This window comes from Moschus berezovskii, chromosome 7 (genome assembly GCF_049115385.1).
Source record: "Moschus berezovskii isolate FMDL1 chromosome 7, NW_MosBer_1.0, whole genome shotgun sequence".
Taxonomy (NCBI): domain Eukaryota; kingdom Metazoa; phylum Chordata; class Mammalia; order Artiodactyla; family Moschidae; genus Moschus; species Moschus berezovskii.
Window position 1 is genome coordinate 6894174 of NC_142466.1, and position 288358 is coordinate 7182531.

At 44.1% G+C, this 288358-nt stretch overlaps 4 protein-coding genes and 2 long non-coding RNA genes across 9 annotated transcripts; 3 read left to right on the plus strand and 3 right to left on the minus strand.

The window, feature by feature from the left end:
* Nucleotides 1-11914: 11914 nt before the first annotated feature.
* MFAP3L (microfibril associated protein 3 like) lies at nt 11915-59752 on the minus strand. Of its 3 annotated transcripts, XR_016037786.1 has the most exons (4): nt 59038-59249; nt 32816-33238; nt 16978-18001; nt 11962-13948 (listed from the first exon to the last, which is right to left on the minus strand). XR_016037786.1 is itself a non-coding variant. In XM_055428013.2 (3 exons), the coding sequence occupies exons 2-3, from the start codon at nt 33105-33107 to the stop codon at nt 17088-17090; spliced, it is 1206 nt and encodes a 401-aa protein (XP_055283988.1). In that variant the 5' UTR covers nt 33108-33238; nt 59507-59752; the 3' UTR covers nt 11915-17087. The 3 variants fall into 3 exon arrangements, 2 of the variants coding, with proteins under 2 accessions (XP_055283988.1, XP_055283987.1); XM_055428013.2 differs by lacking the exon at nt 59038-59249 and adding an exon at nt 59507-59752 and having other exon boundaries at nt 11915-18001; XM_055428012.2 differs by having other exon boundaries at nt 11916-18001.
* Nucleotides 59753-59889: 137 nt separating this feature from the next.
* LOC148777246 (uncharacterized) lies at nt 59890-121117 on the plus strand. 2 transcript variants are annotated; one of them, XR_016037788.1, is made up of 5 exons: nt 59890-60612; nt 63138-63259; nt 76907-76997; nt 95980-96108; nt 120782-121117. It is a non-coding gene; the product is annotated as an uncharacterized LOC148777246 (long non-coding RNA). The 2 variants fall into 2 exon arrangements; XR_016037787.1 differs by lacking the exon at nt 63138-63259.
* Nucleotides 121118-123614: 2497 nt separating this feature from the next.
* On the plus strand, nt 123615-124878 carry LOC148777247 (uncharacterized). Its single transcript, XR_016037789.1, has 3 exons — nt 123615-123796; nt 124357-124417; nt 124688-124878. It is a non-coding gene; the product is annotated as an uncharacterized LOC148777247 (long non-coding RNA).
* A 235-nt stretch (nt 124879-125113) lies between these two features.
* On the plus strand, nt 125114-129929 carry LOC129557433 (spermatogenesis-associated protein 31E1-like; the record flags this gene model as incomplete). Its single annotated transcript, XM_088838344.1, is given in 5 exon segments — nt 125114-125231; nt 125234-127912; nt 127915-128499; nt 128502-129202; nt 129204-129929. Coding segments are annotated over 5 exon segments (4371 nt in total), but the record flags the coding sequence as incomplete, so codon positions are not given.
* A 10761-nt stretch (nt 129930-140690) lies between these two features.
* On the minus strand, nt 140691-166358 carry LOC129557470 (kynurenine/alpha-aminoadipate aminotransferase, mitochondrial). The gene is made up of 13 exons (XM_055428015.2): nt 165923-166358; nt 165195-165363; nt 163747-163879; nt 160610-160684; nt 158613-158822; nt 157478-157543; nt 156371-156453; nt 155852-155948; nt 154573-154634; nt 154241-154305; nt 148921-149027; nt 143619-143720; nt 140691-142687 (listed from the first exon to the last, which is right to left on the minus strand). Exons 1-13 carry the CDS (start codon nt 165987-165989, stop codon nt 142646-142648), a joined length of 1278 nt encoding a protein of 425 aa, XP_055283990.1. The 5' UTR covers nt 165990-166358; the 3' UTR covers nt 140691-142645.
* A 7263-nt stretch (nt 166359-173621) lies between these two features.
* On the minus strand, nt 173622-207492 carry LOC129557471 (kynurenine/alpha-aminoadipate aminotransferase, mitochondrial-like). Its single transcript, XM_055428016.2, has 14 exons — nt 207383-207492; nt 207038-207146; nt 206335-206503; nt 205197-205329; nt 201778-201852; nt 196192-196401; nt 195102-195167; nt 193995-194077; nt 193452-193548; nt 192643-192704; nt 192312-192376; nt 187852-187958; nt 176849-176950; nt 173622-175741 (listed from the first exon to the last, which is right to left on the minus strand). Exons 2-14 carry the CDS (start codon nt 207102-207104, stop codon nt 175700-175702), a joined length of 1278 nt encoding a protein of 425 aa, XP_055283991.1. The 5' UTR covers nt 207105-207146; nt 207383-207492; the 3' UTR covers nt 173622-175699.
* Between the last annotated feature and the right edge of the window lie 80866 nt (nt 207493-288358).

Here is a 288358-nt window from a genome sequence, read left to right on the forward strand (position 1 = left end):
TGATGCTGGGAAAGATTGAGGGCAGGAGAAGGGGACAACAGAGGATGAGATGGTTGGATGGCATCACTGACTCAATGCACATGAGTTTGAGCAAGCTCCAGGAGATGGTGAAGGGCAGGGAAGTCCGGTGTGCTAGAGTCCATGGGGTCGCAAAGTGTTGGATATGACTTAGTGACTGTACGACGACTGTCACCACAGAGGATTTTATAGTAATTAATGTCAATATATGAAATAGATGAGCCTCTCTTTTAAACTGAAAATAAATTTTTGATTCTATTTTTCAGTGTTGTTTGTGTTCTATTTTCAGCTCATGAGGCTCCATTATACTCTCAAGTCCTGCCCTGTGAGCAAGCCTCCCTAACTCAGAGGTACTGAGAGGATGCAGCTCTGACTCCATGTTTACAGACACATCTGTCAGTCTCACGTTGCTAAAAACAACTTGTAGAAATGGCAGCAGTCATGCAGCTAATTGCTGCCCGTGCTCTATATCTCTCTCTTTCTGCTCCGCATTTCTCTAAGGCCAGTGTGATTCTTTTAGGCATCAGGTTTAAGTTTTAAAACCCCCCTCCCATCCTCTTACTCCAGAAACAACTGTGCCCAAGCCCCTGATGGCACCTTCAGAAACACCTCATGTCCCTTCCGATCGCCCTGCAATTCCTGCCGCTCCCCGGGCTCAGACCCTCACCTACAGCCTTCTGAAGTCCCCACGGGGAGCTTCTCTCCCTCCCAAGCATCTTTCCAAAATAGGAGTCCGTCCTGCGCATCCTGCTCACTGGCCTCCAGGAGACCCCAGCCCACCTCTCCCCCATGCCTCCCCTTCTCTTCTCCAGTCAACAGGAGGCCCCAGGACCCCTTTATGGCTTCCACCCCTCACCTCATATCGAGTCCATCTCCATCTGCTCAGATCCCAACTACTCTTCACAGAGTACCCGAAACCGTATTTTTCTTCATAAAGTCCTCCCGATTTCTCCCAGTCAAAAGTATGACACTCCTCCCCTGAATTTTACTAGGATTTCATTCTCTACCAATGAAGGCATTTATGACTTTTTGAAACACCGTCTATTGTAGATATTTACTCTGTATTTTATTCACTTTCTAAAAAGGTGAAGTGTTGAGGACAGAAACCAGGTCTTGTTCATTTTCATGTTCTTGGAGGCTACTATTTCTTTGACTGTTACTAATACCCGATAAAGAAAGCTAAATTAATAAGGATGGGTTGGCTTTCTGTTGAATTCTGTTTCGTGGGTCCAAAAGTTTATCTGATTAAAATGAAATAAAATTTTGAAAAAAAAGGAACATTATTAGGTTCAGCTGGTCACTAATCACCTAAATGAGGGAGAATTATTTTTTAATATTTATTTATTCATTTATTTATTTGCCTGTACCAGATGTCAGTTGCAGCAAGTGAGATCTAGTTCCTTGACCAGGGGTCAAATCCAGGCCCCCTGCATTAGGAGTGCAGAGTCTTAGCCACTGGGCCACCAGGGAAGTCCCAGGAAGAATTCTTTAAGGGGAGATGAATTCAGAATCATGTTAACTGCAAACGAGGAGAGATACCTTTGTTTTCTATTTCAGAGACATTCTTAATCTGAAAGAGAGCTTGAATAACATCCCTACTTCAGGATGATTCTCAAATTTATAAGTACTTTTGGCCTTTCCTTTGAAGATTATCACTGGAACTTTACCAAAAAATGACTGTTTTGCTTTAGTTAAAAATACAACTTTTCAGTGAGTCAAGAGGTTGTATATACCCATATCAAAATGAAGGACCCTTTTAAACAAATGCCTATTTCTTTGCTGGATGGACTTCTCTACTGATGAAGGTGATACTTTGCTATTCACCTGCAGGCACCATGAGAGGAGGAGATGCATGTTATCTAGTTACCAGTTAACACCAGGAGGTCTGATTGGACCATAGGAACCTCTACTCAGCTGATCTGCAGAAAAAATGCACCCCAGACTCATGCTGGGGAGACTCTGAGACACATCTAGGATTACCCTCCACATCTTCTTACCCTTAATTTTTTTTCCTGCTATTTAGCTTCAATCTGGGGCCTCTCTGGTGGCTCAGCAGTAAAAGAATCCACCTGCAATGCAGGAGATGTGGGATTGATCCCTGGGTCAGGAAGATCCCCTGGAGGAGGGCCTGGCAACTCACTCCAGAATTCTTGTCTGGAGAATCCCCATGGACAGAGGAGTCTGGTGGGCTACATTCCATAGGGTCACAACAGTCAGACAGCTTAAATATATACACAGTATAAAATAGAAGTAGATCCAGAGGTTATCCAATCAGGAAAACTGTAGAGTAAGTAAAGACCTCTTCATTTCCATGAACTTACTGCTTATTGGGTAAGCAGATAATGTAACCAGATAACAGAGTAGGATTTGTTTTGACTCAGTTTAAGGACCATTTACGAAGTAAGCACTTGGTAATTGGCAAAACAGAATTCCTGAGTATTCAGTAAGAGCAATTAAGATTTTATTTGCACATCATTTGCATAAAAGTAAAAACCAGCTTGGGCCTACCTTGGATTCACATCAGGATGGAACAGGACCTTCATCCGGTGGGGGTAAAGGCAGCTCAGAGACACACAGTCAAGAAGCAGAGGAAAGTGAGTTCCAAAGGATCAAAAGGATTTCTACCCCGTAATTAAGTAACACCTAGGGGTTAGCCTCCATGACTGTAAATGTCAGGAAAGGGGATTCACCAAGGGGTCAGGCAGGGCTGAGGTTAGCAGGGCTGAGGTCAGCCAAATGCCGCGCGGACAGAACTCGGAATCCGCGCCTGTCTTGGATCCGGGCGGCAGCGATTACAGAACCAGGCATCACCAGGGAGTGTGGCCAAGTGGCTGCCCTGGAGCCCGGCAGAAACGTGCGGAATCTGGCCAGGAATTCCCCGTTCACCACTGCCTCTGGATTGTTACTCAACCTTCAGATGGAAAGCTGGCGTTCGGACCAAGACCGAGATCTGGCCGATCCAGTCGAGGGTGCGTCTCTGCCCAGGTGGTGACGTGGGGTGAGGGTATTGACAGGGATTCTCACAATTCGGAAGTCCGCCTGCCCGCAGCAAGTGCGCGCATGCGCCCTGTGGTGACGCGGGTCTGCAGCTACAGGACCATCCTCTTGATTTTCCACAGTTGCTTCTTTTTAAAAAAGATAATTGTATTTATTTATTTTAGGCTGTGCTGGGTCCCCGTTGTTCGCGGGGCTCTTCTCTAGTTGTGGCTAGTGGGGGCTGCTCTTCATTGCGTTGCTCTGGCTTCTCGATGTAGTGGCTTCCCTTGTTGCGGAGCATGGGCTCCAAGGCCGGCGGGCTCAGTAACTGTGACTCTGCTCCCGGACTCCAGAGCACAGGCTCGGTACTTGCAGTGCATGTGGGGTCTTCCCGGACCAGGGATCGAACCCGCGTCTCCTGCAAAGGCAGGCGTATTCTCAACCACTGAGCCCCCAGGGAAGCCCCATAGCTGCTATATCTGAAAGAGGATTATAGCCCTGGGATGATGTGCCTGCTGTGCCCTGTCCAGGGCCTCCTCAACTCTGAAATAATTTCCTCGCATAGTAAGGCCTGTCGTCCTGCTCCTCCAACGAGGCCAGCGGGCGGTGCTGCCCTGTTTGTGCCCTGAAAGCAGGTCAGGGAGGGGGACACACCCCTGGTTGTTTAGGAGCATTTAAAGCCCTCAGTTGTGTGTGGTTCCTTTTCCTCCGGGGCGGGTCTGTCCTGGCAAAGGCTGAAGGAGAGTGCAGGATGGGCTTCTGGAATGGGATCCTCCAAGAGAATTTTGTTCGAGATTAAAAGAAACCCAGGAGGCAGTCAGGGCAGCCTTGGGGGTTAAGCTCTAACCTCTCCCCAGGGCGAGGGGGCTGTCCCTGCCAATCCCTGAGCTGCAGAAAGGCTACACTTTTATTTTACTTGACCCTCCAGGATCTGAAAAGTGCCCGCAGAGAACACGGCATGAAAACACAGAGGTGATTCCAGTGTCACTGTTCCTTTTTCTTGAATTCACCACAGGTTTCTAATTGTGGAAAGCAGTCTCACCAAGACAGCCCCAGAATGGACAAAAGACCTTTTAACGTCCCTTTAAAAAATATATATATATCATGTTAAAGTTGACAGAAAGAGAAGAGTTATATTCTATTACTTGAAAAAGAAATCTACCCCATCCTGAGAATGGGGGAAGACTCTACAAGCATGGTTTTAGCTTCAAAGAGATTCTTCAAAATGTACATTTTACCCTTCACTGGGCCCTGTGAATAAAGACATTCAATCCAATACCAATAGATCCTAATTAGCTGCAAGACGTATTTGTTTTCATTTAATTAACGTTGACTAGAGGCTTGGCATCTTTCTGCTTCTGCTGGGAGCAATGTGGGGGTTCAGACGCGGTTGTTATCTGCACAGAGCTCTGTCTGGTAGCTGGAGAATTGCTTACGGTCTCAGGGAAAATGACTCAACTATTTTGTTCTTCAGAACATGGGACCATCTTTTGGGCTACACTGCCTGTAGGACAGGGAGGAAGTGTGTGTCCTGTTATAAAGGGGAAACCAAAGAAAAGACTTGAGGGTTTACCCAGGTTTATCTGGTGGCTCAGATGGTTAAGAATCTGCCTGCACGCAACACAGGAGACTCAGGTTTGATCCCTGGGTGGGAAAGATACCCTGGAGAAGGGACTGGTAACCCACTCCAGTATTCCTGCCTGGGAAATCCCGAGACAGAGACGACTGGAGGGCTACAGCCTATGGGGTTGCCAAGGGTCGGACAGGACTCAGCGACTAACACTTTCACTTTCTCTCCAGCTTTATCTAAATAGTCTGACATGAAAATTGACAGGAAATGTTCCATCTCACTGTTAATGAATGACCATAAATACTTTCATAAGACTGTGACGTAACAGCCTGTGCACAGGAAACACAGCTAAACAAGTAGTCCTGAACACATCTGAACATCATGGTTAGACTGAGGTGGGCAAACTTGGTGTTTTGCCCAGAGTTTGGAGTGGAAAACGCAACAGCAAGATTACTGCAGCGGCAGTTATGAAAAAGACACTTTCGATCTTGATGGAGGCAAAGTATTCCAATTAATGCATCACAATCAAAATAAACAAATATTTGAAAGAGGCTTCAGTGTTGCTGCTTAAAGGGAAGTCTGCCCCCCCCAGTACCACAGGGCATCATTTCTTAGTAATGGTTTAATAACCTGAGTTCTGTAACAGGAGCCCACTGATTAGCTTAGCACAAAACGCTTTGGGCACTGAGGTTCCTGTCACTGAGGAGATGAGCAGGGCCTAAACTGGAGGGAAAATTTCTTGGCTAGAAATTAGGTGGGTAGCCCTTCCCTTCTTCAGGGGATCTCCCCAACCCAGGGCTCGAACATGGGCCTCCTGCATTGCAGGCAGTTTCTTTACCATCTGAGCCAACAGGGAAGCCCAAGGAGTGTAATTTTAATAATGGATTCACACAAACTAATGCATTTACCAGCTGGCGTATTTTAAAAATTCACTTTTATCCAGGCTGGCACAGCAGCCCCTGGCTAACAGTACAGAGAGTGGTTTCTCAGTTTCCCTCTGCTTCCCTCAGGCAGCTCCTTTGATGCTTCCAAGAGGTCGGCGTCCAGATCAGGCTGCTCAGGGCCTCCGGCCGTGGCTGGCCTCCCAGAAGTCCCCTTGGGACCTTCATCCCTCTGCACACTCTCCTCCATGCTCCTGAGTCCTGGGCACCCAGATTTCACCTGCTTGGTAGGTAGAACCACTGGAGTAAACCAATCCAGATCACCTATCCATAATGCCTGATGGAGGCCAAGTGTGACTACAAGTCCGGGTATTTGCACGGTAGAACAGCGTCTTTCCTGGTGTCATTCCAGTGGCTTTGAAAGAGGCTCATCAGATGGCCCTGTTCTGGAAGTGTCTCCTATACTTTTCTGGGTTGGGCAGAGGACCTTTAACTGTGGCCAGCTGTGTTAGTCTCCACACCTGAGACGGTGATCGGCATTCCTGCTTTCCTAAGGCGTTATCAGAAGTGACAGGCTCGGGACTGGCACTGCTCTCCGGCTCCCGTCTTACTCCGGGGAGGCTAACGAGATCAGCAGTGTCGGAGGGCATCCGAGCCTTTCCCACTGACCCTTGCCACTCTGTGCCTGAGCTGCGGAACTTCCGGAGTGTATGTCGCCCTTGTGGAGGGAGGACATTGTCTCTGAGACTCTCCACGGCACGGGGGCCCCAGGCCTCTGTTCGCTGCTCTGCATCTGCTGGCTGCACTCGGGTGCAGGCTGTGATCTGGGAGTCTGAGGACCCCACCAACAAGACACCTGCCTCGAGCCCCTCCTTCTCAAGGGCTTTCTAGGGACTCAAGTGTCTGGTGGTCTTTCCTTGGTTTAAGAAACCACACCTGTCCGCCTGCATTGTACCAGAACTTCTAAAGCAACAGGAACTCAGACACCAAGAACAGAATTCTGCACACTTCTTTCTATTGGAAAATATGATGATAAAGCTGAAGCTTCAATATCCTGGCCCCCTTATGGGAAGAGTCGACTCATTGGAAAAGACCCGGATGCTGGGAACAGATTGAGGGCAGGAGGTGACAGAGGATGAGATGGTTGGATGGCATCACTGACTCAATAGATGTGAGTTTGAGCAAACTCAGGGAGACAGTGAAAGACAGCGAAGCTTGGTGTGCTGTAGCCCATGGGGTCGCAGAGAGTCGGACATGACTGAGAGACTGAATGACTATCGGAAGAAACACTGATTACAGCTGGTTCCAGAGAAACTTCAGTTATGTGATTAAGTTTACTGCATATTAAAAAAAATGTGTTCTGGGGTGGGAAGGAGGAAGGTGTGGTTAGAAAAGGTAACTGAGGGACCCTTGACCTCCTGGAATGTTCTGTGTCTTGGAGGTGGTGGTGGTGGATGTGTAGACGTACACACGTGGTAAAACATCACAGAACTACATGCACACACACAGTGTGTAAAACCCGAGCCACCTGGCTGACCCTGGAGACACTGATCCAGAGTTGGTGCCCGGCTGTGATGGTGTACGATGCTTCTGTTAAGAGGTGGCCCCTGGGAGAACCGGTCAAGTGGACACGACATCTCTCTGTGCTGTTTCTTACAACTCGGCGGGCACCCAGAATTCTCAGCATAGAAAGTCTGATTATCACACACTGGCATCTTAAACAAAAAACATTCATTGTTTACGGTTCTGGAGGCTGCAAAGTTTGTAACGAAGGCTCTGAAGATGCACTGTTTCCTGAGGCCAGCTTCCTGGTTCAGAGAAGGTTGTCTTCTCGCTGTGTCCTTGGAGCCTGCTGGGCCTCTTTTCTAAGGACACAAACCCCATTCCTGAGGGCTCCACCCTCACCACCTCACTACCCTCCAGAGGCCTCATCGCCAAATACATCACGCTGAGGTTTGGGATTTCCGCGGTTTCTGAAGAGATCCAAACGTCCAGTCTGTGAGCACGGCATCACATCTTCTGCTCATGTTGCAGCACAAAACCTTCCATTTTCAGCCACAGACAAAAGCATTTCTACATCATAAGATGATTATGCCAGCTGTCCTGCTTCTAGCATCTTTCTTAAAGTCTCTTATGGATTCAAAATGATTGGGAGTAAAATCTTTGATTAATATAGTAGTCTGGTTATTGAGTTAGTGAGTCTGTGTCAGACACAGCAGTTCCAAACTTCAAAGGATGCACAGAAAATAAAATCTATTTAACTCAATCACCTCTAATCCATTATGGGATGGGAGAAGGTAACATAATAAAGCATGATGTAAGAATTATCCATCTATAAGTATTTTTTTAAAGACATATTAAATTTGTTTTTTTTCCTAGGACCCGCCCAACAGAGTTTCATAAATATCACTAATGTATCTTCAATAATTACTGTAATGACAAAAAGCTAGGATAGTCATATTTTGCACTTAAAAAAAATGTAATGATCCCAGATTCCTCACATCAGCTGTCATCTTTCTTTTCTCCTACAAATTTAATTTCTGAGGTCGTAACACTTTCAAAATTACTTCTAGTAATAGAAGTAATCTTATCTACAAATATGGTTGTTGTTATTGTTTAGTTGCTGAGTGTTGTCTGACTGTTTTGTGACCCCATGGACTGTAGCCCGCCAGGCTCCTCTGTCTATGGGATTCTCCAGGCAAGGATACTGGAGTGGGTTGCCATTCCCTTCTCCAGGGGATCTTCCCAACCCAGGGATTGAACGTGAGTCTGTTGCATTGGCAGGCACATTCTTTACCACTGAGCCACCAGGAAAGTCCACAGATGTGGTTCAGTTCAGTTCAATTGTGTCCAACTCTTTGCGACCCCATGGACTGAACACGCCAGGCTTCCCTGTCCATCACCAACTCCCGGAGCCTATTCAAACTCATGTCTATTGAGTCGGTGATGCCATCCAGACATCTCATCCTCTGTTGTCCCCTTCTCCTCCTGCCCTCCATCTTTCCCAGCATCAGGGTCTTTTCCATTGAGTCAGTGCTTTGCATCAGGTAGCCAAAGTATTGGAGTTTCAGCTTCAGCATCAGTCCTTCCAATGAATATTCTGGACTGATTTCCTTTAGTATTGACTGGTTGGATCTCCTTGCAGCCCAAGGGACTCTCAAGAGTCTTCTCCAACACCACAGTTCAAAAGCATCATTCTTCTGTGCTCAACTTTCTTTATAGCTCAACTCTCACATCCATTCATGACTACTGGAAAAACCATAGCTTTAAACCATATTTTGTTGGTAAAGTAATGTCTCTGATTTTTAATAAGCTGTGTAGGTTGGTCACAACTTTTTTTTAAAGGAGCAAGCATCTTTTAATTTCATAGCTGCAGTCACTATCTGTAGTGATTTGGGAGCCCCCCCAAATAAAGTCTATCACTGTTTCCATTGTTTCCCCATCTATTTGCCATGAAGTGATGGGACTGGATGCCATGATCTTAGTTTTCTGAATGTTGAGCTTTAAGCCAACTTTTTCACTCTCCTCTTTCACTTTCATCAAGAGGCTCTTTAGTTCTTCTTCGTTTTCTGCCATAAGGGTTGTGTCATCTGGTGCCAGGTTCTAATTTTTGTAAAGCTTCAGGTTTAAAATAATTTCAAATAGAGCCAACATTAAAATGTGCCTCTTTTATGTTCAAGGGTCTAATACATGGAGGATGAATTTTCTCACAGTCTCTATCCGTAATCAAGCCTTTTACTTCATGCATAATAGCCTTGTCCTCTGGCCCAGAGGGTAAGGAATGCTAGCAGAAAGACAGAAAACATCATCCAACAGTGAGGGCCACGTGTCCAGCTGGAACTGAAGACTTCTACCTCTTTGTTCAAACGAACTTGTCATTTTTTCCCCACTTCATGTGAAAACCTTATTGTTTAGAATTAAGAGTACTTTTAAAGCTTTGGGACAGCTTTATTCACCTCATCAAATGGCTGGGAGGAATAAGTGTGACACAGCAGGTGTAATGATCTATCAGACTTAACAGTCAGAAACACGGATCCCCTCGGGGTCTCCAATGCACCTGAGCTTCATAGGAGTCATGAGAACTTTCAAGAAATAGATGCTGTACAGCATGTAAATTGAACAACAACAAAAATCCCTTAATCTAGCTAGAGGTCAATGTACAGGTGATTTTTTTGCATGATTCATGGGGATCTCTATTCCATAATGAGCTTTAAAATTAAGTTCATGGTAAGAAAACCCTATAAGAAAAACGTCGCGAGAAATTTGCTTGTTGAAAAATTCATATGCTATCAACCTTTGTGCTTATATTTTAGCTTATTTAATGAGTTAATATCTTAGGAAAATTCTTACTCTTGGCATGTTCATGTTACCTAATAGTTAAATGCAGTTGGTACAGGCTTTACTTTACTTGTTATTTAAAAATTCCTCAATAAACCACAAACACATACATATACTTCATTCAATTTTTGTTGTTTAGTTGCGAAGTCACGTCCAACTCTTTTGTGACCGCATGGACTGTAGTCCACCAGCTCCTCTGTCCGTGGGATTTCCCAGGCGAGAACACTGGAGTGGGTTTCAATTTCCTCCTCCAGGGGATCTTCCCCACCCAGGGATTGAACCTGCATCTCCTGCCTTGCAGGCAGATTCTTTACCACTGAGCCACCTGGGAAGCCCACATTTCTTTCAGTACATCAGTTCTAATGGTCTTTCCAAAATATACTCATCTACTGAGCCACTTAATCTGCTGATTCTTTCATTTTTCTAGCCATTGAACTGTCTTTTTATTTAATGAACTGCAGCCTCAGGGTATCTCAGGGGCCGAGGGAGCACCAGAATTGCCTGACTTCTGCCTCCAACACCCCACTGGCAGAAACCATCTAAACTCAAAAGAGTGTGAGCCACGTGATCTGTAATGAACGGAGTGGTGCCAGTGAAGTGAAAGCGCTAGTGGCACAGTTGTGTCTGACTCCTTGCAACCCCATGGACTGTAGCCCACCAGGCTCTTCTGTCCATGGGATTTCCCAGGCAAGAACACTGGAGTGGGTAGCCATTCTCTTCTCCAGGGGATCTTTCAGACCCAGGGATCAAACCCGCGTCTCCTGCATTGCCAGCAGATTCTTTACTGTCTGAGTCAGCTGGGAAGCCTTAGTGTTATCAGGAGTACCCACCTTTTTTGGTAATTCTCTCTTCGACACAAATACATTTATAACTGTCTTTCTAGGTTGATGGTAAAAGGATGATTTTATTGTGGCATGACAAACTCATGCTTTCTGCTCTAAATGGCTGGACAAGCACCAGTGTAGCGCCACTTTTAAGACTTTTGACTTGGTGCTTAAAACCTGCCAACACTGGGATATGTCCTCCATGCGGCCATGGGCTCTGCTTCACCAGAAACATTCAAGCAGAGCGGAGCCATGTGTGTTAATGACTCTGCCAAAAAGATAGGGAAATCAGAAAACCTGACACTTAATTTCCAACTCTGTGACTACACACTTGAAAATCCCTCAGATGAAGCCTTACCTAGGCTCTTTTGATTAAGGCCCATGAAAGAATGGACTATTCCAAAATCTGTTAAAAATAAAAGCACAAAAATTAGCAGCTGTTTGTCCTGAGTCTGAAAATATCTACCAGTCAACATTACAGAGTTAGGACAAAACTTTCCTATTTTCTCTTCCCTGATGGCACATTTGTTAAAGTTTCCATTAATGCCACTGCAGTTCTCTTAAAGCCTTTTTTGTTTGAAGAACTTACAGATCTTAGTTATGTGCATAGTTTATTGGGTAACCCACTCAATAATTTTGTTTGCCTCTTCAGACTGCAGCAAAATTTAGTTTCTTTCCCATCTGGTGTTGTCCAGTCTTGTCTCATATACACAGCCTTATCTCAACCCTGAATATTCACTAGAAGGACTGATGCTGAAGCTTGAATACTTTGGCCACCTGATGCACAGAACTGACTCATTAGAAAAGACCCTGATGCTGGGAAAGACTGAGGGCAAGAAAAGAAGCAGGTGACAGCGGATGAGATGGTTGGATGGCCTCACCAAGCCAATGGACATCAATTTGAGCAAAATCCGGGACATAGTGAAGCACAGGGAAGCCTGGTGTGCTGCAGTCCATGGGGTCACAGAGTTGGACACCACTTAGTGGCTGAACAATCATCTTATCTGAGAGGAACCCAGCTTTGCGAACTCTCAGTGGGCACGTTCAGAGCAATCTGGCCTGAACTGGTTGCTGCCTCAGGTTTCTGCGTGAGGTCTGCAACTAACACCTTCTCTTGGGTGAGTTTCCTGGTCGTTGTGGATCTTCTGCAATAAGCTTGATGCTACATGTTAAAATTCCTTCTTGATATAAATAAATGGCCATCAAGTTCGTTACGACAGAGTTAAGATTTTTGACTTTGGATAAAGTTTGTAGATTCACATAAAAATTACTTCCTTTCCCCCGTCTCCCCTAAGATATGGCACAGATGCAAAAGGTGGGGACGCGCACTGCCCACAGACTTCTTACAGGTAGAGAGTAAATCAGGCCACACGCACACAGCCTTGACCAGGAACATGGCACGCTCAGCACACCTGTGCAAATCCTTTATTAAAGCAACAACCAAAGTACAGGATGGCTCACATTTTTTTTTGCTGCTATATCAACTTAAATATTAATCATTTGTTTATACATTTAAATTATTTTTAAAAGGTGAACATTTATAGCTCACAAATCAACAGAGTGACATTTCCACCCAGATAAATTTTCCCATCTTATTTCCCAGTTTTAACAACGGACATTCAGAACCAGAGGGACAGCACATCAAACATAAGTGGCAGCACCTTCTGTGAGCAGCGCAAGGGTGTCTGAGAGAAACACTGAAGGTTTACATTCTTCATTAAATAAAAATAATTTATGCAGGAATATTCTTAGACCTATTCGCTTTGTTTTTACATTCTCTATGAGCTTTAAGTTCGGTGGTGGCATTTGAGCATTAGACCCCTTACAAATGACATCTCTAAAAAAGTCTTAATTAATGGTCATTATCACTGTCATATGATATTTTCTCGCATAACAGACAGTCTTTCAGAAAGCAAAGTAAGCAATTCTGTTTTATTTTTCACCCCACCACTGATTTGTTTAATCCAAATCTTGTTAATCACTGTAGAAACCCTATAAGTCATTAGGAAGATGAACTTTGTTATCTATCTACTAGAGGATTTTACAATGAATAGGTGAGTGTAAAAATGACTAATACCTTGAAGATGGTGGTGGTTTAGTTGCTAAGTTGTATCCAAGTCTTTGCCACTGCAGCCCGCCAGGATCCTCTGTCCATGGGATTCTCCAGGCAAGAATACTGGAGTGGGTTGCCATTCCCTTCTCCAGGGGATCTTCCCTACCCAGGGATCAAATTTGCATTTCCTGCATTGCAGGTGGATTCTTTACTGTTGAGCCACCAGACACCCAACCTTGGAAGCAACAGAGATCAAAATATGCGGGTGACTACCAATGAATTAGTATAAAAAGCAAGAACAGAAACAGGGATTATGATGTAAAGGGAATGCAAAAAGTGTGTGTGCAGATGGATACTGGGTACTCACTGAACTGTGCTGAGTATAAAACAGAGTAACTGAGAGACAAGCTAAATGCTCTGTTTTCTCACCCAGTGACACACTGAGAGGAAAGCCCTGTTCACAGAACCACTGGGGCAGTGAGGAGTTTTAGCACTGGTAAAAAAGGAAAGTGGCAGTCACACAGTCATGTCCGACTCTTTGTGACCCCATAGACTGAAGCCTGCCAGGCTCCTTTGTCCATGGGATTCTCCAGGCAAGAATACTGGAGTAGGTTGCCATTCCCTTCTCCAGGGGATCTTCCCCACCCAGGGATTGAACCCAGGTCTCCCTTGTTGCAGGCAGATTCTTTATTGTCGGAGCCAACAGGGAAGCCCTGGTATAAGACTGAAATTCAACCTGCACACACAGGTGGGCTGGTTTGCCTTTCTGAAACAGCTCCTCAGCCAGCAGGGATTGGGGTCTCTAGGGTTGAGCTGGTTTGTGTTGGTGGCACTACATTTAGAGGCTATCTGTTCAAAACATGTAAACATTCTTTTTTCCTTATGTTTTCTTCATGGGCTAAAGAGCTGGACAGATCCGAGGTTACCAATAAGTAACAATCCATGTATTATATTTGAAATGTTATCAGTCCAGTGAATAAGCTACACAGCCATCGTTCAAGCCCAGTCTCCACCAAATTGCTTTCTTATCACATGTGCCCTTCAAAGGATGTCTGAACAACACAGATGTCTACAGTTAAAACTGAAACACACAATAAAGAAGCGAAGGATTCCAGACTCCACTGTGTGGGAGGTCAGGACTTTTGGCCTTGGCTTTGGGGAGAAAAACACAAACGCCCATCAGCAGTCATTCTGGGTGTGATGACAGTACAGTAATACTCAGGACGAGCGAGGACATTCAGGTGTTTCTGGAGCGATTTCTACACGTTACAGATGTCACATTTGGTTCCTAGAGATTTAGTCAAGTATTAGTATCTCTTTTTGTCAAGTATGATATACAAAAAGATGAGAATAGTAGATGTACCCTAAAGATATGAAAATATATATAAAACAAAACCATTATAAATTACATAGATTTGCAATATAAAATTGTTTTTCCCCCATTTAGAATAAATACCATCCAAGTTTACAGGTCATTGCAGTGAATTAAATATGCACACACATCTGAATCATTTTCAGAACTTCAAGAAAAAAAACTGTTATAGATATGACCAGATGACTTGGAAACCAGAAACTGCTTGCTTATGAGAAGAATGACCTAAGACCCAAAGGGCATGGCTTGGGATTCAGTGTTAAGCTGTAAAACTGCCCCAAAGAGCCATACTTCTATAAATTTCTATGAAGCTGAACAATTTATCTTTGAAAAACGAGGCAAAAGTCATAAGACTGTCTCTGTCCCCTATTCTAGTGGGAAAGCATTTCTATTTTGTAAAGAAGCTATAGCATAAACAGGAAGAGACAGAGACATCCTGGTAGTAAGCCAGCCTCATCCCTGGGTGGCTATAAATATTCTATCAAGAGCTTTCTGATGCCTTAAAGGGGAACATTTAAAAAATCGACATAATTTCCCAAGTCTAAAGAAGCTAAAACCAACCTGAAAACATTCTTTGGTCACTCAGTTCTGCTCCTGCTTTCAAAAAAGTCTGTCTGTGTTTAACTATCTGTATCCAACATCCAGGTGGGAGATGCCTTCTCCTGTCATTTCCCCATGGAAACCTGTATGTGGGTTTCAGTGGAGGGAGAAGGGGACGGAGTGGGAAAAAGTTCATTTGGGGACGCCAAAATGAGCTAGGGTCCCTATTGTGACTTTGGGTGCACAGAACCATGGTAAGGATCCGCTGATCTCCACAACAAGTGGAAAAATGTTTACACTCTAAGACGTGGTGATGAAACTTCTCCGCAGGCCAAATACAGAAAACCTTTGTCAAGGGAGCCCATGCGGGGGTCAAGGTTTCTTTGGACTGTTCACTTCTCATGTTTTATGTGACCACCCAAGACACTCCAAACTGATGGCAATGGGTCATCTGAGGCCAAGAGGAATCTGACCCAACTGTGTATCCTGTCAGACCACATTTCACATCAGTTATCTCTACACAGAGAAACCACTGAAGCCAAGCCCTCTGTTCTCAGCTCCAGACCCAGATGAGTTTTCTGAAAAAGTTGGCAGCAAAAGCATCTAATAACATCACAGGCCCATTTCTGCTCCCAAGACTCCTTGTCTCGTGTAAGGGGGGCCATCATGGGAGATGACAAACTTTCCACAAAACTCTAAATGTCAGAACCAGGTGGGATCTGGGGACCTAAGTACCACCTCCGTGTTTGGCAGACGAGAAGGATTCAACCCAGGGACGCGGTGAAGTCTCACTCACCCAGACAGTGAAGACGTGAGGACTGTCTTGGGTCGTTCACCAAACATGTGACTAGGGGACCTTCATGGACTCATGACGTGGCCGTGACACTCATGACTACCTCAAGGTTACGGCACTCCTGCTCGTAAATGGCAAGGAAATTATACCTCTCCTTTTCATGGTTACATCTAAACTGCAGACGTTGCTCTAATGCTTTTGGGGGCAGAAGATCCACAAGTGTCTTAAAAATCTTTGAGTTTTGTAAGCTGGTTCCTTGAATTTGCAACAGTACTGATTTTCAGCATAAAAAATGTTAGAGGAACCAGAGAGGACAGTGAAAACCTGAAAGCGATTGTGGAGAAGGCAGGGTGATGATGCTGGTTTGGTTCTGTGGGCAAGCGAAGCACCTAGATGGAGCCAGGGAGTGCGCGGGGTGCCCCCACTTGCCCAAAGCCCACGGTGGTTAGCACAGGCCAACGAGGTGCGGGCCTGAGGCGACTAGCTCAGGCTTCTTTCTAGAACATCACTCTGGCCTCGCATACAGCCGCCTTCTTGTGGGGGCTAAAAATGAATTCAAGAATGCTGGCATGATGATGTCATTATCCTAACCTGTCTCTGCCTCCTGCAAGGATGGCCAAGTCAGCCATGCAGTTTACACGAGTGGGCCTGGTGGGGCAACCCCCAGGACCCTCATGCTTGCTGCCCTAACCCAAGCATTGAGGTCCCCTGACGTCCATGGTCCATGGCAGCCGTGGTGGGAGCCCCACGGTCCCCACCTAAACAGATTCCTCAGGCGCCTCTGTCTCTGGAGGCGACATGCCTTCCAGATGCAGCAGTAGCCGACTTGGAGGCGGACACTGCTTAGACAGAAGAACAGGGCTTTCCACGGGCAGTCTGGACAGATTCAAGTTCATAGTCTCCCTCCAACCTCAGCTGAGCTCACCCAAAGGCTCTCAGAATGGGAAGGGTGAACCTATTTTTGTTTGGCTATTAAAGTGCTATTACTGGGCAAGGTTTTTTTTTTTTTTTCTTTTTTCTTCTCTCAGTTTCACAACAGCAGCTTCATTGGAAACCAACGAACAAAAAAAGCAACCGATGGAGACAGGCCTGGGAAACAACAAACACCAGGAGGCTGGTAGCTAGCTGCTTTGGAATGTTAAGATGACTAGTGGGAATCGGCCCTGACACCAAAGCCTGCGAGGTAAAAGGCTGGGGTTGGGGGGAGGAAATAAGGACAGGGTGGCCAAGGGAACGGACCAGCTGGAATGGTCAGCATTCAGGTCACAACGCCTGGGTTATAAAGCGACAGTGATGGGGCGAAACTGAGAAGAAAGTGCAACAGAGCCGCGGAGGGATGGGCTGCAGCTGCTCCCTTAGCAGACCCATTTTTCAAAGGAAGGGCGGCGCCCTGGGCCCCGGACCGGGCTGTGAACTCAGAGTCTCTGACAGTCAGTGTTCTTTGCCAAAAGGGCAGCAGCGGTTAAGGTTATCTGGCGGAGAAGAGCCTCTGAGGTTCGCGACACGTGGACAGACACTTGCCCAAGGCCACCACCCCCGCTCCCCGACGGTGCTCGCATCCCCCTTGGCTGGGGGTCGACGGGGGGCGTGCATGCGGGGGCCGGACTCCTACCTAGGACGCGCGTCTCTGGTAAGGCTTAGCGGCGAGGGCGGCCTGCATCTGTCCCGAGGGGTGGCCCTGAATCTCGGGGTGTGCATAGCTTCGGGGTGGGGGGTACACTGTTAGACATGGCTTTCGTAGATGACGTGGGTGCTCCCGTCCTGTGGCCTGGCTGGCTCCGTGGCCTCCAGCAGACCAGGCGGCAGGACGTGGTCCGGCACCTCGATGGGCGTTGGTTCCTCGGAGGTCAGCGCTGCCGATGTGACCTCGGTGGAGGGCGCTGCCGACTCCGGGGAGTGCTCGGCCGATGGTTCGGTGTCCTCCTCCTCCTCTCCGGCCTCCAGGGGCCCGGCGGCCCGGTCGTCCGAGGGCTCCCGGCGGGCTGGGGGGTGCACAGACACTTCGATGGCGATCTGCTGGGGCTGCTCGTGCAGCGACGAGGCATCAGAGTCAGCGTCGGGGATGGTGTAGACCTCGTCCCCGTCGGCAGCTGCGGCCTCCTGGCCCTCGGGCGTGTGGCGCACGAAGTTCTGGTGGCCATGCTCATCCAGGCCCACCACCTCCATGAGCTCCTCCACGATGGTCCTGCAGTTCATGATGAGTGGGGGCAGCGGCACACTGCGTGCCAGCTCCTCGATGTAGCGGGCGAACTCCATGGTCTTGAACTGCGTGACCTTGGCCAGCTCCAGCGTCTTGGCTGACGTGATGATCGGGATGCGCTTAGCGATCTCGAAGGCCTTCTGCAGCTTCTCAGCACCCTCTGTGCGGAAGAACTCGTTGATGGCCTTCTCGGTCTTCTTTAGGTGGCTGCTCATCATGCAGAGGCGGGTGACGTTGAGCACCAGCACGACTGCGAAGGCCACCAGGCACACCACCATGTAGTACACGCCCATGTCGCCCGACGTGAAGACTACCCGCAGCGTCACCGTGTTGTTCACGGTCCCGTGCACATTGGAGGCCACGCACGTGTATCTCCCTCGGTCCGAGAAGGACACCTTGGTGATGTTCAGGAGGCCGTCATGCATCTGCCACTTTCCTGCAGGAGAAAGAGGACAGGGTCAGCTGGGCCCTCTGCTCCCCATAGTGACCGCTCCACGCGGCACTGTGTGTACCTCACACCACTACCGAGGCAGGCGGTGAACAGAGAACACCTCCCACCACTCCTGACGGTGTGCACGGTGAGCTCTGAGCACCTCCCACCACCAGATCTGCTGCTGCTGACGATGGGGACAGCGAATGGTGACCTTGACAGACGGGGAGAGGAATAGCCCACTTAATCCACAGAACTCAGGGAAGAGTCACGAGCACCAGCCCATTTTACAGGACGGAGAAACTGAGGGAGGGGCCCTCTAAGCCCCCTCTCAAGGGCACCAGTTAGGAATCAGTTGAGTCAGATGCCAGTTCAAGCCCAACAAATTGGACTCTGGATACCAAATCATACTGTGCAATTCCACACTCTAGAGAAAAATTAGAAACACAGTCAGTCTGGAGAAGCACTGTGCTATTACTAGGGAATTCCTTAATGTGGCATCTGATTTTCTCACCTGCCTGTGAGCATGGCATTGCAGAATATATGTTCCCTGGAAAGTTTCTGTTTATAAAGTATAAAGAATATAAAGTACTTTGGGATCAACCTAAGAACTGGAGTCAAAGAGAAAGTGTTAGTCACTTAGTCCTGTCCGACTCTTTGTGACCCCATGGACTGTAGCCTCCCAGGCTCCTGTGTCTGTGAAATTCTCCAGGCAAGAATACTGCTTGCCATGCCTTCCTTCAGGGGATCTTCCCAATCCAGGGATTGAACCCAGGTCTCCCGCACTGCAGGGAGACTCTTTACCATCTGAGCCACCAGGGAAGTAAATCATTTAAATTATAATTGTTTACCTGGGTTTCTCATATTGGAGATTGAAGTTATCCTCAGTTGATGGAAACATGACTTAAATCATTCATTCAGAGACTCTACAATGAATTACATGACTTACATTGTGGAGATTCAGAGGCTAGTTGTGAATAAATATCAATTTGGTTTTGCTTTGCAAATAAACAATAGACCCATCAGGTTGAATGGAGAAGGAAATGCAACCCACTCCAGTATTCCTGCCTGGAGCATCCCATGGACCAAAGAGCCCGGTGGGTTACAGTCCATGGGGTCGCAGAGTCAGGCATGACTGAGCAACTGAACAACAAATCAGGTTGAAAGCAGGCCTCACACCACGGAGAACACATGACGAAAAGTATTGAAATAGAGACGAACTCTTCCCTGTTGGCCTGAAAAGGATCCCGCACTGCCCTGGGAATCAGGTTTTTAATCTGAATTAATCTTTGCTAGGGGTTCATCCTTAATCTGCCTGTGTACCCGCCAGTCAAAAGACCCGATCCCAGAGCCCTGGGAAATATGACCCTAGGTCTGCCTTTCTGGTTTCTGGTCTGAGCCTTCTGCAGCCCCTCCATCTCTGCAGATGGGCCCTCAGAGACGGAAGGCCAGGCCTGGCCCTGGGGGAGTTCTGAGAGCGGGTGGATATTTCCGTAAAAGTACTCATGTCCCCAAGCGAGCCAGAGAGGCTCTCCTGAGAGATGGGGCAACTTAACTATACTTGCCTTCCAAGTGTCTGTTATCACATTGCATTCTTGTTTGTTTCATCCCCCTCTGGCATAAACTTAAGCCTAGTGAGAAGTCTGATATTTCCCCAAAGCAAGTAGCAACTGTTTTAAAAAAAACAAAACACGATTTGTAAGCATTATAGTGACGAGGGTCCCCAGGGAGTGTGAGACAGGAGACAGCCTGTATCACTCCAGGTCCTCTGCCTCAGGGACCGTCCTCAGGGAAGCTGGCTGGAGTCATGGAGGCCTGCAGCCCCTGCCTTGCTGGCCTGGGGAACCTGGCGGGGAGCCTTCCATAGAAGGCGCTGTCACATTTTCTGGAGGAACATCTGTGGAGAGACTCCTGGAGTCCCTGAGCACCCGGCTTTTAACAACTTAGCCAGTGTCCTCTCTCTGAGTAGAAGACACGGGAACTCTAGTGAATTTCAGTCTCCTCTGAGCGCACGTGGACAGACCAACCTGTACCCACTCTGGGAAACCTCCCCTTGTCCCCATGGGCAGGGGCCATACTGCTACCTGTAAGGTCACGGAAACGGGCATCTCAAGCTGTAAGGAAATAACCCAGACACCAAGGGAAAGTAACAGGCTTTATTGGCAGTGCGCTCCCGGACAGAACCCACTGACCACAAGAACGGCCACGAGGAGTTTTGCCCCGAACAAAGGCAGGGTGCGATTTTTATGCCTTCGGGACAGGAAGTGGCATCATAACCTGGACAGGCTTAAAATAAGGTAAAGCTCGGGAATGCGAGATTGTGAGTGGTCAGCTAGACCAGGTTGGTCACTCTGGAGGTCAGGAAGGGGGGGGATAGATCTCGGCAGAGGGTTATTACGTCAGAAATTCCTCAGCGGTTTGGCGGGACTTTTTCCCTCCGGCGGGGGATGGAGAGGGGAAGAAGGAGCCAAGATAGCCACCGGGAAGGGGAAGCCAAGAAGGCCACCAGGGTCCGACCTTACACTACCCTGTCTATTCACTCCTGGAATATCAGGCTTCAGATGTGATACAGCAGATTTATCCAAATATAAAGTCATCTGAGCAAGGGAAATGATCAATTTGGTCTTCCTGACCCAGGGATCAAACCCACATCTCCTGTGTCCCCCTGCATTGGCCAGTGGATTCTTCACCAACTGCACCACCTGGGATCAAACCAGACTACAGCAGGCACAGAAGAAAAGAACATGTCTGGCTGACTGAAAGTTTATGACAGACAGGGAAGGCGCTGAGTTCAAGAGAACTACAGAATCTATCTGTGGGAACTTCTCACACTGGCCTTCCTCACTTTGGCGGGAAATACAGCGGCAATAGGGCAGGAAAAGGTGAGGTTATTTGCATGGGGAACACGTGGGATCAATCTGTCCACCTCCTATGCTTTCATCCCCACTCCCTCTGTGGAGGCATTATCTTCGAGTTCAAGGTCAGGGAAGGAGGATCCTGGGTGTAGAAGAGGAGGAGCAGCAAAGAGTGCTGACGGCAGGAGGCAGGCACCTGACGGGAACGTAAACGGCTTTCTCCAAATATCTCAGCCATGCCTTTAGTGATGGCTGTACTCTAACTATCATAGAAAAGTGAGACGCAGAAATGCATACTAGTTACAAGACATCAGCGCTTTATTGACTATTCAAAGGGTTTCTGCACTTGGATTTTATAGTTATCTTCAGGAATGTGTTAAACTGTCTCAGTTCAGTTCAGTTCAGCTCAGTCGCTCAGTCCTGTCCGACTCTTTGCAACCCCATGGACAGCAACACACCAGGCCTCCCGGTCCACTGCCAACTCCCGGAGCCTACCCAAACTCATGTCCATTGAGTCAGTGATGCCATCCAACCATCTCCTCCTCTGTCGTCCCCTTCTCCTCCTGCCCTCAATCTTTCTCAGCATCAGGATCTTTTCAAATGAGTCAGCTCTTCGCATCAGGTGGCCAAATTATTGGCGCTTCAGTTTCAGCATCAGTCCTTCCAATGACTATTCCAGATTAAATTCCTTTAGGATGGACTGGTTGGATCTCCTTGCTGTCCAAGGGACTCTCAAGAGTCTTCTCCAACACCACAGTTCAAAAGCACCAGTTCTTCAGTGCTCAGCTTTCTTTATGGTCCAGCTCTCACATCCACACATGACAACTGGGAAAACTGCAGCCTGGACTGGACACTGCCCACAGATGTGTATTTATCTGGCCTGGGCCCAAGTGACTCAATGCAGATACAGACTCAAATGCGTCTGAAGTTCCTCGTCACAGGTCAAAGCAGGCCCCGTCTGCAGTAAACACATTTAAGTGACACTTGTGGTTCGTTTGGGGGAAACCAGTGAGATAGTCAGTGTATAAATTGTTAGCTTTGTGCATATTCTGCTTCTTAGCCCAGAACAATGGGTCCTTAGACTAACCTATTGTAGACTTTATCCAATAATGAACCTTGTTTATTCTTGAAGGCTGAAGCCTCGCTGTGTGATAAAGTCGATGTTTTTAGAAGGACAGCTGTCTTTTTTATCTTGTTCATGCATTCTGTCAACAAGCCTTAGTTTACAAATTGTCTGTCACCAGGCTCCCTGACAGACAATGCAGATGCAAAGATGAGTCAGACATGACCCCTGGCTGCAGAGACCAGTCATGTGGAGAGGGACGCAGACTCCCTGCCAAACTGGGGTGCATGGCACAGGCCCTGAGTGCGCAGGGCACCAAGGGTGCTGTTGGACGAGAGGGTGTGGTCCGAGTGGGGCTGGGGCTGTGGGAAAGGACAGGAGGAAGAGGAAGCACTCCAAGGCCAGAGAGGGTGATGGGCCATGTGAGAAAAGAAGGGAGCCCATGTGCTGCAGGGGCAGAGAACCGCAGGCAGAGGCCTGGCCACCCCACCTCTTCCCCTGCCTGAGCCTTGGTTCAATCAGCGGAGAAAACCTCAAGGCCAGACGTAGATGCCGGCGAGCGGGGGATTTTAATTTAAGGAAGGTGTCATTTCAAATCAGGGGGCAAAGAACAGTGGGACAACTGGTGGCTTGTTTGAAAGAAAATAAATTCCTAGTTTCAGTTCAGTTCAGTTCAGTTCAGTCGCTCAGTCGTGTCCGACTCTCCGCGACCCCATGAATCACAGAACGCCAGGCCTCCCTGTCCATCACCAACTCCAGGAGTACACTCAAACTCATGTCCACAGAGTCGGTGATGCCATCCAGCCATCTCATTCTCTGTCGTCCCCTTCTCCTCCCGCCCCCAACCTTTCCCAGCATCAGAGTCTTTTCCAGTGAGTCAACTCGTCGCATGAGGTGGCCAAAGTATTGCAGTTTCAGCTTTAGCATCAGTCCCTCCAATGAACATCCAGGATTGATCTCCTTTAGGATGGACTGGTTGGATCTCCTTGCAGTATAAGGGACTCTCAAGAGTCTTCTCCAACACCACAGTTCAAAAGCATCGATTCTTCGGCGATCAGCCTTCTTCACAGTCCAACTCTCACATTCCTAGTTTAGTGACAGATAAAAATAAATCCCAAGTACTCTGAAGATCCAAATGTAAAACTAAAAGCATAATGTTAATAGAAGACACAAAAACATTTCTACGGCCTTGGGACAGGTAAGCCTTTTTCAGCATTTCAAGAACCCCAGAAGCTGCCAACAGAGAACCCTGATGGATCAGACTTCTCCCCAGTTATAAGTTCTACACTATGATATATGTTACACTAAAGTTACGAGCAATGATAGAGTAGGAGAAAATTCTAGAATATCTGAATTGCTTAGTAACTAGAAACCATGAAGAACTCCTACGTGTGTGTGTGTTCAGTTGCTTCAGTTGTGTCTGACTCTGTGACCCCCTGGATTGCACCACCAGGCTCCTCTGTCCATGGGATGATCCAGGCAAGAACACTGGAGTGGGTAGCCAGTCCCTCCTCCAGGGCATCTTCCCAACCCAGGGATCCAACATGTCTCCTGTGCCTCCTGCACTGCAGGTGAGTTCGTTACCACTGAACCACCTGGGAAACCCAAAGAATGCCTAAAAATCAAGACAAATAACCCAAAAGGAAAAAAAAAAAAGGTGGCGGGGGGGAGAAGGATTTGGACGAATAAGTCACAGAAAAATGGAACGCAGGTAGTGCCTAAGTACACAAAATCACTTGTGGTTAAATCACAGCAAAATTTAAAGAAATTCAAGTAACTTTTAAAACAGGTAACTTTTCCAACTTGCAGAGTGCCAGAAGAGGGTTGCGGGGAGGGGGTGCGTTCTATGGGAGGATGAGAAAGACACACTGCCCATGGATGGGGCTGCTGTGGGGATGCTGCTGCAAGGCTGGTTTCTGGAATCTACCAAAGTGCAAGATGAGTGTATCTGTTACCAACACTTCTAGGATTCTTGAAGTGCTTCAAATCAGGCAGGCCTAGATCTGATCAGGAAAATATTACTGAATGTAAGAAAATCAAGGGCGTGGAAACATCTTTTCAGCATCTGTCTCCTTGGGGACACAGTTCTGGAACCTTCCTCCAGCTAACTCCCTCTGGGCGAAGCCGACATCTGGGTCCCAGGCCGGGAAAGTGGTTGACCTTCTATTGCTTGTCACCTCGGGGCCTGGGCACACGGAAGGTGAGTCACTCAGGATGGCACAAGCTCACGTCCACAGAACTGGGTCAGGGGACCAGTCCAGCAACTAGAGAAGCAGGTCAACAGCATCGTGCGGTGACAGCTAAACCTATGACCCCAAGAAATGCCACGGTATGCGGGATACTGTTATTTGACAGGACAGGTCAGGAGTAACACCCATGCCAACACCTTCCAGTCAAACCAGAGCACCAACCTCTCCCGGAAGTGACGCAGCTTGAAAAAGGTGACAGTACAGCCATGGAGATGCTGTAAGCACAGTTCTCCTCCAAACCCATGTCTGCCAAAACCCCCATCTGTCCAGCTATCCTGAGGACCACATAAAAAATTAACATCATGCCCATGAAAGCATTCAGTTCAGTTGCTCAGTCGTGTCCGACTCTTTGTGACCCCATAAATGGCAGCACGCCAGGCTTCCCTGTCCATCACCAGCTCCTGGAGCCTACTCAAACTCATGTCCATTGAGTCGGTGATGCCATCCAACCGTCTCATCCTCTGTCATCCCCTTCTCCTCCTGCCTTCCATCTTTCCCAGCATCAGGGTCTTTTCTAATGAGTTAGTTCTTCGCATCAGGTGGCCAAAGTATTGGAGTTTCAGCCTCAGCATCAGTCCTTCCAATGAACACCCAGGATTGATCTCCTTTAGGATGGACTGGTTGGATCTCCTTGCAGTCCAAGAGACTCTCAAGAGTCTTCTCCAACACCACAGTTCAAAAGCATCAATTCTTCAATGCTCAACTTTCTTTACAGTACAAATTTCACATCCATAAGTGACTACTGGAAAAACCATAGCCTTGACTAGACGGACCTTTGTTAGCAAAGTAATGTCTCTGCTTTTTAATATGCTGTCTAGGTTGGTCATAACTTTTCTTCCAAGGAGCAAGCGTCTTTTAATTTCATGGCTGCAGTCACCATCTGCAGTGATTCTGGAGCCCCCCCCCCCAAAATAAAGTCTGCCACTGTTTCCCCATCTATTTGCCATGAAGTAATGGGACTGGATGCCATGATCTTAGTTTTCTGAATGTTGAGCTTTAAGCCAACTTTTTCACTCTCCTCTTTCACTTTCATCAAGAGGCTTTTTTAGTTCCTCTTCGTTTTCTGCCATAATGGTGGTGTCATCTGCATAGCTGAGGTTATTGATATTTCTCCCGGCAATCTTGATTCCAGCTTGTGCTTCCTCCAGCCCAGCGTTCCTCATGATGTCCTCTGCACATAAGTTAAATAAGCAGGGTGAAAATATACAGCCTTGATGTATACTGACATGAAAAGCATGCACACTAGCATATGTAAAATAGACAGCCAACGGAAATTTGCCGATTTGACTCTGGGCACTCAAAGCAGGGCTCTGTAACAACCTACAGGAGTGGGAAAGAGGAGGAGGGTGGAGGGAGGTTCAGGATGGAGGGGACAGATGTACTGCTGCTGCTGCTGCTGCTAAGTCACTTCAGTCGTGTCCGACTCTGTGTGACCCCATAGACGGAAGCCCACCAGGCTCCCCCGTCCCTGGGATTCTCCAGGCAAGAACACTGGAGTGGGTTGCCATTTCCTTCTCCAATGTGTGAAAGGGAAAAGTGAAAGTAAAGTCGCTCAGTCGTGTCCGACCCCTAGCGACCCCACGGACTGCAGCCTACCAGGCTCCTCCATCCATGGGATTTTCTAGGCAAGAGTACTGGAGTGGCTTGCCATTGCCTTCTCTGGGACAGATGTACACCTGTGGTTAATTCATGCTGATGCATGGCAGAAATCAAAGCAATATTGTAAAGCAATTATCTTTCAATTAAAAATAAACTTAACAAATTAACATCATGACCAAATACAAAGCTCTTAGAATTTCCCTTAAATTATTTCTTAGAAGGAAAGGATTTCTCTTTTTCCTTAGAGAGGTCTTCCTGTGAAAGGGTAAACCACTAATGTATGGTTCACCTACTCATGGATAGGAGCAGATGTTGTTTAGTCCTTAAGTCATGTCCAACTCTTTAGTGACCCCATGGACTGTAGCCCTCCAGGCTCCTCTGTCCATGGGATTCTCCAGGCAAGAATACTGGAGTGGGTTGCCATTTCCTGCTCCAGGGGATCTTCCTGACGTGGGGACTGAATCTGCATCACCTGTGTCTCCTGCATTGCAGGTAGATTCTTTACCACTGAACCACCTGGGAAACCCTAATAGGTGGTACGAGAAGATTAAGTTTCTGCTCACAACCTCATTTAGACATGGAGGCTCTTCAGCTTCTCAAGCAGGATCCGTTCAAACAAGGAGGTTATTTTCATGAAACCAACTGAAGACTTTCCAGGAGGTGAGGGTCCTGATAACTTTTACACAGACAGAAAGGAAGTGCAAACACTCAGTTGAATGACGCTGCGCTGAGTCCACACTTTTCTGTCTTTAAGTGTGGGGCCTGTTCTCCAGTATGTGAAATAGAGGAGACTCAGCGAAGGCAGCCAGCCTTTCTACAAAACAGAACTGAACACAAATGGAGCCCCACATGGCTGTCATGGGGCTTCTGTAAGAGGTGCGAGCCACCCTTCCTGCCTCCCCAGAACCCAGCCACCGCAGAGACCCAGGCCACAGACACCACAGCAGCCAGGCCCCCGCACCCCAGGGTCCCATCCTCCTGGGCAGCCTCTTCAGCCAGTCCTGGGACTGCTAACAAGCTGCTTCCTCCATCACGTGGGGCTGAGCAGCCTGGGATCATCCCAGCTTAGTTCAGCTCTCTGCTCAGGAAGGGGCGGAACAGGGAAAGGCTCAGGGTGTACACAGCCTGCTGTTGTGCTCTGCTTTAAAGAATCAAGAATACCTGAAAAGAAACCATCTTTTCATTTCCTGGCAAGGGAAACATCTGACTCGCCAGCTAATTCAACCTGATAATCTTCATTTTTAAAAAAGTGCCAAACACACCACTCCATGCAGGCTCTCTTCTGAGAGCGCCTAGCACTGGGTGGAGAGAAACAACTTTCCATTTTGGAATCTCGGCTCTCCTCATCTGACAGTGATAGGGAAGGGTCTTCCCACTGCTCAGACTAAAAGCTGTCTGGGCTTGCATCCCAAAGGGAGCGCCACTCATTGAAGAAACACTACAAACAGTGGCCTGTTAGCAGGCTGGCCTCTGACATGATTCCTTCTGGAAAGTGAACCAAAGTACCACTTATATGGGAGACTACATTACCGGTTCTCACAGGTGACTTAACTGACCGTGGAATGATTCTTTAGCTGGCTAAGATGCTTCTTTAGGTGGGACCAGGGTTTCTCCCAGTTGATGATGGACAGAGAAGCCTGGTATACATGGGGTTGCAAAGAGTTGGACGTGACTGAGGAACTGAAGTGAACTGAGCTGAACTAAGGGTTTTCCACGTGGACTGGCATTTTGCATCAGATAATTCTTTGGAGGGCTTCGCTGGTGACTCAGGGGTAAAGAACCCGCCTGCCAATGCAGGAGACACGGCTTCAATCCATGGGTGGGTAAGATCCCCTGGAGAAGTAAATTGCAACCCACTCCAGTATGCTTGCCTGGGAGATCCCATGGACAGAGGAGCCTAGCTGGCTACAGTTCCTGGGGTCTCAAAGAGTCAGACAGGACTGAGTGACTGAGCAATAACACTAATTCCTGTAGGCGGCTGTCCTGTGCGTTGTGGGATGTTGAGAATATTCCCGGTTTCCACCCACTGGATACCAGCAGCAGCATCTCCCCTCCTTCCTCTCCTGCCCCGACCTTGACTACCAAGAACGCCTCCAGACTTGGTTGGTGTCCTCTGGGTGAGAGAACCGCTGGCTCTGGCAAAAGGAAAGTACACCGTGTGCCTAACACCCCATCCACACGCACTGCTTTCTACATGGCGGAGCATGTGGGGGTCAGCAGGTCTCTGCACACGGAGGGAACGTGCCAGGAATGGGGAGGTGGCTGATGGAAGAGAAGGTGCCTCCCCTGCCATCCCAGTGTCATCTCAAGATTTTAAATAACGCTTCAGGGACAGACATGCTTTTTATTTATTTATTTATTTTTAAGGTTGAGAACTTGAGAGAGTGAATAAGAAACTGCTCAGAAAATTATTTCCTTTCTTTACAAAACACACCGTCCTATGAAGCAGAGATAGAAGCACTTGGGATCCTGACTGTGCCAACACAGAACAAGGGTGAAGGGACCGACAACAGCGGCGCAGCTGCCGTTTACCCGCGTCGTGGTGTGTTCTAGTGCCGTTGCTGTTGTTCAGTCGTTACGTCATGTCTGACTCTTGCGACACCATGGACTGTAGCCCACCAGGCTCCCCGGTCGATGGAATTTTCCAGGCAAGAATCCTGGTGGGTTGCCATTTCCTCCTCCAGGAGATCTTCCCGACCCAGGGACCTAATCTGTATCTCCAGCATTGCAGGCTTATTCTTTACCACTGAGCCACCTGGGAAGCTTCTCGAGGTACCATGCTGAGCATCTAATACATCATGGAAGGCTCCCAACCCTGCCTGGAGGTAAAAGAGGATAGTCTCTGCTTTACATATGGGAAAACTGGCTCTGAAAAGTGGAGAAACTTGCTCAAAGAGCCATCACTGTTCTGTTCTGCTGAATTTCCAGTGGTATATATACAATTACACAAATTTTGTCTAATTTTGAGGAATCAACTTTTAAAATCTCCAATATTTAACTTACTAAAAAAAGAATTTAGTGTGGCACTTTCATGGGTTCACACACTATTCCAGGCTTCATCAGAGAGGCGAACAATGACGTGCACTTAATGCTGTGGGCACTGACTCCCTCCTGGGTATGTTGGGTTGGGGGAGATTCACTCAGGTCTGAAGGCGTGACCAACACAGTTTTCTGTGGTCCCTTGGATGCTGCTGCTACTGCTGCTAAGTTGCTTCAGTTGTGTCCGACTCTGTGCGACCCCATAGACGGCAGCCCACCAGGCTCCCCCGTCCCTGGGATTCTGCAGGCAAGAACACTGGAGTGGGTTGCCATTGCTATCTCCAAAAAGCATCTCACAGGCTACTAAAAACATCTGCAGGAGCAGAGGATAAAAACACCACAGAAATGTAAACTAAAGCAAAATTCACAACAATGAATTCTACAAAGGTGGAGCAGCCATGAAAGAACTGCGAACTTCATATAACTCAGCTCAGCTAACGCTGGGTGTGTTTATTTTCAGAGATAATTCTTTATTATTTTTGGTGACAGAAGGCTACAAGAGAATGGAGAACAAATCCATGGGGAAACCTAAAACCTCACTTGGAGTAAGAATTTCCAACATAATCGAGCCAGGCATGATTGCCAGGCCTATACCTTTTCTGGAGCAGACTTTCTTGAAATGCTTGTTATTTATCATCTGATAAAGGTGCCAATGTGTATTTTCTTTTCTTTTTTTTAATTTTCATGGTTTAAAGTCAGAGTAAGAAACTACAGCAAAAATACACTGGATAATTCATATCTGAGATAACAGGGGCGTTTTTATAACACTTTCTGGCACTTACAGATGGCTACTCACCTGTAGCAAAGAAAAACTGAAAAAAGGACATTCTGTGGCCATTTGTGGTCACTCACATTATTGAAGTTGTGGGTTATTTTTGTAAAATGATGGACCACCTCAAACATGTCCTTTCCATGCGTGCTAAGTCACTTCAGTCGTGTCTGATTCTTTGTGACCCCATGGACTGTAGCCACCAGGCTCCTCTGTCCATGGGATTCTCCAGGCAAGAATACTGGAGTGGGTTGCCATTTCCTCCTTCAGGGAATCCTGATTGAACCCGGGTCTTTTGCATCTCCTGTGTTGGCAGGTGGGTTCTTTACTACTAGCTCCACTTGGGAAGCCCCAGTGTGTCTTTCAGTGAACTCCAAAAAGAAACAGTCCTGCAGAAACAGATCATACAGTGGCCTCTCCTGATCTGTGGGATTGAAGTGACAACACGAGGGACACAAAGCAAGTCAGCTGCTGCTCCCACCAGCGACAGGCAACAACCCATTCTTTATAGGACCCGCAGGGCTGGCGCCACGAACAGTTGTGTCACTTTCTCAGCACCAGCAAGAAATGGAACTATTAAATACTCCCGGAATCGCACAGCACACAGGGTGGGCAACTCACCAAATGGTCCTGAACACACCTGGGTGTGTGCATGCTTCGTATGTGCATCATGGTGGGGTCCTGGCACTGCCTCTTGGTGACAGTGATGGGGCTGGTGCACCGACCATCCAGCCTCTCATCCATTCTGTCTGGTCAGGGGCTTTCACCACCCCTTGCCTGCCGAGTCCTGGAGGAGGAGCAGGTGCTGGTAGGCACAGAGGGAGAATGAAGCCCAACCCGGCCACGCCCTGCTGAGTACTGTCTTCTCCATCCCCCTGCTTCTCAATCTGGACCTGTGAGGATCAAGGCCATGAAACCCTCATGTCCACTGTAAGGACCAGAAACAAACTGGGCAACATGGTACAGGGCCTGAGTCAAAAGGGGTGGTTGTTAATGGGAGTTACGCTCATCTTGTTTGATTTCAGCAGTGGTCTGTGGCTCAGTGGTAAAAAACCTGCCTTCAGGAGAAGCAAGAGATGAGGGTTCAATCTCTGGGTTGGGAAGATCCCCTGGAGAAGGGAATGGCAACCTACTCCAGTAATCTTGCCTGGAGAATCCCATGGAGAGAGGAGCCTGGTGGGCTACAGGGTCCTTGGGGTCACAAAGAGTCGGACACGGCTGAAGCAACTGAGCACAGCACCAGGCAGCACTGCAGTGTTCACATGTAACTAACGCTCTAGGATGTTAGCGCTGTTTCCATGCTGTAGCAACCACTTCTTTGTTATTAATGAAACACCACTCCATTTAAACTCCTAGTTGATCAGCCCAGAAACTGAGATCTACATCCTGGTTAGAAGGTGGACATCTTCCTGTCATAAATGAACACGTCAAAACCCTGGCTCCTCGAATGGCACACTGATGCTCATATTTTATGCTGAGGATAAACGTTCCATTCCCTCTGTCTTGCTCAGCGATTCTGAATATTACCCTGTGTTACTTGTGTCCTGAAATGACTGTTATTATGTGCGGCAATCACTAGAGCTGAGCTGCAACATTAAGTACCAATATCACAAGTTCTTCTAAAAAATCTAGTGTGTCTTCCCTCATGAGGCTTTAGAATAGCCAAAGGATTTGTCAGCACGAATGCAGCTACAAACAGGACTGGAGGGTTCTGGCAGACGAGCCCTGAACCTAGCCTCCGTCTCCAGGCCACCGGTGTCTGCTCCTTCCACCCTCAGTGCCCACGGATGGAAGAGAAGTGACCCCAGGTGACTCCAGGGCATCCAACCACCCAAAGCACAGAGGCAGACACGAAGCACAGGTCCGCTTGCCGAGACCGACTGGACACCATCGAGATCTCCTTGGAGTGGTCAGTACGACTCCGAGACAGACCTCGAGACATCGCTGCTGAAGTCCAGGCCCACACTGTGCCCGTACTCTCCTCTCGCCAGGACACAGGCCCAGAGTCCCCGCCATGGCCCTCTATACCCGGGACCGCCTCTGCTCCAGGCCCAAGGGGGCAGCAGACTCAGTCTGGAGTCCCCGGTCACTTCAGTGTCCTTCGAATCCCTAGCCCTGCAGAAAAACCCTTGGGGTTCAGGGACCTGAATATGTGCACATTGCCGCGGTTACCGTCCCCTCACAGGTGTGGCGTCACTTCCTCCTGACGTGCAGTGAGAGGAAGGGGCTGGGCTGTTCCGTCTGCCCACTGTCAGCATAGATCAGTTCTGTGACCAGAGTACTATCAGCATGGAAGGTTCTGGTCACAGCTAATGACCATAGGACCAGGGAAAAGTCACATAAGAGAGGGGCTTCAACTGTGTGGTCTCCATGGTTCCTTCTAGTGGGCAAGTTCTGTGGTCCGATCACTGCTTCTCCCTCTTGCAGCCTCCCCCTGCCTCCTTGTCAACAGTCTAGAAACTTCAGCCAGGTCTCCAGGAAACACAGGTGATCTCTGGCTGCTGGCGTGAAGCTGCACAGAGCCTGCTTCTAAAAAGCGTGACCTCGAGGGACTTCCCTGTTGGTCTGGTGGTTAAGAATCTACCTGCTGATGCAGAGGGTATGGGTTCGATTGCCCGTCCAGGAAAATCCACATGCATCGGAGCAACCAAGCCAGTGCACCTCCACCACCGAGCCTGACTTTAGAGTCCACATGCCTCAACTACAGAAGCCCGTGGGCCTGAGAGCCCGCGCTCCAGAGCAAGAGAGGCCCCCACAGTGAGGAGCCTGTGCACTGCAACTAGAGAAGCCCCTGCTTGTGCAACCAGAGCAAGGCTGCACAGCAACGAAGACCCAGCATAACCCAAATAAACAAATAAAACTCTAAAAAAGCATGGCCTTTAAACCCATTTAATGACAGACAACCACTATATTCCATGAAACAAAGGAAAACTCCCTTATGAAGGAGACACGTAAGGAAAACCCACTTTACATCCACCCCTACAGCAATTAGTATGCAGTATACTGTAAAATTTTAAGAGGCTTTTTAAAAGACACTAATGCTTGCCTTTTGTTTTCTGAGTCAAGAGTGAAAAAAGTGAATTCATTACTGCTGTGAATCCTTAACGATATCTATTTCTCTCTCTTGCCGGAGAAAAACAAGACTCAAGAAGATCCTGAAACGATGTGAGTAAGAAGCAGAGATGTCTGGGGCACCCGCCCAACCCCTCCTTGTCTTTCTGACCCTGGAGTAGCGGGATGGCCTACCTCCCCCTCGATCCTCTTCATTCTCGCTCAGCAGCTTGCCCGCCGAATTGTACCACTTGAACTGGGGTTCAGGAAGGCCACAGACACTGCAGTTGATCAAGGCACTGTTCCCTTCCTTGACGATGATATGGTCGGTTCTGGCAACGACCACGGGCGCCGAGCCCACCGCCACGTCGGTGCCGTTTAAAGTGCTGCTGGTCACACTGCTGGCGGTCGCCAGAGTGGCCACTAGGATTAACAAGGGCACAGGAGGCAGGAAGCACACGGGCAGACGGCTCTGCATTCCGTCCATCTTCTTCGCTTGTTCTGTAAGGCGGCAGAGCCAGCAGGCTGGGGGGTCCTCTAGTGGGTGACACTCTGTTCACAGCAGGTCAGCAGCCAAACCTGGCCTGGGCTCCATGGAGTTGGCTCCTGATTAAAAACCTGTTTAGAAAAAAAAAAAGAAATGCATAAATACTAGCATTCATACTTTAAAATGATTATGTATAATATGTTAGAAACCCAGCTAAAATACATATCTGGCTAATTTTTAAATACCACACCAATTATGAAGTTGTTCCAAACCTTCATGGAAATCATGAGAGTTTGTTACTTCTGCTACTGAAACAAAAGACTCCTAGCAGGAACAGCGTAACTTTATATCACACGACCGACCCTGCAGGGCTCAAAGGCTCACCCGGCTTCCCTCAGTCAGCACCACAGGGCCTCCTCTCAACCCTCACCTGTCCCCTTGGGGACCCCGGGGGCGCCCTGGGTGCTCGGAATTTCTCTGCCGCCAGACAGGCCCTCTGCCTCCTTCAGCGCACCCCGGGCTCTGCCACAGTGGAAGGGCGCCCCCAGCATCGGCTGGCGTGCCCCTTCCCTACAGGGGACGCCCTTCCCCTCTCTGGCAGCCCTGCCCGCCCGCCCGCCCGCCCGCAGCACTCACTGAACTCCGCGCTCTGCATCTTCACCTGGCTTCTGGGATGGAGGGTGTGACGTGGTGGGTGGCTGCACTTGCTCACCCAAGATCTACCCCCCGCCTGCTGCCCTCCCCTCCATCTCACCCACTAAGCACATGGCCACACCCCGGGGCCTTTCTTCTCTCCGCATTCTAAGTTCTGAAGTTCCAGGTCATTCTGAGGATGCAACCCGCCCGGGGCCGTCCTGGCTCCCCGCGCGGAGGCCGGCGCAGACCTGGACACGCACTGCACCCACGGTGTGTGCGCAGAAACCGCGGCGCGTCGCCGGCTGGCCCCGGGAGCATCCCAGCCTGCGGGTCCACTGTCCTCTTCCCTCCGTGGTCCCTCCAGCTGCAGCACCAACACTGTGGCCCAGCGGTGGTACGGCCTGCCCCCCACAGGCTGCGGGGCTGAGTTCCCTGTCTGCCTCCCGCCCCCTGGGGAGGCCTCCTGCCTCTCAGCCGCCAGCCGTTGGGTCGGCTGCCATCAGCTCCTCTAATGGGGACACTCGGTGTCCACCTGCTCTTTATTGCAGCGGATCCTGCTCACGTCGCAGTCTCTTCCTTACCAGACCCATGGCAACTGTCACCGCGATGGCTGCTCTCCCCATCCTCTCCTCCTGCGGGGTCTCTCTGCTCCCCCCACCACCCCGGACGGTGCTCCCTGCTCTTCCCCAGCCTCTCTCCATCCCCTGCAGCCTGGCTGGTCCTGACGCCTCCCACCCGAGCACCCTCTGGACCAGATTCCTGGCCCTGACCCCCTCCCTGCGGATGGTACCACCCACAGCCCACATACTTACTCACCAGGATGCCCTGCAGGGACTCGTGTCAGTGCCCTCAGACCAACAGGTCAATCTGCCAACCAGGCTGTGGCACCGTCTATGTGGGAAGGCGCGGGGACAGTCCTCAACTCCACCATCTGAATGTCCCTAACACCACACTGTGAACTCCACCTGCTGAATACTGCTTGGGTGGGTCCCCCGTTTCTGTGTCCTCTGAGGGCCCTCCCTGGGGGCCTCCGTGTCCCCCTCCTAGGAGCGGGGAGGGAGCCTTCTGGGCTGACCGCCGGCCTTCAGTCTTGGCCCAGGTTCCAGGCCGACCCCTCTGGCCACTCTAAAACGAGCCACATGGCGCCCCTTCTTTCTGTAGCAAGAATCTGCGTCTTTGCAGTGCTGTGCTACACAATCTGGATTCCTTATTGCTTTATTCAAAAAGAATTACTGAACATCTACTATGAAAGTGAAAGTGCTGGTTGCTCAGTTGTCTCCGACTCTTTGCGACTCTTATGGACTGCAGGCCCCCAGGCTCCTCTGTCCATGGGATTTCCCAGGCAACAATACTGGAGTGGGTTGCCATTTCCTTCTTCATGGGGTTGAACTCATGTCTCCTGCACTGCAGGCAGATTCTTTACCTTCTGAGCCACCAGGAAACATCTACTATGGGCAGACATTATTCTAGGTTGCAGAGACAGACGAACAGATAATATAGATCTTTCCTGTGGAGATTACATCCTCATGGAGAAAAAGCAGAGTAAATACCATGTGTATAAGAACTTCGGATAACCACATATGCTTCGAAAAACACACCATGATGCACATGATGCCAAATGAGGCAATCCTGGAGAACTTCCCTGAGGGGGTGGCCTCGGAGCTCTCTGGGCATCACCCAGGCCCCAGAAAAGGGCATTCCAGGAAAAGCCAACAACTAAAGGAAACAGGGCACTGCCAGATGTGTCAAAGACATGGACGGGTCCAGATCTCCTAGGGCTCTAGAGGACAGAGTAAGGAACCTGGATTTTATTAGACATTCATCGAAAAATGTTAAGCAGGGGAGAAAGAGGATAAGGTTTTTCTTTTAAAATCAACTTTGCTCGTCCTCAGTCACGTCTGACTCTTTGCGACCCCTGGACCATAGCCTGCCAGGCTCCTCTGTCCATGGGATTCTCTAGGCAAGGATACTGGAGAGGGTTGCTATTTTCTCCTCCAGGGGTCTTTCCAACTCAGGGATCAAACTCATCTCTTGCGTATACTGCACTGGCAGGCAGATTCTTTACTGCTGAGCCACTGGGGAAGCCAAAAATCAACTTTACTGTGCTGTAATTTACAAATTAAAAAAAGTACCCGTTTTGGGTATGTATTTCAATAGGTTTGGGCAGATTTACACACCCATGTAACCACCACAATCACAAGATGTGGAATGCTTCCATCATGACCAGAGGCACTCTAGCGCCCTTTCCAGTTTTAGCTTCTCCGTGGACCCACTCTGGTTACTTTGTATACGGTGTGAGGAAGGACCAAGGTTCATTTCCTCCCCACGGGGGCATCCAGCTGTGCTTGCACCATCTATAGAAAATACCCTCCTTTTTCAGTGGCTGGCCTTGCTCCCTTGTCAAACACAATGAGCGTGTCTCCAAACTCTTCCTGTTCTACTAGTGCTGATGTCTTTCCCGAGGCCAATACCATCTGGACCATACTGTCAACCTCATCTTTGTCTCTGCGGAGTCTGACATGTTCCCTGACACTTTAGATGCCCAATGAATCACTGAATGAATGAATCTGTCTTCAAAAGCAGAAATTATCATTCCAACTGTGTGGATAAAAACACTAAAGAGGTACCGGGGATGATAAGGCAGCTTCAGGTCACAGATTTCTTCAGCAGAAAAGACACACACACTCCCCTGTGGGAGTGCAATTCCGGTCCTGGACAGCCCACACGTGACTCGCCAGCAGCAACTAGGGGGCCCAGGATCACGACACATTACCCCCTGGGACTCTGGTTTTCTCTGCATGGCTCATCTTGTGGTTTTCTTTCAGCAGGAAGTTATCAAGCTGACCTGCTCCTTACACAACAGTTAAGACATGGGCTCAGGTTTGAGAGCAACTAGGTAAGGATCCCGGATCTAACCCCCCTGACAGCCAGGTTGTCTGTTACTGCTGGTAACAGACTTACCAGTAAAGACTGTTCCAAGGATCAAATGTATATCAAACATGCACTGCTTGGCTTGGTAAATAAAAATTACTAATACAATGTATGCAGAGTACATCATGAGGAACGCTGGGCTGGAAGAAGCACAAGCTGGAATCAAGATTGCTGGGAGAAATATCAATAACCTCAGATATGCAGATGACACTACCCTTATGGCAGAAAGTGAAGAGGAACTCAAAAGCCTCTTGATGAAAGTGAAAGAGGAGAGTGAAAAGGTTGGCTTGAAGCTCAACATTCAGAAAACAAAGATCATGGCATCTGGTCCCATCACTTCATGGGAAATAGATGGAAAAACAGTGGAAACAGTGTCAGACTTTGTTTTTTTGGGCTCCAAAATCACTGCAGATGCTGATTGCAGCCATGAAATTAAAAGACGCTTGCTCCTTGGAAGGAAAGTTATGACCAACTTTGATAGTATATTAAAAAGCAGAGACATTACTTTGCCGACCAAGGTCCGTCTAGTCAAGGCAATGGTTTTTCCCGTGGTCATGTATGGATGTGAGAGTTGGACTGTGAAGAAAGCTGATCGCCGAAGAATCGATGCTTTTGAACTGTGGTGTTGGAGAAGACTCTTGAGAGTCCCTTATACTGCAAGGAGATCCAACCAGTCCATTTTAAAGGAGATCAATCCTGGATGTTCATTGGAGGGACTGATGCTAAAGCTGAAACTGCAATACTTTGGCCACCTCATGAGACGAGTTGACTCACTGGAAAAGACTCTGATGCTGGGAAAGGTTGGGGGCGGGAGGAGAAGGGGACGACGGAGAATGAGATGGCTGGATGGCATCACCGACTCTGTGGACATGAGTTTGAGTGTACTCCGGGAGTTGGTGATGGACAGGGAGGCCTGGCGTGCTGTGATTCATGGGGTCTCGGAGAGTCCGACACGACTGAGCGACTGAACTGAACTGAACTGAATACAATGTACAAAGAATCCTTCACTGAAATTAATGCTTCTTGAGTTTACTCTGAGTCATATCACACCTTGTTTTCAGTTCCGTTGAATACATTGTGACTGCCATCCCACCACTGGAAATCATTTGTCATGACAAATGATTTCCAGCCATGGTTCCTTTGAAGGGGCTCAGATCTGAGAAGCACGAGCACTGTGGACAACAGCTGGGGTCACTGCGACTCCCTAGAGGGAGGCGAGGGCAGATGCCGACCAGGGACCTCAGGGAGAACGAGAAGTCATCGTAGGAGACAGGTTCTCACGAATACGTACTGTAAATACACTGTGACTTTTTTTTTTTTTTTTGCAATTAGGGAGAATGCAGTAAATGCAGACTTTCAGTTCAGTTCAGTCACTCAGTCGTGTCCGACTCTCCGCGACCCCATGAATCACAGCATGCCAGGCCTCCCTGTCCATCACCAACTCCCGGAGTTCACTCAAACTCTTAAACGTAGTCAAAGCTATGGGTTTTTCAATAGTCGTGTACAGGTGTGAGAGCTGGGCCATAAAGAAGGCTGAGCACTGAAGAATCGATGCTTTCAAATTGCAGTGCAGGGGAAGACCCTTCGGAGTCCCTTGAACTGCAAGAAAATTAAACCAGCCAATCCTAAAAGAAATTAACCCTGAATATTTATTGGAAGGACTGATGCTGAAGCTGAAGCTCCAATACTTTGGTCACTTGATGTGAAGAGCTGACTCACTGGAAAAGACCCTGATGCTGGGAAAGACTGAGGACAAAGGAGAAGGGGACGGCAGAGGATGAGATGGCTGGATGGCATCACCGACTCAATGGACATCAACTTAAGCAAGCTCTGGCAGACAGTGAAGGACTGGAGCCTGGCATGCTGTAGTGCATGGGGTCACAAAGAGCTGGACACGACTTAGCAAATGATCAACCATGGGTCTGAGAAGCATGAGCACCATGGACAGAGCTTGGGGTCACTCTGACTCCCTGGAATGGGGGGAGGCCTGTGCAGACGCTGAGCAAGGATTTCAGAGAGAAACAGAAAGAAGACATCGTAGGAGAGAGGCTCTCATGCATATGTGCAGTAAACACACTATGACATTTTTTTCTCCCCCACAATTAGGGAGAATACGGTAAATGGGAGATCGCACTAGGCTTTAAGATGCATAAATCAGAGGTACTTTCAAACAAAGGCTGGCCACGTGGTTCCTACTTTCCAACACACTGTGCCAGCCAGGACAAAGAGAAGAGGAGACTACTGTCCAATCATCTTCCGATCATGTCCGTCAGTGTTCTGGGCTAGAGACACAGTAACTGTTCTGGACTGGCATCTGGTTCCCTCAGAGACCTTACCAGGTAAGGGGCCGAGGCATACCCCCCTGGCCACCATGCAGGCCAAGTAGGGAGCTGACTCATCCCTCCCTTCCTTCCCCATCTGAAAAGTCACTGAGGCACTTAGAGAACGAAATGTGTCATTTATGGGCTGTTTGTAATCCAAACGTTTCTGTGAACGTTTATTTTTGAAAAGAAAGCATTTAACGCACATGAATGAATTAACAGTTTTTAATTAAGAGCTCACCCTATTTCATGCCATGCCCTTTCAAGTTCAGATTTTTACAAAAGTATCTATTATGTGCCAGGCACACTGCCAGGGACTTGCGGGGTCAGCACGCCATGGAATGCAGAGTTATAGGCCGTGTCTACTTACAGTGGCCTGCGGTGAGAGCCAGCAGTTAGTTCAGTGGCTCTGCCGGTGCCGGGAGCATGGGGGTGGGCTGGCGACACTGTGAGTGGGTGTTTGCTGTTGGCCTCCCAGTACGCAGCCCCACTCCAGCTCTGCCTGCAACCCAGGAGTCCCATGGTGCAGACCCGAGTCCTAATTGTCCCAGGGCAGGTACAGCTTGTTCCAGACTCCCTGATACCCCTCCCACACAAGACCTTGGCCTTCTCAGGGACGTGGGGCAGCTCAGCAGACTCTCCTCCCTCCCCAGCACCCAAGGTCCTGCCTTCTTCCTTCCACACCTGCCCTGCAGGCACACTGGGGTGGAAGTCCCAGGCAGCTGCTCAAGAGGCAGGAGTCCCCAAAAGAACAGAAAGATATCACGTCCCTTTGCATGCTGGGAAAATGTTCCACAAATGGACTTTGCTCAGCTTGTCAGACTTTGCACATGGCATCGCGAGGAGTTCAGTTAATATCACCGTCACACTCGGAAAGACATTTCAGCCTCTGAAGAATAAACCACGAGGGCTGAAACCCACCAGCTTAAAACACAGTCCTTCAGAATACAACAAGGAAGGCCACAGATCCCCAAACCAGGCTTACCCACGGCCACAATGGGCGAATTGTTGAGGTTCATGGGTGTGCTCAGAAAACTTTCACAGAATACTTGACTTGAAAAATAAATGAAACAAAAGAGAAAACAGTTAGCAAGCATCAAAGGTCCTTTCTTCAGCTTGGCCCTTCCCCTACTTCCAAACGACTGCATTTTATCTAAAAACATTTTAATAAAATGCTTTGTGGAGTCTTATTTGCTCTCTTCACCTATAATAAAACATGACTATTGACCACGAAGCGCTGGAGTTGGAAGGGAAAGGGCTCTTGTGTCAGGGTGTTCTAAACTGCGTGACTGTGCATGATTGTTCTTTTCTTGGCAGGGTCCATGCTGGCATCTCCCCATCAACTGTGATGGATAATTTTATACTTCACACAACGGCGTTCTGTCACAACATCCACAAAGAGTTATCACTGGCTTCCACTTGTGCCCAAGTGATGTAAGCAGCACAGAGGCCACCCTTTAGGTAAGACGCATTCTTGATCAGTCCCTACTCCTCAGGTGCGCTGGGAAGTCTCAACTTCCTGTGGAATGGAGAGGGCCTGACACACTCAGTACGTCGTAGGTGTTAACGTTGAAAACTGACAGCCTTGGGACCTCCCTGGCAGTCCAGTGGTGAAGACTCTGCCTTCCAGGGCAGGCGGGGCAGGTTCAGTCCCTGGCTGGGGAGCTAAGAATCCCACATGCCTTACAGCCACCCCCCACCCCCCCAAAAAAACCCCGTAAGACAGAAGCAGTACTGTAACAAATAAAATAAAGACTTTTAAAAAAAGAGTAGTCCGAATTTAAAAAACCCCACAAAATAAAAAAACACAAAACAACTGATAGCCAGCTGCCACCACCCTAGTTTGGCTATCTTCCTGTGTCTTATAATCAGTGAAAAACACCCACACTAACCTTTTCAACCTGGGCTTCCCTGGTGGCTCAGCAGTAAAGAACCCACCTGCCAATGCAGGAGACTCAGGTTCAATCCCTGGATTGGGAAGATCCCCTGGAGAGGGAAATGGCAACCCGTTTCCGGTATCCTTGCCTGGGAAGTCCCATGGACAGAGGAGCTTGGCGGGCCATGGGGTCACAACAGTAGGACACAACTGAGCGACTAAACAAGAACAAACCTTCTTTTACAAACACAGTTTAAAAATGATTTTCTTCTGCAATTTTAAAGAAAAACGACAAAGTTCTACCAGCCCATTCTTTCTCCGACCACTTGAGTTTTTGGGTGGTGAAGCTGACGTCCGAACGTGGGCTGTGGTCTGTGCTGTGCTTAGTCGCTCGGTCATGTCTGACTCTTTGTGACCCCATGGGCTGTAGCCGGGCAGGCTCCTCTGTCCATGTGATTTCCCAGGCAAGAATACTGGAGTGCGTTGTCATTTCCTTCTCCAGGGGATCTTCCCCACCCAGGAATCGAACCTGGGTCTTCTGCACTGCAGGCAGATCAGGCAGATTCTTGACCACCTGAGCTACGAGGGAGATGCCTGAACACAAGCTCAAGGTGTCTAAAGCCACAAGAAAAGTTTTGTGGAGCAAGCACGTTCCCGCATGGGTGACTGCAGCCCAGCCATGGCATTTAAGTCCTCAGTCAGCTGAGTTCTGTCTCGAAGTCCAAAGTCATGTTAGAGAAGGAGGGTCACGCGGTCCTTCTTTCTTGCTGACATGTGCTCTGGAATCTGCCTGTGCAGGGATCCTGATGCCTCTCATCACAAAAAGCTAACTCCCAACCCAGACAGAGATGCGAAGGTTACAGGAAAGGAGGAAGAGCATCTTTGGAAGCAGCCAGCATCCGTCCACACCACTGCGTAGTAACTGAGGAGATTCCCTGTGCCAGGAACACTGCTGGGGTGTGGAGCACACGGGGAGGACAGGTCCTTACCCCGGTCCTCCAGAGTCGAGAAGGAGGACACGGAGAGTAAACCGACAGTTACAGGACAGTGGGACAACCGCCCCATCAGACAGGGGTCAAAGAGCCACGCGGTACCGGACAGGAGACTGCAGTGGTGCAGGGTCCAGGAAGAACCTTCTACAGGAAGTGACCCTGGGATCTAATGACAAAGGAATTCGCCAAGGGGGCCAGGGGCCAAGAGACAACAGTGATTGGAGAGGACCTGGCACACGTGGGCAAATGTATGTGACGGTGGTGGCTGGCTGAGTCACTAAGTCATGTCCGACTCTTGCGACCCCGTGCACTGTAGCCTGTCAGGCTCCTCTGTCCAATGGATGCTCCAGGCAAGAGTACCGGAGTGCGTTGTCATTTCCTCCACCAGGGGATCTTCCACACCCAGGGACTGAACCTGTGTCTCTTGCATTGACAGGCGAGATTGTTTTTTACCTCTGAGCCACCAGGGAAGCCCCAACATTATACAAATTTGTACATCAAGGATGAGCTGTACAGGTAACGGGGGAGTGACCCCCAGATGAGGTTGGCAAGGTCACTGAACAATTCAGAAGGAGCTAGAACAAAAGGTCTCATTTTACTCTATGAACTATACCGATGTTCAGGCCTCTAGAGCATTGGACACTTGGACATTTTTCTGATACACAAAAGGCACCTAACTTTTCAAAAATGGATGTTTTAAATCATTGTTTTTCAAACCTAACAACGAATGACAGGCCCCAAGATGTCATCTCAGTAATACTCAATTTTTTAATGGATCCAGCATAAAAAGAAACCCTTCTTGGATCATTTTTTTCCACATGCTGTGCCTTTTCTGATTAAAAGTAAGAATCATCTTACTTCTCTGCCATCTTCTTCCCCTTTTCCATGGAGAGTGGCATGGAAGCACATGCACTACCATATGTAAACAGAGTCAGTGGAAATTTGCTGCATGACTCAGGGAACTCAAACTGGACCTACAGGGGTAGGAAAGGGTGGGAGGTGGGAGGGAGGCACCAGAGGGAGGGGACACATGTATACCTATGGCTGATTCATGTTGATGTTTGACAGACAACAACAAAATTCTGTAAAACAATTTATCCTTCAATTAAGAAACAAAAAAATTTAAAATAAATATTTTAAAAAGATGAAAAAAGTAGGAATCATACAAAATAAAACTCATAAATATAATGTTTAGAAAAGGAACAGTATTAAAGATTTTCTGCTAGTGTTAGTCGCTCAGTCGTGTCCGACTCTTTGTGACCCCATGGACTGTTGCCCACCAGGCTCCTCTGACCATCGGATTCTCCAGGCAAGAATACTGGAGTGGGTTGCCATTCCCTTCTTCACAGGATCTTCACCTAATGACTATTTTCAGGCAAGATAAAAACAGGTCTATTTCATGTATCTGTTCATAGAACAAGAATATTAGATCTGGAAAACCCTGGGTGTCTCTTCTCAAAGGTTTTTTTTTTGGTGGGGTTTTCTGTTTGTTTTGGTTTTTTAACACAAGTTAATCACCACGGTGTGATCACTCACCTAGAGCCCAGACATCCTGGAATGTGAAGTCAAGTGGGCCTTAGAAAGCATCACTACGAACAAAGCTAGTGGAGGTGATGGAATTCCAGTTGAGCTTTTTCAAATCCTGAAAGACGATGTTGTGAAAGTGCTGCACTCAGTATGCCAGCAAATTTGGAAAACTCAGCAGTGGCCACAGGACTGGAAAAGGTCAGTTTTCATTCCAATCCCAAAGAAAGGCAATGCCAAAGAATGCTCAAACTACCGCACAACTGCACTCATCTCACACGCTAGTACAGTAATGCTCAAAATTCTCCAAGCCAGGCTTCAGCAATACGTGAACTGTGAACTTCCAAATGTTCAAGTTGGTTTTAGAAAAGGCAGAGAAACCAAAGATCAAATTGCCAACATCCGCTGGATCATAGAAAAAGCAAGAGAGTTCCAGAAAAACATCTACTTCTGCTTTATTGACTATGTCAAAGCCTTTGACTGTGTGGATCACAAGAAACTGTGGAAAATTCTGAAACAGATGGGAATACCAGACCACCTGACCTGCCTCTTGAGAAACCTGTATGCAGGTCAGGAAGCAACAGTTAGAACTGGACATGGAACAACAGACGGGTTCCAAATAGGAAAAGGAGTACGTCAAGGTTGTATACTATCACCCTGCTTATTTAACTTATACACAGAGTACATCATGAGGAACGCTGGGCTGGAAGAAGCACAAGCTGGAATCAAGATTGCCGGGAGAAATATCAATAACCTCAGATATGCAGATGACACCACCCTTAGGGCAGAAAGTGAAGAGGAACTCAAAATCCTCTTGATGAAAGTGAAAGGGGAGAGTGAAAAAGTTGGCTTAAAGCTCAACATTCAAAAAACTGAGATCATGGCATCTGGTCCCATCACTTCATGGCAAATAGATGGGGAAACAGTGGAAACAGTGTCAGACACTTTTGGGCTCCAAAATCACTGCAGATGGTGACTGCAGCCATGAAATTAAATGACGCTTACTCCTTGAAAGGAAAGTTATGACCAACCTAGATAGTATATTAAAAAGCAGAGATATTACTTTGCCAACAAAGGTCCAACTAGTCAAGGCTATGGTTTTTCCAGTGGTCATGTATGGATGTGAGAGTTGGACTGCGAAGAAAGCTGAATGCCGAAGAATTGATGCTTTTGAACTGTGGTGTTGGAGAAAATTGTTGAGAGTCCCTCGGATTGCAAGGAGATCCAATCAGTCCATTCTAAAGGAGATCAGTCCTGGGTGTTCACTGGAAGGACTGATGCTGAAGTTGAAACTCCCATACTTTGGCCACCTCATGCGAAGAGTTGACTCACTGGAAAAGACCCTGCTAGGAAAGATTGAGGGCAGGAGGAGAAGGGGATGACAGAGGATGAGATGGCTGGATGGCATCACTGACTCGATGGACATGAGTTTGGGTATACTCCGGGAGTTGGTGATGGACAGGGAGGCCTGGCGTGCTGCGATTCATGGGGTCGCGGAGAGTCAGACACGACTGAGTGACTGAACTGAACTGAAGACAGAGAGACCACAGAAGGTAAGAGACTGCCTGGGACACACAGTTTAGTGGCTTCAAACCAGGAAAAAAGTCACGCCCATATCAGATCTGATATCATATTAAAATCTCTTGGCTCCATAAAGGCAGTTTTTCATTGTTCTGGCAGCTGAGACAGAGACTGAGGGCTGTTCTAATCACAAGAGTATCTTTCAGAAGAGTTTATTGATGTTTTGGCTTGTATTTTACATCTTTGAATTCTCATTTCAAATGAACGGGCTAAAACAGTTTGGGGCCCAATTAATGAAAATCCTTACTTGATCCGAGAGATACTTCCTCAGAAATCTGACAGTCCTGGGAATAACCCAAACCTGGGGACTGAATATAAATGGGATGCAACCACTGGTGAGGGGGTACCTTTGTGCTGCCAAACCCGTTCCCGAGGCACGGCAGGAGGCAGGCAGAAGGTGAGGATGCTGCATTGGCGTTCTTCTCTCACCTCTGGCCCCGCGACGATCAGGTCACGCATCAGACTCAAAGCTGCTACAGCAGCACCTTGAGCTGTTTCTCACTTTCTCTTCCGGTCTCTATCACTTGGTGTTTTTCCAGATTCTCCTTCCACTTATAAAAAAAAAAACACCTGAAACTAAATTATGTCCTTTCAAAATGCTCCCTATTCTTTGGAGAGTGTACATAGGGAGATTCGATCAAACGTTAGTTTGATCCCTGGGTGGGAAGATCTCCTGGAGAAGGGATAGGCTACCCACTCCAGTCTTCTTGCCTGGAGAATCCCATGGACAGAGGAGCCTGGCGGGCTATAGTCCACGGGGTCACAGAGTCAGACACGACTGAGCACGCACACATGCTGCTACAGGGAGATTCAAATTTTTATTCTAGAGCAATCAATTTTCTCTTACTGGCCAATCTACAGCATAGCTTCAGCTGGCCTTCCATCCTTCGTTGTTTAATTTCACCATGAGTCCATTTCCAAGACACTCATGATATATTTGGTAAATAAGCTCCTCCGTGCAAAGTGAGACCCGGAAGGAGCTGGGGCACATCTGGGAGCCTAGACGTCTCCACAGGCCAGAACTGCCTTCCCGCCTGGAACAGCAGGCAGAGGCGCACACGTTCTGGAGTGATGCGTGATGGATGTGCTGATCGAGCCCTGCCCACGAGGTCGTTGCTCTGCCTCGATAGAAGGGTAGCCTCCTCCCCCCACAGGCTGCATAAACCAGAGACCAATATTCTTAACCTGCTTCCAAAATATGATGTTCAGGCCTGAAGCGATTGCGCATTTAGATTTTCTCAGATTCTGGCACCCAGGGTAAACACTTAAGGCCGTGGCAGAGAAAGCCCCTTTCTCAACCCAATCTGCCTGTACATGGACGACCTCCCACTGGCCAAGGGTGACGCCCCCTGTGGACTGGGTGGGGGAGTGGGGGTTTCTCCACTGACTGGGGTGCATGGCTGGTTATTTCTCCTCCAAATCCACCATCCTGCGACCACAACAAGCAGCGGTGTGGCTGTGCTGTGCAGGGAGGGAGCTGGGAGGTGTCAGTCTGCAGACAGAGGTCCTCCTGCAGGAAATTAAGCGGGACAGAACACCAGATTGCCAGCTGCTTTTGAGCTCTTCCTTTAGATAGACTACCTTACTGGTTTCCCAAATGGCTCGGTGGTAAAGAATCTGCCTGCAATGCAGGAGATTCAATGCGGGTTCAATCCCTGGGTCGGGAAGATCCCTGGAATAGAAAATGGCAACCAGTATTCTTGCCTGGGAAATCCCACGGACAGAGGAACCTGGTGGGTTTCAAAGGGTCATACACAAGTACACACACACACACACACACACACACACCCCTCTTACCAGGCTTCCACGCAGACCCTGCTTTCCTCCAAATTCCACCCATTTCTTAGGAATTCTAGGTAACTGTGTCCATTCTTTACCACAAATCTAAGTTTAAAACATAAACCATGGTTTCCCTAGAGCTCAGCCTTCGACATATCCTTGGGGGAGAGGCAGGGCACTGCCCACGAGCCCCCGGGCAAAGAGGCCAGGCCAGGGCAGGGCCAAGGACGCAGGTCTGCGAGGTGAGTGAGTTTATGGGACTCTGGGACGTACCTATGATTGCGGAAATGGCACTTGTATTTCACAGAGTCGAAACCACCCCTCACTCCTGGTCTCCCTGGTGTCTGATTAGTGCCATTGAAAGTCACCGCAGAGGCACTGGATCACCTGGGGAGTCTTCCTTCATCAGAATAAAATCTCATCTATTTGAGAAAATATGCTCATAACTGCAGGGAGCAGTTGGAAAGCTTTTGTTCTCCTTACCAGCCCCAACTTCACAAAGTGGAGTCACATGAGTGTCCTTAACAGGCTCTCTCTAAGAACCAGATCTTAACAAAGACAGAAGGGATCCTGTAATTCCAACTCCATCAGATTCAATTCTTGTTAACAGCATGAAAACAACATCCCTTATACTCATCCGGCATTTATGATTTACAAGACACACCCTCGGATATTACCTCTCGGAGCCTTGCCACAACCCTATGACACGGGGAAGGACCGTGTAGACCTGTCTACACTGACAGCGAAAGAGGCCAAGGCCAAGCTGCCCGCCCGTACAGGAGAGGCCCCGTAGAACCCTGTAACCCTGGCTGGGGCTCCTGTCACCTGGCCACAGTGACTGGGGGTCGGATGTCATGGCCAGGGCAAACTGGCTAAATGCCACTAATGACCAAACTGCCGTAACTGCCATTTTCAAGTGGTGATTTTTAAATATTTTCATATTATTTTTTAAGTTATTGTTTTAAAATTTTGGATATAGAGCAATAATTTCCAAAATGTGTTTGAACCAGAATAACCTTCTAGCTGAGTCCAATGCATATATCTTAAGGTCAATCTTCCCTAAAGTTTAAGTGTGTTTCAATGTGACTCTGTGGACAATTATCTTCACAAAAACACCAGAAGAAAGTTGAAAACGTGGATTTAGTATTTTCCATCACAACAAACTGGAAAATTCTTACAGAGATGCGAATACTAGATCACCTTACCAGTCTCCTGAGAAACCTGTATGCAGGTCAAGAAGCCACAGTTGGAATCAGACATGGAACAACAGACTGGTTTCAGATTGGGAAAGGAGTACGTCAAGGCTGTATATTGTCACCCTGCTTATTTAACTTAAATGCAGAGTACATCATGTGAAATGCCGGGCTATATGAAGCACAAGCTGGAATAAAGATTGCCCAGAGAAATATCAATAGCCTCAGATATGCAGATGACACCACCCTTATGGCAGAAACTGAAGAACTACAGAGCCTCTTGAAGGTGAAAGAGGCGAGTGAAAAAGTTGGCTTAAAGCTCAACACTCAGAAAACTAAGATCATGGCATCCAGTCCCATCACTTCATGGCAAATAGGGAAAAAAATGGAAGCAGTGACAGATTTTATTTTCTTGGGCTCCAAAATCACTGCAGATGGTGACTGCACCCATGAAATTAAAATATGCTTCTTCCTTGGAAGAAAAGCTATGACCAATCTATCCAGCATATTAAAAAGCAGAAACATTACTTTGCCAACAAAGGTTTTTCCAGTAGTCATGTATGGATGTGAGAATTGGACCATAAAGAAGGCTGAGCTCCGAGAAGCTGAGGCTTTCGAACCCTGGTGTTGGAGAAGACTCTTGAGAGTCCCTTGGACAGTAAGGCGATCCAACCAGTCCATCCTAAAAGAAATCAGTCCTGGGTGTTCACTGGATGGACTGATGTTGAAGCTGAAACTCCAATATTCTGGCCACCTGATGTGAAGAGCTGACTCACTGGAAAAAGACCCTGATGCTGGGAAAGATTGAAGGCGGGAGGAGAAGGGGACGACAGAGGATGAGATGGTTGGACAGCAGCAACAACTCAATGGACATGAGTGTGAGCAAGCTCTGGGAGTTGGTGATGGACAGGGAGGCCTGGTGTTGCAGAGTCAGACACGACTGAGCAACTGAACAGCAACAATGCACTCCTCGAAGGAAGCTTTGCTTCTCTCCAGGCTCTAACGGGAGAAGGCCCTGCTAGGCTGAGCACAGGTGTTCTCGATGATTTCTCAGCTGGGCAGTTAGATTCCTCTCAGTGATAAAAACAATTAAGACTCAGTCATCTCAATTAATTGGACCTCAAAGTATTTAAGAGGCCCACTATTATCTCATATTGCTCGGGGCTTAAGAAATTTCTTAAGACCAGATCTTTACACTCTAGGCGCTTATATTCCTGGTGATACCTGTATACAGAGCAATACATAATTAAGCACTAAACTGAGTAAATACTGCAGAAATTCAGAGAAGGCCAGCTGGAAAGGTCCCAGAATGTTCACTGGGGTTGGCCGAGACTTGAAGGGCAAGAAAAGGAGATGGGAGAGTTTTCCAGCAGGAGGGCATGGCCCACCCATCAAAAACAAAAATCTTCCTCACAGGACATTTTAGCAGGACTCATGCAGCAAGAGCCAAGTCATTGGAAAAGACTCTGATACTGGGAAAGATTGAGGGTAGGAGGAGAAGCAGACACAGGATGAGATGGTTGGATGGCATCACCAACTCAACTGACGTGAGTTTGAGCAAATTCCCCGAGAAAGTGAAGGACAGGGATCCTGGCAAGCTGCAGTCCATGGGGTCACGAGAGTTGGACACCACTTAGCCACTGAACAGCACCAACAACATGCAATGCATTTGCTGTGCATGCTCATCTTGAGAACGCCAGCATATGAGGGCACTCCTTCAGTCCAGGGCTTCTTAGGAGCAATGATAAAGAGGATTTCAGGACAGAGATCCATTACTCCAGTAGAGGAAGAGGAGTCAGTAGAACCCAGAGAAATGAAGAGATGGAGCCCCTACAAAGGCAGAAGGGTCAGGCCTACCAGAAGTCCTGGGGTCAGATGCATAGCGGGAAAAGCCCAGTCCCCAGTAAAGCAAAGGATTAGTAATATTCAAGCATTTTCTGAAAATTAATTTCAAGTTCCTCAAAAGCATTTTAAAATGGATTTCAAAAACCAGGTTACCTTTGGGATGTCTAATGAGAGCTAGACTCACTCAGAGACCAATACCTAGGGCTGTCCAAACCCTGAAGGACAAAAACCTTCCTTCCACCCAGTCCAGGAACAAAAATCTATAGGATGAAACTAACAACAGCATCTGAGAAGTGAGCAAGCTCCGCAGCTGCTGGAAGTTTAAGCCATTCCACGGCCATGCTGGGGTGTGCAGACCCAGAGTGAAGACCTGGGTGAAGCTTGGAGCCAAACCAAGTTTCACTCCAATGCCTTCTTCACTCCAATGCCTTCTCCTGCTGAGGGCCAGAGAAAGTGGGCTCTTTACCTTTAAAAAAGCACAGGGGTTATACACCTAACTACCCCTTTAGAGTGGACAAAGGAGTCAGTGGGCCAACGTGGGATGGTCCCCACTGCCAAAAACGTCAAAGAGCTCTCGTCACATTCGAGAAAGTAGGGGGAAAGTGCTCATCAGAGGGGAGAAGCACTTAAATCAGGCACAGCCCTGGACACAGCAGCCATGTGGGCAGAAGGGAGAAGAGGCATCACAACTCCGGCGCGGCTGGAGCATCTGTCAGCTGTGTGACGACCCCTTCCACAGGGACTGAGGGCAGAGAGACTGCCCACCACACACGTTCAACCAGGGAGATGGAAGCGGCGGGCGGGAGGGGGAGGTTGGGGCAGGAAAGCCCAGGGTAGTGTTTGCTGCTCAGTCATGTCTCTTTGTGACCCCCTGGACTGTAGCCCACCAGGCTCCTCTGTAAAGAGACAGACATGGAAATAATCATGTCCCGTCTTGTACAGGAGACTTACTGCTTTAAGGAACCCCAATCTGCCACCTCCAGTTCTGTCAATGGGTACCGACTCCAATTCTTCGATTTTTTTTTTTTTTTTTTAAGAAGCAGATGATTCCCTTCCACTCCTCCTCAAACCATCAACCACCTCAAATCCTCAATGGAAGGAAAGGGTTAGGACACTATTTAAATATCTGCCCAGCAAGCTTCCTCTTTCCCACTGATGACAAAGAAGCAACTCCAGCCCACTGTCTAACAGAGTGCAGTGCTCAGTCGTTTCAGTTGTGTCCAATTCTCTGCGACCCAATGGACTGCAGCCTGCCAGGCTCTGTCCATGGGATTCTCCAGGCAAGAATACTGGGGTGGGTTGGCATTTCCTTTTCCCAGTTTCTAAAAGAGTCACCTTCTAAATCCAGAATTAGGAATTCTACCCACACCGATTTCCTTTCAGTCTCCTTGGCAAGCCCCAGACTTCTGACCAGAAGCTGGATAATTGGTTCAGTTCAGTACAGTTGCTCAGTCGTGTCCGAATCTGTGACCCCCATGGACCACAGCACGTCATGCCTCCCTGTCCCACCAACTCCCAGAGTTTACTCAAACTCATGTCTATTGAGTCCAGCCATCCAACCATCTCATCCTCTGTTGTCCCCTTCTCCTCCCGCCTTCACTCTTTCCCAGCATCAGGTTCTTTTCCAATGAGTCAGTTCTTCACATCAGATAGCTGAAGTATTGGATGTTTCAGCTTCAGCATCAGTCCTTCCAATGAATATTCAGGACTGATTTCCTTTAGGATGGACTGGTTGGATCTCCTTGCTGTCCACGGGACTCTCAAGAGTCTTCTCCAACACTACAGTTCAAAAGCATCAATTTTTCAGCACTCAGCTTTCTTTATAGTCCAACTCTCACATCCGTACATGACTACTGGAAAAACCATAACTTTGACTAGATAGACCTTTGTTGGCAAATAATGTCTCTGCTTTTTAATATGCTGTCTAGGTTGGTCATAACTTTTTTCCAAGGAGCAAGCATCTTTTAATTTCATGGCTGTAGTCACCATCTGTGGTGATTTTGGAGCCCCACAAAATAAAGTCTGTCACTGTTTCCGTTGTTTCCCTATCTATTTGCCATGAAGTGATGGGACTGGATGCCATGATCTAAGTTTTCTGAATGTTGAGCTTCAAGCCAACCTTTTCACTCTCCTCTTTCACTTTCCATCAAGAGGCTCTTTAGTTCTTCTTCGTTTTCTGCCATAAGGGTGGTGTCATCTGCATATCTGAGGTTATTGATATTTCTCCCGGCAATCTTGATTCCAGATTATGCTTCATCCAGTTCAGCATTTCTCATGATGTACTCTGCATATAAGTTAAATAAGCACGGTGAAAATATATAGCCTTGATGTATATTCCTTTCCCAATTTGGAACCAGTCTGTTGTTCCCTGTCCAGTTCTAATTGTTGTTTCTTGACCTGCATACAGATTTCTCAGGAGGCAGGTTAGGTGGTCTGGTATTCCCATCTCTTTCAGAATTTTCCATAGTTTGTAGTGATCCACACAGTCAAAGGCTTTGGTGTAGTCAATAAAGCAGAAGTAGATGTTTTTCTGGAACTCTCTTGCTTTTTTGATGATCCAACGGATGTTGGCAATTTAATCTCTGGTTCCTCTGCCTTTTCTAAATCTAGCTTGAACATCTGGAAGTTCACTGTTCACAAACTGTTGGAGCCTGGCTTGGAGAATTTTGAGAAATACTTTGCTAGCGTGTGAGATGAATGTAATTGTGCAGGAGTTTGAGCATTCTTTGGCACTGGAATGAAAACTGACCAACCAAGTTGGATAATCACCAGAGAATTAATCCTTTCTTTCTTTCTCCCTTGCCTGGCTTAGGAAGTCTGTGCCCTGCAGCAATGCAGTTCTGACTACAGCCCTGGGGCTTCCTGGTGGCTCAGATGGTAAAGAATCTGCCTGTACTGCAGGAGACCAGGGTTCCATCACTGGGTGTGAAGATTCCCCCGGAGAAGGGAATGGCAGCCCATTCCAGTATTCTTGCCTGGAGACTCCCAGGGACAGAGGAGCCTGGCGGGTCCAGTCAGTGGGGCTGTGAAGGGTGGGCCATGACTGAGAGACACTAACTAACCTGGGCTTTCCTGCTCCACCCCTGTCAGCATCAGTTCCCTCTGGTTAAACCAGTCTCATGGCCCACAGTCCTCCAGAAGGAGCTGTCACACACCTGACAGGTGGGCCTTCTCTCCCCCGGGGCCCCTGCGGCTGTCGCAGGCAGGGCTGTGCTGGTTTAAGCGCTCACTCCTGACCAGCACTGCCCCGATGGATCCCGTCCTGCTGGCCTGCCTTCAATCCACACACCAAGGGCTGCTGAAGCGGGCTGACTCTGAGAATCTGACTCAGACGTCCTCCAGGTCTCATCCCGCCACTGGTGTAAAGCTGAGGTCCACGGCAGGACACACGGGATCCTCCATTCAGACTCCTGCCCGCCAGCCTCTATAGCCTCGGTCCAGAGCTCTCTCAGCGCTGTGTCCTCCAGATGTGCTGCCTTCCAGGCTCACACACCTGGAAACCCCTACTCAGCCCGCAAGTCTTGGGTCAAAGCCAACCAGGACTCCCCAGATAGCCCCAGAGACTCCTCTGCTTACTGAGCTTCACCCAGAACCTCACACTTTCACTGTGATCATCTTTGTGCACAGCTGTCCTTCCCCTCGATTATGAGCTCTCAGGTCATCAATATTTGCTGAATCAGTGAATGGATGAGACAGGCTTATCTGAAGTCAGAGGTTTGGGGACACCGGTGTGTGAGCGACTGGTACGGTCACGGAGAAAAACAGATCACCCAGAAGGAACACAACGGACCTCATGATGAGAGGAGTAGGAAACCAGGAAAGAAAAGATAAACCCTTAGAGAACACCAAACCTGTATCTCAGAGCCAAAGGGAGAGGAGCTTCAAGACAGAACAGTTTATACTGAGCTTGTCCTGTACAGTGTAAAATAATAGTTATTGTATCTTTATAGTCAATTAAGGAAGTCTAGGTATAAACCTTACAAAGTTATGCAGGTGGAAGCTAAACTGTAGATTCATAGCTGTGTTTTCATTAAGGTAAGTTTTGATCACGTCTCAGTGTTGTTCCTAGGATTGGATTTTGTCATCGCAGAGCTTCCTTTACCATGTTGTTGGAAAAATCTGTTCTCCCTTACTAATTTTTTTACATGTAGTTCCGTTTCAACTTGGAGCTACTCTTGTCACACTAAGGTAGAAGATTGCTTCAGATTTGGCTTTCCAGACACACAGAGATGTCAATTCACCCCAACCACAGGCGTTTACAGGACCGACATGAAGCCCTTGTACGTGAAAGAGACTGTACATAAAAGAGACGGGAAAGAATGATTGGATTCCTTACGTTTAAATCCGTAAGTTAGGGTGCCTGGTCTGATAACTGTCACTTGCTGCCCAGCAAATACGCAGCCTACAGCAAACCCTGCTGACGGGGCTGGCAGTTTCTCAGTTGAGTCCCTACGAGCCCATGGCATGGCAGACAGCTCCCGCCCACTGGTCAGAGTTGGCCCAGGTGACCTGGCATCGCCTCAAGGTAGCAGGTTCAGCCTGACTTGCCCACAGACTCGCCCCGTGCTCATGTCTGCTGCGCTCCGTGTGCATTCAGCAGAGCAGCCGTCTGTTAGGACGGTGACAGGAAGCTCAGTCTGGCGCTCCGTGATGAACTAGAGGGGTGGGATGGGGAGGGGAGGGAGGCTCGGAGGGAGCAGATGTGTTAATATGTATCATTACGGCTGATCTGCATTGTTGTAAGCAGAATCACAACACTGTAAAAATTAAATAACAAAATAAGCTACAAGGATATACTGTAAAATACAGGAACAAAATCAGTATTTTATAAAAACTATAGAAGAAGTACAACCTTTAAAAAAGTGTGAATCACTGTATTATATACCTGTAATTTATATAATAGTGTACAACTATACTTTAATGAAAGGACAACAAACAGAAACAAAATAGTCAAAACGTGACCACTCCATTGCTTTACTGTCTCCATTCTTCCTGTACTAATGAATTGTGAATGCAAGTTTCCTCAAGCTCTTTTTTAAAATTAGTTTTCTGGCTGCACTGGGTCTTAGCTGCAGCCCACGCATCTTCCATCTCCCTTGCTGCACTCGGGATCTTTAGTTGGAGCATGCGGACTCTCAGCTGTGACATGTGGGATCTAGTCCCCTGGACAGGAGAGTGAAGCCAAGGCCCTCCCACGTTGGGAGCAAGGAGTCTCAGCCACTAGACCACCAGGGAAGTTCCATCTTAAACTGTTAATTTCACACATGCATACTAAGGTCACTTCAGATTAAGGAGGAGAACTGAGTTATATGACACGCTGGTTCCAGATTCCCCACTGCCACGGACCACGTCAGGTTACACGACCTTTGTCAAACTGCCCTGTGAATCCTGGGGTTTAGGAAGATAAAACGGCAGCAGTTTGTCTATCACAGGCTGCTGTTTAAAAGTCCTTAGGTGATGTTCCATTATTTATCAAGAATAGGATGAAATCCAAACTCGTCTGCCCCAGCCCCCGATCCCATCACACCAGACCTTTCCTTGTGTATGGTCAGATGGCCTTGCTCGGGCTCCCTCCTAAGGCACCAAGTCACAAACTTAGTGACTTAGAACACACCTCTGTTATCTTTTGATTCTGCAGGTGAGAAGTTCTGCATGGGTCAGGATGGGCTAAGCAAGGAATTGGCAGGGAGGTGGGTGAGGGACATCCGTGTCCTCAGCTTCACCAGCTTCCCCGGCTGTCCTGCCCCTGCCTCCCGCCCCGTTCCCTGGCCCGTCCATCTTCAAGGGCAGCAATGGCCAGCGAGTCTTCCTCACGTGCATCCGACACTGACTGTGCTTCCCTGGTGGCTCAGCAGTAAATAGTCTGCCCGAAATACAGGAGGTGTAGGAGACTCAGGTTCCCTGGGTTGGGAAGATCCTGGAGAAGGGAATGGCAACCCTCTCCAGTATTCTTGCCTGGGAAATCCCAAGGACAGAAGGGACTGGTGCGCAGTCCATGCGGTCCCAAAAGAGTTGAACGTGACTGAGCATATACACACACACACACACACACACACACACACACTCTGCTTCTCTCTTCCACTTGTAAGCATGCTTGTGATGATATGGGGCCCATTGGATAACTCAGAACAATCTGTCCATCTCCAGATCCTCCATCTAATCATACCTGCAAACTCCAGAAGTGGACACCTTGGGCAGGGAGGGAGGGTATTAGCCTAACTATCATCATGGTGGTCTGTCTGTCTGGAGAGCCCACTTCCGGCCAGAAGACGCCTATCCAATTCCTCAGGCATTCCTAATATTATCACTATTATCATGAGGCCCCCTCCCCTTCCACCCCAAGGGCCTCCTTCCTGCACATTTCTGGTTCCTGGTACAGACGCCTCTTGGGCAGCACTTACCTTGTTATTTGTGCTCAAGCCTGTCTCTCTGACTAGATTGTGAATCACCATGTCTTACTCATTTCTGCAGCCTCAGGGGCTGGACTATAAAGACGGTGGGGAGGAAAAATGAATCTGATGTTTTAATGAGTAAAGACCTCAGACAGAAGCAAGAACAATAAACACATAGGGCTTCTGTGTTGAGTATAACTTAGAAACTAGTTCTGACAGCTCTTCACTGGTCCTTATCACATCATCAACCAAGCCCTTTAATAAACCTTTAACCATTCTAGGGGGGTTTTTCAGCAAACTTAAAATCAACCATTTGCATCTAAGGCTGTTTCTAACTTTATAATTTATTTATTTATTTTTTGGCTGTGGTGGGTCTTCATTGCTGCACAAGCTTTTCTCTAGTTGCAGCGAACAGGCTTCTCATTGCAGAGGTTTCTCGTGTTGCACAGCACAGGCTCTAGGGCACATGGGCTTCAGCAGTTGTGGAGCACAGGCTCAGCTGCCGCACAGCACGTGTGATTCTTCCACATCAGGGATCGAACTCGTGTCTCCTGCACGACACATGTGATTCTCCCAGATCAGGGATCAAACTTGTGTCTCCTGCATGGCATGTGTGATTCTCCCAGATCAGGGATCAAACTCGTGTCTCCTGCATTGGCAAGTAGATTCTTTACCAGTGAGCTACCAGGGAAACCCTTTTCTAACTTTTCTGTGATTTGCCATAGATCACAAAGTGCTGTCAAATGTCCTCCTGGGCTTGGCTTGAAAAGGGTGAGCCACACACCAAATGCTTGGTTAGATGCTGCATTGGGGAATTATTATCTGCACTATTTCTGCCCCAGGAGAAGGCAATGGCAACCCACTCTGGTATTCTTGCCTGAAAAATCCCATGGACAGAGGAGGAGCCTGGTGAACTACAGTCCACAGGGTCACAAAGAGTCGGATACGAGTTAGTGACTGGGCACATGCACTACTTCTGAATTCCAAGAGATGATTCTTGACCAACTCTGACTACTGTGCTGTGGGTTAAAAGCAACTTCGCCACAATAACTATTTGGTATTAGGAAGCAGCCTGAGAACACGAGTCCCACCACACCTGATAAGCTTTACATGTATGTAGTATACACAGGAGATTTTGAACTGGATGCACTTCTTCAGAAAGGGGAAGCACATTTTCTCAATATTTGACTTGGTTCTTTCTCAGACTTCTAAAATTTTCTATAAATACTTTAAGAAAAATGTTTAGGAGCAATGAATACCACCAACCAAACTTTTTGACTAAAATGAAGAATTGCAGGTCTGATTTGCAGAGTCAGCATGTTGCTGTTCTTGTGCAACCTGTTTTCCCATTTTTCCCACTTCATGCCATGAAGCAATTCGATGTCAACTTGCTATGGAGTCAAATGCTCTTGTTATTAAATCTCAGTCACCTACAGGCAAGGCACACAACCCAAATGGGGAAATGGTTTAGAGCATTTGGAATGAGAGCCGGCACCACCTCACCCACGAACAAACATTAAAAGCTATTCACAACCCAATGAAAAGCAACTGCACCTCAAAAGTCTATTAGAATCTATAAAGAGCACAAAGCAGATGTTTTGTAATACGCTTAATAAATAAAACAACTGTATCCACTAAGTGGTGCTTATGGACACCAGCTTGAGAATTAGAACTTCAGTTACATGCAGAAATGTTCCCCACTGGAATAAGGATTGTTTAACTTACTCCTGAAATCCAGTAATCATAAGGGTGGCAATGGTGCCAAATGTTTCAAGAACCAGCAAAAAATGTGGTGGGATCTACAAACTGCATTTGTCATGAAAATTATAAGCCCAGTAGAACTACATTGTTTTAACTTACTCCTTTCTGAAAACATTTTTTTTCCATGTTCCATTTCATCCTGAACAATTTTACTATGTTTAGCATAGTAGCAACTAAGAAAAAATGTTTCATTTAGAAGCAAAAGTGACAAAACTTTATCAAAAAAACACTGCGCTTCAGCCACACGGTATTTCCAAGTTCTTATACATATAAAATACCGCACAATAAAGATGGCTACAGTAACCCAACTTCTGAAAAACAATGACAATTCAACCATAACAGATTCTTTTCTACACTGTGAGCAGATAATGCACCTACATTTTTTTTTTCCTTTTTGCTAGTTTTCTTTATAAATCTTGCAAGCTCAAGTTTTTTTTTTTTTTTTGGAGGGGGGACGGGAAGGCGGGTTAACAGTCGAGCTTAAAATAAATCGGCTTTGCAACTACTCTGTTTTTTAAGCCGATGAAGCACGTTTTCCCATTCCACGCCATGAAGCAATTCGATGTCAACTTGCCATGGAGTCAAATGCGACAAACTCCGGGAGCTCCAGCGGAGGCGGCGGCTCCCTGCGCGCACAGCTCCCCGCTTTCCTGCGGCACCAGGATGCGCCGCCAGCACTCGGGGCCTGCGGGGCCCAGGACAGTGCACACCCCCCATCCCGGTCACTAAGGTCCGGTGACCCGGGCGGCCCGGAATCGGCGAAGGCCGCGCCGTGGCTTGACGTCCCATTTCCTCCAAGAACTGCCGGCTCCTCGGCTGCGCGCGGTGCACACCGTGCTCCTCGCCGTGGGAGGGCTATGACACGAGCCTGGGACGCGGTGTCCCCAAACCGCTGCTCTGGGATCCCGCAGCATATTGCGACCCTGGAGCCCACTGCAGGGACCCGGGCGCCTCCCAGAGCGCAGCCCCAGCCGCGGGCTCCTCCAGCCCCAGCGCCCCAAAGTTGCGCGGCCGCGACCGGGGCGACTCGGCCACCACGCGGTGCAGGGCTCCCCACCGCCCGCGCCCTGCCCGCCGGCGCCCAGCTAACCCGGCTAACCTGACGCCGCCTCGCCACTCCGGCTGCCACCGCGCGCTCCTCGCCATGGCCAGCCCGGGATCCGCGCCGCGCCGACGCCCGCAGCCTCTCGGCGGCTGTCCCTGCCCCCGCGCCGGCTGATGTGCGGGCTGCGGAGCCTCCCGGAGCCAAGCAGAGCGGAGCCGAGCGGCTGGGCGGAGCATGCCCAGTGCGCGCGCCGCGGCGCCGCCGGGTCTTCGCTGCAGCGCGGCGGGGCGGGGCGAGCGGCGGGGCTGGGGGCGGTGGGCCGGCCCGCGGGGAGGGACCAGGGCCGGGAGGTGGGGCGCGGCCCCTCGGTCCTAGCGGCCCCGTGGCGGGACCCCGCGCCCGGCTGTCCCCGGCCAGCGCCCGCTCCGTGCGGCCTCGGCAGTCCCGGGGGAGCCCCGGGCTCCGGCCCTCAAGGCTGGGGACCCGCGCTGGACCCGCGACGCTGCACCGCTCCCGCACCTACCCTTGCAGGGACCCCGTGCGGCCGCGAGCAGCCGCAGGAGCGGGACGTCAACGGCGGCTTCTGAGCCGGCGCTCGGGATTCTAGACCTCCTTCTAGACTACTTGTAGTTTTCTAAGTTTTCTCTAGTGACCACTGCGGGGCTTTTTCAGTTAGAAAGAAAGACAGGTTTCCCAAGGCGCCTGCAGAAGTTGAGCGGCCCGGCCTGGCTCTGCAAGCGAGCCTCTCTGCAGACCCGCCGGCCCGCGCGGGGCGGGGCCCGGGACCCGGCTCCTTCCAGGGCCGCCCCCGCCGCGGCGGCCACGCCCGGCCACGCCCACACCAGCTCCCGGGGCCCGCCCCCAGGGCTGCGGCGAAAACCCGGCGCGGCGGACTCCTCGCGGCGCCGCGGGGCCGACGTTCGCCGGGCTGCAGCCCCACGAGGGCAGGCTGACCCTGCTCGGCTCCCCTCACGCCGCTCTCTCCCCGTCCCCTGTGAGCCTCGCGGGCTAGCGTGCCGGTCCCCGCCGCCGGCCCGGCCGCAGAAGCGGGTCAGGACCCGACTGAGCATGCTCGCCCGCTCGCCGCCGCGTCTGGACGCAGCAGGGCCTCGGGGTCGGACGGCGCAGGGGCGGCGCAGGTGCGCGGTCCGGGCGCAGGTGCGCGGGAAGCGGCCGCGCCGGGCGTGGAGGGGGTCTGGCTCACGAGCGAGTGGACCTAGAAACCCTATTTCAACATTACTTTCATGATCACAGGAACTTTCAGCTGGTTTTTTCTTTCAGGAAGCCTGAACCCTTCATTCCTGTCTCCAGGGTAGGAAGCATCTTTGACAACCGCACGAGGACACAACATTGTCTCCTGGTTTTTCAAACATTAAGGCCCTGTCCTCACTCTCAGGTCATTTTGCAAAGTGATAGTCCTCTTTGTCTTCAGACAGGTCTCCCTCTGAGACCCCACGCTCTCCAGGGCCCTGCAGGACTGCGCTTGGCCACCTTGGACGACCTTGAGGTGGGCATGGGAACTTCTTGGGTCACGGTCAGAGAGGAGAGGACCGAAACGGAGAGCTTCCAGCGAGGAGAGTCTGAGGGCTGGAGAGGCGTCAACTAAAGACCCCAGAGAGGTGCCTTCAGGTCAGTGGGGTGAGGCCTGTTTCCCGCCTGGCCTGGGATGCGGGGAGCGGGGAGCTCTGGCCCCCCAGGTTTTGCGCTGTGGTGGGATCCCCTACGTGGGGCGGCATCACTTTCCCCTCTTCGGGTCCCAGGGCAGCGCCAGCGTGCTGGGAGACACCACCTGTTGTGGAAGGTCACGCAGGCAAAGAACTTCCTGGGAAGCTTGCTCTGGCACTTCTCAGAGTCCTACCTTGTGCTGGGGTTCCGCCTCTCTCCCCAGTCATTAGCCCTGCTCTTGAGCTTGCCCAGGCCCCTTGGCGGTCCTCAGCGGGAAGAGGCTAGCCTGGGAGAGGATGGGTGAGAACTTGCACCCGGCCTGTCCCCAGCAGAACTGGTGAGCTGTGGTTGCCCCTCACCAGCGTGTCCTAGCTCGGTGACTGGTACCCTTCTTAGCTGTACACCCTTACGGATGTTGTCCCAGAGTCCCTCATCCACTTTCCCCTGTTGTCCAGCTAGTTGCTGGCCCACCCACCTGCCGGTAGACGTCACTGGGGGCAGACCCACCACCTGTGCCACCCTCTTCAGTCGCATGATCTTGGCCATCAACCACAGAGTAACTGACGTTCCAGAAGGATCCTCTCTTAGTGATCTCTTCAATCCATCCTGTCTCCACACACTCTTCTTTCTGAGCAAACTGTATTTCCATATGTCTGCTAAAAATTCCCCGTGGATTCCCAGTGCCTTCAGGATAAAGTCCGAGTTTAAGCGTGAACCGGCCCCCGCTCCCTCTGTGAATTAGCATGTCCCCCATCCCAGTGACTTGCATGCAAAGTCACGCCTCTGTGTTCCTGTAGCTCTCCTGTGCCTGCTTTTGTCTTGCTCACCCCTTGCTCAGACTTCTTCAACACCCAGTGCAGGTTGGATGTTCTCTGACTTTCCCAGGGCTTCCTTGTGGGCACCTTGCCTGTTCCATATGCTTTGTCTCCATCTGACACACCTGACCTTGATTCATTTTCCTTCACCTCCACTGAACCGTGGCAGCATGACTGCACAAGCTCCTGTGGACACTCTCTGTCCTCATTAAGACTATGCTTAATACATGAATGATAGATTTATGCACTCATATAATATTTCAACTTCATTAATTTAAAAAATTCTTTTCAAGATTCCACATTGTGTTTAGTTGCATTGAGCAGCTTCAGCTGCATGCAACAGATTCTGGTACAAATATTTTCTGATTTTCCTTGTTACAGCTTCTTGGTCTTGTGTGTGCTCGGTTGTGTCTGACTGTGGCCCACCGGGCTCCTCTGTCCATGGGATCTCCTAGGGAAGAATACTGGAGTGGGTGCAATTTCCTCCTCCAGGGGATTGTCCCAGCCCAGGGATAGAACCCGCATCGCCTGTATATTCTGCATTGGCAGGCAGATTCTTTACCACTGTGACACCTGGAAAGCCCATGGCTTCTTAAATACACTCACCATTTAGAAGTGGAGATTTAATTTCCAAATACATGGGCATTTGAAAGTATCTGGTATTGATTTCTCATTTAAATGCTTTCTTCTCTGTAATTACCCTCTGTGTTTTTTCAGTCTTTCGATTTTATTGAGGCTTTTGATGATTAAGTCAAAGATCTCTCTTTGTCACATTGCACTTGAAAACATGTGAGTTATTTTCAAGTATCTTTTAACATTGATTTCTAACAGAACTCCATAGTGATAGAACAGATTCTGTATGATTTCAATACCTTTAGCCCATGGAATTTTTGCACCTGGTTTTTTGTCCCTGGATATGTTCCAGTATCTCCTAGTTTACAGTCTATGGGAACTTGAATAGAATTTGTATTATGCTGTTGTGTGAAAATTGTATAAATCTTAATTATATTGAATTCTTTCACAGTACTTTTCAGGTCTACTGTATCTTTCTACTTTTCTATATTTTCATTCTGTTAATTTTTGAGATTTTTATATTAAAACTCCAACTAAAAATCTTAATTTATCTACTTAAAAATAATTGTAATATATAGTGGAACCATATGTAACTTTGTTCTGTATTTTCTGGGCCTCCCAGAAATGTTGTCATATTTTCATAATTTTAAAAAATGACAGTAAAAAAATAATGCTGCAAAAAAATATCCTTTCTGAGAATTGTAAGGAAAAATACTAGAACAAAGTACATCATATGCAATTTGCTGAATGGCTGTGCTCCTTGGAGTGATGTAAGTGAGACCTCAGATCTGACCTTTGGCCCAGTGGATTTTCTTCCGCTTCAGAGGTCAGGGTGTGTTTGCCGAGCCAGTCTCAGGTCCTTGTTTATCAGTCTGTGGCTGCAGAGTTCCGCATGGTCTTGCTCATTAATCCACAGACTCCTTTGCCCCCTCTCCTTGTTTCCTTCTACGGCATAGTCATAGCCTTCTAATTACAGGTTACTCTTAGAATAGATTGTGTGTTTTTTTCCTGTTGAGAATGTGGCACCAGGGAGGGCAGATTAACCGTTTAGAAGAAACATACTTTTTGCATCTCTCCTGGATCTCGTTGCCTGCCTTGCAGGACCAACTTGGAGCTGACTGTGGTGGGACTGGCCCCTGCTTCAGATTATCTGGGGCTGGTTGGCACACCCAGACCTCCTGGGCAGAGCAGACCGGAGCCAGCAAGTTCAACAAGCTGTCCAGGTGATTTCTGGGTTCATTTGAGAAACACAGTTGTGTGTCTTATGGGTAAAAGAAAAACACTGACTAGTCCAGAACTTCAAGTTGCCCCTGTCGTGCTTTTCTCAGATAGAGAGCTGCATGTGGGCGGGAAGCGTGTCAGATAAGCTGTCTCAGAAGTGTTGCCTGTGTGTGTGCTTGTTGATCAGCCAGCGCCTGTGTTGGGGAGTCTGGGGGTCCTCACCAGCACAAGATAAGGCATCTTCTTGTCCCTCTGTGTGCTTTACTTGGTGGCTGTCAGGCCACATGTGAGTCCCCGGCACTCATGTCCTCAGGGCAGCCCCCTTGAAGGGGGTTAGGGGGCTGTGGATGCTCTGACTTGACCCCTTCCCGGAAGAGTCTGGGAGGTGCAGCGTGACTCTCATTAGGCAGTGTCCTTGTTCCTGGGAGCCTGAACAGGCATGGCGCGGGTGGGGGAAGCCTGAGTCAGTGTTAGGAAGCATTCCCTTCCTTGTTCTGGATATAGACGGAGCACTGATGCTGGTCCTCTGAGGGGTGTGGGCATGTGTGTGGTTGGACCAGTCAGCCAGACACCGGCAGAGCAAAGGGCCGCCTGTGACTCACATGGGACTGGTGACCCAGCTGGGGCTCACACCCTCTCCAACTGCCCTCTGAGGTCAAGGCAAAGCCCTGCTTACCTTCCAGCTGAGCCTGCTGCCCCCCGGATTTCATTCCGGATTGTGACTCGGATTGGGGGCGTGATTTATGGGCAGGAGAGGGATGAATCCGGGAGTCACCTCTGTGTGCAGGGCTTTCCCCAGAGGAGACGTGTTGGTGCAGGAAGGTTGGGGGAGGGCACCTCTCTGCAGACAGCCTGCCTGGGAGGTGGGTGAGGGTGGGGGCTTTCTAAAACCGGACTTCAGAGCTGTTTCTGGTGGATACTGAGAAAGTGATCTCTTGTGTGTAGCCTTTGTTCTGGTCTTTGAGTTTACAGTCACCTCTGAAAGGAGGAAGGGCAGACATCCCCTTCCCCACCATGGGTCAAAGTTGAGTGACCTGTGTAATGAAACTGACAACTGTGTCGCTGATCGGCAAGTGAGAAACAGAGACACAGAGAGGCGCCCCAGGAACTCCAGTCAGGAGACCCTGTGCCTATGTTGAGTGCCGCTCTGCCCTGGACTTTGCCCAGAGGGGCACCTGCAGCCTGCAGACCTGGGTGGGAGGGACCGTGGACCCGGCACCCGAGAACTCCAAGGGGAAGCGTGAGTAGAGGTGTGGTTTTTGTGGCGGTGAGTCCATGCTTCACTCATTTTTCAGCAATTATGTGCTAGAACAGAAGGGGCTTCCCAGGTGGTGCTAGTGGTAAAGAACTCCCCTGCCCTTGCGGGAGACATAAGAGACTCCAGTTAGATCCCTGGGTGGGGAAGAACCGCTGGAGGAGGGCATGACAACACACTCCAGTATTCTTGCCTGGAGAATCCCATGGACAGAGGAAGCTGGTGGGCTCCAGTCCGTGGGGTCTCAGAGAGTCGGACACGACTGAAGCGACTTAGCACACACACAAGAAGGAAGGAGAGGAAATTCTGTCCTTTGTTTATCTTGCGGGTGCTTATGATAAAAGTGGCTGCAGCTGGGATGAAGGCTGAGGGGAGCCCCAGGGTGCGGCTGAACCTGGTGGGCAGAGGCCGAGGTGGATGACAGGGGAGTTGGAGCATGGGGAGGAGGCGCACAGGGAGCGTCCAGAGGCGAGAGCAGGGAGAATGGGATGCTGGCCCTGCCAAAGGTGAAAAGAGCTGATCCAGGAGGACTGAGGGACTGGGAGGCTCAGAGGCCCTGCTTCACATGGGCACTGGCTTCCTCTTGGGCCTTCCCCTCTGCCAGGTTAGGGTCCAGGGAGCTGGCTGTCCAGGCCTTGCCCCAGGGCAGCGAGGGGGGGCGGTGGGGGCCGGGGGGGTCAGGTTCTGCAGCCAGCAGCATGGGGGCATTGGACAGCTACACAGGGATTATCACCACAGTGATGGGATGGGGCTGAACTTACTCGTGATGCTGGTACAACTGTGACTTGAGCCGTGTCAAGGAAATGAAGTTTCCCAATAGATTGAAAGTACGCCCCCATCACAGGAGACACACCCAAGTGTGCCAGGCTTCACTCTGATCCCTGCCCCGTCTCCCTAACAAGAGTGGTGTCGACCATCACTACAGGAGCGGTTGTGGGGTATGTTTTCCATGGTGGGCAAGTGTGCTTGTGAATAGTTCTTCACTGCTTCCAGCCACGCAGGGATTGACCCAGCCAAATCATCCGACCCAGTGCAGAAGAGTCTCTTCCTGGCTGGACCACACCCAAGTTTCCAGCAGACACAAACTCTGCAGCTTCTCTTCTGTAGGTGTTTCAATCTCATCGCATGTAGGTTCTGGCATGTAAACTAGGCAAAATAAATTTTGCTGAATAACATGTTGGAATTGGTGTTAGAACTACATGTTGGAGTATCTTGGAGGCAGGCGTGTAAAAACACAAAATCTGTCATTCAGTTGGTTAGTGGGAAGTGCCATCCAGGCTTTGGGCTCTGTCTCTGTCATGTTGATTTGGCTTTTCTCTCTGGTGAAGTGTTTTAGAGCTCTTACCAGCATGCTTCTCCCTTATTTGGGGCAGCTGGCAAAAAAGGCAGAGCTGCAAATAAATCCTGGATGAGTGTGGAACTGAATTCATGTAAATTTTTGCAGAAGAAGGCTACTGAGTGGCTAGTTTTTTCAGCATCATGGTTCAAGGGCCCTCTGTTCTGATAGATCAGTGTTTCTGCTATTAATTTCAATGAGCCTTTCCTTTTGCTTTAATAGGAATCCTAAAATGTCTTGGAATCAGCCCTTCCTTGGGAATGTTGTGATTGTGCATATGAACTGAATGAGCCAGTTTGCTTATGTTGAATGGAAATGACGGGCTGTAGGATCAGGGAGAAAGGCAATCAGAAATTGCTGACACGCCCAGTGACACTGGCTGGTGATATTCGGAGCCATCAGAGTGGAGTTAGGAGAGAGCTCTGCAAGGCTGGGTCCATGTGGCCGAGTTCAGTGATTTATAATTCCATGTGTCTGTGCTTGGCCTGTAGTGCTAATGACTGCAAATGGATTGAGCTAACCAGCCGGTCTTCAGGAACCTCTGGTTGATACGTGAATACAACATTTAATTACGTTAAAAGTCCACTGTCACTTATTCCCCATAAGAGACAGAGGAGATGATGGCCCATCATCTGCTAGCCTCTTATCGATGAGTAATTCACCTGCCACTGGACCCGCAGTCGTCTGGTACCAGAGAAGTGGGAGAGCCAGGGCGGCTCTGAAGGTGTCCTGAGCCCCAGACTAGCCCGGCCGCAGCCTGGAGTCGTTTCTGTGGGCAGGGTCAAGGTCTGCCATCCAGCCTTCGGGGCTTTGGTTCTGAAGGTCCAGCCTGGTTTTCTGTCTCATTTTTGCTTGTATTGACTCTCACCCCACTCATTCTCCTTGAGGGTGTCATTTCTTTCCTTTTGTCCTGTCATGGGATGACTCCTGAGAAGACTTACCGGAAAAGGAGGAGCCACATCAGTGCTGAGACCCCAGGGATGGGGAGGCCAGGCTGCAGCCCCCGGTGGCAGTCTCCCTGGCCTCTCGTCCAGGATCCCAAGACCTCACGCGGGGATTGCTGAATTGATTTATCTCTAACGAGATTCTGGCTCAGGTTTCCCTTGAATAGTAGTTGTTATCTAAGTTGGAGGATTCAGAATGTGACCCGACAGGCCAGTCAGGAGCATTGAATTACACAATTCAAGCCCTGCCAGCTTTCAGACCCCCTGGAAATACACCTTTGTCGGGGTCTGAGATCTGCTGTGTTGGATTGTCAGGATTGTCAGGAACCGGTTAGGACTGCAGGACTGTGGCCCCAGCTTCACCGAAAGCCCTCCCGTTACTGGGTCTGCCAGGGCCTCACCTCCTCTGGGAGGAGCCTGTGTCTACGTGGGCCTCTGCCGACAGGGCCTGGGGGCCAGGAGGCTGAAGGCTGAAAGCGCAGGCTGATGGGCACCTTCTGGGGCTCATGGTTCCTGCTTCCTCAGGGTTGGGGGTAATGGAGGAAGGTGGTGGTCCTTTGCCTTCAGCACCCCCACCTTCCACCCCTTACGGTGGCACCCGCTGGAGGCTGGCATTGGCGCTGGATGACCTTCCCGCTACCCTCCCATCACCTCTGCCTGCCCCTCCCCGAGCACAGCTGCTCCCCTGCTGCTTTCTGGGACTGGACTTTGGAACCCCAACCCAGCCCTGTGGAGGACTCCGGCATCCTCTGAGTCCCCCTGGGGTTTCCTCTAGCCCCTCAAAGCCAGCAGCCTGTCTGAGCTGCCACTGGACCTAGAGTCATGGTAAAAACCATGGGCTCCTTGAGGGTTTAGAGGTGGAGAGACAGGAAACAGGAGTTTAGAAGGCGATGTGTGTCTGCACTTCATACTCTTGTCAGTGGAGTACAATGTTTTTATGGAATCTGTATGTCTAATATTTATAAACGCATGTTTATACTTTTAGAGGGAGAATATTTTTCGTTTGCTGCACCAGGAGTCAAGCTGCATCCTCCTAAACACCTGGGCTTCCCTGGTGGCTCAGTGGTAAATAATCCACCTGCAATGCAGGAGACATGAGAGATGAATGTTCGACCCCTCAGTTGGGAAGATCTCCTGAAGAAGGAAATGGTAAATCACTCCAGTGTTCTTGCCTGGAGAATCCCATGGACAGAGGAGCCTGGTGGGCTACAGTCCATGAGGTTGCGAAGAGTCAGGGCAATGCTATATGAGCATCACGACAATGTTAGCGCAAGAAATTAGTTGCAGAACTCGTGACTTTTAGAAAGGATTAGATGCAATGTTTTGGGCCAGTGAAAGTAATATTGCACATAAGTGAGAAAATCGAGTCTAATGCATGCATTTTAATTTATTACAAAATAAATATGCCAAATTTGTCTAGATGTAGAGACATTGCATAATTTATAGTGGCAGTTCATTTACGAAAGAACTAGGGTATCTTTTTTCTTTTTTTAAAGTCATAAAACAAAGTGGAGAGTGACTCTTATCCCATGAGTGATTTATGGCAGAAGATTAATAAAAACATTAAGCATAATGAATGTACTTGGAATGACAGGATTACTGCAGGAATAAATATCACAATAAATAGCAACAAATTTTACATTTTTAATCAGTCTAAGGAATTTTACTACACAGCAACTTAATTTTGTTTTTAACTGGCACAACATTAAAATTGTTTTATCAAGCAAACTTCATTGAACACACATTGCCCATCCTTCCAAACTAGTTGAAACTCCTTGGGGACGGAAGCCTGTCTCTGGTTTATGCAGCCTCTGCATCCGGGGGGTTACTCTGTGTGTGATCGGTACTGGCTCAGTGTCTGCTGGGTCAAACCTGAATGTAAGGTTTTTTTATTTTCGAATATAGTTGATTTATAATGATGTATTAGTGTCTGCTGCTAATATATATCTATATATATATATATTAGCAAAGTGAATCATATATATATGTACATACACACATATGCTCATGTGTACTCAGTCGTGTCTGACTCTTTGTGACCGCATGCTCCAGGCTCCTCTGTCCATGGGATTCTCCAGGCAATAAATTAAAGATTTATTGAGCATGGTCCCACCCATCAGAACAAGACCCAGTTTCCCCCTCAGTCAGTCTCTCCCATCAGGAAGATTCCATAAGCCTTTTATCCTTCTCCATCAGAGGACAGACAGACTGAAAACCACAATCACAGAAACGAACTGGTCTAGTCACATGGACGACAGCCTTGTCTAAATCAATGAAACTATGAGCCATGCTGTGTGGGGCCACCCAAGACGGACGGGTCATGGTGGAGAGTTCTGACAAAATGTGGTTCACTGGAGAAGGGAATGGCAAACCACTTCAGGATTATTGCCTTGAGAACCCCATGGACAGTATGAGAAGGCAAAAAGATAGAACATTAAAAGATGAACTCCGTAGGTTGGTAGGTGCCCAATATGCTCCTGGAGATCAGTGGAGAAATAATTCCAGAAAGAATGAAGAGACGGAGCCAAAGCAAAAACAACACCTGGTTGTGGATGTGACTGGTGATGGAAGCACGGTCCGATGCTGTAAAGAGCAATACTGCATCAGTTTAGTTCAGTTCAGTTCAGTTGCTCAGTCATGTCCGACTCTTTGCGACCCCATGAATCACAGCACGCCAGGCCTCCCTGTCCATCACCAACTCCCGGAGTTCACTCAAACTCATGTCCATCTATTCGGTGATGCCATCCAGCCATCTCATTCTCCGTCGTCCCCTTCTCCTCCCACCCCCAATCCCTCCCAGCATCAGACTCTTTTTCCAGTGAGTCAACTCTTCGCATGAGGTGGCCAAAATATTGGAGTTTCAGCTTTTGCATCAGTCCTTCCAATGAACACCCAGGACTGATCTCCTTTAGAATGGACTGGTTGGATCTCCTTGCGGTCCAAGGGACTCTCAAGAGTCTTCTCCAGAACCACAATACTGCATAGGAACCTGGAATGTTAGGTCCATGAATCAAGGCAAATTGGAAGTGGTCAAACAGGAGATGGCAAGAGTGAATGTTGACATTCTAGGAATCAGTGAACTAAAATGGACTGGAATGGGTGAATTTAGCTCAGACGACCATTATATCTACTACTGTGGGCAGGAATCCCTTAGAAGAAATGGAGTAGCCACCATGGTCAACAGAAGAGTTTGAAATGCGGTACTTGGATGCAATCTCAAAAATGACAGAATGATCTCTGGTCGTTTCCAAGGCAAACCATTCAATATCATGGTAATCCAAGTCTATGCCCCAACCAGTAATGCTGAAGAAGCTGAAGTTGAACAGTTCTGGGAAGACCTATAAGACCTTCTAGAACTAACACCCAAGAAAGATGTCCTTTTCATTATAGGGGACTGGAATGCAAAAGTAGGAAGTCAAGAAACACCTGGAGTAACAGGCAAATTTGGCCTTGGAGCACGGAAGGAAGCAAGGCAAAAGCTAATAGAGTTTTGCCAATAGAACGCACTGGTCATAGCAAACACCCTCTTCCAACAACACAAGAGAAGACTCTACACAAGGACATCACCAGATGGCCAACACCGAAATCAGATTGATTATATTCTTTGCAGCCAAAGGTGGAGAAGCTGTATACAGTTAGCAAAAACAAGACCAGGAGCTGACTGTGGCTCAGATCATGAACTCCTTATTGCCAAATTCAGACTGAAATTGAAGAAAGTAGGGAAAACCACTAGACCATTCAGATATGACCTAAATCAAATCCCTTATGCTTATACAGTGGAAGTGAGAAATAGATTTAAGGGACTAGATCTGATAGATAGAGTGCCTGATGAACTATGGATGGAGGTTCATGACATTGTACAGGAGACAGGGATCAAGACCACCCCCATGGAAAAGAAATTCAGAAAAGCAAAATGGCTGTCTGAGGGCGCCTTACAAATAGCTGTGAAAAGAAGAGAAGCGAAAAGCAAAGGAGAAAAGGAAAGATATAAGCATCTGAATGCCGAGTTCCAAAGAATAGCAAGGAGAGATAAGAAAGCCTTCCTCAGCGATCAATACAAAGAAATAGAGGAAAACAACAGAATGGGAAAGACTGGAGATCTCTTCAAGAAAATTAGAGATTCCAAGGGAACATTTCATGCAAAGATGGGCTCGATAAAGGACAGAAATGGTGTGGACCTAACAGAAGCAGAAGATATTAAGAAGCGGTGGCAAGAATACCCAGAAACACTATACAAAAAAGATCTTCATGACCCAGATAATCATAATGGTGTGATCACTCACCTAGAGCCCGACATCCTGGAAGGTGAAGTCAAGTGGGCCTTAGAAAGTATCACTACAAACAAAGCTAGTGGAAGTGATGGAATTCCAGCTGAACTATTTCAAATCCTAAAAGATGATCCTGTGAAAGTTTTGCACTCAGCAGGCCAGCAAATATGGAAAACTCAGCAGTGGCCACAGGACTGGAAGAAGGTCAGTTTTCATTCCAATCCCAAAGAAAGGCAATGCCAAAGAATGCTCAAACTACCACACAATTGCACTCTTCTCACCCGCTAGCAAGGAAATGGCAACCCACTCCAGTATTCTTGCCTGGAGAATCCCATGGATGGAGGAGCCTGGTGAGCTACAGTCCATGGGGTCACAAAGAGTAGGGCACCACCGAGTGACTTTACTTTCTTTCTTTCCCACACTGGCAAAGTAATGCTCAAAATTACAATACATGCACCATGAACTTCTAGATGTTCAAGCTGAATTTAGAAAAGGCAAAGGAACCAGAGAACAAATTGCCAACGTCTGTTGGATCATTGGAAAAGCAAGAGAGTTCCAGAAAAACATTTATTTCTGCTTTATTGACTATACCAAAGCCTTGACTGTGTGGATCACAATAAACTGTGTAAAATTCTGAAAGAGATGGGAATACCAGACCACCTGACTTGCCTCCTGAGAAATCTGCATGCACGTCAGGAAGCAACAGTTAGAACTGGACATGAAACAACAGACTCATTCCAAATAGGAAAAGGAGTATATCAAGGCTGTATATTGTCACCCTGCTTATTTAACTTCTATGCAGAGTACATCATGAGAAATGCTGGGCTGGAAGAAGCACAAGCTGGAATCAAGATTGCTGGGAGAAATATCAATAACCTCAGATATGCAGATGACATCACCCTTATGTCAGAAAGCGAAGAAGAACTAAAGAGCCTCTTGATGAAAGTGAAAGAGGATAATGAAAAAGTTGGCTTAAAACTCAGCATTCAGAAAACTTAGATCATGGCATCCAGTCCCATCACTTCAGGCAAATAGATGGGGAAACAGTGGAAATAGTGGCAGACTTTATTTTTCTGGGCTCCCAAATCACTGCAGATGGTGACTGCAGCCATGAAATAAAAAGACTCCTTAGAAGAAAAGTTATGACCAACCTAGACAGATCATGAACTCCTTATTGCGAAGTTCATACTTAAATTGAAGAAAGTAGGGAAAACCACTAGACCATTCAGATATGACCTCAGTCTAATCCCTTATGATTATACAGTGGAAGTGAGAAATAGATTTAAGGGACTAGATCTGATTGATAGAGTGCCTGATGAACTCTGGACGGAGGTTCATGACATTGTACAGGAGACAGGGACCAAGACCATCCCCATGGAAAAGAAATGCAAAAGAGCGAAATGGCTGTCTGAGGAGGCCCTACAAATAGCTGTGAAAAGAAGAGAGGCGAAAAGCAAAGGAGAAAAGGAAAGATATAAGCATCTGAATGCAGAGTTCCAAAGAATAGCAAGGAGAGATAAGAAAGCCTTCCTCAGTGATCAGTGCAAAGAAATAGAGGAAAACAACAGAATAGGAAAAACAAGAGAGCTCTTCAAGAAAATTAGAGATTCCAAGGGAACATTTCATGCAAAGATGGGCTCGATAAAGGACAGAAATGGTATGGACCTAACAGAAGCAGAAGATATTAAAAAGAGGTGGCAGGAATACACAGAAGAACTGTACAAAAAAGATCTTCACGACCAAGATAGTCACGATAACGTGATCACTGACCTAGAGCCAGACATCTTGGAATGTGAAGTCAAGTGGGCCTTAGAAAGCATCACTATGAACAAAGCTAGTGGAGGTGATGGAATTCCAGTTGAGCTATTTCAAGTCTTGAAAGATGATGCTGTGAAAGTGCTGCACTCAATATGCCAGCAGATTTGGAAAACTCAGCAGTGGCCACAGGACTGGAAGAGGTCAGTCTTCATTCCAATCCCAAAGAAAGGCAATGCCAAAGAATGCTCAAACTACCGCACAATTGCACTCATCTCACACGCTAGTAAAGTCATGCTCAAAATTCTCCAAGCCAGGCTTCAGCAGTATATAAACCGTGAACTCCCAGATGTTCAAGCAGGTTTTAGAAAAGGCAGAGGCACCAGAGATCAAATTGCCAACATCCGCTGGATCATGGAGAAAGCAAGAGAGTTTCAGAAAAACATCTATTTCTGCTTCATTGACTATGCCAAAGCCTTTGACTGTGTCGATCACAATAAACTGTGGAACATTCTGAAAGAGATGGGAATCCCAGACCACCTGACCTGCCTCTTGAGAAACCTGTATGCAGGTCAGGAAGCAACTGTTAGAACTGGACATGGAACAACAGACTGGTTCCAAATAGGAAAAGGAGTACGTCAAGGTTGTATATTGTCACCTTGCTTATTTAACTTATATGCAGAGTACATCATGAGGAACGCTGGGCTGGAAGAAGCACAAGCTGGAATCAAGATTGCCGGGAGAAATAGCAATAACCTCAGATATGCAGATGACACCACCCTTATGGCAGAAAGTGGAGAGGAACTCAAAAGCCTCTTGATGAAAGTGAAAGAGGAGAGTGAAAAGGTTGGCTTGAAGCTCAACATTCAGAAAACGAAGATCATGGCATCTGGTCCCATCACTTCATGGGAAATAGATGGAAAAACAGTGGAAACAGTGTCAGACTTTGTTTTTTGGGGCTCCAAAATCACTCCAGATGCTGATTGCAGCCATGAAATTAAAAGACGCTTGCTCCTTGGAAGGAAAGTTATGACCAACCTTGATAGTATATTAAAAAGCAGAGACATTACTTTGCCAACCAAGATCCGTCTAGTCAAGGCAATGGTTTTTCCCATGGTCATGTATGGATGTGAGAGTTGGACTGTGAAGAAGGCTGACCGCCGAAGAATCGATGCTTTTGAACTGTGGTGCTGGAGAAGACTCTTGAGAGTCCCTTATACTGCAAGGATATCCAACCAGTCCATTCTAGAGGAGATCAATCCTGGATGTTCATTGGAAGGACTGATGCTAAAGCTGAAACTGTAATACTTTGGCCACCTCATGCAACGAGTTGACTCACTGGAAAAGACTCTGATGCTGGGAAAGGTTGGGGGCGGGAGGAGAAGGGGACGACGGAGAATGAGATGGCTGGATGGCATCACCGACTCTGTGGACATGAGTTTGAGTGAACTCCGGGAGTTGGTGATGGACAGGGAGGCCTGGCGTGCTGTGATTCATGGGGTCGCGGAGAGTCGGACACGACTGAGCGACTGAACTGAACTGAACTGAACTGAGACAGCATATTAAAAAGTAGAGGTTACTTTGCCAACAAAGGTCCGTCTAGTCAAGGCTATGGTTTTTCCAGTGGTCATGTATGGATGTGAGAGTCGGTCTATAAAGAAAGCTGATCGCCGAAGAATTGATGCTTTTGAACTGTGGTGTTGGAGAAGACTCTTGAGAGTGCCTTGGACTGCAAGGAGATCCAACCAGTCCATCCTCAAGGAAATCAGTCCTGAATATTCATTAGAAGGACTGATGTTGAAGCTGAAACTCCAATCCTTTGGCCACCTGATGCAAGAGCTGACTCATTGGAAAAGACCCTGATGCTGGGAAAGATTGAAGGCAAAAGGAGAAGGGGATGACAGAGGATGTGATCTTTGGATGGGACCACCAACTCAATGAACATGAGTTTGAGTTAACTCTGGGAGTTGGTGATGGACAGGTGCCGGGGTCCAGCCCTGGCAGAGACCAGGGGTACCCTCCGGATGAGTGGCATCGGCGAGAAAAGGAAGAAAACAAAGCGAGTCGAGACTTGGTTGAGTGCAGAATCAAGACTACTTTATTTTCTTACATCAGTGTTTATATACCCTAAAACCAATAATTCTAAAGAGGGAGGAGGGGTTGTCTTGATAGGATAGTGCCAGGAATGCAGTCATAAACCATCTTCCAGAATAGTCAGTACCTTCATGGATAATTCTTAAACAATTCGAATGGGCCCTTAAGACAACAAGGCCACAAGGCATGAAGAATGGCTTTATTTGTGTAGCAGTTGTCAACTGCAAGGGCTCTTATCTTGGGAGCCTCAGTCCTTGGCAGACGTTATGGCTCCATAGGTAACACGACGGTATTTGGGTTTGGGCTCTACCCCCAAACATCTGCAGAGACAATTTTCCACACTGATTCTACATGCTTACTTATTCTGTTATCTACCTTCACCTCTATGTTTACTTCTAGTGTACGTCCAGGCACACCATGGACAGGGGGCGGGGAGACATAGCAGCAAGCACTGGTGTGTGACCCTGAGGGCCAAGGGTCTCAGGAGCTCCCTCCAGATCTCACCCTAAGGGGCCCTTCTAAACTTGTGAAGGGCTCTGTATTTACTTTTGCTTGTGGAGTGTTTAGGCCTATTGTTAGCAGACTTAGTTTTATGCCAGGGGCACTTTGTGCAGTCAGGAGCATTCCAAATTCTAAATGGACATTTACAACCCCAACAGGGCCAGAAAGGTTAGGATGTTCTGTGTAAAAATATTTTCTTCATTCCTGGCCTGTTTATAGGGCCCACACACCCCCAGGGACTGTATTGCTGCCATGCAAAGGTTTCAAGGGGGATTTTTGAGCAGGAGTCAGAAGAATTCTTAGAAAGCATAGAGGACTACCAAGCATCAGAAAAAGAAAAGACGGAGGCCCGGGAGTAGATGATGAGGGTAGCCCCGAGAAATCCCCAGAGGTCTGGATGGCCTTGCGTGCCAGCTCCTCGAACCAAGACCTTGTCATGGGCGGGGTCTCTCGCGGGCTCCCAACAGACAGGGAGGCCTGGTGTATTGCTGTCCATGGGGTTGCAGAGAGTTAGACTACTGAGCGACTGAACATTTGCATGAGTAAAAAGTACTGGTTTATCAAGTTGCTTCTGAGTCTTGGGCGGAATGGACTTGAAGAGAGTCTTTGGTAAATATATAGTTCATTAACATAGCTTAAGACAAACCTTTCCATAAAGAAAATGAGAAGAATTAAGTTCAGGTGGAGCCAGGTATTGTTATGGCAACACAGAACTTTAAAAGAAACCTCTTTTTAAATTTGTATAGAGAAAGGAAAAATCTCGGACTTGTAGTTTGTTTCCTCCTGCAGCTAAAGAGAGAGATAAAAAATGTCTGACACTTGCAGCCAATTTCCTCCATTTGGAGACCCTTGGCCTTCCTGCCTGTTACCCTCTCATGTCGGGGCAATAAGATCCGTAGCACTGTATTGAAGAAATCTCTCAAATTCCTAGGTGGCTGGTGGCTAGGGAGACACCCCAGGGCCCCTGCTCACCCATAGGATCTAATCTGTTTTGCCTTAGTATTAAACCTTCAGGAACTTCACTGGTTATCCAGTGGTTAGAGTCCAGGCTTCAAATGCAGGAGGGACAGGGTCAGTCCTCGATCAGGGAACTAGGATCCTACATGCCAAGGAAAGTGGCCAAAAAAAGAAAAAACAAACCTTTATACTTCAGTGCATTTTACTATAGGGATTAGACTTAAGAAGTCACGTTTTCTGCATCTTGTGCAGGAAAGGGTCAGATGCAGGAGTTGGAGACCACACTGCCTTTTGCCCTCTAAGGAGGGTTTCTGTGATGTGAAGGAGACTGGAGATCACAGCAGATCTTTGATTGAGGTGTGTTATTTGAGGGGCAGCCATTCAGCAGCCTGGCCCTGCACAGAGGTTTTGATCTAGCTTGAACTTTTCAAGGGAGGCCTGCTTGATTGGCCACAGCTCTCAGATCACAGGGCACATGACAGTAAAACCAGGGTATTATTTATGTTTAGAATTTGGTCTCACTCTGTTCTGGTTTTCAGACAATCACAGGAGGTTGCTTGAGGCAGAGAAGACCTATAAGATCTGATGGATTGTCTGAAGTTCATCATCAGTACTGTCTTTGGACCAAAGGTACAGTATTTCTGTTCTAGCTGCGTGAGTGTGTTTCTCCATATGCCCTTTGTTTCTTGACCTTGGCTTTAACAAGGACCTTGCTAACCTCACTGCTGTCAGAGTCCTGTTTGAAATCTGCTGTCTAGTCAAGGCTATGGTTTTTCCAGTGGTCATGTATGGATGTGAGAGTTGGACTGTGAAGAAAGCTGATCACTGAAGAATTGATGCTTTTGAACTGTGGTGCTGGAGAAGACTCTTGAGAGTCCCTTGGACTGCAAGGAAATCCAACCAGTCCATTCTAAAGGAGATCAATCCTGGGTGTTCATTGGAAGTACTGATGCTAAAGCTGAAACTCCAATACTTTGGTCACCTCATGTGAAGAGTTGACTCTCTGGAAAAGAGTCTGATGCTGGGAGGGATTGGGGGCAGAAGGAGAAGGGGACGACAGAGAATGAGATGGCTGGATGGCATCACCGACTCTGTGGACATGAGTTTGAGTGAACTCTGGGAGTTGGTGATGGACGGGGAGGCCTGGCGTGCTGTGATTCATGGGGTCGCAAAGAGTCAGACACGACTGAGCGACTGAACTGAAGGAACCTGGGGGATCACAGCCAGTGTGAGATTCATCCTGGAGCCACCCGATTTTTTAAACGCCAGGGATGCCGCTTCAGTTTATGCTCCAGGACCAGGGACCATGATGGCTTATCTTACAGCGAGATGCCAGCTGGCAGTGCCGTGAGGGCACACCGTGCAGGAAGCTTCCCTGGGGCCACCGCGCTGAAGGTGCCCCCATGCCGAGTAAGAACTGCACATGGAGCCTGTGCATTCCAGGAGCTCTGTGACTTGGTTGTCTTCTCATCAAAGTACATTTAATCTTGAATAAGTACATTTAGTTTTTATTAGTTAAATTTCATTTTTATTAGTAACTACATTTGATTTAATAATAATTGTATCTAATAGTGGCCTTCCCAGATGGCTAAAGAATCTGGCTGCTAAGCAGGAGATGTGTATTCAATCCCTGGGTTGGAAAGATCCCCTGGAGAAGGAAATGACAACCCACTCCAATATTCTTGCCTGGAGGATCCCATGGACAGAGGAGCTTGGCAGGTCCATGGGGCTACGAAAGAGTAGGACCTGACTTAGTGACTAAACAGCAACAGCAGTGTCTAATACTTCCAATAACGAACACTTCCGGCAGCCTGGTTTCCCTTGGGGGCCAAGCAGCTTGGGTCAATGTACTCAGTTCCCTAGACATCAGATACTCCATGTCCTGCCTGTCCAGCCGGTGGCCCCTGGCCTGCCTGCAGATGGGGTGTCTCTCTCCAGCACATGCAATCCTGCCATCTGAGCTGCCTGCATTTACCAGGGCAGCTGGTCCTTCCCTGACGTGCTGTGACATTGTGTCCAAGGGTGTGCCCTGCATGGGCCTATGTACTGTGTCCCTGCGTCCTTGCACCTGGGTGGGGGCAGACCCCAAGCCCACTGGAGTGAGTCTGTTGCAGGAAGGGGGACCCCTTCTAGGGCCCAAAACTGGGCTCTTGTCTAACACTCAGAAATGGATTATCTGAGGAGACACACAAAGCAAGAGATTTTATTGGGAAAGGCACCCGGGTGGAAAGCAGGAGGGTAAGGGGACCCAGGAGAACTGCAGTCTCGGGTTTTATGGTGATGGGATTAGTTTCTGGGTTGTCCTTAGACAATCATTCTGACTCATAGTCCTTCCTGGTGGTGCACACCTTGTTCAGCCAAGATGGATGCCAGCGAGAAGGATTCTGGGAGGTGGTCGGACATGTGTTGTCTCCTTTTGACCTTTCCTGAACCCTTCCGGTTGGTGGTGGCTTATTAGTTCCGAGTTCCTTACCAGGATCTCCTGTCGTAAAACAACTCATGCATATGGTTACTATGGTGCCCGGCCAGGGTGGGCGGTTTCAGTCAGTGTGCGTCCCCTAACAAGTCCTGCTGGGCTTGTGCCAACTGTGTGCCTAGGGGTGATGTCCATGGGCTGGTCCGCACAGGTGGGCAGGCTGGGTCCATCTTTCTCTGTGCCATGGATGGAGTCCTGTTCCCCCCAGAGTTTCCCATGGGAGCCTAACTCCCAATGTGCTGGTCTTAAGAAGGGTGGATGGGTGCTGGGGTGAGCTCTCCTTCTGGACTGGTACTCCTATGAGCAGAGGCAGAGAGGGCCCTCCTCACACGGGGACACAGCAGAGGCGGCTGTGCAGGCCGGGAACACTGCCCCCAGCCCTGTCAGAAGCTGCCCCGCGGACTCTCATCTTCCAAACTGTGACAATGATGTCTGCTGTTTAAGCCCCCAGCCCGGGGAACTGTGACAGCAGCTTTGGCTGACTAAGATGGTGTGTTTCCAGGGGACATTTGTCTAGAACATGGTCTTTCCATCAGCTCACAGCAGGGCCCTGGGAGGCCAGCAATGGGGGGGGAGGGCGGGCAGCATTTGTGTCCTGCTTAGTGCAGATACTGCCGTGGGGTTGTTTGTATTTGGTGTTTATGGGCCTGTGACTCCAGTGCAGGGGCCTTAGATCCAGCTTTTGAACTGGTTCTGGATTTTGCTCATTTTGAGACACTTTGTCAGTCACTCAGTCGTGCCCAGCTCTTTGTCTTCCCATTGACTGTAGCCTTCCAGTCTGCTCTGTCCATGGGATTCTTCAGGCAAGAACACTGGAGTCGGTAGCCTATCCCTTCTCCAGGGGATCTTCCTGACCCAGGGATCGAATCCAGGTCTCCTGCATTGGCAGTTGGGTTCTTTACCGTCTGAACTACCAGGGAAGCCTTTAGGATAATTCAAAAGCTCTCTTACAGAAGAGGTGTATGATTTATTTTTTCACACTGAAACTCTTGGATTCTGGGTTTTTCTTTTAAAATTTTCTTACAGAATCATTTGCTAAAATTTAAAAAATTTTAAAAACCTTAAAATTTGTTAAAATTATAAACATTTAAAAACTAGGTTATTCCCATCTGTGAGCTCATCCAACCCCTCAACTGTTTCACTAGTCTCCACTGGCATCTAGGCTAGGTTTTAAGACAGCAGAAGAGGCTCACCCAGAGTCTTTGACTTGATCTAGCCTCTGCAGTCACCGCCCACCCACCCCACCCCCCATCATCTGCAGTTCTAATGGCTGACTCCATCTGCTTACTTCTGCTGGGTCTCACTGTGTGTATTTATACATAACCAAATATATTGAGATAAAGGTAGTGAAATTTAGGTGATGAGTGTTAGTAGTTTGCTAGGGTTGTGGTAACAAAGTTTCACAAACTGAATGGCTTAAAGGGAAACTTGTCTCAGTTCTGGAGGCTAGAAACCCAAGATCAAGGTGTCAGTCAGCAGGACCATTGTCTCTCCAGGGAGGGGTCTGTCAGGACTTCAGTGTATGAATTTAGGGGGACACAATTCCACACATAACTGTGATTGGCATGAAGACAGTCCTCTTATGGAGGCTTAGAACCAGTGGGGTCCTGGGAGATTATTGTATGCAACCTTAATATTTTGCACATGAGCTCAGTGGGCAGTAAAGCCCTTATTATATTCAAAATTAAATCAGGTAGTTTGTCATTGTTTAGTCATTCAGTCACGCCTGGCTCTTTAACCCCATGGACTGACCCGCCAGGCTCCTCTGTCCATGAGATTTCCCAGGCAAGAAATCTGGAGTGGGTTGCCATGTCCTCCTCCAAGGAATCTTCCCAACCCAGGGATAGAACCCAGGTCTCTTATATATTCTGCATTGGCAGGTGGGTTCTTTACCTTCTGAGCCACAGGGAACTCCTTAATCAGGTAAACCGTCCTTCAAATGCTCCAAAATAATGAAAGCTCCCTGCTGTTTGCCCATGTCTCTTCTCCAGCCCCACTGGGCATTCTCTTTCTCCGACTGCCCATCCTCCTGGTTCCAGCCCACCTCCACTGCTGCCAGGAAACATTCCCCAGCTATTCGCCCCACCCAACCCTGCACCACCAGTCTGTAGTAACTAGGTCCATTCTGTCTCCTGATTTTTATTCACTGAAGTTTTCAATGTACATACCACCTTATGTTTTAATCATGTTGTGCATTTTTAGTCTCTGTGCATTTGTCCATGGACAAGTTTCTGGTTCTGTTATTAAAAGGAACTCTGATACTTAGGCATGTGAAATTTTTCTGAAATTTAGTTTTTTTTTTTTAGCTGCATCGAGTAGCATGTGGGATCTTAGTTCCCGGACCAGGGATCAAACCCAAGCCCCCTGCATTTGAAGCACAGGGTCCCAACCACTGGACAGCCAGGGAAGTCCCCTGAAATACAAGTGTTAGTCACCTGGATTTTGAAGAGTGGATGTGTGTGGCTGGGCTGTGGAGTGGATGGTAGTGACTGGCTGGCTGGCTGTTCCTCACCCATACGTGAAATGTGCTGCTCATTTGCACTTTGACAATGGCAGGTCTTTTGTTGGGACTGTATGTGCAATCACATATTTAGGAACTTTAGGGAGTCCCCAGGGGCACAGACTCCATTGGTCTTATCTCTGTAACAAGGTTGTGTGCTCCTCAAAGGCATAAGCGTTCTTTCCTGCTTGGTGATGACTTCCTGCTGGGGAAGGGCTGTGCTTGGGGACCTGTCACCTTAGCTAGGGAAGCCAGAGGTCGTCTTAATGTAAATAAGGTCAATGGAGGAAAAGGTGTTGTCTCACTGGACTAGGTCCAGCCAATATTTTGAGAGTAAATGTATTTACCATGATTATTCTATGGGGTTTGCCATTTGAATTTTGAATACAGTGTGACGTATACTTTTAAATATTGTAAAAATTACAGACACATTAATCTTTCTGAAAAGTTAAAGGTAAATTTTTTTATTTCTCTACAATGAATGAAAATGCACATCTTTTAAAAAATTAAATGAGACACAGGAATATGCAGCATACAATTACTGACAGGCCTTCCACAGGAAGACAAAATAGATTAAATATCTTTATGGGAAAATCAATGTTTAAATATATTACTTCCCCCACTATGACTTAGAATGACCTAGATGTTAATGCTTTATGTGAAATGTGCAGAATTGTCTTGATTAATTCTTTTAATACCTACATGTATTATCTTGTATTCTTGCAGTTAACTGAATGAACAAATTAAAAAATATTATTCATGAAACTCCAGGCCATAGTATGATTAAATAATGTTGCATTCATAATTCCTGCTAAATATGAGATACATTTGGATTTTTGACTCAGAATCAAAAATTTACTGTAATCTGGCTTCAAGCTTTTGAAGAAATCATGAGGCAAGCCTGCCACCTGCTGGCCAAGACTTGTTACTTCAGTCTACATTTCAAATAATCGGGGCATTTTTCATTACAGCAAAAGAATATAATACAACTTGAAGCAATCCTACATGTGGACTTTTGAGATTTCCCAAGCTGTCATGAATTACTGAAACTTGAACATCCCAACAATTTTCACTCGCACAAGAAACTTGAACATCCCAACAATTTTTACTCGCACAAGCCTTTCATGTTTATTCTTCCTTCTTGATGACCACTGATGATAAATCTAGGGCTATATTTCCGAGCCTTTGATACAGAGTCCAGGTACAATTCAGACTTCTTTCTCTTGAGCAGTTATGTACCAATAACCTAACTGCAAGTGCTCCCAACAGTCCTGCAGGATTGCACTCCTCTGCCTCTTCTTTCCTGACCACACCACACACACACACTGGTGGAGTCACCATGTCCCCGTCATGGAGGACCCCAGTGGGGTTGCACCCGCCAGAGCCACCTGGGAAACCCCTGTAACATTAACAGGAGACCCTTTTGGCTCTGTTTTGAAAAATCTGGGCACCAGCCCTTCCTAACCACCTGGCTGCCCTCTCCTGGGTCTGAGTCACTGTCCTCCCAAGTCTGAGTGAGTGCAGTAGCCCACCGACAGGCCTCCCTACCTCTCCTGTTTCCCTCAATTCAGCAGCCAGAGCCGCCCACTCAAGCTTGAGGCCTCCTCTTTTTCATGGTCAAAATCCCACCATGGTTCTCCAGCTTGCAAGGTAAAAGCCAGAGTCCTCACTGGGGCAACAAGATGGTCTGGCCACCCCACCCTCCTCTCCCAGTGGGTCCCGCTTGTTTGCTCTGTTGCAGTCACCCTGGTCCTTTGGCTGTCCCCTGAATGAAAAGACCTCAGTAAACCTGAAGTCTTACTGCTCCACCAGATACCCGTTTGGGCCCAGTCTAGTGTCCTGAATTCACCCTGCACCACGCTCCTTGCCTGCATCTCAGCCCTCTCTGGCAGGCAGCACCCACAAGGCCCTTTGTCCCATCTAAGATGCTATATGATATACTTGTGTCTTGTGCTTATTCCGTATGGTCAGCCTCCCATGTGAGAAAGTAAGCTCCATGATAACAAGGATCTTCATTCACTGATGGGTCACAAACACTTACAACTGTGCCCACAAATATAGGCATAAATACTAGTTAAATATGTGGATATATCCCTTTGTTAAGAAATAAAAGCTAACAACCAAAAACAACAACAGAATATCAGGGTTATCTTGTCAAAAAAACTGCTTCATCAAAACTCTTTTGCACAGTACTTGACTATTTTCCCGTGTTGATAGACACGCGCCTCATTTTTTTCTAACTGCATGAATGCCACTGTGTGGTAATTCACTTTGTGTTAGTCGCTCAGTCACGTCTGCCTCTCTGTGACCCCAGGGACAGTAGCCCGCCAGGCTCCTCCGTCCACGGGGTTCTCCAGGCAAGAACACGTGTGTGGGTTGCCATTCCCTTCTCCAGGGTATCTTCCATACCCAGGGATCGAACCCAGGTCTCCTGCACTGCAGGCAGATTCTTTACCATCTGAGCCACCCTTAGTTTACTGTTTAATTTATTAATTTGTTTTAATGGTAACATTTTAAAACTAGCTTTGTTGAGATGTAATTCACACAACACAAACTTCCCCATCTAAAGTGTACGATCCAAGGAACTTCCCTGGCGGTCCAGTGGTTAAAGCGTACGACCCAAATAAAGTGCAGAATCCAACGGCAGCAGGCATTTACTGAAGACCTGCCCTCTGGGCAGTTGCTGAGGATGAGCCCTGAGGATGCAGCCACAAGAAGTGTGGCTTGGCTCCTGTCCTCAGGGCCTGGGAGGAGAACACTGATTAACAATGATGGTGGTTTAGTCGCTAAGTCATGTCTGACTCTTGCAACCCCATGGACTGTAGCCGGCCAGGCTCCTCTGTCCATAGGGTTTTCCAGGCAAGAATACTGGAGTGGCTTGCCATTTCCTTCTCCAGGAGATCTTCCCAACCCAGAATCCAACCCGGGTCTCCCGCATTGCAGGCAGATTCTTTACTGACTGGGCTGTGAGGGAAGCCCTACTGACCATGGGAAGAGCTGCAAGGAAAAGTGGTGCTGCTTGATGGAGGCCCTGTCCTGGCCAGTGCAGGGTGATGGCGATCTGGGCCTCCCCTCCAGGATCATGGGGCCGCAGGACCGGAGTCCTCAGCATGAGTGGGGATGGGCGGTGGGACAGGGGCACTGGAAGGAAGTTGTTGTGGTTGGCTGCCTGGGCCGCTTCTTTCATGAGGTGCTGTGATGAGGGGCCTTCAAGGTCTCCGTTCGTGATCTCGGAGCTTCCGACAAGACATATGCAGGTCTGCCCTTTGTGCCTTCGTTCTTTCTCGGCTTTCTGAAAATTTTAAGAATTGCTGGAAGGGTGTCTAGGGAATCCTTGGTGTCCCTGTGGCTTCGTTGCCTTCTTCCTGGGACTGTTCAGAGGGGGTTCAAATACCTGGGGAGAGGCCCCAAGGCAGGTCTTGGCAGCTGGAGGCTGTCCTGGGGGCAGCATACAAGCTGGACTCTCAGTCGGGCTCCAGTGTTCCTGAATTATAGCCGGGCTTGTTTTTATTTTCTCCTGGTTTCTTCCTTGAATGTAAAATCACTAAGAGCCCCGTGAGGTTCTCATCTTAAGTGCTTTTTCAATGACTCTAATAAACATATGACTGTAGTGTCTGGGCAATCCAGCTTGTAAATACTCAGTGTTACTGGAATTATGACTGTATTACAAGTTAGTACTTAAATTTTCAGTGTCAGTTATAAATTTCAAGTTTTAAAAAGGACATGAAACATTTACGAGAAGTATGAAATAAAGAAATAATAATAAAAAAACCATGAAAGCAGGAATACAAAAGAAAAGCAAATGAGCCAAACCAAGCTAGTAAGTGAGAAAATGAATTACATATTCAAAGCAGATGAGAGTGGGAACTGTGCAATACTTGTTTTACCCTCAATTCATTGTTCAGTTACTCAGTCGTGTCCGACTCTTTGTGATCGCACACCAGGCTTCCCTGTCCTTCACTGTCTCCTGGAGTTTGCTCAAATTTATGCCCATTGAGTCAGAGATACCATCCAACCATCTCATTCTCTATCGTCCCCTTCTGTCTTCAATCTTTCCCAGCATCAGGGTCTTTTCCAATGAGTCAACTCTTCAAATCAGGTGGCCAAAGTGTTAGACCGTCAGCTTCAGTCCTTCCAATGAATATTCAGGGTTAATTTCCTTTAGGATTGACTGGTTTGATCTCCTTAAGTAGCCTTTTTAAATTTCATTTGTATTGAAAAGTCATTTTGCTTCTTTTCCTCAAGCATCTACCCTTTATTCAGATTTTGCTTTAGATGCTGCATTGTCAGAGTTTGTCCTGATCCCCTAGTTGAGATGGAATATCCCATCGGCAGGCTCCTCGGGGCTCCCCCAGTGCTTCTCCTGCACTGGGTGACCCGTTTTCTGGGTCAGAATGGACTTCGAAAGCCAAGTCAGTTCCGCCATTCTCCTGCTTAGAACCCTGCAGTGGCTCCCACGTTCTTGGGCTACTTCAAGATCTTGCATGGCCTGTAAGGCCTTACTTGGTTGAGCACCCCTTCACCTGCTCTCTGTCTCTTATCACTTTTCTTATGGGCTGAATTGGGGTGGGGCATTCATATGTCGATGTTCTAACCCCCAGGACCTTAGAATGTGACTGTATTTGGTTGGAAAGCCTCTAAAGAGATAATTAATTTAAACTGGGTCATTAGGGTGGGTCCTGGTCCCTTAGGACACCTGTGACCATGGTCGTTATAGGGAGAGGTGAGGACACAGTCATGCACAGAGGGATGACCACTCGAACGCAAAGGGAGAGGCAACCATCCAGCCATAAGCCAAAGAGGGAGGCCTCAGAAGAAACGGCCTTGCCGGCCCTGGATCTCAGACTTCCAGTCTCCTGGGCTCCACGGCCACCATGCATGGTGTCTGCAGTCTGCTATCTGCATCTCAGCTGCCTTCTCTAGCCCCCATTATAGGAGCATCCCAGCTGTATATCACCCTTTATCTTGAATTGTTTTCTTTGTTGTGCTTCAGTTCAGTTCAGTCGCTCAGTCGTGTCTGACTCTTTGCAACCCCATGAATCACAGCACACCAGGCCTCCCTGTCCATCACCAACTCCCGGAGTTCACTCAAACTCATGTCCATCGAGTCGGTGATGCCATCCAGACATCTCATTCTCTGTCGTCCCCTTCTCTTCCCACCCCCAATCCCTCCCAGCATCAGAGTCTTTTCCAGTGAGTCAACTCTTCGCATGAGGTGGCCAAAGTATTGCAGTTTCAGCTTTAGCATCAGTCCTTCCAGTGAACACCCAGGATTGATCTCCTTTAGAATGGACTGGTTGGATCTCCTTGCAGTCCAAGGGTCTCTCAAGAGTCTTCTCCAACACCACAGTTCAAAAGCATCAATTCTTCGGCGATCAGCTTTCTTCACAGTCCAACTCTCACATCCATACATGACCACTGGAAAAACCATAGCCTTGACTAGACGGACCTTTGTTGGCAAGGTAATGTCTCTGCTTTTGAATATGCTATCTAGGTTGGTCATAACTTTCCTTCTAAGGATTAAGCGTCTTTTAACTTCATGGCTGCAATCAGCATCTGCAGTGAGTTTGGAGCCCAAAAAAATGAAGTCTGATGCTGTTTCCACTGTTTCCCCATCTATTTCCCATGAAGTGATGGGACCAGTTACCATGATCTTAGTTCTCTGAATGTTGAGCTTCAAGCCAACATTTTCACTCTCCTCTTTCACTTTCATTAAGAGGCTTTTGAGTTCCTCTTCACTTTCTGCCATAAGGGTGGTGTCATCTGCATATCTGAGGTTATTGATATTTCTCCCAGCAATCTTGACTCCAGCTCGTGCTTCTTCCAGCCCAGCATTCCTCATGATGTACTCTGTATATAAGTTAAATAAGCAAGGTGACAATATACAGCCTTGATGTACTCCTTTTCCTATATGGAACCAGTCTGTTGTTTCATGTCCAGTTCTAACTGTTGCTTTCTGACCTGCATACAGGTTTCTCAAGAGGCAGGTCTTAGCACTGCATAAAACACTAATAAATTTCTTTACTCTCCATCTTCCTCTGCCAACTCTTCCTTGCCCCAAATGTAACGATCTCTCTGTTTTGTGCCCTGAATGTAAGGTGAGTGCAGAGAAAAAGAGAGTGAGCCGGGCAGTCAGGCAAGAAAAGGGAATTTATTAGAGGGAAAACGAGAGGATGACTGGTCCTTGAGAAGAGCCTGTGTCCTCCCTTTCTGACAGGGTCTTTTTTATACCCCGCCAATGAAAAATTCTCTGAAGGGATGGTTAATTTTTAGCCTGTAGCTGAGTCCTGCGGTCATGTAGCTAGAGGTCTGGATCCGGTGGTCTTGTAGCCTTGAAAAGGTAAGTGCCAGTGGGAAAACAGAATGTCCTTTGGGCAATTTGGTCAGTCTCAAGGGTCACTGTGGCTTTATTCTTTGTTTTTGAGGTCAGCATAATGAGCCATTTCAACCATGGGACCTATGTAGACCCTATCAGTAGGCACTCAATAAGTATTTAATGCCTGAATGAATAAAATGAGTAAGTGAAAATAAATTGGGAAGCATCGAAGTAAGGTAACTCTAAAGGCACACCAGTCAATGGGTATGTTTTGCCATCTGAGCCACCAAGGAAGCCCCAGTACATACATTTAAACATAATATTCTCCTAGTTAGCGTGGGGTTTCAGAAAAAGGAGTTAAGGTTCATGACTTCAGGAATCTTGATAAATACACATTACTAGTTAAAATGAGATATTTAGTCAATATTTGATTTTCATGGAGATTAGATTCTCCAAAATTTTTAATGAAACCTACTTTTGTTAAAGTCAGTAATTGCTACCTACTGAAGATTTAACTGGACTTCTCTGTTGGCTCAGATGGTAAAGAATCTGCCTGCAATGCAGGAGATCTGGGTTCGATCCCTGGGTTAGGAAATCCCCTGGCTAAAGGCATGGCAACCCACTTCAGTGTTCTTGCCTGGAGAATCCCATGGACAGGGGAGCCTGGTGAGCTACACTCTATTTGGAAAGGAATTTGAAGATAACACCATGCTGTAGAAGTATTGTAGGAAAGCATGAAAGGTTTAAGGAAGTGTGGTGGGAGTGTGGAATTCTTAAGTGGACAAGTCAATATTTGAATTTAAATGAGAAGAAAACCATACAGAGAAACAATTGTTGACTTCGGGTCAGTTTGAATCAGTCCTGTTAATTCACACCAGGACCAAACAGCTGTAGCTCTTTAGGTGGTCATGGACCAGGGTGGTGGCCCCAGGGCTGCCACAGAAGCTCTGGGTATGAACAGCAGGAAATCCACACAGACCACAGGCACGACCGTGCGTTTGGTTTTCCCTGCGGTAGTGGTTACCCCCATGTGCTGGCTCCATAGGTACTTTGTACTGCTGCCTTTCAGAACGTCTGTTTGAGTGAGAGAAGTGTGATTGACTTGCTTAGGGTATGAAAAAGTAAATTCATTTTTCAACTATTAAAGAACCGTGTTAGAGAAGATTTTGTGGACGAAGAAAAAAAGTGACCCCACTATTACCCTCCGGCCCCCCTCCTTGTTTTGGTAAATGTCTTAGCTTTTACACAGTTGTAATTCAAGTTTTCTAATCTTGAAATTAGATGGGTGGGGAGATCCTTAGGTAACAGATCCCTTGTGGTTGTTACCCCAAGACCCTCAGTGGCAGATCCCACGTGGCAGTTCTCACGAGACCCTCAGTGACAAATCCTGCACAGCCGTTACCGCAGGACCCTTAGGAAGCGGATCCTGCGCCACCATGGCTGCGAGGAGGCCGGCGGTGACCGATCCCTCACAGCCGCGCGGAACCCTGAAGTGACGGTTGACGGCGGCCGTTAGTGCGGAGGTCGGAGCCCCGCCCCGCCCCGCCCCCCTCCGCGGTAGGCGGGGCCGCGGTCTTCCGGGCAGAAAGCAGAGTGAGGCGCGGATGGCGTCCTTCTCCTCAGAGAGCAGAAAGCAGAGTGAGGCGCGGATGGCGTCCTTCTCAGAGCGCTCCAGGCGCCCTGGCCTCAGGCTGGCGCCCGGGGACAAGCTGAGGGCTGCGACCGGCCCGCGCAGCCCAGAGCTCTCCCTATAGCTGCCCACCCCTCGGGCCCAGGCTTTGAGGCACGGGGAAGCTTTCCCCCATGCCTGTCTCAGTGACCTGATGGAAGCGGCGTCTCCATGGGTCACGGTCCACAGAGGCCTCTGTGGACCTGGGGGATAGGACACCTGGAGGATAGGACACTGCCTCAAGTAATAGCAAGTAATAGCTTGTCTTTCCCAGTCGGGTTTAGAACTTGGCCCAGCTTAGACCAGCGTCTGTTCTAGGAGGAGCCGGAGGTCAGGGTTGAGTTGCAAGGACGTACGCATCTTTACTTGGGGTCCACCTGGGTGATTGAGGCTGTTCTCATAGAAGGGCTGTTGTCTGAGCTAGGAAATCTGACAGTACCTGCTGCAGCGTGGATTCCTATTGATTCTGTGTCAACGATTCTGTCCAGTTTTAATGAAAAGCCTGAGGGCCAGGTGGGTCCTGGGCACCCTGTCCCCTCCACAAGGCCAGCTGGGCAGGGTCTGGGGATCTGGCCCGAGAACTCTACCTCATCAGCCAGGCTCGGTGGGAGGACCCAGGATTGGTGCTGGGCGAATGCTCCCGGGCAGGGCGACCAGGCCTTAGCGAGGACCTGGACTTGGAGAACGAGAGTCAAGCCTTGGGACTGTGCCCTTTCTTTCTTTTTAAAGATTTATTTATTTTTGGCTCTGCTGAGTCTTTGTTGCTGTGCGAGCTGTTCTCTAGTGCAAGCGGGGCTACTGTAGGTGTAGTGCCCCTGGACTTCTCGTTGTGGTGGCTTCTCTTGTTGCAGAGCACTGACTTTATAGAGCACAGGCTCAGTAGTTGTGTTGGAGGGTTTAGTTGCCCCATGGCATGTGGAATCTTCCTGGATCAGGAATTGAGCCACTGTCCCCTGTATTGGCAGGCAAATTCTTTACCATCGAGCCACCAGGGAAGCCCTATGCCCTTACTTATCAAAACAGAGGATAACATTTGTGTTGGTGGTGATAAGGACTTGTCCATGACCTGACTTCAACAAGGAAGAATCTGACTCCAAAAGATGTTTCAACAACTTACTGCATGCCTCCCTCACCCTTCCTAGAAAAGAGCTTTGCTGAAAGTTTTTGAGATTGGGGTTTTTAAGGCATGAGCCATAAGTCACCTTACAGGGCCCTGTAATAAACCTTTCTCTGCTTCAAACTCTGACGTTTTGGTATTGTTTGGCCTCACTGTGTGGTGGGCACAGAGACTTGTGTTTGGTAATAGTTTGTATACACTCGTATAACCTGACTTCATCCCATGTGATCATTTTACCGTAATGGTGTCTAATTAGATAAGTGAGTCAACTGTAATTGACATAAAATTTTCCTATTGTGAGACCTTTAGTCACCAAACTCCTATCCTCACTCTCAGCAATTTTTCTGTTTTATTTATTTATTAGCTTTATGCTGTTTTAAATTATGGTTATTGTCTTTGTAGTTTTGAGTGTCTTGCTTATTTTGGGTAAGTCTTTATCTGTTCAGAAGTGGGGTTACTGGTGGACAGGAGAGGGTTAAGGCAGCAGCTCTGGGCCCCCAGGACTGTGCACATTCCTAGGAATGGGTTGCTTCCTTGCCTGCTCTTGGCTGGCTCCTGGGAACTGAGCTCTCAGGACACATGGATTAGAAGAATGTCCTGCATGTCTGGGGGCTGAGGCCTCTTCTCATGGTTTCTCCAAGTGGTTCATAGTGACAGTGTATTTATGCTGTACACCTACTCTCCCTCTGTGGCAGATGGGGCAGTCTTACAACCACGTTGTCACCCATCTCTGGTGAAGGAATTAAACAAGTCCCATGGAACTGCTGGGCAGGGATCTAGGATGCTTATGTCTGGTTTCCTCTAGACTTTATTCATCGGACTTTCTCTTTGAGATTTTGCTCTATCCTTTTGCTGAAATAAGCTGTACCTGGCCTGTTGAGTGTTCAATTGCCGATAATGGAAACACTTTGGCTGATGTAAGCAAAAGATGTTTATTATCATATATTCTGTGGTTTCCAAGTGGTTGGAATAACTGAAAATGTGGATGGAATAATTTCCACGGGATTGGGAACAATTTCTAGCCCTGCATTTCCCCGTTTCTGCCAGAAGCAGATCCACCCAACCCAGCAGCAGCCTACTCCATGGTCCTGCTTCCTTAACTGTGCTGGAAGTCGGGGGCCCTGCAACCTGCCCGTTTCCTCCAACTCAGTTCTGAACCCAGGCATCTGAGGGGCAGAACACACACCTAGGACTCTGGCTGCAGGGTCATCTGGAAATGTGGCATGTTATCTTCCAGAGTTTGAGGACACAGGAACGAGTTCAGACTGAGCCCAGGGAGCAAAGCCACAGCATTTAATCCACTGCTCAAAGACTACAAACATTCAATGTTTCTCGATCCTGCCAGACAACTTTCCCACAAGCTCAGAAAGACTCACAAGGGTGAAGGCATCGAACGAGGCTCCTAAACAGGTGCTTTGACATCTGAGGGGAAAGAAATCTCTGGAAATGAAAGTGAACCCTGAATGATAAGGGGTAGTCTGCACATTTCCTGTGTGTCCTCTCTCTGCCTTTCTGTTTTTCTTTGAAGAAGCAAATTCCCATAGACTGTGGTTGGACTGCATATATCCCAGCTTGAGGAGGGGGCTATTAATATAAATCAACTCGTTTAACTCCGGGAAATCACTAGACCATTCAGGTAAGACCTAAATCAAATCCCTTACAATTATACAGTGAAAGTGACAAATAGATTCAAGGGAGTAGATCTGATAGAGTTTCTGAAGAACTATGGACAGAGGTTTGTGACACTGTACAGGAGGCAGTGATCAAGACCATCTGCAAGAAAAACAAATGCAAAAAGGCAAAATGGTTGTCTGAGGAAGCCTTACAAATAGCTGAGAAAAGAAGAGAAGCTAAAGGCAAAGAAGAAAAGGAAAGATATGCCCATCTGAATGCAGAGTTCCAGAGACTAGCAAGGAGAGATAAGAAAGCCTTCCTCAGTGATCAATGCAAAGAAATAGAGGAAAACAGTAGAATGGGAAAGACTGGAGATCTCTTCAAGAAAATTAGAGATACCAAGGGAACATTTCATGCAAAGATGGGCACAATAAAGGACAGAAACGGTATGGACCTAACAGAAGCAGAAGATATTAAGAAGAGGTGGCAACAATACACAGAAGCACTATACAAAAAAGATTTTCATGACCCAGAAAATCACGATGGTGTGATTGCTCACCTAAAGCCAGACATCCTGGAGTGCGAAGTCAAGTGGCCCTTAAGAAGCATTACTACGAACAGTTAGTGGAGGTGATGAAATTCCATTTGAGTTATTTCAAATCCTAAAAGATGATGCTGTGAAAGTGCTGCACTCAATATGCCAGCAAATTTGGAAAACTCAGCAGTGGCTACAGGACTGGAAAAGGTCAGTTTTCATTCCAATCCCAAAGAAAGGCAAGGCCAAAGAGTGCTCAAACTACTGCACAATCGCATGTATCTCTCACGCTAGTAAAGTAGTGCTCAAAATTCTCCAATCCAGGCTTCAACAGCACATGAACCATGAACTTCCAGATGTTCAAGCTGGATTTATAAAAGGCAGAGGAATCAGATATCAAGTTGCCAATGTCTGTTGGATCATAGAAAAAGCAGGAGCATTCCAGAAAAGCATCTACTTCTGCTTTATTGACTATGCCAAAGCCTTTGACTGTGTGGATCACAACAAACTATGGAAAATTCTTAAAGATATGGGAATACCAGACCGCCTTACCTGCCTCCTGGGAAAGCTGTATGCACGTCAAGAAGCAACAGTTAGAATCGGAAATGGAACAACTAACTGTTTCCAAATTGGGAAAGGAGTACGTGAAGTCACCCTGCTTATTTAACTTCTGTGCAGAGTACATCATGAGAAATGCCAGACTGGATAAAGCACAAGCTGGAATCAAGATTGCCAGGAGAAATATCAATAACCTCAGATATGCAGATGACACCACCCTTATGGTAGAAAGTGAAGAGGAACCAAGAGCCTCCTAATCAAAGGGAGGGCTTCCCTTGTGGCTCAGCTGGTAAGGAATCCACCTGTAATGCGGGAGACCTGGGTTCGATCCCTGGGTTGGGAAGATCCTCTGGAGAAGGGAAAGGCTACCCACTCTAGTATTCTGGCCATGGGGTCGCAAAGAGTTGGCCATGACTGAGAAAATTTCACTTTCACTGAATATCGGGGACCAGCCTCGATATGGCCCAGGGTATCCTCGGGATGAAGGGCGTCGGCATCAGAGAGAGAGAGAGAGAAAGAGAGAGACAGGGGCTGATGATTCCTTGGTTTACGCTGGAAACCAATAAAACCCCAGCATGGGGTTTGCTCTGTTTACATAGGCTGCAGGCGCCCTCTCGAATCACTGGAGGCACCCCACCAGGGCACCCCCTCGAGTGGGTCTTAGAAGCCCAGGCAGATAAGTAAACTCAGAGGGCCCAGCGCTCCAAGGATCTCAACCAGAAAAAGGAGAATAGAGAAAAGGACGGAAAAAGAGAAAGAACGACACGGGGAGACCAAGCTTCAGTGAGCAAGGCCCAAAACTTTATTTTCCAGTGCTGCTTTTATACCCTAAGTTATGCGCATAAGAAACAGAAAGGGAGGTATAGAGTCACGCCAAAATCAAGTGGGGTCAGCAGTCTTGATTCTTATCAGGATCAGGGCTTATTTTTGTGTGTCTCGTGATAAAAGTTTTAGGTGGTTTACATCCTCTTCTGGTCAGGGGGCCTGCTAACAGTTTATGGCCCTCTCTCCTAACAAGTAAGTTAGCAAGTAAAAGGCTTATATTCTTTTAAGGTGACTTTCCTAAAGTTAGGTGCTAGACACATAACAAAGTTACATTCCTATAAGGCACCGTTGTAGTGAGCTGCAAGAAAGGAACTTATTAACTTAAGATCTGATGTGGTTAAATCAAAGGCTACTACTTATATTCTCTATATGTGATTAATATATTTCCAAGGATACAATAGATAGAGGAAACTGCAGCAAGCATTGATTCAACAATGAAATCTTTTTTAGTACTATTCTAATGATTTTAACTTCTTCAACAGATTCCTGTATTTTAGAATATTAGGCTTTCTGTCCTTGCATGGCTGGGAGGCTATAAACAGTCACACTCATAGTTGTAAGAGCCCGGACAAACTTGTCATGCAAGTTAGAAAGCTATCAGAGGGGCTTGGATTGGAACACTCCTATTAAGCCGAGGAGAACTTTTAAACTACAGCTCTGAATTAATGTTTTCAGAGAAAGGTGGTTGGGGGAAGCCCCCGTAAGTATTAGAGGACTTGGTAAGAGGCGTAAGATAGTAAAGCAGTCAGACTCCAGTTTTCTTTGGGGTAGATGCTCAGGTAAGTCCAGGGGGTTCCTCGAGTCCTGATTAGCCTTTGCCCGTCAGGCCTCTTCCCCAGTTGACCTTTGCCACGGGTAGGATTTCCCTCGCTGGCTCCCGGCAACTGAAAGTGAAAGAGGAGAGTGAAAAAGCTGGCTTAAAACTCGACATTCAAAAAACGAAGATCATGGCATCCGGTCCCATCACTTCGTGGCAAATAGATGGGGAAACCGTAGAAACAGTGAGAGACTATTTTCTTGGGCTCCAAAATCACTGCAGATTGTGACTGCAGCCACAAAATTAAAAGACTCTTACTCCCTGGAAGAAAAGCTATGACAAACCTAGACAGAATATTAAAAAGCAGAGACATTACTTTGCCAACAAAGTTCCATCTAGTCAAAGCTATGGTTTTTCCAGTAGTCATGAATGGATGTGAGAGTTGAACTATGAAGACAGCTGAGCACTGAAGAATGGATGCTTTTGAACAGTGGTGTGGGATAAAACTCTTGAGAGTCCCTTGGACTTTTAGGAGATCAAACCAGTCCATCCTAAAGAAAATCAGTCCTGAATATTCATTGGAAGGACTGTTGCTGAAGCTGAAGCTCCAATATTTTGGCCACCTGATGCAAAGAAGTGACTCATTGGAAAAGACCCTGATGCTGGAAAACTTTGAAGGCAGGAGGAAAAGGGGATGACAGAGGATGAGATGATTGGATGGCATCATTGACTCAATGGACATGAGTTTGGGTGGACTCTTGGAGTTGGTGATGGACAGGGAGGCCTGCCGTGCTGCAGTCCATGGGGTTGCAAAGAGTTGGACATGACTGAGCAACTGAACTGAACTGAAATCAGGGACATAAAAAGAAAAACTAGGCCCTCATGTATTGAATATATAGCCCAGGCTGAGCAGTTTGGCTGTTGTTGGAGTCTAGTGATTAAAATGGGCTTCCCTGGTGACTCAGACAGTAAAGAATCTCTCTTTACTGCAGAGACCTGGGTTTGATTCCTGGTTTGGGATGATCCCCTGAAAAAGGGAATGACAATCTACTCCAGTATTCTTGCCTGGAAAATCCTGTGGACAGAGGAGCCTGATGGGCTACAGTCCATGGGATCACAAAGAGTTGGACATGACTGAGCAACTAACACTTTCACTTTCAAAGTGAATAAAGTAAATGGAAGTCAATTTTACTTTTATGAATTAATTTGTATTTGCATTTTCCTCTCTCTTGTCCCGCTTCACAGGCTTATCAGCTCTCCATCTCAGCTGTCCTCTGGTTCCTGCAACCCTGTATGTCTTCTAAATAATCACTACCACCTGCTCCAGAAATGGGATCTGAGCTTGGAGCCAGCTGATTTGATTTGAGCTTTAAGGTAGGATTTTGTTTAAGAACTTTAGCTGCCAGAGGGATAATATCTCTTCTAGATGCCAGGAAAATAATAACTGTGGTGGAGATGTTTATACAAACAAAGGATGGTGGGAATGGTAAAGACGTAAACTTCCTAATTCTTCAAAGGACCTGATAACTTGACAAGGACTGGGTCTTGAAGCACTGGTAAACTGTTCCACCACAATAGAAAACGGGTACAGGGAATTTGTGATACTGTCCTAATGACATCCCATTCTTGTACATATCACATGTACATACATAGAAAAAATTGAAAAGAATGGACGATAAATGCTGGAGGTGAGATAGCCAGTGACTTTTACTTATTCCTTGTACATACTGGGTTGTTTGAAAAAAATGTAAATCAACATTTATTTAATAATCAGTTGGGGAAGATAAAGATTGTAAAAGATAAGAAAGAAAATCATTAAAAAGTATATCCTAAGTACCAGAAAGTAGTGTCAGTTCAGTTCAGTTCAGTTCAGTAGCACAGTCGTGTCCGACTCTCCGTGACCCCATGAATCACAGCACGCCAGGCCTCCCTGTCCATCACCAACTCCCGGAGTTCACTCAAACTCATGTCCACAGAGTCGGTGATGCCATCCAACCATCTCATTTTCGGTCGTCCCCTTCTCCTCCCGCCCCCAACCTTTCCCAGCATCAGAATCTTTTCCAGTGAGTCAACTCGTCGCATGAGGTGGCCAAAGTATTACAGTTTCAGCTTTAGCATCAGTCCTTCCAATGAACACCCAGGATTGATCTCCTTTAGAATGGACTGGTTGGATCTCCTTGCAGTCCAAGGGTCTCTCAAGAGTCTTCTCCAACACCACAGTTCAAAAGCATCAATTCTTCAGCGATCAGCTTTCTTCACAGTTCAACTCTCACATCCATACATGACCACGGGAAAAACCATAGCCTTGACTAGATGGACCTTTGTTGGCAAAGTAATGTCTCTGCTTTTTAGATGACACCACCCTTATGGCAGAAAGTGAAGAGGAACTCAAAAGCCTCTTGATCAAAGTGAAAGAGGAGAGTGAAAAGGTTGGCTTGAAGCTCAACATTCAGAAAACAAAGATCATGGCATCTGGTCCCATCACTTCATGGGAAATAGATGGAAAAACCGTGGAAACAGTGTCAGACTTTATTTTTTTGGGCTCCAAAATCACTGCAGATGCTGACTGCAGCCAGGAAATTAAAAGACGTTTGCTACTTGGAAGGAAAGTTATGACCAACCTTGATAGTATATTAAAAAGCAGAGAAAGTAGTGTAGTAGATTGAAATTATGTAACTGATAAGAATGCATTTTTGAAACTTGTGTAGTTTCATAAAAATACAATTTAGAATATTTTTCTCAGTCCTTAATCTCTCTTTCTTACTTGGAATTAATAGACAGATGTTTAGGTATGTTTTGATTCAGAATTTTATTTTAAATGAATTTCTATGGCATAATATAATATCTGTGATAGTCTTACTAAAAATTATGTATAATGGTCAAATTCTGACAAATTTTGCAATGAGATTTTATTACATTTTCTTAAAAATAGAAAAAGTTCACATTATATACCATTTTGGCCATGACTATTTGCTTTCAAATAATTTACCATAAATTATAGTTTACTGTAGTAAACTATAGTTTCAAAGAAAATTTATGGAAAATTATAAAGCAACTACTGAGTCCTTTACAATAAAATCGATAGAAATAAATTTTTTTGTGGGTTGAAAATTTATCAAAAGTTACAGGTGGATTAAAAGTGTATTTTGGCAATTGGATGAGTTCAAGTGCCCTCAAAAGTTGTCTAAATTACTACAGGTATGACATGTTTGGTGAAACCCAATCTGTAAGTCTAACATCAATGATCACTTCTTCCTGTTAAAACACAGAAATAATTTATCTTAAAATAATGAATGCTATGCAGAGTTTGATTTCTTCATAAAGATTCTTTTATAATTTGAGCAAATCCCTGGAAGGCCTAAAATAGAATAGAGAGAAGAATTAATAAAATTAGGATGCCAGTTAGGAAAAGTTTGTCATAACTTTTAACAAAAATAGTTCATCTTAGGTTGAGATCAGACAATGAAATGTCAGGATTACCCTCATCTGGGTCTGATGCCATATGTCCACAAGTATATGTAGGTGGAAGCATATTAGAGTCCCAGGAATTAAAAATATATATATTAATCTCTCAAAATCATCATTTTCTCTCATAATATGAATTATTTTTTTCATATACTCTCTCACCTTATATTTAGTTTCAGTTGTCCAAACTCTACTCATTTATAAATTATGAAAAGCATATTTAAAAGTAAAAGTGTTAGTTGCTCAGTTGTGTCTGACTCTTTGTGACCCCATGGACTGTAGCCTGCTAGGCTTCTCTTATCCATGGGATTTCCCAGGCAAGAATACTGGAGTGGGTTGCCATTCCCTTCTCCAAGGGACCTTTCCAATCCAGAATCAAACCCGTGTCTCCTGCATTGCAGGCAGATTCTTTACCATCTGAACACTTTCACTCATTTATAAGTTATGAAAAACATATTTAATGATGTGAGAAAGCAGTAAATCAAGAACACACCCAGAGACACCCTATCTCGAAGGATATGTATATACTGTTCTTACACTTACTGGATCTCAGTGATTCTTCTGAGTGGCTCTTCTGTGAGTTCCTGACACATTAGTCCTTAGGAACTTGCTTCTTTGCTTCATGTTATCTTGGTTAAAGCTGAACTTTGTGATTAATCCATTAATCAACTCTAATCAGCTGAGTGCAGAAGCATTGATGCTTTTGAACTGTGGTGCTGGAGAAGACTTTGAGAGTCCTTTGGACTGCAAGGAGATCCAAGCAGTCCATTCTAAAGGAGATCAGTCCTGGGTGTTCATGGAAGGACTGATGCTGAAGCTGAAACTCCAATACTTTGGCCACCTGATGTGAAGGGCTGACTCATTTGAAAAGACAGTGATGCTGGAAAAGATTGAGGGCAGGAGGAAAAGGGGACGACAGAGGATGAGATGGTTGGATGGACATGGGTTTGGGTGGACTCTGGGAGCTGGTGATGGACAGGGAGGCCTGGTGTGCTGCGGTTCATGGGGTCACAAAGAGTCGGACATGACTGAGCGTCTGAACTGAACTGAATTGAATCATCATTATTCTGTTTGACCCTTGCTGGTATTTTTTATTTTTTTCCTGAAGAGATATAGACTAAGGACTTCATGAATTTGTACTTTGGCTCATGTTAATTCCATGAAGGAGGGAAAGAGGTTCTCTTTATAACATGTTGATATTTGCCAACACTGTTGAGTAGATCTGAAAACTATTCATAAAGCCAATAAAAGTCAACTGCAACTTCATTGCATCGCTTGTCTATAGAAGTCTAGCAACTTCTTTGAATGGTAACTTTCCAGCTAATACCTGTTTTTCAGAAACCCAAGAATGAGAGGGTGAGACGAATGGAGAGAGTAGCATTGAAACATATACATTACCATATGTAAAAAGATAGCTAGTGGGGAGCTGCTGTGTAACAGGGAGCCTTGTCTTGTGCTCTGTGACCTAGAGGGGTGGGAGGGAGGGGATATATATGTGTGTACTTATGACTGATTCACATTGTTGTACGGCAGAAACCAACACAGCATTGTAAAGCAAGTATCCTCCAATCAAAAAAAAACTTAAAATAAGGTAGGAACAGGGAAAAAACACAGAAAAGAAACCCACGAAGATATCAAATAATGTTGTACTTAACAAAATGGACACAAAAAATAAATTGATTTTTCACTTTCACACATTGGAGAAGGAAATGGCAACCCACTCCAGTGTTCCTTCCTGGAGAATCCCAGGGATGGGGGAGCCTGGTGGGCTTCCGTCTGTGGGGTCACATGGAGTCGGACACGACTGAAGTGACTTAGCAGCAGCAGCAGCAGTGTTACTCTAAAGAGTATATTGTACACATCATGTCCATCTGCTCTGGAGAAGCTAAAGAGAAAGATGCTCTGAAGGGGCATGGAGCTGAACTATCAATGTAGAAATCATGTGCAGGAAGTATGAATATCTAAGAGAGTTTATGGAAAACAGGTGATGTACCATTAAAGAAAAACTAGAAGAAAATATAGGTGAATCTAATCTCAGAGTGGAGGATGACTTTTAAACTAAAAAAACAATGAAAGAAATCACGAGAGACGAATCAATTTGTATAAAATTTCTGCATGTCATACAATAAAACTGAAAACATAGAAACTAGAAAAGAGTTTACCATAAATACAGCAATTTACCTCTTCTCCGTGTACTATAAAGAATGCACAGAAAAAGATGAAAAGCACTAAAATGGACAAAGGATAGCTTATTTAAGCAACAGAAATGGTGATAAACATGAATAAATATTTAACATATCTATAAAAATTAAATAAATTAAAACAATGAATATAATTTAAAAATATTAAAAAAATAAATTATAGTTAAATGTTATGTTAGTTTCAGGTATACAGCACAGTGATTCAGTTATGCCTATGTATATATGTGCTAATGCATATATCTATCTATCCTTTTTCAGATTCTTTTCTCTTAAAAGTTATTATGATACATTGAATATCATAATGTATCATAATGTAGTAGTATCATAATGTAGTAGGTCCTTGTTGGTTATCTATTTTATACATGTTAGTGTATGTATGTTAATCCAAAACTCTAATTTATCCCTTTCCCTCTTTCCCTTTTGGTAACCATAAGTTTTTTTTCTATGTTTGTAGGTCTATTTCTGTTTTGTAAATAAGTTCATTTATGTCATTTCTTTTAGAAATGATCACTATATGTGGGCATATAGTGATACTATTCATGTTTATTTTTCTCTGACTTCACTTAGTGTAATAATCTCTAGGTCTAGCCATGTTGCTTCAAATGGCATTATTTCATTCTTTTTCATGGCCAAGTAATATTCCATTAATATACACACACCACATCTTCTTTATACATTCCTTTGTCAACAGATGTTTAAATTGCTTCCATGTCTTGGGTATTGTGAATAGTGCTTCAATGAGCATTGTGGTGCATGTATCTTTTTGAATTATGCCTTTCTCCATCTATATGCCCAAAAGTGGGATCTGGATCACATGGTACCTCTATTTTTAGTTTCTTTACACATTATTGACCAGAGACGTTTACAACATCTTTTGTTACCTGAGCGTTATTGACCAGAGACGTTTCAGTGTTTGCTTACATAACGAATTTCCAGCCACCGGTGTGTGTTTCTGCAAAGACACCTCTTCAGTAATGAGTTAAGGGCCCTACCTACTGCTCTCCTTGGTGGCCACATTCCCACCAACAGTGCAAGAGGATTCCCTTTTCTCCACATCCTCTGTGGCATTTGTTATTTGTGAATGTTTTGATGATGGGCATTCGGACTGGTGACAGGTGATACCTTGTATTATTGGAACAATTAACAACATCGAGCATCTTTTCATGTATCTGTTTGCCATCTGTGTGTCCTCTTTGCAGAAGTGTCTTTTTAGGTTTTCTGCCCAGTTTTGGATTAGTTTTTTTTTTTGATATTGAGCTGTATGAGCTATTTGTGTACTTTAGAATTTAATCCCTTGTCCATCACATTGTTTGCAAATATCTGCTCCCATTCTGTCGGTTGCCTTATTGCTTTGTTTTTTAGGTTTTCCTTCACTGTGCAAAAGCTTTTAAGTTTAATTAGGTCCCATTTATTTATTTTTGTTTTTATTTTCATTTCTCTAGGAGATGGAATAAAAAAGATATTGCTACAATTTACTACAAAAAATTACTACAAAGAGTGTTTTGTTTTACTCTAGGAGCTTTTTAGTATTCAGTCTTTCATTGAAATCCTTAATCCATTTCAAGTTTATTTTTGTTTATGGTATTAGAGAATGTTCTAATTTCATTCTTTTACACGTAGCTGTCCAGTTCTCCCAGCACCATCTATTGAAGAGCCTCTTTTCTCCATTTCATTTTCTTCCTTTGTCATAGCTTAATTGGCCATAGGTGTGTGGGTTTCTTTCTGGGCTTTCTCTCCTGTTCCGGTAATCTATATTTCTTTTTTGTGCCCATAGCATCCTGTTGTGATTACTGTAGCTTTGCAGTATAGTCTGAAGTCAGGGAGTATGATTCTTCTGGCGCTATTCTTCTTTCTCAAGATTGCTTTCGCTATTGGGGTCTTTTGTACAGGAGGCAGTGATCAAAACCATCTGCAAGAAAAACAAATACAAAAAGGCAAAATGGTTGTCTGAGGAGGCCTTACAAATAGCTGAGCAAAGAAGAAAAGTGAAAGGCAGAGGAGAAAAGGAAAGATATACACATCTGAATGCAGAGGTCCAAAGACTAGCAAGGAGAGATAAGAAAGCCTTCTTCAGTGATCAGTGCAAAGAAATAGAGGAAAACAATAGAATGGGAAAGACTAGAGATCTCTTCAAGAAAATTAGAGATACCAAGGGAACATTTCATGCAAAGATGGGCACAATAAAGGACAGAAACGGTATGGACCTAACAGAAGCAGAAGATATTAAGAAGAGGTGGCAAGAATATGCAGAGAAACTATACAAAAAAGATCTTTATGACCCAGATAGCCACGATGGTGTGATCACTCACCTGGAACTGGACATTCTGGAGTGCGAAGTCAGTCAGGCCTTGAGAATGATCACTATGAACAAAGTTAGTGGAGGTAATGGAATTCTAGCTAAGGTATTTCAAATCCTAAAAGATAATGCTGTTAAAGTACTGCACTCGATATGCCAGCAAATATGGAAAACTCAGCAGTGGCCACAGGACTGGAAAAGGTCAGTTTTCATTCCAATCCCAAAGAAAGGCAATGCCAAGGAATGCTCAAACTACCGCACAATTGCACTCATCTCACACGCTAATAAAGTCATGCTCAAAATTCTCCAAGCCAAGCTTCTACATTACATGACCTGAGAACTTTCAGATGTTTAAGCTGAACTTAGAAAAGGCAGAGGGGCTTCCCTCATAACTCACTTTGTAAAGAATCCACCTGCAATGCAGGAGACCCTGGTTCAATTCCTGGGTCGGGAAGATCTGCTGGAGAAGGGATAGGCTACCCACTCCAATATTCTTGGGCTTCCCTTGTGTCTCAGCTGGTAAAGAATCCGCCTGCAATGTGGGAGACCTGGGTTCAATCCCTGGGCTTGGAGGACCCTCTGGAGAAAGGAAAGGCTACCCGCTCCAGTATTCTGGCCTGGAGAATCCCAGGAACGGGGGAGCCTGGTGAGCTGCCATCTATCGGGTCGCACAGAGTCAGACATGACTGACGCGACTTAGCAGCAGCAGCAGGATAATGTTTATAGTGACAATCTTAAGGATCATGGTCAGCTATCTAGAAGAGACTGCAAAAGAAGTCTGCCTTCTATTTTTAAGGAATTTCTTTGTAACCTGAAATGACAAGAAGTAGGAAAGGGAAGAGACAGGTTGAAAATTCAAACATAAAATAATGAAAATCAAATAGAGTTCAATTATTAAGTAACCTCATAGAGTTTAACATCACACCAATAACATTTCTTTCAATGGACATATCAAAGGAAAGGAATATATCATAGTCAACAAGAGTGTAGTAATTTCTTGTGTTTAAATTTATTGGGACTATTGACATTGATGACTTCTTTTTATTAATAATCATCTTGCTTGAATGCAAGTGACTACTCGGAGAGGGATGTCAAGAACTCTCTTCTAACGAGTCAGAAACAGGAACTCAGCCAGGTAACACCTTCTTTGAAAATACCTCATAGGTTTCCCTTTTGCGCTCAGCTGTTAATGAGTTCCCAGCAGGGTTGTTGCCATTTGGGACAGTGTAAAGAAATTTGGGGGTGTTTCTCTCGGGGTCCTTTGAATCTTCTGGTTTCCATTTGGAAAGTATTTCTCTGAGGGAGTCTGGAATAATCCCGTGCTCATCACTGGAAACATTAATCATGTTGCAGCCCAGGGGTTGCAGCTGTCAAGTACACAGAGAAAACCAAGTCTGAGATTGAGACATGTCTATAAAATATCAGTGCCAAGGGTTCTTACACTGAGGAGAATGTTACCATTTACACCCTTAAATGCAAACCTTCCCTCAGCTCTATGCCCACCCTGCATTATCTTCACAATTATGATTAGAACTGGTTCATAAAATAGGTGTTTATTAGGGAATGGTTTTGAGAAAGGAAATCAATCTTAGAAAGCACCTGTGATGCTAATACATAAAAAGTTATAAGCAGAGGTGATACTCAGAATATTCGATGAGTGGTGTAGCCTGGGGGCAACAGACACAGAGCAGGGTGGGATGGGGCCCTGGAGACCCCCTGCCATGCCAGCATTAGCGTTACACTGTGGAGACTCAGGGCGGTCTCAGGAGAGGGGTTAGGGGGGCCAGGGTGGTGCTGGGGCACCAAGGAGCATCAGGGCCATGGCTCCGCAAGGGGTGTGCAAGTATTTCAATACTGTACCGACTGCAGAGGCTGAAGTCAAAAGTAGTGGCCTTGCTTATAGACAGAGTTTTATCAAAATCTTGTGTTTTTATTTCTTATGTTCATGGATGAGCATTTAATGGAAAAATTGGGACTTATAAATAGCAAGCAGAGGAAACCATCAACAAATGCAAAGACAGTAGCGACTGGGAGAACATATTGCATTTGCAAATATGGAACCGACATGGGAATAATTTCCAAAATATACTGACAGCTCTTACAAATCAATATCAAAAAACAAAACAACCCAGTTCTAAGTTGGACAGGAGTTCTAAATATGTGTTGTGCTGTGCTTAGTTGCTCAGTAGTGTCTGACTGTTTGCAACCCATGAACTGCAGCCCACCAGGCTCCTCTGTCCATGGGAATTCTCCAGGCAAGAATACTAAAGTGGGTTGCCCTGCCCTCCTCCAGGGTATCTTCCCAGCCCAGGGATCCAACCCAGGTCTGCTGCATTGCAGGCAGATTCTTTACTGATGGAGCCAACAGGAAACCCAAGAATTCTTGAGCGGGTAGCCTCTCCCTTCTCCAGGGGATCTTCCCAACCCAGAAATAGAACTGGGGTCTCCGGCATTGCAGGTGGATTCTTTACCAGCTGAGCTACCAGAGAAGCCCAGATCTAAGTATACATTTCTGCAAAGAAGACATGCAGATGTCCAACAGGCACATGAAAGGATGCTCAACATCACAATTATTAGAGAAATGCAAATGAAAACTGCAGTGACAGCCACACCTGTCAGAATAGCTATGATTGAAAAATCTACAAATAACAAATGTTGGAAAGGGTATGGAGAAAGGGAACCCTCCTATACTTTTGGTGAGCAAGTAAATTGGTGTTGCCACTCTGAAGAACAGTGTGGAGGTTCCTTAAAAAACTGAAAACAAGAGTATCATATGATCCAGCAATCCCATTCCTGGACATATATCTGAAGAAAAGCATAATTTGAAAAGATATAGGCACTTAATGTTCTTTGCAGCACTATTTACAATAGCAAGACATGGAAGCAACCTAAAAGTCTATCGACAGATGAATGGATATAGGTGTGGTGCATGGGTGTGTGCTAAGTTGCTTCTGTCGTGTCCAACTCTTTGTGACCCTGTGGACTGTAGCCTGGCAGCCTCCTCTCTCCATGGGGATTCTCCAGGCAAGAATACTGAAGTGGTTGCCATACCTTCCAGGGAATCTTCCCAACCCAGGGATTGAACCCGTGTCTCTTACATCTCCTGCATTGGCAGCAGAGTTCTTTACTGCTAGTACCACCTACAGATGTGGTACGTACACACACACACACACACACACACACAGAGCAATATTACTGAGCCATGAAAAAGAATGAAATAATGCCATTTTCAGCAACGTTCATGGACCTACAGTTTATCATATGAAGTAAGTCAGATGATGAAAGACAAATATCATGATATCACTTATATATGAAATCTAAAAAATGATACAAAGGAACATATTTACAAAGGAAATATATATCACAGACAGACAAAACAAACTTATGACTACTAAAGGGAAAGAGGAGGGGAGAAATAAATCAGGAGTTTGGGATTAAAATATACATACTACTATATATAAAATAGATAACCCACAAGAACTTATAGCTCAGGGAAATATATTGAACCTCTTGTAATGACCTATAATGGAAAATAATCTGAAAGCTTGTGAACCCATTAACTGCAGCCTCCCAGGTTCCTCCCTCCATGGGGTTTTCCAGGCAAGAATACTGGAGTGGGTTGCCATTTCCTTCTCCAGGGGATCTTCCTGACTCAGGGATTGGATCCGGGTCTCCCTCATTGCAGGTGGATGCTTTACCCTCTAAGCCACCAGGGAAGCCCTATAATATATAACTGAATTGCTTTGCTGTATATCTGAAACTAAGACAACGTTGAAAATAGGCTATATTTCGATAAAAATTTAAAAATAACAATAATTGAGTGAGGGTCTCAAAAAATCTTTTTATAAAGGATAAGCAAACACTTTTCTTAGCAGTCAAATGTAAAATTATTCACTAACTGAGAGTTATCCAGATTGCACTTATGATAAACTTAAAAGGTCTTAGACTTAAAAATCAGATGATACATGAAAGTGAAAGTATTAGTTGCTCAGTCTTTATTCATATTAAACTTGTCTTATGCTTGGGGTTAGGATTATATTGTGTAATTTGTTGTTGTTGTGCTCAGTTGTGTCCGACTCTTTGTGACTCCATGGACTGTAGCCCATCAGGCTCCTCTGCAAAAATACTGGAGTGGATTGCCATTCCCTTCTCCAGGGTATTTCCCTGATCCAGGGATCAAACCCGGATCTCCTGCATTGCAGGCAGATTCTTTATCGTCTGAGTCACCAAACATGAATGAAAGAAGTCAATATTGGATTGTGAAATAAACAATACGGACCATCAGCATATTCCCTCACAGCCTGGCATTGTTCTCTGGACATGTGAAAATCTGTGTGCACATGAGCAGTTTACATAGACACAAGTTTTATATGTATAGGCATTGTGTAATCTTATGCCTAAGGAGTTTAGGAAAATAATTAACAGTCAGTATCCACTCACTCAGAAAAGGCAATTATTTTAACTTAGTTTTACAAATTATGACCAAATACATAAATAATAAACATTTGCTGTTTTAAGGCGAGGGATTCAGTGGTATTTACTGCAGTCACAATGTGTACATCCATCGTAACTATTATTCTCCAAAATCTCTTATCACTACAAACAGACCCCTTGTACCCATTAAGCAAGAACCCCCATTTCCAACTCCCGCACCTCTCCCTGGTTCCTGTAACCTCTAATCAACTTTCAGTCTCTATGAATTTGCCTATTTCAGATATTTCATATAAGTGGAATCACACAATGTTTGTCATTTAGTGTCTGGCTTCTTTCATTTGGCGTAATGTTTTCAAGGTTTATCCATGCTGTAGGAGCTATCAGAACTTCCTTCCTTTTTCTGGCTGAATAATATTCCATTCTGTGAATAGACCACATTTATTCATCCACTGATGTACACTTGGGTAGCACCCATATTTTGGCTATTATATTGCTGCTGTGAACATTTACATTTCTGTTTGACTCCCAGTTTTTCAGTCTTTTTTGGTATGTACTAGGAGTAAAATTTTGCAGCACTGATAAACTGTTTTTATAGGGGGCTACACCATTTTGCATTTTAATCAGCAATGTACATTTTCACCAGCAATTTCTTTTTTTTTTAATTTTAATATATACATAGAAATGTTTATTTAGTAAGAAAATGATAAAGAACATTAATACATATGTTACATGATGAAAATTATGGGGCTGTATCTTTATATTCATTAGTCTTAAGACTTTTCCCATCCTACCTGGTGTCTACAGAGACCAATTACTGCTTTCCCTAACCTGTTGCATGTATGGCTGAGTTCCTTTGCTGTCCATCTGAAACTAACACTACATTGTTAACTGGCTATACTCCAATACAAAATAAATTTTTTTTTAAAGAAAAGAAGTGAAACCCTTTGCTCCCATACCTCATACTCACTCATTAGACTCTGATAGCTTCTAAACTTAGGTCAGGGCCACTGAGAATCCCTTTCCAGTAGCTTCCTGTTAGCAAACCATCCATTTGCTACTTTTATTTTTTATTTATTTATTTTTTTGTGTTTTTAAAAATGTATTTATTTTAATTGGAGGCTAATTACTTTATATTATTGTATTGATTTTGCCATACATTGACATGAATCTGCCCTTGGTGTACATGTGTTCCCCATCTTGAACCCCCCTCCCACCTCCCTCCCCATATCATCCCTCTGGGTCATCCCAGTGCACCAGCCCCGAGCATCCTGTATCATGCATCGAACCTGGACTGGTGATTTGTTTCACATATGATAATATACATATTTCAATGCCATTATCCCAAATCATCCCACCCTCACCCTCTCCCAGAGTCCAAAAGACTGTTCTATACATCTTTGTCTCTTTTGCTGTTTCATATACAGGGTTATCATTACCATCTTTCTAAATTCCATATATATGCGTTAGTATGCTATATTGGTATTTTTCTTTCTGGCTTATTTCAGTGTGTATAATAGGCTCCAGTTTGATCCACCTCATTAGAACTGATTCAAATGTATTCTTTTTAATTGCTGAGTAATACTCCATTGTGTATATGTACCACAACTATCTTATCCATTCGTCTGCAGATGGACATCTAGGTTGCTTCCATGTCCTCGCTATTATAAACGGTGCTGTGATGAACATTGGAGTAAACGTGTCTCTTTCAATTCTGGTTTCCTCGGTGTGTATGCCTAGGAGTGCGATTGCTGGATCATATGGCAGTTCTATTTCCAGTTTTTTGAGGAATCTCCACACTGTTCTCCATAGTGGCTGTACTAGTTTGCATTCCCACCAACAGTGTAAGAGGGTTCCCTTCTCTCCACACCCTCTCCAGCATTTATTGCTTGTAGACTTTTGGATAGCAGCCATTCTGGCTGGCGTGAAATGGTATCTCATTGTGGTTTTGATTTGCATTTCTCTGATTATGAGGGATGTTGAGCATCTTTTCATGTGATTGTTAGCCATCTGTATGTCTTCTTTGGAGAAATGTCTGTTTAGTTTTTTGGCGCATTTTTTGATTGGGTCGTTTATTTTTCTGGAATTGAGCTTCAGGAGATGCTTGTATACTTTTGAGATTAATTCTTTGTCAGTTGCTTCATTTGCTATTATTTTCTCCCATTCTGAAGGCTGTCTTCTCACCTTGCTTATAGTTTCCTTTGCTGTGCAGAAGCTTTTGATTTTAATTAGGTCCCATTTGTTTATTTTTGCTTTTATTTCCAATATTCTGGGAGGTGGGTCATGGAGGATCCTGCTGTGATTTATGTCGGAGAGTGTTTTGCCTATGTTCTCCTCTAGGAATTTTATAGTTTCTGGTCTTACATTTAGATCTTTAATCCATTTTGAGTTTATTTTTGTGTATGGTGTTAGGGAGTGTTCTAGTTTCATTCTTTTACAAGTGTTTGACCAGTTTTCCCAGCACCACTTGTTAAAGAGATTGTCTTTTCTCCATTGAATATTCTTGCCTCCTTTGTCAAAGATAAGGTGTCCATAGGTGCATGGATTTATCTCTGGGCTTTCTATTTTGTTCCATTGATCTATATTTCTGTCTTTATGCCAGTACCATACTGTCTTGATGACTGTGGCTACTTGTAGTAGAGCCTGAAGTCCGGCAGGTTGATTCCCCCAGTTCCATTCTTCTTTCTCAAGATTGCTTTGGCTATTCGAGGTTTTTGCATTTCCATACAAATTGTGAAATTATTTATTCTAGCTCTGTGAAAAATACCGTTGGTAGCTTGATAGGGATTGCATTGAACCTATAAATTACTTTGGGTAATATATTCATTTTCACAATATTTATCGTTCCAATTCATGAACACGGTATATTTCTCCATCTGTTAGTGTCCTCTCTGATTTCTTTCACCAGTGTTTTATAGTTTTCTATATATAGGTCTTTTGTTTCTTTAGGTAGATATATTCTTAAGTATTTTATTGTTTTCATTGCAATGGTGAATGGAATTGTTTCCTTAATTTCTCTTTCTATTTTCTCATTATTAGTATATAGGAATGCAAGGGATTTCTGTGTGTTGATTTTATATCCTGCAACTTTACTATATTCATTGATTAGCTCTAGTAGTTTTCTGGTAGAGTCTTTAGCGTTTTCTGTGTAGAGGATCATGTCATCTGCAAACAGTGAGAGTTTTACTTCTTCTTTTCCAATTTGGATTCCTTTTATGTCTTTTTCTGCTCTGATTGCTGTGGCCAAAACGTCCAAAACTATGCTGAATAGTAGTGGTGAGAGTGGGCACCCTTGTCTTGTTCCTGACTTTAGGGGAAACGCTTTCAATTTTTCACCATTGAGGATAATGTTTGCTGTGGGTTTGTCATATATAGCTTTTATTATGTTGAGGAATGTTACTTCTATTCCCGCCTTCTGGAGGGTTTTTATCATAAATGGATGTTGAATTTTGTCAAAGGCTTTCTCTGCATCTATTGAGATAATCAGATGGCTTTTACTTTTCATTTTGTTAATGTGGTGTATTATGTTGATTGATTTGCGGATATTGAAGAATCCTTGCATCCCTGGGATAAAGCTCACTTGGTCATGATGTATGATCTTTTTAATGTGTTGTTGGATTTTGATTGCTAGAATTTTGTTAAGGATTTTTGCATCTATGTTCATCAGTGATATTGGCCTGTAGTTCTCTTTTTTGGTGGCATCTTTGTCATGTTTTGGTATTAGGGTGATGGTGGGCTCATAGAATAAGTTTGGAAGTTTACCTTCCTCAGCAATTTTCTGGAAGAGTTTGAGTAGGATAGGTGTTAGCTCTTCTCTAAATTTTTGGTAGAATTCAGCTGTGAAGCCGTCTGGACCTGGGCTTTTATTTGCTGGAAGATTTCTGATTACAGTTTCAATTTCTGTGCTTGTGATGGGTCTGTTAAGATTTTCTATCTCTTCCTGGTTCAGTTTTGGAAAGTTGTACTTTTCTAAGAATTTTTCCATTTCTTCCAAGTTGTCCATTTTATTGGTATATAATTGCTGATAGTAGTCTCTTATGATCCTTTGTATTTCTGTGTTGTCTGTTGTGATCTCTCCATTTTCATTTCTAATTTTATTGATTTGGTTTTTCTCCCTTTCTTTTTTTTGACTATGCATCAGATTTTATTATAATGGTATTGTTTCTTCTAATCATTTTAAATATATATGGTAAAGATTATTATTATTCCCATCTTATAGATTAGAAAACTGGAAGCCTGAGAGGTCTGAACACTTGCCCAAGTTCATACTGGCATAGGCTGGAAATCCAGTGTTGAACGGTAAAGATCATTGCCTCAGAAGGTCTGCTTTTAATTGCCGTGGTGCTGCCATTACCTCTAAGACTTATGGAGAAAGTCAAGACCGGTACATGGAGAGTATATTCAGTACTAAATTTAATTTTTTGCTTAGCACTAGTGACACAAGGTGTTAGAGTATTTTCCATACTTAATGGACTGAAGGCGTAAGAAAAATATGTGGCTTTTTTCCAGTTGTGTATCGTTGGGTCAAACATTTCTTTACATGTAGTAAATAAATTGTGCATTAAAATTCTCTCTGAGTGTAAACTCTCTGGACACTGAGTGTAAATTGCATACTAACAGAGAAACATAAAGAGGATCAGACAAGTTATCCAACAATGTGGAAGTTGCATGTTAAAACACAAAACAAAATAACATAAACACACATTTGGTCTTAGTGGCAAAATGTAAAATGCAAGTCACAGATAGATCAACAAAGCCTGTGCATAGAGCCTTGATTAGTAGTTACATATGTACATGTTATCATGACCAAATCTTTAAGAAAAGATATGCAGCAAATAATTGTATTTAAATATTTCCCTTTGAAGTAGAGAAAAAATCTTAGTGGTAAGAAGAAATCATAAGTATATTCAGTCACAATACATTGTGGGTTCAATCTAATTACATGAGAAAATTCAGTCTAGGATACATATTAAAAATGTGAGATCAAAGATAAAAATGGGGTAGGAAAACAATATTTTTAATATAAGCTTAAAATTTATCACAAAACTGCCAAAACAATAAAATATTAATAACATATACAATTGAGTAGCCAAGTCCACTAGAGCGTTGGCAATATAAATTACCACTCTAAAGAAGAAACTGCAAGTGATAGAAGGCAATGGCAAGCCACTCCAGTACTCTTGCTTAGAAAATCCCATGGATGGAGGAGCCTGGTAGGCTGCAGTCCATGGGGTCACTACAAGTCAGACATGACTGAGCGACTTCACTTTCACTTTTCACTTTCACACATGGAGAAGGAAATGGCAACCCACTCCAGTGTTCTTGCCTGGAGAATCCCAGGGATGGGGGAGCCTGGTGGGCTTCCGTCTATGGGGTCGCACAGAGTCGGACACGACTGAAGTGACTTAGCTTAGCAGTTAATCTGTATTGCTATCTGGCTTCGATACCACTTTCTTGAATAGAGTATCAAGAAAATATGTTTAAATTTTATATGAAATGAATAAAATTCAGTAGCCAGTGATGGAAAACCACACAATCACAACCTTTATCCTGGTGGGACTGACAGATGATCCTCAACTTGAGATTCCAATTTTTATGTTTCTGTTTCTCACATACATGTTGAGTATAACTGGGAATCTGACTATCATATTCCTCCCTTTAGTAGATCTTCACCTTAAAACACCCATATACTATTTCCAACAAAAGTTTGCTTTATTAGAAATTTCATTTACAACTGCTTGTATCCCTAGATATTTGTACAACATAGCAACAGGTGACAGGTCAATTACATATACTATTTGTATTATTCAAGTGTTTTGATGAGTCTGGCTAGTGGTTTGTCATTTTATTTACCCTCTCGAAGAACTAGCTTTTGGCTTTGTTGATTGTTACTATGGTCTCTTTTGTTTCTTTTGCATTTATTCCTGCCCTAATTTTTAAGATTTCTTTCCTTCTACTCACCCTGGGGTTCTTAATTTCTTCCTTTTCTAGTTGCTTTAGATGTAGAGTTAGGTTATTTAGTTGACTTTTTTCTTGTTTCCTGAGGTATGCCTGTATTGCTATGAACCTTCCCCTTAGCACTGCTTTTACACTGTCCCACAGGGTTTAGGTTGTTGTGTTTTCATTTTCATTCGTTTCTATGCATATTTGGATTTCTTTCTTGATTTCTTCTATGATTTGTTGGTTATTCAGCAGCGTGTTATTCAGCTTCCATATGTTGGAATTTTTAATAGTTTCTCTCCTGTAATTGAGAACTAGTTTTACTTCATTGTGGTCAGAAAAGGCGCTTGGAATGATTTCAGTTTTTTTGAATTTACCAAGGCTAGATTTATGGCCCAGGATGTGATCTATCCTGGAGAAGGTTCCGTGTGCACTTGAGAATAAGTTGAAATTCATTGTTTTGGGGTGAAATGTCCTATAGATATCTATTAGGTCTAACTGGTCTACTGGATCATTTAACGTTTGTGTTTCCTTGTTAATTTTCCGTTTAGTTGATCTATCCATAGGTGTGAGTGGGGTATTAAAGTCTCCCACTATTATTGTGTTATCGTTAATTTCCCCTTTCATACTTGTTAGCATTTGTCTTACATATTGTGGTGCTCCTATGTTGGGTGCATATATATTTATAATTGTTACATCTTCTTCTTGGATTGATCCTTCAATCATTATGTAGTGTCCTTCTTTGTCTCTTTTCACAGCCTTTGTTTTAAAGTCTATTTTATCTGATATGAGTATTGCTACTCCTGCTTTCTTTTGGTCTCTATTTGCGTGGAATATCTTTTTCCAGCCCTTCACTTTCAATCTGTGTGTATCCCTCTTTTTGAGGTGGGTCTCTTGTAGACAACATATATAGGGGTCTTGTTTTTGTATCCATTCAGCCAGCCTTTGTCTTTTGGTTGGGGCATTCAACCCATTTATGTTTAAGGTAATTGTTGGCAAGTATGATCCCATTTCCATTTACTTTATTGTTTTAGGTTAGAGTTTATACACTCTTTCTGTGTTTCCTGTCTAGAGAAGATCCTTTAGCATTTGTTGGAGAGCTAGTTTGGTGATGCTGAATTCTCTCAGTTTTTGCTTGTCTGTAAAGCTTTTGATTTCTCCTTCATATTTGAATGAGATCCTTGCTGGGCACAGTAATCTGGACTGCAGGTTATTTTCTTTCAACACTTTAAGTATGCCCTGCCATTCCCTCCTGGCCTGAAGAGTTTCTATGGAGAGATCAGCTGTTATCCTTATGGGGATCCCCTTGTGTGTTATTTGTTACTTTTCCCTTGCAGCTTTTAATATTTGTTCTTTGTGTTTGATCTTTGTTAATTTGATTAATATGTCTTGGGGGTATTTTGCCTTGGGTTTCTCCTGTTTTTGATTCTCTGGGATTCTTGGAATTGGGTGATTATTTCCTTCCCCATTTTAGGGAAATTTTCAACTATTATCTCCTCAAGTATTTTCTCATGGTCTTTCTTTTTTCTTCTGGGACTCCTATGATTCGGATGTTGGGGTGTCTAACATTGTCCCAGAGGTCTCTGAGATTGTCCTCATTCTTTTAATTTGTTTTTCTTTTTTCCTCTCTGTTTCATTTATTTCTACCATTCTATCTTCTAACTCACTTATTCTACATTCTGCCTCCATTATTCTATTGTTGGTTCCCTCCAGAGTGTTTTTGATCTCATCTATTGCATTATTCATTGTATATTGACTCTTTTTTATTTCTTCAAGATCCTTGTGAAACCTTTCTTTGATCTTCTCAATCCTTGTCTCCAGGTTATTTGTCTGTAACTCCAATTTGTTTTCAAGATTTTGGATCATTTTCACTATCATTATTCAGAATTCTTTATCAGGTAGGTTCCCTATCTCTTCCTCTTTTGTTTGGGTTGGTGGGCATTTATCCTGTTCCTTTATTTGCTGGGTATTTCTCTGCCTCTTCATCTTGCTTATATAGCTGTGTTTGGGGTGGCCTTTCCGTCTTCTGGCAGTTTGTGGAGTTCTCTTTATTATGGAGTTTCCTCACTGTGGGTGATGTTGGACGGGTGGCTTGTCAAAGTTCCCTGGTTAGGGAAGCTTGTGTCGGTATTCTGGTGGGTAGAGCTGGATTTCTTCTCTCTGGAGTGCAATGAAGTGTCCAGTAATGAGTTATGAGATGTCAATGGGTTTGGAGTGACTTTGGGCAGCCTGTATATTGAAGCTCAGGGCTATTTTCCTGTGTTGCTGGAGAATTTGCATGGTATCTTGCTCTGGAACTTGCTGACCCTTGGGTGGTGCTTGGTTTCAGTGTAGGTATGGAGGCGTTTGATGAGCTCCTATTGATAAATGTTCCCTTCTAGTCAGGAGTTCTCTGGTGTTCTCAGGATCTGGACTTAAGCCTCCTGCCTCTGGTTTTCAGTCTTATTCTTACAGTAGTCTCAAGACTTCTCCACCTGTCACTTCCAAGGTGGTTCCCTCTGTTTTAGCTTCTGTTTGCTGGTCTCTTCAGTGTCTAATTTCCACCCTGTCACTAGGGGGCGGTGGTGGACACTTTTTAAGGCTCACTTGTTCAGTCATGCTCCTTTCGAAGTCAATGGGCTGCTTTTCTGGGTGCCTGATGTCCTCTGTGAAGAAAGCTGATCGCCAAAGAATCGATGCTTTTGAACTGTGGTGTTGGAGAAGACTCTTGAGAGTCCCTTATACTGCAAGGAGATCCAACCAGTCCATTCTAAAGGAGATCAATCCTGGATGTTCATTGGAGGGACTGATGCTAAAACTGAAACTGCAATACTTTGGCCACCTCCTGCGACGAGTTGACTCACTGGAAAAGACTCTGATGCTGGGAAAGGTTGGGGGCTGGAGGAGAAGGGGACGACGGAGAATGAGATGGCTGGATGGCATCACCGACTCTGTGGACATGAGTTTGAGTGTACTCCGGGAGTTGGTGATGGACAGGGAGGCCTGGCATGCTGTGATTCATGGGGTCGCGGAGAGTTGGACACGACTGAGCGACTGAACTGAACTGAACTGAACTGATGTCCTCTACCGGCATTCAGAAGTTGTTTTGCTGAATTTACTCAGCATTCAAATGTTCTTTTGATGAATTTGTGGGGGAGAAAGTGGTCTGCCCATCCTATTCCTCCGCCATCTTCTTCCCTCCTCCCTGATATCATAGAACGTAAAAAAATCATAGATAATACCATAAACAGTTATGTGTAAAGAAACTGAAGAGTGAGAAGAAATGAATCAATTTCTAGAAACATGATCATCCAACGCTGAATCAGGAAGAAATAGAGAATCTGAGCAGATTGATCACTAGTAGTATAGTAAAATTGAAATAGTAAATAAAATAATCCCAGCAAATAAAAGTCCTGGACTGACAGCTTCAAAGGAGAAGTCAACCAAACAATGTACACTGTACCATACAATGCAAATTGTAATGTAAACTGATGAAGTCACTATGGAAAATAGTATGGAGATTCCTCAAAAAATTTAAAATAGAACTACCATTTTATTCAGCAATTTCATTTCTGGGCATTTATCTGAAGAAAATGAAAACACTAATTTAAAAAAATGCACTGCTGCATTCATTGTAGCTGATATTTACAGTATTATTTACAGTAGCTGATATATGTAAGCAACCTAAGTTCCCACTAATAGATGACTGGAGAAAGATATGGTATGTGAGTGTGTGTGTGTGTGTGTGTGTGTATATTACTCAGTCATAAAAAAATGAAATCTTGCCATTTGTGATAACCTGGGTGGACCAGGGGATGCTAAGTGACAAAAGTCAGAGAAAGATAAATATTTTATTAGTTCATTTACATGAAGAATCCAAAAACAAAAATATAGACGAATATTACAAAACAGAAGCACATTTATATATACAAAGAACAAATAAGTGATTGCCAGAAAAGAAGAAGTTCAAAGAAGAGAAATGGTGAGGGTACAAATTTCTGGTTGGAAAATAAATGTCATACATATGGACATTTATTCTGGTTGGAGTCATAGTTATGAAATTGTACAATGTGGGGAATATAGTCAATAATTAGGTAATATCTCTGTATTACTGATTCTAATGAACTTAACATTGGGATCATTTTGAAATGTCTAGATATATCGAATCACTGTTTTGTATAGCAGGAACCAATATAGTGTTCAGGTCAGTTATACTTCAAAAACAAACAAAATCTCATAGAAAAAGAGAACAGATTTGAACTTGCCAGAGGTGGGGAGTACGTGGAGGGGGAAATTAGACATAGGCAGTCAAAAGGTGCAAATTTTCAGTTTCAAGATAAATACAAACTCTGGATGTAATGTACAATATGATAACTATACTGAACACTACTTCCTTGGTGGCTCAGATGGTAAAGAATCTGCCCACAATGCAGGAGACCTGGGTTCGATCCCTGGGTTGGAAAGATCCCCTAAAGAAGGGAAAGGCTATCCACTCCAGTACTCTTGCTTGGAGAATTAAATAGAGGAGCCTGGAGAGTTAAATCTATGGGGTCTCAGGGTCAGACATGACCTAGTGACTGAGCACGCACAGCACATGGGCTGACTGAGTGCCTCCCCAGAAACCTAAAAAGGCTGTGTCCCTCTACCTTTTTCCTCAATCCTACACCAAGTTGCTAGGTCTCCCAATAAGAAGCTTGTCCTTGAAAGGGGTATGACTACATACTTTCCCAGCTTCCAGTCATCCTACCTCCATGTGCTGATTGGGATTCTCCCCTTTGGGACACTGATGGGCCCTTGAATATCCTCAACTACTGTGAGGTACCAAGAACAAAGGGTGTGGCTGAAAAAGACCCACAAAATTTGAGAAACAATCAAGAACCCAGGCTGAGCTGATTGGTGAGTCTCACCTTCAATGTGAAACTACTCTGTCAAGACTGGGAGAGGTGGCTATCTTATCTAATGTGCAGAACCAACAGAGAGAGTGAGGGAAATTAAATAAACAGAGGACAACGTTCCAAAAGAAAAAAATTAAAGATCAGAAACAGTCCATATTCATATGAAGAGAAGTGATTTACCTGATAAAGAGTTTGAAATAATTGTTAAAAAGATGTTCACCAAGATCAGGAGAAGAACATGTGAACAAAGCAGGAATTTCAATGAAGAGATAGAGAAAAAAAAAATTTTAAAGTACCAAACAGAAGCCACAAATGTGAAGGATACAGCAACTGGACTGAAAAATTCAATAGAAGGATTCAACAGTAGACTAGTGGAAGAAAGAATCAGTAAACTTGAAGACAAAACTGTGGAATTTGCCTCATCAGAGAAAAATAAAAATGAATAAAAATAGTGAAATTAAGGACACTAAATTAAGGGACACCATCAAGTGGACCTACGATATGAATTATAAGGGAGAAAGGACAAGAGGCAGAGCAAGGGGCAGACAGTTATTCGAAGAAACAATACTTAGCAAAACTATCATTCAGAATTGAAGGAGACATTGAATTTTCCAGACAAGCAAATGTTCATTACTATTAGATCAGTCTACTCAGTTCAGTTCAGTTCAGTCGCTCAGTCGTGTCTGACTCTCCGCGACCCCATGAATCACAGCACGCCAGGCCTCCCTGTCCATCACCAACTGCCGGGGTTCACTCAAACTCATGACCACAGAGTCAGTGATGCCATCCAGCCATCTCATTCTCTGTCGTCCCCTTCTCCTCCCGCCCCCAGCCTTTCCCAGCATCAGAGTCTTTTCTAGTGAGTCAACTGGTCGCATGAGGTAGCCAAAGTATTGGAGTTTCAGCTTTAGCATCAGTCCTTCCAATGAACACCCAGGACTAATCTCCTTTAGAATGGACTGGTTGGATCTCTTGTAGTCCAAGGGACTCTCAAGAGTCTTCTCCAACACCACAGTTCAAAAACATCAATTCTTCGGCGATCAGCTTTCTTCACAGTCCAACTCTCACATCCATTCATGACCACGGGAAAAACCATAGCCTTGACTAGACGGACCTTTGTTGGCAAAGTAATGTCTCTGCTTTTTAATATACTATCAAGGTTGGTCATAACTTTCCTTCCAAGGAGTAAGCGTCCTTTAATTTCATGGCTGCAATCAGCATCTGCAGTGATTTTGGAGCCCAAAAAACTAAAGTCTGACACTGTCTCCACTGTTTTTCCATCTATTTCCCATGAAGTGATGGGACCAGATGCCATGATCTTTGTTTTCTGAATGTTGAGCTTCAAGCCAACCTTTTCACTCTCCTCTTTCACTTTCATCAAGAGGCATTTTAGTTCCTCTTCACTTTCTGCCATAATGGTGGTGTCATCTGCATATCTGAGGTTATTGATATTTCTCCCAGCAATCTTGATTCCAGCTTGTGCTTCTTCCAGCCCAGCGTTCCTCATGATGTATTCTGCATATAAGTTAAATAAGCAAGGTGACAATATACAGCCTTGACGTACTCCTTTTCCTATTTGGAACCAGCCTGTTGTTCCATGTCCAGTTCTGACTGTGGCTTCCTGACCTGCATACAGGTTTCTCAAGAGGCAGATCAGGTGGTCTGGTATTCCCATCTCTTTCAGAATTTTCCACAGTTTATTGTGATCCACACAGTCAAAGGCTTTGGCATAGTCAATGAGGCAGAAATAGATGTTTTTCTGGAACTCTCTTGCTTTCTCCATGATCCAGCGGATGTTGGCAATTTGATCTCTAGCTTCTCTGCCTTTTCTAAAACCTGCTTGAACATCTGGGAGTTCACGGTTCACATATTGCTGAAGCCTGGCTTGGAGAATTTTGAGCATGACTTTGCTAGCGTGTGAGATGAGTGCAATTGTGCGGTATTTTGAGCATTCTTTGGCATTGCCTTTCTTTGGGATTGGAATGAAGACTGACCTTTTCCAGTCCTGTGGCCACTGCTGAGTTTTCCAAATTTGCTGGCATATTGAGTGCAGCACTTTCACAGCATCATCTTTCAAGATTTGAAATAGCTCAACTGGAATTCTATCACCTCCACTAGCTTTGTTCGTAGTGATGCTTTCTAAGGCCCACTTGACTTCACATTCCAAGATGTCTGGCTCTAGGTCAGTGATCACGTTATCGTGACTATCTTGGTCATGAAGATCTTTTTTGTACAGTTCTTCTGTATATTCTTGCCACATCTTCTTAATATCTTCTGCTTCTGTTAGGTCCATACCATTTCTGTCCTTTATCGAGCCCATCTTTGCATGAAATGTTCCCTTGGAATCTCTAATTTTCTTGAAGAGATCTCTTGTTTTTCCTGTTCTGTTGTTTTCCTCTATTTCTTTGCATTAATCGCTGAGGAAGGCTTTCTTATCTCTCCTTGCTATTCTTTGGAAATCTGCATTCAGATGCTTATATCTTTCCTTTTCTCCTTTGCTTTTCACTTCTCTTCTTTTCACAGCTATTTGTAAGGCCTCCTCAGACAGCCATTTTGCTTTTTTGCATTTCTTTTCCATGGGGATGGTCTTGGTCCCTGTCTCCTGTACAATGTCACGAACCTCCGTCCAGAGTTCATCAGGCACTCTATCTATCATATCTAGTCCCTTAAATCTATTTGTCACTTCCACTGTATAATCATAAGGGATTTGATTTATGTCATATCTGAATGGTCTAGTGGTTTTTCCTACTTTCTTCAATTTCAGTCTGAATTTGGCAATAAGGAGTTCATGATCTGAGCCACAGTCAGCTCCTGGTCTTGTTTTTGTTAACTGTATACAGCTTCTCCATCTTTGGCTGCAAAGAATATAATAAATTCTGGCAGACGCGAGAGACGCCGGCCCCCAGCGGTGCAGACGCAAGAGATGCCGACCCCGGCGGAACCGACCACGCAAAGAGGTGTGGCCGTGAGGAGCTACCCCATGCCTGAGGCCAGGGCCGGAGGACGAGAGGAGCTACCCCACGTCCAATAGGCGGTGGCTGTGCAGGCGCAGGAGGGCCAAGAGGAGCTACTCCACGTTCAAGGTCAGGAGGGGCGGCCTTGAGGAGATACTCCTCATCCACAGTAAGGTGCAGCAGCTGTGCTTCCTTGGAGCAGCTGTGAAGAGATATCCCATGCCCAAGGTAAGAGAAACCCAAATAAGACAGTAGGTATTGCGAGGGGGCATCAGAGGGCAGACACACTGAAAACTAGTCGATCACAGGAAACTAGTCGATCTGATCACATGGACCACAACCGAATGTAGTCCACTGGAGAAGGGAATGGCAAACCACTTCAGTATACTTGCCTTGAGAACCCCATGAACAGTATCAAAGGGCAAAATGATAGGATACTGAATGAGGAATTCCCCAGGTCGGTAGGTGCCCAGTATGCTACTGGAGATCAGTGGAGAAATAACTCTAGAAGGAATGAAGGGATGGAGCAAAAGCAAAACCAATACCCAGTTGTGGATGTGACCAGTGATAGAAGCAAGGTCCAGTGCTGTAAAGAGCAATATTGCATAGGAACCTGGAATGTTAGGTCCATGAATCAAGGCAAATTGGAAATGGTCAAACAGAAGATGGCAAGAGTGAACATAGACATTCTAGGAATCAGTGAATTAAAATGGACTAGAATGGGTGAATTTAACTCAGATGACCATTATATCTACTATTGTGGGCAGGAATCCCTTAGAAGAAATGGAGTAGCCATCATGGTCAACGAAAGAGTCCGAAATGCAGTACTTGGATGCAATCTTAAAAATGACAGAATGATTTCTGTTCGTTTCCAAGGCAAACCATTCAATATTACAGTAATCCAGGCCTATGCCCCAACCAGTAACGCTGAAGAAGCCGAAGTTGAATGGTTCTATGAAGACCTACAAGACCTTTTAGAACTAACACCCAGAAAAGATGTCCTTTTCATTATAGGGGACTGGAATGCAAAAGTAGGAAGTCAAGAAACACCTGGAGTAACAGGCAAATTTGGCCTTGGAGCACGGAATGAAGCAGGGCAAAGGCTAATAGAGTTTTGCCAATAGAACGCACTGGTCATAGCAAACACCCTCTTCCAACAACACAAGAGAAGACTGTACACATGGACATCACCAGATGGTCAACACCGAAATCAGATTGATTATATTCTTTGCAGCTAGCAGTCCAACTTATAACAAATACTGAAAGATAACATTTGAACTGGAAGAAAAAAAAAAACTTGGTTCCTAGATTGGAAAATGCTGGACTGATTTGTTTAACGTATGTATGTGTAGCTGTACAGTGTTCCAAAACTGTTTGTTCAGTGTATTGAGTTCAGAAAACAAGGATGCTGGAAAAAAATGAAAAACTTACTCTGAAGGTTTATTTCAATTTGCTTTATATTTCATAGCCTTGTAAATTTCAAATAATTTTTAACTAATTTTTAGTTCCTGGTAGTTGAATATAGCAAAAATTAACTGAAAGTTAAAAAAGAATCATAAAAGTAAAAATACCTGGGATTAACCAAAGTTACAGGGAGAACTCCAGATTTTTTAAAGTATTGATGGGATTCAAGCAATGATATAAAAGGAACCTGGAATTCTCTGAGTTCTAGGTGGAAAGAAGCAACACTTGACTAATGTCTCTAACAGGATGAGAAGGTAGGATGGGAAGGCTCAGAGGAAGGGAGATGAATGAAGGAAGCTGTGGGGTTGGATGGTTAGGGAGGGGTTACAGTCCACCCTCCTCCTCTGCTAATCCCTCTTACCCCCAAGGGCCCTTTGTGACCAGACCACATCTCTATGATGTGAGCCTAGTACTTTAGTCCCCAAGTGCACACCCTGTGCTCAGTTGCCTGAGGGCAGCAGTATGATTCAGATGAAGGAGAATCCTCTCTTTTTTCTGAAAAGCAGTTTTGATACTTGGCTGAACTCCAGCTCCCCTTTCTGGGCGATCGATACCATCATCGCCTTCCTGTGTGGACTGGGGCTCTTTTACCTGATCCTTCCTTACCTGGAGAAAAACCCATCCTTTCCTCCCCCTAGGAAACATGGAAAGAGCAGAAAGGTAAGGAACCCTTGGTCCAGACTCACAAGCATATAAAATATTTTTTATTATCTACTTTTAATATCTACTTTTCTGAATCACCCAGAGATTCTTGAGGTGGGAAAGAACAGGACATCTATTTTCAAGGAAGAATAGAACATCATGCCTCTAGGGACAAACTACGCTGGGCAGGAGATAGAGTGAGCACTAAAATTTCTACCCAAAGATCTCAGATCAGTTGTCCAGGTGTGGTAGGGGCTCCAGGGCATGTCCCAAATGAAGTGACCAGGGGTTGAGGATTGGATACTTAGTTCAATCTCAGGCAGAGGACAGGACCCTTAGCACTAGTTCAGCAGCTGTGAACAGTGTCTCAGATCTTCTGGCAGTACTGAAGCCCCAAGAGCCTCAGAACAGGGGCTGGCATAAGGAAGCAGAGATCTACCTGATGAAGCTAAGATTCACCTATAGTCTGAGAATGTGTGTGTTTCTTGAGCACAAGAACAGTGACGAAAGAAGCACAGAGTGCATCTCACATTGAAAATCATCTTTTGTTCTTCAAAGAAGGAAAACAGAAAATATTTTATCCACTTTAAAAATGAGTGAAAGGAAAGAAAAATCACAGACCTGTCAGTGAAATGTAGATAGTCAATATTATGCATGGACACTAGTGCCTGATGCTTGTCTAGAGAGAGGAGACAGATTTGGGTCTTAAGCCGTCATTTTTTCTCTCTCTCTCTCAGCATCGAAAGGAATGAAAAGGAAGCAGCAGGAGCAGCCAGAGAAAGGGAGCTTTGAAAGGTGAGTTCTGACATCCAGCCATGAGTGCCCCAAGTGTTAGTCCCCACCTCTCTCTCCATGAGGCCCAGTTCCACAGACTCTCAGGGTGGCCAGTGGCAGGACTTCTCCCTTGAGAAACAGAACCCCAGGGAGGCTTCTGGGAAGGAGAGCAGAATCCACTTACGTCCCAGATTCCATATGTAGAATGTAGCTGTGAGGGGCCTGGAAAAGACTCTGTACCAAAGGGGCGTGAGGGCTGCACTGGATTGGGAAGTGAGCCCTCCAGGACACGTAGGACACATGGTTTAACTTTGCTCAGATTCAACTGCAAAGTGATGCCTGCCCATTTCGCCTACAGGCAGGTTGTGAGGGCAGCAAGGAGTAAAGGATATGGAAAAACTTTAAGTGGTAAACCCTTTCAGGAGCTTCACCATCACTGTTAGGGATTATGTGGTGTTGGACACTGGTGCTTGGTCTCCAATCTCCCAATGGTGTCCCCTTAAAGAGACAGTGCACTCAACTTCCTATAAGACCCCTAGGCTCCTATCTTCACCACCATGACCCAGTCTGCTGATTTCCAGCTTGCAGAGGTTGCCTGGAAGCACTGGAAGAGGTCTGGGGCCTGACTTCACTTCTGCAAAGGTAGAGAATCTACGCTTTCTTTCTAGGGGGTTCTTCTAGAGCCTATAGTGTGAACCTAGGGATACTGGCAGCCTGGGGCTGAGCTGGGAGGAGGAGTCCTGGGGGCGGGGTATGGCTATCATCCTGTGGTGAGGAACAGCAGGAGCATTGTGAAGTCAGCACTGGGGCCATGCAGGGCTGTGGGGTGCAGCTGCCCACCCCTGCCTGGCCTGTCTGGTCCTCCTGGCCTGGCAGCTCCCGGCTGAAGCTTGTTCTTCATGTTTCCTACAGACACCTGGGGAGGTTCCCTGACAAGGGCAGCTTTCATCAGGTCTCATGTCAAGATTCACCTGGTGAGGTTTGCAAAGCAGTTCTGCTGGAGCCCACCAACCATGTAGGGAAGAGGCAGCTCCCACCATTTCCCCAGCTCCTCTGACCAAGCAGCCTCTACCGTGGGCTTCTACCATTTCTCCAGGCTCAATTTCCACTTACTCAGATCCATACCTGAGTGCCTGTCCTACACCAGAGCCTTTATTTCCCCTGGACATCCTTTCATCCTGGCCACTGGCTCTTTCCCCTTACCCACAAGGCCCCCCTCGTGAGAGAGCCTGCCCTCTACCTCCAGCACCCTGCTCTGCCCCAAAACCATCAGGCTCCATGATGAGTCTCACTCAGGGTGACTCTACATCACTCGCACTGGGCAACATCTGACACAGGTCATCTCCACACTCCCCTTGGAGACCAGCCATCTCAGGGCTTGACCATTCAAACAGTCCTGGATCAGCCCTGGCCTGGTGGCAGGAAGAAGTCAAAGCTTGGAGTGTCTCCACCTTGACACAGAGTCCCAGAAAGAAAGCCTTCCCCTCTACCCACCAGAGGCCTCATTCTGGGGACATCCCAGAAACAGGCACGTAGAGGCTGGTAGCCTCACTTTTATCAACCCTGATGTCCAGGAGCTGCTGGAAATACTAATCACCAGGAGAGTGGAACTGAAGTTTTGGAAGGAGAAAGGAAAGGAGGAGGAGGCAGGCTACCACCTGAATTCTTTGGGGAAAAGGATCGAGTCACTGGGTCACAAACAGGACACCTTGAGTCACCAACACTTCTGGAACATAAAAGGGAAACATGAACAGCTGCTTGGTTCTGAGAAGCCCCGATATCCTGACACTTTGGGGGACTGTCTACAGAAGACATGCAGCCAGCTCTTCTGGGATCTCCCCTTTCTGCACAGTGAGTCTCTCGTAGCTGCTGTCACAGTACCTGGGTCAGCTCTAGAGTTATGCTCTGTCTTATTTAATCAATGCTTTGAAGCCAAACCATTCCATATTCTAGCTAAAGTAACTTCACAACCGTCATTGGCCAAGCACTTGACCCACCCTGTGGCCCAGGCTCAACCTCAATCCTTGACTCCAACCATGCCCTAGTTGCAGCCATCACCTCTGGGTCACATGGAGACCCAGGCCCAACCCCTACCCTTGGCTCCAATCATGCCCCAATGTCAACCACCATGTGAAGTTTCCATGGAGACCCAGTCCAGTGCCCAAATCTTGGCTTCAACCGTGCCTCAATCTCAACCACCAACTCGGGCTCACACGGAGACCCAGGCCCGACCCCAACTGTTGGCTCCAACCATGCCTCACTTTCAGCCACCACCTCTGACTCACATGGAGCCCCAGGCCCGCCCCCCACCATGGACTCCAGGCATGCCCCAGTTTCAGCCACCAACTCGGGCTCACATGAAGACCCAGGTTCCACTCCTACTCCAGACTCCATCCATGTCCCAGTGTCAACCACCACCACCTCAAGCTCACATGGAGATTCAGGACCAATCCCTACCTTGGACTCCCAAGTATGCCCCAGTTTCAACCACCTGTTCAGACTCACATGGAGACCCAGGCCTGATCCCTACCCTGGACTTCAACTGTGCGTCAATGTCCACCACCATCTGAGGTTTCCATGGAGATCCAGGACCACCACCAACCCTTAACTCCAACCATGCCCCAGTTTCAACGACCACCTCAAACTCACATGGAGACCCAGGTCCAATCCCAACTCTTGGCTCAAACCATGCCTCACATTCAAGCACCAGTTCAGGACCACATGGAGACCCAGGTTCCACCCCTTCTCTGGACTCCATGTCCCAGTGTCAACCACCGCAACCTCAAGCTCACATGGAGACCCAGGTCCAATCCCAACTCTTGGCTCAAACCACACCTCTCATTCAAGCACCAGTTCAGGACCACATGGAGACCCAGGTTCCACCCCTACTCCAGACTCCATCCATGTCCCAGTGTCAACCACCACAACCTCAAGCTCACATGGAGATCCAGGTCCAACACCTAAGCTGGACTCCAACCATGCCCCAGTTTCAGTCACCTGTTCGGGCTCACGTGGAGACTCAGGCCCAACCCCTACCTTGGGGAGGTAGAGGTCAGGCAACCATGCCTCAGTGTCCACCACCATCTAAGATTTCCATGGAGGTCCAGGACCACCAACAACCCTCAACTCCAACCATGCCCGAGTTTCAACCACCTCCTTGGGCTCACATGGAGATTCAAGCCCAACCGATACCCTTGAATCTAAACATCCCTCACTGTCAGCCATCTTCTCGGGCTCATATGGAGATCCAGGCCCAACCCCAATCCTTGACTCGAACCATACCCCGATATCATCCACGACCTCAGGCTCAGTTAGAAACCACTGTCCATCCATCGCCCTCTCGCCTAGTCCAGTCATCATCTTCCCAACACCAGATTGGGTCCGTTGAAACATCTTGCCCTACAGTCCAAAATAAGCCATCATCTTGCAGTTCAAATGCTGTTGAACAGCTGGAATATCACTTTTGGAAAAAACAACTAGAAAGAGAGAGAACTTTACCCTCTTTGGTTAAAAATTCTCAGCAAGTCTTTAGCCAGGTCACTCCTAACCTACCCCAGGAGACCAGGTCCTCCCAGGCCCACAGTTCTGTCTCCATCCTTCCTGGGTGTCTGATCAGCCCTGAGGTTCGGGAGAAACTGGAGCACCACATTTCCAACAGGTTCATGCAGCAGCAGACTGGCCTGCCCTACAGAATCCAAGCATCTCAGAAACTGATGCAGCCTCAGGATCAATACCCAAGGCCTTGTCAGGCACAGGGCAGGCAGTGGCGTTCAAGATCCTCTGCAGGTCTAGGCAAAAGGAGACAGGATGCACAAAAGATGAGGTCCAAGTGCCCAGCACAAATCCAACCAGGGAGAGACCTGCGCTGTGATATAGGGCAGAGTGTGGGGAAGATCGTGAAAGATCTGTACATGGTCTCAGCCAACCCTCCAGTGAAGGACCCAAGAGCAACACCTGAGTCAGAAAGCATGTTGAGCCCAGACAAGAAGCATCCAAAAGTCTCAAGAGTCCTTACAGAGAGGAAGGCAGAGCAAATCTGTGAGAGTGAGAGCCCTGTGAAAGCCTGTCATTCGAGGCTTGCTGACAACCTTGTTTTAGACATTCTGGGAGAGACAAATGCTCCCATAAAGACAGAAAGTACCAGTCCTCGCAGGATGGGAAAGTCTCCATGATCACCTCCCACGAGTCTCTTGTCCTCAGTCCGTATACTGAGCAGGAGCTGGAAGCACATATAATAAGGTTTCGGGTGAGGCACAGGTGGAGCCTACTCTTCAAAGTCCCTAAGTTCATATTTTGCTTGAAGCTGAAAAAGGTTCAAGGGCCCAGACTGAAGGCCACCTGTGAATCTGGAGACCACTCAACAGCCCTCTTCAAGGGCTTGGGAAAACATCCTCAATCCCATGCAGGAGAGAAACTGATAACAACAGAGGCAGTTGCCCCACTGGAGAGTGCCCTCCCTGTCCCTGTCCCCTCACGGGCGACTGAGAACACCCGGGGGCACCTGGGAGGACCCACACCTGGTGACACCCATAAGCCCTCAGAGGTCCCTCTGACTGGACAGGAAAACAAACCATGTTCTCAGGCCCCCAAATATAACTTTGTGAGCAGAATGTGGCACAGTGAGTCTGTTGTGGAGACTGAGAAAGGCAGCCTGGAGCCAAGTCCAAGTCCAGCAATGGCCAGGAATGAGCCACAGAAGGAAACTAGACGGCAGGCCTCCCCAGAATCTGCTCTAATGTGATAGTTGTGGACCTCAATGAATGCTCCCCATCTTCCAGGGCTCAAGAGGTTGTGGAGGGAGACTCAGCTGGGAAGGGCACCAGGGAACCTAGTGTACAGGTCAAACCCCTAGACATTAATATGGATCTCAGGAGATCACGGTCTCCAAGGTCCAATAAAAGCCCCTCACTGAATACAAAATCTGTTGCCTCAAATACAGAAGATCTACTCTTTGAGACACAGTTTCTCAAGCGTCAGTCTCAAGGGTTCACTGACCAGCAGGATCAGGCTCAAGGCCGAGCCACCAGTGTGCTCCTTCAAGACTGTGAAACTGGTGTACTTCTTCAAGACTGTGCCACTGATACACTTCTCAAAGCCTGTCACTCGAATATGTTTCTTGCTGCAAACATCTTGGCTTCTCAGCGATCTCTGTCCTATTCTCGGATCTTATCCAGCAGAGACAAGTCCAATTCCCAAAAACTCTATGAAGCTACATCAAGTGAAGGGAGCAGCCAGGGGCAGCAGGTGGACATGAGGCGACAGCTCAAATATAAGAGCCAGGGCAAGAAGTCCATCCCCAAGGATGGGAGAGAGAAATATACAGGGCCCAAATTAGGACAGATTAATAAAGGACTGGCAGAATGGAGGGCTTACCAAGACCAAGGGATGAGCCATCCTGGCCAGAGAAAAGAATCAGCAGTCCTTACGAAGCCAGTTTCAACAGTTAATCCTAAAGAAGAGAGAGGTTCCATCAGAAAGCCACTTCAAAGAAAGGATTAAGCTCCTTCTGCAGTGGATTTTCCCCAATAAATGCCAAGAACCAGGAGAGCCCCTGCAGAAAGGCAAGCCTGAAATAGCCACTGTCCAGAGCCAAGAATCCATCAAAAGCAAATCTATCATAGACAGCGGGGCTGTTGAGGCTCAGACTCTCATGACAACTGTTGGACAGATCCTGAAGGAGAAGATGGTGTTTCACTATGGACCTCATGCCATGTAGTTAAATTGGTACCAAGCAGAATTCCAGGACCCGATAGGTCCACATTACTGCCAGCACAGAATTCTCTCCTACCAAGAATAAAGGAGAATGAGGAGAGATACATGTTATCACCAAGCTATCCCGATGGGCCGTAGCTTTTCAAATAAGAGTAAGTGGACCAGTCCCAGGGACAGCAAGTGGACCTTCTCACCCAGGGAGCCAGGTCCCCCTCCAGGCAGGGTCTGCCAACATGAATCAAAAGTGACAAGTGTCCCAGGCCATCCCCTCCACTGTCCAAGGCACAGTCTCCTTCAGAAATATACCTCTTCTGGTGAATCGGAACATGCTTTTCACAGCATTCCAGGTAGGAAAACTCTTCTCCAAGAAAAAAATGCATGCCATGCAGATAAATACATTCTTCTGTCATGTTAGCACATCCTTGATGTGCTAAAGGCTTCTTCCAACCAGAAATTTTCTTTCATGAAATAAATGGTTTTTTCTCATGAGCAGGGGTACTAGCCTGTCTATGCCTCACTGAGCGGGATGGAAGGCATCAGGGTCCACTCTTCCCAGGTGCCTGCTTTGACTTCCACAAGGGATGGGGCCATGGAGGGAGGCTGACCCCAGCATGGATACTCACCCTCACCCCAATTCCCTAACTGCACCTTCGGTTTCCATAATACCAGCATTATAGAAACAAGCAACACCATTGAGGACATGTCACGGTGAACTAAAACAAGACCTCCACCTTCTCAGGATCTTGCTCACTTCTATCCTACTCTCTCTCCACCTGGACACTGTGCAGCTGGCAGAGGAGGTGTGCTCAGAAGCTGAAACTCCCCTCAGGCTCAGGAAGTGTCAGGGACAAACTCACACGTCAGAACAAGGAGCAGACTCCAGACGTAGGAGAAACCTCATCCCTATGTCACAGTGGGATAGATGACGCTGCCCTGAAAGCCCCTTTCTCTCCCAGATGCAGCTGAAACAAGATAGGCTAGGTTTGTCACCCTCCCTCTGCCTTTCTCGTGCTCTGAAGCAGCAGCAAGAATGAGGACCACACACTCCCAGCCCTGAGAGTGTGCAGTGTGGAGCACGGAAGCCTCTGAGGGCCAGTCCCACTCTGCCCTGGAGGAGAGGACAGCCGTGCTGACAGCGCCCACCTCCCCCAGTGAGTGGGCATGGTGGTGACTGTGTGTGTAGGCACCTCATGGTCTGAGAGTGGGATGCTGTGCCCCTAGGATGGGATGCAGGAGAAGGATGTTAGTGGCAGAGGAGCCCATAGACAGTGCATTTACCAAGGAGCATTGGTGTCCCACCACTGTCTCCAGGGCCAGAGGAAAGAAGTTAGGGGCCTGGTGGCTCATAATGGCCTCACTCCAGAGTCTCCCCTCTACTCTAGTTCCCTGGGCCCAGACAGAAGGAGGCCAGCTGGAGCCCCTCAACAGAGGGCCAAGCTCCCAGAGGCAGCAGAGACTCGAGCAGAGAAGCTCCACTTCTCCCCATTGTAGTAATCAGCTTTCACAGGACTGGGTACTCAGGACAGACTCACAGTCCGTGACCTCTACCTACACGTGTGGCACAAGGAGGCTCCCAGGGGTAGGACTCAACAGGCCCAGGGACTGTTCAGGAATAATAGCAAGTCTCACCTGCTCTCAGTCTTACTCACTCCAGAGACCAGGGTGGAAGACATCAGCAGACAGGATGTGTCACCCAGTGTGCATGAAAGTGACCTGTAGAAAATGAACATACCATCAGCTTTCCTCCTTGGACCCATCCGCATGGAAAATGGGGAGACGAGCATTTCTCTAGAGAGATTTGTGGCTCTATGTCACAGACACTCCCATGGTGGACGGTCCCACTCCAGAAGGGGGCCTCTGATCCAGAAGATGGCAGGAATAGCACTGCCACTGTGCCTGTCAGGACCTCCACATGTGGGACCAGGCCCAGGGTGGGGGCAGTGGGCACAGTCCTGCTTGTGCTGTGCTTTCTCCCTGAAGCCAAGTCCTGACTCTGGGCCACATCCCCCATGGTGGGCACCATAGTGGGGGCTCAGCCAGGGTCTGAGGGAAGGGGTTGTGTCCTAGGTCATTGAGTGACCTCCAGAGTTCAGGAGAGGGGAGCACAGAGTATGGATCCTGAGCCTGCCTGCTGCCAGGTCCTCTCAGAGGCACCAAGAGGTGAATGCTGAGTTGGGGGAGCTGGAACTAAGGTGCCTGTCTGGAGAAATGACACAGAAGGGACACTGACAGAACAGCAAGAAACCAGACGTGGAGAGTCCCTTGCCCTTCTCCTACCGTGAGGTACAGAAAGGACAGCAATTGAGGGGCCCCCATGGTGAGTACCCACAGAAACCCACACTCACCCCAGACAGGGACCCCTGACAAACCCACAGTGTCCCCAAACAGAAGCCTCCTACACACCCACACTGACCTTGCACTGGGCCCTTCCAGAGACCCACACTCATCCCAGACAGGGACCTCCCACTGACCCACACTAACTTTACACAGGGATCTCCCACAGACCCACAGCAACCCTGCACAGGAACCCTCAGACCCAACACAGAGACCTCTGACAGACCCACACTGACCCACACAGGGACTCCACTACCCTCACATGGGAATCTTCCACAGATCCATCCTGATCCTGTACAGCGGTCAACCGCAGATTCACACTGATCCTGCTTACGGATATCTCAAACACTCACACTGACCCCACATAGAGACCTCTGATAGATGCACATTTACCCCACACAGGAAATTTCCACAGACCCACACTGAACAATCTCACACAGAGACCTCTCTTTGAGATCCCCCACCCCGAGACCTTACAGGCATTCTTTAGAATCTGAGTATACACACTTTTAGTTCCTTCATAGTGAGTCTGATATCACTGAACAAACCATGTGCATTGTGGTTTGCAATGTAAATTTGTACAACCAATATTTACAATAGTATGGAGATTCTTCAAAAAAATAAAATTAGAATATCATGTGATCCAGCAATTCCACTTCCAGTCATAGAGCAAAAGGAATTAAAATTTTTTTTTATTCTAAAGATATCAGTACTTCTCTATGTCCTTTGAAACTTCACTCATAGTAATGGCACGGAGAGAAGCTTCCAATTTGTGGTGGATGAATGCATAAAGGATACATGAGAATATGTGATGCCACACACACAAATACACATACATAACATACACAATGGGATATCATTCCGCCTCAAACAAAGGAAATAAAGAACATGAGTGAATCTGGAGATCATTATGCTAAATAATATAAGCCTGACAGAAAAGAACACTACATGGTATCACTACGTGCAGAATCAAAAAAAGTACAATCATAGAACACAGAGTAGAAATTGTTGAATTCTTTCTGTAGCTGGGCATGGGGGAGATGCAAACAGGTTGGTAAATGGATACAAATATTCTGTTCTAACATGAAAAATAAATGAAAGCATAAGGTCTGAGGACCTAATGTATAACATGGTGATTATAACTGATAATAGTCTATTCTGTAATTGAAAATATCTGAGAGTAGAATTTACATGTCCTCATACACAAATATGTACTTTATGTACTTTGATATACCATGGTTTTGTCAGGTATGCCTCAAAAAAGAGAAAAAAAATCAATAAAATGGACAAAGCTACTTAAATTTACCATTGCATAAAGAGACAAGAAAAAAAATGTGCAAAATCAGGAATGAAGGGATATTACTTCCAGCATTATAGACATAAAAAGAAAATTTGGCAACTTAGATGAAATGAGCAGGTTTCTAGAAACATCCTACCAAGTCTGAATTATGAAGAAATACAAAATCTAAACAGCTCTAGAAGTCAAGATATTGAATAATTATCAAAAAAACCTCCAATGACTGAACACCCAGCATCAAGTATCTTCATGGTGAATTTCCAAGTGGAAAGAAGAATTAACACCAATTCTTCTCAAGTTCTTCCAAACAATTAAATAGAGACTGTTTCCTTACTCATTCTATGAAGTTACCATTACATAAAGCCAAAGACACGACAAAAGTACACTACAGACCAATATCCCTTATGAATACTGATGCAAAAACTCTTTAAAAAACAATAAGAAACAGAACAACAAATTAAAAGGATTATACATCATGACCAAATTGGATTTATCTTGCAATGTAAAGTTGGTTCAACAAATGAAAATAAATCAATATGGCATATCACTTAGAAATAAACATCATGTGATCATCTTGATGCAGAAAAAAAATATTTCACAAAATTCAACGCCTTTTTGTGATTTAAAAAAAGAAAAATTGATGACTTCAACATAATGAAGGTCACATATGGGAAAAGTCACAGCTATTAAGTGGTGAAATCTTTCCTGTGAAAATCAGGGACAAAGAAAGGATGCCTGTTTCACCACTTCTATTCAGTACACTACTAGAATTCCTAGACAAATAAGACAAGATAAAAGCTAAAATATATCTAAATCGGAAAGGAAAAATAAAATTATACTTGTTTTCAGACAAAATGACATTATATGAAGAAAAGCTTATGATTACACACAAACACATACAAAAACACCCTTAGAATTAATAAATGAATTTAGAAAAGTTGCCAAATATAAAATCAACATTTAAAAACCAATTGTGTCTCTATACATTAATGATGGAAAACATGAGAAAGAAATTAACAAAGCAATACCATTTATAGTACCATGACCTATAGAGTAAAATACTAGAAACAACAAGGGGAAAAAAGAAAATATTTTGGGATATGGGAAAATATTTTGTATACGGGAAACTAGAAAATATTGCTGAAAGAAATTAATAAAGATGCCAACAAATGGAAAAGCATCTTATGTTCACAGGCTAGAAGATGTAATGCTGTCAACACTAAAAGTGATCCACAGATTACAGTCTCTAATTATAAAGAGGTCTTCTTTTTTTTAGAAAATAAAAAATTCATCCTGAAATTCACATGGAATTCTAACAGCCTGAATAGGCAAAATAATGTGTAAACAAAATAAAGTTTGAAGTTTCAAATTTCTTGATTTCAAAACTTACTATAGAGGGGGGTGGTTTCAAGATGGTGGAAGAATTGAACAGGGAAACTACCTTCTTCCCTACAAACACATCAAAAAATAACCTGTATGTGGAACAATTCCCACAGAACATCTTCGGAACCCTGGGAGAGGACCCCAGGAGTCCAGAAAGGCAAGCCAATCTACTTGGAATGAGGTAGGGCAAAAGGTAAAGACAAAAAGGGAGACAAAGGATTTTGAGAATCTATCCTGAGGAGGGGGTCCTGAAGGAGGAGATGTTTCCAGGCAACAGGAAACCCCCTCACAGGTGGGGTTATAGGGGAGCTTAGGAACCTCAGATGGAAGCACAATATTGAAAAACAGAGAAAATTCTGCACAGAGCTTGTGCCAAATGGCAATTTTCAGCCCAAACTCAGCTCACACACTCTCATCTGCCTGCACCAAGTGGAGGCTGGGTTGCGGAGGCTCTGGCTGTGGGGCTTGGTCCTCAGGGAAAGGACTGGGGCTGAATGCTCTGAAGATACTCCAAGGGGGCTAATGTGACACAGCACAGCAGGACAGGGAAGACTCTGGGACCACTAGAGAAAAAAAGCTCACTTCTGTGGGAAGGCTCTCAGGCAGCATTCTAACGCTGTGTGCACTCACAGAACAAAGAACAGCACCCTAGAGAATACCTAGGAGGGGAGAGCAGGCTGCAGCTTGTAGCCCCAGAGGCAGAAACGCAGGCACACAACTGCCAGAGGCAAAAGGCAAAGGACCACTACAGTCTTGTCCCCATGGATCACATGTACAGCCAAGCTGTGAGTGGCCGCAGATCACACTCTGAGTGGCTCTGATCGGCCAGCCAGCAGTGTCATAACCCAAGATCAACTCCCCTGGGGAAACAGCTCACCTAAGACTGTGGCAACCTCCACAGGACCCACTGGGAGCCTGATCAGCTTGGCTCTGCCAAGGGTCGCACAAACCAGGACCAACTCCCCTGGGAAGTGCACCATCCACCTCAGGCTGTGGTGACACCCCTGTGTGGCCCAACTACACTGAGCACTCCCCACACACCCTGGCAGCTCTTGCAGTACCCTTCCCTCTCCACAGCCTGAGAAAGAGAGGCCCCAAAAAGAGGCCACTTTCGCCCCCTGGTGTCAGGGCAGAGATCAGACACTAGACAGAGACTTGAAAGCAGCAGTGAGCCACAATTCAAAGCAGCATGAGCAAAGCAGAGAAGGCGGGGAGCCTCCTGCGAAAGGGCAGTTACAGCAGATTGAAATCCCACAATTAACCTGAGACTTTGTGCTTCCAGTTCAGTTCAGTTCAGTCGCTCAGTCCTGTCCGACTCTTTGCGACAGCACGCCAGGCCTCCCTGTCCATCACCAACTCCCGGAATTACCCATCGGTTGAGACATTACTTTGCCAACAAAAGTCCATCTAGTCAAGGCTATGGTTTTTCCAGTGGTCATATATGGATGTGAGAGTTGGACTGTGAAGAAAGCTGAGCAACGAAAAATTGATGCTTTTGAACTGTGGTGTTGGAGAAGACTCTTGAGAGTCCCTTGGACTGCAAGGAGATCCAACAAATGCATTCTAAAGGAAATCAGTCCTGGGTGTTCATTGGAGGGACTGATGCTAAAGCTGAAACTCCAATACTTTGGCCACCTCATGGGAAGACTTGACTCACTGGAAGAGACTGATGCTGGGAGGGATTGGGGGCAGGAGGAGAAGGGAATGACAGAGAATGAGATGGCTGGATGGCATCACCGACTCGATGGACATGAGTTTGAGTGAACTCCGGGAGTTGGTGATGGACAGGGAGGCCTGGCGTGCTGTGATTCATGGGGTTGCAAAGAGTCGGACACGACTGAGTGACTGAACTGAACTGATGTCCTTATTACCACTTTGTTAATTGTTTGTTTTTACGAGTCTTTTTTCCCCTTTCTCTTTTGTTCTTATATCTTATAATTTGATAGCTAACTTTAGTGTTGTATATGGATCCTTTTTTCTTTTTTATGTTTGTGTCTATTGTAGATTTTCAGTTTGTGGTGATCAGCAGGTTTTGATACAGTATCTATATATAAACACGATTATTTTAAGTTGCTGGTCTTTTTTAATTTCATATGCATCTCCAATACCCTTCATTGTGCTCTCCTCATGATTTATGCTTTTGATATCAATTTAGGAGTGGTTGATTTCCTGTTTACTATATGTGCCTTTACCAGTGAGCTTGTCCATTCATAATTTTTTCTAGTTATGGCCTTTTCTTTTCCAACTAGAGAAGTTCCTTTGGTATTTGTTATAAAGTTGATCTGGTGGTTGATCTGGTGGTTGATCACTGAGGAAGGCTTTCTTATCTCTCCTTGCTATTCTTTGGAACTCTGCATTCAGATGCTTATATCTTTCCTTTTCTCCTTTGCTTTTTGCTTCTCTTCTTTTCACAGCTATTTGTAAGGCCTCCTCAGACAGCCATTTTGCTTTTTTGCATTTCTTTTCCATGGGGATGGTCTTGGTCCCTGTCTCCTGTACAATGTCACGAACCTCCGTCCAGAGTTCATCAGGCACTCTATCATATCTAGTCCCTTAAATCTATTTGTCACTTCCACTGTATAATCATAAGGGATTTGATTTAGGTCATATCTGAATGGTCTAGTGGTTTTTCCTACTTTCTTCAATTTAAGTCTGAATTTGGCAACAAGGAGTTCATGATCTGAGCCACAGTCGCTCCTGGTCTTGTTTTTGCTAACTATATACAACTTCTCCATCTTTGGCTGCAAAGAATATAATCAGTCTGATTTCGGTGTTGACCATCTGGTGATGTCCATGTGTAGAGTCTTCTCTTGTGTTGTTGGAAGAGAGTGTTTGCTATGACCAGTGAGTTCTATTGGCAAAACTCTATTAGCATTTGCCCTGCTTCATTCCATGCTCCAAGGCCAAATTTGCCTGTTACTCCAGATGTTTCTTGACTTCCTACTTTTGCATTCCAGTCCCCTATAATGAAAAGGACATCTTTTCTGGGTGTTAGTTCTAAAAGGTCTTGTAGGTCTTCATAGAACCATTCAACTTCGGCTTCTTCAGCGTTACTGGTTGGGGCATAGGCCTGGATTACTGTAATATTGAATGGTTTGCCTTGGAAACGAACAGAAATCATTCTGTTGTTTTTAAGATTGCACCCAAGTACTGCATTTTGGACTCTTTTGTTGACCATGATGGCTACTCCATTTCTTCTAAGGGATTCCTGCCCACAGTAGTAGATATAATGGTCATCTGAGTTAAATTCACTCATTCCAGTCCATTTTAATTCACTGATCCTAGAATGTCATAGCAAGGAGAGATAAGAAAGCCTTCCTCAGTGATCAATGCAAAGAAATAGAGGAAACAACAGAATAGGAAAAACAAGAGATCTCTTCAAGAAAATTAGAGATTCCAAGGGAACATTTCATGCAAAGATGGGCTCAATAAAGGACAGAAATGGTATGGACCTAACAGAAGCAGAGGATATTAAGAAGAGGTGGCAAGAATACACAGGAGAACTGTACAAAAAAGATCTTCACGACCAAGATAGTCACGATAACGTGATCACTGACCTAGAGCCAGATATCTTGGAATGTGAAGTCAAGTGGGCCTTAGAAAGCATCACTATGAACAAAGCTAGTGGAGGTGATGGAATTCCGGTTGAGCTATTTCAAATCTTGAAAGACGATGCTGTGAAAGTGCTGCACTCAATATGCCAGCAAATTTGGAAAACTCAGCAGTGGCCACAGGACTGGAAAAGGTCAGTCTTCATTCCAATCCCAAAGAAAGGCAATGCCAAAGAATGCTCAAACTACCGCACAGTTGCACTCATCTCTCACGCTAGTAAAGTCATGCTCAAAATACTCCAAGCCAGGCTTCAGCAATATGTGAACCGTGAACTCCCAGATGTTCAAGCAGGTTTTAGAAAAGGCAGAGGCACCAGAGATCAAATTGCCAACATCCGCTGGATCATGGAGAAAGCAAGAGAGTTCCAGAAAACCATCTATCTGCTTCATTGACTATGCCAAAGCCTTTGACTGTGTGGATCACAATAAACTGTGGAATATTCTGAAAGAGATGGGAATACCAGACCACCTGACCTGCTTCTTGAGAAACCTGTATGCAGGTCAGGAAGCAACAGTTAGAACTGGACATGGAACAACAGACTGGTTCCAAATAGGAAAAGGAGTACATCAATCTTGTATATTGTCATCCTGCTTATTTAACTTATATGCAGAGTACATCATGAGAAACGCTGGGCTGGAAGAGGCACAAGCTGGAATCAAGATTGCCGGGAGAAATATCAATAACCTCAGATATGCAGATGACACCACCCTTATGGCAGAAAGTGAAGAGGAACTAAAAAGCCTCTTGATGAAAGTGAAAGAGGAGAGTGAAAAGGTTGGCTTGAAGCTCAACATTCAGAAAACAAAGATCATGGCATCTGGTCCCATCACTTCATGGGGAAGAGATGGAAAAACAGTGGAAACAGTGTCAGACTTTATTTTTTTTTGGCTCCAAAATCACTGCAGATGCTGACTGCAGCCATGAAATTAAAAGACGCTTACTCCTTGGAAGGAAAGTTATGACCAACCTTGATAGTATATTAAAAAGCAGAGACATTACTTTGCCAACAAATGTCCATCTAGTCAAGGCTATGGTTTTTCCCATGGTCATGTATGTATGTGAGAGTTGGACTGTGAAGAAAGCTGATCGCCGAAGAATTGATGCTTTTGAACTGTGGTATTGGAGAAGGCTCTTGAGAGTCCCTTGTACTGCAAAGAGATCCAACCAGTCCATTCTAAAGGAGATGAGTCCTGGGTGTTCATTGGAAGGACTGATGCTAAAGCTGAAACTCCAATACTTTGGCCACCTCATGCGACGAGTTGACTCACTGGAAAAGACTCTGATGCTGGGAAAGGTTGGGGGCGGGAGGAGAAGGGGACGACAGAGAATGAGATGGCTGGGTGGCATCACCGACTCGATGGACATGAGTTTGAGTGAACTCTGGCAGTTGGTGATGGACAGGGAGGCCTGGCATGCTGTGATTCATGGGGTCGCGGAGAGTCGGACACGACTGAGCGACTGAACTGAACTGAACTGATCTGGTGGTGCTGAGTTCTCTCAGCTTTTGCTTATCTGTAAAGCTTTTGATTTTTCTGACAAATCTGCATGAAAGCCTTTCTGGGTATTCAGTTTCTTTCCTTTCTTCACTTTAAAGCTATCATGTCACTCCCTTCTGGCTGGTGTTTCTGCTGAGAAATCAGCTGATAACCCTATGGGAATTACATTGCATGTTATTTTTTGCTTTTTTTAACTTTTAATATTTTTCCTTTAATTTTTGTCGGTTTGATTACTATGTATATCTTCATGTTCCCCCAGATTTATTCTGCCTGCGACTTTCTGTGCTTCCTGACAGTTGTTCATTTTAAGTTAGCTTCAAATAGCTATAGTGATGACCACCAGGACCAAACGCTCCAGCTCATTCACATAGTGGAAAAATAATAACTGTGATGGAAGTATTTATGTACACAAGGATCTTGGGAGTGACAGTGACCTATACTTCCTAATTCCTTAAAGGACCTGATAACTTCACAATGACTAGATTGGAATGCTGGTAAATTGTTCTATAGTGACAGAAAACGGATACAGGGTGTTTATGATACTGTCCTAGTGACATCCTATTCTTTTATATATTACATGTCCATGCACAGAAACATCTAAAAGGATGGATGATAAATGGTGTGGTGAGACAGGCAGTAGCTTTTACTTTATCCTTTACATTTCCAGGATTATCTGAAAAATTACATGAGCATATTTTTAATAATCAGGTGAGAAAATAAAGATAGTAAAAGATGAGAAAGAAAATCATTAAAAAGTATATCCTGAGTACCTCAAAGGTTTGTAGTATCTTGAAATCACATAACTGGTAAGAATGTGTTTTTAAAGTTGTGTAGAATTCACTTTCACACATTGGAGAAGGAAATGGCAACCCACTCCAGTGTTCTTGCCTGGAGAATCCCAGGGATGGGGGAGCCTGGTGGGCTTCTGTCTATGGGGTCACACAGAGTCGGACACGACTGAAGTGACTTAGCAGCAGTAGCAGAATCATAAAATACAATGTAGTACATTTTCCAAAGTCCTCAATCTCCCCTCCTCAGAATTAATAGGAACATTTTTTTTTCTTATTTTTAATTTTAAAAATAATTTTCAAAAATTTTTATTAGAAAACTGAAATTTACAATGTGTTTATATCACTCACTGAGTACATGGCATTTAAAAACAACATCATTATAGAAAGATAACAAAAATACGAAGTCTTAAAACCTATGGGGTATGGAAAACATTATCCACTGAAGCCTTAAATGTAGTAGACTTTACATAAAAAGGAAAAGCAATGAGTATACAAGTATACAGCCAGTTTAAAAAGTTAGCAAAATAAACAGAATAATCATAAAGAAAAGAAAGCAACTAATACATACCAGATATTAATGCAATAAAAATAAAGATAAAATCGAGAGGCTCAACAGAGTCAAAGCTGCCTTAAAAAGCTTCTCTAAAAAGGGAAACATCAGGTAACAATAATCAACAAGAAAAATCTTTCAAATAAACAATACTCAAAATGGGAATTACTCATAGAAGCATTAAGAATATAAATAATAGAAACAACTTTATGCCTATACATTCGAAGATTAGTTGTCTCGTATACAGGGTTATCATTACCATCTCTCTAAATTCCATATATATGCATTAGTATACTGTATTGGTGTTTTACTTTCTGGCTTATTTCACTCCGTATAATAGGCTCCAGTTTCATCCACCTCATTAGAACTGATTCAAATGTATTCTTTTTAATTGCTGAGTAATACTCCATTGTGTATATGTACCAAAGCTTTCTTATCCATTCGTCTGCAGATGGACATCTAGGTTGCTTCCATGTCCTTGCTATTATAAACAGTTGTGTGATGAACATTGGAGTACATGTGTCTCTTTCAATTCTGGTTTCCTTGGTGTGTATGCCCAGCTGTGGGATTGCTGGGTCGTATGGCAGTTCTTTTTCCAGTTTCTTAAGGAATCTCCACAGTGCTCCCCATAGTGGCTGTACTAGTTTGCATTCCCACCAACAGTGTAAGAGGGTTCCCTTTTCTCCACACCCTCTCCAGCATTTATTCCTTGTAGACTTTTGGATAGCAGCCATTCTGGCTGGCGTGAAATGGTACCTCATTGTGGTTTTGATTTGCATTTCTCTGATTATGAGGGATGTTGAGCATCTTTTCATGTGTTTGTTAGCCATCTGTATGTCTTCTTTGGAGAAATGTCTGTTTAGTTTTTTGGCGCATTTTTTGATTGGGTCGTTTATTTTTCTGGAATTGAGCTGCAGGAGTTGCTTGTATATTTTTGAGATTAATTCTTTGTCAGTTGCTTCATTTGCTATTATTTTCTCCCATTCTGAAGGGAAACATCTTTAGGTATGTTTAGTTTTGGAATTTCATGTTATAGAGATTTTTATATTATACAATGTCTGTGATACTCTTGCTGAATATTTTGCATAATGGTCAAATTCTAACAACTTTTGCAATAAGCTTTCATTGAGTAAGTGAGTGCTCAGTCATGTCAGACTCTTTGTGACCCCATGGACTGTAACCTGCAAGGCTCCTCTGTCCATGGGATTTCCCAGTAAGAATACTGGAGTGGGTTACCATTTCCTACTCCAGGGGATCTTCCCAACCCAGGGATTGAACCTGAAGTCTCCTGAATTGGTGGGCAGATTCTTTTACTACTGCTCCAGGTGGAAGCTTTCATAACATATCCTTAAAAAGAGATAAAGTTCACATTATATGCCATTTTTAAGTTATTGGCTTATAAACAATTTACTATAAAATGTCAGTTTCAAATAAGATTTATGGGAAATTATAAAGTGAATACAGAGTACTTTACAATAAAATCCAGGATAAAATTAACTGTAGGTTGAATATGTATCAAAAGGTATGGATGACTTATATTTTGGAGATCTGATGGGTTCAAGGGCACTTTTTTACAGGCACGACATATTTAGTGAAACCCTATCTGTAAATCTAGCACCAATGATTGTTTCTTCTTGCTGAAATACAGAAATAATTTATCTGAAATGCATGAGTGCTATGAAGAGTTTGATTTCTTCATAAAGATTCTTTTATAAGTTGGGCCAGTCTCTGAAAGGCCTAAAATAGAACAGAGAAAAGAATTAAGAAAATTAGGATGCCATTTAAGAAAAGTCTGTCATAACTTTAAAAATTCAAACAAAGAGAGTCCATCTTTCGGTTGAGACCAGACAACGTAAGGTCAGGCTTAACCTCAGCTTTATCTGAGTCAGACGCCATCATGTCCACTAATATATGAAGCTGGAAGCATAGCACAGTCCCAGAAATTTTTAAAAATTCTTATTCCCTCAAGATCACCTTTTTCTGACATAACACAAATTGGTTTTTGTGTATACCCCCTCACTTGCATATGCCTTCTGTATAGTTTCAATTGTCCAACTCCATTCACATATAACTTATGAAAAGCATATTTAATGATGTGAGAAAGCAAGTACATCAAGAGCACACCCAGAGACACCCCATCTCCAAGGACATGTATACGCTCTTCTCGCGGTTCCTGGGTCTCAGTGTATGGCTCTTCTGTGGGTTCCCAACACACCAGTCAATGCCTAGGAACTTGCTTCCTGTTATCTTGGTTGAAGATGGACTTTGTGATTAATCAATTAACTCTAATCATTAATATTATTTTATTTGACCTTTGCTGAATTTTTCCTTCAGAGATAGAGAGTGATGACTTAATGAATTTATACTTTTGGCTCATGTTAATTCCATGAAGGAGTGAAAGAGTTTCTCTTTGCAACATGTTGATAATCTGCAAACAATGTTGAACAGGTCTGAAAACTTCATGAAGACAATAAAAATTCAACTGCAACTTGCTCTCATCATTTTTCTAAAGAAGTTTGGCAATTTCTTTGAATGGTAACTTATGACTTTCCAATTATTCTCGCTTTTCAGAAAACAAGGAAGACAACAAATAATGCTGTAACTCACAAAATGAACACAAAAAATAAACTGATATCTAGTGTTTCTCTAAAGACAATATGGTACTCACCAAGTCCATCTGTTCTGGAGAAGCTGAAGAGAAGGATGCTCTGAAGTAGGGGCAAGGAGCTGAACTATCAATGTAGAAACCACATCCCGGAAGCATGAATATCTGAGAGAGTTTTTGGAAAATGGGTGATATTCCATTAAAGGGACAATAAAAATAAAGGAAAATCTAACCTGAGTGGGGGAAGACTTTTTAAGTTTAAAAGCAATTGAAGAAATCACAAGAGAAAAATAAATTTGTATTAAAATTCTGCATGTCTGACAATAAACAAAACTAAAAGCATAGAAACTGGAAAAGTATATAAATATTTAATGTAACTAGAAAAGTGAAATAAATCCAAACCTCTTTTTAAGGTATCAAATTTGGAGGTGACCTTTAAGCTGGGACTTGAAAGATAAGTAGATGTTGGTCAAGCAAAAAGTAAGGGAAGAGTCCTTCAGGGAGAATATATAGAGTGTGGAAGCCCCGAGTGGAAAGAAAATTGATCAAAGAGGTGGTAACACTTAATACATAGAATGATGGAATAAAAGTGTCAAGTAATTGTGTCCAAATGGTGGGACACCTGTTTTACTTGGTGACCTCTGTGGCTGACAGCTCACTGCCCTAAACCACATGTCCGCTGCTTCCTGGCCATGAAAACACTGTTCCCAGCCTCTTTCTAGATGCCTGTGGCTGAGTGCTTGAATCCCAGCCAGGAGAGGGGACGTCTTGGTGCTCTTTCTCAGCCTGTCCCCTGAACATCTCCCTGTGTGACCCACCATGCCCTCTGCAGTGTGTAGTCATCATGGATCTGTGTGTTGAAAAATGCAGAGCAAGAAGGTGGCATGAACCCAGGTCTCTGACTCATGGCAGGAGCAGAGGAGCCTGCAGACCATGTCTTTGAAAATTGCTCCTGAGTTAGAAATAAAATCTTTGATATGGTTGTCTAGTACAATCATGACATTCAAAGTTTCAAGTAACTGCTTGTTGTTCCATGGTGTAAATGGGGGCCCTCTGCTGAAGTTAGATGAGGTGGGAATGAAATGATCTGGGGCATTCTGGGGAGAAGATTTCAAGGCAGAAGATGAGTTCTGTGTCTTGATTAATGTGCTAACTCACTTCAGTCGTGTCTGACTCTGTGTGACCCCATAGACAGTAGCCCACCAGGCTCCTCTGTCCGTGGGATTCTCCAGGCAAGAACACTGGAGTGGGTTGTCATGCCCTCCTACAAGGGATCTTCCTGACCCAGGGACCACACCCATGTCTCCTGCAGGTTCTTTACCACTAGTGCCTCCTGGGAAGCATCTAGAATGAAAACCATAATATCTCTCAATATTGTGGGACTCTTTTGGAATGTGCCAGAAGCAAATTTCTATAGAGAAGGAGGAAGTGGTAGTAATTTCCTTCCAATATGGTCAAAATCTAGACTAAGAGAATGGTTTTAAAGTTGGTGCTTATTTAGAAAAGTTAAAAGTACATGCAACAGGGAATATGGAATAAATGAAGGAGACTGAAAAAACTATAATAAAATATGAAGTCTGTGTCCTTAGCTCCTAGCTCAGGGATACACACAAATAGCCATTCATCAAATGTTCCAGATGATTATGGCATTGATAAGAAAGCAAACAAAATGTTATAAAATTGGATTATTATACTAAAATGCACTTCTTTGGGTCATGTAAGTATTTATTAAGCATTTTACTATGTGCTGTCATTATTAGCATTAAAAAATTCATAAAGCATGAGTCTTGTGCTCAGGTACAACAGTTAGAGAAGGAGAATGATTTTCCCAGGGGAGTGGATTTGGTCTCAGGTCCAGTCAGTCAGTTCCCAGCTCTGACCTCTAGACTGCCTCATCTCTTATGCTCTAGAGCATGGGAGTTGGCCAATATCAACAGTCTATTCTTTTGTACTCACTGCTTCAAGAAAAAAGGTATACTAGAAGCAGATCTCTGGGTGTTTAGAGGAGAGTGACAAATACGATAAAGGAATTAATAGAGAAAGGATAATTTATTTGGTAAATTGGAAAGCCATATAAAAATGTTTAGATTTCTCAGTGTAATCAATGCCCCTGAATGAGAGGTGACGTATATCTAAGTATACTTATGATTTAAGTATAAAAGGAGAGAAAAACCCAGAAGAAACCCTTGCAGGATAATTTTAAGTAAAAAAGCAGGATATAAACTTTTTTGTGTAATTTTAATCATTTAAAACAATTGCATAGCCATATTAAAAAATTTATTAAAAAATGTGGATCACCCACAAATGCATAAGAAGATGCTCAACATCACTAATCATCAGAGAAATGCAAAGAAAAACCACAATGAGATATCACCTCACACCTGTCAGAATGGCTATAAACAAAAAGAACACAAATAACAAGTGTTGGCAAGGATGTGGAGAAAAGGGAACCCTCATGTACTGTTGGTGGAAAAGTAAATTGGTGCAGCCACTATGGAAAACAATACTGAGGTTCCTCAAAAAATTAAAAATAGAGCTACCATATGATCCAGCAATTCCAATCCAATCATATGTCTGGAAAAATCAAAAACACTAATTTGAAAAGATACATGCACCCCAATATTATTTACAGTACACAAGATAAAGGAACAACCTGATGCTGCTAAGTCGCTTCAGTTGTGTCCGACTCTGTGCGACCCCATAGATGGAAGCCCACCAGGCTCCCCCGTCCCTGGGATTCTCAAGGCAAGAACACTGGAGTGGGTTGCCATTTCCTTCTCCAATGCATGAAAGAGAAGAGTGAAAGTGAAGTCGCTCAGTCGTGTCCGACTCTTTGTGACCCCATGGACTGCAGCCTACCAGGTTCCTCCGGCCATGGGATTTTCCAGGCAAGAGTACTGGAGTGGGGTGCCATTGCCTTCTCCGAGGAACAACCTAGTGTTCATCAAACATGAATGAATAAAGATGTGGCACACATATACACTGGCACTCAGAAGAAAACAAAGTTCTGCCATTTGTGACAACACGAATGGACTTGGAGGGTATCATGCCTAGTGAAGTAATTCAGAAGAAGAGAAATACCATGCAATCACTCATATGCAGAATCTAAAAAAGAAATACAACAGCGAGAAACAGACCCATACCTATAGAGAACAAACTCGTGTTTACCATTGGGAAGAGAGAAGCAGGGAGGGGCAATATAGAAGTAGAAGAATAAGATGTACAAACTACTGTGTATTTTATACTGTGTATAAAATAAATAAGATATAGGGATATATTATACAGCATAGGGAATATAGACAATATTTTATAGTAACTTAAATGAAGTCTAACCTTCAAAAATTTTGAATCAATATGGTGTACACCTGAAACTAACGTAATATTGTAAATCAACTATACTTTAAAATATAATTTCATAGCCAAAATACTAGGTATACACAAACTCTTCAAGAAAATATATCACAGATGGTAATAAAATATGGGTGGTAAAACTATGGGCTATTTAAAATTTTTCATTATGCTTTAATTAAGTATGACGCTACAGTGAATATGTTTGACTTTCATAGTCAGAAAAAAAATCTTTCTACTTTAAATGTTGTAATGGCCAATACTTAGCATTTACGATGTTCCAAGCATTAGTTTAAGTGTTTTCTCCACGTTGATGCCTGTCATCATCATAGCAACTCTAAGAGGGACAGTTCAGTTCAGTCGCTCAGTCGTGTCCGACTCTTTGCAACCCCATGAATCACAGCACGCCAGGCCTCCCTGTACATCACCAACTCCCGGAGTTCACTCAAACTCACCTCCATCGAGTTGGTGATGCCATTCAGCCATCTCATTCTCTGTCGTCCCCTTCTCCTCCTGCCCCCAATCCCTCCCAGCATCAGAGTCTTTTCCAGTGAGTCAACTTGTCGCATGAGGTGGCCAAAGTATTGGCGCTTCAGCTTTAGCATCAGTCCTTCCAGTGAACACCCAGGACTCATCTCCTTTAGAATGGACTGGTTGGATCTCCTTGCAGTACAAGGGACTCTCAAGAGTCTTCTCCAACACCACAATTCAAAAGCATCAATTCTTCAGCAATCAGCTTTCTTCAGAGTCCAACTCTCACATCCATACATGACCACTGGAAAAACCATAGGCTTGACTAGATGGAGCTTGGTTGGCAAAGTAATGTCTCTGCTTTTTAATATGCTATCTAAGTTGGTCATAACTTTTCTTCCAAGGAGTAAGCTTCTTTTAATTTCATGGCTGCAATCAGCATCCGCAGTGATTTTGGAGCCCCCAAAAATGAAGTCTGACGCTGTTTCCACTGTTTCCCCATCTATCAGATGCCATGATCTTAGTTTTCTGAATGTTGAGCTTTAAGCCAACTTTTTCACTCTCCTCTTTCACTTTCAAGAGGCTTTTTAGTTCCTCTTCACTTTCTGCCATCAGGGTGGTGTCATCTGCATATCTGAGGTTATTGATATTTCTCCCGGCAATCTTGATTCCAGCTTGTATTTCTTCCAGCCCAGCGTTCCTCATGATGTACTCTGCATAGAAGTTAAATAAGCAGGGTGACAATATACAACCTCGACGTACTCCTTTTCCTATTTGGAACCAGTCTGTTGTTCCATGTCCAGTTCTAACTGTTGCTTCCTGACCTGCATACAGGTTTCTCAAGAGGCAGGTCAGGTGGTCTGGTATTCCCATCTCTTGAAGAATTTTCCACAGTGTGTTGTGATTCACACAGTCAAAGGCTTTGGCATACTCAATGAAGCAGAAATAGATGTTTTTCTGGAACTCTCTTGCTTTTTCCATGATCCAGCGGATGTTGGCAATTTGATGAGGGACAGAGACCTATTATCTGCATCTACCAGATGAGACTTGGTGAGGGCACCTCACCAAGCACCACATATCAGGGCAGGGCTGGAGCTGGGGTTCACTCCTAAGGAGGACTGTGGCTCCAGAGACTGTGCTCTTAGCCACTAGGGTAACCAGTAGCTGAGCTGAAAGACTGTATTTCCCCTAGTTTAGACCAGGAGACTAATTCTGTAACCCCAAATCTATCATGATCTCAGGACTTCCCTGATGGTCCCATGGCTCAGACTTTGCAGAGGCTCTAGGTTTGATCTCTGGTTGGGGAACTAGATTACACATGCCACAGTGAAGTTTTTAATGCTGAAACTAAGACTGGTGCAGCCAAGTAAATAAGTAAATATTAAAAAACAGCCCCCCCAATCTATTATGATCTTAATAATAAGATATCGTAACTGATACACAAAACCATCCTTGAGCTGGTGGGCAGCGACAAACATCTCTCACTGTTTTTGTTAAGATATTACCTTATAGAAAAAGTATAGCTTCCTCCCTCACCCCGTTTTACCTCTTTCTTAAAGGCTTTTTCTTCAATCAACTTTCTTACATCATGAATGCCCTTAATTTTAACCCATAGAAACATTCCTGCAGTAGGAACATGCCATTCTGCCAAACCTACAAAGAGAAGAAGAGAAAAAATATTTCCTAAGGCCAATGTTGATGATGTCAACTATATTGCTTCAATGACGTACTGCAGTAACTGTAAACTAGTATTTCCAAAAACGTTCCCTTGCGGATAGCATTTTTAAAAAAACAGTTTTATGAGTCCAGAAAATGAGTTTTACAGTTTTATTTCAAAAAGCAAGGGGAACGTTTGAAAGGGAGAGAGGGCACTCATGTATATTTAAGATTTTAGTGGGTCTCAGGGCCATTCAGGAACTCCAGTGTCATGCCCACCTCCCTTCCTTAGAGCTGCCCCTAAGACACGCTTTTAATTTTAGGAGAGGATTCCTCAACTCTTTCTAGAGTCTTCTAGTGTTTCAATAAATCCTATCATTTATATAGTTGTTCAGAAGTCCAATGAATTTTTTTCTTAATCAGAATGTATTAATAATTAAGAAGTATGGGCTTCCCAGGTAGCTCAGTGATAAAGAATCCATCTGTCAATGCAGGAGATGCAAATTCGATTTCTTGGGTTGGGAAGATCCCCTGGAGAAGGAAATAGCAACCACTGCCAGTATTCTTGCCTGGGAAATCCCATGTCCATGGAGTACCAAAGAGTTGAACATGACTTAGCAACTCAGCATGCAAGCACAATTAAGAAGTACTTAAAATTTAGGAAATTTATTTTTGGGGGGCTCCAAAATCACTGCGGATGCTGATTGCAGCCATGAAATTAAAAGACGCTTACTCCTTGGAAGGAAAGTTATGACCAACCTAGACAGCATATTAAAAAGCAGAGACATTACTTTGCCAATAAAGGTCCGCCTAGTCAAGGCTATGGTTTTTCCAGTGGTCATGTATGGATGTGAGAGTTGGACTGTGAAGAAAGCTTATCGCTGAAGAATTGATGCTTTTGAATTGTGGTGTTGGAGAAGACTCTTGAGAGTCCCTTTTACTGCAAGGAGATCCAACCAGTCCATTCTAAAGGAGATGAGTCCTGGGTGTTCATTGGAAGGACTGATGCTAAAGCTGAAACTCCAATACTTTGGCCACCTCATGTGAAGAGTTGACTCACTGGAAAAGACTGATGCTGGGAGGGATTGGGGGCAGGAGGAGAAGGGGACGACAGAGAATGAGATGGCTGGATGGCATCACCGACTCGATGGACATGAGTTTGAGTAAACTCTGGGAGTTGGTGATGGACAGGGAAGTCTGGTGGGCTGTGATTCATGGGGTCCCAAAGAGTTGGACACCACTGAGCGACTGAATTGAACTGAAAATTCAGGAATTCTGTATATTTGTAGGCTTTGTTTCATTGAATGTAAGCATAGAGAAACCAAGAGGGAACAAGAGTTACTTTGATTTTAGTCATTACTCTTTAGGAAAAAGAAAAAAAAAAAACATGGATGAGGATTAAAACCTTTTTTTCAACACGATAGAAGTGATACAATAGTACTGTTATCATAAAGATAAGACTTCACAGGGAAGCAGATATGATGGAAACAACAAATTGATACGTTGTATTTACTATTATTCTTGCCAAAGGCATTTTCAGTGGTATAATTAAAGTCATGCAATTCATTTTACTTTCTTCGTTAATAGACAACTAAATCTAAACCATTCTGAAATCAGATTAGTGATAGAAAATATTAGATAAATGAAGTTAATAATTACAAGGCAAATCATCTGTAATGAGAAATCCACCTTAGGTTGCATTTAGTTTGTACTATAGTACTATTTTTTCTTTACAGAGTCTGGTTAGAAAAGGAATATATTGCTTATGTCACAATTCCTCTTCTATTTGGAGCAAAATTTTGAAAACCTTTCAATACAGATGTTGGCTTTAAGTAGGTTATTCCTGGTTGATTGTTAGCCTAATTGATCTTTTTATCTTAAAACCACCGACCCTTTGCTGAAGTCAGGTATAGACTTCATATATAGAAATATGTAGAGTTGTGTCAAGGTTTGTGCTGTTGTTCAGTCGCTCAGTTGTGTCTGTGTCTTTGTGACCCCATGGACTGCAGCAAGCCAGGCTTTTCTGTCCTTCACTATCTTTCAGAATTTGCTCAGACTCGTGTCCATTGAGTAGATGATGCCATCCAACCATCTCATCCTCTGTCGTCCCCTGCTCCTCCTGCCTTCAATCTTTCCCAGCATCAGGGTCTTTTCTATTGAGTCATTTCTTCGCATCCCTTGGCCAAAGTATTGGAGTTTCAGCTTCATCATCAGTCCTTCCAATGAATATTCAGGACTGATTTCCTTTAGGATGGACTGGTTGGATCTCCTTGCAGTCCAAGGGACTCTCAATGGTCTTTTACAACACCACAGATCAAAAGCGTCAATTCTTCAGTGCTCAGATTTATTTATGGTCCATTACATCCATACACGACTACTGGAAAAACCATTCAGTTCAGTCGCTCAGTCATGTCCGACTCTGTGACCCCATGAATTGCAGCATGCCAGGCCTCCCTGTCCATAACCAACTCTAGGAGTTTACCTAAACTCATGTCCATCGAGTCGGTGATGCCATCCAGCCATCTCATCCTCTGTTGTCCCCTTCTCCTCCTGCCCCCAATCCCTCCCAGCATCAGGGTCTTTTCCAATGAGTCAACTCTTCACATGAGGTGGCCAAAGTATTGGAGTTTCAGCTTTAGAATCAGTCCCTCCAATGAATATTCAGGACTGATCTCCTTTAGAATGGACTGTTGGATCTCCTTGCAGTCCAAGGGACTCTCAAGAGTCTTCTCCAACACCACAGTTCAAAAGCATCAATTCTTCGTTGCTCAGCTTTCTTCACAGTCCAACTCTCATATCCATACATGACCACTGGAAAAACCAACCATAGCCTTGACCAGACAGACCTTTGTTGGCAAAGTAATGTCTCTGCTTTTTAATATGCTGGCTAGGTTGGTCATAACTTTGCTTCCAAGAAGTAAGTGTCTTTTAATTTCATGGCTGCAATCAGCATCAGCAGTGATTTTGGAGCCCCCAAATATAAAGTCTGACACTGTTTCCACTGTTTCCCCATCTATTTCCCATGAAGTGATGGGACCAGATGACATGATCTTAGTTTTCTGAATGATGAGCTTTAAGCCAACTTTTTCACTGTCCTCTTTCACTTTCATCAAGAGGCTTTTTAGTTCCTCTTCACTTTCTGCCATAAGGGTGGTGTCATCTGCATATGTGAGGTTATTGATATTTCTCCTAGCAATCTTGATACCAGCTTGTGCTTCTTCCAGCCCAGTGTTCCTCATGATGTACTCTGCATATAAGTGAAATAAGCAGGGTGACAATATACAGCCTTGACATACTCCTTTTCCTATCTGGAACCAGTCTGTTGTTCCATGTCCAGTTCTAACTGTTGTTTCCTGACCTGGATACAGGTTTCTCAAGAGGCAGGTCAGGGGGTCTGGTATTCCCACCTCTTTCAGAATTTTCCACAGTTTATCGTGATCCACACAGTCAAAGGCTTTGGCATAGTCAATAAAGCAGATGTTTTTCTGGAACTCTCTTGCTTTTTCCATGATCCAGCGGATGTTGGCAATTTGATCTCTGGTTCCTCTGCCTTTTCTAAAACCAGCTTGAACATCTGGAAGTTCACGGTTCACATATTGCTGAAGCCTGGCTTGGAGAATTTTGATCATGACTTTACTAGCGTGTGAGATTAGTGCAATTGTGCAGTAGTTTGAGCATCTTTGGCACTGCCTTTCTTTGGGATTGGAATGAAAACTGACCTTTTCCAGTCCTGTGGAAGAGCTATGGAAAAACCATAGCTTTGACTAAATGGACCTTTCTTAGCAAAGTGAAGTCTGGTTTTTCATATGCTGTCCAGCTTTGTCAAAGTGAGGTTTGTCATAACTTTTCTTCCAACGAGCAAGCATCTTTTAATTTTATAGCTGCATTCACCACCCACAGTGATTTTGCAACCCAAGAAAATAAAGTCTGTCACTGTTTTCATTCTTTTCCCGTCTATTTGTCATGAAGTGATGGGACAAGATACCATGATCTTAGTTTTCTGAATGTTGAGTTTTAAGCCAGCTTGTCCATTCTCCTCTTTCACCTTCATGAAGAGGCTTTTTAGTTCTTGACTTTCTTCCATTAAGGTGGCATCATCTGCTGCGGTTATTGATATTACTCCTGGCAATCTTGATTCCAGCTTGTGCCTTATCCAGTCCAGCATTTCTCATGATGTACTCTGCATATAAGTTAAATAAGCAGGGTGACAATACACAGCCTTTACATACTCCTTTTCCAATTTTGAAACAGTCCGTTATTCCATGTCTGGTTCTAACTGTTGCTTCTTGACATGCCTAAAGGTTTATCAGGAGGCAGGTAAGGTGGTCTGGTATTCCCATCTCTTTAAGAATTTTCCACAGTTTGTTGTGATCCACAGAGTCAAAGACGTTAGCATAGTCAGTGAAGGAAAAGTATATGTTTTTCTGCAATTCCCTTGCTTTTTCTATGATCCAGTGGATGTTGGCAATTTGATCTCTGGTTCCTCTGCCTTTTCTAAATTCAGCTTGCACATCTGGAAGTTCTTGGTTCATGCACTGCTGAAGGCTAGCTGAAGGATTTTGAGCATTACCTTGCTATCATGTGAAATGAGCAAAATTGTGTGGTAGTTTGAACATCCTGTGGCATTGCCTCTCTTTGGGATTGGAATGAAAACTGACCTTTTCCAGTCCTGTGGCCACTGCTGAGTTTTCCAAATTTGCTGGCATATTGAGTGCAGCACTTTAACGGCATCATCTTTTAGGATTTGAAATAGCTTGGCTGGAATTCTATCACCACTACTACTTTGTTCATAGTGATTTTTCCTAAGGTCCACTTGTCTTCACATTCCAGGATGTCTGACTCTAGGTTAGTGACCACACCATAGTGGTTATCCAGGTGATTAAGACCTTTTTTGTAAAGTTCATACCACCTCTTATCAATTTCTTCTGCTTCTGTTAGGTTTTTACCATTTCTGTCCTTTATTGTGCCCATCTTTGCATGAAATGTTCCTTTGTTATCTCTAATTTTCTTGAAGAGTCTTTGTCATTCTAATGTTTTCCTTTATTTCTTTGTGTTATTACTACTAAGATTATTCATAGGGTAACGTTTTCTTGTCAAGAATACTTCTGGACCCTGTTTCCTTCCCCAGGATTATTAACAATACTCTGTGGTATCATTCACTCATACAAGGACTACTGCTCATCCCAGGATAGGATGTATGTTCCACTCACCACTTAACCACTTGTCTGCTGCTGCCAGCAATGCATCCCTCTGTTTCCGGTAGAAATCAATAACCCTAGAGGAAGAAAACAATGAAAAATATGTGTTTGCTATACTGATTGCAGAAACCAAAAGGCTCTGAAGGTCCAGTCTACAAGAATCTATTTTATATCGTGATGAAGATATTGAATTCTTGATGAGGGAATAGACCATATTTCTTTGACCTGTGCAGTGGTAAACTTCCTACTTTGTGGTTTTTCCATTATTTTGGAATAATTAAAAAATGAAAATTAATATCATGAAGTCCATTTCTATGTAAAGTATGAAACCTCAAGTACAGTACCTGTCTATGTGAGCCAGGAAGCCCTCTTCTCCCCATTGGTATAGAAGCTGTGATACCAGGAGCTAAAAGGCATGAGACAGTAACAAGGTTCATACTCTAAATGTGTTTTTGCCAAAAATGAAAGCAAATCACTCTTGACTATGTGCAAACCATCCTAAAAAAGATGCACCCAGCTGCACCAAGCTTTGTAGGGCCAGTGACTTATAACAATGTTTATTAACAACAGTGACAACAATAATATTAAAAATAACAAACGTTTACATGGTTTTCACTATGTGTCAGAAACTGCTGTACCATGTGAATATATTAATATTTCAGATCAGTTGGTCTTTGTGATACCCTTATTAGGCAGATCATTGTCTCCACTCTACTGAGGAAGAGACTGAAGCACGAGGTGAGCCTTCCTGAGGTCACAGCTCATCACAGAGCCTGGACTCAAATCAGACTGTCCAGTCCCAGATCTATCCAATAAATGCTGCCATGGATGGCCTAAGTATAAAAACACATACAGCTGATGCATAAAGTTTTACAATATTTCCAGATTTTTTATCCAGAATAGATGTTCTAAATGTTATAAATGGATAGTGAAATTTGATTGATAACAGATATAGAAAATATGGAAAAAGTCCACAAGGTGATAAAACATGTGGGTATCTATATTTTGTGGAATATATAATATCAAACAAATGTCCATTTTACATAAACTACCCTTTTGGCTTTCATAGGTAGCAGTTCTGACTTTAAGGTTTGATTTTCAAGGTTGCCTTAGGGATGGGTCCAATCATTTCTCAAAGCTTGTGAAGAAATTTATACAATCTCCAAAAATAATTTTACTGTCTTTTGATTTAAATACACTCCAGCTGGTGTCTATAGGGAGGTTAGCACATGGGCAGTGCAGGCAGATATCTGGCCACTAGCAGGTTTGGATCCCTTGCTCTTAGACTCCAGGACAATGGAGCTAACTGTGTGTTACTTCACCAAAGCCCTTCCGTCCTGTTGAGTCTAACACTGTTTTTATGGGGTTCCTGGGCTAGATGCCAGGACACAAGATGAATAAGATCTCTGACTCTCAAGGGGCTTGGTCTACACTTGAAACAGCATCAGGTCCATTCACATCTTTTGCCTTTTAGAGCAAATATGTGCTATCTAGCTAGTCCATGTGGAGCTAGAAATGCAGTCACTGATATCTCTCGGGGACACCTCACTCTGACTTATTTGCCAACATCTATTTCTTTTATGATCTGATTCAAAAAATTCATATTTCATAAACTGTCCTTACCTGAGCAAAAGTGCTTGGGTGCATTGTTGAAACTTGTATGTGTAAAACAATTCTCTCAATCAAGGGCTTTGGACCAGTTATAAACCCTATTCTCAACCTGCTCAAAACGAAAAGGCACATTAACAATCGTACATTATCAATTAATACCAAGTTACTGATTTCGTGACAGTTAACACTTCTAGTAAAACTATTTCTTATTTAAAGTACACATTTAAACTTAATTGTACACTTAAAATAGAATGCATATCTGACGAGAAATTTTAAAATTCTTCTGTACATGCACCCAAACATGACCAGTCCTCTTACAGGTATAGCTTAATGGTCAAGGATCTTTGACCAGTGGGGATGGATTGGGAGAAAATCTGTTAGTAATAATCAAACAGATGTGTTAAGGTGAGTGTATCTTAAGTGAGAAGCATCTTAAACATCTTAAGTGAGAAGAACTGTCTGCACTAAATATGCTGAGCGGCAGCCCCTGTCACCTTTATCTGCAGCTTGAAGGCAGAGCCAAGGCCTTACCCTGAGGACAGGACTTTGGAAAAAGAGTCAGCTCGGATGACACGCCCATCCACGTCCATGGAGAGAAATGTAGGTGCCCAGGGCTTGAAATGGAAGATAAATACAGTATTTATATCTGTTAGAGGCTGTATCCCTACTTTGTGCAGAGAGTGGGGAAACTTCACATAGGACCTCCTTGTCCCAAGGCTTGAGATCCAGGATGAACAGTTTTCCAGGAAGGAGTCCAGGAAAACTAGTTTGGAAAAGACCACAACAAAGAGGGTCATAAGCATGCAGGGCTGTTTAGAAAGGGAATGCTGACCCTTAGAACAGCTAGAAACCCTGAAAAAGTATAAATGAAGATGAGCCATGTAGTCAGCTTGCAATGCTGAACCTTCCACACTTATGTCAAAGTAGAGGCCCACAGGGAAGGGGGCCATGGTCGTGTTTAGGGTGGGTGGCAGGCAGACATGATTGTCAGCAAATAGATAAAAAGCCAAGAGTTGTGCTTCTTTTCAGTAGATTTGTAGTGGGGGCTGAATCCATGTGTCTGTTCTTTGCAGCCCTGAGAGCAATTCTAGTGTTAGATTTTGAGGAACCGGGCGTTGGAGTCTGTGCCACTGCTGTTGTCTCCTGGGAACGATGCTCGGGGACAGGGTGCACATGGACACTGGGGAAGGATCTAGAAGCCCTTTATGGTGCAGGTGCATTCCCGTCCCTATGCGACAGGGATGGCATGCAGGGAGCATGATGCTAGGAACGCCCCCCTCTGCTCACAGTTACATCACTGACTGAGCACAGGCCTCCGCCTTCTCTCTGAACACAGCTCCCAAGTCCTGCAGCCCATCAGCCTCCCCTGAGAGACTGAGGCTGACACCCCAGGAGACACCCACTCCACATCCCTGGTACAATGTTTAAGAAGCTACCATCTGGATTTGGAGTCAAAAGGACCCATGTCTTCCTCCATGTGCCTGGCACAGAGCCAGCCACTGTTCTAAAAGTAGGGAATTTCTGGAATAAGCAGTAATACCACAGATGAAAATATTCAGCAGCCAGGCTAATATCCGATCAGGTGCATTAACAACACCTCATCTTCTGATTGTGGGCTGAGTTGACACCATCACTTACCTGGTTGAACTGCATAAAATAGTAAGGATCATCTTCTATGATGAGGAAGTCATATTGTCTTGCGAGCTAAAACACGTTAAATAAAGTAAGAGTAAAGTTAAAGTTAAGAGCTAAGATGAAAATCACTTGGAATCAGTCAGAGTTCTTTGTACTCATCCAGTCACTCATTCATTCGTCCCAGCAGCTGCTGAGTCCCCGCTGTCCTAGGAGGGCGAACCAGCCCTAAAGGCTCTGTCCGCACAGAACTTACATTCTCGTGGTAAAGACAGAACCTGAGCTCCTAGATAGTGACCAGTGCAGGATTAGGTGGGAGGTTCTGAGGGCCCGGCAGGTGGTTGAAGAGGCTGATGTTTGAGAGAGAGAGAGAGAGAGACAGGGAAGCTCCAGGGGAGCTCAGGCTGACTGGAAGGATCAGTTTTGCAGATGCTGGGGGAGAAGATGTTTAGACTGAGAGAGCAGAGAGCAGTGGCCCTGGAGTCAGAAAATACTAGGTGTGTTTTAGGGATAGAAGTTTCTAGAAGGCATAGATGTTTAAGGGACAGAAGGAAGGATATGAGAGACCCTAAGCTTACACAGAGGCCCAGGTTCCATCATTGCATGCGGCAGGTGAGGGACTTTTATTTTCCGTGTTGGTGGGGAAGCGGATTGAGGAGGGGCTGTCGATCCACACTTGCCTAGGAAGGGTTTCAGTGACTGGTGGTGGGGCCGGCGCTGGGGGATGGGTGTGTGTGTGTGGGGAGGAGCTTCACCAAGGAGTCCCAGGGTCAGGGGGGGAGGGTGGCTGAGGTGGGTTTGGGTAATGTGGCTGGTGGGGGCCACGGGATGGATTGGAGGTGGGAGATGAGGGGCAGACAGAAAAAAGGGTGTAAGAGGTGAGTGTACATCACAGCAAGAAAAGCATCTCTTTCAGTGAAAATATCAATTAAAGGGGAAGGACTATATCATCATCAACCAGACTGTAGTAATTTCTTTCTTGTGTTTAAATTTGTGGCGACCCTGGCATAGATGGCTTCTTTTTATTAAAAATCATCTTCCTTGACAGGAAGAGGCTAAGCAGAGAAGGAATTTGGGAGCACTCTTCTAAAGAGTCAGAAGGAAACAAGAACACACGCACATAACACCTTCTTGAAAATACCTCATAGATTTCCCTTTTGCGCTCAGCTGTTAATGAGTTCCCAGCAGGGTTGTTGCCATTTGGGACAGTGTAAAGAAATTTGGGGGTGTTTTTCTCGGGGTCCTTTGAATCTTCTGGTTTCCATTTGGAAAGTATTTCTCTGAGGGAGTCTGGAATAATCCCGTGCTCATCACTGGAAATATTAATCATGTTGCAGCCCAGGGGTTGCAGCTGTCAAATACACAGAGAAAAGTAAATCTAAGATTGAGACATGATTACAAAATATCCGTGTCAAGGGTTCTTACACTAAGGAGAATGTTACCATTTACACCCTTAAATGCAAACCTTCCCTCAGCTCTATGCCCACACTGCATTATCTTCACAATTATGATTAGAACTGGTTCATAAAATAGGTGTTTATTAGAGAATGATTTTGAGAAAGGAAATCAATCTTAGAAAGCACCTGTGATGCTAATACATAAAAAGTTATAAGCAGAGGTGATACTCAGAATATTGGACAAGTGGTGTAGCCTGGGGGCAACAGACACAGAGCAGGGTGGGATGGGGCCCTGGAGACCCCCTGCCATGCCAGCATTAGCGCTGCACTGTGGGGGCTCAGGGCGGCCTCAGGAGAGGGGTCGGGGGGCCAGGGTGGTGCTGGGGCACCAAGGAGCATCAGGGCCATGGCTCCGCAAGGGGTGTGCAAGTATTTCAATACTGTACCGACTGCAGAGGCTGAAGTCAAAAGTAGTGGCCTTGTTCACATACATAGTTTTATAGAAGTCTTGCACATGGAACTTCAGCCTAATCCCTCAGAGTCTGGCACAGATCTCTGTTTGGGCATGTGACAGTGCGTGTGCATCCAGCTATTTACATGGGTGCAAGTTTTATATGTACAGTTTAGGAACGTAAAGAATAATCAGTCTCCAATCATGAAGAAAAGGGAATTATTTTATTTTGGTTTTTAAAGTTGTGGTAAAATATGTATTACTAAAAACTGTGCCTTTCTAAAGTGTGTGATTCAGTGGCAATAACTGTGTTCACAATGTGTGCATCTCATGACACTATCAATTCCAGAATCATTTCATCACTCCAAACAGAAACCCTATACCCACTAAGCAACAGCTCCCCATTTTCCCCTCCCCAGTCCGTGGTCACCTCTAATCAACTTCTGGTGTCTATGAATTTGCTTGTTTTATATATTTTGTATAAGGGGAATCATACAATATTTGTTCTTTTGTGTCTGGCTGCTTTCTTTGAGCGCCTGTAGTGATGGGCCTGCTTTATTCTTCAGAGAGTGGGTAAGACTGATGGTTAGAAAGTTGGTACACTGAGTTGAAATTGCTTCCACACTTTGGTTCCAGTTCTGCCAAATCTAACTCCTCTGTGACACGGCTAACTTTAATGGGGTTGAGGACAATCCTCATGTCCCCATGGATCTCCTCTTTCTGCGGAGAAGAGGATGGTTCCTAAAAGCATTCGACGTATGGTCTCATTTCCAATTCTTTGTGACTTTGGTTGCTTCTCTGACTGTGTTCACATCAACCCCAAAGTACTGTGTCCCAGACAGTGCTGAGTTCTGACCAGGGCCCAGCAGAGCAGGTGATCCATCTCCTTTTTCTGGGTCTAGAGTTTAATAATAAACACAAGTATGAAAGTCCTGGTCATACTGATAGCTTTAGTTATATTACACTGACATATGATTTGTCTTAGACATATGATTATAGACAGTAATGGAAAATGTCTTTGTACATTAAGAGGCATTTCAAGTGAAAAACTAAGAAAATGGGACATGATTTTGCCTGACTGAATATTAGCACATCTACATTTAGATTTTGTCCAAAGAAATGTATAAATCAGAGGGTATGTTTAGCATAGTTTCCTTATACTAAAACTTCTCTTCTTTACGAAAAAAAGATGCTATTGTATTTTTCAGTGGGCAGATAATTTTAAAGGCGCAGTGCTTTCTCCTTATTTACTGTAAAAAAGAGTTGCCTTTTGTAAGAATATGTACTCACAGCATGAATTGTTCCTGAATAAATAGGTTCATTAACAAGGATGTTATCTCCAGGATTAACGATCATTTCAAACACCTAACAAGAGAAGCACAGGTCAGCTTGGAGAGTATGATTTACATTCATAGAACCCCCCACAACTTTATTTTGAGCTCACTAGGGTTCCAGAGTAGGAGTTGGCAAGTTTTCCATAAATGCCAGATGGAACGTGTTCTGTGGGCCCCGGTGTCTGCATTGCCACCACCCATCTCTGCCTCGTGGTGAGAACGCAGCCATAGACAGCGTGTAAGCTGAGTTCCACTGAAGCTCTACGTATACAATCAGACAAGGGTCGGTTTTGTTCTCAACTTCTACACTGAAAAATAACAGAACTGATTTGGATCCTAAACACATTTACGCTTTCTTTGAGAAGTTGGACTCTGTTTAAGCCGGGCCTGTGTAATGGATGGAGAGAAGGTGGAGGTTATACGGGATGGTTTGACCCTCATGAAGGTGCTGGAGCACTGAGCTCGGCACCACTCAGGTAAGCATGCCTGTGAATCAGTGAGAAGCGCTACTGCGTGATGCCCGTGTTCCAGGTGCTCGCTGTAGGAGGACTGGGGCACTCAGCAGACTTGGGGTATTCAGGGAAGGCTTCCTTGAGGAAGCGAGGAGTTGGGGAAGAGGTGACGACAGGCACACATTTGAGAAACCGAAAGAATCCTGCGGCTCGAGGTGGAGTGTGAAGAGCAGAGTGGAGGGAGGTCAGAAGGAAGTGGGCAGACAGCATCCCATGGAGGCCTTTGGAGCAGCGAGCCAGCGAGAGTTTTAAGTAGAGGGCGGGACCCAGGAGTCATGAGAGCAGACCGGCATTTGAGAAGGTCATTCTGGCTGCAAAATCAAAGTATCAGAGAGGGGTGAGAATACAGGTCTGGGAAGATTTTCGGCTCGCTTGGGAGGTTTTTGCTGCAGTCCCAGGGAAAGGCAAGGGTGGTCTGGATGGGGGGGTGGTGGTGGAACTGAAGAGAGGTGAGGGGCATCTGGGAAACCAGGGGCAAGGGACATACGTGTGGGCTGAGGGAAGTGGGGAAGGAGGGGCCTCTGGACTTCTGGCTGGACAGTAAGGAGGTGATGGGACGGGCGTCATTCATGGACACCACCCCCAGTATTGTCTGTTTCTGAGGGAGAAGCAGCTGAGTGTGTTTTGGTGTGAGGTGCCGCTGAAACAGCCTGGGGTGAGGCCAGTGGGGGCGGTGGACACGTGGATGTGGAGGGCGCCTGGCGATGGAGGCGTGGGCAGGGTCACCTGGCGTGATGCCCAGGGGAGCTGTGTGCAGGAAGGGAAGAGGTCTGAGGCCCAGTCTTGCGGGGCTCCTGTGAACCATGGACACTTTAGGGTGGGCAGGGCAAGGTCGGAGGAGTGTTCCAGAAAGGACGGTTTCAGCAAGGGCTCAGGAGACGCGGAGGTCAAGGGAGACCAGGCCTGCAAATCAGAGCGGATCTTGAGGACAGTGTGATGCCTCAGGACATCAGCAGAGCCAGACAAAGATTTCCCTGCCTGATTCAGAGGGGTCCGTTCCAACTAATCTTACACAAGGCACAGAACCATCCTTTCCTACCCTGGGATGTTTCATCATCCCCAGGTCAAGCCTCTCGTCTGTGTCATTTTAACAACCTAGAGCTCTTGATAAACATCATGGCCAGTATCCATTGAGGCAGAATATCTGACTTTGCTTTCCCGATTTGGCCTGGGATATTCCATTTACTATTCCTTATGAGCTTTAGGCATTTTATGACAAACACAGTCCTCCTCTCACAAGTTAGTTGATTTACATTTTACAGGCCCTCCAAGGACCAAGCAAATCCATGTATAGTCCATGGATCAGATGAAAACCTCATGACCAACATTTCCTGTCTTGGTAAGGGGACATGACAGAGTCCAATATCCTAAATGAGGAGTGAATGCTGTTTATTATTTGAGATTTGTGCACCTAAAATTATCTTTATCCTGGAGAGCAAAGTGGAAGAAATGTTAAACCAGTTTCCCAGGAGGCCTCTGTAACTGCATGGCTGTGAGCCAGTGAGTTACTGATGTTTTTGGCCACGTGTGCTGTCTTCCTCTTTGATATGACTGATGTTGAGACAGACAAAGAAGAAACTTTCCAGAACATCTTTTGTGGGGGGAAAAAAGGCTCATGGTGTACCTTTCTAGGAAAGGTATTTCACTGAAAAGAACTTTATTCTTACTGGTCTGGGGCATCACAAATATTTCTCTTCAAAAAAAGAAACAAACAAACTTCAAATAGCAGCTTATTCTTGTGTTTGTCCTATTAAGTCCTAAAACAGGGAGGAGGTTTTAAAGCGTTATTACTTCAATACATTATTCTATAATAATAATTTAATTAAAATTCTCTAAAAGTAACCAGATTATAGGTTTCACATTTACATAAGAGGAACAAGAAAACTACTCTGTTTTGATATAAACAAGAGTCATACTGTAAGCTAGATGTGCAGACTAATACAGAATCTCCTTATCCAGGACTAATTATTCAAGAAAAAGAAAAATAAAAGCTATATGAAACTGAGAACTGTACACACAGTCTCTTTAATGGGCATACCCAGTGGTGACCATCTCTGTGGACTTCCTGGAATCCAGGAGAGACGCAGAGAGAGAGACCGACAGAGAGAGACAGAGAGAAGACTCTCCCAGAGGAGAGGTCAGCCACAGACCAGACGTAGCCTTAGATCTGGAGGCGCACAGCCAAGAGGGAGCCGGGGCACAAGAGGCAGCTGGTACAGACGATGACATCAGCAGACGCACAAAGGGGTGAGGCCTCATCTCAGGAGGCTCAGGACACACCCTTGAGGAATTAAAAAGTCATACGGACATAACCACAGCCTAACTCAACGTGGCCTGAATCTCCGAGCCACATAAAACTGATCCGTGCTCACTAAGCTGCAGGGAAGCTTGTCCTAAGGACTCAGAGCTCTGGGCTCTCTGTGTACGAGAAATCAGGTTGGTGAATGTCTTCAAGTCCTACTTATGATTCTAGTGAATACTTGGTATCCCACAAAACATGCTGCTCTGTGGTTAAGGGAGAGATGGCTGTATGGGTGCACATGTCAGATTCTTGCCAAGGGTGCCCTTCCCCTCGTCTTACCTTACAGAGACCTTCTTGGCTGCCACATGTGACACACATGTCCATCTGTCCTTGGCTGGGTGCATAATGGATGGTTGGCGGATTGTGCAATTTTACTTGTAACTGTTTTAGCCAGGATAACAGCTCTGGGATTCTAAAGCATAAATGCATTTAAAAATTGACAGTAGTGAAAATCAGAATAATAGTAGACAGCAACTAAATGGTGACTTCACACCAGGCACTTGATATATTCAATTTAAAAATCTTTGAATGCCTTTCGCTGATATTACTATCTTTACTTAAAATACAAAGCAACAAACTTACAGAGTAAGAAATTCACAAAAATTAATCAGCTGGTTGTTAAATGAGTTGAGACTTGAATCTAAAGCTTATTCCAAAACCTATAGTTTTTCTTTTTCATTAGAGCATTCACTATGTTACTGACTTTTTGTTTTCCTTAGGGAGATTTTGTAAGATACCTGAAGCTCATGGAAAGAAAAGCTTGTATGTGTTAGTTGCTCAGTTGTGTCCTACTCTTTCCAACACCATGAACTGTAGCTCGCCAGGCTTCTCTGTCCATGGGATATGCTTGCAAGAATACTGGAGTGGGTTGTCATTTTTTTCTGTAGGGGATCTTCCTAACCCCAGGATTGAACGTGCATCTCTTATGTCTCCTGCATTGGCAGGTGTGTTCTAGGCATACGTTATATATGACTGCTGTGTACCTAACATGCATTATTCTTTCATCACAAAGCAATGGACTAATAAAATATAATTAATAGACATCTGTAAGTTACCCTTCATCAGTGGAAGAAGACCAGCTAAGGAAAGCCTTAGAATATTTGTTCCATTTGCCTTTATGAAATTAAATACATCTGAACTGTAGGCAACACATTTCCATAGCTGCCTGATTAGCATGGAAACATAATCATTAAAACTTTTTCTCAGGACCTAAAATGTCTGCTTCCTGCGTCATCCTCTCCTCCTTTCTCCTATCTTGGTTTCTTTACCTATCTATTTTCACTCTGCATTTTTTTCCAGTATGAGCACAAATCGTACCTACTTCCAAAAACTTCTCCCTCTCCTAGTCATATAAGGTTGAGAGTCAGTCACTAGGGATCTTAAGCAGTCAGAATCATTGCTGCTCTTAATTACTCTTTGAAAACTCTTCCCCAAACCTTCCTAAATGCTGAATATCCAGTTTAAAAAGACTCAAGATGCTTTATCAGCTGGCTGTAGAATATTACTCATGAAAATGAACCAACTAAGTTAAATTATCTACTGATCAGATTGAGGGCAGGAGGAGAAGGGGGAGGCAGAGCATAAGATGGTTGGATAGCATCACCGACTCAGTGGATATGAGTTTGAGCAAACTCTGGGAGATAGTGAAGGATAGGGAAGGTAGGCGAGTTATGGTCCATGGGGTCACAGAGTCGACACAAGTTAGCGGCTGAACTACAGATCAGTACCCAGCACTCTGAGAATACTGCAGTGCTCTCTTCATCATCTGTTCATTAAATTGGATGGGTTTTCCGTTTTCTATGGTGATAGCAGCAGTCTTGAAAGGGAACGTGTTGGGGTTTGGTGCCCCAGTTGCCAAGGAGATGACAGATTTCGGTGCCTTGCTCAATATTTCAGCTACAACAAATATGGAAGAGAAGAAACACTTTCAGTAAAGACTTTCATTAACAAAGATGGTCAGTATGCTGCATTGAAGGCAATAAAGCTTTACAGTGTAGCGGTGTCCAGCAATAGAATGCTAGTCTGAAAGAAACACAGAAGATGACTTTGTCTGGACCAACCTCCTGAGCAATCAACACGTGCCACTGAGAAGGCGCACTGATCACCCAGCGAAAGCAGAGGCCACGGTGACAGAAACCCTCCTCCCCTCGGCCCCTCCCTGCCTGCCAGGCTCCCTGCACCCTCTCTGTCCTGTGTGCCCGCCCTCCCTGCTCTGCACGCGCCTGCAGGCTGTGCTGAACCCTGACTCCCGTGCCAGAGAGCACCTGGACTCTAACCAGGACGTGCCCACCGCGGCCTGGCCTCTCTCTGTCACTGATTTACTGCCCTTGTGCCTATTCCGGCCGATTTCTGTGCCAAGTCTGCGCAGAGCCAGCTTCACCCAGGCTGGAGCCGCTTTGCGGGGACCCCCACCCCCACTTCCAGCCCATGGGAGAGCGGCGCAGCTCGGACTCACTCATGACTCGGATGGTAGAAGGCTTTCTGGCCGCGCTCGTGGCGGTGATGAACCGAGCGTAATTCATTCTCCGTCTCCGAACGGAGCAGCAAGAGGCTCCTTCGGCGGTTGAAGACTAGGAAGACCGAGGATCTTCCTCAGTCCGGGCGCCGAACCCCTGCCTGAGAACGGCGCCTGCCCTGGGGATCGGTTTCCGGCGCGCGGGGCCGGGAGAGGCCGCGCTCGGGCCCGGCTAGGACGCCGCCGGCGGGCGGCGGGCCTGGAACAGTGCACTCGCAGGGCACGACGCGCGCCTTCCCCCTGCGCGACGCGGCCTGGGCCACGGCCACCGCGCCAGCCGCTTTCTCGCCCCGAGACCACGCCTCCGCCCGCGTCGCGGCTGCGGGCCGCGCCCGGCCTCCGCCTCCGACCTGTGAGGAGCCCCGGCGTCCCGCGGGTGCAGGTCAGCCCCGCCCTGGCCGCGCCTCTAGACGGGCCCTCGCCCCCAGCCCCCGACCCGCCCGGGAACACGCCTCCATCCCGGCCCCGCCCCGACGGCCCGCCCTCCAATCCGAGGCCCGCCCTCCAATCCCAGGCCCGCCCTCCAATCCGAGGCCCGCCCTCCAATCCCAGGCCCGCCCTCCAATCCCAGGCCCGCCCTCCAATCCAAGGCCCGGCCGCACCCGCTAGCTGGGTCCTGTGTCCTGGGGCAGGCACTGTGGGGAGCTGGCGCCCCGCATTAGCAGCTTGAACTGGGACCTGGAGGCGCTGCAGGACAGCGGCCGGTTGGCCGGGAGCGATAAAATGGAGATGTTGATGTTACTAGAGATTCAGGATTTTCTCCTCACATTTAATTAGTGTGATTCCCTTAGATACTTCATACAAACTTAAACATCTTCCCTTTGTCAGTAGGAACCTGTTTGGTGAAAGGTGTTTGGTGTTCTGGGGCAAGGAGAACATTAGCCTTTGCAGCCATATTCTTGTACAGGTCTGTGCTGCTTATAGTATTGATTACGTACAGAATTTTATATTTTAAAGTATGGCAATAATCCCCACCCACATTTCCAATCAATGGTAACAAAACTAAGGGAGCCAAAACTAAAGAGCTTTCTCTTCATAAGATGCAGGCTCTGAACTTTCATCACTTTCTGCTGAATTTTCCACTCAGCTGCAGAAGTGGGACAGGTGAGAGTTTGAGGGTGCTGATTCACTGTGAGGTGGTGATGATTGAGTTCAGGGAGACAGGCAGAGAAGTGACACATCAGAGCAGATACTGGAATGCAGGGGACCTGAGGTTGTGCTTGGAAATTCAGGGCAGAGAATGGCCAGTGTGGTGGGAAAGGGTAGGCAAGGGCTAAACTAGGGACAGCTCACCTGAAGGTCAGAAGCTGAAATCTGAAGAAATGATTGGTTGCTGTCGGGAAGATCCCCTGGAGAAGGAAACGGTAACCCACTCCAGTATTCTTGCCTGGAGAATCCCATGGACGGAGAAGCCTGTTAGGCTACAGTCCACGGGGTCGCAAAGAGTCGGACACGACTGAGCGACTGAACAGAACAGAACAGAAAATCAAAGAGACCAGATTTTGAAATTGTCAGGAGCCACCGCAGGAGGAACTCTCCTGAGGCTGTGGAATGTGTGATCAAGGTTCGCAGCTCAGGCTGCCTTTTGGACTCTTGGGTACAAAATGAATTAAAAGTCCAGGTGTTCTGACCCTGTCATTCTCTAAACATTTGTTGAGTGCGTCCTCTGTGCTGGAAGCTGTATGTTGTTTAAAGTGAGGATGGAGACAGAGGACAGGTCTGGAGGCTGGAAGTACAGGGTGAAGGCATCGGCAGGCATGGTTCTCTCTGAGACCTGTGACCCAGCATCTGTTCCAGGCCTCTCTCCTAGGTGCTGGTGGTGTGCTGGTATGTTTGAACATTCCTTATCTGTGGCTGCATCACCGTGATGTAGGCCTTCATCTGCACATGGCGTCTCCCTGTGTGTGCACGCCCCTGCTGTCAAACTCCTTATAAGGACACCAGTCTCATTAGACCAGGGCTCACCTTCATCACCTTGTGTTAACCTGGTTACCTCCGTAAGGACTTTGTGTTCAAATAAAGTCACACTCCTGGGTACTAGGGGTTAGGACTCCAAAGTGTCTCTTTTTAAAAATTGAAGTATGGTTAATTTGTAATGTGTAGTTTCAAGTGTACAGCAATGTGATTCAATTAAACAGCTATATTCTTTTTCAGATTTTTCCCATTATACATTATTAAACGATATTGAGTATACATTCCTGTGCTATACAGTTGGAACTTATCTATTTTATATATAACATACTTTGTTTATTTTAATCCAAGCTCCTAATTTAACTTCTCCCTCCCTTCTCCTCCCATTGACTTTGGTAAGCACAAGTTTATGTTCTATGTCTATGAGTCTGTTCCTATTTTACATATAAGTGCATTTGTATCTTTTTTTTAAAATAAGATTCCTTATAAGTTTATCATATAATGTTTGTCTTTCTGTGTCTGACTCACTTAATATCATAATCTCTGAATCTACCCATGTTGCTGCAAATGGCAGTATTTCATTCTTTTTTTATGGCTGAACAATCTGTACCGTACCTTTTTTATCAGTTCATCTGTCAGCAGACATTTAGGTTGCTTCAATGCCTTGTCTATTGACAGTAGTGCTGGAATGAACAGTGAGGTGCATGTATCTTTTTGAATTGGAGTTTTCTCCAGATATAGGCCAAGAAGTGGGATAGCAGGATCACACGGTAGATCTCTTTTTAGTTTTTTAAGGAACCTCCAAACTACCCTCTGCAGTGGTTGTGCCAGTTTACATTCCCACCAGCAACACAGGAGCGTTCCTTTTCCTCCACACTGTCTGCAGCATTTGTGATTTGTGGACTTTTTAATAATGGCCGTTCTGACCACTGTGATGTGATGTTGTTGGTTAGTTGCTAAGTCGTATCTAACTCTTTTGTGACCTCATGGACTGTAGCCCGCCAGGCTCCTCTGCCCATGGAATTTCCCAGGTAAGAATGCTGGAGTGGGTAGCCATTTCCTCTGCCAGGGGATCTTTCCGACCCAGGGATGGAACCTATGTCTCCTGCTTTGCAGGTGGATCTTTACCACTGAGTCACCTGGGTAGTCCTTGTAATGTGATACCTAATTGTAATTTTGATTAGCATTTCACTAATAATTAGTGATGTTGAGCATCTTTTAATGTGCCTGTTGGTAATCTGTATCTCTTCTTTGGAGAAATGTCTATTTAAATCTTCTCTCCGTTTTTTGATTGGATTTTTTTTGTTTGATATTAAGCTATCTGAGCTCTTTGAATATTTTGGAAAATAATCTTTTGTCAGGAGCATCTTTTAAAATATTTTCTCCAATTCCCTAAGTTATCTTCTCATTTTATTTATGGTTTCCTTTGCTGTGCAAAAGCTTGTAAGTTTAATTAGGTCCTATTTGTTTAGTTTTGTTTTTATTTCCATTTACTCTAGAAGATGGATCCAAAAAGACATTGCTGCCACTTATGTCAAGAATGTTCTACTTGTGTTTTCCTCTTGGAGTTTTATAGTATCCTTTCTTACATTTAGGTCTATAAGCCATTTGCAGTTTATTTTTGTGTATGGTATTAGAGAATGTTCTAATTTTATTCTCTTATGTGTAGCTGTAAAGTTTTCCCAACACCACCTGTTGAGGAGACTGTCTTTTTGCCATTGTATATTCTAGCCCCCTTTGTCATAGACTACGTGACCACAGGTTTTGAGTTTATTTCTGCACTTTCTATCCTGTCCCACTGGTCTAATATCTCATTTTCTGCCAATACTATATTGTTTTGATGACTGTAGCTTTGTAGTGTAGGCTGAAGACAAGAAGCGTGGTTCCTCCAACTCCATTCCACTTTCTCAAGATTGTTTTGGCTATTTGAGATCTTTTGAATTTCCATAAAAAATTTTAAAATTATGTGTTCTAGTTCTGTGAAAAATGCCTTCAATGGGTATTGCATTGAATCTGTAGATTGCCTTGGATAATATGGTCATTTGAATAGTACTGATACTTCCAGTCCAACAGCACAGTGTATCTTTCCATCTGTTTGTGTCGTCTATATTTTCAATATATCTTTTATCAAATCTTATAGTTTTCAGATATAGGTCTTTGCCTTCTAAGGTAAGTTTAGTCACAGGTATTTTTTTGTTATTATTTTTGCTATAGTGAATAGGATTGTTTCCTTAATTTCTGTTCTGATATTTTCTTTTGTTTGTGTATAGAAATGCCACAGATTTCTATATATTAATTTTGTATCCTGCAAGCTTATGGACTCCACCAATGAACCCCAGAAGTTTCCTGGTAGAGTTTTTAAGATTTTCTATGTACTACATCGAGTTATCTGCAAACGGTGAGAGTTTTACTTAGAGGAAATGCTTTCAACTTTTCACAGTTGAGTACAGTATGAGCTGTGGGTTGTTATATATGGCCTTATTATATTGACATCAAAGTGAGTGAGTGATAGTTGCTCAGTCATGTCTGAATCTTTGTGACCCTATGGACTGTTGGCCACCAGGCTTCATTGTCTATGGGATTCTCCAGGCAAGAATACTGCAGTGGATAGCCATTTCCTCTCCAGGGGATTGTCCCAACCCAGGGATTGAATCCAGGTCTTCTGCATTGCAGGCAGATTCTTTACCATCTGAACCACCAGGGAAGCCCATATGGTCCCTTTATGCCCACTTCCTGAAGAGATTTTTTAAAATCATAAATGGATGTTGAATTTTATCAAAAGATTTTCTGCATCTATTGTTCACTTCAGTTCAGTCGCTCAGTCGTGTCCGACTCTTCGCGACCCCATGAATCACAGCACGCCAGGCCTCCCTGTCCATCACCAACTCCCGGAGTTCACTTAAACCCACGTCCACAGAGTCGGTGATGCCATCCAGCCATCTCATTCTCCGTCGTCCCCTTCTCCTCCCGCCCCCAACCTTTCCCAGCATCAGAGTCTTTTCCAGTGAGTCAACTCGTCGCATGAGGTGGCCAAAGTATTGCAGTTTCAGCTTTAGCATCAGTCCCTCCAATGAACATCCAGGATTGATCTCCTTTAGAATAGACTGGTTGGATCTCCTTGCAGTATAAGGAACTCTCAAGAGTCTTCTCCAACACCACAGTTCAAAAGCATCAATTCTTCGGCGATCAGCTTTCTTCACAGTCCAACTATTGAGATGATCCAAATTAAAAATAAAAACCATCTTTAATTTGTTAATGTGTTAATAATCACATTGATTATTTTCTTAATATTGAAAAATTCTAACTTCCCTGGGATAAATCCCCTTGATGATGGTGTGTGATCTTTTTAATGTTTTGTTGGAGTTGATTTGATAGTATTTTGTTGAGGATTTCTTGCATTTGTGTTCATCAGTGATATTGGCCTGTGATTTTCTATTTTTGTGATATCTTGTCTGATATGGTATCAGAGAGATGGTTGCCTCATAAAATGAATTCAAAAGTTTCCTTCCTCTGCAATTTTTTGAATAGTTTCAGAAGTATGGGTGTTAACCCTTCTGTAAATGTTTAATAGAATTCACCTGTGAGGCTATCTGGTCCTGGACTTTTGCTTGTTGTGAGCTTTTAAATTTCTGATTTAATTTCAATACATGTAATTGGTCTACTCATATTTTTTCTTTCCTCCTGGTTCAGTCTTGGTACCTTCCTAAGAATTTGTCCATTTCTTCTAGGCTGTTCATTTTATTGGTGTATACTGTAGTTGCTTGTAGTAGTCTCTCGTGATCCTTAGTATTTCTGTGGTGTCCGTTGCAACTTCTCCTTTTTCAGTTCCAATTTCATTGATTTGAGTCCTCTCCTTTTTTCTCTTGATGAGTGTGTCTAGTGGTTTATCAATTTTGTTTATGTTTTCAAAGAACTAGCTTTCAGTTTCAGTGATCTATGGGGAAGCATTAAAGACTTTTTTACATGGGGCCAGAGGAGGGACTCATAATTGACAAGTCAGTATTTAAATCAGAAGGAAACCCTGCAGAGTGACAACTGTTCTATTTGCCTTATATATTGAGGTACTCCTAGGTTGGGTGCGTATATATTTACAATTGTTATTTCTTCTCCTCGGATTCATCTCTTGATCATAATGTACTGTCCTTCCTTGTCTCTTGTAACAGTCTCTGTTTTAAAGTCTATTTTGTCTGATATGAATATCGCTGCTCCAGTTTTCTTTTGGTTTCCATTTGCATAGGATGCATCTTCCCAGCTAGTCTATGTCTTTTTGTTGAAGCATTTAATACATTGAGGCTTAAGGTAGCTTTCAGTATATATGTTCTTATTGCCATTTAATTAATTGTTTGGGGTTTGTTTTTGTAGATCTTTTTTCTTCCCCTCTTCTTTTGTTGTCTTGTGATTTGATGACTAACTTTGGTGTTGTGTTTAGATTCCTTTTTCTTTTTTGTGTGTATCTATTTTAGATTTTTAGTTTGTGTTTATCATGAGGTTTTGACATAGCATCTGTACACAAGATTGTTTTAAGTTACTGGTCTTTTAATTTCAAAGATATTTCCAGTATCCTATGTCTATGCTGTACTCTTCTCATGATTGCTGGTGAGAAGCATTTATTGTATGTTTGCCTTTACTGATGAGCTTTTCCATTCATAATTTCTTTGTTTTTAGTTGTGGCCTTTTCTTTTCTACCTAGAGCAGTTCCTTTAGTATTTGTTGCAAAGTTGGTCTGAAAGTGAAAAAAAGGTGTTAGTTGCTCAGTCATGTCTGACTCTGTGACCAGATGGACTGTAGCCCACCAGTCTCCGCTGTTTATGGAATTCTCCAGGCAAGAATACTGAAGTGGATAACCATTCCTTTCTCCAAGAGATCTTCCTGACCCTGGGTCCCCTGTGTTGCAGGCAGATTCTTTACTGGCTGAGCCACCAAGAATTCCCTGGTAGCTCAGATGGTAAAGTTGGTCTGGTGGTGCTGAATTCTCTTAGCTTCTACTTGTCTGTAAAGCTTTTCATTTCTCTGTAGAATCTGCGTGAAAGCCTTGCTGTGTATAGTATTCTCAGTTGTAAGTCCTTCCCTTTCATCACTTTAAATATATCATGTCACTCCCTTCTGACCTGCACAATTTCTGCTGAGAAACCAGCTGATAACTTTATGGGGATTCTCTTGCACATTATTTATTGCCTTTGCCCTTATTGCTTTTAATGTTTTTTCTTTAATTTTTGTCAATTTGAGTACTATGCCTCTCAGTGTGTTCTTCCCTGGGTTTATCCTGCCTGGGGCTCTCTGAACCTCCTGACAACTCTTAATTTTAGGTCAGCTTGAAATAACCATAGTGATTCTCACCAGGGCTCAATGCTCTAGCTCATTCAGATGCTGGGAAAATAATAGCCATGTTGGAGACATTTATATATATAAGGAGGGTGGGAATAACAGTGACATAATTGTCCAGATTCCTCAAAGAACCTGATAACTTTATAAGGACTAGATCATGGAACGTAGGTAAAGTTTTCTATAGCAATCAGTTCAGTTTAGTTCAGTTGCTCAGTCGTGTCCGACTCTCCGCAACCCCATGAATCACAGCACGCCAGGCCTCCCTGTCCATCACCAACTCCCGGAGTTCACTCAAACTCATGTCCATCGAGTCGGTGATGCCATCCACCCATCTCATTCTCTGTCGTCCCCTTCTCCTCCCGCCCCCAACCTTTCCCAGCATCAGAGTCTTTTCCAGTGAGTCAACTCGTCGCATGAGGTGGCCAAAGTATTGGAGTTTCAGCTTTAGCATCAGTCCTTCCAATGAATACCCAGGATTGATCTCCTTTAGAATGGACTGGTTGGATCTCCTTGCAGTCCAAGGGACTCTCAAGAGTCTTCTCCAGCACCACAGTTCAAAAGCATCAATTCTTCGGCGATCAGCTTTCTTCACAGTCCAACTCTCAGATCGATACATGACCACGGGAAAAACCATAGCCTTGACTAGACGGACCTTGGTTGGCAAAGTAATGTCTCTGCTTTTTAATATGCTATCTAGGTTGGTCATAACTTTGCTTCCAAGGAGTAAGCGTATTTTAATTTCCTGGCTGCAATCAGCATCTATAGCAATAGAAACATCTAAAAGGATAAATGATGGATGCTGAGGCTGAGACAGCCAGCAACTTTAACTTTACTGCTTATTTTTCCTGGATTGTTTGAAAACATTTAGATCAGCATATATTTAATAATCAGATGAGGAAAATAAAGATCTTAAAGGTGAGAAAGAAAATCATTAAAAAGTATATTCTAAGTACCTGAAAGGAGTATAGTAGCCAGAAATCATGTAATTTATATGAATATATTTTTGAAGTTGTATAGTATCATAAAAACACAATTTAGTACATTTTTATATGTCCTGGATCTCTCCTTCTCATTTAGAATTAGCAAGCAGACTTTTAGGTATGTTTAGTTTTAGAATTTTATTTTAAAGAGATTCCTATGCCATAGCATAATGTCTGTGATCCTGTTACTGAGAATTATGCCTAACGGTCAAATTCTAACAACTTTTACAAAACATTTTTATTAAATTTAATTAAAAACAAAGCTTACATGATATACCATTTTGAATTTGATTATATTCTTACAAGTAATTTACTGTAAAACATTAGTTTCAAAGAAAATTTATGAGAAATTATAAAGTGACTATCACTTCAGTTCAGTTGCTTAGTTTTGTACAACTTTTTGCGACCCCATGGACTGAAGCATGCAGGGCTTCCCTGTCCATCACTAACTCCCAGAGCTTGCTCAAACTCATGTCCAATGAGTTGGTGATGCCATCCAACCATCTCATCCTCTGTCCTCCCCTTCTCCTGCCCTCAATCTTTCCCAGCATCAGGATCTTTTCAAATGAGTCAGCTCTTTGCATCAGGTGGCCAAAGTATTGGAGTTTCAACTTCATCATCAGTCCTTCCAATGAATATTCAGGACTGATTTCCTTGAGGATGGACTGGTTTGATCTCCTTGTAGTCCAAGGGACTCTCAACAGTCTTCTCCAATACCACAGTTCAGAAGCATCATTTCTTTGATGCTCAGCTTTCTTTATAGTCCAACTCTCACATCCATACATGACTACTGGCAAAACCATAGCTTTGACTAGACAGACCTTTGTTGGCAAAGTAATGTCTTTGCTTTTTTGTATGCTGTCTAGATTTGTCATAGCTTTTCTTCCAAGGAGCAAACGTCTTTTAATTTCATGGCTGCAATCAGCATCCGCAGTGATTTTGGAGCCCAAGAAAATGAAGACTGTCACTGTTTCTACTCTTTCCCCTTCTATTTGCCATAAAGTGATGGGACCAGATGCCATGATCTTAGTTTTCTGAATGTTGAGTTTTAAGCCAGTTTTTTCACTTTCCTCTTTCACTTTCATCAAGAGCCTCTTTAATTCCTCTTCACTTTCTGCCATAAGGGTGGTGTCATCTGCATATCTGAGGTTATTGATATGTCTCCTGGCAATCTTGATTCCAGCTTGTGCTTCACCCAGCCTGGCATTTTACTTTAGTAAGTATGAAAAGGCAGAAAGCAACTATAGAGTTCTTTACAATAAAACCCATGATAAGGATAACATTTTGGGGGGGTTGAAAATTTATCAAAAGGATTATAAATATATTTTGGCATTCTGATGGTTTCAAGGGTACTTTAAAAGTTGTGTAGTTAAATTATTACAAATGAGACGTATTTGTTGAAACCCAATCTGTAAATCTTACACCAATGATCATTTCTTCTTGCTAAAACATAGAAATAATTTATCTGAAATCCATGAGTGCTACAAAGAGTTTGATTTCTTCATAGAGACTCTTCTATAAGTTGAGCTAATCTCTGAAAGGCCTAAAATAAGACAGAGAGGAGAATTAATGAAATTTACATGCTTTTTGGGCTTCCCTTGTGGCTCAGCTGGTAAAGAATCCACCTGCAATGCAGGAGACCTGGGTTCTGCCGCTCTGTTGGGAAGATCCCCTGGAGAAGGAAAAGGCTACCCTCTCCAGTATTCTGGCCTGGAGAATTCCATGGACTACATAGTCCATGGGGTCACAAAGAGCTGGACATGACTGAGCAACTTTCACTTTCAATAGGCTTTAGGAGTATTCTGCCATAACATTAAAAATTTAAAAAAGGAATCCCATCTTATATTGATATCAGATAATGAAAGCTCAGGGTTAACCTCAGGTTTATCTGGGTTTGCGCCATCATATCCACTAATATATGGAAACATGGCAGAATCCCAGACATTAAAAAGAAATTTTTTTACCCTCAACATCATCATTTTCTCCAAGAACACCAATTATTTTATTTTTTCAAATATTCTCTCATCTGCATATGCCTTATATATAGTTACAGTTGTCCAACTCTACTCATATATAACTTATGAAAAGCATAGTTAATGATGTGACAAAGCAAGAACACACCCAGAGACACCCCATCTCCAAGGATAAGTATACACTCTTCTTGCAGTTACTGGATCTCAGTGTATGGCTCTTCTGTGAGTTCCTGACATGGTAGTAGTTAGGAACTTGCTTCTTTTCTTCATATTATCTTGATTAAAGCTGGATTTTTTGATTAATCAATTAGTTAATTCTAATCATCAATATTAGTCTATTTGACCCTTGTTGATATTTTTCCTTCAGAGAAAGATTCTGATGGCTTTATGAATTTGTACTCTGACTCATGTTAATTTAATTATGCAGGAGGGAAAGAGGTTCTTTTTATAACATGTGGATGATCTGTCAACACTGTTGAGTTAGGTCTGAAATCTATTCACAGAATCAATAAAATTCAACTCCAAGTTGCTCTCATCACATTTCCATAGAAGTCTGGCAACTTCTTTGAGTTGTACTTCATGACTTTCCAATTATTCCCATTTTTCAGAAACCAAAGGAGACATCAAATAATGTCGTAAATCACAAAATGAACACAAAAAATAAACTGATAACTCACCATGTCCATCTGTTCTGGAGAAGCTGAAGAGAAGGATGCTCTGAAGTAGGGGCAAGGAGCCGAACTATCAATGTAGAAACCATATCCTGGAAGCATGAATATCTGAGAGAGTTTTGGAAAAATAGATAATTAAGGGAAAAAAAAAGAGGTAAATCTAATCTCAGAGGACTTTCTGAGTTTAAAAGCAATGAAAGAAATTTCAAGAGAAAAAACAACTTATATAAAAATTCTGCATGTCATACAATAAACAAAACTAAAAGCACAGAAACAGGAAAAGTATTTAGGATAAATTGACAGTCCTATTTCTTCTCCGTATACTAAAATAATGCACAGAAACAGAGGAAAAACACTAAATTTTAGCTTTAATGGACAAAGGACAGATCCTACAGGCAACTGAAATTGTAATAAACATAATAACCATTTAATGTAACTAGAAAAGTAAAATAAATTCTAACAATGAAATATTCTTTATGAGATATTCAGTTTGGAAGTGACCTTTAAGTTGGGACTTCAAAGATAAGTATGTATTGACCAAACAAAATGTAAGGAAAAAGTCCTTTGGGGAGAAGATACAGAGTGCAGAGGCCTGAAGATGTGAAGAAAATGGGTCACTCAAAGAGGTGGAAACAACACTTAGACTGCAGGAATAAAATGGCAAGTAATTCTGTCAAAACTCTGGGACACCTTCTCCTTTCTGTGACTTCTGTGGCTGCCAGCTTCCTTCCCCAAAGCAAGTGTCCTCTGCTTCCTAGGCATGCAAACACACTTTCCCCAGCCTCTTTCCAGATGCTCATGGCCAAGTGATTGAGTCCCAACCAGGGAGGGGAAGCCTTGGTGCTACTTCTTGGCCTGGCCTGTGAACGTCTCCCCATATGACCTGCCATGCCCTCTGCATGCTGTGATCATTGTGGTCCATGAACTGAAATGCCATGCAAGACGGTGGCAGGAGCCCAGGTCTCTGACTCAAGGAGGGAGCAGAAGAGCCTGTAGACCATGCCTCTGAAAATTGTGCTGGAGAAAGAAATAAACTTGGCTTGCGTTAAGTCTTTGAAATTGTTGTCAAGTAAAATCATGATATTCAAACTTCAAGTAACTGTTGTTATTACTTATTATAAACTGGGTTCTTGTCATTGAAGTTTGATGAACTGGGAATGAAATGATTTGGGGAACTCAAGGAAGAAGATTTCAAGGTGGAAGATGAGTTTTTTGTCTTCATTAACAATGAAAATGTAATTACTCCCAATATTGTGGAATAGTTTTGGAATGTGCCGGAAGCAAGTTTCTGTAGAGAAGGAGGAAGTGGTAATAATCTCCTTGAATGATGACCCAAATCTGGTCTAAGGCAGAAATGATAAAGTTGCAGATTATTTAGAAAAGTTAAAGTACATGCCACAGGGTATATGGAATAAGTGAAGGGTACTGGAAAAAAACTACTATAAAATAGGAAGTATCTATTATCAAATATTCTGGATGATAATGGCATTGATAAGAAAGCAAACAAAATGTATCCATATCAGATTAATTTTTTTCTAAAAAAAGCTTAATATATATAATAATAATATATATTATGTATATATTATATACATAATATATACATAATATAATTATATAATTACATATACATAATATATACATAATATAATTATATATACATAATATAATTATGTAAACCCAGGGCAGATTCATATCAATGTATGGCAAAACCAACCAATATAATATTGTAAAATAATTTGCCTCCAATAAAAAATAAATTAATTAAAAAAAAAAGCTTAATATATATAATAATAATAAAAAAAAGAAAGCAAACAAAATGTAATAAAATTGACTTGTTATAAGTTCAGTTGCTCAGTCATGTCTGACTCTTTGCAACTCCATGGACTGCAGCACACAGGGCCTCCCTGTTCATTACCAGCTCCCACACCTTACTCAAACTCATGTCCATTGAGTCGGTGATGCATCCAACCATCTCATCCTCTGTCATCCCCTTTTCTCCTCCCACCTTCGATCTTTCCCAGCATCAGGGTTTTTTCCCATTCAGTCAGTTCTTCATATCAGGTGGCCAAAGTATTGGAGCTTCAGCTTCAGCATCAGTCTTTCCAAAGAATATTCAAGACTGATTTTCTTGAGGATTGACTGGTTTGATCTCCTTGCAGTTCAAGGGACTCTCAAGAATCTTCTAGAACACCGCAGTTCAAAAGTATCAATTCTCGGTGCTCATTTTTCTTTATAGTCCAACTCTCACATCCATACATGACCACTGGAAAAACCATAGCTTTGACTAGATGGACCTTTGTTGGCAAAGTAATGTCTCTGCTTTTTAATATGCTGTCTAGGTTGGTCATAACTTTTCTTCCAAGGAGTAAGTGTCTTTTAATTTCATGGCTGCAATCACCATCTTCAGTGATTTTGGAGTCCCCCAAAATAAAGTCTGACACTGTTTCCACTGTTTCCCCATCTATTTCCCATGAATGATGGGACCAGATGACATGATCTTAGTTTTCTGAATGTTGAGCTTTAAGCCAACTTTTTCACTCTCCTCTTTCACTTTCATCAAGAGGCTCTTTAGTTCTTCACGTTCTGCCATAAGGGTGGTGTCATCTGCATGTCTGAGCTTATTGATGTTTCTCCCAGCAATCTTGATTCCAGCTTGTGTTTCATCCAGTCTGGCATTTTGCATGATGTGCTCTGCGTTTAAGTTAAATGAGCAGGGTGACAATATACAGCCTTGATGTACTCCTTTCCTAATTTGAAACTAGTCTTTTGTTCCATGTCCAGTTCTAACTGTTGCTTCTTCACCTGCATACGGGTTTCTCAGGAAACATGTAAGGTGGTCTGGTATTCCCATTTCTTTAAGAATTTCCCACAGTTTGTTGTGATCCACACAGTCAAAGGCTTTTGCCTAGTCAATAAAGCAGAAGTAGATGCTTTTCTGGAACTCTTTTGCTTTTTCAATGATCCCATGGATATTGGCAATTTGATTTCTGGTCCTTCTGCCTTTTCTAAATCCAGCTTGAACATCTGGAAGTTCACAGTTCACATACTGTTGAAGCCTGGCTTGGAGAACTGTGAGCATTACTTTGCTAGCATGTGAGATGAGTGCAATTGTGTGGTAGTTTAAACATTCTTTGGCATTGTCTTTCTTTGGGATTGGAACGAAAACTGACCTTTTCCAGTCCTGTGGCCACTGCTGAGTTTTCAAAATTTGCTGGCATATTGAGTGCAACATTTTCATAGCATCATCTTTTAGGGCTTGAAATGGCTCAACTGGAATTCCATAATCTCCATGAGCTTTGTATGTAGTGATGCTTCCTAAGACCCACTTGACTTCATCTTCCAGGATGTCTGGCTCTAGGTGAGTGATCACACCATCATGGTTATCTGGGTCATGAAGATCTTTTTTGTATAGTTTTTCTGTGTATTCTTGCCACCTCTTCTTAATATCTTCTGCTTCTGTTAGGTCCATATAATTTCTGTCCTTTATAGTGACCATCTTTGCATGAAATGTTCCCTTGGCATCTCTGTTTCTTGAAGAGATCTCTAGTCTTTCCCATTCTATTGTTTTCCTCTATTTTTTTGCATTGATCACCGAGGAAGTCTTTCTTATCTCTCCTTGCTATTTTGGAACTCTGCATTCAGCTGGGTATATCTTTCCTTTTCTCCTTTGCCTTTAGCTTCTCTTCTTTTCACAGCTATTTGGAAGGCCTCCTCAGACAATCATTTTGCCTTTTTGCATTTGTTTTTCTTGGGATGCTCTTGATCATTGCCTCCTGTACAATGTCATGAACCTCCGCCCATAGTTCTTCAAGCACTCTATCAGATCTAATTCCTTGAATATATTTGTCACTTCTACTGTATAATTGTAAGGGATTTGATTTAGATTATACCTGAATGGTCTAGTGCTTTTCCCTAGTTTCTTCAATTTGATACAATGAGATGGTGGAGTAGAAGGACATGCACTCATCTTCTCCTATGAGAGCTCCAAAATGACTTATTAAACTAAAATGCAATTCTTTTAAGTCATGTAAGTATTTATTAAGCAATTGCTGTGTGCTGTCATTAGCATTATAGAAATTGATAAAGCATAAGTCTTGCACTCAAGGATGATGGTTAGAGAGGGTGAGTGACTTTCCCAGGAGAGTGGATTTGCTCTTGCTTCCAGACAGCCATTTTCCTGCTCTGACTGCTAACCTGCCTTGTCTCTTATGTTCTAGCATAGGACTTTGCTAGCATCAACATGGTTTTTCTTTTGTACTTAGTTCAGTTCTGTTCTGTTCAGTTCAGTCGCTCAGTATTGTCTGACTCTTTGTGACCCCATGAATCACAGCACGCCAGGCCTCCCTGTCCATCACCAACTCCCAGAGTTCACTCAAACTCATGTCCATCGAGTCAGTGATGCCATCCAGCCATCTCATCCTCTGTTGTCCCCTTCTCCTCTTGCCCCCAATCCCTCCCAGCATCAGGGTCTTTTCCAGTGAGTCAGCTCTTCGCATGAGGTAGCCAAAGTGTTGGAGTTTCAGCTTTAGCATCAGTCCTTCCAATGAACACCCAGGATTGATCTTTAGAATGGACTGGTTGGATCTCCTTGCAGTCCAAGGGACTCTCAAGAGTCTTCTCCAGCACCACAGTTCAAAAGCATCAATTCTTCGGCGATCAGCTTTCTTCACAGTCCAACTCTCACATCCATACATGACCACTGGAAAAACCGTAGTCGACTAGATGGACCTTTGTTGGCAAAGTAATGTCTGTGCTTTTTAATATGCTATCTAGGTTGGTCATAACTTTCCTTCCAAGGAGTAAGCGTCTTTTAATTTCATGGCTGCAATCACCATCTTCAGTGATTTTGGAGCCCCCCCAAAATTAATCCTGACACTGTTTCCACTGTTTCCCATCTATTTCCCATGAAGTGATGGGACCAGATGCCATGATCTTAGTTTTCTGAATGTTGAGCTTTAAGCCAACTTTTTCACTCTCCTCTTTCACTTTCATCAAGAGGCTCTTTAGTTCCTCTTCACTGTCTGCCATAAGGGTGGTGTCATCTGCATATCTGAGGTTATTGATATTTCTCCTGGCAATCTTGATTCTAGCTTGTGCTTCTTCCAGCCCAGCATTCCTCATGATGTACTCTGCATATAAGTTAAATAAGCAGGGTGACAATATACAGCCTTGACGTACTCCTTTCCCTGTTTGGAACCGGTCTGCTGTTCCATGTCCAGTTCTGACTGTTGCTTCCTGACCTGCATACAGGTTTCTCAAGAGGCAGGTCAGGTGGTCTGGTATTCCCATCTCTTGAAGAATTTTCCACTGTTTATTGTGATCCACACAGTCAAAGACTTTGGCATAGTCAATGAAGCAGAAATAGATGTTTTTCTGGAACTCTCTTGCTTTTTCCATGATCATTGTATTTAGTACCTCAGGAAAAACATGATACTAGAAACATCTTAGCATTTACATAAGATGATAAATATATTAAAAAAATTAATGTTGAAAGGATGATTTTTTTGATAAATTGGGAAGCTGCACAAAAAATTATTTAGATTTTTCAGCTTTATCAATGCCCCTAAATGAAATCTCAATAGACTTATGTTTTAGGTACAAAATGTGCAGACGTCCTTGCAGACTAATTAAGTGAAAAAAGGTGGATGAAAAACTTTCCGTAATTTTAATCATCTAAAATAAATGTATAGCTACATCAAACAAATAAAAAGTCCTATTAAAAAACATCAAAAGACCCAAATAGCCGTTTTCCAAAGAAGATATGCAGAATGCCAATAGGCACATGAAAAGATGCTGAACATCATTAGTCATCTGGGAAATAGAAATCAAAGCACAATGAAATATCATATCATACCTCTCAGAATGGCTCTCATCAAAAAGACCACAAACAAAAAATGTTGTTGAGGATGTGGAGAAAAGGGAACTGTCATATACTACTGGTAGGAATTTCAACTGGAGTAGCCATTTTGGAAACCTGTATGAAATTTCTCAAAAAACTAAAATAGAACTATACTATTATCCCGAAATTCTATTCCTGGGTATATATAAAAGAATGTAAATATTAATTTAAAAGATACATACACCCCTATATTTATAGGAGTATTATTTACAATTGCCAAGATATGGAGGCCACCTAAATATCCATTTGCATATGAATGGATAAAGAATTTGTGGTGTATGCTCATGATGGAGTACTACTCAGCCGTACAGGGAACTGAGCCCTGCCGTTTGTGACAGTGTGGGCAGATCTGAAGGGTATCCTGCTCAGTGAATGAGTCAGAGACAGAGAGACACCGTAGGTTGTCGTGTCTCTGCAGAGCCTGAGGCAGAAGTGAAAGAACAGAAGAAAAGAAGTGAGCTCACAGATAGAGAGAACAAAACACACTGTGGTTACTAGGGTGAGAGGGTGGGAGGAGGGCAGCATAGGAGTAGAAGGCTAAGAGGTACAAACTATTACGTATAGAACAAATAACACAGAAGGATATATTACACAGTGTCAGGAACATAGCTAATGTTTCACATTAACTGGAAGAAGAGTATGATTTTAGAAGTATTGAATCACCGTGTTGTGTCCTTAAAACTAATGTAATATTGTCAATGAACTATACTTTAGTAAAACAATAATTTCATTTCATTAAAAAAAAATAGATACATACCAGCTCTTCAAGAAAATGTACCATAAATGGTCAAAACATCTGGGTGGTAAAATTATGGGCTATTTTAAAAAATTCGGAAGTAACACAGAACACGGTGGAGCAAAAGGACTTGAGTTTACTTCCTCTCGTGAAAACACAAAAATCACAACTAACTGCTGAACAGCCATCAAAAAAATGGACTGGAACCCACGAAAAAAGATATTTCCACATTCAGAGTCAAAGACGAAACCACAGCAAGATGCTGGGAGGGGTGCATTTGTGACATAATCAAATCTCAAACCTGCCAGGTGGGTGACCCACAAGCTGGAAAACAATTACAGCTCAATGGTTCTCCCACAGGAGTGAGAGTTCTGAGACCCCCACCAGATTCTCCTTAGCATCAGGGGGAGGAGCTCTAGGGCATTTGTCTTTGAAGGCTAGCAGGGCGTGATTGCAGGCGTTCCACAGGTTTGAAGGAAACAGAAACTCCACCCTTGAATGGCACAAAGAAGGTTTCATGTGTGCGAGCACCCAGGGGTAAAAGCAGTGACTTCACAGCAGCCTGGGCTACACCTATCTGTATGTCTTGGTGGGTCTACTGGTGGGGTGGGTGGTGAGTGGGAGGCAGTAGTGGCTTAATGTGGGGGCAAAAACACTGGTGGCAGTGGTACTGGGGAGTACTCATTGGCATGGTCTGTCCCAGAGGTTGTCACCCTGACACCAAGACCTGGCCCCACCCAACAGTGGCGGCAGTGCTGGGATACCTAAGGTCACAGAACCAATAGGATGGAAACACAGCCCCACCCATAAGCAGACAGACTGCCTCAAATCTTCCTGAGCTCACAACTACCTCTAAACACACCCCTTTACATGGCCCTGTCTGATAGTGGGCAGGAAACATCCCCTCCCACCAGGAAGCCTGGATAAGTATCTTACACCTGCCTCATCAGCCAGAGGGCTAACACCAGAAGCAAAGAAGCACTACAACCCTGCAACCTGCTGAATGAAAACTGCAAAGGCAGAAAGTTAGACAACATGAGATGGTGGAGGAATATGTTCCAAATGAAGGAACAAGATGAAATCTCAGAACAACCAAGGGAAGTGGGGATAGGCAATCTACCCCCCTAAAATTCAGAGGAATGATACTAAAGATGATTCTAGATCTCAGAAAAAGAATAGAGTCACAGAACAAGAAGATATAAAAATGTTTAACAAAGGTCTAGAAGACATAAAGCAGTGAGTTGAACGATGCAATAACTGAAAAGAAAATACGCTAGAAGGAATCAATAGCAGAATAAATGAGGCAGAAGAATGAACAAATGAGCTGGAAGAGAGGATAGTGAAAATCACTGTCACAGAACAGATTAAAGGAAAAAAATGGAAAGACTTGAGGACAGTTCGACACCTCCGGGACAACTTTAAATGCACCAGCATTAGTGTTATAGGGGTCCCACAAGGAGAAGAGAGAGAGCAAGGCCTGAAAAAGTATTTGAAGAGAAAATAGCAGAAAATTTCCCTAATATGGGAAAGAAAACATTCACCCGAGTCCAGAAAGTGCAGAGTCCCATACAGGATAAACCCAAGGAGGAACACACTGAGATACACAGTAATCAAATTGAAGACAAAGAAATGAATCTGAATTGGAAAGGAAAAAGTAAAACTAAAATTGTTTGCAGATGACGTGATACTATATATAGAAAATCCTAAAAATTCTACTAGAAAATTACTAGAGCTCATCAATGAATTTGGTAAAGTTGTAGGGTACAAAATTAATGCATAGAAATCTGTTAACTTCTATACCCTAACAATGAAAGATCAGAAAGAGAAATTAAGGATTAATCACATTTACCATCTCTTCGAAAAGAATAAAATGCATAGGAATATACCTAACTATTGGAAGAGGGCATGGCAAGTCACGCCAGTATTCTTGCCTAGAGAATCCCCATGGACAGTGAAGCCTGGCAGGCTACAGTCCATGAGGTTGCAAAGAGTTGGATATGACTGGGTGACTAAGCGCAGCATAGCACATACCTAACCAAGGCCTCAAAAGACCTGAATTCCAAAAGTACGAGATGCTAATGAAAGAAATCAAAGATGACACAAACAGATGAAAAGATACACCACCATGTTCTTGGACTAGAAGAATCAATATTGTTGAAATGACTATACTACCAAAGACAATCTACAAATTCAATGCAATACTTATCAAATTGCCAATGACATTTTTTTTTTTGCAGACATAGAGTAAATAAATCTTAAGATATATATGGGAACACAAAAGACCCCAAATAGCCAAAGCAATCCTGAGAAAGAAAAAGGGAGGTCAAGGACTTAGGGTCCCTGACTTCAGACTATAATGCAAAGCTACAGTACTTAAGACAGTGTGGTACTAGTGAAAAAAAAAAACAAACAAACAGAAATATAGATGAATGGAACAGTATGGAAAGCCCTGAAATAAACCCATGCACCTATGATCCATTAATCTATGACAAAAGGGGCAAGACAATAAAATGGAGAGAAGACAGTCTCCTCAATAAATGATACTGGGAAAACCAGACAGATACATATAAAGAAACAAAATTAGGACATTCTGTAACACTATACACAAACATAAACTCAAAATTTATTAAAAACCTAAATGTAAGACCAGAAATTATAAAACTCTGAGAGGAAAACATAGGCAGAACACTCTCTGACATAAATTTCAATAATATCTTTTTGGATTCACCTCTTACAGTAAGGGAAATAAAAGCAAAATAAACAAATAGGACCTAATTAAACTTAAAAGCTTATTCAGCAAAGGAAACCATTACCAAAATAAAAGGTCAGTCAGTGGAATGAAAGAAAATATTTTCAAACAATGTGACTGACAGGGGATCAATCTCCGAAATATATAAACAACACATGAGCTCAGTATCAGAAAGATCAAACAACCCAATAAAAAAATGGACCAAAATCTAAATAGACATTTCTCCAAAGAATACATACCAATGGCCAAAAAGGACATGTAGAGATGCTTAATATCACTAATTACTAGAGAAATGAAAAATCAGAACTACAATAAGGAGTGACTTCACACAGGTCAGAATGGCCATCAACAAAAATTTTACTAACAATAAATGATGGAGAGGGTGTGGAGAAAAAGGAACACTCCTATACTGTTGGTGGGAAAGTAAATTGGTATAGTCCCTATGGAGAATAGTATTGAGATTCCTTAAAAAAACTGAAAATAGAGCTACTGTATGATTCAGCAGTCCCACTTCAGGGAAAATGTCTGGAGAAAAACAGAATTCAAAAAGTTATATGTGCCTCACTGTTCACTGAAGCACTATAGACAGTAGTGAAGGTGTGGAAGCAGCCTAAATATCCATCAACAGAGGAAGGATAAAGAAGATGTGGCACTACTACTCAGCCCTAAACATGAGTATAACAACGCCGTTTGCAGCATGGATACACCCGGAGATTATCACACTAAGTGAAATCACACAGAGAAAAATAAATATGTGATTAAATGGTGTGTGGAATCTAAGAAAAATGATCCATATGAGCTTATTTATAAAACGGAAACAGACTCGGAGATTTAGAAAGGTTTACCAAAGGGGAAATGTTGGGGGTGTGTGTGGAAAGGATAAATCGAGAGTTTGGAATTAACATATAAACACTACCATATGTAAAATAATCAATAAGAACCTACTTGTATAGCACAGGGAATTGACTCAGTATTTTATAATAACCTATATGAGAAAAGAATCTGAAAAGCATAAATATATGCATATGTATAACTGAATCAGTTCTCTGTATACCTGAAACTGACACAGCACTGTAAATCAACTATACCTCAATATAAAAATTAAAAAGTGCCATCATGCTTTAATGAAGTACAGTGCCACCCTGGGTATGCTTTACTTTCATAAGGGAAAAACCTTCTATTTTAAATACTAATGGCTAACACTTATCAAGCATTTACTATGTGCCAGGCATTAGTCTAGGAGTTTTCTCCATGTTAACTCCTTTCGTCATAGCAGTCCTAAGAGGGAGAGATTCCTATTATCTCCTTTTTTCAGATGAGACTCAAGGAGGACACCTCACTCAACACCACATATCATGAAGGGCTGGAGCTGGGATTCACACCCAAGGACTCTGGCTCCCGAAACTGTGCTCTTGGCCACTAAGCTAACCAGAAGCTGAGCTGAATGACTGTATTTTCCCTGGTTAGGAGACTAATTCTGTAACCCAAAATCTATCGTGATCTTAATAATGAAATAATGTATCTGATAGGCAAATGTTATGCCTTGTGCTAGTTGGCAACAATAAACATCTTATAACTTTTATTAAGAAATTACAGAAAAAGTTTAGCTTTTCCTCATGTCTTACCTCATTCTTAACGGCTTTTTCTTCGATCAGTTTTCTTACATCACGAATGCCCTTAATTTTCACCCACAGAAACATTCCAGCAGTAGGAACTTGCCATTCTGCCAAACCTACAAAGAAAAGAAGAGAAGAAATATTTTCTGAGTCCAGTTTTCATGATGTCAGTTATATCACTTAAATGACAGTAACTGTAAGCTAGCATTTCCAAAAAAATTCCTTCAGTGACAGAATTTTTAAAAATATATTTTTATGAGTCCTGAAATTAGATGTTCTGAGTTTTATTTCAAAGGGTGAGGGGAAGTTTTGAAAGGGAAAAAGGGGACTTATGTGTATATTTAGGGTTTTAGTGGATTTTAGAGCTATTCAGGAACTCTTGTGTCATGCCCATCTCTCTTCCTTAGAGCTGTCCCTAAGACACACATGTCTCTTTCAAATTGTAGGAGAGGATTCCTCAACTCCTTCTAGAATCTTACTAGCGTTTCAGTAAATTGTTCAGAAATATAATGAAGTTTTTATCAGAATGTAATTAGTTATAAAAGTAATACTTAAAATTAAGGAATTCTGGGTGCATTTGTAGGCTTTATGTTTCATTGAATATAAGGATAGAGAAACCAAGAAGGAAGAAAATTATTTTGATTTTAATTATTACCATTTTTAAATAAAAATTTGCTGTTGCTTAAAAGCCTTTTTTCAACTTTACAGGGTGGTAAAATAGTACTCTTATAAAAAATACTAATTGTATTTTTACCAGGACTTCATAGGGAAGAAGGTATGATGGAAATAAGGAATTGATACCTTGTATTAGGGCTTCCCAGGTGGCTGAGTCCTAAAGAGTCCACCAGCAATGCAGGAGACCTGGGTTTGATCCCTGGGTTGGAAAGATCCCTGGAGAAGGGAATGGCAACCTGCTCCAGTATTCTTGCCTGGAGAACCCCATGGACAGAGGAGCCTGGTGGGCTACAGTCCATGGGGTCTCATAGAGTCGGACTGAGCCACTTTCACTTCATTGTGTATTTACTGTTATTTTTGCCAAAGGCATTTTTAGTGGTGTAATTAAAGCCAGGAAGTTCATTTTACTTTCTTCCTTAATAGAAAATTAAATCTAAACTATCCTGAAATCAAATTAGCAATAGAAAACATTCAGTTCAGTTCAGTCACTCAGTTGTGTCCGACTCTCTGAGACCCCATGAATCACAGCACGCCAGGCCTCCCTGTCCATCACCAACTCCTGGAGTTCACACAAACTCATGTCCATCCAGTCGGTGATGCCATCCATCCATCTCATTCTCTGTCGTCCCCGTCTCCTCCCACCCCCAATCCCTCCCAGCATCAGAGTCTTTTCCAGTGAGTCAACTCGTCGCATGAGGTGGCCAAAGTATTGGAGTTTCAGCTTCAGCATCAGTCCTTCCAAAGAACACCCAGGATTGATCTTTTCTAGAATGGATTGGTTGGATCTCCTTGCAGTTCAAGGGACTCTCAAGAGTCTTCTCCAGTGCCACAGTTCAAAAGCATCAATTCTTCGGCGACCAGCTTTCTTATTCAGTTCAGTTCAGTCCCTCAGTCGTGTCCGACTCTGCGCGACCCCATGAATCACAGCACGACAGGCCTCCCTGTCCATCACCAACTCCGGGAGTTCACTCAAACTCATGTCCATAGGGTTGGCGATGCCATCCAGCCATCTCATTCTCTGTCGTCCCCTTCTCCTTACGCCCCCAACCTTTCCCAGCATCAGAGACTTTTCCAGTGAGTCAACTCGTCGCATGAGGTGGTCAAAGTATTGGAGTTTCAGCTTTAGCATCAGTCCTTCCAATGAACACCCAGGATTGATCTCCTTTAAAATGGACTGGTTGGATCTCTTGCAGTCTAAGGGACTCTCAAGAGTCTTCTCCAACACCACAGTTCAAAAGCATCAATTCTTCGGGCGATCAGCTTTCTTCACAGTCCAACTCTCACATCCATACATGACCATGGGAAAAACCATAGCCTTGACTAGACGGACCTTTGTTGGTAAAGTAATGTCTCTGCTTTTTAATATGCTATCTAGGTTGGTCATAACTTTCCTTCCAAAGGGTAAGCGTCTTTTAATTTCATAGCTGCAATCAGCATCCGCAGTGATTTTTGAGCCCCCCAAAATAAAGTCTGACACTGTCTCCAATATATTTCCATCTATTTCCCAGGAAGTGATGGGACCAGATGCCATGATCTTTGTTTTCTGAATGTTGGGCTTTAAGCCAACCTTTTCACTCTCTCTTTCACTTTCATCAAGACGCTTTTGAGTTCCTCTTCACTTTCTGCTATAAAGGTGGTGTCATCTGCATATCTGAGGTTATTGATCTTTCTCCCAGCAATCTTGATTCCAGCTTGTGCTTCTTCCAGCCCAGCGTTCCTCATGATGTACTCTGCATATAAGTTAAATAAGCAGGGTGACAATATACAGCCTTGACGTACTCCTTTTCCTATCTGGAACCAGTCTATTGTTTCATGTGCAGTTCTGACTGTTGCTTCCTGGCCTGCATACAGGTTTCTCAAGAGGCAGGTCAGGTGGTCTGGTATTCCCATCTCTTTCAGAATTTTCCACAGTTTATTGTGATCCACACAGTCAAAAGCTTTGGAATAGTCAATGAAGCAGAAATAGATGTTTCTGGAACTCTCTTGCTTTCTCCATGATCCAGCGGATGCTGGAAATTTGATCTCTGGTGCCTCTGCCTTTTCTAAAACCTGCTTGAACATCTGGGAGTTCACAGTTCACATATTGCTGAAGCCTGGCTTGGAGAATTTTGAGCATGACTTTACTAGCGTGTGAGATGAGTGCAATTGTGCGGTAGTTTGAGCATTCTTTGGCATTGCCTTTCTTTGGGATTGGAATGAAGACTGACCTTTTCCAGTCCTGTGGCCACTGCTGAGTTTTCCAAATCTGCTGGCATATTGAGTGCAGCACTTTCAGAGCATCATCTTTCAAGACTTGAAATAGCTCAATTGGAATTCCATCACCTCCACTAGCTTTGTTCATAGTGATGCTTTCTAAGGCCCACTTGACTTCACATTCCAAGATGTCTGGCTCTAGGTCAGTGATCACGTTATCGTGACTATCTTGGTCATGAAGATCTTTTTTGTACAGTTCTTCTGTATATTCTTGCCACATCTTCTTAATATCTTCTGCTTCTGTTAGGTCCATACCATTTCTGTCCTTTATTGAGCCCATCTTTGCATGAAATGTTCCCTTGGAATCTCTAATTTTCTTGAAGAGATCTCTTGTTTTTCCTGTTCTGTTGTTTTCCTCTATTTCTTTGCATTGATCACTGAGGAAGGCTTTCTTTTCTCTCCTTGCTATTCTTTGGAACTCTGCATTCAGATGCTTATATCTTTCCTTTACTCCTTTGCTTTTCGCTTCTCTTCTTTTTACAGCTATTTGTAAGGCCTCCTCAGACAGCCATTTCGCTCTTTTGCATTTCTTTTCCATGGGGATGGTCTTGGTCCCTGTCTCCTGTACAATGTCACGAACCTCCGTCCAGAGTTCATCAGGCACTCTGTCTATCATATCTTGTCCCTTAAATCTATTCCTCACTTCCACTGTATAATCATAAGGGATTTGATTTATGTCATATCTAAATGGTCTAGTGGTTTTCCCTACTTTCTTTAATTTCAGTCTGAATTTGGCATAAGGAGTTCACGATCTGAGCCACAGTCTGCTCCTGGTCTTGTTTTTGCTTTCTTATTAGATAGTAGATAAATGAGGTTAATGATTAAAAGTCATATCATCTGTAATGAAAAACCTGCCAAAGATTGCAGTATTTTGTTTTTATTAAGTCAGGAAGTATTATGTTGTCAATTTCCCAATTCCTCTTCTCTTCGGCACAACATTTTGAAAACCTTTTTGGTTCAGAGATTATTGGCTCTCAGCAGCTTATTGCTGGTTGATTGTTGGATTAATTGGTCTTTTCTTCTTAAACCACAGATTCTGTGCAGCAGTCAGGTATGGTGGAAATGCTGTAACTGTGGGAGGGTTATTGCTGTTACTTCTGACATTATTTGTAGGGTACAATTTCCATTTTTAAAGAGTACTTATTTCTGATTGCATTGCCTCTTTGTTGCTGCATGTGGGCTTTCCCTGGCCGTGGCGAGCAGGGGCTATTCTAGTTGCAGTGCACAGGCTTCTCACTGTGGTGGCTTTTCATGCTGCAGAGCATGCGCTCTAGAGTGCCAGTTTGATAGTTGTGGTGCTTGGGTTTAGTTGCCTGGGGCATAAGGGATCTTCCTAGAACAGGGATTGAACAGGTGTCCCCTGCATTGCAAGGCATATTCTTAACCATTGCACACCTGGGAAGCCCTAGAGTAACATTTTCTTGACCAGAATAGGCCTGGACCCTGTTTCCTTCCCCAGGATTATTAACAATACTCTGTGATATCACTCACTCATACAAGGACTGCTGCTCATCCCAGGACAGGATGTATGTTCCACTCACCACTTAACCACTTGTCTGCTGCTGCCAGTAATGCATCCCTCTGCTTCCGGTAGAAATCGGTAAGCCTAGAGGAAGAAAGCAATGAAAGAGATGTGTTTGCTACACTGATTGCAGAAACCCAAAGGCTCTGGAGTCCAGTCTATAAGAATCTATTTTGTATCTTGATGAAGATGTTGAAACTCAATGCGGGAATAGAGCATATTTGTTTGACCTGTCAGGTAGTAAACTTGGTATCATTGTGATTTTTCCATTATTTTGGAATAATTCAAAACAGAAAATTAATCAACTGAAGTCCATTTCTATATAAATTATGGAACCTAAAATACAGTACCTGTCAATGTGAGCCAGAAAGCCCTCTTCTCCCCACTGATGTAGAAGCTGTGATACCAGGAGCTAAAAGGCATGAGACAGTAACAAGGTTCATCCTCTAAATGTACTTTTTGTCAAATGTAACAGCAAGTCACTCTTGATTATGTATAAACCACACTAAGAAGATGCAATAAGCTGCACCAAGCTTTATAGGGCCAGTGACTTATAACAGTGTTGCTTAATAACAATGACAACAATAACACTGAAAATAAGAAATATTTCTATGGTCCTTGGTATATCCAAGAAACTGCTGTACCATATATTTCAGCACAGTTTGTCTTTGCAATACCCTTATTAGACAGGCCGCTATTTCTCTTTACTCATATAGAGACTGAGGCATTAGGTGAAGTTAAATTTCCTGTGATCCCTGCTGGTCACAGATCCTGGACTCAAGTCAGAGTGTCCAGGCCCAGATCCATTCAGTAACTGCTGCCCTTGCATGGCCTCTCGAAATAATGGTGTGTGACTTCAGCAAACCTCTTCCGTCCTGATGAGTTTTTATGGGGTTCCTGGGCTAGATGCCAGGACACAAGATGAATAAGATCTCTGACTCTAGGAGCCTGGTCTACACCTTGAAGCAGCTCGGGTGTATTTGAATCTCTTTTGCCTTTTGGAGCAAGCATCTGCGGTATCTGATCTTCTAATTCAGCCCAGCGGAAAATAGAGAGGCAGTCAGTGACCCCGCTCCCTGACCCCTTCACATTGTCTTGTTTGCCCGCATCCACTTTATGATCGGATTTTAAACATTCCTGTTTCCTAAATTGTCCTTACCTGAGTAAAAGTGCTGGTGTGCATTGTTGAAACTTGTATGTGTAAAACAATTCTCTCAATCAAGGGCTTTGGACCAGTTATAAACCCTACTCTCAACCTGCACAAAGACGGAAAAGGCATATTACCAATCCTGCTACATCAGTTAACATCACGTTACTGATTTCATGGGGAAGGAGGTTGTAACCTGGGGACAAAGGAAGCTAGAAAGTTAACACCTTCTAGTAACACTACTTCTTATTTAAAGTACACATTTACATTTAACTGTACACTTAAAATAGAATGCATATCTGACCATGTATTTCTAAATGTGTTTTTTCATACATGCAACCACAAACCTGACCAGTCCTCCTATACTTATGACTTAATTTGACCACTGAGGATGGATTAGGAGAAAAGTCTGTTACTAACAGTAATAATCAAACAGATGTGTTAAGGTGAGTGTATAGAAGCATCTTAAGTGAGAAGAACTGTCTGCACTAAAGATGCTGAGTGGCAGACCCTGTCACCTTTATCTGCAGCTTGAAGGCAGAGCCAGGGCCTTACCCCGAGGACAGGACTTTGGAAAAAGAGTCAGCTCGGATGACACGCCCATCCACGTCCATGGAGAGAAATGTCGGTGCCCAGGGCTTGAAATAGAAGATAAATACAGTATTTATATCTGTTAGAGGCTGTATCCCTACTTTGTGCAGAGAGTGGGGAAACTTCACATAGGACCTCCTTGTCCCAAGGCTTGAGATCCAGGATGAACAGTTTTCCAGGAAGGAGTCCAGGAAAACTAGTTTGGAAAAGACCACAACAAAGAGGGTCATCAGCATGCAGGGCTGTTTAGAAAGGGAATGCTGACCCTTAGAACAGCTAGAAACCCTGAAAAAGTATAAATGAAGATGAGCCATGTAGTCAGCTTGCAATGCTGAACCTTCCACATTTATGTCAAAGTAAATGCCCACAGGGAAGGGGGCCATGGTTGTGTTTAGGGTGGGTGGCAGGCAGACATGATTGTCAGGCAAATAGATAAAAAGCCAAGAGTTGTGTTTCTTTTCAGTAGATTTGTAGTGGGGACTGAATCCATGTGTCTGTTCTCTGCAGCCCTGAGAGCAATTCTAGTGTTAGATTTTGAGGAACCGGGTGTTGGAGTCTGTGCCATTGCTGTTGTCTCCTGGGAATGATGCTCGGGGACAGGGTGCACATGGACACTGGGGAAGGATCTAGAAGCCCTTTATGGTGCAGGTGCATTCCTGTCCCTATGCGACAGGGATGGCATGCAGGGAGCATGATGCTAGGAACGCCCCCCTCTGCTCACAGTTACATCACTGACTGAGCACAGGCCTCCGCCTTCTCTCTGAACACAGCTCCCAAGTCCTGCAGCCCATCAGCCTCCCTGAGAGACTGAGGCTGACACCCCAGGAGACACCCACTCCACATCCCTGGTACAATGTTTAAGAAGCTACCATCTGGATTTGGAGTCAAAAGGACCCATGTCTTCCTCCATGTGCCTGGCACAGAGCCAGCCACTGTTCTAAAAGTAGGGAATTTCTGGAATAAGCAGTAATACCACAGATGAAAATATTCAGCAGCCAGGCTAATATCCGATCAGGTGCATTAACAACACTTCATCTTCTGATTGTGGGCTGAGTTGACACCATCACTTACCTTGTTGAACTGCATAAAATAGTAAGGATCATCTTCTATGATGAGGAAGTCATATTTTCTTGCGAGCTACAAAAAGGTTAAAGGAGCATATTTATTTCTTAAGAGTTATCTAAGATGAAAATCACTTGGAATCAGAGTTCTTTGTACGCACACATTCATTCGTCCCAGCAACTACTGAGTCCCCGCTGTCCTAGGAGGGCGAACCAGCCCTAAAGGCTCTGTCTGCATAGAACTTAGATTCTCGTGATAAAGACAGAACCTGAGCTCCTAGATAGTGACCAGTGCAGGATTAGGTGGGAGGTTCTGAGGGCCCGGCAGATGGTTGAAGAGGCTGATGTTTGAGAGAGAGAGAGAGACAGGGAAGCTCCAGGGGAGCTCAGGCTGACCTGAAGGATCAGTTGTGCAGATGCTGGGGGAGAAGATGTTTAGACTGAGAGAGCAGGGAGCAGTGGCCCTGGAGTCAGAAAGTACTAGGTGTGTTTCAGGGACAGAAGTTTCTAGAAGGCATAGATGTTTAAGGGACAGAAGGAAGGGTATGAGAGGCCCTAAGCTTACACAGAGGCCCGGGTTCCATCACTGCGTGCGGCGGACTTTTGATACTGTTTGCAGTGAGGTGAAGCGGCGGGAGGAGGCACTGTAAGCCACGCTAGAGCAGGAAGGATGTCAAGGGCTGCTGTGGGGGTCGGGTGGCAGCTCTGAGGGGCTCACAGGTCAGGGAGGGAGCGTGTCTGAGGAGACGGTGGGTTTGCTTAACACGGGTGGTAGGAGCTACTGTATGGGCTGGAGGCGGGGGATGAAGAGAAGACAGAAGGAAGAGACGGCTGTAAGAGGTGAGTGTAACATCCCACCAAGAATAGCATCTCTTTCAGTGAAAATATCAATTAAAGGGAAAGAAACATATCATAGTCAACCAGACTGTAGTAAATTCTTGTGTTTAAACTTGTGGCGACCCTCGCATAGATGGCTTCTTTTTATTAAAAATCATCTTCCTTGACAGGAAGAGGCTAAGCAGAGAAGGAATTTGGGAGCCCTCTTCTAAAGAGTCAGAAGGAAACAAGAACACACGCACATAACACCTTCTTGAAAATACCTCATAGATTTCCCTTTTGCGCTCAGCTGTTAATGAGTTCCCAGCAGGGTTGCTGCCATTTGGGACAGTGTAAAGAAATTTGGGGGTGTTTTTCTCGGGGTCCTTTGAATCTTCTGGTTTCCATTTGGAAAGTATTTCTCTGAGGGAGTCTGGAATAATCCCGTGCTCATCACTGGAAATATTAATCATGTTGCAGCCCAGGGGTTGCAGCTGTCAAATACACAGAGAAAAGTAAATCTAAGATTGAGACATGATTACAAAATATCCGTGTCAAGGGTTCTTACACTAAGGAGAATGTTACCATTTACACCCTTAAATGCAAACCTTCCCTCAGCTCTATGCCCACACTGCATTATCTTCACAATTATGATTAGAACTGGTTCATAAAATAGGTGTTTATTAGAGAATGATTTTGAGAAAGGAAATCAATCTTAGAAAGCACCTGTGATGCTAATACATAAAAAGTTATAAGCAGAGGTGATACTCAGAATATTGGACAAGTGGTGTAGCCTGGGGGCAACAGACACAGAGCAGGGTGGGATGGGGCCCTGGAGACCCCCTGCCATGCCAGCATTAGCGCTGCACTGTGGGGGCTCAGGGCGGCCTCAGGAGAGGGGTCGGGGGGCCAGGGTGGTGCTGGGGCACCAAGGAGCATCAGGGCCATGGCTCCGCAAGGGGTGTGCAAGTATTTCAATACTGTACTGACTGCAGAGGCTGTAGTCAAAAGTAGTGGCCTTGCTTACAGAGTTTTGTGAAAGACTTGTGTTTTCATATTTTATGTTTATGGATGAATGAAAGAAAAAACATGAGACTTAGTAAATAAGAAGGAAAGGAAGCCATTCACAAAATGAAAAGACAACTTATGGATTTGGAGGACATATTTAGAACAAGGGATGAATTTCCAAATTATACAATTCACACAATTCAATATAAAAAAAAAAAAGAAAAACAACCCAGTCAAAAATGGACAAAGGTCCTAAATAGATATTTCTCCAAAGAAGACATACAGATGGCCAACATGCACATGACAAGATGCTCAACATTGCTAATTATAGAGAAAAGCTAATGAAAACTACAATGAGGCATATCTCACATCAGTCAGAATGGCTATGATCAAAACGTCTGTAAACAATAAATGCTGGAGAGGGTTTGGTGAGAATGGAACCTTCCTACACTGTTGATGGAAATGTAAATCATATAGATCCTATGGAGAACTGTATGGAGGTTCACTAACAGACTAGAAATAGAGTTACATATATGATCCAGTGATCCCACTTCTGGATAATTCAAGAATATATATCCACACCAATGTTCAGCACTATTTACAATAGTCAGGACATGGAAGCCACCTAATGTCCACTGAGAGATGAATGCATAAAGAAAATGCGGTTCCTATATACAGTGGAATATTGTGTGTTTAACCTCCAGGTTGTGTCCAACTCATTGGGACTCTACAGGCTGCTGCGCGCCAGGCTTCTCTGTCCCTCACCATCTTTTGGAGTTTGCCCAAGTTCATGTTCATAGCATCAGTGATACCATCCAACCAACTTATCCTCTGTCACCTTTTTTTGCTTCTGCCTTCAACCTTTCCCAGCATCAGGGTCTTTTCCAGTGAGTTGGCTCTTCATATCAGGTGGCCAAAGTATTGGAGCTTCAGCTTCTGTATCAGTCCTTCCAATGAGTATTCAGGGTTGATTTACTTTAAGATTGACTGGTTTGATCTCCTTGCAGTCCAGGGGACTCTCCAGCACCACAGTTCAAAAGCATCACTTCTTCAGCACTCAGCGTTCTCAACTGTACATGACCACTGGAAAGACCATAGTCTTGACTATTCAGACTTTTGTCGGCAAAGTAATGTTTTTGCTTTTAAACACACTGTCTAGGTTTTTCATTGCTTTCCTGCCAAGAAGCAATCGTCTTTAATTTCATGGCTGCAGTCACCGTCTGCAGTGATTTTAGAGCCCAAGAAGAGGAAATCTGTCACTGCTTCCACCTTTTCCCCTTCTATTTGCCATGAAGTGATAGGGCTGGATGCCATGATCTTGGTTTATTTAACATTTAGTTTTAAGCCAGCTTTTTCACTCTTGTCCTTCACCCTCATCAAGAGGTTTTTTAGTTTCTCTTTGCTTTCTGCCATTGGAGCGGTGTCATCCACGTATCTGAGATTGTTGATACTTCTCCTGGCAATCTCAGTTCCAGTTTGTAACTCATCCAGGCTGGTATTTCTCATGATGGGCTCTGCGTATAAGTTAAATAAACAAAATGACAATAAACAGCCTTGTTGAACTCCTTTCTCAATCCTGAACCAGTCAGTTGTTACATACAAGGTTCTGTTGCCTCTTGACCAGCATACAGATAGGTAAGATGGTCTGTATTCCCATCTCTTTAAGAGTTTTCCACAGTTGGTTATGATCCATAGTCAAAGGCTTTAGCATAGTCAATGAAACGGAGGTAGGTGTTTTTCTGGAATCCCTTTGCTTTCTCTATGAACCAGGCATTATTGGCAGTTTGATCTCTGGTTCCTCTGCCTTTTCTAAACCCAGTTTGAAAATCTTGAAGTTCTTGGTTCACATAATGATGAAGCCTAGCTTGCAGGATTTTGAGCCTAACCTTACTAATGTGGGAGATGAGTGCAGTTGTCTGATGATTTGAACTTTGTTTAATACTGCCCTTTTTGGGAACTGGGATGGAGATTGAGCTTTTCCAGTCCTGTGGCCATGGCTAGGTTTTCCAAATTTGTGGACATATTGATTGCATAACTCTTTTAGGATTATAAGTAACTCTTATATAGTCACTTCCACTATCTTTATTGATAGCAGTGCTTTCCTAAGGCCCACTTGACTTCAAATTCCAGAATGTCTGGCTCTGGGTGAGTGACCATACCATCATAGTTATCTGGGTCATTAAGATCTTTAATGCACAGTTCTTTTGTTTATTCTTTCCATCTCTTCTTGATTTCTTCTGTTTCTACAACATCTTTAGTCTGTCCTTTATTGTGCCCTTCTTTGGATTAGATATTCCTTTTATATCTCCAATTTTCTTGAAGATATCTCTAATCTTTCCCCTTCTGTTGTTTTCCTCTATTTCTTTACATTGTTCATTGAAGAAGGACTACTTCTATATTACTCAGCCATAAAAAAGAATGAAATGATGCCATTTGTAGTCACATGGGTCTAGAGATTATCATACTAAGTGAAGTAAATCAAAGAAAGACAAATATTATATGATATCACTTACATATGTAATCTCAAATAGACTTACAGACATAACAACTTATGATTATTAAAGGGGAAACGTGGGGAGGGATATAGTAGGAATTTGGTTTGACATATGCATTCTACAATATATAAAATCAACAGCAGTCTCCTACTGTATAGCATAGGCAACTATATTCAATGTCTTATAATAACCTATAATGGAAAAGAATCTGAAAAGAACAGATATGTATTATATATATATGCGTGCATATATATATATATATATATATATATATATCTGAATCAGTTTCCTGTACACTTAAAACTAAAATGACATCGTTAATAATCTATATTTCGATAAAATTAAAAATAATAATAATTGAGGTTAGCTTCTCAGAAAAATAGTTTTCAAGGGATAAGCAAACATAATTAGTAGAGGTCAAATGTATACTTATGGACTGAGAATAGTCTAGACCATATTTGCAGCAAATTTAAAAGATCTTAGGTTTTCCAAGCACATCTACATGAATAAAAGAAGTTGATGTTGGGTGATGAGATAAATGCACATGGAACTTCAGCCTATTCCCTCAGAGGCTGGTACGGATTTGTGTTTTGGCATGTGATAATGTATGTGCATCCAGCTATTTACATAGATGCACGTTTTACACGTATAGGCATTGTCTAATCTAATGCCTTATGAGTTTAGGAAAGTAGTTAATAATTAGTCTCCAATCACAAAGAAAAGGCAATTATTTTACTTTAGTTTTAAAAGGGCTTCCCTTGAGGGCTTCCCTGGTAACTCAGATGGGAAAGAATCTACCTGCAATGCAGGAGACCCTGGTTCGATCCCAGGGTTAGGAAGATTCCCTTGGAAGAGTGCATGGCAACCCACTCCAGTATTCTTGCCTAGAAAATCTCCATTGACAGAGGAGCCTAGTAGGCTACAGTCCATGGGGTGGCAAAGAGTCGGACATGACTGAGTGACTAAGCACAGCATACCTGGTGGCTTGGCCAGTGAAGAATCTGCCTACAATGCAGGAAACACAGGTTCAATCCCTGGGTCAAGAGGTCCCCTGGAGGAGGGAATGGCAACCAACTCCAGCATTCTTGCCTGGAGAATCCCATAAATAGAGGAGCCTGGGGAGCTACAATCTATAGGGTCACAAAGAGGCGGACGTGACTGAGCAACTAACACTTTCACTTTAAAGTTGTGGTAAAATATGTATTACTAAAAACTGTGCCATTCTAAAGTGTGTGATTCAGTGGCAATAACTGTGTTCACAATGTGTGCATCTCATGACACTATCAATTCCAGAATCATTTCATCACTCCAAACAGAAACCCTATACCCACTAAGCAACAGCTCCCCATTTTCCCCTCCCCAGTCCGTGGTCACCTCTAATCAACTTCTGGTGTCTATGAATTTGCTTGTTTTATATATTTTGTATAAGGGGAATCATACAATATTTGTTCTTTTGTGTCTGGCTGCTTTCTTTGAGCGCCTGCAATGATGGGCCTGCTTTATTCTTCAGAGAGTGGGTAAGACCAATGGTTAGAAAGTTGCTATTGCTGCTAAGTTGCTGCTGCTAAGTCGACTCTGTGTGACCCCATAGACGGAAGCCCACCAGGCTCCCACGTCCCTGGGATTCTCCAGGCAAGAACACTGGAGTGGGTTGCCATTTCCTTCTCCAGAAAGTTGGTACACTGAGTTGAAATTGCTTCCACACTTTGGTTCCAGTTCTGCCAAATCTAACTCCTCTGTGACACGGCTAACTTTAATGGGGTTGAGGACAATCCTCATGTCCCTGTGGATCTCCTCTTTCTGCGGAGAAGAGCATGGTTCCTAAAAACATTCAACGTATGGTCTCATTTCCAATTCTTTGTGAATCTGGTTGCTTCTCTGACTGTGTTCACATCAACCCCAAAGTACTGTGTCCCAGACAGTGCTGAGTTCTGACCAGGGCCCAGCAGAGCAGGTGCTCTGCCTCCTTATTCTGGGTCTAGAGTCTTATAATAAACACTAGATATGAAAGTCCTGGTCATACTGGTAGGTTTAGTTATATTACACTGACATATGATTTGTCTTAGACATGTGGCAATATAGACAGTAATAGAAAATGTCTTTGTAAATTAAAAGGCATTTCAAGTGAAAAACTAAGAAAATGGGACATGATTTTGCCTGACTGAATATTAGCACATCTACATTTAGATTTTGTCCAAAGAAATGTATAAATCAGAGGGTATGTTTAGCATACTTTCCTTATACTAAAACTTGTCTTTACGAAAGAAGCTATTTATTTTTCAGTGGGCAGATAATCTTAAAGGTGCGGTGGTTTCTCCTTCTTTATTATGAGAAAGAGACTTGCCTTTTGTAAGAATATGTACTCACAGCATGAATTGTCCCTGAATAAATAGGTTCATTTACAAGGATGTTATCTCCAGGATTAACGATCATTTCAAACACCTAACAAAAAAAAACACAGGTTAGCTTGGAAAATATACTTTCAAGTCTTAGAACACCTCCTCCAACTTTTTTTTTTTTTTTGAGCTCACTAGGGTTCTAGAGTGGTGTCCCTGATGGCTCGGTTGGTAAAGAATTCACCTGCAATGCGGGAGACCCCGATTTGATTCCTGAGTCAGGATGATCATCTGGAGAAAGGATAGTCTACCCACTCCGGTATTCTTGGGCTTCCCTTGTTACTCAGCTGCTAAAGAATCTGCCCGTAATGCAGGAGACCTGGGTATGATCGCTGGGTTGGGAAGATCCCCTGGAGAAGGGAAAGGCTACCCACTCCAGTATTCTTGCCTGGAGAATCCCATGGACTGTATAGTCTATGGGGTCGCAAAGAGTTGGACATGACTGAGCGACTTTCACATTCAAGGTTCCAGAGTAGGAGTTGGCAAGTTTTCCACATTGCCACCACCCATCTCTGCCTCGTGGTGAGAACGCAGCCATAGACAGCGTGTAAGCTGAGTTCCACTGAAGCTCTACGTATACAATCAGACAAGGGTCGGTTTTGTTCTCAACTTCTACACTGAAAAATAACAGAACTGATTTGGATCCTAAACACATTTACGCTTTCTTTGAGAAGTTGGACTCTGTTTAAGCCGGGCCTGTGTAATGGATGGAGAGAAGGTGGAGGTTATACGGGATGGTTTGACCCTCATGAAGGTGCTGGAGCACTGAGCTCGGCACCACTCAGGTAAGCATGCCTGTGAATCAGTGAGAAGCGCTACTGCGTGATGCCCGTGTTCCAGGTGCTCGCTGTAGGAGGACTGGGGCACTCAGCAGACTTGGGGTATTCAGGGAAGGCTTCCTTGAGGAAGCGAGGAGTTGGGGAAGAGGTGACGACAGGCACACATTTGAGAAACCGAAAGAATCCTGCGGCTCGAGGTGGAGTGTGAAGAGCAGAGTGGAGGGAGGTCAGAAGGAAGTGGGCAGACAGCATCCCATGGAGGCCTTTGGAGCAGCGAGCCAGCGAGAGTTTTAAGTAGAGGGCGGGACCCAGGAGTCATGAGAGCAGACCGGCATTTGAGAAGGTCATTCTGGCTGCAAAATCAAAGTATCAGAGAGGGGTGAGAATACAGGTCTGGGAAGATTTTCGGCTCGCTTGGGAGGTTTTTGCTGCAGTCCCAGGGAAAGGCAAGGGTGGTCTGGATGGGGGGGTGGTGGTGGAACTGAAGAGAGGTGAGGGGCATCTGGGAAACCAGGGGCAAGGGACATACGTGTGGGCTGAGGGAAGTGGGGAAGGAGGGGCCTCTGGACTTCTGGCTGGACAGTAAGGAGGTGATGGGACGGGCGTCATTCATGGACACCACCCCCAGTATTGTCTGTTTCTGAGGGAGAAGCAGCTGAGTGTGTTTTGGTGTGAGGTGCCGCTGAAACAGCCTGGGGTGAGGCCAGTGGGGGCGGTGGACACGTGGATGTGGAGGGCGCCTGGCGATGGAGGCGTGGGCAGGGTCACCTGGCGTGATGCCCAGGGGAGCTGTGTGCAGGAAGGGAAGAGGTCTGAGGCCCAGTCTTGCGGGGCTCCTGTGAACCATGGACACTTTAGGGTGGGCAGGGCAAGGTCGGAGGAGTGTTCCAGAAAGGACGGTTTCAGCAAGGGCTCAGGAGACGCGGAGGTCAAGGGAGACCAGGCCTGCAAATCAGAGCGGATCTTGAGGACAGTGTGATGCCTCAGGACATCAGCAGAGCCAGACAAAGATTTCCCTGCCTGATTCAGAGGGGTCCGTTCCAACTAATCTTACACAAGGCACAGAACCATCCTTTCCTACCCTGGGATGTTTCATCATCCCCAGGTCAAGCCTCTCGTCTGTGTCATTTTAACAACCTAGAGCTCTTGATAAACATCATGGCCAGTATCCATTGAGGCAGAATATCTGACTTTGCTTTCCCGATTTGGCCTGGGATATTCCATTTACTATTCCTTATGAGCTTTAGGCATTTTATGACAAACACAGTCCTCCTCTCACAAGTTAGTTGATTTACATTTTACAGGCCCTCCAAGGACCAAGCAAATCCATGTATAGTCCATGGATCAGATGAAAACCTCATGACCAACATTTCCTGTCTTGGTAAGGGGACATGACAAAGTCCAATATCCTAAATGAGGAGTGAGTGCTGTTTATTATTTGAGATTTGTGCACCTAAAATTATCTTTATCCTGGAGAGCAAAGTGGAAGAAATGTTAAACCAGTTTCCCAGGAGGCCTCTGTAACTGCATGGCTGTGAGCCAGTGAGTTACTGATGTTTTTGGCCACATGTGCTGTCTTCCTCTTTGATATGACTGATGTTGAGACAGACAAAGAAGAAACTTTCCAGAGCAAGTTTCTGGGGGAGAAAAAGGCTATGGTGTAACTTCCTAGAAGTATTTCAGTGAAAAGAACTTTTTTCCTACTGATCTTGGGCATCACAAATATTTCTCCTCAAAAAAAAGAGAAAAACTCAAACAGTGCTTAATCCTTGTCTTTTTGCTAGTTAAGTACAGAAAAAGGGAGGAAAATTATAAAGTGTTATTACTTTAATATATTATGTAATAATAATTTAAGTGAAATTTATTAAAAGTAACCAGATTGTAGTTTTCACATGTACATAAAAAAGAAGAGCAAGAAAACTACTCTGATTTGATAGAAACAAGAGTCAAACTTCAATCTCAATGTGAAGACTGAATATAGAACCTCCTTATCCCAGACTAATTTTCAAGAAAAATAAAAGCTATATGAAACTGAGAACTGTACACACAGTCTCTTTAATGGGCATACCCAGTGGTGACTGTCTCTGTGGACTTCCTGGAATCCAGGAGAGACGCAGAGAGAGAGACCGACAGAGAGAGACAGAGAGAAGACTCTCCCAGAGGAGAGGTCAGCCACAGACCAGACGTAGCCTTAGATCTGGAGGCGCACAGCCAAGAGGGAGCCGGGGCACAAGAGGCAGCTGGTACAGACGATGACATCAGCAGACGCACAAAGGGGTGAGGCCTCATCTCAGGAGGCTCAGGACACACCCTCGAGGAATTAAAAAGTCATACGGACATAACCACAGCCTAACTCAACGTGGCCTGAATCTCCGAGCCACAGGAAACTGATCTGTGCTCACTAAGCTGCAGGGAAGCTTGTCCTAAGGACTCAGAGCTCTGGGCTCTCTGTGTACGAGAAATCAGGTTGGTGAATGTCTTCAAGTCCTACTTATGATTCTAGTGAATACTTGGTATCCCACAAAACATGCTGCTCTGTGGTTAAGGGAGAGATGGCTGTATGGGTGCACATGTCAGATTCTTGCCAAGGGTGCCCTTCCCCTCGTCTTACCTTACAGAGACCTTCTAGGCTGCCACATGTGACACACATGTCCATCTGTCCTTGGCTGGGTGCATAATGGATGGTTGGCGGATTGTGCAATTTTACTTGTAACTGTTTTAGCCAGGATAACAGCTCTGGGATTCTAAAGCATAAATGCATTTAAAAATTGACAGTAGTGAAAATCAGAATACTAGTAGACAGCAACTAAATGGTGACTTCACACCAGGCACTTTACACATTTGAGTTAAAAATCTTCAAATGCTTTTTGACAATATTAATATCTTTACTTAAAAGACAAGTAAATCTCCTGACTTAGAGATTAAGAAATCCACAAAAGTTAATTGGTTGGTGTAAAAGAGCTGAGATTAGAATCCACAGCTTTCTTATTCCAAAGCCTGTACTTTTTATTTATTTATTTATCCCTGTACCATTTATATTTCTTTTCTTTTTGTTTTGTTTTCCTTAGGAAGATTTTCTTAGGATACTTAGAAATCCAGGTTAAGTTCTTTGCATCATGAAAAGAAAAACCTAGGTGTACATTGTATACAATATAATTCTTATTCACCCAACATGCCTTGTTCTTTAATCACAGAGGAAATAGGCTTTAATGTATAATTGACACTCTATAGGTTACCCTTCATCGCTGGAAGAAAACCAGATAAGTAAAGCCTTTGAATGTTTGTTTCATTTGCCTTTATGAAACTATACACATCTGAACTTCAGGCAATATATTTGCACAGCTGCCTGTTTAGAATGGGAACATAATTAGTGAAAAATTCCCCCAGGAAATAAAATGGTTGCTTCCTGGATCATCTTTTTCCTCATTCTCCTACCCTGCTTCTTCAGTTAGCTTATCTTCTCTCTTTTTATTCTGTTTCATCCCCCCCCCACCCCAGTCTCAGCTCAAATGATATCTCCTTCAAAAGCCTTCTCTCCGTCTCCTAGTTATGTATGCTTTAGAAGTGATCAGTAGGGGTGTTAAGCTGTCAGTATCCTTGCTGCATTAATTTCTCTTTAACAACTCTTCCTCAAACCTTCCTACCTACTGACTATCCAATTAAAAAGACACAAGTAACATTGTCAGCTGACTGTAGAACATTACTCATGAAAATGAATCAAGTAAGTTAAATTATCTCTTGATCAGTACCCAGCACTCTGAGAATACTGCAGTGCTTTCTTCATCAACTCTTCGTCAAATTGGATAACTTTCCCATTTTCTATGGTGATAACTGCAGTCTTGAAAGGGAACATGTTGGGGTTTGGATTTCCAGTTGCCAAGGAGATGACAGATTTCGGGGCCTTGGCCAATTTCTCATCTTAAACAACATGGAAGAGAAGAAGAAACACTTTCAGTGAAGACTTTCATAAGCGGAGATGGTCAGTATGCTGCATTAAAGGCAACAAAGCTTTCTGAAAGAAGCATAGAAGACGAATTTTTCTGAGCTGACCTCACTGGTGGAGGAAGTAAGGAATCAACAGGTGCAGCTAAGAAGGCCGCCTGATCAAGCAGCAAGCCAGGGACACAGCAACAGAAAACCCCCTCCACTCGGCCCTTCCGGCTCACCAGGCTCCCTGCACCCGCTTCTGTCCTGCACCCACCCTCCCTGCTCTGCACGCGCCTGCAGGCTGTGCTGAACCCCAGCTCCTGTGCCCAGAAGAGCGTCCTGGACCCTAACCGGGACGTGCCCACCGCGGCCTGGGCTCTCTGTTGATTTACTGCCCTCCTGCCTATTTCAGCCTGACTTCTGTGTCAAGTCTGCACAGAGCCACGTTCACCCAGCCTGGGGCTGCTTTGTGGGAGCACCCCCTCCACTTCCACTCTGGAGGGGAGGGGCACAGCTTGAACTCACACATGACTCTGATGGAATAAGGTTTTCTGGCCGCACTCTTGGCTGTGATGAACCGTGTGTAATTCATTCTGGATTCCAAGTACCAAGCCCCTCCTTTGGTGGTTGAAGACTAGGAAAACAAACCAAGGATCCATGTCAGTCCTGCCACCTAATTCTCTCCCAGGAAAGATCTCTTTTGCTGCTGGTCAGTCCCACTCACATGGTCAGGCTTCGTGTCCCCTTCTGCCCATCAGAGCAGCTACTGGAATGCGGGGGACCTGAGGTTGTGCTTGGAAATTCAAGGCAGAGAATGGCCAGTGTGGTGGGAAAGGGTAGGCGGCAAGGGCTAAACTAGGGACAGCTCACCTGAGGTCAGAAGCTGAAATCTGAAGAGATGATTGGTTGCTAGAAAATCAAAGAGACCAGACTTTGAAATTGTCAGGAGCCACTGCAGGAGAAACTCTCCTGAGGCTGTGGAATGAGTGATCAAGTTTCGCAGCTCAGGCTGCCTTTTAAAGGCTTGGCTTAGGACTCCTGGGGGCAGAATGAATTAAAGGGCCACGAGTTCTGGACTCTGTCATTCTCTAAATATTTGTTGAGTGCTTCCTCTGTGCTGGGAGCTGTATCACGTTTAGAGTGATGATGGAGACAGAGAACAGGTCTGGAGGCTGGAAGTACAGGGTGAAGGCATCGGCAGGCATGGTTCTCTCTGAGACCTGTGACCCAGCATCTGTTCCAGGCCTCTCTCCTAGGTGCTGGTGGTGTGCTGGTATGTTTGAACATTCCTTATCTGTGGCTGCATCACCGTGATGTCGGCCTTCATCTGCACATGGCGTCTCCCTGTGTGTGCACGCCCCTGCTTTCAAACTCTTTATAAGGACACCAGTCTCATTAGACCAGGGCTCACCTTCATCACCTTGTGTTAACCTGGTTACCTCCATTGAGACTCTGTTCAAAGAAGGTCACACTTGTAAGTATTAGGGGATAAGACCCCAAAATTTCTTTTCTTTTTAAAATTGAAAATAGTTAATTTACAGTGTTGTGTAGTTTCAGGTGTATAACAAAGTGATTCAGTTAAACATATATATTCTTTTTCAGATTGTTTTTCATTATATGTTATTTTTAAAATATTATTTTATTTATTTATCTTTTAAAAAATTATTTATTTTAATTGGAGGCTAATTACTTTACAATATTGTATTGGTTTTGCCATACATTGACATGAATCAGCCATGGGTGTACACGTGTTCCTCATCCTGAACCCTCCTCCCACCTCCCTCCCCATCCCATCCCTCAGGGTCATCCCAGTGTACCAGCCCTGAGCATCCTGTATCATGCATCAAACCTGGACTGGTGATTCATTTCACATATGATAATATACATGTTTCAATGCTGTTCTCTCAAATCATCCCACCCTTGCCCTCTCCCACAGAGTCCAAAAGACTGTTCTATACACCTGTATCTCTTTTGCTGTCTCGCATACAGGGTTATCATTACCATCTTCTAAATTCCATATATATGTGTTAATATACTGTGTTAACTTCACTCTGTATAATAGGCTCCAGTTTCATCTACCTCATTAGAACTGATTCAAATGTATTCTTTTTAATGTCTCAGTAATACTCCATTGTGTATATGTACCACAGCTTTCATGATACGTTATTAAAAATTATTGAGTATAGATCCCTGTGCTATACAGTTGGAACTTTATCTATTTTATGTATAATAGTGTGTATATTTTATTGCAAACTCCTAATTTATCCCCATTCTATCTGCTTTAGTAACCATAGGTTTCTTTACTCTGTCTGTGAATCTACTTCTGTTTTGTAAATAAATTTGTCTGTATAATTTTTAAGAGCCCACATTTCAGTGGTATTATATGACGTTTGTCTTTTGCTGTCTCACTTATTTCACTCGGTGTGATAATCCTCTGTCCACCTATGTTGCTGCAAGTGGAATTCTTTCATTCTTCTTTATTGCTGAGTAGTATTCCATTGAATGTGTGTACACACAGACACAGACACACACACACACACGTTCTTCATCCACTCATCTGTCAATGCACATTTAAGTTGCTTCAGTGTTTTGGTCATTGTGCCTGTTGCTGCTGTGAGTATTAGGGTATGCCTATTTTTCCCGTGGTCATGTATGGATGTGAGAGTTGGACTGTGAAGAAAGCTGATCGCCGAAGAATTGATGCTTTTGAACTGTGGTGTTGGAGAAGACTCTTGAGAGTCCCTTATACTGCAAGGAGATCCAACCAGTCCATTCTAAAGGAGATCAATCCTGGATGTTCATTGGAGGGACTGATGCTAAAGCTGAAACTGCAATACTTTGGCCACCTCATGCGACGAGTTGACTCACTGGAAAAGACTCTGATGCTGGGAAAGGTTGGGGGCGGGAGGAGAAGGGGACGACAGAGAATGAGATGGCTGGATGGCATCACCGACTCTGTGGACATGAGTTTGAGTGTACTCCGGGAGTTGGTGAGGGACAGGGAGGCCTGGCGTGCTGTGATTCATGGGGTCGCGGAGAGTCGGACACGACTGAGCGACTGAACTGAACTGAACTGATCTTTTAAAATTAGGTTTTCACTGGATATATATCCAGGAGTGGATTTTGTAGATCATCTGGTGGGTCTATTTTTAGTTTCTTAAGAAATCCCCATACTGTTCATCACCGATTTACATTCCTAACATCAGTGTAGAAGTGTTCCCTTTTCTTTACATACTCTCAGTTCAGTTCAGTTCAGTTCAGTTCAGTCGCTCAGTCGTGTCCGACTCTCCGCGACCCCATGAATCACAGCACGCCAGGCCTTCCTGTCCATCACCAACTCCCGGAGTTCACTCAGACTCATGTCCACAGAGTCGGTGATGCCATCCAGCCATCTCATTCTCCTCAAGCATTTATTATTTGTAAACTTTCTTTTTTATGGTGACCATTCTGACCGCTGTGAGGTGATAACTCATTGTAGTTTTGACGGCCTTTCTCTAATATTAGCGTTGCTGAGCATATTTTCATATGCCTCTGAGTTCGCTTTTGCGTGCGGTGCTAGAGAACACTCTCTTGTCATTCTTTTACATGCAGCTGCCCCGTTTGTGCCACGGCACTTACAGAAGAGACTGTCTCTTGTCTGTTGTATACTCTTGCCTCCTTTGCCACAGACCAGGTGACCGCAAGTTTGTGCGCCTATTTCTGAGCTTTCTATCCTGTTCCATGGCTCTGTGTCTGTTTTTCTGCCAGTTCCGTACCTTTTTTTGATGACTATAGCTTTGCAGTATAATGTCAGGGAGTCTGAGTCCTCCAGCTTAGTTCTTTCCTGTGATTCTTTTGTCTATTTAGAGTCTTTTGTGTTTGCACATAAATTTAAATTTTTTAATTCTAGTTCTGTGACTATGCCATTGGTATTTTGATAGCGATTGCCTTGAATCTGTAGATTATCTTGGGTGGTATGATCATTTTAACAACATTAATGCTTCCGGTTCAAGAATCTGGTGTATCTTTCTGTTTGTCATGTCTTCAGTTTCCTGCATCAGTGTCTACAGTGTTTTGGAACACAGCTCTTTTGCTTCGTTAGCAGGTTTTTCCTTGGCATCTTACTCTTTTTGCTGATGGTGGTAAATGGGATTTTTTCCTTAATTGCTCTTTCCGGCGTTTTGCTATCAGTGATGCGACAGATTTCTGAGCATTAATTTTGTATACATCAACCCTGCCAAATTCATGGGTGAGCTCTAGTTTTCTGGTAACACCTTTAGGGTTCTCTGTGCATAGTATCATGTGGGTGTGCACGCATGCTAAATCACTTCAGTTGTGTCTGACACTCTGTGACCCTGTGGACCGCAGCCCACCAGTCTTTTCTGTCCATGGAATTCTCCAGGCAAGAATACTGGAGTGGGTTGCTGTGCCCTCCTCCAGGGGATCTTCCTGACCCGTGTATTGAAGATGTGTCTCTGAAGTCTCCTGCATTGACAGGCATGTTCTTTACCACTGGCGCCATCTGGGAAGGCTCATATATTATCATACAAGTGCTAAACGTTGATAAAGAAGACTCTAACTCATAGTGCAGACTGGTCCCAGCCTGTGCTCACCAACCTCAGATGGTTCTGTGTTGCTCCTTGGGGACACTGCACTAGTGCTTGGTTCTCGATAGTAAACATTCAAATCCAGGCATCTGCAAACAGTGGCAGTTTTACTTTTTCTTTTCCAACTTGGATTCCTTTTATTTCTTTTTCTTCTCTAATTATCATTGCTAGGACTTCCAAAAGTGTGTTGAATAATTGTGGCAAGAGTGGGCATCCTTGTTTTTTTCCTGATATTAGAGGAAATGATTTTAAATTTTCAGTGTTCAGTATGATGTTACTTATTACTGATTTCTTTCTGGATGATCCGTGCATTAATGTAAGTGAGGTGTTAAAGTTCCCCGCTATTATTGTGTTACTGTTGATTTCTCCTTTTATAGCTTTAGCATTTGCTTTATATATTGAAGTGCTCCTAAGTGGGGTGCATATATATTTACAATTGTAATAACTTTTTCTTGGATTGATCCATTGATCATAATGTACTGTCCTTTTCCTCTTGTAACAGTCTTTATTTTTAAAGTCTATTTTGTCTGATATGAATACTGCTACTCCAACTTTCTTTTGATTTCTGTTTGCATGGAATACCATTTTCCTTCTTCTCACTTTCAGATTGTATGTGTCTCTTGATTGGAAGTGAGTCTTTTGTAGGTAACACATGTATGGTTCTTGTTTTTAGGTTGCTATGAATTTTTTTTCCCACACAGCATGTGGGATCTTTGTTCCCTGACCAGGAATCAAACAGGCACTTCTTGCTTTGGAAGCACGGAGTCTTAACCACTGGACCACCAGTGAAGTTCCTAAGGGTTTTGTTTTTGTACCATTTATCCACTCTATGTCTTTTGGCTGGAGCATTTAATACATTTAGAGTAATTATAGATATATTGCATTTTGTGAATTGTTTTGGGTTTGTTTTTGTAGGTCTTTTTTCTTCTCTTCCTCTTTTGTTCTTTTCTCCTGTGATTTGACAGTTAACTTTAGTGTTGTGTATGGATTCCTTTCTCTTGTGTGTGTGTGTGTATCTATTGTAGGGGGCTTCCCAGGTGGCACTACTGGTAAAGACCCTGCCTGCCAATGCAGAAGTCATAAGAGACGTGGGTTCAGTCCCTGGGTCAGGAAGACCCCCTGGAGGAGGGCCTGGCAACCCATCCAGTATTCTTGCCTGGAGAATCTCATGGACAGAGGAGCCTGGCAGGCTACAGTCCATAGAGTCACAAACAGTCGGACATGACTAAAGCGACTTGGCATTCATGCACACGTCTATCATAGATGTTAGGTTTGTGGTTACCATGAGATTTTGATATAGAAGTCTATATATAAGCAAGATTGTTTTATTTTTTATGTATTGATTTTTTGTTTCCCTTTATTTAAACTTATTTGTAATTGGAGGATAAGTGCTTTATTTACAATGTTATGTTGGTTTCATAACAGTGTAAATCAACTATAAGTATAAATATATCCCTACACTTTTTAACCTCTCTCTCACCCACACCATCCCACCCCAAGATTGTTTTAAGTTTCTGGTCTTTTAAGTTTGGCTGTACCACCTGCCACCCAGTGTACAGACATATGTGTGGAAATAGGAAAATCTTGTTGCAGGTATAGGAGGGCTTATCTATTTATTTTTCTAGAGAATTAGAAGGTCCAATGCTGAAGGAGAAGGGGGATGTGGAGGACTGGGCATTTGATGTGAAAGAACAGGATTTGAATGTTTCATATGGCAAAGAGAGCAGTGGTGTAGCATTCCTGAACAGTGACACAGGCCCATTTGAGGTTGGTAACTGCAGGTTGGGACCAGTCTACACTATGAATTAGATTCTTCTTTTTCAATATTTAGCACTTGGGGTGCAAACACAGATGAGAAGGGGTAGCTGTATCTATCCAGGATCAGGGTTTTGCATGTGGAGGCAATGAGCGGTCTGTGGCAAACATTAGGAAGAGAGGAGTTGAGATTGTACCTAAAAGGGTGCAGGTGACGGGACACAATGTAACAGCTGATGGATAACGTGAAGGTAGGGGCTTCTGTGGGCTTCCCTGGTAGCTCAGCTGGTAAAGAATCCGCCTCCGATACAGGAGACCCTGGTTCGATTTCTGGGTCGGGAAAATCCCCCTGTAGAAGGGATAGGCTACCCACTCCAGTATTCTTGGGCTTCACTGATGGCTCAGATGGTAAAGAATCCACTGCAATGTGGGAGACCTGGGTTCGATCCCTGGGTTGGGAAGACCCCCTGGAGGAGGGCATGGAAACCCATTCCAATATTCTTTCCTGGGAAATCCCGTGGACATAGGAGCCTGGCGGCCTACAGTCCATGGGGTCACAAAGAGTTGGACATGACTGAACAACTAAGCACAGTACAACACAGAGGCTTCTGTAGATGGGAGGTACTCTGGAACTTGGTATGGGAAAAATATTCCGAGCTGGGTGCCCTGGCAGTGAAGGAAGCTGGTGCATAATAGTGGCAGCAAAGGCGGATGCAGAGTGTGCCCAGAGACAGGATATAGAGGGGGGTTAGATTGCCTGAGTCTCCAGGGGGTAGGGCCTGCTGAAGAAAGTGTATGAGCGATGGTGTGGACATGGTTTTGGGAGAAATGAAGATGCCAACCTCATTTCTCAAGTGCAAGGTAAGTGGGATGTAGGAGGATGGGCAATTGCTGCCTAAGGAAGCTACAGGAGTAGGCGTCCAGAGTGGTACGCATGCCGCAGCAAAGTCAGAGCCTGGTAAGGCCAGGGAGCGTGGAACAGAGATTAAAGGTCGAAAGGAATTATGATGATCCAGACATTCCAGCGGCTTGAGAGGTGGAAAAGAAGTGAGTTGCTCAAGGAAGTAGTCACACAGATTATTTGTGTGATGAGAGTGTGTAAATAACCAGAAGGCTTAGATTTAGAATAGGAAGCAAGGAAAACAAGGATGTGTGTCCTCTTCCCTGAATCACTGTGTCTCAGATCCTGTTCCGTGGATCATTTGCATCAGAATCCCTTTAAGGGCTTATTAAAAATTCAGATTCCTGGGCTCTGCCTCTTATCAAGTAAATTAGAATCTGCCAGGAGGAGTGGGGTGAGAGGGTTGGAGGCATGGGTGGTGTGACAGGAAGAAGCCTGGAACCCTTTACAGATGCGGTAAGAAAGTCGAGGCTCATGGGGAGAGGGGACACATACTTCACTGGAGGACGCCCGCAGTGCTGAGTGGGAGCCCAGAGCGGGATGGTCAGATGTGGTGAGCCCAACAGGGAATCGAATCGGCCATCCTGGTGTTCAGCGGCTGTGGATTGGCCTGCCACAGGGATTGATTGGACGAGACTAGGGTTTTAAGTCATATGAGGCTGAACTTCCTATAGATTAGAATGAGGCTGCCCTTAAAACTAAAAATGACCCCAAAACTTTGAGATCTGCCCTAGGTATTGTCAAGGGGCAGGGAAAGGGGAGCCCATAGAATCTGTTTGTTGGCAGTAAAGAGAAATTTACCTGCTTCCAGGATTTCCCTGGCAGTCCTGTGGTTGGAATTGCACTTCCACTGTGAGGAGCATGAGTTCAGTCCCCGGTTTGGAAACTGGGATCCTGCATGCTGGGTGGCACGGCCAAAAAATGGGGGAAAAAATCTGCTTCCTAAATATAATTTCATGAGATCTGGCCCTTTCCATGAACTAGTTACACTTGCAGGGTTCCCTCCCTACCCCAATTCAGTTTTGACCAGTAGTTCTCTTACCACTTGGAAGATGTCATCTCATTTGTGACCTTCCCAGAAAACCAGATCCCAACCATCTACATTCTGTCCAATTTCTCAAAGTTAGACTGATGTCAGTGCAGCTGCTTAGACTGGCTCTTGTCTGGTAGAGGCTGACTTTGTGGGTTCTGGCAGCCTCTCATTACCTGAGTCCCCATCACCAAAGTCAGCAATTGGGGAATATTCCAGTTGAAGATCTGGAGGGCTTTTGCTTCACCGACACCATTATCTCAGCTATTGACAGGCCAGTGTGACATCTTTCCGTATTGTGTGTGGAAACTTGTTCCAGGATATTTGTAAGTCCAAAAGTTGTGGGCTTCCCTGGTAGCTCAGACAGTAAAGAATCCACCTGCAATGCAGGAGACCTGAGTTTGATCCCAGAGTCAGGGAGATCCCCTTGAGAAGGGAATGGCTACCCACTCCAGTATTCTTGCCTGGAGAATTCCATGGACAGACGAGCCTGGCAGGCTAAAAGTCCATGGGGTTGCAAAGAGTCAGACACGGTTGAGCAATTAATACTTTCATACTTCAAAGACTGTGGGAGCAGGACTCCTAGTGGGTGTTGGGTAGGAAAAAAGTCCAGCTCTATTTGGGATGCCAAAGCAGAGATTACTGCGTGGGAGCACACGATCCCATAGGTCACTAGCTCGTATGTGGCTATTACACAGTTTTAACTGTTTTATGTGAGGGCTCCTCTAGGACACGAAAATCTGTTAACCTCCATAGCTTTAACATTGCATTGTGTGTGTAGCATATTCTTAGACTAGAGCCAAGAACCTTTAGCTTCTCTCTGAATGGATGTGGTTGTTAGAAGATGGACACATAGAGGTGGAGAGAATTTCACCTCACATAGTTGTGGTCGTCTAGCTGGGAGAATGGAAGAGATATTATTAAGGCAAAACTAGGCTATGCTTTTTCCCATGGTCATGTATGGATGTGAGAGTTGGACTGTGAAGAAAACTGATCGCCGAAGAATTGATGCTTTTGAACTGTGGTGCTGGAGAAGACTCTTGAGAGACCCTTGGACTGCAAGGAGATCCAACCAGTCCATTCTAAAGGAGATCAAGCCTGGGTGTTCATTGGAAGGACTGATGCTAAAGCTGAAACTCCAATACTTTGGCCACCTCATGCGACGAGTTGACTCACTGGAAAAGACTCTGATGCTGGGAGGGATTGCGGGCAGGAGGAGAAGGGGACGACAGAGAATGAGATGGCTGGATGGCATCACCGACTGGATGGACATGAGTTTGAGTGAACTCCAGGAGTTGGTGATGGACAGGGAGGCCTGGCGTGCTGTGATTCATGGGGTCGCAAAGAGTCAGACACGACTGAGCGACTGAACTGAACTGAACTGAGGGTTAGCAAGCTATAGAATTCAGGCGATGGGTCTCAGGCAACTTTATAGGAAGTACATCAGGCTGGTGACCCTAATGATGCTCTTAAGTCGTCTTGGGAGTGAGTGGGGACAGCTGATTATCAGACATTCTTCAGGTCTCCCGAGCACGTGGACACCCAGCTTTATCTTTGTTTTCCAGCTTCTTTTGTGACCAGGGGTGGCCATGTGACCCAGTTCTAACCAATGGAAAGTGATGTTCTCTGTTGGCATAACCAAATCTGACCCAGGCATTAGATATAACAGCTTGCTCTCATGCTCTTCTATATTAGTTTTGCTCTTCTGTCTGTGGCCTTAGAACCAGGGCACCGGCTTTGCACCCATGTTCTTGTCTTGACCCTGTGAAATCTATTAGCTCTGCTTGTTGTCCCTTGTGGCTTCAGTGGGGTGAGCTGGGCAGTGGTCTCATGCCAAGGGCATCCGCTGTCCCAGCTGCATGTGTTAATTCAGAACAAATTTGGGTTGATTGCCTCCAAAGGCAATCAGCTTTTCTGATCTGATGGGATGAAGGAGGGTGCACATATTCAACTAGAGATGTGCTGTCTAGGGAGTGTGGAGCTTGTTCTCGGGCAGGGACTTTCATTCAGGGCTGGAAGGGATGGACCAGTTAGAAATGTGGCTCAGATGTACCCTCAAGTTACTGACTATGTTTGATGAAGTGAAGCAGATATACCAGCTGGACTGGAAAATCTTCCCACATGAGGAAGGAGGAAGTGTAACCCAGGAGGCAGACCTGTGCTCGTTATGTAAGAAGAGTCTGTAAGGACACGGGTGCAGATGAGGCCTACTCTGGATGAAGGCTCAGCTGAGAGGTGAGGATGCAGTCACGGGGAACATATCTGTGTCATCACCACTTAGGTCAAGAAGTACGCTCTTCCCAGGACCCCAGAAGCACTCCCCACTCCTTCCTCAGTGAGCACGTCCTCCCTCTTCTCTAAAATTGATTTCAGTCCCGACTTCTAATACAACAGGCCGCTTATGCCTGTTTTTGAACTTTGTATAAAAAGAACTAAGCAGTTTGCCTCGCTTTGTTTTCTTTTCATCAGCTTCGTGTTTGAGAGATTCGCCTACATGGTTAGTAGTGGTGCTTATTCAGTCCTGTTGCTGCATCCAGTATATGACTGTCGCATCTTGTACGTGACTGTGTATCCCTTGTACTGTTCATGGACACGTGGAAAGTTTCTACTATTTGACAACTAAGAGTGTTGCATTCATGAACATTATTGTACATATCTTTTGGTGAAAATACATAGGTTTTTGGATATATACCTAGAGATGAAATTGCTAGGGCTTCCCAGGTGGCACTAGTGGTAAAGAATTGCCTGCCAATGCAGGAGACATAAGAAATGTGGGCTAGATCCCTGGGTCAGGAAGATCCCCTGGAGGAGCCTTGGCAACCCACTCCAGTATTCTTGCCTAGAGAATCCTGTGGACAGAGGAGCCTGGCGGGGTACAGTCCATGGGGTCACAAAGAGTCAGACACGACTGAAGTGACTTAGCATGCAGTCAGGATATACACATATTTTGTGTTGATAGAAACAATCAAATACTTTTCCTAAGTGGTTATTTGCTACTTCACCTTTTTGTTAGCAGTGCATGAGAATTCCAGATGCTCCACCTTACCAACTTTGGGCATTGCCTCCTTCTAAAATTTTAACTATTCTGGCAGGTGTCTAGTGATAGTTCATTGTGTGCTAAAGACTGAGTGTCTGTGTCTGCTTCCCCTCCCCTCCCACCCCCATTTCATGTGCTGAAATGCTAATCTCCAAAGTGAGGGTAGGAGATGGGGCCTTTGGAAGGTGCTTAGGTTGCGGGGGAAGAGGCCTCATGAATGAGATTACTGTCCTGATGAAAGACACTCCAGAGTGTTCCCTAGCCCTTCCACCATGGAGGACACAATGAGAAATCTGCCCCCTGACTGAGGATGTCACCCAACCATGCTGGCACCCTGATCTGAGACTTTTAGCCTCTGTGAGATGTACATTTCTATTTATTATCAACAACAAAAAAAGTGCTTGCTTTGAAGTCCCTCTTTTCCTAGCACATGAGCTTGGTCCTTGGCATGCCCATGACCCAGTTCCAACCATGCAGAGGAGGACAACCCGGTCATATAGGGGTCAGCAAACTACAGCCCTTGGCCCTTTATGGAATTATTTTCATATTTTTAAATGGTTGGAAAACTCAGAAGAAGAATAATATTTCAACACATGAAAATTACAAGAAATTTAGATTTAAGTGTCTATAAATAAAATTTTATTGGAACTCATTATTTTAGCCATACCCATTATTTTTTTTTTTTCACTTACTGTGGTTGCCTTTGCAGCAGGGTTGAATAGATGTAACAAAGATGCTATGGCCTGCGAAGTCTGAAATACTTACTATCTAGCTCTTTCCAGGAAAAAACTTGCCCACATCTACTTAGAATATTGCTAAACGAAAAATAAAATGAATTTGTGACCTTGAATGTCCATGAAAGCAAAGCTACTACACCACATGAATGGCTAGACCATTATCTTACTTAAGTGACTCCAGTAAAAACAATTATGGCAGCCTTTTTACTCTAATACAGAAATTAATTCTGCAGGCAGAGTGTTGCTGTAACAAAAAGCTAAAGCCATATGGCATTGGCTTAATGGTTGGGCAGTGGATGGTGAGGAACATTATTTCTGGAAAACTGGAATCAGGTGAACCAAGTCAGTTGGTGAGTGTGGCTCCCCCCCATGATAATTTGGAAGTCAGATCACGAGTTTTTGGTGCCTATTGCTTAGCAGAAGGGGTTGCCAGGAGTCTGTCCTAGTTGCATTTTACAAGTTGTAATAAAAATGGGATGAGCTGGCAAGAACTGGTTCATTTTGAAGCATATTTGGAAGCAAATGGGCTTTAGGTTTGAAATCCAAATGCTTCCAAATTCAAATTCTGGAGACAAAACTTACCCAGTGTCTTTATCAGCTAAACAAAAGGTTCCTGCTCTATAGCAAAATCAGGCTAAACGATTGTTATCCAGCTCAAGCCTATCATTTCAGATAATATTGTGGGCATCAAGGTAGTCTTCAAAAAATGGGGGAGAAATGCTTGACACAAGCAATGAACCAGTAAACACAAGACAGGTATAAATATTTGCTTTGGAATATAGCTTCAGTTAAGGCTCCAAGTACATAGTGCTGGTTCAAAATCAATACACAAAACTTCCCAAGCTCCTGGGTGACTTTTATTGTCAAAGAAACTCAGATACTGGCCTCAATAAGCCCTATTGTGGTTGTTGTTATTGTTTGGTCACTAAGTCATGTCTTACTGTTTACAAGCCCATGGACTGTAGCCTGCTAGGCTCCTCTGTCCATGGGATCTCCTAGGCAAGTATACTGGAGTGGATTGCCATTTCCTCCTCTAGGGGATTTTCCTACCCAGAGATAGAACCCATGTCTCCTGCATTGACAGGTGGATTCTTTATCGCTCAGGCACCTGGGAAGCCCTCCAAAACGCCCTGAGGCTCCCCTAGTCTGAACTGATGGTGGGGAGACGGAAAGCCTACAGTACCGAAGAGAGCAGATACTCCAATGTCCACCTCAGATGTGGACACTGAGTAGGGACAGGAAACAGGAGGCATCTCCACTGACCACTGCACAGTGGGCAGAGGTGTTCCTCCTGGCAGGTACTGCAGGACAGAGCGGAGGACATACTTCAGGTGGAGCCCAGATTCCATTATTTTTAAGATGTAAACTTCAAAAAGGTAAAAATCACAACACTCATACCCATATAAAATGAGTACATGTCAAAGATTTCATTTAACTCATTGTGAGGTAACGCATAAAACATTAAAATGAGTTGAATTGATAAGGTTGAACATCGACATTTTAGGAATCAGTGAACGAAAAAGGCCTGGAATGGGTGAATTTAACTCAGATGACCATTATATCTACTACTGTGGGCAGGAATCCCTTAGAAGAAAAGAATAGCCATCATAGTCAACAAAAGAGTCCAAAATGCACTACTTTGATGCCATCTCAAAAACAACAGAATGATCTCTGTTCGTTTCCAAGGCAAACCATTCAATATCACAGAAATCCAAGTCTATGCCCTGACCAGTAATGATGAAGAAGCTGAAGTTGAATGGTTCTATGAAGACCTACAAGACCTTCTATAACTAACACGCAAAAAAGATGTCCTTTTCTTTATAGGGGACTGGAATGCAAAAGTAGGAAGTCAAGAAATACCTGGAGTAACAGGCAAATTTGACCTTGGAGCACGGAATGAAGCAGGGCAAAGGCTAATAGAGTTTTGCCAAGAGAACACACTGGTCATAGCAAACACCCTCTTCCAACAACACAAGAGAAGACTCTACACATGGACATCACCAGATAGTCAATACCAAATCAGATTGATTATATTCTTTGCAACCAAAGATGGAGAAGCTGTATACAGTTAGCGAAAACAAGACCAGGAGCTGACTGTGGCTCAGATCATGAACTCCTTATTGCCAAATTCAGACTTAAATTGAAGAAAGTATGGAAAACCACTAGACAATTCAGGTATGACCTAAATCAAATCCCTTACAATTATATGGTGGAAGTGACAAATAGATTCAAGGGATTAAATCTGATTGAGTGCCTGAATAACTGTGGACGGATGTTTGTGACATTGTACAGGAGACGGTGATCAAGACCACCCCCAGAAAAACAAATGCAAGAAGACAAAATGATTATCTGAGGAGGGTTTGCAAATAGCTGTGAAAAGAAGAGAAGCAATAGATAGAGGAGAAAAGGAAAGATATAAGTATCTGAATGCAGAGTTCCAAAGAATAGCAAGGAGAGGTAAGAAGCCTTCCTCAGTGATCAATGCAAAGAAATAGAGGAAAACAATAGAAGGGGAGAGACTGGAGATCTCTTCAGGAAAATTAGAGATACCAAGGGAACATTTCATGCAAAGATGGGCACAATAAAGGACAGAAATGGTACGGACCTAACAGAAGCAAAAGATATTTAGAAGATGTGGCAAGAATACACAGAAGAACTATACAAAAAAGATCTTCATGACCCAGATAATCATCATGGTGTGATCATTCACCTAGAGCGAGACATCCTGGAAGGTGAAGTCAAGTGTGCCTTAGGAAGCGTCACTACAAACAAAGCTAGTAGAGGTGATGGAATTCCAGTTGAACTATTTCAAATCCTGAAAGATGCTGCTGTGAAAGTGTTGCACTCAATATGTCAGCAAATTGGAAAACTCAGCAATGGACACAGGACTAGAAAAGTTCAGTTTTCATTTCAATCCCAAAGAAAGGTAATGCCAAAGGATGTTCAAACTACTGCACAATTGCACACATCTCATATTCTAGCAAAGTAATGCTCAAAATTCTCCAAGCCAGGTTTCAACAGTATGTGAACAGTGAACTTCCAGATATTCAAGCTGGATTTAGAAGAGGCAGAGGAAACAGAGTTTAAATTGCCAACATCTATTGGACCATCAAAAAGTGAGAGAGTTCCAGAAAAAAATCTACTTCTGTCTTTATTGACTATTCCAAAGCCTTTGACTGTGTGCATCACAACAATCTGTGGAATATTCTGAAAGAGATGGGAATACCAGACCACGTGACCTGCCTCATGAGAAATCTGTATGCAGGTCAAGAAGCAACAGTTAGAACTGGACATGGAACAACAGACTGGTTTCAAATTGGGAAAGGAGTACGCCTAGGCTGTACATTGTTACCCTGATTATTTAACTTACATGCAGAGTACATCATGAGAAATGCTGGGCTAGATGACGCATAAGCTGGAATCAAGGTTGCTGGGAGAAATATCAATAACTTCAGATATGCAGATGATACCACCCTTGTGGCAGAAAGTGAAGAAGAACTAAAGAGCCTCTTGATGAAAGTGAAAGAGGAGAGTGAAAAAGTTGGAAAACTAAGATCATGGCATCTGGTCCCATCACTTCATGGCAAATAATGGGGAAACAATGGAAACAGTGAAAAACTTTACTTTTTGGGGCTCCAAAATCACTGCAGATGGTGACTGCAGTCATGAAATTAAAAGATGCTTGCTCCTTGGAAAAAAATTATGATCATCCTAGAGAGCATATTAAAAAGCAGAGACGTTATTTTGCTGACAAAGGTCCATCTAGTCAAAGCTATGGTTTTTCCAGTAGTCATGTATGAATGTGAGAGCTGGACTCTAAAGAAAGCTGAGCATGGAAGAATTGATGCTTTTGAACTGTGGTGTTGGAGAAGACTCTTGAGAGTCCCTTGGACAGCAAGGAGATCCAACCCGTCCATCCTAAAGGAAAACAGTCCTGAATATTTATTGGAAGGACTGATGCTGAAGCTGAAACTCCAATACTTTGGCCATCTGATGCGAAGAACTGAGTCATTTGAAAAGACCCTGATGCTGGGAAATATTGAAAGTAGAAGGAGAAAGGGTTGACAGAGGATGAGATGGTTGGATGGCATCAGCATCTCAATGGACATGAGTTTGAGTAAACTCCGGGAGTTGGTGATGGACATGGAAGCCTGGTGTGCTGCAGTCCATGGGGTCGCAAAGAGTTAGACATGACTGAGTGACTGAACTGAACTGAATTGATAATTTTTTTGCAGAGTTTTTTATTTCATAAGGGGACAAAATTCATTTGCTTTGATACGAACAAGAATTATTTCCACTGATTTTAATAGCAAACATTGCTTTAATATATCAAAGTATAGTTGATTTATAGTTCAGTTCAGTTCAGTTCAGTTCAGTCACTCAGTCGTGTCTGGCTCTCCGCGACCCCATGAATCACAGCATGCCAGGCCTCCCTGTCCATCACCAACTCCTGGAGTTCACGCAAACTCATGTCCACAGAGTCCGTGATGCCATCCAGCCATCTCTTTCTCAGTCATCCCCTTCTCCTCCGGCCCCAACCTTTCCCAGCATCAGGGTCTTTTCCAGTGAGTTAGCTCATCGCATGAGGTGGCCAAAGTATTGCAGTTTCAGCTTTAGCATCAGTCCCTCCAATGAACATCCAGGATTGATCTCCCTCAGAATGGACTGGTTGGATCTCCTTGCAGGACAAGGGACTCTCAAGAGTCTTCTCCAACACCACAGTTCAAAAGCATCAGTTCTTTGGCAATCAGCCTTCTTTACAGTCCAACTCTCACATCCATACATGACTATGGGAAAAACCATAGCCTTGACTAGACAGACCTTTGTTGGCAAAGCAATGTCTCTGCTTTTTAATATACTATCAAAGTTGGTCATAACTTTCCTTCCAAGGAGTAAGCGCCCTTTAATTTCATGGCTGCAATCACCATCTGCAGTGATTTTGGAGCCCCCCCAAAATAAAGTCTGACACTGTTTCCACTGTTTTTCCATCTATTTCCCATGAAGTGATGGGACCAGATGCCATGATCTTAGTTTTCTGAATGTTGAGCTTTAAGCCAACCTTTTCACTCTTCTCTTTCACTTTCATCAAGAGGCTTTTGAGTTCCTCTTCACTTTCTGCCTTAAGGGTGGTGTCATCTGCATATCTGAGGTTATTGATATTTCTCCCAGCAATCTTTATTCCAGCTTGTGCTTCTTCCAGCCCAGCGTTTCCTCATGATGTACTCTGCATATAAGTTAAATAATCAAGGTGACAATATACAGCCTTGATGTACTCTTTTCCTATTTGGAACCAGTCTGTTGTTAACATTAATTTTGTGTGTATGATATAGTGAGTCAATATTTTTATGGATTATACTTAAAGTTGTTGCAGAATAATGGTTAAATTTTCCTGTGCTGTGAAGTGTATCCTTGTAGCTTATTTATTTTATGCACAGTAGTTAATGCATCTTAATTCCCTTCTTTATCTTATCCCATGACCTCTCTCCCCACTGATAATCACTAGTGTGTTCTCTTTATCTGTGAGTCTGTTTCTACCTTTTTTGGTATTGACTCATTTGTTTTATAGTTTAGATTCCACATGTACGTGAAAATGTACAGTGTTTGCCTTTGCTGTGTCTTATTTCACTAAGCATGATACACACCAGGTCCAACCATGTTGTTGTTGGTGCTGCTGCTGCTAAGTCACTTCAGTCGTGTCCGACTCTGTGTGACCCCATAGATGGCAGCCCACCAAGCTCCCCCATCCCTGGGATTCTCCAGGCAAGAACACTGGAGCAGGTTGCCATTTCCTTCTCCAATGTGTGAAAGTGAAAAGTGAAAGTGAAGTCGCTCAGTCCAGTCCGACCCTTAGCGACCCCATGGACTGCAGCCTACCAGGCTCCTCCATCCATGGGATTTTCTAGGCAGTAGTACTGGAGTGGCTTGCCATTGCCTTCTCCGACCATGTTGTTGTGAATGGCAAAATTTCATTTTTTTTTGTGGCTGGGTAATATTTCATTGTGTAGTTATATTACATTTTTTTTATCCATTCATCTGTTGATGGATGCCTATGCTGTTTCTATATCTTGGCAATGTTAATAATGCTGCTATGAACACTCGGGTACTTATATCTTTTTGAATTAGTGTCTTCATTTTCTTCACTTTTATACCAAGGAGTGGGATTGCCTGATCATATGGTAGTTCTATTTTTATTCTTTTGAGGAACCTCCATACTGTTTTCTATAGTGGCTGCAATAATTTACACTCCCATCAACAGTGTATCAAGGTTCCCTTTACTCTATGTTCTCATCAACATTTGCTATTTGTTGTCTTATTGACAATAGCCAGTCTAACGATGAATTGATATTTCATTGTGATTTTGACTTGTATTTACCTGAAAGTTAGTGATGTTGACCATTTTTTTCATGTGCCTGTTGGCCATCTGTATGTATTCTTTGGAAAAATGTCTATTCAGGTCTTCTACCAATTTTAAAATTGAGTTATTTGTTTTTATAATATTGATTTGTGTGTGATGTTTTTATATTTTGGATCTCATCCCCTTATTGGTTATATAATTTGCAAATATTTTCTTCCATCCTGTAGCTTGTCTTTTCATTTTGCCAATGGTTTCTTTTGCTGTGCAAAATCTTTGTTTAATTTGGTAAAATTTATTTATTTTTGCTTTTGTTTCCCTTTCCTGAGGAGATAGGTCTAAAAAGCATTGCTATGACTTATATCAAAGAGTGCTGTACCTATGTTCTGTTCTAGAAGTTTTATGGCTTCTGGCCCTACACTTACGTCTTTAAACATAAATAATTTATTTTTGTATATGGTATGATGGAACATTCTAATTTCATTCTTTAACATGTAGCTGTCCAGGTTTCCCAGCACCACTTGTTGAAAGAAGAGACTGTCTTTTCTCCATTGTATATTCTTGCCTCCTTTATCATAGATTAATCAACTGTAGATGTGTGAGTTTATTTCTGGACTCTCTATTCTGTTGCATTGATCCATGTATCTGTTTCTATGCCACTACTATGATGTTTTGATTACTGTAGCTTTGTAGTATAGTCTGAAGTCAGGGACCTCCAGCTTTGTTCTTTTTTCTCAAGATTGTTTTGGCAATTTGGGGTATTTGTTATTCCATATAAATTTTAGGATTATTTGTCCTAGTTCTGTGAAAATTATCTTGGGTATTTTGATGGGGACAGAAGGCAATGGCAAGCCACTCCAGTACTCTTGCCTAGAAAATCCCATGGACAGAGGAGCCTGGTAGGCTGCAGTCCATGGGGTCGCTACGAGTCAGACATGACTGAGTGATTTCACTTTCACTTTTCACTTTCACACATTGGAGAAGGAAATGGCAACCCACTCCAGTGTTCTTGCCTGGAGAATCCCAGGGACGGGGGAGCCTGGTGGGCTTCTGTCTATGGGGTCACACAGAGTCGGACATGACTTAGCAGCAGCAGTAGCAGCAGCAGCATTAAATATGTAGATTAGTTTGGGCAGTATGGCTATTTTAACAAGATTAATGCTTACAATTTATTAACACTGAATTTCTCTCCATTTAATCATCTTCAGTTTCTTTTCTCAGTGTCTATTAGTTTTCAGAGGATAGGTCTTTCATCCCCTTGGTTAAATTTATTCCTAGGCATTTTGTTCTTTTTGATGTGATTGTAAATGGAGTTGTTTTCTTGTTTTCTCTTTCTAATAGTTCATTATTAGTGTACAGAGATGCAATAAATTTCTGTGTATTAATCTTGTATCCTGAAACTTTACTGAATTCATTTATTAGGTCTAATAGTCTTTTGGTGGAGACTTTAGGATTTTCTATATATAGTATCATGTCACTTGCAAATAGTGACAGTTTTACTTTTCCCCTTCCCATTTGGATGCCTTTTCTTAATATTTCTTTTTCCTGTTTGACTGCTGTGGCTAGGGCTTACAATACTTTATTAAATAGTATTGTATTTAAGAATGGGCATCCTTGTCTTGGGAGGAAAAATGCTCAGCTTTTCACTATTGGTTGTCTTATTAGCTGGGGTTTGTCATAAATGGCCTTTATTATGTTGATAATAATAGATATGTTCCCTCAGTGACAACTTTGATGAGAACTCTTCTTTATCATAAATGGATGTTGAATTTTGTCAAATTGTTTTTCTGCATCTATTGAGATGATTATGTGATTTTTATCCTTTCTTTTGTTAATGTGATGTGTCAAGCTGATTGATTTGTGGATATTGAACCATCTTTGCATCCCTGGAGTAACTCCTACTCCATCATGCTGTGTGATCCTTTTTATATATTGCTGGATTGTTTTGTTCTTATTTTGTTGAGGATTTTTGTCTCTATGCTCATCGCCTGTACTTTCCTTACTTTGTTGTGTCTTTGTAACATTTGCAGGGTTCTCCAGGTGGCTCAGACAATAAAGAATTTGCCTGCCATGCAAGAGACCTGGGTCCAATCCCTGCTTCAGGAAGATCTCCTGGAGAAGGGAATGGCAACCCACTCCAGTATTCTTGCTTGGAAAATCCCTTGGAAAGAGGAACCTGCTGGGCTATAGTCCATGGGGTCTCAAAGAGTTGGACATGACTGAGCGACTAACACTTTGACTTGTAACATTTGCATTGTTTAACTTACATTTTATCCTTACAGGGTTGTAAAAAGCTTAAGACTGTCAAAGACAGTCTAAGAACACAGACTTATAGGATCTGGTGACTGCAGGAGGACCTGATGGACTACTCAGATTGAAAGGACGCCCAGTAATCTCTTGCTAATTTCCATGTTTACACTATGGAACTGTGACTTCTGTGTACTTTCTAACCGTTCACTTCCTGAATGGCAGTTTTATCGTGGTGTTTCTGGTTCATATATCTGTTGTGACTATACAGAGAGCAGGTCACTTTCTTTTAGTCTGTTTATCCCCAGACAGTACATCACTTGAAGGGTCTGGACTTTAAGCTCGATATACAGTGGGATCCTGGGTTGTGTCCGAGGGGAGCTGTCGTTTGTAGAACAAGGGTACTGACAGAATTTAGATGGCCAGAGAACAGACACGATTTTCATTCCAATTTTGTTCTTTCCTTTACCGTGGCTTCCCAGCTAGGAGTTTTATCACCTGGGCTTATTTGCATCTAGGTGTCACTTGGTGACTAAATTTTCACCGATGAAATCTGAATACAGCTGTGTAATCCTTACTGTGCTTTCTTTTTAAAAACCATTTATTTACTCATTTTTGGTTGTGCTGGGTCTTTGTTGGTGTGAACTTTCTCTAGTTGCAGTGAGTGGGGGCTACTGTCTAGTTGTGGTGCATGGTCTTCTCATTGTGGAGGCTTCTCTTGTTACAGAGCACAGGCTCCAGGGCACACGGGCTTCAGTAGCTGTGACACGTGGGTATAGCTGCCCCATGCATGTGAAATCTTCCTGGACTCGGGATCAAACTTGTGTTCCCTGCGTTGGCAGGTGGATTTCTCACCATTGGACCCTGGGGAAGTTCATACTGCATTTTCTTGAGAGAAAATGGCTGACTCTGGTGTTCTTTTTTTCTCTCTGTTCTGATTTGGGAATAGCTGTGACCCAGATGAGCACAACTCTTAGAGTGTGTTGGAGTGAAAATATGGAAGAACACAGATCCCATAAGGACCCATGGAGCAGAGCTACCGGTCCAGACTGGCTGGACTATTACATGGGAGAAAGATGAATGCTTTTGTCTTTTTAAAAAGATTTCTTAAAGATATTATTGCTACATATTAGCCTTTGCCCTGAATTGTATAAGAGAGCTTAGAAAGGGGTATGGTTATCTGACCCTTTCTGTGCAGCAGTCTTAAGAAGAATTATTTTTCTCTTGCAGGTAGAAAGCTATATCCCATTTAAATGAGCAAGTTTATTCATTGAATTTATTTACTCTCTCATTGTGAGAAATATCCTCTGGCTTGCTCCAGAAGGGGCCCTCAACAGCAGGATGCTGTCAGATGAATCCTCAGGAGGTGGTTCTCTGTAATGTTTTGCAGCTACTTATTATGAGGACATGTCCAAGCACTATAAATGCCTAGTTCTGTTGTTCTTCTCTCACATATCTAAGGGCCGACTAGATTTATTCCCACAGCCTTCTAACATTCTTTCCCTGGAAGATGGAAGAAGAGGGACATGAAGGCCGAGCCCTTTAGGGTCTGGGTAGAACTAATGCCGTCTTGCTTGGCAGCAGATTAAGGGTCCAGCAGCAGAGTCTGAGGGTGAGATGTTGGAACTGAGGTCCAGAGAACAGCAGCTCTCAGATGCCTTCCTGAAGCTCCTTCTCCATTAACTACCAGAGTATTATTAGCAACTTGAGCATCAGATCTAAACGTCCTTAGACTCCTCAGCTGATCTCCAGGAGACATCTGAGTGGTTATGGTATCAACCTGGGGAAGTGACACACTCTTGAGAAAATTGTGCCCCTTATAAATGAAATGTCAAAAACAAACTAAACTTGTGAAGAACCATCTTCTGTCACTTTTGTTTCAACAGGGGTTCAAATGTATTAGAAAGGAGAATAGTTTTATGTGATTAAAAGGGGAAATCTGAGAGAGTGTTAGTTGGTAAGCCTTCTGAGGTGAGGCTTGTGTGATCAAAATCTTCCTAATTGTAACTGTAAATCTTTGGTACATTTGGTTGTCCTTGGCTTCCAGGGGCAAATGAGCAGTTTCAGGACACTTCAAAAGAAGAGTTATTCAACATTAGGGGTAGAGGGTTTTCTGTGGACAGTGATTCATGGAGTGAGTTAGGATTGGTGGCAGTGACATTTTTTGCTGTAGGAAGAATCTGACTGCCATGATGGACAGTTCCCAGAAGGACCTGACTATGGAAAGTTAAGGCTCTTTTCTGAAATTCTTCTCTAGCAAAGGCTGCCTTTGGACACTAGTTAGCAATGCTGTGCTTAGTTGCTCATTTGTGTTTGACTCTTTGTGGCCCCTTGGACTGTAGCCCACCAGGCTCCTCTGTCCATAGGGATTTTCCAGGCAAGAATACTGGAGTGGGTTGCCATGCCCTTCTCCAGGGATCTTTCCAACCCAGGGATCACACCCAGGTCTCCCGCATTACAGGCAGATTCTTTTACTGTCTGAGCCACCAGGGAAGCCCAGTGAGCAATGGAGAGGTGTTTCTAGAATGGCAGGTGTCTGAGTGGGTTGTTAGGGTATCAGGACATCCAGATTTTGTGGTCACTCCTGTTCTCGGTGTGAACAGTCCTTGAGTAACAGTGACCAGATGCCTATATCAAGGTGAGCACAGTGCTGGGGCAGTGCAACAAGGAGACGGGAGGTGTTGGTGTAGAGGTCTTTGCACCAGGAGACTCTAGATTAAGAAAGCATGCATCAGTGCAGTTCACACCAAGGATTGGCCAGGAAATTCTCCATCTCCCCTTGACCCAAGATTTAGTGTTATCCTAGTTATCAAAGCTGGTCTGGCAAAGGGAAGAGGGGGAAGCCGAGGCAGCTTTGTGGTCTGCGGATACACCTCTTGAGGAAAGACTGCCGAGGCCCTGGTGTCTGGAAGACGACCTCTCCAAAGTCCTGAGAGAGCCGTCTGGGCCTCTGGGATGCAGAGCAGGGCGTTCTCCTGTAGCCTGAGCCAGGGGTCAGCGAGGGGAGCATAGAGCCTTGCAGAGCGGGGAATGTGCTTCCGTGGCCAGAGCGCACGCTGGAGACAGGGGCGTGGGTGCACTCCCGGGGCTGTGAGCGCCTGGGCAGGGGGCAGACCTGCTCTCCTCTCGGTCTCACGTGTGTGCGGGGCCCAGGCTGCTTTCACTCTTTTCATCCTCCACCTTCTCGCTGCGCCGTCTCTTTAACATACAAACCTGCAAATACCTTCTCTGCTAACAAAACCAAAGAAGATGGAAGCCCCGATTTCCCATGGGTACCCCAAACCCTACAAAGAAAAGCTGTCCTTTTATCACACCCTCAGACAACTATATAAGCTCATAACAGAAACTCCTCTTTCTCATGAAGCAGTTCTGTTTTTAAAGATAGTCATCGTGTACATTTTTTTGGAGAGAGTAACATAGAAACATATACACTACCATATGTAAAATAGATTGCCAGTGGGAATTTGCTGTATGACTTAGGGATTTCACACCAGTGCTCTGTGAGGGGTGGGATGGGATCGAAGGTGGAAGGGAGGTCCAATAGGGAGGGGACATTAGTATATGTGTAGCTGATTCATGGTGATGTATGGCAGAAATTAATATTGTAATGCAATTATCTTTCAATTAAAAATGAAAAGATTTAAAAATTAAAATTAATTTTTATTGGCATATAATTTATTTACAATGTCGTGTTAGTGTCTACTGTACAGCAAAGTGAGTCAGCCGTACATATACATGTATCCCCTCTTCTTTGAATTTCTTTCCCGGTTAAGTCGCCACAGAACACTGAGTAGAGTGCCCTGAGCTCTATAGCAGGTTCTCATCAGTCATCTGTTTTATACACAGTATCAATAGGGTATATATGTCAATCCCAATCTCCCAATTCTTCCCACTCACCCCTGCCCCCTTGGTATCCATACGTTTGTTCTTTATGTCTGTGTCTCTGTTTCTGTTTTGGAAATAAGATCATCTGTACTGTTTTTCTAGATTCCACATGTATGTGTTAATACACAATATTTGTTTTACTATTTCTCACTTCACACTGTATGAAAGTCTTTAGGTCCATCCATGTCTCTACAAAGACCCAATTTTATTCCTTTTAATGGTCAAATAATATTCCATTATGTATATGTAGCATATCTTCTGTATCTTAATCCTCTGTTGATGGACATTTAGGTTGCTTCCATGTCCTGGCTATTGTGAACAGTGCTACATTGAACATTGGGAGTGCATATATCTTTTTGAATTATGGTTTTTCTCTGGGTATACGGGACTTCCCTGATAGATCAGTTGGTAAAGAATCCACCTGCATGCAGGAGACCCTGGTTTGATTCCTGGGCCAGGAAGATCCACTGGAGAAGGGATAGGCTACCCACTCCAGTATTCTTGGGCTTCCCTGGTGGCTCAGCTGGTAAAGAATCTGCCTGCAAAGTGGGAGACCTTGGTTCAATCCCTGGGTTGGGAAGATCCCCTGGAGAAGGGAAAGGCTACCCACTCCAGTATTCTGGCCTGGAGACTTCCATGGACTGTATAGTTGCAAAGAGTTGGACATTTCTGAGCCACTTTCAGTTTCACTCCTGGGTATATGCCTGATGTGAAGAATCAACTCATTGGAAAAGACCCTGATGCTGGGAAAGATTGAGGGCAAGAGGAGAAGAGGGTGACAGAGGGTAAGATGATTGGATGACATCACTGACTCAATGCACATGAGTCTGAGAAAGCTCAGGGAGATAGTGAAGGACAGGGAAGACTGGGGTGCTGCAGTTTATGGAGTTGCAAAGAGTCAGACACGACTTAGCGACTGAACAGCAACAACTGGGTATACGCTCAGTAGTGGGATCTCTGGCTCATATGGTAGTTCTATTTTTAGTTCTTTAAGGAACCTCCATACTGTTCTCCATTATGGCTATTATTTTATTACATCAATTTACATTCCCACCAATAGTGCGAAAGGGTTCCCTTTTCTCCACACTCTCACCAGCATTTATTGTTAGTAGGTTTTTTAATGATGGCCATTCTATCTGGTGTAAGGTGCTACCTCATTGTAGTTTTGATATGGATTTCTTTCATAATTCATAAGGGATTATACATTAAGAAAATGTCATATTTGCTTATATTTTTGTGACTCGACCTTATCATGAGAAGAAATATTCTAATGTTTTTGAGAATTGCTCGGTGTAGAAATAACAATTACTTGTCTAGTCAGCTCTTGTTTTTTTTGTCCAGCCAGCTCTTGTCATCATTTGGTTCATCAGCCAATTAATGTTGGAAATTTTAATCAAATCAAATTGTTTTTGTTACTGTTGTTGCTGATGTTAATACAGACGTTAGTGACTAAAAGAGATTCAGGTACTTAGAACTTTCAAACAAGTAGCTGTATTTTGAATCAAGTGTCTAGGAAAGTCACAAAAGTATTTATGCCTATTAGAATGGAAGATAGAGTCAGGTAGAGGAACAAAAAATTGGTGCTTACAAGGACATGGGGACTTGTTCTGGTTCATGGTTCAGTATGTTAGTTGCTCAGTCGTGTCCAATTCTTTCTGACTCCCTGAACTGTAGTCTGCTAGGCTCCTCTGTCCATGAAATTCTCCAGGCAAGAACACTGGAGTGGGTTGCCATTGCCTTCTCCAGGGGATCTTCCTCACTCAGGAATCAAACCTGGGTCTCCCGCACTGCAGGCAGATTCTCTACCATCTGGTTATCTATTGCTATTTAACAAATACACTCAAAACCTAGCTCATAGAAGAAGCTCTTCCTTGGGGTCTCCTGGGATGTGGTCTCAAGGAGGCTGGGGATGAGCCACTGGAAGGTTTGACTGGGCGAGGCGTCTTCAGCAGCTCTCCTTGGAGGGGGCAGTTGATGCTGACTGCAGGCTGTGGGTTGAAGGGCCTCTCCCCTTGGCCTCCCCACTTGGCCTTCCCACGGGGCTTAGGCTTTGATTAGTTACATCTGAAACAGGCACAGAGTTAGTCCTGATTTTAGTCAAGGCAGTCATAGGACACACTTAGACCAAACAGCGTGGAGGAACGAGCGCTTCTGGCTGGAGGAGAGAGAGCCGCACGCAGGAGAGGGGCAGGATGGGGAATGTGATGGGGGCGGTCTTTGGAAAATATGATCTTCTCTGTCTGATGTTACTTTTTTTTTTTTTACTGTGCTGTCAAACTCTGTCACCATTAATTACATCTGAGGCTAAGGAAAGTCTAACAAGCAGATTCAAACCCAAATTTTCTGTGCTTTTCCAGATAGGTGGAACTTTTTTTTCCACCTAAGGATTAAACAAGATTCTTTGCTGAGGGCTATTTCTTTAAGGTCTGACTTTTCCCGTTTCCCATAAGGGATTTATGAAATCCATTATCTGACTTTTCTAATATAATCAGCACAAATATTCAATTCTCACAATAAGATGAACTTTGCTGCTTTGACAGGGAATTTGTGGTAGAATCTATATAAAAGTGGTTTCATGATCCTCACTTATTCAGGGGCAGGTTTAAGGGAGAAAAGAATCCCTCCCAGACACTTCTTGTTAACCACTGTGTTTATAACGTGAAAAACCACTCCTTTTGGCCTGAGGTTTGAGTCTGCAACTCTTACTCAGCCTTGTAATGCAGTAACAGTAATTGCTGCTATTTCTCCAGTTCTCATACTGTGCCAGGTACTGTGTGTGGAGCATTAGATACAGTTAATTTTATCACGTAGATACTCTTATGGGCAGGTGACAGGCAAATATACAAGTTAGCAAACCACATGAGAACCAGAGAACTTCATACGTGGTCCGATTCAGTTACGAATTTACACTTGGCCAGACTCTGGGCTGGGTTTAAATAACTAAATGCAAGGTTCAGTTCAGTTCAGTTCAGTCCCTCAGTCGTGTCCGACTCTCTGCGACCCCATGAAGCACAGCACGCCAGGCCTCCCTGTCCATCACCAACTCCTGGAGTTCACACAAACTCATGACCACAGAGTCGGTGATGCCATCCAGCCATCTCATGCTCTGTCGTCCCCGTCTCCTCCCACCCCCAATCCCTCCCAGCATCAGACTCTTTTCCAGTGAGTCAACTCTTCGCATGAGGTGGCCAAAGTATTGCAGTTTCAGCTTTAGCATCAGTCCTTCCAATGAACACCCAGGATTGAATCTCCTTTAGAATGGACTGGTTGGATCTCCTTGCAGTCCAAGGGACTCTCAAGAGTCTTCTCCAGCACCACAGTTCAAAAGCATCAATTCTTTGGCGATCAGCCTTCTTCACAGTCCAACTCTCACATCCATACATGACCACGGGAAAAACCATAGCCTTGACTAGACGGACCTTGGTTGGCAAAGTAATGTCTCTGCTTTTTAATATGCTATCTAGGTTGGTCATAACTTTGCTTCCAAGGAGTAAGCGTCTTTTAATTTCATGGCTACTATCACCATCTTCAGTGATTTTGGAGCCCCCCCAAAATAAAGTCTGACACTGTTTCCGCTGTTTCCCCATCTATTTCCCATGAAGTGATGGGACCAGATGCCATGATCTTTGTTTTCTGAATGTTGAGCTTCAAGCCAAACTTTTCACTCTCCTCTTTCACATTCATCAAGAGACCTTTGAGTTCCTCTTCACTTTCTGCCATAAGGGTGGTGTCATCTGCATATCTGAGGTTATTGATATTTCTCCCGGCAGTCTTGATTCCAGCTTGTGCTTTCTCCAGCCCAGCGTTCCTCATGATGTACTCTGCATATAAATTAAATAAGCAGGGTGACAATATACAACCTTGATGTACTCCTTTTCCTATTTGGAACCAGTCTGTTGTTCCATGTCCAGTTCTAACTGTTGCTTCCTGACCTGCATACAGGTTTCTCAAGAGGCAGTTCAGGTGGTCTGGGATTCCCATCTCTTTCAGAATGTTCCACAGTTTATGTGATCCACACAGTCAAAGGCTTTGGCATAGTCAATGAAGCAGAAATAGATGTTTTTCTGGAACTCTCTTGCTTTCTCCATGATCCAGCAGATGTTGGCAATTTGATCTCTGGTTCCTCTGCCTTTTCTAAAACCAGCTTGAACATCTGGAAGTTCACGGTTCACATATTGCTGAAGCTTGGCTTGGAGAATTTTGAGCATGACTTTACTAGCATGTGAGATGAGTGCAATTGTGCGGTAGTTTGAGCATTCTTTGGCATTGCCATTCTTTGGGATTGGAATGAAGACTGACCTTTTCCAGTCCTGTGGCCACTGCTGAGTTTTCCAAATTTGCTGGCATATTGAGTGCAGCACTTTCACAGCATCGTCTTTCAAGATTTCAAATAGTTCAACTGGCATTCCATCACCTCCACTAGCTTTGTTCGTAGTGATGCTCTCTAAGGCCCACTTGACTTCACACTCCAAGATGTCTGGTTCCAGGTGAGTGATCACGCCATCATGATTATCTGGGTCGTGAAGATTGTTTTTGTACAGTTCTTCTGTGTATTCTTGCCACCTCTTCTTAATGTCTTCTGCTTCTGTTAGGTCCATACCATTTCTGTCCTTTATCGAGCCCATCTTTGCATGAAATGTTCCCTTGATATCTCTAATTTTCTTGAAGAGATCTCTTGTTTTTCCTATTCTGTTGTTTTCCTCTATTTCTTTGCATTGATCGCTGAGGAAGGCTTTCTTATCTCTCCTAGCTATTACTCTTACTTTATTTATAGTAAAAATAGCGATCATTATGAACGGTGTATACCAGGTAACGTAAAGTAATGTAATGTAAAGTAATGCCTCCACAAGTCAGTGGTCAGAGCAGACTGTGCTGAGGAGCTCAAGGGTACAGTTGTGTTGTGGGACCACATCTCCCCTCAAGAAAGGGCTCACCCTGTTGCCATCCTGGGCAGTTTCGCAGTGGGCCATAGTGGTCAGCCTCTGCGATACAGGAGGTCTGGCCATGGCCCACCATTGATCTTCTTTCATCTCTAAATAAGTTGAATCTTTCCTATTTGGCCTCAGATCCACTTCCTTTGATTTCTAATTACTTCTGAATGAGAGTAACACATATGGGAATAAACCCACACATGTGCGAATCAACACCACTGACCAGCGCATCCTCTTTCCAGTGCCTGGCGCACACCTACACACGTCTACACATGTCCCAGGAACTTGGCAGCTGCTCCACATTGCTAAATTGGCATGTCTGAGACAGGATGGGAGCCCGGCCCCTTTGCTGCAATGCTTGCGCCTAAACCAACATCTCAAGCAATGACATACAAAGAAACTATAAGGGGCTAAAAATAACTTCATGCATGCTGCCCAGTTTGGGCAAATTATAGATAGAAAGATACAAAAAGGCCAGAAAGCCCACTTCTGAAGAGCTGGGAGTAAAAGCAGGGTGTTGGGAACAAAAGCAGGGGACTGCACGTGCTCTCTGCTGTCGACACCACCGGGAGAGGGGTGGTAGGCAAGACACCGAAGCCACACCTCTAAATGGAACCAGACACACTGCTCCCCTCACTCCATGTAAAGAGCCAGCTCCCCACCCCCGGTCTTGGTGAGTGAGCGAGGGAAACTGTACTTGTTTTCACTCCCCGCTGCTGCAGCAGGGACCCTGACAAAGTCTTGCCTAAATCTCTAGTCTGGTTTCTGATCAATTCTATTGACTGGGGAAGGCCAAGAACCCTGGTTGGTATCTTTGCATTTATAACTGGGGAATGGTTTAGGTGCTTAACCCATGTTAAGGAAATAGGTGAGCATCACATAAAAAACTAGAATGGACTTTTCAACAAATTGCTTTGTATTTATATTTTAATTTGTATCTGTCATGTCTGTTTGTCATTTGACTCAATGTTGCAAAGGCACTAGCCAAAGCTAGGCCTTCCTTTCTTCCTAAAGTCCAGCCTAGAGTCACCTTCACTACCAACAAGAAGAGAATACTACCACAACTTGAGGTGAACAGTTGCAAAGGGACTAGTGCCCATTATAGGCTTCAATTCCCAGAGACTGGAGAGCTGATGGAAATAAGGGAAGTGTAGCAGTTGCCTGGGTCACCTTCACATCAGCTCTCCAGCTTCTGTTTTTTATTTCTTAGGTAAAGTCACATGGTGTTGACATGTGTAACAACGGCAACAAAAGGATGTTCTAACAAGTGGAAGGGCATTGAGTTGGAGCGCGTCTTTGCTGAATTAGACAGGATTTTATCAGGAGGCGGATGAAACACTAAAACAGCAGCACTGTTTGAGGTAGCTCAGTGCCCTGGGGCTGTGCCACTCCTAGGTACAGGACCTGAGGAGAGAGGCTGCCCTGCAGCGGCTGCGACCTGAGCTGGAGGCAGACAACCAAGGCCGCCTTGCAGGAAGCGAGCCCAGGACAAGCACGCTGACCTCACCCTCTTTTCGTCATTTTGGTAGAGATGAAACCTCTAATAAGGGTAGATTTTCAACTTCGATGAGTAGCCAAAGAGAGAGATTGTATGGCCAGGAACCCAGATAAAACCAAAGACTCTACCATCATCACTAGGTTTCTGGGGTGGGATGATGAATGGGATCATATTAAGGCATTCCTACCAAAGTTTATAATGGAGATGTTAGTCTTTTCCCACTAACCAGTAAAAGCCAATCACAATTGCCATTCAGACAATGGCAGTTTGAGTTCTAATGGTAGCCCATGTCTCATCTGGGAATAATCATGACACCACATACTTAATATCTTGAAAACTTCCTATCTTTCAATGACATCTGCCTCAGGAACAAGTCTTGAGTTATTGTGGACAGCCCTGCCCATGGCCAGTAGATGCCAGAAGCATATACATTAGAGCACTCAGGACTTAATTTGGGTGTAGTTTGGAATTTTATAGGAGAGGCACGAAATAGCCTCTGATCTCTGGTAAAGACAGAAAGGGCCACAAAGTAGCCATCATCACAGGAGAATACTATCCCTGGCAAAGCTGCCCTTCAGACACGAAAGAGAGAGCGACATGCCTGTGCAAACGAAGGCTGAGGCAGTTCCTTGCCACTGGACCTGCCTGACAGGAAATGCTAAAGCTGCTCTTCAAGTGGAAATAAAAATTAATTAACATGAAAAAATGTACAAATGTGTAAAATTCACTGGTAATGATAAAATATAATCAAAATCAGATATCCTCTAATACTGTAACTGTGGTTCACTTATGACTATAGCTTAAAAATAAAAAAAAATGTATTAAAAATGTAATGATAATAATTTGTTATTGGATCAGTTCAGTTCAGTCACTCAGTTGTGTCTGACTCTTTGTGACCCCATGAATCACAGCACGCCAGGCCTCCCTGTCCATCACCAACTCCCGGAGTTCACTCAAACTCATGTCCATTGAGTCAGTGATGCCATCCAGCCATCTCATTCTCTGTCGTCCCTGTCTCCTCCTGCCCCCAATCCCTCTCAGCATCAGAGTCTTTTCCAATGAGTCAGCTCTTTGCATGAGGTGGCCAAAGTATTGGAGTTTCAACTTTAGCATCAGTCCTTCCAATGAACACCCAGGACTGATCTCCTTTAGAATGGAATGGTTGGATCTCCTTTCAGTCCAAGGGATTCTCGAGTCTTCTCCAGCACCACAGTTCAAAAGCATCAATTATTTGGCTATCAGCCTTCTTCACAGTCCAACTCTCACATCCATACATGACCACGGGAAAAACCATAGCCTTGACTAGATGGACCTTGGTTGGCAAAGTAATGTCTCTGCTTTTTAATATGCTGTCTAGGTTGGTCATAACTTTCCTTCCAAGAAGTAAGCATCTTTTAATTTCATGGCTGCAATCACCATCTTCAGTGATTTTGGAGCCCCCCCAAAATAAAGTCTGACACTGTTTCCACTGTTTCCCCATCTATTTCTCATGAAGTGATGGGACCAGATGCCATGATCTTAGTTTTCTGAATGTTGAGCTTTAAGCCAACTTTTTCACTCTCCTCTTTCACTTTCATCAAGAGGCTTTTGAGTTCCTCTTCACTTTCTGCTATAAAGGTGGTGTCATCTGCATATCTGAGGTTATTGATATTTCTCCCAGCAATTTTGATTCCAGCTTGTGCTTCTTCCAGCCTAGCGTTCCTCATAATGTACTCTGCATATAAGTTAAATAAGCAGGATGACAATATACAGCCTTGACGTACTCCTTTTCCTATTTGGAACCAGTCTGTTGTTCCATGTCCAGTTCTAACTGTTGCTTCCTGACCTGCATACAGGTTTCTCAAGAGGCAGGTCAGGGGATCTGGTATTCCCATCTCTTGAAGAATTTTCCACAGTTTATTGTGATCCACACAGTCAAAGGCTTTGGCGTAGTCGATAAAGCAGAAATAGATGTTTTTCTGGTACTCTCTTGCTTTTTTCATGATCCAGCGGATATTGGCAATTTGATCTCTGGTTCCTCTTCCTTTTCTAAAATCAGCTTGAACATCTGGAATTTCATGGTTCGTGTATTGCTGAAGCCTGGCTTGGAGAATTTTGAGCATGACTTTAATAGCGTGTGAGATGAGTGGGATTGTGTTGTAGTTTGAACATTGCTTGCCTTTGACTTTCTTTGGGATTGGAATGAAGACTGACCTTTTCCATTCCTGTGGCCACTGCTGAGTTTTCCAAATTGACTGGCATATTGAGTGCAGCATCATCTTTCAGGATTTGAAATAGCTCAATTGGAATTCCATCACCTCCACTAGCTTTGTTCAGTTATTCCTCCAAAGGCACACTTGACTTCACATTCCAGGATGTCTGGCTCTAAGTGAGTGATCACACCATCGTGATTATCTGGGTCGTGAAGATCTTTTTTGTACAGTTCTTCTGTGTATTCTTGCCACCTCTTCTTAATATCTTCTGCTTCTGTTAGGTCCATACCATTTCTCTTCTTTATCGAGCCCATCTTTGCATGAAATATTGCCTTGGTATCTCTAATTTTCTTGAAGAGATCTCTAGCCTTTCCCATTCTATTGTTTTCCTCTATTTCTTTGCATTGATCGCTGAGGAAGGCTTTCTTATCTCTCCTTGCTATTCTTTGGAACTCTACATTCAGATGCTTTTATCTTTCCTTTACTCCTTTGCTTTTCACTTCTCTTCTTTTCACAGCTATTTGTTATTGGATACATAATGTAAAAAAGATGTAAAGTGTAACATTGATAACATAAAATGTGAGGGAGGAGGAGAAGTAAAAGGATAAGGTTTCTGTATGCTGTTAAAGTTAAGTTGTTATCAGCGTAAAATAAAAAAATCTTATAATTTTAAGGTAATTTATGCAAGTCAGGAAAACCATGACATAGTACTGGAATTTCTAGACAGAGCAATCAGGCAAGAAGAAGAAATAGAAAACATCCAAATCTAAGAAGAAGAAGGAGAAGGGGAAGGGGAAGAAGAGAAAGAGGAAAAGGAAGAGGAAGAGGAAGAAGAAGAGGAAGAGGAGGAAGAGGAGGAGGAGGAATAAGAAGTAAAATTGTCTCTATGTGCAGATGACAAATCTTATCCCTACATACAAATGAGTTCTGTTCTCAGAGCACATTCTTAAGTCCAATTTGTTGTAAGTCCAACAAAGTTAGCCTAGGTACCCAACTAACACAATTGGCTATATAGTACTGCACTGTAGTAGTTTTATAATACTTTCCACACAAATAGCATGTAAACAACAAACAAAAACATTTTTGATCTTGCAATACAGTACCTTGAAAAGTACAGTGTACAGTAAAACCGCTGACACACAGGGACTGGCATGGAGTGAACAGGCAAGAAGAGTTACTGCCTGGAGGAGGGAGAGGAGGTGGGAGGTGGTGGAGCTCAAAGATTGTCAGCAATAGGAGACGGGGGCAAACTGCAGTTTCACTCATGCCTGATGTTGATGAAATGCGTGTTCACATCTTTGAAAGTTTGCAACCTGAAAGTTCATTTGTAGGGGACTCACTGTATGTAGTAAACCCTAAAGTGAAGTGAAGTTGCACAGTTGTGTATGACTCTTTGCGACCCCCTGGACTGTAGTCCACCAGGCTCCTCTTTGCAACCAGGCTCCTCCGTCCATGGAATTTTCCAGGCAAGAGTACTGGAGTGGGTTGCCATTTCCTTCTCCAGGGGATCTTCCTGACCCAGGTATTGAGCCTGGGTCTCCTGCATTGTAGGCAGACGCTTTACCATCTGAGCCACGAGGGAAGCCCAGGAAACCCTAAAGATGTCACCAAAACATCTTAGACTTAAACATGCCTTTAATGAATCTGTGGGATACAAGGTAAACATACAGAAATCATTTGCTTTCATGTCCATTCAGAATATCATCAATAAAAAAAATACTTAAGAATAAATTTAACCAAGGAGGTGAAATATCTCTACGCTGAAAACTATATAAGTCTCTGATGAAAGAAGTTGAAGACAGAAAAATGGAAAGAAAGACATCCTGTGTTCATAGATCAGAAGAATTCCGTTCCATTCCGTCGTTCAGTTGTGTCTGACTCTTTGCGACCCCGTGGACTGTAGCCTACCAGGCTTCTCCATCCATGGGATTCTCCAGGCAAGAATACTGGAGTGGGTTACCATCTCCTTCTCCAGGGGATCTTCCCGACCCAGGGATCGAACCCGGGTACCCCGCATTGGAGGCAGATGCTTTAACCTCTGAGCCACCAGGGAAGCCCAATCAAAGCTGTCTATAGAGTCAGTGCAATTCCTATCAAAATTTCAATGTCATTTTTCACAGAAATAGAAAAAAAAATCCTAAAATTTATATGGATTTATATAAGGCCCTGAATAGCCAAAGCAATAATGAGAAAGAAGAGCAAAACTGGAGTCATTACATTTCCTGGATTCAAGCTATACTTCAGTTTAGTTCAGTTCAGTCGCTCAGTTGTGTCCGACTCTTTGCAACCCCATGAACTGCAGCATGCCAGGCCTACCTGTCCATCACCAACTCCCACAGTTTACTCAAATTCATGTCCATTGAGTTGGTGATGCCATCCAACTATCTCATCCTCTGTCAGCCCCTTCTCCTCCACCCTCAATCCCTCCTAGCATCAGGGTCTTTTCATATGAGTCAGCTCTCCACATCAGGTGGCCAAAATATTGGAGTTTCAGCTTCAGCATCAGTCCTTCCAATGAACACCCAGGACTGATCTCCTTTAGAATGGACTGGTTGGATCTCCTTGCAATCCAAGGAACTCTCAAGAGTCTTCTCCAGCACCACAGTTCAAAAGCATCAATTCTTCTGTGCTCAGCTTTCTTTACAGTTGAACTCTCACATCCATACATGACCACCGGAAAACCATAGCCTTGACTAGATGGACCTTGGTTGGCAAAGTGATGTCTCTGCTTTTTAATATGCTATCTAGGTTGGACATAACTTTCCTTCCAAGGAGTCCGTTCCGTCGCTCAGTTGTGTCCGACTCTTTGCGACCCCGTGGACTGTAGCCTACCAGGCTTCTCCGTCCCTGGGATTCTCCAGGCAAGAATACTGGAGTGGGTTACCGTTTCCTTCTCCAGGGGATCTTCCCGACCCAGGGATCGAACCCGGGTCTTCAGCATTGGAGGCAGACGCTTTATCCTCTGAGCCGCCAGGGAAAGTGTCTTTTAATTTCATGGCTGCAATCACCATCTGCAGTGATTTTGGAGCCCCCAAAAATAAAGTCTGACACTGTTGCCACTGTTTTCCCATCTGTTTCCAATGAAGTGATGGGACTGGATGACATGATCTTAGTTTTCTGAATGTTGAGCTTTAGGCCAACTTTTTCACTCTCTTCTTTCACTTTTATCTATACTTCACTTTCAAGCTATACTTCAAAGTTATAGTAATCAAACAGTATGGTGCTGGCATAAAAACACATAGACCACTGGATTAGGACAGAGAGCCAGAAATAAACCCCTGAATTTAGTCAACTAATATTTGATGAAGGAGTCAAGAATATTGAATGGGGGAAAAGAATATTCTCCAATAAATGGTGATGGGAAAACTGGATAATCACATGCAGAAGGATGAAGTTGGACCCCTGTCTTATACCACCCACAAAACCCCCTAAATCAGAGAGATAAAAGGTAGTCCCGAAACTGTAAAACTCCCAGAAGGAAACAAGAGAAAATGCTTCTTGATTTGGTCTTGGCAATGATTTTTTTGGATATGGCAAAAAGAAGCACAAGCAACAAAACAAAAATCTCAACAAGTGGAAATACATGAGCAAAAAAGCTCTGTTCATTTTCATCAACAAAATAAAAAGGAAACCTAAGAATGGGAAAAATATTTAAAAATCATAAAACTGATAAGGAATCAATATCCAAAATATATGAAGAACTCATACAACTCAGGGATAAAGGAACAAACCAATTAAAAATGAGCCAAGGACTTGAATAGTTTCCAAAAAGAAACATGCAGGTGGCCAACAGGTACTTGAAAATGTGTTCAGCATCAGTAATCATCAGTCAGTGCAGTCGCTCAGTCATATCCAACTCTTTGCGACCCCATGGACTGCAGCACGCCAGGCTTCCCTGTCCGACACCAACTCCTGGAGCTTGCTCTAACCACGTCCATCGAGTCAGTGATGCCACCCAACCATCTCATCCTCTGTAGTCCGCTTCTTCTCCTGTCTTCAATCTTTCCCAGCATCAGGGTCTTTTCAAATGAGTCAGTTCTTTGCAGCAGGAGGCCAAAATATTGGAGTTTCAGCTTCAGTGTCAGTCCTTCCAAGGAATATTCAGGATTGATCTCCTTTAGGGTGGACTGGTTTTATTTCCTTGCGGTCCACAGGACTCTCAAGAGTCTTCTCCAACACCACAGTTCAAAAGCATCAATTCTTTGGTGCTCAGCTTTCTTTATAGTCCACCTCTCATATCCATATATGACCACTGGAAAAACCATAGCCTTGACGAGATGGGCCTTTCTTGACAAAGTAATGTCTCTGTTTTTTAATATGCTGTCTAGGTTTGTCATAACTTTTCTTCCAAGGAGCAAGTGTCTTTTAACTTCATGCCTGCAGTCACCGTGTGCAGTGATTTTAAAGCCCAAGAAAATAAAGCTTGTCATTGTTTCCAGTAGTCATCAGGGAAATGCAAACTGAAACCACAATGAGGTATCACCTCACATCTGTCAGAATGGCCGTTGTCAAAAAGACAAGAGAAAAAGTGTTAGTGAAGTTGTGGAGAAACCCTTTCTCCACTGTTGGTGGGAATGTACATTGATGCAACTATTATGGAAAACAGTGTTGATGTTCCCCCAAAAATTAAAAATAGAACTCCCATGTGATCCAGCAACCCCACTTTTGAGTATTTATCTGAAGGACACAATATTATATCTGTATCTTTATGTTCATTGCAGTGTTGTTTATACTAGTTACAATATGGAAACAACATAACTATCCACAGATGAATGAATGGGAAAATGTGACATATACACAATGGGATATTATTATACATAGCCATGGAAGGAGAAAACCCTGCCCTGTGTGACAGCATGGATGAACATTCAGGGCATTGTGCTAGGTGAAATAAATCAGTCTGAGAAAGACAAACACTGTGTGGCTTATATGCACAATCTAAAAACATAGAAACATATTGGTCGTGATGTGTGGAACTGGTGGGAATAGGTGCAGATGGTCAAGGGGCACCAACTTCTAGCTAGTAAATGATTAAGAACTGGGGTGTCATGTACAGCATAGTGACTGCAGTGTACAGTACCATACTGTGTACTTAAAAAGTTGATGAGAGAAGATCTTTAAAGTTATCACAACAGAAACCAAAGGTAACTATATGAGATGGTGGATAAAACTCACCTTAAGAAAGACTTCCTCAGTGATCAATGCAAAGAAATAGAGGAAAACAACAGAATAGGAAAAACAAGAGAGCTCTTCAAGAAAATTAGAGATTCCAAGGGAACATTTCATGCAAAGATGGGCTCGATAAAGGACAGAAATGGTATGGACCTAACAGAAGCAGAAGATATTAAGAAGAGGTGGCAGGAATACACAGAAGAACTGTACAAAAAAGATCTTCACGACCAAGATAGTCACGATAACGTGATCACTGACCTAGAGCCAGACATCTTGGAATGTGAAGTCAAGTGGGCCTTAGAAAGCATCACTACGAACAAAGCTAGTGGAGGTGATGGAATTCCAGTTGAGCTATTTCAAGTCTTGAAAGATGATGCTGTGAAAGTGCTGCACTCAATATGCCAGCAGATTTGGAAAACTCAGCAGTGGCCACAGGACTGGAAGAGGTCAGTCTTCATTCCAATCCCAAAGAAAGGCAATGCCAAAGAATGCTCAAACTACCGCACAATCGCACTCATCTCACACGCTAGTAAAGTCATGCTCAAAATTCTCCAAGCCAGGCTTCAGCAGTATGTAAACCGTGAACTCCCAGATGTTCAAGCAGGTTTTAGAAAAGGCAGAGGCACCAGAGATCAAATTGCCAACATCCGCTGGATCATGGAGGAAGCAAGAGAGTTTCAGAAAAACATCTATTTCTGCTTTATTGACTATGCCAAAGCCTTTGACTGTGTCGATCACAATAAACTGTGGAACATTCTGAAAGAGATGGGAATCCCAGACCACCTGACCTGCCTCTTGAGAAACCTGTATGCAGGTCAGGAAGCAACTGTTAGAACTGGACATGGAACAACAGACTGGTTCCAAATAGGAAAAGGAGTACGTCAAGGTTGTATATTGTCACCTTGCTTATTTAACTTATATGCAGAGTACATCATGAGGAACGCTGGGCTGGAAGAAGCACAAGCTGGAATCAAGATTGCCGGGAGAAATATCAATAACCTCAGATATGCAGATGACACTACCCTTATGGCAGAAAGTGAAGAGGAACTCAAAAGCCTCTTGATGAAAGTGAAAGAGGAGAGTGAAAAGGTTGGCTTGAAGCTCAACATTCAGAAAACGAAGATCATGGCATCTGGTCCCATCACTTCATGGGAAATCGATGGAAAAACAGTGGAAACAGTGTCAGACTTTGTTTTTTGGGGCTCCAAAATCACTGCAGATGCTGATTGCAGCCATGAAATTAAAAGACGCTTGCTCCTTGGAAGGAAAGTTATGACCACCCTTGATAGTATATTAAAAAGCAGAGACATTACTTTGCCAACCAAGGTCCGTCTAGTCAAGGCTATGGTTTTTCCCGTGGTCATGTATGGATGTGAGAGTTGGACTGTGAAGAAGGCTGACCGCCGAAGAATCGATGCTTTTGAACTGTGGTGTTGGAGAAGACTCTTAAGAGTCCCTTATACTGCAAGGAGATCCAACCAGTCCATTCTAGAGGAGATCAATCCTGGATATTCATTGGAAGGACTGATGCTAAAGCTGAAACTGCAATACTTTGGCCACCTCATGCGACGAGCTGACTCACTGGAAAAGACTCTGATGCTGGGAAAGGTTGGGGGCGGGAGGAGAAGGGGACGACGGAGAATGAGATGGCTGGATGGCATCACCGACTCTGTGGACATGAGTTTGAGTGAACTCCGGGAGTTGGTGATGGACAGGGAGGCCTGGCGTGCTGTGATTCATGGGGTCGCGGAGAGTCGGACACGACTGAATGACTGAACTGAACTGACTGATCGTGGTAATCGTTTTGCAGTATATATGTACATCAACTAATCACATAATATACCTTAAAATTGAATGATGTTAGGCTACGCACTCCAGAATTCCCGGCCTTCCCTTGTGGCTCAGCTGGGAAATAATCTGCCTACATCGTGGGAGACGTGGGTTCAATCCTTGGTTTGGGAAGATCTCCTGGAGAAGGCAAGGCTACCCACTCCAGTATTCTGGCCTGGAGAATTCCATGGACTGTAAAATCCATGCGGTCTCAAAGAGTAGGACACAACTGAGCGACTTAACGCTTTAGCTTTGAATGATGTTGTATGTCAATTTTCTAATAAAGCTGGTAAGAAATAGAATTATGTGTAAAAAAGATATTTATGATGCATGCCCCCTTCCTTTTCTTTTTTTTGGCAGAAGAAATTGCTATGTGATGACTAGAAGTTTCGCCAAAAGTTGAGTTAACAATTTAAGGTTCTGTTATTTTATAAGTTATCAACCTTGGTCATGTGGGTTAACAGTGTTTGGCTGAAGTTTCTGGTTCAACCTTGAAAAACAGCTTGCTAAGCTAATGTTGGGGAAAATTGCTAAAACCTGAAATAAGGCGTTTGAAAAGGTGATGCTTTACAAACATCTGTGAGAAGCAGGAAATAAATGCAAACTGTGAATTTTATTATCATAAATTTTAAAAAGGCAGGATGACTTGTGTGTATTTTGTGCATCTCCTCAGTCAATTGTGTCTAAGCAACCGTAGAGATTAAAACTGGCTGTGCGATAATGGTGCTCATCCCTGGGAACAGCTTGCATCTAGACAACAGTGGAATTCATTGAACAATAGGAAAACATCCTTGCTTGACAGGTTCTGGGTCTTGTTTGGCTGTTTTTGGGTGTGTGTGTGTGCTGGCAGGGACTGTGTCATCAACACATTATGTGACTCCCAGGTTTGACTCAGGAAACATGACTGGTGGGACATTTATTCGGGCGTCTTTCCTTTCTAGCTGCTCAGCGCTAGTCACCGTGGCAGCCTTCTCCTGTGAAGAGAGAGCCTCTAGTGTGTGTGTGCTTTTTTCACGTGGAGCACATGCAGCCTTGTTAAGGGAGGCCTGATCTTATCTGAGATGTGCAGTGGCCCCCACTCTGCAGGGGGACTCTGCCTGGAGCTTGTTCTGAGATGGATGAGATTCCCAGTTTGGGCTGTATTGGATTCTGTAGTCTGGCTTTTAGAAACTCATGCCATATTACGGCAGTTACTCACAGAAGCTGTTCTTCTTATATAGTGTGGGGTTGAAGGTGGAGGTCAGAGGTGCTGGAGATGTCTTAGACTCTGTAGCGTGATGGGGCACTTCGTGACACAAGGTTGGGCAGGATGTGTGTGAGCAGGAGGCGGGAAGGGGGTGGTTGTGTAAGGAGGTTGATGAGCAGTACGTGTGGGGAGGTGGCCCAGAAAGATGGCTAGTGAAGCAAAGGACAAGTGCATGCTGACTTCCCTCACAGCCTCCTACCTTGTTGGCGTTGATCCTTGTGTCCTTCCTGGGTTCACGTTGCCACCGTCGCAGTTTATCCCAGGGTCTGTCATAGCGCATATAAGTCTGCCTCTCTCCTACAGCTGAGAAGTCCTTGAGGGCAGCCACGCTTTCTCATCCCTTTCCTCTCGTTTCCAGAACTGACTGCTTCCTTAGTGCCTGGAGCCTCTGAGTAATGCGTAACCATTTCTGAATAGATGGATGGCTGTTTCACACCGTGAAATAGCATCTGAGTCACACGAGCAGGGCAGACCTCTTCACAGAGAGCATTAGACGGAGGAGTCATCCAAGAGCCACGGTCCATGGGAAGACGTGGGCAGTGGAGTGCGGGGTGAACGGGGACTTCTGTCCTCTGCTACTAATAGGCTTCATGACCTCAGGTGATGTAAATGAATTCACGCCTCTTTGGAAAATTAGGGAGCTTTCATTGAGAAGAAATAATAAATATTTTATTTGAAAGTGAATATAAAAGTACCTGCTCATAAAATTTTAACAGTTGTTAAAATGACATTGTATATATACTGAAGAATATACTGGAGAATAAAAAAAATAAGTGAAATGAATCAGACAGAAACATGCCTGTCTAATAGAGCTAATGCAGTGTTCATGGTGAAATGTTTCTTTTACACCAGTTTCCCTCTTGTACTGAAATAGGTCGGAGTAGCAGGCTGTGGGACCCACGGTGGGAGGCCCTGGAGTTTCAGGAGACAGACCTGGGTTCGAACCTGCCATCTAGCTGTGTGTGTGTGAATGACTCACACACTCGAGATTTCCTCACACAGAGTTTGTATGTATATAACACTCTGAAATTCAGGGCTGCCCTAAGGGCCTTGGTGGAGAGTGTACCACATACCAAGGACTCAGTAACAGGCAGGTCTGTTTCCTACGCTGTCCAGTGCAGTCTGCAGCTCGAGAGCTTTCCTCTGGGGCGTCTCACCGTCTCCCGCACCCTGGTCAGTGTTGCTGCGCAGGGTGGGTTCACTGGCCCCGGTGTGGGTGACAGGGCATGGACACTTCCCCAGACTCCTGTGCAGTGATGGAGCAGCGAGTCCGAGTCCCGAGCACTGGACACGAGGTGTCTCTCCCATGCTGGCTTTCAGCCTGGACGCACCAGGCTGCTTTGGGCTTGACCTGCCTGCATATATGACTCTTCTGCGTCTCTGGCCTGCACTGCACGTCCTCTCTGATGTCCGTGCCAGCCTCCCGCTGACCCTCGCCTCTGTTCGAACCTCCCTGATGCCTCAGCCCCTGTTCTCTGCGTGTCACTGCTTCCCAGAGCCCCACAATTTAGCTCTTTCCTTTTTTCCCCAAAGAAGTGTCTTGCAGTCACACACCTCAATACCCACACCTAGTCCTCTTAACTCACTCATGCGAAGTATTTCATAGGAAGCACACTGACTCACTGATTCATTCACTGGTGCTTATCGAGTCTGTGTTCTGTGTGCGGTTTAGGCTCACCTTATGCTTTGGTGTGAAAACACAAGGTTTCGTCCCTGTTGCATTTAGAAGTCTCTGGAGAAAACGGAAATTTCCCAAGACATAGAAAATGATCTTTTCAGCCACTGGAGTATGTATGCCAGACAATTAAAAAAAAAATCCATTTTCTACCTTTGGAAAGGATAACTGCAGGAGATGCAAGAGACATGGGTTCGATCCCTAGGTCAAGAAGATCTCCTGGAGAAGGAAATGGCAACCCACTCCTGTGTTCTTGCCTGGAAGATTCCATGGGCCCAGGAGCCTGGCAGGCTATAGTCCATGGTACTGCAAAGACTCGGACATGACTGAGCAACTGAGCACATGAAAACTGCATTCTGTTGTGGGTGCTTTGGGGAGAGAGCACAAACTGACATCTACTGAGAGGGAACGGCAAGCAGCAGAATGAGGACTTGCGTGGAGGACAGTGAGAGTGTGGGCAGAGCAGGGCTCGACTGCTAAGGGGACAGAAGTCAGCAAAGGGTGGGCTTGGCGAGGCAGTGCTGGGTCCTCCCAGCTGGGTGGTGGTCTATCACTGGGAATGGGCATCCCATTCATGTGTGTGAGCCCTGTGGTTCTGGGATGGCCTGGTGGGCAGCTGTCAGGCAAGGGCTCATTATCGTTACCAAGTGGAGACATTATTGTGCTTTGTCCCAAGCCCTCTGCAACTGATGACCACAACTGAGACGGTGACCATATTTGTAGCTTTGTCACCCTGCCTATACCAGGAGGTGTTTTTAGCCGATTACCCTATCGCCTGTTAAGTTGGGAGTCAGTGTTTTGCCCCATGCCTTGAGCATGACACGTGTTTTGGCTAACCTACACATATGCTTCTCTCTGTGAGCTCGTGTGTCCTCTCCACTCGTGGGATGGGCAGACAGGAGCTTCTGTTTGGCCAGGAGCAGACTCCATGGTATGATGTACGAGCAGTGTGCTCAGCTCTGTGGAACGAAAGGAAAGGAATAAGTCTTGCCCCCCTGACTCCTATTTATAGGGCAGAAGAAATAGGGTAGGTTCACGGTGCAGTGTCCGTTCAGGGAGCGAATGCACTTGGTAAAGGATTCGTCTGCTTGAGGCAGCCATGTTGGTCCTTTAATGGACCGGAACCTGGTGGTCTGGAGTCGACCGATGAGCTAGTAAAGGAGAGAGAAAGAGGCTGATACTCCTTGGTTTATGCAGAAAGCCAACAAAGCCCCTGCACGGGGCTTGCTCTGTGCACGAAGGCCTTGGGCGCCCTCTCAATGGGGTGAAAGCGCAGAGCACCTTCTCGAGAGGGTCTTAGAAGCCCCGGCAGGAAAGTGAACACAGAGGATCTCTGTGCTCCAAGAATTAGCCTGAAAAGCAGAGAGAGGGAGAGCGAGAGAGCAAGACACGGGGACCAGAGCTCTGATGGAGCAAAGGCGTTTTATTCAACATTGTGTAGGTATTTATACTGTCTTATAAGATAGCTACTTTCAGCAGAGATAAAATCAAAACTTACAAGTTATCAAGGAAACATGAGGTCATCCATATGAAAGAGAGAGGGTTGTAAATAGTCACTTTTACCACATAGTTCATAAAAAGGAACAAGATCTTTATCACCGTATGGAAAAACTAACGAAGGAAATGCCTGGATTCCTCAGCCCCTGGGACAGGCTTGCCTCTCCTCTTAATTCCTGAATATTCAAGAATTAATAAGGAACAGAGAATTCCTGATAGATCCAAAACAGCACACAGGAAGCCTCCTGTTCTGCTTCCTGACAGAGTCACGGGAACCAAGACTGTAGGTCTCTTCACTCTTCAGATATGGGTCAGCTCTGTTTTAATACATTTTTGACCTGTCTGATCTCATGGGATATGTGTGAAATGAAAAGGTCATTTTCTAAATTTCTTGGAAAAGTCAAATGTCCTCTGTAAAGTCTTTTGTTGATAGGTGATGTTACACAGAGGGAAAATCATGGGCTGCTGGCTTGATGGGTTTCTAGCTGAACACCCACATGTGCAAGGTGTTAATCCGACGATGAGGATGAGTATTCCGGCTTCATCCTGGATCCTGCTCTGTTGGGTTCATGCACCAGGGACTTGGGTAAAGATCCTAGGGACACTCTTATCACATCTGTGAGTGATGCAGAGTGAACAGGATTAATAAAGAAACAAAATGACAGAATCAGATGATGAAAGAGGTCTCAACATGCTACACAGAGGAACCAGACTTTTAAAGAAGCTTGATGGGAATAAATGCCAAGCACCGTGTGATTTGTTGTTGTTGCTGTTGCTTTAGTATTGTTGCCTCTTAACTTTAGAAGCATGATAGAACAAAAGAAGCAAAGACACGCCAGGATGTGATAGTTCAAAACATGTATTTATGAACACATAATTACACTATTTAAAACACATGCAATTGTTTAATTAATGTAATACTTCAAAACAATATTTTACATAGGGACATGGCTAAATAGATGAGACACTGGTTCACCTTTTTGTGGTCTAGGTCACCAATCATTCAAATAACAATGGCCTGAATCTTGGAGGACTGTTTCATTTTGTCCTCTTTGGGACTTGTATTTTGGTGATGACAGTCTCAAAGTCAGCCTTATTTGTTCTGAAAATAGCTGGCCAGGAAAGTCTGCCTGAGTAAGAAATCTTATATTTCCCTGGTTAAAGCTCAGGGTAGCTTGTCTGCGGGAGAAGGCGATGGCACCCCACTCCAGTACTCTTGCCTGGAAAATCCCATGGACAGAGGAGCCTGGTGGGCTGCAGTCCATGGGGTCGCTAAGAGTCGAACACGACTGAGTGACTTCACTTTCACTTTTCACTTTCACACATTGGAGAAGGAAATGGCAACCCACTCCAGTGTTCTTGCCTGGAGAATCCCAGGGACAGGGGAGCCTGGTGGGCTGCCGTCTATGAGGTCACACAGAGTTGGACGCGACTGAAGCGACTTAGCAGCAGCAGCTTGTTTGCAGCGTCAGCCTTGTCATTCACAAGGTCACATACTTCTAAACATCACCAAACAAAACTGCCCTGTCCTTGCCATTGACTTTCTATCTTTGTGAATCAAAGTAACTTCAGCACTGAATGTGTCTGCAATTAGGTAGCACTTTTGGAATCACTTTCATGAGAGGAAGCAATGATACAGATCCTCCACTTTGCAATATTTTCTTGAATCCACTGCAGACTGTAGGCTCTGCATGTAAACTCTCTTCAGGAATATTTTGTAAGCTACCTATATCTGAGAAGTGTATATCTGCCCTAGTTGCTGAAGTCATAGTGGTCACAGTTTTATAGAGATTGGCGTATGGGCCACGTTTTGGTGCTTGTTTCTTTGTTTTTTAATTGAGGTATGGTTGATTTACCATATTAATTTCAGAGGTACAACATAGTGATTCAACAGTTTTATGGATTATACTCCTTTGAAAGTTATTACAGAATATTGGCTATGTTTCCCTGTGCTATACGATGTATTCTAGTCGCTTATTTATTTTATACATAGTATTTTGTGCTTCTTAATCCCCTACCCCTTTCTTGTCCCTTCCCCCATTTTCCTTTCTGCACTGGTAGCCCTTAGTTTGTTCATTGTATCTGGTATACATATTAGTTTGTTCATTATATCTGTGAGTCTGTTTCTGTTTTTTTATATTCACTATTTTGTTGTGTTTTTTTTTTCTTTACAATTCCACATATAAGTGATATCATACAGTATTTATCTTTCTCTGTCTCATTTATTTTACTAAACATAATAATCTCTAGGTTCATCCATGCTGTTGCAAATGGCAGAATTTCATTGTTTTTATGTCTGAGTAGTATTCCATTGCGTATATGTACCACATCTTCTTTATCCGTTCATCTGTTGTTGGGCACTTAGGTTGCTTCCATATCTTGGCTATGTTAATAGTGCTGCTGTGAACCAGAGGTCACCTGTATCTTAGAGTTTTATTTAATTTCAACTCCACTCAGATGTGGGAGTTTTATTTTTAGTTGTCTTTTCAGATCCTCCATGCTGTTTTCCATTAGTGGCTGTGTCAGTTTATGTTCCCACCAACAATACATGCGGGTTTCCTTTTTTCCACATCCTCTTGAGTGTTTGCTATTTATGTTCCTTTTGATGATGGCCATCCTGACAGGTGTGAGGTGATATCTCATTGTGGTTTGACCTTCATTTCTCTGATGATTAATGTGATGCTGAGCATCTTTTCATGTGCCTGTTGGCATCTGTATATCTTCTTCGGAAAAACGTCGATTCAGATCTTCTGCACATTTTTAAATCGAGTTTTTTGTTCTTTTGATATTGATCTATATGGGCTATTTATAAATTTTGGATATCAACCTCTATTGAATGAGAGAAAATATTTGCAAATGTTTCTTTGTATTTTTCTATTTGGGGGACGGAAACAGTCCTTTGGAGGATGATGCAGTTTTGCCAGTATTGATTTTGATGAGAGGTTTCACTGGGGCATCCTTGTTTCCTCATAGTCACTCCACGTGATACGCCCAGCTTCATCTCTTAAACCTCCACAGTCTCCAGCATCCTGCTTGCTGCACTCCGTGGTGGTCACCTTGCTCAGATCCAGACCCATCTCTTCACCACTTTTCAGGACACATCCTGGCTGAGCTGCTGCTGAACTGAGAGGTCCTAGGCTTGGTGGAGGCTATTGGGCTAGTGGGGCATGAGAATGAAAGCCACTTACTTTAAGAACAGAAATTTTATGAATTACAGCAAAAGAAAACAGAAAACAAACTAGTGTTCAATTACAAAATGAGGGAGACTTAGCAGTAATGTTTGTGAAGTGTTTTAGAGACTATTCTCAAAACAAATGTACTGTGTAATGTGGCTTCAAACCCATGGCTGTGTCACGCAGTGTTAGCTGAAGTGCATCAGTCAGGAAGTCAGGATCCACACCCTGTGAGTCGATCGGTTCACTCCTTTCAGTGTTTTTGTTTCAGCTTTTAGCAATGCAACTTTCTTTTTAAAATAGCATTGATTATTTGCTCTTATTACAAAGTAGTGTATTTTAACTGTGAAAAATCTGGAAAGTACAGAAAAATCCATCAAGTAAAAAGTCATCTGTGGTCCTATCTGTTGGAGAGAACCACTGTTAAAGTCTTGTCACATGATCTTCCTGAACATACACAGATACATACACATGAATGCTCTCATTATACACTTTGGTAAGATCCTTTTTCTTCCTCTTTACAACACAGTAAACATCTGAATGCCATTCAGTTGCTTCTTCAACGTGCTTTTAAATTTTATCCTGTAAGTATGTTATACATGCTAGGTGTGCTGTGCATAACATTATGTTTGAAAACTGTAACTCTGTGATGACATTATTGTAGACAAATGCCTGATCATTTCCTAAATAAAACTTAGAAGTGTAAATTCCGGATAAAAAGGGTATTATCTTTCTTTAAGAGGTACATGGATGAATGAAGTATGTTCAGAAGAGAGTGACTTTATTTCATGAAGGGACTAGAGGGACTAGAAACGATGTCATTGGGGACAGTTGCAAGAGAATAATTGAAAATCATTGTGAGGGAAAAAATGGGGATTCAAAGCTTCACATATTTCAGGTCTGTCACAAACAGAAGAGGAATTACATGACTCAAAAATATAATACCATAGTACCAAGAACTTGAGGCTAGAGGCAGACACAGATAGTTTGATGCAGGATGCTCATGACTGCCAGAGCTGCTGAGACCCAGCTGAGAGGGACTCAAGGGGAAGTGCCCTCAACTTGGAGGCACCTTCATAGGCTGATGGCCACTTGGGAGAGATGGGGTCACAGGTGTTCAGGGCCGACAGTGGGGTAGGCTCTTTTAACCTTCTGAATCAATAATTTGTCCTAGGCAGAAAGTTTTCTTAATAAATGGATCCCTGATTAGATCATGTCAATAGAAAATTATTTACACAGGATTTTGGGGAAAAAAAACAGCTGCAAAGCTGGCTTATTTCAGAATTTGGGTGTATTTTCTTTCTAAAATAATTTTAGTGGAAATATTTCCTGTGAAGGAATTGATTGTTTCTATCACTGATGCTAAAGCTGAAATTCCAATACTTTGGCCACCTCATGCGACGAGTTGACTCACTGGAAAAGACTCTGATGCTGAGAAAGGTTGGGGGCGGGAGGAGAAGGGGACGACGGAGAATGAGATGGCTGGATGGCATCACCGACTCTGTGGACATGAGTTTGAGTGACCTCCGGGAGTTGGTGATGGACAGGGACGCCTGGCGTGCTGTGATTCATGGGGTCGCGGAGAGTCGGACACGACTGAGCGACTGAACTGAACTGAACTGATCATCACTGTGTTCATTATCATCTGGATTTTAAAAGTTTATAATACATGTGTATACATACATATGATACACATACACAGATATGTATCTGTGAAATAACTATATCTATAGATAATCTGTAATGGGATGCCCAACTGAGTGTCCCACTTATGGCGGTTTCGCCCCATTTATTTTAGGGAGAGAGGTATCAGAGGTCATGTGGTCACTGTTGACAGGTGTGAAGGCAGCCTCCTCCACAGAGGGCCTTCCTGGGGGCGGTGGCTGCTGTGGGCAGAGCCTGACACAGAGGAGGTCACCAGCAAGTGTTTGGGAAGTGAGTGAGTGCAAGAATGAATGACCGGTGTAAGTGGCGCCCTCTGGAGGCTGAGGAGAGTCCTGACTTCCAAGCAGACAGGTGTAAGTGGCGCCCTCTGGAGGCTGAGGAGAGCCCTGATTTCCAAGCAGACCGGTGTAAGTGGCGCCCTCTGGAGGCTGAGGAGAGCCCTGACTTCCAAGCAGACAGGTGTAAGTGGCGCCCTCTGGAGGCTGAGGAGAGCCCTGATTTCCAAGCAGACGGGTGTGCTCAGATTCTGGGTCCCCAAGGGGAAAGGAAGTAGCTGTCTGGTGTCTAGGGATGTGGCTTTCTTAGCAGGGCAGAGGGATGGTGGCTCAAGGTCTACAGGCAGCTGAGGCCTCAGCACAGTGCTCCTGGGTGTGTCCCCTTGGGGTAAACAGAACTGGCAACAAACGGAGTCCAGGCAATGGAAATTCTAGCCTGCCCTGGTTCATTCTAATTTGGAGGAGGCTGGTTTATCTTCCTGAAGAACCACCAGGGTCTGTGGGGGAACTGAATGCATATCCTCTCAGCTGACCAGCATGAAAGTCAGACTCAGTATCAGCACCATTAGTGGGACAGGACCAGGGGTGTTGGCCACCATGTGCCAGCAAGAAGCAGTGGGGTAATGGGGTTACCCAGAGAATACAGATTGTCTTTGCTTAGCTGTGGAAATCAGGCTGACATTCTCACCTTTGGACTGAGAAGGCTGTTCAGTTTTGGGTAATTTAGGGAGGGTCCAGGAGACTGTCAGCTGACCGAGGGCTGGGGATCCTGCATGTTGTGTTTACTCATGCATCCTAAGCAGAGACGGAGAAGGCAATGGCAAGCCACTCCAGTACTCTTGCCTAGAAAATCCCATGGACGGAGGAGCCTGATGGGCTGCAGTCCATGGAGTCGCTACAAGTCAGACATGACTGAGCGACTTCACTTTCACTTTCACACATTGGAGAAGGAAATGGCAACCCACTCCAGTGTTCTTGCCTGGAGAATCCCAGGGACGGGGGGGCCTGGTGGACTGCCGTCTGTGGGGTCACACAGAGTCGGACACGACTGAAGTGACTGAGCAGCAGCAGCAGCAACCTAAGCAGAGAACAAGGGCCGGCACATCGTGGTCACTCTGCAAATATTAGTGGAATAAAGGAGTACTGGACTTCCTGCTGCTATGGCACGTGGAGCTCAAACTGTTGGTTGCTTAGAAAAATAAAGATATTGCCATATATTTACACTGATTTGTGGAACAGTTTATGTAATTTCCTAATTATCTACTAACACATGCATAAGGAGATGTGAGTATACATGTGTAAAAGATGACATTTTAATTCTGAAAAAGGAATTCTTTTCAACTGGCTTCAGTACCGCAGCCTATCCAGCCACAAGTTTGTCAATGTCATCGCTGTTATCAGTGAGTAGGTTATAATACTGACTTATCTTTCAAACCAAATTTTTGTCTGTGTTGTGAAAGCCAAAATTAGATGGAGCAAGGATCAATAAAGTGTCCATTGAATACACTATATTAAAAATGGGATTAATAATAAGAAATGAAATGACCTGACAAATGCTGTTGCAAAAAACCTCAGGGTGTCATTTGAAATTGATACTGTAAAGAAACTCGAGTTACGGAGTGAGCTTTAACATATAAATCTTCCACGGCACAGGTTGTTCATGATTTATTTCTGAAGATGTTGGGCATCATGATGTGAAGTATATTTCAGACTCATTGACTGACTCAGATTTCTTTTTCTTTCTTTCTCCTGGAACTCACACAGTATGACTTAGAAGGATATTTATTTTAGAATTCTAGAATTATCATTTTTACTTAAAGAATAACCATAATTGGATAGGTTTCCCCTTCTCTTTTTCCTTTATGTAGAAGGACTTTAAGATTAAAAACACTGAGCGTGTTCTAGGGGCCAAGGCACTGTTGTCAGGGGGAGCTATTTCCTTTTGGTAGAGAGGGTGTGAAGTTTTAAACCTTGCCAGAGACGACTGAAGTGACTTAGCAGCAACAGCAGCAGCAGAGAGGTATTGTAACCTCCATGCTGTTACTGAAGCTACTTTTTTGAGATTAGACTTAAAAATTGTTTTTGGCTGAATTCACATGTTCAAAAGTCAGAGAATTATTTGACTCAAGGGCTTTTCAATGCACTTTGAGTCCAAGGATACATCCAGTGTTAATATTCAGAGTAAATATTCAGATTGTCTGAGAGTTAATGCCCAAGCAAGTTGTATGTGCCGAACAACTCCCAGCATGATGTTCTTTCTGATAGCATGACAATCAGATGTGCCCGTCACCTGGACCCTGGAAGGAGCTTCCATTTGATGTGGTTATGAATATAAACAGAGATGAATGACAAAGATCTTGGACTGGCAGTTCTAATGAGGGGGATGAACCTAGAGCCCATTATACAGAATGAAGTAAGTCAGAAAGAGAAATATAAACACTGTATACTGATGCAAATACATGGAATCTAGAAAGTTGGTACTGATGAATTTATTTGCAGGGCAGCAATGGAAAAACAGACATAGAGAACAGACCTATGGACATGTAGGGAGGGAAGGGAGGGGGTGAGATGTATGGAGAGAGTCAAGTAGAAACTTACATTCGGTTCAGTTCAGTTGCTCAGTCGTGTCCGACTCTTTGCGACCCCATGAATCACAGCACGCCAGGCCTCCCTGTCCATCACCAACTCCTGGAGTTCACTCAAACTCATGTCCATCGAGTCGGTGATGCCATCCAGCCATCTCGTCCTCTGTCGTCCCCTTCTCCTCCTGCCCCCAATCCCTCCCAGCATCAGAGTCTTTTCTAGTGAGTCAACTCTTCTCATCAGGTGGCCAAAGTATTGGAGTTTCAGCTTTGGCATCAGTCCTTCCAATGAACACCCAGGACTGATCTCCAGAATGGACTGGTTGGATCTCCTTGCAGTCCAAGGGGCTCTCAAGAGTCTTCTCCAACACCACAGTTCAAAAGCATCAATTCTTCAGCGATCAGCTTTCTTCACAGTCCAACTCTCACATCCATACATGACCACAGGAAAAACCAAGCCTTGATTAGACGGACCTTTGTTGGTAAAGTAATGTCTCTGCTTTTTAATATGCTATCTAGGTTGGTCATAACTTTCCTTCCAAGGAGTAAGCATCTTTTAATTTCATGGCTGCAATCACCATCTGCAGTGATTTTGGAGCCCAAAAAAATAAAGTCTGACACTGTTTCCACTGTTTCCCCATCTATTTCCCATGAAGTGATGGGACCAGATGCCATGATCTTAGTTTTCTGAATGTTGAGCTTCAAGCCAACCTTTTCACTCTCCTCTTTCACTTTCATTAAGAGGCTTTTGAATTCTTCTTCACTTTCTGCCATAAGGGTGGTGTCATCTGCATATCTGAGGTTATTGATATTTCTCCCGGTAATCTTGATTCCAGCTTGTACTTCTTCCAGCCCAGCGTTCCTCATGATGTACTCTGCATATAAGTTAAACAAGCATTCAGTTCAGTTCAGTTCAGTCGCTCAGTCGTGTCCAACTCTTTGCGACCCCATGAATCACAGCATGCCAGGCCTCCCTGTCCATCACCAACTCCTGGAATTCACTCAAACTCATGTTCATTGAGTCGGTGATGCCATCAGCCATCTCATTCTCTGTCATCCCCTTCTCCTCCCGCCCTGTAAAATAGACAGACAATGGGAATTTGCTCTGTGACTCAGGGAACACAAACAGGGGCTCTGTGACAATCTAGAAGGGTGGGATGGGGAGGGAGATGGGAGGGAGTTTTGGGAGGGAGGGAACATGGGTATACCCATGGCTGATTCTTATTGATGTTTAACAGAAAACAATAAAATTCTGTAAAGCAATTATCCTTCAATTAAAAAATAAATGAAATGGCCAAAAAAAAGAAAAAAAGATGTTGGCCTGGGAATTTTTAAGATGGTAGAAAACTGATATTGTTCTTGTGTCAATTACAAAATCTTCAACTTGAGCTCTCTTCCCCACCCCCCCACCCCCACACCAGCATTAGGGTCCTAGTTATTTACTTATTTCTCAGCTTTATTGAGGTATACTTGATATAATTACCTTTTATAAGTTTAAGGTATACAGTGGGATGATTTGATACACTTACATATTGAGAAATGATTTCTATGGGAGGGTTAGTTATCACCTCCATAACTCACATAGTTGCTATTTGTTTGTTTGTGGTGAGAACTTTTACGATCTACCCTCTTAGCAACCTTCAAGTATATAATACAGTATTATTAACTATAGTCACCGTGCTATGCCTCAGATCCCCAGAACGCTTTCATCTCATAATTGGAAGTTCATAATCTTTGACCAGCATTTCCCCAGTTCCTCTACCCCCAGCCCCTGTAGCCATCAGGCTATACTCTGTTTCTATGAGTTCTGCTTTCTCAGATTTCACATTGGCATCTGCATGCTTGCTCAGCCATGTCTAACTCTTTGAACCCCATGGGCTGTAGCCCACCAGGCTCCGCTGTCCATGGGATTTCCCAAGCAATAATACTGGAGTAGGTTGCCATTTACTACTCCAGAGGATCTTCTTGATCCAGAGATCAAACCTGTTGTGCATCTATTGCGTCTCCTGCTTGGCAGGTGGATTCTTTACCTACTGTACCACCCGGGAAGCTCACATACAATTGAGATAATTTAGTATTTGTTTTAGTCTGCCAGACTTATTTCACTCAGTGTAATGCCCTCAGGATCCACCTAGATTGTCACAAATGGCAGGATTTCCTTCTTTCTCATAGCTGGATAAAATATCATTCTAAATAAATCTGTATTTATTCATCCATTGACATGAACTTAGGTTGTTTCTATATCTTGATGATTTTGAATAATGCTGCAGTGAACACAGTGTTATGCCTTGAGTCCGGTCCCCCCATACTGGTAGAATAGGACACTCGCAGCAATGCAAAAGCAAGAATGGGGTTTATTTCTAGCTGGAGCTAGGGTTCATGCCTCCTCCAGCGCAGTGGAGTGCAGACAAGAGCCCCGAGCCCAGGTCACAGCGGTTTTTATAATCTTAGATTACATAAGCACCTATTTTTGTTCAAAAGATCAAGCTGGCAGAAGCTCATTGGTCAGTTCATGCGCGCGCAGAAGCTCATTGGCCAGTTTATGCGTGCGGGGATTTTTCTGGGGGATTTCCCTTTTTCCTCTGATTGGCCTGGTTTTTGGCACTGGCGGGACTTTTCTAGGGAGGCGTTTCTTAATTTTGGCGCTGGCAGGATTTTCTTAGGGAGGAGTTTCTGTGAACTTAGCCTCCACCATGTCTCCAGGAAATCGAAACTTAGGCCTAAGCAAGGTCTCAGGCCTATCACGGCTACTCAGATGTCAGGGCTCCTAACAACAGAATGCTGATATCTCTTCCAGATCTGAATTTCATTTGCTTTGGGTATATATCCAGAAGTGGGATTGTTGGATCATATAGTAGTTCTATTTTAGAAATTTTGAGGAACCTCCATAGTGTTTTCCATGGTGGCTGCATCAGTTTACATCCTCACCAGCAGTACACAAGCGTTCCCTTTTCTCCACCCTCAGCAGCACTTGTTATTCATTGTCTTTTTGATAATTGGCATCCTTACAGGTGTGAGGTTATTGGAGCTATGATTTGCACTTCCCTGATGATTAGTGATGCTGAGCATGCTTTCATGTACCTGTTGGCCATCTGTGTCTCTTTCAGGAAAATACCTATTCGAGTCTTTTGCCCATTCTCAGCTGGCTCGTTCCTTTGTCCCTGAGTGGTATGAGCCCCTCGTGCTTTTGGACACTAAGCCCTCATCAGATCCGTGCCTTGTCAATCTCTCTCTGGCTCTGTAGTCTCCCTTTAGTCTGCTGCTGCTTTCCTTTTCTGTGCAGGGGCACTTTGCTGATGTAGTCCCACTTGTTGGTTTCTGGTTGTTGCTTGTGCTTTTGGTGTCATTCCCAAAAAATGTTGCCAAGACCAAACTCAAGGAAGATTTTTTTCCCTGTTTCCTTGTAGGAGTTTTACAGTTTTAGGCCTTATAGTCAGACTCCATTTTGAGTTATTTTTTTGTGGGTGTTATAAGACAGGGGTCTAGCTTCATTCTTCTGCGTGTGACTATCCAGTTTTCCCAACACCATTTATTGAAGCAACGGTTCTTTCCTCACTGAGTATTTTTGTCTCCCTTGTCAAATATTAGTTGACTGTAAATACAGTAGTTTATTTTTTAGTATAGTTTGAAATTAGGAAGTGAGATGCCTCCAGCTTTATTCTTCTTTCTCAAGAGTGCTTTGTCTATTCAGGGTCTTTTGTGGTCCCATGTGAATTTTAGCATTGCTTTTTTTCTATGTCTTTGAAAAATGCCATTGCAATTTTGATAGAGATTACATTGATTCTATGGCTTTAGATAGTATGGACATTTTGACAATATTAATTTCCTGATCCATGAATGCAGGATATCTTTCCACTTAGTTGAAAGTTCTTCAATTTCATTTTGTTCCAACAATTTTTACACTAATGGAAAATTCACGATGACTTTTTGACAATTACTGTCTTCTTTCTACCTAGGCTGTCTTTGTGGGGTGCATTTCAAATTGTTTTCTACACTTCCTGGGGACACCTGGAAACAGCACTTCTTACTTCTGCACACGTGTGTAACATCCCTCTGTGTTTCATGACTTTGCTCACTTATTCATTTCTCTTTATAGCTCCTCTGTTTATAATGACGCAACTGCAGATATCTTTTCACATATGGGAGAGATGAGCATGAGGGTCTTATTTTGGACCCTGAGCCCCTGCTTCCAGGATGCTGCGAGTGAGCAGCTGCCAGCCCCATCAACCACAAGGGCTCCAGTGTTTGACCAGGGATGTGAGAGGTGATGTCCTGAGAGTCTTATATTCTCTGCACAGACCTGAGTTTCTTTTTGCCTTTTAAGTTCCTGAAAACATTGGCTCTTTCTGGAATATAAAAATAATTCATTGTCGTAGTAGAAATACTGGAAAGGTTAAAAACTTTTAAAAAAGAAAATAAAAACTACACAAGACTACATAGGGATAACCATTGTTAATATTTTCACATACTAATAAAAATTTATTTCCAACATTTTTCTCTGGAAAAAGGTCTTCTACCCAAATTTTGAGGGTTTCTCTCTAAAACCCATTTTGTATGTGGTTTTTAGTATTCATACAATTTTTACCTAGTTAATGTTATATCATGAGCATTTTAATAATATCATGAATTTTCCCTTGGAAACAGGAATTTCTTAATGGCTGCATAATACTTGAACATATAGATACACTGTAATTCATCAGAAATGCACTGATGGTTCAGAGATGAGCATTGCTGGGCTATGTGAAATAATCACCATTGCCAATAACTAAAATACCCCACACCATTAGTTATTGGCAACAGTGATTATTTCACACAGCCCAGCAGTGTTCATCTTTGCACCATCAGTGCATCTCTGATGAGTTTTTTTTAACATGTTATTATGCAAAATGTCAAATAGATACAATAAAGGGGAGAATATTTTATTACAGAAATTTTCTTCTTTCCATCACTAGTTTTAACAATTAAAAACTCATGGCCCATCTGGTTTTATCTATACACTCTCTTACCCAGGTTGTGTTGAAGCAAATCCCAGACATCATTAAATATCAGTAGTTATCACTAAACCATAAGGTCAAAGTTACTGCAAGAAAGCTGATCACCGAAGAATTGATGCTTTTGAACTGTGGTGCTGGAGAAGACTCTTGAGAGTCCCTTGTACCGCCAGGAGATCCAACCAGTCCATTCTAAGGGAGATCAATCCTGGGTGTTCATTGGAAGGACTGATGCTAAAGCTGAAGCTGCAATACTTTGGCCACCTCATGCGACGAGTTGACTCACTGGAAAAGACTCTGATGCTGGGAAAGGTTGGGGGCGGGAGGAGAAGGGGACGACTGAGAGTGAGATGGCTGGATGGCATCACCGACTCTGTGGACATGAGTTTGAGTGAACTCTGGGATTTGGTGATGGACAGGGAGGCCTGGCGTGCTTTGATTCATGGGGTCGCGGAGAGTCGGACACGACTGAGCGACTGAACTGAACTGAACCATATCACACCAAAAAATTTATCCATAGTTCCTCAGTATGTGGTACTTCTTTTAGAGAGTAGGTCTTTTGAGGTGAATGATCACTGCTTGAACAATATGTGTCTCTTGACAAATATTATTTTTTCAGTTCAGTTCAGTCGCTCAGTCGTGTCCGACTCTTTGCGACCCCATGCCTTGTACTTCCATTTCAGTGTATGGAGAGTTCTGTCTGGCCTCTAGAATCACATTGAGCTCGAACCCAGGTCTCCTGCATTACAGGCAAATTCTTTACCATCTGAGCCACCAGAGAGTTTGAAGGGCAAATAATGGGTGGGCAGTAGAAGGGCATGGTTGAACACTCACTGTGCTCCGGAGTTGGGCTGGAGTGAACCACCTAGGGGCATGGCTCTGTTTTACACTCACCTTTACTTTACGTTTGATTGTGCAATGTCATCTGCAACAACAGCAATTACACTTGGGTTCACATACACTTTGTGCATTAACTTCACGTCTGCTTTTACTTAGTTTTCTTTTGTCTTGATTATTTTTACTTTTTTTATGTAGATATTTAGTTAGAGATGTATTAGTTGCTAAGAAAGGAAAAACAGGGTGAAGTTTTATCATAAAGTAGGTAATTCAAATAATCATTAAACTTGCTCCCAATTTTTGCCTATTTTAAATGATGATGTAATGAAGATAGTCTGATGACATTCCTATCCCCTTGTTTTGATTTTGAGGAAAATTTCCTACAGGTGAGATTACGAGGTCAATGGGCATGACACTTAATTTTGTCGGTGGTGGGGGGCTCTGAATAGCTTTTTCTGACCTGTTTTCCAAAATGTTTATATAATTTGCACTGCCTTCAACAGCTGTGAGCTGAGAAGCTTCTCTTCACTTTTGGAAGTATTGTTGCCATTTGGAAAAGAATTGTGTTTTTTGCTGAAAAACTAAATAATGATACCTGAAATTATTGGATTACTAACAGAGTGGAATAGTTTTCTTGTATATTTATTTATAAATTAATTTCATCTTGACTTCTGGGAAAAACTGAATGAAAAGTAAAGAGAAAGCTAGGCTGAAAATGTAGAGACAAGAGATCAAATGGAAACTCTCAGACTTCTGAGTTGTCTTGAATGGAGACAGACTCTGAGGATGAGAGATTGATGTGAAAGCTGTGAGAAGACTTGTGGGGTCTGGACAGGAGGCCTGGCACTCCCCCTGTGGTAGAATTCACTGCATTTGCAGAATCTGGAGACTGGAGGGCTTCATGCCGGAGGGGACTGAGCACAGAGAAGCTGGTCCTGGGAAAGGCATGGGGTGAGGGTGCCCTCGGACCTCTGGGTCCCCCCCTGCGATGCTTAGATTGGGTCTGCAGTTTCCTCTTCAGGCCCTGGTCACAGTCTCTAATTTGCGCCTTGTTCCATCCATCACATGTAACTAATTTCTTCTCAGCTGCTTCCAGGGTGGCATTTCTGAAGCATAAATGTGTACATTGTGGAGTGCATCTGCCAACTTAAGGGTTTAGAACCTTCTGGACTCCACTGACAAGGAAATCTGTGAGCCAACACAAGCCTTCAGAAATTTACGTGGAAACATGTCTGCAGATTGATGGGCGGCTATAAACCATCTTCTCCCTAGAATTTACAGCTCACCTTCAGGTTGGGTCAGGACCACCTAGTTATTTCTGGAATGACAGTTTATTGCCTTGACAGAGAACTTTAACAACTATTTTGTACTGTAAATCTTTGCTAAGAATACTTCCACCTGTTTTACTGCCTAAGCGTGATTCAGAAAATGCAGAGGGTAAAAAGGCATTATTTGTTAACAATTTTAGTGTCCCATTTTTAACCATCTAAGTATTTATTGGTGATACATTCTGTGTTCAGCACAGTGTTAAGAGTTTGAGAAATCTGGGGCAAACTAGATATAATATTGCCTTTATCCTTGTTGGAAAGACCAATGATACATATGATGAAATTAAAATATCATAGTTTAATTGTATAATAATGATAAAAAAGAAATAATCAAAATAATATAGCTAACACTGGACAGTTACTATATGCCACAAACTATGTTATACAGGTTTACATGAATTATTTTAACTGTCACATTTAATTTTTACAACCAGCTTATGAAGTACAGAATTAAAGGTCAGTTCAGTTCAGTTTAGTTCAGTCACTCAGTCGTGTCCGACTCTTTGCGACCCCATGAATCACAGCACTCCAGGCCTCCCTGTCCATCACCAACTCCCGGAGTTCACACAAATTCATGTCCATCCAGTCGGTGATGCCATCCAGCCATCTCATTCTCTGTCGTCCCCTTCTCCTCCTGCCCGCAATCCCTCCCAGCATCAGAGTCTTTTCCAGTGAGTCAACTCTTCCCATGAGGTGGCCAAAGTATTGGAGTTTCAGCTTTAGAATAAGTCCTTCCAATTAACACCCAGGATTGATCTCCTTTAGAATGAACTGGTTGGATCTCCTTGCAGTCCAAGGGACTCTTGACTTAATCTATTGAGACAGATGTGGTCAACGCCTAATTTGATTAAGTTCACAGGAGGGAGAATCAATTCCAGAATTGTCATAAACACCTTCAAGATGGGAGAGAATATGAAACTCTCTCTGAAGGCTGGGTGGGGATCAGACAGATGAATATAAGCAGGAAGCATAGATGAGGGTGCCCTGAGCAGATTCCCAGAGGTAAGAATCTCAGTTATTGTGAGTATTACAGGATGCAGAGGATTTGCAGAAGGCGATGGAAGAAAACACACGAAGGTAAGCAGGCTAGGAGTAAGTAATGTTTGTGTGCAACTATGACTTGCAGGCAGGCTTGGCTCCTCACTTCTAAGAATCAGGCTTCCGAGATTTTCTGCTTCCCCCCTTAACCTTTTTCTAGAGTGCTGTGCTTTGGGATGGCTCTGGGTTGAGGTTCCGGCTGAGAATTTCCTTGCCGTGTGGTCTCTGCAACATTAGAGGAGCTCTGTGGCAGACCTTTCTGAGGGCTGTTACCTTGTTACCTGAAAACTATCCAGATTCTGGGTCGGGATTTATGGTTTCAAACTTTCTTCTCAAGCCATGGCCATCATCATGGGTTCAGCTAGTTTATGTTTCATCTGTGATGGACCAGGCGTGGGGGTGTGGGCTTAGTATAGGCAAACCTCGGAGACACTGCTGGTTTGGTTCCAGGCACCCCAATAATATGGGTTTCCCTGATAGGTCAGTAGGTAAAGAATCAGCCTGCAGTGCAGGAGACCTCAGTTCAATTGCTGGGTTGGGAAGATCCCCTGGAGAAAGGAAAAGCTACCCACTCCAGTATTCTGGCCTGGAGAATTCCAGGGACTGTATAGTCCATGGGGTCGCAAAGAGTTGGACATGACTGAGCGACTTTCACTTTCACCACAATAAAGTGAATATTGATAAAGTGAGTTACATGAATTGTTTGGTTTCCCAGTGCATATAAAAGTCACATTTACACTGTACTGTAGTTGGTTAAGTGTGCAATAACATTATGTCTAACAACAATGTACAGGCCTTAATTATATGTTTTTGCTAAAGCATGCTAACCATCTTCTGAGCCTTCAGTGAATCATAGTATAACATCAAAGGTCACTGATCACAGATACCATAACACATATAATAAGAATGAAAATTTTGGTATATTGCAAGAATTTTACCAAAATAAGACACAGAGGCAGGAAGTTAGCAAATGCTGTTGGAAAAATGGCACTGATGGGGCTTCCAGGTGGCACAGTGGTAAAGAATCTGCCTGTCAATGCAGGAGACACAGGATATGCGGGTCAGGAAGATCCCCTGCAGTAGGAAATGGCAACCCACTCCAGTATTCTTGCATGGGAAATCCCATGGACAGAGGAGCTTGGTAGGCTACAGTCCACGGGGTTGCAAAGAGGAGGTCTGACTGAAGTGACTTGGCATGCATAGCATGTGTATGTTTCTGTACAGCTTAGTGCTGAGGTTCCAAGTGCAGACTCTGGAGCTGAACTGTCTGAGTACTAATCCCAGATCGTCTGTGGCCCAGTCTTTATTCCTCTTTCTTCACATGAAAATCTGCTTTGAGTTCCTTGATTAGATTATTGAGTCTGTGGACAAATACCTTTCTCAATGTGTATAAAATGTTCCGATAATAATTTATCAGAAATGTATTACTGTTTTGCAGACCCAAGTTCAGGAAGCCACACTCTTTTCTATCAATATTGTGTATGTGTGAGGTGGACCACAGTGACCATGCTTCCCTTCCTGCCCTGGGCCCTCTTTCCTACTGTTATGTCACCAAGTGACAGAACTGATGAGACCACCAGCCGTGTTCATGCATCCTCCTGTCCTGTTCTGGGCTTCAATGTGCCTAGAGACACTTGCTGGTTTTCCAGACTGCCTTTACCTCCGCATCAGTAGATGTGGGAGGCAGGGACCGTGAGCAATATGCTGTGTCCAGGGCTTGAGCAAGTTGTCCTTATGACTCTGAGCTGTCTTCCTGGGGAGAAGCATGGAGTCAGGGCTGTGTGAGTCTGCTTCTCGCATCCTCCCCCTGGGGAGGTGACATGCCTTGTGAATTTCTCCACTACTCTATCTGGGGCAGCTCTATGTTTATTGGAGGAGAGTAACCAACCAGTGTGAAGTCCATCTCTCCTCGAATTTTTAGAGGTCCATGGAGCATTATAGTTTCTTGTAGGAAGTGTGAAGCTATTCCCTATAACACAGAGTTTATCCTTTATTCACAATATCCTGGTCTTTTACACGTCTACCTGGTAATGATTTCTGTCCACCCTTTAGAATTTATTCTTTTCCAGCTCCATCCCAGGTTTTTTCATCTCATTTTTAAAGAACACTCACTGTCTCAACCAGTTCAGGCTGCTATAACAAAATACCACAGAAGGGCTTAAACAATAGAAATGTGCTATCTCACAGTTCTGGAGCCTACAAGCTGGAGACCAAGGTGTCAGCATGTTGCTTTCTGGTGAGGGCTCTTTTTCTGGCTTCCTTCCTTGCCTTCTTATGTTCTCACACAGTGGGGAGAGTGAGTGAGCAAGTCTATGAAGTCTCTTCTTGTAAGGGCACTAATCTCATTAGGAGGGCCCCACCCTCATAAGCTCACTTAAACTGTCACCTCCCCAAAGCCCTACCTCCAAACCCTGTTGCATAGGAGGTCAAGGCTTTAGCATGTGAGTTTTAGGGGATACGTTCAGTCCATGCACACATGATCTCTAAACTAGAGGTGGACACATTCCTCACCAACAGGGGAGACACACGGACTCTCTCCTGCAGCCACCTCTCTGTTGCTCTGCAGCCTGTTTCCTCTATTTGCCTCTTGTAGGCCATGTGCTCCTGGAGGGTGAGCAGGGTCCTTGGACTTGAATTTCTAGCACAGTCACAGGGAATCTGTAGGTGTGGGTTAATGGATGAGTCAATGTCTCGGCCTGAAACGTGCCTCGATGCCCGTGGTTTTGTCAGCGCCCGCTGGCTGAGCTCCCTGTTCCCCTTGGCTTTCTCACCCTATCCCTGTGGTACTGGCTCTCTCCCTGTTCTTCCTGTGAGAAGCCGCTTGGCACAGCTCTTTCCCTGGCTGCTTTGCTGGGTTAGCAGTCCCAGGTCATCAGCACTTTCACTGTTGTGCATTTTTTTCTTGTTATCTATTACTGTGTTCGTGTATGTCACACACATGGCGGGAGGGAGGACCACACTCACCCTCGTCATGTGTGCTTGCCAAACTCCATTTGGTCCCTTCTCCCCAAGTATAAGGATAGCAAATTTCTTGCATTTTAGAAATGACAGAATCTGTGGTTGTGAATCTGTGATGTTTTAAGACATTTTTTCTTAAGCATGATTATACAGAAATCACTTCACTGGGAAACCTTGCAAATTCCAAAACTGTCAAGCAACATCCACCAAAATTCAAAATTGAACTGAAAACATAATACACATAAACAACAAATAGTCTCCACCCCACCCCCATTAACTGAAGTTGATGTTAATTTTTCACCTTGATAAACTTGGGATTTTTTTTTTCGAATTGTCATAATGGGTGAAGTTTTAAAGTTAAAAAGAGAAATTCTGGTCTGTCAATTAAGACTAGAGGAAATCAAATAGAAAGCAAAGGCATGGATTATGTTAAAAATGCAAGGTCTGTGAATACAGACATCAAATATGACTGAACGTGGGCTATTTTATTTCCCTGAGCACTGCAGAGACACAAAGCAGCTCTGATTTTTCAAGATTCAATAGACTGAAAAGTCAGTCAAGTGGCTGGAGTTCTGTTTCTTTGATGGGGAATTAGGCAAGGAGGCCCTCAGAGCAGGTTTTGCAAATTTTTGAGGGAATGGTTGGGACAGCATTTCTCTAGTCAGGATTCATCATGAGCAGCACAGCTCATGGATGAGGGCAGAAAAGGTGGAGTGTGTGGGCAGAGTTAACACCCCGAGCACAGTACAGGGACTGGGAGGCACAGAGGGATGCTTTGGGGGTGCAGCCCTGCCCTTTCTGCACCTGGGCAGCCCAGTTTCTTTGATTTGGGTTTTTTTTTTTTTTTTTAAAGCAATGCAACTGCTGCAGTGGTCTCCACCAGTCATCAAACAGGAGCATTTTTAATGCATCAATTTCATTGATTTTTCTTGTATTCAACTTGGCTTTCATTGAGAGAAGAACCCTTTTCCTTTTACATTTTCGTTTTATTGGTTTCAGTTCGGTTCAATTGCTCAGTCCTGTTTGACTCTTTGTGACTCCATGGACTGCAACACGCCAGGCCTCCCTATCCATCACCAACTCCTGGAGTTTACTCAAATTCATGTCCATTGAGTTGATGTACCATCTCATCCTCTGTCGTCCCCTTCTCCTCTCACCTTCAGTCTTCGCCAGCATCAGGGTCATTTCAAGTGACTCAGTTCTTTGTATCAGGTGGCCAAAGTACTGGAGTTTCAGCTTCAGCATCAGTCCTTCCAATGAATATTCAGGACTGATTTCCTTTAGGATGGATGGGTTGTATCTCCTTGCAGTCCAAGGGACTTTCAAAAGTCTTCTCCAACACCACAGTTCAAAAGCATGGATTCTTTGGCACTCAGCTTTCTTTATAGTTCAACTCTCACATCCATATATGACTACTGGAAAAACCGTAGCTTTAACTAGGTGGACCTTTGTTGGCAAAGTAATGTTTCTGCTTTTTAATATGCTGTCTAGGTTGGTTATAACTTTTCTACAAAGGAGCAAGCGTCTTTTAATTTCATGGCTGCAGTCACCATCTGCAGTGATTTTGGAGCCCCACAAAATAAAGTCTGTCACTGTTTCCGTTGTTTCCCTATCTATTTGCCATGAAGTGATGGGACTGGATGCCATGATCTAAGTTTTCTGAATGTCGAGCTTTAAGCCAACTTTTTCACTCTCCTCTTGCACTTTCATCAAGAGGCTCTTTAGTTCTTCTTCGCTTTCTGCCATAAGGGTAGTGTCATCTGCATGTCTGAGGATATTGATATTTCTCCCGGCAATCTTGATTCTGGACTGTGCTTCATCCAGTCCAGCATTTCGGATGATGTACTCTGCATATAAGTTAAATGAGCAGGGTGACAATATATGGCCTTGACATACTCCTTTCCCAATTTGGAACCTGTCTGCTATTCCCTGTCCAGTTCTCAGTTCTTACTGTTGCTTTTTGACCTGCATACAGATTTTTCAGGAAGCAGGTCAGGTGGTCTGGTATTCCCATCTCTTTAAGAATTTTTTACAGTTTGTTGTGATCCACACAGTCAAAGGCTTTAGTGTAGTCAATAAAGCAGAAATAGATTATTTTTTCTGGAACTCTCTTGCTTTTTTGATGATCCAGTGGATGTTGGCAATTTGATCTCTAGTTCCTCTGCCTTTTCTAAATCCAGCTTGAACATCTGGAAGTTCATGGTTCACGTACTGTTGAAGCCTGGCTTGGAGAATTTTGAGCATTACTTTGCTAGCGTGTGAGATGAGTACAATTGTGCAGTAGTTTGAACATTCTTTGGCATTGCCTTTCTTTGGAGTTGGAATGAAAACTGATCTTTTCCAGTCCTGTGGCCACTGCTGAGTTTTCCCAATTTGCTGACCTATTGAGTGCAACACTTTCACAGCATCATCTTTTAGGATTTGAAATAGTTCAACTGGAATTCCATCACCTCCACTAGCTTTGTTCATAGTGATGCTTCCTTTTTTTAATTATTATTATTATTATTATTATTTCTTTATTGGTTGGTTTTGCCATACATTGACATGATGCTTCCTAACACCCAGTTGACTTCGCATTCCACGATGTCTGGCTGTAGGTGACACCATCATGATTATCTGGGTCATGAAGATCTTTTCCATATAATTTTTCTGTGTATTCTTGCCACCTCTTCTTAATATCTTCTGCTTCTGTTACATCCATACCATTTCTGTCCTTTATTGTGCCCACCTTTGCATGAAAAGTTCCCTTGGTATCTCTAATTTTCTTGAAGGGATCGCTAGTCTTTCCCATTCTATTGTTTTCTTTTATTTATTTGCATTGATCACTGAGGAAAGCTTTCTTATCTCTCCTTTGGAACTCTGCATTCAAATGGGTATATCTTTTCTTTTCTCCTTTGCCTTTTGCTTCTATTCTTTTCATAGCTATTTGTAAGGCCTCCTCAGACAACCATTTTGCCTTTTTGCACTTCTTTTCCTTGGGGATGCTCTTGATCATTCCCTTGTGTACAGTGTCATCAATCTCCATCCATAGTTCTTCGGGCACTCTATCAGATCTAACCCCTTGAATCTATTTGTCACTTCCACTGTATAATTATAAGGGATTTGATGTAGGTCATATGTGAATGGTCTAGTGGTTTCTCTACTTTCTTCAGTTTATTGGTTTATATAATGTTTAATAAAATGTAAGTTATAACAAGGTCTAGTGACACATGCAGTTTTGTGACCAGATGAAATTGGTAAGCAGTGGTGGGTGAAAGGAAAGTCCAGGAATACAGCTGGGCTCATTCATGTGTCATGAGCAGTCAGTTCTAAAAAGAAAATGAAACTCAGGTATTTGAGTAGGTAAAGTTTCAGGCAGTTAAGAGAGCTCTTTTTTGTAAGTGGCATGAAAATATGTGTTTACTCATTTATCTTTCATGTATACAGTATTCAAATATGGATTAATTTATACAGAAGTTATCATGCAGCAGTTTTCCTCGAAGGTTTAGTTTTATTGTGTGTCAGAGTTTCTTCTGCTCCTAATGGTGTCAAGTCTTCTTGCCCTTAATGCCCTGCTGTATTTAGCATTTCTGCAGTGATGTCTCAGCTAAATTCCCAATCTTTTTTTTTCCCCTTTGATTTGTCTAGGGCATGATTCAAAATCTCCCATTAAAGCCAGCTCTAGCCAAGTTTGTTTTTATGATCCAGTTTTGTCAAGCTCACTTGGTTTTTTTCCCCATACTTCAACAGATTTAAAATATGATAAGGAGTTTTGAGGGTAGTAATAATCTACGGACTATGCAGGTCTGTCAGGGTATTGAGAGGAAGCAACTGCTTCTTTGGTGACCGATGACATCTGTACCCTCCAGTCTACAAACAGCTTTCTAACGGCAACTTGATGTTTAGCAAAAGGTTTTGGCTTTGCCCCTGGCTTTATGTGTGCTCAGCCGTTTTCCACATTAGGCACTGACAACAGAGTTCAGTGGCGGAGCTTCTAACAAATGGTGACATTAACTATTCAGCTGGCAAACTCATGGCTGCCACCCGGATGGCACCACAAATAATACTTTAAACTTTACTGCTGTTGTTTAGTCGCTCAGTCGAGGCTGACTCTTTTGCGACCCCGTTGACTAGCCTGCCAGGCTCCTCTCTCTGTGGGATTTTCCAGGCAAGAATACTGGAGTGGGTTGCCATTTCCTTCTCTAGGGAATTTTCCTGTCCCAAGGATTGAACTCATCTCCTGCACTGTCAGGCAGATTCTTTACAGCTGAGTCACCTGGGAAGCCCAGCTTAAACAATAGCTCAGCAATAAAACCGAGTCCCAGTTCCTCCTCAAGGGATATATGTAACAACAATCTGACACATATCTTTGAGCTGTTTGGTAGAAACCAAGACCCCTGCCCATGTGGAAGATGGTGACTACATGCTGACCACAAACACACAGACCCCAGGCTGGTTGGAACTAGCAGGCTGATGAATAAGATAACCAAAACATCACCCCATTACCTCAATGCAATCAGAAGAAAGTCCACAAGCTTCAACACTCAAACCAAATGTTTCCTTTAAAAACCCTTCCCTGGAAACCACTGGAGAGTTCAGCTCTTTTGAGCATTAGCTGACCATTCTGTAAACTTTGTGGAGGACAAATCGCAGTATGATTTGTCTTAGGTACGAACCAGACAGCACTTGGCTTCTTGCAGCAGTAAACATGTGAAGCCCAGAGGTGGTAATTTCCGAGTGACTGACTGGCTCTGTACCATGTCTAAACGCCCAGATGAAAAGGGAAAAGCAGTGTCCATCAGAGCGCAGGTGCTGCTTCATGGTACCTGTTTTTTCCCGTCCTGGTTTTAGGAAAGACTTTCCAGAGAAAAGCCAATAATTTATGCTCTGCTGCTGACTTCAACAGTTTTCTGCATGCCTATAAAATTTAAACATGTATTTTAGGGAGAGGCTGGGGCTTTCAGGCCATGGCAAGATGTCTGGGTGCACAAGATGGATGAGATAAGAACACAGCCTGGAAAGAGCTCACATTCCAGTGATGCAGACAAACACTCCCAGACTCACGTGGAGATATATATGGGAGTGGAGGAATAAGTTCTTGACTGGGGGGAATGGAAGGAGGAGGTGACCTCTGAACCTTGAAGATAAGCAAGCACTTGTCAAGCAGATAGATGTTCTGAGATGGCAGAGTCTGCAGCCCAGATGCCCAGCATCTTTGGAATATATAATAATGGCCATCTTTGGGAAAGTAGAAATATACACAGAAATCTTTAACCAAGTAACCTCTTAGGATTAGTACAGTAATACTTTCTATGAAGGCAAAGTGGTTACAGATGAGAGCTGTAAAGGGATTCTAGGCAATGGAGAGTCATTACAGTTTTCCGTGCAGTTCTCTGAAGTGTGTGTGTGTGAGAGAGAGAGGTTTGAAGAGAGATCTATGTGGCAATGTGCAAGAAACACTTGGGCAGGAACTGGAAGGGTCTGAAAGCAGAGATACCCATTAGCAACCGGAACCAGTGTAGACAAAGGAGGTAAGTTGTGAACTTCAGAACTGACAAAGGAAAGAGAATAAAAATGTAAATTTAGCTATTTCCCAGAGGGATCTGACCAGAGATTTATTCATTCATTGACCAAACAATCAATCATTCATTTAGTATTTATTAAACAAGCTCTATTTTCACAGCATTGTTCTTCTAGGAATAGACAGAGGAGGCTTGCTTTTGAGGGTTCAGTAGGGAAATCAGGTGTTATACTGTACTAGTTAGGGTTCTCCAGAGAAACAGAACCAGTAAGATATGCATTTATATAGTGAGTATGTAGTGGTGGTGGCTTAGTTGCTAAGTTGTGATTGACTCTTGTGGTACCATGGACTGTAGCCGGCACCATGGACTGTAGCTGGCACCATGGACTGTAGCCCGCCAGGCTCCCCCGTCCATGGAATTTCCCAGGCAAGAATACTGGAGTGGGTTGCCAGTTCCTTCTCCAGGGTGTGTGTTTATAGTCTATTTCTTATGATGTGTATGTATATCTATCTATCCATCTAGAGATAGAGATTTATTTTAAGGAATTGGCTCATATGATTGTGGGTTCTGGCAATTCTGAAGTCTGCAGAACAGGCCAATAGCTTGAAGACCCAGAAAAACCTGATGTTGCATCTTGAGTTAGGAGACCTCAGTTTTTTCTTTTAAGATCTTTGACTGATTAGATGAGACCCACCTATGTTATGGAGGGTGATCTGTCTTATTTGAAGTCTACTGATCTAAAGGCTCATCTTGTCTAAAAATGCTTTTGTAGCAATATCTCGACTGGTTTTGCCCTAAAACTAGGTACCATGGCCTAGATGAGTTTACATATAAGATTAATCATCACACACAAGAATAGCTGAGAGAAGCCTGTGTGTGTGTAAGATATTGTATTTGAGCTTAGCTTTGAAGAAAGGGATGAGGATAAATGTTTGAAATGGAAGACACAGAATGAAAGTAAAGATGGAAATGAGGAAAAAGCAGGGTGTGTATAGAGAATTATGGTTTCCATTGATTAATGTGTGTGAGGAAGGGAGTGATGGGACTTAAACTTGAATTTTTAATTTGAACTTCATGTCCCATGAAGACTGAGGTGGAGGGACTCCAGTCAAGCTTTTTGCTCAAAGGATTATATTCTTGGGGTCAGTACAGAGTTCAAGCTGACAGCAAGCCCTGGTCAAGCCACCTAAGAGTCATGTGGCTTCCACAGGGGTAACTGTTTCACCTTCTTGTTGTATGACCACCTAGAATATGATTCACTTGGAAGGTGGGTGTGAACAAGTCCAAAACTATCATTTAGGGTTTCAAGGTCATCAAAGAATATTATTGCTGGAACACTGCTTGCAATTATTTCAAAAAAAGATATCACCCATTTTAAACAAGAGGGCATAAATGAAAAAAAGAACCTGTGGGTGAGATGTAGCTGTTCAGAAGTAATTAAGATGGGAAATCAATTGCATTGTACTGCCTGAGTTCTTTCTTTAAATTCTTGATGATATGGTTGGAAAAAATTCCATAGCACTGGTTTCACATCTGAGAAGGACTGATACATTATTTTCCATGACTTACTCTTTTGTACTAATAATTTTTTACTTACAAAAATTTTATGGTTGCTGATTAACCTATTTGGGTTAAGGCCTTTGGTTAATTGTAACCCTCTCAGTTAGACATTTCTTATATGGCTTAAGCCAAAGTGCAGAATTTCCCTCTTTTTGTGTTTTTGATTAACTTTTTATGTTTTTAAGGACATTGAGTTGTGGTCCATTTTCTATTATGTTGAGTCATGGATTAGCCAAAAGGAACACAGACATTTGATTTTGCTTCTTTGGGACAAAATATTCCCAGGCTTTGGGGAAAGTATGGGTGTGTATTATTAGGGTCTTCATGGCAAGGGCTTTGCCCCTCCCATCCACCCATGAGTTTTTCTCCGTAGGATCTTGTAAGAGAGACATTCATCTAGCAAACTTGCTATTTTTCTTTCTTAGGATAATGAGTAGGTTATATTAAACTGGTTTCTAGGAATCTAAATCTTAGATTCCCCAGCAGCCTGCCTGGGACCATAGTGGTAAGGCTTTGGACTTTGGAGCCAGGCTTTCCGGGTTAGAACCTGGCTTTGTTACCTGTCTTGCGTGATTCTGTGAGCTACTTACCATTTTGCCCCCATTTCACACCTGCAGAGTGAGGATGGGAACATAGCATTATTGCTGTGAGGACTGGAGGATTTAATGATACTCAGCAGAGTTTGAACAGTGCCTCTCATGTGACACACGCTCCATAAGTGCTAGCTGTTGTCATCTCAGGTGAGAACTGGGTGGATGTGTCGAGTTGTTCAGAAGAATCTTGTACCATTAACAAGTCTTGGATGACTGATTTTGGCTGCATAAATGGAACTTTACTTCTCTTGGACAATCACTAACCCTAAGCACAGCTGTCCGTGGGTAAAGCTGTAATTTTCTCTTTCCTAGGTCCTTTCTCTTTTTAGATACCACCTGGAAAGACTCATCAGAGAAGCAACATGTAGTTAGTTTTTAAATGATGGAAGAGGATGGGATTGCCCTGACGGGGCCAGCTGTCACCTGCACAATGACTGTGAGATGGGTAGGAAGGTGCAGGGAAAACTACAATTTCTCTCTGGCCAGAGTGGAGACTTTTTTTCTGTGTACATAAACATCCTTACAGACATACTGGTCTTTAAAACTGATGCAGTGACATTTATGTGTTGATAAGTAAAATCACTTTTACATATTATCGTATTATCTCCTCATTTTTGTGGCCAGACTGATAACTTATCGGGGACATTGTTTAGCATGCCTTATACAAGGTCTGAAACTCTGGCGATGCAATCAGAACACATGTGACAATTTGTCTTCTTGTCATGCTGGTAATCTGGAAATCATATGTACCATGATAGGCAAAATGGGCAGTAGTTATGTTTCATAAGAAAAATTCAGGTTTTAAAAGTGACTATTAATAGTGTAAACCTCAGTGTAACTGCTTCTCTTATGTCTTATACAACTAGAAAAGCAAAGAGGAGGAAATGCATCTGCAGCTCCTACCCTGAAGAATCAGAAAAATCAGAAAAACAAAGAGACATTCCTATTTAATTGGTTTCTTTTTATGGTTTCTCTTGGTATTTCAGGAATCCCATTTTCTTTTTATTGGCATCTTAGCTGCTCTGTTTATGTGCCCCAAAGCTAGTGATTTTTAAAAAAAAATTTCTATTTCTTTTCCTCAAAGCCTTTACGTAACTGCTAGATCCTCTTTCCACTGTTATCCCCGACAGATGATTTGTTAGTTTCATTTCCTCTTCGATCAAAACTCCTTTGTCTGGATGACTCCAAAGTACTCACATCTAATCTTGCTGATTCCCTGAATGACGTTTCCATGAAGCTATCAGCAAGCGGTGTGCTGTATGGTAAAAAACATCAAAATGTGAAGCGTGGTTTGACAGCAAGATTCTTCCCTGGGCGATGCTAAGCAGTGTCTACGTCTGACCGGTGAATCATGATGAGAATCACAGGACTTAACAGCAGTAGTAAAACCTCGTGATAACACCTTGTTTCCCTACCATTTGGCTAACACAGTGGGTCCGATCCTCTCCCTCGAGACCAGATTGCATGACTGCATCTCTTTAATACGGTCCACACCCCTGTGGCTCTCATTTTCCAGCAGACAAATGAGTGCCTACTGGATGTGCGGCATTCTAGTGTCATGAGTGCGTCCTCCTCCTTTTCTTAATTTTATTTTTTATTGACATAGTTGATTTCTGATGTGTTAGTTTCAGGTGTACAGCAAAGTGATTCAGCCACACACACACACACACACCACACACATACACATATACACACACATGTATGTGTATATAGGCTTCTCTAGTGGCTCAGTGGTAAAGAATCTGCTGGCCAATGCAGGAAATGAGGGTTCAATCCCCGGGTCGGGAAGATGCCCTGGAAGAAGAAATGACAGTCTGCTCCAGTATTGTTGTTGTTCTGTCACCCAGTTGTGTCCGACTCTGTGATCCCCATGAACTACAGCGCACCAGGCCTGCCTGTCCCTCCCCATCCCCCAGAGTTTGCCCAAGTTCATGTGCATTGCAGCAGTGATGCCATCCAGCCATCTCATCCTCTGACACCCTCTTCTCCTTTTGCCCTCAATCTTTCCCAGTATCAGGGACTTTACCAATGAGTCAGCTGTTTGTATCAGATGACAAACTGTATACTCCAGTATTTTTGCCTGAAAAATCCCATGGACAGAGGAGCCTGGTGGGCTACAGTTCATGGGGTTGTAAAGAGTTGGACATGACCGAGCACGAGCATGAGCACGTGTGTGTGTGTGCATGCATGTGTGAATAGATTCTTTTTCAGATTCTTTTTCCTTACAGGTTATTACAAAATATTGTCTATAGTTCTCTGTGCTGTACAGTTGGTCCTTGTTATTTATCTATTTTATATACAGTCGTGTGTAGGTATATGTTAACGGGAGTGGGTTCTTCTGTTTTTGAATTTATGAAACATTTTCTTTTCATGACTCAGAGAACACCTTTGGCTCATCCTCATAGCAGTTTAAGCAGTTATGAGCTTCAGTAATGAAGGAAAACCTGAGGACTGACTGCTCATTCCAGAACCGTGTAGGTAGCCCTGCTCTGTGTCTAGTCCAGCGGCCACACTGTGAGGTGGGGGCGTGTGAATAAATAAGTTCCGGACTTCACAGTCTGTGTCTCAGTGAAGGGATGGCGGGGAGAGGAGAGACGAACCAACGTGTACTGAGTGACACGCAAGACCCCTCACAGACACACTTCTTAAATCGTGTCAACAGTGTTGATAGACCTGGTGCTCCCTCTGTTTTACATGGAGGAGACCGGTTTTCAGAGCAGGTGAGGAGCTTCCTCAGGGCCCTGGGGCCAGTGTGAGCTGGAGCAGTGGTTTCCACCAGGGCTGTCCTCCTTCTCGTCTGTGCTCTGTCTGGGCCACTCACAGGCAGAAGGAAAAATCAGCAGGGCAGTGATTATAGGAGTTCATGGTCGTGTGTCTTCACGGTCGAGGAAGTCATCATGCAAAGAGTTCTCAAACTGATGATCTATCAAAATGGAGAGCAAACGTCCTCCTTGAGATAGTGAAGTAGACTGAAAAACCAGAAAAACACCTGTGCCTGATTAAAGCGTACTGCCTCAGACGGCTCTTTCTCTGCAACCTGCCTCTTCTAACGTGCTGTCTACTATCAGCAGCTCTTCAGGTGCCAGGACATGGAGTTATATGGAAATTCCCTGTCAGTGCAGCTACTTCAGTGTTTAGATTTTTAGGCAAAGATTCTTTCCTGTGGTCATTTTTGCAGGCATAACTTATGGGAGAATACCAATCGTGAAATAGAAGCCACGTTTTAAAACGATGCATCTGATAGATGCTGTAGAGTCTAGTCCTAGGATGGTGTAGCAATCTGAAATAGGCTTCGAGACAGAGAACATAAGTATTCATCAGTATCTAGTTCATTTGTCTTGTGCCTTCTGCTTCCATTACTCATCTGAGAAGGCTGTGTGTGTGCATGTCTGTGTGTATGTATGTCTGTCTGAGAGAAAGTCATTTTTCTTGAGAGTATTTTAAGCTCAATATTGCAGAAGGTGTACAGCTGTATAAAAAAAGGCTCTAGTTCCAGTAGACTGGAGCTGGTGTCAGTGGGCTTAAGGCTCCTATGTGAGCTCTGCCCCTTTCCTCTGCCATTTGACAGTCATTCCCACTGGGCAAATCCAAGACCCTGCTCTGACACTGTGGCTGGCCTGTTTTTATAAATAGAGTTTTCCTGAGACGTGGCCACACTAACTGGTTGGCATGCTGTTCATTCTGCTCTCATGATACAGTGACAACTGATTAGTTGAGACCCTGTGGTCTGGAAAGTAGAAGATGTTTACTGCCTGACCTTCAAGGAAAAGTTTTCTGGCTCTAGTTGAGAGCACCCAGCCTTCACCTATGTTTACTTGGACTTAGTCCTAAAATACATTGCATTGCACTAGAGCTTTACAAAACCAACATTGCATTAATGAAACTTAAGCCATATTTTGAAATACATCAAAGTCCTTTGGATATAGAAGACTAGGAATGGAATAGTCACAGTTTCTGGATTTTCTCTTGCCCCAAATTTGCATCCACAGGCTTCCAAATTGTATTCTCTTTCACAGACACTCTGTTGGTCTCAGTTTTTAAATCTGAAATCTTTAACAGGATGCAGTGCACAAAAAATGTGATACCTGGCAACATAGAATGGGATTGAATTTGTAGTCTGCGGTTTTAAAGTTAATACTCTGTGAATTTTCCTGTTTCTTTCCTTCCTGTTTCATGGTGTAGCCTTCAGATGTGCATCATCCACTGTAACTCATCCTTTACATTTCAGTTTGCCAATTTCCTCTCATCACCATTATCTGTGAAATATAAAAATCCTGTTGTGAAAATGGTCAAGAATCTCAGTAAGCTCAAGTGTTGACTTCTTGGTACTGGAATAACAGATATTTCCTATGGTAATGTAAAAGAAAAGGAAAACCACCAGCTATTTTAGATTTCTAGGTAGTAAATATTTACAGAAAATTATAGATTTATTGTATAGGAACAGAAGAAACTTCAGTGAGATCATTTTAAAATTTTCCATATCTTTAGGCTTTATTAAAGCTTTGCATGATACAATTGTTCAAAAGACATTTTATGAAGCTAGATAAGTTTTTTGTCTAGTGATGTTGTGTTAGTGGCTCAGTTGTGTCCAACCCCATGGACTGTAGCCCACCATGCTCCTTGTCCATAGGATTCTCAAGGCAAGAATACTGGAGTGGGTTACTGTTTCCTTCTCCAGGGGATCTTCTCACCCAGGGACCGAACCTGGGTCTCCCGCATTACATGCAGATTCTTTACCATCTGAGCCACTAGTATTAATATGACAGGAAAAGCAAAGAGAGGTTCTGAAGTCCGTTTTAAGATGAAAACTCATATGCCAGCAGGAAAGGAGTCAGTAACAATCTGGAGAATTTAATGAGAACAACCTCCCAGTTTTAATTACAGCATCACAAATGTGTAGATAAAATAATTACATTACCTTGATGTATATTTTCTAAAGGAATCCATAAAATAAATTCAAATGCAAGCAGATGGCTATCATGAGTAGTATCATTTCTCCATAGGAACAATACAATTGCATACATTTTTATAAAAAAAAAGATGAATAACAACATCCCAAGCTATAATATAGCATTTAAGTATTTTCTGCATGTCTTGTTTAAAAGGCTTTTCCTTTTTATTATTATTTTTTTTGCCCGAAGGGTTAGAGAGTTGTAAACCTATCAAGATACTAGATTATCTTGTTTAATTCCAGTATCTCTAGTCTTCTCTAGATGGCAGTCAAGTCACAGGGCTTTTTCAGTCTACTTCTGTTGAGAGCCTACAGGAAGAACACAGTAGATTTCTTTTGTTGTTTGTCACAGTCCTCAAATAATGGTGATGAGCCTGTTAAAGTCGGGCAACTGACATAATTGACATGAGAGGATGAATATAGCAAAGGATGCCTGTTTTAAGGCTGCACATGGAAACCAGAAAGCAAGGGACATAAAACAAGAAGGGAAGAGACTCAAGGGAAATAGACCTGGACTAACTTATGTCCAGTTATTACATGTGTGTGTGTGTGCACATGTGTATGTGTATAGCATCCTCTTTGAAGATCTCAGATTTATAAACTGAGGCCAATTGAGCTTCCGTGGAAGAGAATGCACATTTGAAGCCTATGGATGCAAATCTGGGGCAAGAGAAAAGTCAGAAAGTGTCTGATTCCACTCCTAGTCTGCAACATCCAAAGGACTGACTCACTGTAAAATTTGATTAAAGCAAAGTATCATTGATTCACTGGTTTTGGAAAGCTCTTGTGAAAGACAACGTATTTTCAGATTGAGGCTGGGTGACGTCCATACTTGGTGCTCCTTAATAGTGAAAAGAGTCAGTGTTTTAGGACAAGAATACTTACTTGCTCATTTTAAACGGCTGATTGTGAATCCTGAGGAAAAGTGTTTGTGTAACATGTATTCAACATGCAACAGATATTTTTGACTGCTTACTGTGCACCAAGCCCTCTGCTCAGAGACTGGGATTTAGATGGGTGCTAGTCCCTACCCCAGTGGCTCCATGAATGGACACTCTGCTGGACAGATAAAGCTGGATGACATGGGACTCCTGTCTCATGCTTCCAGTGTAAGATGGAGAAAAGTTGAGAAGACATGGTTAGATTTTCCATGAAGGTCTTTGTCCAGCACTGGGATTTAATAACATAGCAATGAAAATATCAACAAACCCACATTCATTTACTGTATATCTAAATAGGCTGTGTTTTAAATAACTTCATCTATATGTATTGCATGAATCTGGCAAGGTGGGTATTAGTACCTTTATTCAGGGATCGAACTCAGATCTCCTGCATTGCAGGCGGATTCTTTACCAACTGAGCCAACTGAGCCAGCGGCGAAGCCCTTCCAGATGATGAAACTCAGAGAAGGAAGATGTCTCTCCTAGGGGCACAGCACAGAGTTCACGGATTCCAGCCAGGCTCCTTGCAGCTCCAGCAGGTGCGCTCTTCTGTCGCACCCAGCTGCCTGCCCTGGGAGCTGCCCTGTGTGTGGTGTGTGTGCACTTCTTCCACATGAGGCGGACTCACCCACACAGAGGTGTTGGGGACAGCATGCAGGGCCTTTCCTGGATCAATCTGTGTTGGGAAGACTCGAGGGAGCTCAATGCCGACGCTCCAGGGCTTACTGTCTGCTGACATGCTATCAGGATCAGGAAGGGAGGGGTTTTGGCATCAAGAATATTTTTCATGTCCCTTAACAGGTGCCATGGTGACTCCTACTCCTCTGGTCCTGATGCAACTTGAAATGTGTCTCAAAGGAAAGAAGAAACACCGCCTTTGGCACTTGGTATCTGATGGTGAGTGCCCAAATATAGGGACAGTGGCTGGGGAGGTGGACAGGTTCTTGTGGTTTCTGTGATCATAAAGACAGGATAAGTCTGCTCTGCAGCAGCCCTGTCATAAGACTCAATGTGAGCAAAGTTGTTCAGTCGCTCAGTCGTGTCCGACTCTTTGTGACCCCATGGACTGCAGTGTGCCAGGCTTCCCTGTGTTTCACTATCTCCTGGAGCTTGCTCAAATTCATGTCCATTGAGTCAGTGATGCCATCCAACCATCTCATCCTCTGACTTCCCTTTTCCTTCTGCCTTCAATCTTTCCCAGCATCAGGGTCTTTTCCAATGAGTCAGTTTTTTTGCATCAGATGGCCAAAGTATTGGAACTTCAGCTTTAGCATAAGTCCTTCCAGTGAACATTCAGGGTTGATTTCCTTTAGGACTGACTGGTGAGCAAAGTGGTGGCTGTGTTAGCATCCCAGGAGTACTGTAACAAAGTACCACAAACTGGGTAGTTTAAACAGCAGAAATGTATTGTCTCCAAGTTCTGGAAGCTAGAAGTCCAAAATCAAAGTGCTGGAGGGACCACACTCCACTGAAAGGGGCAGGAGGTCCTTCCCTGCCCCTTTCCAGCTCCGGAGAAACTGGGCCAGTGTCCTGCCAGTAGCCCTGAGCTCCTGTCTTGCAGCCTCAGTGCAGCCCTGGCCTCAGCCTCCAGGTAGCTCCCTCCCTGTGTCTCTGTCTTCTTGTGAGGACACCTGTTACACTGGGTTAGGGGCACCCTAGTACAGTATGACCACAACTTACAATCCAGTATAATCCAGTCCAGTAGAATCACACTTGTGATCTCCCAGTTTCCAAACAAGGTCATATTCTGAGGTACTGGGAGCTTAAAGATTCTAGCATGATCTTTTTGGTGAAAGATGCTTTTCTCCCATAACTATGTGTAAAGCAAAGAGCAGATTCTAGCACTAACTCTGTTACTAACTAGCCATGTAACTAGCATTTCCATCTCCCTGGACATTGGTTTGCTCATCTGTAAAGTGTGGGAGTTGGAAAATTTGACCTCTAAGGTCTTATTCTATTAGCCTGAGAATCAAGGGGCTGAGGCGTGGCCTCTGGTCATGCACCTCTGGCGCCTGGACGTTGCTGTCAGGACAGGGTGTGTGGCTCAACCAGGCTGGGCACCATGCAGCTTGCTTCCTTCCCCAACGCTGGTTTCCTTCTTCAGTCAGTTGTTAGGCTTTGAGGATCCTCAGGATCTGAGATTTTATTTTACCTCTGTGCTGCCTGCAGTGATACAACAAAGAAAATGGTATGAGGGAGGTGGGAGAGATTTATAAACCAGAAACCATAGAACTAAAGGAAAAAACAGAGATAGTGATCACAGCTCCAATATGTTAACCATGATGGGTTCCAAGTCTATTGCTGGTGGAAGGGGACAAGCAAAATTATTGCCTCAATTCTAAACGCAGATTGTCATGGGACCAGTCTTTTCAAGCAGATTATTTCGTTACATTGAAGTGGATATATTTATGAGCAGGTTCAGAGCCAATTAATTCATAGAGAAAGTTGCTGGTGGCTTGAGTTGCAGATCGTTTCCTTTAGAATTGCTTCATTCAGCGTATCCCGCTGCCCAAGTGACCATCCCTTCACTCCCCTACCTATGAAGGTCACTCAGATGGGATGCAGGGACCTCTCTTCCCTCTCTAGATAACTGCAGTGCTGTGCGTGTGAGCTCAAGAGTGCTCAACAGTGTCACTCAGCATACAGATGGCCAACAGACACATAACAAGATGCTCAACATCACTATTAGAGAAATGCAAATCGAAACCACAGAGGTATCACCTCGCACTCCTCAGAATTCAGTTTCAGTTCAGTCACTCAGTCATGCCCGACCCTTTGCGACCCCATGGACTACAGCACGCCAGGCTTCCCAGTCTGTCACCAACTCCTGGAGCTTACTGAAATCCATGTCCATCAAGTCAGTGATGCCATCCAACCATCTCATTCTGTCATCCCCTCCCCTTCTCCTCCTTCCTTCAATCTTTCCCAGCATCAGGGTCTTTTCAAATGAGTCAGTTCTTCGCATCAGATGGCCAAAGTTTGGGAGTTTCAGCTTCACCATCAGTCCATCCAAGGAATATTCAGGACTGATTTCCTTTAGGATGGACTGGTTGGATCTCCTTGCAGTCCAAGGGGCACTCAGGATTTCTCTAACACCACACAGTTAAAAAGCATCAATTCTTCAGCACTCAAGTTTTCTTTATCGTCCAACTCTCACATTCATACATGACCACTGGAAAAATCATAGCTTTGACTAGACGTACCTTTGTTGGCAAAGTAATGTCTCTGCTTTTTAATATGCTGTCTAGGTTGGTCACAGCTTTTCTTCCAAGGAGCAAGCATCTTTTAATTTCATGGCTGCAGTCACCATCTGTGGTGATTTTGGAGCCCCCCAAGAAAAAGTCTCTCACTGTTTCCATTGTTTTCTCATCTCCGTCATTAAAAGTGTACAAATAGCAAGTTCGAGGGATGGTGTGGAGAAAGGGAACTGTACACTGTTCGTAGCAGTGTAAATTGGTGCAGCCACTATGAAGAACAGTATGGAGATTTTTAAAAAGCTAAAAATAAAGTAGCCATGTGATCCAGCAATCCCACTTCTGGGCATATATATGGAGAAAACTCTAATTCAAAATGATACACGCATTCCACTGTTCATATCAGCACTATTCACAATAGCCTAGACATTAAAGCAACCTAAATGCCCATTGACAGATGAATAGATAAAGAAGATGTGATATTGATATGTATATACAACAGAATTGGAGAAGGCAATGGCACCCCAGTCCAGTACTCTTGCCTGGAAAATCCCATGGACAGAGGAGCCTGGTAGGGTGCAGTCCATGGGGTCGCTGAGGGTCAGACAAGACTGAGCGACTTCACTTTCACTTTCCACTTTCATGCATTGGAGAAGGAAATGGCAACCCACTCCAGTGTTTTTGCCTGGAGAATCCCAGGGATGGGGCAGCCTGGTGGGCTGCCGTCTATGGGGTCACACAGAGTTGGACACAACTGAAGCAACTTAGCAACATACAACAGAATACTAGTCAGCCATAAAATAGAATGGAATAATGCAATTTGCAGCAACATGAATAGACCTAGAGATTATGATATTATTTTAAGTGAAGCAAGTCAGACAGAGAAAGACAACTATCACACAACATCACTCATATGTAGAACCTAAAAAAATGATACAAAGGCACTTATTTATAAAACAGAAATAGACTCACAAACAAAGGAAATAAACTTATGGTTACCAAAGGTGGGGGGTAAATTAGTATGGTTTTAACAGATACAAACTATATAAAATAAGTAAGCAATAAGGACTTACTGTAGAGCAAAGGGAACTATACTCAATATCCTATAATAACCTATAATGGAAAATAATGTGGAAAAAGTATATAATTGAATCACTTTGCTGTACACCTAAAACTAATACAATATTGTGATTGACCATACCTGAATAAAAATATGATTTCACAAACAAATTGTAAAGTACATTTTGTAAAAACAACTATCCATCATCTTTTTCAGAAGTAGCATTATTAGGTTATATTTTGTGTACCATAAAGTTCACCCATTTAAAATGTGTATTCAAATGGCTTTAGTGCTTTTACAGTATGGCATATGAATATTCACAGTATATGTGACCCACATGCACACTGGATAACTATCACTGGACAGCTATAACAGACTGATTTCAGAGCACTTTATGAACTCTCAAACTAGAGGTCACTCCCAGTTTCTGCCAACACCTCCACTCCCTGCCTTTGACAATCACTAATCTACTTTCTGTCTTTACCGATGTCATATGCTGGATATTGCGTGAAAATGAACTCATACAACATGTGATCTTTATGACTGACTTTTTTTATTCAACAGAATAATTTAAAGGTTTATCATGTTATAGCAGGTATCAGTGATTTAGAACAGGCAGAGGACCCAG

Coding starts and splice junctions, on each gene's coding strand:
- MFAP3L (XM_055428013.2), bottom strand. CDS start 33,107: ATGGACGGAATGCAGAGCCGTCTGCCCGTGTGCTTCCTGCCTCCTGTG. Junction 18,002..32,815: donor TGAAGAGGATCGAGGGGGAG/GTAGGCCATCCC, acceptor TTTCTCCTGCAG/GAAAGTGGCAGATGCATGAC.
- LOC129557470 (XM_055428015.2), bottom strand. CDS start 165,989: ATGAATTACGCTCGGTTCATCACCGCCACGAGCGCGGCCAGAAAGCCT. Junction 156,454..157,477: donor ATTTTATGCAGTTCAACCAG/GTAAGTGATGGT, acceptor TTCCATTTCAAG/CCCTGGGCACCTACATTTCT. Junction 154,306..154,572: donor TTCCTGGCTCACATAGACAG/GTACTGTACTTG, acceptor TTCTTCCTCTAG/GGTTATTGATTTCTACCGGA.
- LOC129557471 (XM_055428016.2), bottom strand. CDS start 207,104: ATGAATTACACACGGTTCATCACAGCCAAGAGTGCGGCCAGAAAACCT. Junction 201,853..205,196: donor GCCTAGAAGGTCTCTGTAAG/GTAAGACGAGGG, acceptor TTTTTTTGTTAG/GTGTTTGAAATGATCGTTAA. Junction 196,402..201,777: donor ATTCAGGGACAATTCATGCT/GTGAGTACATAT, acceptor TGTATTTGACAG/CTGCAACCCCTGGGCTGCAA.